At 42.7% G+C, this 287,697-nt stretch overlaps 7 protein-coding genes, 1 long non-coding RNA gene and 4 other non-coding genes across 14 annotated transcripts; 9 read left to right on the top strand and 3 right to left on the bottom strand.

The window, feature by feature from the left end:
* The first annotated feature begins 43,621 nt into the window (after window positions 1–43,621).
* KCNK12 (potassium two pore domain channel subfamily K member 12) lies at window positions 43,622–73,546 on the top strand. 2 transcript variants are annotated; one of them, XM_049833660.1, is made up of 4 exons: window positions 43,622–43,973; window positions 62,088–62,979; window positions 66,551–66,668; window positions 73,002–73,546. In XM_049833660.1, the coding sequence occupies exons 1-3, from the start codon at window positions 43,622–43,624 to the stop codon at window positions 66,585–66,587; spliced, it is 1,281 nt and encodes a 426-aa protein (XP_049689617.1). In that variant the 3' UTR covers window positions 66,588–66,668; window positions 73,002–73,546. The 2 variants fall into 2 exon arrangements, with proteins under 2 accessions (XP_049689617.1, XP_049689618.1); XM_049833661.1 differs by lacking the exons at window positions 66,551–66,668; window positions 73,002–73,546 and having other exon boundaries at window positions 62,088–63,004.
* An 18,689-nt stretch (window positions 73,547–92,235) lies between these two features.
* On the bottom strand, window positions 92,236–147,843 carry MSH2 (mutS homolog 2). Its single transcript, XM_049833842.1, has 16 exons — window positions 147,620–147,843; window positions 144,679–144,833; window positions 143,997–144,275; window positions 143,285–143,431; window positions 141,992–142,141; window positions 139,426–139,559; window positions 119,178–119,377; window positions 113,892–114,001; window positions 108,109–108,232; window positions 106,923–107,073; window positions 103,843–103,940; window positions 101,703–101,948; window positions 99,964–100,168; window positions 99,326–99,573; window positions 95,109–95,281; window positions 92,236–92,648 (listed from the first exon to the last, which is right to left on the bottom strand). Exons 1-16 carry the CDS (start codon window positions 147,837–147,839, stop codon window positions 92,478–92,480), a joined length of 2,811 nt encoding a protein of 936 aa, XP_049689799.1. The 5' UTR covers window positions 147,840–147,843; the 3' UTR covers window positions 92,236–92,477.
* A 6,847-nt stretch (window positions 147,844–154,690) lies between these two features.
* On the bottom strand, window positions 154,691–160,709 carry EPCAM (epithelial cell adhesion molecule). The gene is made up of 9 exons (XM_049833923.1): window positions 160,361–160,709; window positions 159,736–159,846; window positions 158,856–159,096; window positions 158,484–158,549; window positions 157,194–157,257; window positions 156,706–156,807; window positions 156,344–156,538; window positions 155,909–155,950; window positions 154,691–155,212 (listed from the first exon to the last, which is right to left on the bottom strand). Exons 1-9 carry the CDS (start codon window positions 160,425–160,427, stop codon window positions 155,171–155,173), a joined length of 930 nt encoding a protein of 309 aa, XP_049689880.1. The 5' UTR covers window positions 160,428–160,709; the 3' UTR covers window positions 154,691–155,170.
* An 11,313-nt stretch (window positions 160,710–172,022) lies between these two features.
* SPDYA (speedy/RINGO cell cycle regulator family member A) lies at window positions 172,023–179,916 on the top strand. Its single transcript, XM_049833833.1, has 7 exons — window positions 172,023–172,153; window positions 172,837–173,083; window positions 174,141–174,199; window positions 175,041–175,126; window positions 176,672–176,843; window positions 177,988–178,282; window positions 179,809–179,916. The coding sequence occupies exons 2-7, from the start codon at window positions 172,855–172,857 to the stop codon at window positions 179,907–179,909; spliced, it is 942 nt and encodes a 313-aa protein (XP_049689790.1). The 5' UTR covers window positions 172,023–172,153; window positions 172,837–172,854; the 3' UTR covers window positions 179,910–179,916.
* Window positions 179,917–179,942: 26 nt separating this feature from the next.
* On the bottom strand, window positions 179,943–188,119 carry TRMT61B (tRNA methyltransferase 61B). Of its 2 annotated transcripts, XM_049833832.1 has the most exons (7): window positions 187,555–188,119; window positions 187,347–187,449; window positions 183,064–183,254; window positions 181,754–181,845; window positions 181,091–181,326; window positions 180,375–180,455; window positions 179,943–180,188 (listed from the first exon to the last, which is right to left on the bottom strand). In XM_049833832.1, the coding sequence occupies exons 1-7, from the start codon at window positions 188,083–188,085 to the stop codon at window positions 180,145–180,147; spliced, it is 1,278 nt and encodes a 425-aa protein (XP_049689789.1). In that variant the 5' UTR covers window positions 188,086–188,119; the 3' UTR covers window positions 179,943–180,144. The 2 variants fall into 2 exon arrangements, with proteins under 2 accessions (XP_049689789.1, XP_049689788.1); XM_049833831.1 differs by lacking the exon at window positions 179,943–180,188 and having other exon boundaries at window positions 180,224–180,455.
* Window positions 188,120–188,263: 144 nt separating this feature from the next.
* Window positions 188,264–215,424, top strand: WDR43 (WD repeat domain 43). Its single transcript, XM_049833700.1, has 18 exons — window positions 188,264–188,512; window positions 193,760–193,894; window positions 195,536–195,657; window positions 201,882–202,002; window positions 203,211–203,350; window positions 203,861–203,963; window positions 205,044–205,108; window positions 205,486–205,657; window positions 206,134–206,220; window positions 208,053–208,184; window positions 208,645–208,782; window positions 209,619–209,705; window positions 211,111–211,142; window positions 211,947–212,010; window positions 212,893–213,006; window positions 213,457–213,526; window positions 214,152–214,207; window positions 214,288–215,424. The coding sequence occupies exons 1-18, from the start codon at window positions 188,282–188,284 to the stop codon at window positions 214,402–214,404; spliced, it is 1,986 nt and encodes a 661-aa protein (XP_049689657.1). The 5' UTR covers window positions 188,264–188,281; the 3' UTR covers window positions 214,405–215,424.
* On the top strand, window positions 196,068–196,145 carry LOC126052823 (small nucleolar RNA SNORD53/SNORD92). Its single transcript, XR_007510155.1, has one exon. It is a non-coding gene; the product is annotated as a small nucleolar RNA SNORD53/SNORD92 (small nucleolar RNA).
* Window positions 202,145–202,228, top strand: LOC126052824 (small nucleolar RNA SNORD53/SNORD92). The gene has a single exon (XR_007510156.1). It is a non-coding gene; the product is annotated as a small nucleolar RNA SNORD53/SNORD92 (small nucleolar RNA).
* On the top strand, window positions 203,472–203,555 carry LOC126052825 (small nucleolar RNA SNORD53/SNORD92). Its single transcript, XR_007510157.1, has one exon. It is a non-coding gene; the product is annotated as a small nucleolar RNA SNORD53/SNORD92 (small nucleolar RNA).
* LOC126052822 (small nucleolar RNA SNORD53/SNORD92) lies at window positions 207,001–207,079 on the top strand. The gene has a single exon (XR_007510154.1). It is a non-coding gene; the product is annotated as a small nucleolar RNA SNORD53/SNORD92 (small nucleolar RNA).
* Window positions 215,425–228,983: 13,559 nt separating the features above from the next.
* TOGARAM2 (TOG array regulator of axonemal microtubules 2) lies at window positions 228,984–281,559 on the top strand. Its single transcript, XM_049833884.1, has 22 exons — window positions 228,984–229,122; window positions 232,562–232,844; window positions 246,925–247,254; window positions 248,704–248,792; window positions 249,546–249,845; window positions 250,317–250,552; window positions 252,138–252,310; window positions 253,561–253,607; window positions 255,472–255,662; window positions 256,606–256,762; window positions 257,961–258,134; window positions 260,240–260,381; window positions 262,043–262,148; window positions 263,952–264,187; window positions 265,410–265,568; window positions 266,587–266,704; window positions 267,696–267,799; window positions 269,169–269,373; window positions 270,565–270,781; window positions 276,371–276,457; window positions 278,723–279,105; window positions 279,292–281,559. Exons 2-21 carry the CDS (start codon window positions 232,774–232,776, stop codon window positions 278,965–278,967), a joined length of 3,387 nt encoding a protein of 1,128 aa, XP_049689841.1. The 5' UTR covers window positions 228,984–229,122; window positions 232,562–232,773; the 3' UTR covers window positions 278,968–279,105; window positions 279,292–281,559.
* Window positions 237,127–241,047, top strand: LOC126052760 (uncharacterized). Its single transcript, XR_007510137.1, has 3 exons — window positions 237,127–237,992; window positions 240,432–240,524; window positions 240,920–241,047. It is a non-coding gene; the product is annotated as an uncharacterized LOC126052760 (long non-coding RNA).
* Window positions 281,560–287,697: the final 6,138 nt, after the last annotated feature.

Below are 287,697 nucleotides of genomic sequence, written 5' to 3'. Positions count from 1 at the left end.
TTGTCCCTGTAAAAGGCGATGGTGTGTGTTGAGTTAGCTGCTGCATTTAAAGTCCCACCCATCTTAGTGGCATCAAAACTCTAGTGTTAAAATGCACCAAGAGAGAAAATCTGCAGCCAAGAGCGATAAAGTTCTGGGGCTTTTCCAACTGATTGGCAAACTTTTTTTCCCCCATCTGCTCTTCAGTGAGTGGAAAAAAAATACGCTTGGTGGAGGGGGTTTGTGCCCTCTCAATTTTCTCCGTCTCTACTGGCTGATGATGTCTCTGCCACATACTCTTGGAATTACTTTCTTCTGGAGGATGATGTGATTTAAAAATAACATCCTTTCCTTTCACAGAGATGCAAATACGTTTGAGGTGGAGAACGACTGTAAATAATACAAATGTCCAGAAAAAAAATCACAGAGATTTGTTTGGATTCTGTATTAAACTTGCGTTTTCTGGAACTAACACGCTATTGGCTTGGCTTGGCTGGAAAAACAGTGACTGGAGATCCTGTGGCAGGGAAGGGCGGGTTGTGTGACACATGAGGACTCAAACACAGCTGGAGACACAAGTTCTGCTCTCGACTCTGCCTGGACTCGCTTTAAACTGAAGAGCTCTGCCCTCCTGGAGATCTTTATTTACCTGGTTTGTTTACAGACAGCAATCGCGTCTCCTCTCCTCCCTGTTCTGCTAGACTAAGCAAACCATGCTTTTTATCTGTTCTTGTGTAATACATTTTCACTTCCCTTCATCATCTTAGCAGATCTTCTCTGAACCTGCTCTGGTGTACAGCATCAGTCTTGCAAGCAGATGAAGAGGATGCCCAAAGCAGTTGAAGGGAGGACTTTGCAAATATGTTCAAAAAAGTGCTAAACCAGGGATGAGACTATCCATCCCGTTACGCAGAGGAATCCAAGGAGGGTTGACCTGCCCAGCTGTGTGCACCCGAGGGCGAATGTGTTTTTCCTGCCTTCTGAATAGATCAGAAACCATGCAGCCTTATTAGCGCAACACCAAGCCTACACTGGTATCACCTAACGCTCAGCACAGATTCTGGGAAGGTACTGAGCTTTAGCTGAACCTCCTCTGGGTGTGGGGCACTTCTGTCTGCCTGCAGAAGGCTATGCAGGCTCACAGTCTCAATGGAGAAACCCTCCATAAATATAGAAGCATATTAGCACTTCACAAAAGCTCTAGCTCTTTGGTGTATAAATATCACAAGACAGATTTGAATATCACAGAAGTGTCATTTTTGCAAACAGGTCTTGGCTAATCCATCAGCAGTAGCTAGCCCACTGAGATAGCAAACGGTTAAACACTCTTAGGTGACCGTTATCCATTAAAATCACACTGGAATGGGAGAACAAATTGCACTGACTAGTTTTTAAATATACCTGTCTGTCACACACTCAGACTCTTGTTGGGTTTCCTTAGCACAGAGAAACTTGATGGAAGGTGGACCTGCTTCCTGGCAGTGCTGCTTTACTCTTCAGTCAAGCAAAGAAAGCATCTGCCACAGTTGAGCCCCCTTTTTATTTCCAGATTCTTCCATATGCAGTGTCCAGGAGCAGCAATGTAACTGAATAATACCCCTAAGCTGTCAGACATGAATTTTTTTCACATCAAGATAACATTTAACATTATCAGAGGCAAGTAAATTAATCATAGAAAAGAACAGATGTTGTTAGGATATTTTTTCCATTTTATTGCTAGTGTCATGCCACCATTTGGATGTCAGCCTTCCTGAACTGCTCTGTTGGATACATTGGTTTGAGTGTGTTTGCGGGTGGTGACAGGGTTACTCTGCGAACTTAATATTCGGTGCTCAAAGTTTGAGCTGTGTTGCTTCATTTGGCTTGATCGCAAAAGTTACACAGCATTTTTTCAGAGCGTAAGCTTCACGAACAAAGGACTTGAACCAAATATGAGCTGTTAGAAATCCTCATGAACGGATAGACTAGAGAACAAAATAAAGAAAAGATGAAAATATTTTTTGAAAGCATGAATCTATTCCTTCCAGAGCCCCATTTTTTACACAATATACAGAAAGTCTATTGCAACCTCAAACCCACAGACATCAGATCTGCAAGAGGAAAAGCTCCCAGGCTCACCCTGAGAGCGAACGGGAGAGCCGACAGTGTATGCTCCTACCTGCTGCTGTATTAACATCCACGTGCTGCTTTGCCCCGGTTTCCTCCCAAAATGTGAGAGGCTGGACAAAGTGTGCGACAGGGCTTCAGCCCCAAGGCATATTTTATCAGAAACCACTTGCTTATCTCTCTTTTTTTTTTTTTTTTTTTTTTTCCAGTTGATAAGGAGAGACACCAGCTTGTATGCACAAGAGAGACACTACTAAATGTTATTTTTTGTCAGGGCAGCAAGGTGACAGAACCTGAGCCAAATTTTTACCTCTAAAGGAATCCTGAGCCATCCCAAATTTGGCTTCTGGCACTACTTTCAACACCTGATTGAAAGACTAAGTTATAATCTACTGCCTGAGCGAAGATGGATTTTCTCTTACCTTATGGCCACAAAATGCTTGCGTCCGCCTGCGGAGACGTACGTGTACAGCGAGCGGTCCTGGCTCCAAGAGAAAGCAAGCCAGGATGAGACCCTGCCCCACAGGGCAGCAAAGCAGCTGCACAGCACAACCATAGCTAAAGACAGCCAGAGGTAAGATAATATGTGGTGTCACTGAACATTTATTGCGGCATCGGAACTGAAAATCAGAGCTAAGTGTCCTCCTCCCCGCTGTCCACGCTGTTTTACTGCCGGTTTTGCTGAGGTTCTTGTCAGCATTTTTGCACTCAGGACATATTAGTAAATAACATACAAACTGTTCTTCTCTCCTCATATAAACTATGTAGCTACAATAGCATATATTATGTTTAATTCCATTAAGACAACATCTAGAACATCCCTGTCTCCTGCGGCTGTAGCGTTCCAACAAGGGACCGTGTCTCTCCCCTCTGTAAAAACCCTGTGGGCTCTTTTCTTTAATCACATATCACTGGTTTAACCGAAAACAGAATTTAATCCAGCAGGCTGAAGTTGAAGTTACTCCGAAGAGTTAGGGAAACTGGGTCACTGACCGCCAGTGTTGCCTCCAGCTCAGCGCTGCTGCAGCCCCCGCAGCGCCGGGTCTCCTGAACCTTGATGGATGCAGGTGACAAGGTGACAACGAAGTGCCCACCACCCTGCAGAGTTTCAAATCACAGTATAAGGGATGGGGTCAGCGCAGGAGGTGGCTCAAGGAAACGCTCACACGAGATGGGTCACCACCACCACAAGCAAGCTGCGGTCCCTGCTCCTTCCAACTCCCATCCCGGCATGCCTAGGATAATCCCATTAACGGCTGCACTTTGCACTGGTACAAAAATGGACTTAGCGCCATTTCAGAAGCTGGTAAACACAACCTTTTCACAGTAGCAATATTTGGTGGGTTTTTCCCAGCAGCTTCCCAAGGGGAGATGCATGAACCTCCTGTTTTCACCTCTGGCACAGACAAAGGGGGGCAATCAAGCACCAGTTCAAACCCAACTTTTCAAAACTAGCTGCTAAAAAGTTAACTGACTAGGCGGCAAGCCATCAACAGAAGTAATGAGGAGAAAGAAACAGGAAGAAAGAAGTCATGACATACTGTCTGAATTCTGCAGAATAATTAAGGTAATTATGCTTCATCAAAAATACATACAATTTCTTCGTGAGCTATGAGACACGATGAAAAGCTGATGATGTGTGCTCATAGGTGTTAACATGTATCTTATTTTGACAAGGAATTCGCTGAATTGATTGCATCATATTAAGCCAGGAAATAAACTTCTGTCTTTTCTTTGCAGTTGGCTCCGGTTTGGCTGGAGCCATTTGGATTCTGCCTTCAGTAGCACTGAACAAGGTCTGCTGGAGAGCTGCCAGACTTGGTCTGAATTTCTGTTAGGTACAGAAACTGGGATCCCAATGCATGCCAGCTGCAACTGGAAGGAATAAAATAATTTAAAAAAAAAAAAAACAGGCATGGTTTTGCTGGAGGGCATCACACTGTGACAGCACATGATCCTAGAGAGCAACCCAAGTTCATGTTCAAGGTTTCAGACCTCTTCCTCCCTTACATCAAGGAATGCATAAGAAAATCTGTATGTTGTGCTAGTAAGAAGAGCAGGCTAACACACCAAAAAAGAAAAAAAAAAAAAGGGGGGAGGGGGGGGGCATCACTTTTCAGCAGAAAAAGATTGATATACAGTAACAAAAAAAAAAAAACTTACAAAAAAATAATAAAAAAATCTATATACAATGTCAATCACTTCAAATGCTTCGCCATTCAGAACTCCGTTGTTCACATAACCACACGCTGAACTTGCCACTTTAAAAGGATAAAATAAAGAGATGTATCACACGGCCTTTTTACCAAACAGTGTCGATCCGTGGCAGATTGGCTGATTAGTTTCTCAGGGGATGTTTGCCATTGCCAGAATGGTGCTAGCACCTTACACGTAGCCCTTGTGAAATGTCTGGAGCAATCTGAGTTCATTCCTGCTGCTAGAACCCTTGCATGGCTGACACCGACTGCGGCAGCAGAGCGTGAGGAATGGCACATCTGGGAGAAATCAGTCTTCTGCCACCGCATCTTCCCATGTGCCGGGGAAGAGCTGTGCTACGGCGGTGGGGTGGCCAAGCTCGGACCATTACCTGCCGTGCTACGCCTGCTCCAGACATCGGCGTAAGAACAGACCTTCCCAGCCCACTAGTCTGTTGTGGCCCTTGAGTACTGAAAATTAAATCTATTAAAATTCAGAAGCGAAAATAAATCCTTCACCTGTGCCTTGGGTATATTCAGGAGCATTAATATTTTATCTAGCAAACTGATTACAATATGCAAAGAGAGTTCTTGTGCAAACTGATCGCTTGTGCCTGCAGTGCTGGGAAATACAGCTGAACACGGGAAGTCAGATTAAACATTTACCAACTTTGGCAATCTTCAACCAGCCAGGGAACTAGGAAATAAAGGGAGGTGAGACATAATCACGCTCAATCTACTTGTAGCAACTCAAGCTCAGTTCCTCTGGATTTCACGGCAGATTTCCTTTCTCTTGCCATTTAACAGACATCCTTGATCAAACTCACTCATTTAAGGTACGCTGTACATATTATTGCCTGCTCCACAGCCCTGCCACCACACTGAACCTGGTGCTGCAGCGGCAAACATAGGATTTTAGATACAGGTGTATGAAGAGAAGATCACATACTGAATATTAAGGCCATGAAGCTGTGAGCCCATCCTGTTGGTTTTATAGAATAACACATTTCTCTGGGCTTCTTTTTAGGTTCCTGTGACTCACCACAAACAATGTTGACAAATGTGTCCTTGTTACCTGTATGCATTATACATCGCTAAAATTTATGGCCTCTTGCCATCTGTTTTAATTAAGAAACTCATCTATAGATTTGGCTGCCTTGCCCGTAAAATACTTTTGGAAAGAGAATTTTATAGTCTAATAATGGGCCAGATCTCTAGCTGGCATTAATTCATATACTTCCAGTAGCGTCACTGGTGGCGTGTTGACTTACAGCAGCCAAGGAGTCAGGCAGGTAATATCACAATAGCAAATTCAAAATGTTACTCATATCAGCAAACCTTTTTAATTGCAATAGAACTGACTGATGCTCACAGCAAATTACAAAATAATCTTCAACTCTTCTTCCCGTTGAAACTCATGATTTTAGTGAGACGTTTGTGCAGCTCAAGCTAACAGTTTGGCTCTATTTACTTGACACAGAATGTGCAGATGATGGCTCCCATACATCAACTATACCTTTGCATGTTGCACGGATGTAAGAGATGTGTCAATCACAGCTTTCTAGTGACTGCGGGAAGGGCTTTTTGAGGGCATTCTGGTAGCAGCAGAGTATTCATGAAGTTAAAACAAATAAAACTGGAACAACTTAACATTTGACAGCCCTACAGATAATTGCCAATTCCTCTACCTCCATCAAAAAGCTATCTCTTGAGCCAAGAGGGGACAAGCGCAGCTTGAATTCAATGTCAGCTACATCACTAGTGCCACCTACAGCATCCAGTTCAGAGAAACCACCCAGACTATCAGCTGGCTCGGGTGAGCACACATTTCTAGACCACTTCTATTTAGCATCCAACCAGTCAACAAGACATTTTAATAGAGAAAATATGTATTTGTGCAACACAAGGACTAAACTATCCATTTGGAACACGCGATTTAGGCGCATACCTCGAAAAATAGATGCTTCTGGCAATTGCCAATGGCACATTAAGAAATCAGGCAACTTATATGTTCAGTCCTGACAGATGAATAGCATTTGTTTGTTGCATCTATTTTGTTTTGGAGAACTTAACACTGAGAGCTGGAGTCCACCACTGGACAAGTTTTTTAAATGGTACAGTTTTTCCTTCTCCTGCTTCTTGAGCTAATCCTGTGCTTCAGGCGGCTCAGTGGAGTGGAAGGGCTGAGCTGGCTGGCAGGTCTGACCCACAGCTAACAGCCATGGATCAGCTCCTCTGTTGGGTATCTACGCTGCCGGCTCCCTCAGCTTCAGCACGGCTCAGGACACCGTATACCTACAATTCAGAAGTGCCACACTGACGGTCTAGCCTTTGGCACGTACACTCATGGAAAACGCATTTATTACAGCCTGACTAATAATGAACCGCCGGGACCGGTTCCCACATCTCTGTAAGCATTAACCTTCAATGGGGCTTTGTCATTTCCAAGATTATTTCTTGTTTCGGCTGCTACATTTTCTGCAGCTTTTACAGTGCAATCTGCAAGCGTTTCTGTCTTTTCCATGTCATTTTTACAAGGATCCCACGGGAAACATCATGTCACCTCTTCTCTGTGGATTTGATGCAGTATTATTTCCTGGTCACTGAACACCTGCTGAAGGCTTTGATGGCTGTTTCCCCTGAAAGACTGACTGCAGCTATAAATCCTGGCGAGGTGAAGAGAAATGGATTTGTCTGTGCAGCTCTAAGGCTTGGCAAACAAACATTATCAAGAATAGAAACTTTTCGTGTCTTAAAACGCACACCAAACAAGAGCTCGTAGACAGGATCATGTTGATTATTAGGTGAGCAAGGAATGAATTTGTTTTTTAATAAATACTTCAGTGCCTCACATTTAACCACTTTCTTAAAACAAGGATCATCTTTTATTCACTTTTCCCTGTTTCTCCTCTTTTTAGCACCTCAAAGGAATTATATTAGAAAAGAGCTCCCTTCCACCCTTACTTTTTTAATACAGAATACTGCTGAATTAGCTCGGGCTTTTACAGGGAAACCAATGGTTTAGTCCTCATATGATTTGAAGCCGAGAAGCAAAGGGAATCCTTGGTAGGGCTGTGTCCCCAAGACCTGTGTCCCAGGTTTTCCACCCTTGCTCTAGGAGCACCTGAGCCTGAAGAGGCTCCAAGCCTGGCTCCTCCTAAGTGAGGATTATTAATGCAGATAAAGACTGCAGGACCGGGTCTCTTGCACCAAAGTAACGTAGGTGATTGGCAATTCATCTGAAGAACAGTCTGCCGAAGGGTGTTGTCACAGTACAGGTGGCTGAGCATAAAATGTTTATCACCCTGACAAGTATTTTCTCCTGCCTGGCTCGGGATCTGAGTGCAGCATCACAGGGAAAGCGAATTCACTGTGCATGACGAGCAGAGGGCTTCTCTATCTCTTTCTGCACAGTCCCGTGTTACTCGAAAGCAGGTCCGTGCCGTGCCACCGCCTGTGCGAGCCCTTTGATGGGCAGGAGGCTTTCCACCAGCGTGCTGCGCAACCTGACGTCGGGAGCAAGTTTCTTCAGCAGCTCTCGTCGACTTTGTTCACCTTCTGCATGAGCTAGTCCCACAGCTGACACAAACCCCTGCTCTGTCTCTTTTTAAATGGGGTGTGAAACCAATGACCTTCCGCCTTGTTACCTTCTCTCCTCATTCATCCTTTTGTGATTCCTCCGTTTCAGGCAGACATGCTTTCTGGGCTAATATCATGGCTGGGCAACTTCAAATAAGGAACTGTTTCAGCTCAATGAAACTTAGATTACTAATTTTCTCCTTCTGCTCCCACAGCCAAAGTGATGCACAAGCACAGGGGCCAGCCCCGCTCCCGGGAAAGCCCACTACTAGTGACATGGTGTCACTTTTGCACGTGATACATGAGGATGGCTTGGAGGTCCTTCTCTGAATTATTTTAAAATCAGGGGAAATTTCACATCATCTCTCTCTTTCTCCCCCTCCACTTTCTGCCTAAGCAGTAGAGATAAAACTTCTCCCTGCCTTTGTTAGAGGAATCACTCGTTATTAATTACTTGTGTCAGCCTCCTTGCCTATTTCTTGGTGCTCTGCTGCCAGCTCAAGGCTGTCGGCTCCTCCTTCCAGAGACAGCTCTCCGGACATTGAGAAACCTCCTTGGGTTTTCATCTGAATCTTATCACCCAAAGTGGAATTTGAGCCTGACACTCATTTGCCCTAGTTCATGCAAGCTGTCCTTTTCCCACGGCAGCCGCTAGGGACCCATGGGATGGTTGTCCCTGCTGTGCCACAGCTCTCAGAACAGCATCCAGCAGACGCGGTGCCAAAGCAGTAGAAAGCAGCTGGATCCCTCCAAGGCACACCGTCCCTGCCAGGACACTGTGGGGTTGAAGCGAGGAAGCAGCAAGACACAGATGGTTTCCAAACAGCTGGAGACCCCAACAGACCTCTCCATGGGCAGGATGAGAGGTTTCCAGCTCTCCAGGGCTTTGTACAGCAACCCATATGTGTCCAAACCTCACCTTAAGAAGTGTTCAAACCTTTCAAACCGTCTTGAGTAAAAACACCAAAAATGCCCGTGGCAGAGCTATTATGCTGTCAAGTTGAAAACCAGCATCAAAATCACCAGTATATCTAACTGTAAAACTGACTTGTGTGATTAGTGCTGAGCATTTGGTTAGCTGAGCCCATTAATGTGCCAGAATGAGATTATTTTCTTTCCAATAAACACTTCAGCACTGCCCTGAGAACATCTCTAGGAACATCTGTGCCTCATAGGTAGCCATCCAAGCTATGATTCCTTGAAAGATTCAGTTTTGCTCTGGGGTGAAGAGCAAATGATAGAAAGCTACTTGTAATTTTCTAATTTTAGCACAAAGATTTCTACAGTAGCCACTGTAGCAGCTCTGAACTTCCAAGGCAAGTAAGCGCTTCACCTCTTCTGAGCACGTACTGCTCAGAAATACACAGCCTGGTGACCCACTTATTCTCATTGGGTTTATACTCTCTACACTTCTCTTCAACACAGCTTTGGTTATTTCTATCTAAGTCTTCGAAGTAAGAAAAAAATGCAAAATTATGTGTGTAGGCTGCATACATTATTTTGTAACTTCTAATTTCAGCAGTTCCTTAAAACAAGTACCAAGTGGCACTCCAATTTGCTCCCAATAGGAGATCAGACTGACTTAACCCAAAACTCACTTCTGCACATACCTAGAAATGGGATTAAAAAAACCCCCAAAAGTCAGACTTGGCCATAGTTAGATACCAATTCGGGATTCAAAACCAAACAAATGCAAATTTGAGAGACCCGGGGAACTGGTGTGTTCTTGAAACCTGGGTTTGGGATTTGGTGAGAGATCTCCCTGCAGATGCACCAGCTCTGGGATCTCCCAGCAGCTCTGGCTGCCCGAGAAGCTCTGCCGTAGCCTCCTGTCTCAAGGGTTGACTTTCCCAGCTTAAAGAGAATGAACAGAATAACATGAGGCACGTGGACAGCTGAAATGGGGCTCCTGGCTGTTGCTAAAATACCAAATTAACATTGCACGCTACAGCTGATCCGGAGGTATGATGATCCTACTGCAGCAAAAAGACACAATGCTGATGGTAACGTCTGTAAAGGAGTGGTAAATTTGTGTGCGAAGCCACAAGAGGACCCTAATTAAAACCCCTTCATGCAAATATATGAATTCTAAATCATCGGTGGGCATGTGGGTGTTCAAGGCATAACTTAGTCTGAGGCAGCACTTGGAGAGGGAAATGGAAAGAGGGGTAAATCTGACACGCTCTGACTTCGCACCAGAGAACTGTCTTCCCAGTTCTTCTGTCCCTTTAGTAATTACAACAATTCTAGGGGCTGGGCTGATGCCTGGCTGACTGTGTCCCCTTACACCTTCCTCTGCCTCTCCTGCTTGTTGAGAAGGTTCAAAATACCTCAGGCTGCTCCTTCGTTCATCCCAGACCAAAATGTTCCTTTCTCATTAGGCAGGGCGCGAGCTAGGCTGATTGCTCCTCTTTCGAGCTGCCTTCCTCCTCCACCGCCAGCAAGTTTGCTAGAAAAACTCCTTGTCCCCCGAGTATGCATTCACCACCCAGCCGCTCCGAAAAGTTTTTGTGCTTGAACGATTTTGTAAATTGTAATGATTAGTTCAAATCCCATCATGGCCCGTTAATGGTGACTGTAATGGATGTTGGCAGATTCAGTGAGAAAACCAAATATATTCAGATTAAGAGCAGAAGGCTTTCAGGCTTGGTGAGAAATGTTTGTTCCCTGGCAGTTTCAGGAGATTGGTGTGGTGAAGACGAGCAAGTTCGTGGCAGAGCAGAGCTAATGCAGTCCATAACTGACAGGTCACAACTTTGATTTTAATATGGTAATTGCTATGACTATTTGCGAGGAAAAAAAGTTTCGTTCAGCTGCCTTGGGTCTTATTTAAACCTGCAAAGGCTTCCCATCCTGACTTGCTGCTGCTTCGCGTTTACCAGGAGTTAACTATGCCCAGGGCCTCAGGAGAATCAGATGCTGGGGCGAGGGCATGTCTCCATGGGGTTTGGGGTCTCAAAGCCCTTTGCAGTCAACGTAGCTCAGGCTGGAAATCCATAAAAAGCAATAGAGCCGATGTATATCAATGCAGAAAACGAGTAGTGCAAAAGCAAATATTTGGAGGCGAAGAGAAGATCCGCGGAGGACTGGGTATGCCTCGGCGGCAGCAGGCACTGAGCTGCAGGAGCAGAGACCTGCCTGGTGGGGGGTTACGCACAGCCCGAGGGGTACGTAGGTAGGGCGTAAGTGGCAGTGCTGAGGACCACATCTGGCAGACTTCTCCCTTCCACTGCTAGCCCCAGCTCCGGCTGTTTGAGTTATACGGCTCTTCATTTTAGTGACCTCATGTTGACGTGGAAGACGTTTAAGGAAATTAACAGCGCTAATAAAAAGGGCAAGAGTAATCACTTAAAAATGACTGGCTATATCTAATTTAAAATACTGTTTGCCATCTCAGCTGGCTGGAATGAAGAATATTTATTTCCACTGGAATGGCATGTAATAGAAATACCGAGAATAGGTGCACTATACGAATAAATGGATTTAGAAATTCTGACCAGGGAAGAGCACTTTCACATCTCCCTCGGAGCCATCAAAAAGACTACATCAATAAGCCACATATGAAGCACCTACCCAGGTATTTTAAACTAAAAAACTATAAAAAGCTATTGAAAGGTGTATTCTGAGAATTATTTTTTAACCCTGTAAAATGACAGATGACCATGAGGTGTTGTATTTTATCAATTACATATTGAAAGAATCCTTAAACAAGCACACAGAACAATTATAGCCCCTCTTCTTCTCATCACAGATGACTTGTTAAAAGGTATGGTAACACAGATGATTATCATGTCCCCCAAAGAGCTAGTAATACATTGCAAATTTTCACATCAGTGATTTTTAGGTGCTAGTCTCTTCCTAGAATATGCAGAAGCATAAAGCCAAGAAATTAAGTTGTTTTCACAGAACATTTATTGCACACCAGTTTGTTAACGATGTAAAGCTTAACGACTGACTCCATGGGGCTGTGCTATCTTTAAATCAAGATAAGACTTTACCAGTCTCAAAAATGTAAAATAGATAAATCTTAACTAAAATGGCATAATCAATGCAGTACAAATCCTATGCCGTTCCTATGAACTCCGGTTCTTTTTTATATCGCTGGAAGTTTTTTCCTGCTGAAGTGAGGAATATTTATGATTCTTCCTCCAAGTGCAAATCAAAAGTTATAAATAGCTGCTTGTTAATCCTGAATTTCAGCTGTCCCCAAATATGTGGAAGGAGGGTTCCTAGTTGCAGTTCCACATGATTTTTAAACTCCCAACCTTAGTAAATCTAAATTAGAAATACTAATATTGAAAAATAAAAGGGTTTTCCTGACACAAGCAGAAATCCTTCTCCAGCTTCTGTGTTTCAGATTCATAGATTCTCAAGGCCAGGAGGGAGGATGAGGCCAACTGGTTGGAAAAATGCTGCTATTTATTCTGAAAAAATATGTAAGAATCAGATGCTGAGTCAGCAGGACTTGGGCATCATTAGAAAACTTCTTCTGCAGAGATAAATTAAGAGCAGCTGCAGGTCCTTCTGACTATGTCTGGTGCTGGTCTGGTTACCAGCTACACCCACGACATGAAGAAGAATGTCAGTAGCTCAGCCTATGTGTACCCCTACCCCAGGATTTGCAAATCATATGTAAATGACGTAGCCCAGGGGTCTGCCACCTCAAGAAATGCAGTGGGGCTACCAATTTCTTTTTAAACCCAAAGGCTGCAGTACTTGCAGGGCAACCCAAACCCAAACATCAAAACCACAGGGCTACACAGACTCTCCAGCTGGTATTTTCCCTACAGCATAATAACTGGGGATTGCTTTTCCTGCACGCAAGAGTGGTTTCAATAACCAAAATGAACTGTACCTCAGCAGCAGGCTGAGGAGCCAGCTGGACCCTGCTCTCCCAGCGCTCGGCTGGAGCTCTCACCCCTGCTCTGGTACCCTGGGGCAGACACTGATGCTGCCAAACATACACCTGGGTGCCACTGCAGAGCTATTACCTTCTGGCGTGATTTCTACCACTCAAAGTACTGTTGCAAACCAAAGTAGTTTGGAAACAAATGGACTGTATGAAACTGGAGAGGAAGGTAGAATTCACTGTCCTGAATTATGGATGGATAACCAGCCACAAAACAGCATTGTCTGCAGCTGCACTGGAAGCATGTCTGATCACTCCCTCTCTTCCAAAAGATAAAATTCAGGTCCTGTTCAGATTAAAGGGATTGCTATAAATACTGAATATATTTCTATTTTTCTGCATTGAAAGGCACTTTTTTCCCCTCTATGATTTGTAATCATTTTAAAATTTATTTTCCTTTTCTAGTATCATACAGGTACTTTGCACCAACTCTGTGAGTGACAACACTGTGCAATGTCTAAGACTAGAAAAATCAGGATCCTAATCTGCTACCTTACAACCCGCACATACTCAGCAGAAGAAAATTCACATTCCTTCCTTTTATATGGAGAAATCCTGCCTGTGCTTTTACTACAGTGCTCAGGAGAACCATAATAGTATTATTTGCATGATGCAAATGCCTCTTGCAGGGAGGAAAGGTGTTAAAAGCTTTACTTCGGAAATTCCCACCAAGCCATCCCGCCTTTCTGAAGTAAGGATGCTGGATTGCAAAAGGCAAGGAGTCGCTTAGGTTCTGGAAACCTTCTAGCAACCTTGTTCTTCTGCTTTCAACAGCTGTGGTTGTGATGGGTCCTAAAAAACTGTTGTCCATTACAACAGAAAGTGCCCCGTGTCATCTCTACACCAATCTGTCTTCCCTTCTGAAAACAACCGGTCATTCATCACCAGGTTTGGTGATACATGCTGTTTAAGGGGTATGGTCAGAACGTCAGAGGGAAGGACGGATGGCATTGTCCCCCGAGATGCCTACCTAAGGCATCTGCATCTCATCTTGAAAATACCAGACTTCTGGTCTAGTTAGTTTCCCTCTTTGATGAAAGGCTGCATCCTCCATGGTTATTTGAAAAGCCATTTGCCACCGTCTGAATCAAAAGACTGAGACCAGGGAAGCCCTTGGTCCCCTCTTTCGCTGATGCGTAGTTTGGGGCAGGTTCATTAAGTGCTTTATCTCAGTTTCCATATTCTTGCAACACCCAGCCCTATTCTGCACATGTAAGGGAGGCTGATTATTGGTACAGGGACAAGTCGTGCTTAATGTCACCTTCCTGACTTCAGCTGAGCACTTCTTACGTAGCAATAGCTGCACTGGATTGGACCAAAGATCCCTCCGGTAGCGGTTGGTGGCAAGTGCTTTAGAGGATGGAATAAGAACCAGGAGCACGGACGGCAATACTTCCACCGAAAGCCCAGCTCTGTGGCTCCCGGACATGTCTGTGTGTGAACACCTCTGCGTGTTAACAGGCCCTGCCAGACCTCTCTTCCCTGAATGAGCTAATTTTCTCCTGAAGCCATTTGAATGATGGGTCTCCGGTGGCCAGCGGCAATGAGTTTTGCAACAGAATTACGAAGCATATGAAGTAATACTTCATTGTTTTAATTTTAAGCCTGCCACCCAGCAATTTCGCGGGGTGCCTCATAACACGGCTGTATGAGGATCAGCAAATAAACCTTCCCTGTCTTACTGACCTTACTGACGCTGAGGAGCCGTGGCCTGTTTAATCTCTCCTGGCTGGGACACCATTACTTATCTTCGATCATTCAGCTGCCCTTCTCCATCCCTTTTTTAGCTTTATTATCATGCTACTGACAATATTTTAAGTTGTAGTGGAATTTGGAAAACCATGCATCGGGAAACAGCCCTTCCCTTTGAAAGGACACTTAAAACTGAGTAACACCATCTGGAGTTAATCACCTTCTGCCTCTAATAAACTATGCTAAAGAAAAAAAACGCTTGAAAATGAATGGGTTGTGACAACCGAGGCACACCATCAGCTGCACCTGGTGTTTTGTGCTTGGATTCCCTCATTGGCTTCAGACCGGCAGAGGCGGGAGCTCTCAGCTACGATTCTTGCAGGGTCCCTCTCCGCCCAAAATCACAGTTAAGCACGTGGTTCACCAAAACACTCTCAATTTAGTGGCAGGGCTGTTGGGAATCCGGCAGTGACTTCAGTTTGTCCCTGTGTACAGATGAGGTTTATTAGAGTCTGACAAACAAATGCACTAACTGGGACCGCAGCTAGTAGTTGGGCAGACTTCTACCCAAAATGGGATTTGTTTCTTCTCCTTTCCCCTTCCCTCAGTGACACTGGGCCAGCCGGCTTGGTCACACAAATCTCCAGAGGTCCCACACCTTACTCCAGCTTTTTTTTCGCTTTGCAGGAATGATGCGGGGGCTGTCAAACTAGGCTCAGCTGCAAGATGCTGATACATGACTCTTGTCTGAGCCTCCTGAAGATGCAAGAAACGGGAATTGGTTGCCTTGGAGAAGACTGGCACTGGCTAAAAATCTTGCTTTCTCTCTTCTCATAGTCTTCATTAAAAACACAAGACTTCAGAGGCTTTCAAGGTGTTCACTGCTTGAAGAACAAAGAGGCTGTGGCTCCTGCTACAGCACCAGGGCAGTGCCACCACTGAGGCTGCTCCCGTTGCTATCAATTAATATGTATAATATGATTGAAATAACCAGGGACCCGCTAAAGTCCTGTGTCCATCAGTTAATATTTAAAATAGGGAAACAATAACTAGACATGATTTAGGGTTTAGGAATTAACTATTAGACAATGGGGCTTATGCTTATGTCAGAAAAGATAATGGATTGTAGTCTGGTCAATAAACCTCGAAGAACCACTTGGAACTGCCAAGATTAGGGAAGAAGTAGGTAAAAGGCAATTCCGACAGGGGGAGATCGAGACCACCGACTCCTTGACCACCTACTCAAATGATACCACCTACTCAAAAGAAGACAATGAAGGAAAAAGACAGAGACTGCACACTAATTTACATGAGGGGCGAAGAAGAAAGAACCAATCATTAAGGGAAACAATAATGAATATGTATTAGTTAAGTGTATAAATGTGAGGAATTTTGAGACAAAGGTGTGCTGTCTTGAGACAGGCACTCATTTGTGCGCATCAACGAAATACATTTGAAAATACCTCGACCCTGTGTGTTATTGGCTTGCGCACCGGGTAAACGAACCCCATTTGAGTGACGACACTGGCACAACAGCAGGGCAAGACCATGCTGCGGTGGGGCTGCTGGACCATCCCAGTGCCAACCCACTGGAAAGGAGACAGCAGGAGCTGCCAAGGCCCCACTCAGGTTTTGAGACCCTCTTTCCCACAGCTCTTCGAGAAACGTGGCTCGTACCTTGCAGTGCTGAGCTCTGTGGAGACACCAACACAAAGTCCGCGTGGTGAAGAGGGATGGCTCACGACCTCTCCCACCACGTTTTGTGGTCAGCTTGCACAGATGTAAATGGCTAATCAGCACCGAATTATTTTTCTTTCTAATGCTAGGGCTGGGTTTATTTCTGTCATGACATGCTCTTTGTAAAATGTACTGTGCTACAACTGTATTTGTAGCAGATTCCTGGAGCTTTGAATGGCATAACATTTTATAAAAGACAGGCCAATAACATACAAATGGCAGAGCAATTTTCTTCTTGCTGAAAAGAAGGGTCGACTTCACTTATCAGTGCAAAGAAAATTGATGTTGTCACTTACAAATAGGTCCCTCTTTTCATTTCAAATCTCAGAGAATGGCAAAGAGAGAGAACCTGGAGGTGTAAGATAGACCCAGTGATCAAAGTGGAAAAATATAGTCATCCCTGATGCATGAGAGCATGATAAGGATAGTCAGTGTGCTACCAAGTATTTTGAATCCTACGAGGCTTGTTGTTTTATCCACTGTAAAGAAGGACTGGCCACTGTTTTTCATGTTAAACAGCTGCTGTGCTGCAAAGTGAATAGGAGAGATGGAGATAGAAACTAAAACTGAGATTTCCTCTGCTTTTAGCTATGCATGCCAGGTTCCACTGCAGGCAAAGGTAATGGTTATTTAATTATTAGTATTCACTATTAGTAACCGAAACTGTATGTAACTCTTCTGTAGGCCAATCTCACAGTCACCACTGCAGAGACTTGCTTAACAAAGGAGCGAAGACTGCAGAGACATAACTCTCCTCCTAGTCCTCGTGTTGTGGTTTGCAACAGTGGTTATGTTACTGATTGGTTATTGATTATGTTATTGATTTGTTATTGACTAGTTAGTAGCTTTGATTTGTTATTGATTTGGTAGTAGTTAGAATAAATCATGTTTAATAAGAATATAAAATGGTAAGAAGTAGTTTAGCAAAGGTATCTCTATTGTATTTGCACAACCGACAGCTGCTGTGAAACCTTTTGTATAACCCGGTACCAAGGCCGGAGGAATTGGCCAAAATCATTTAACAGGAACATTTAGAACTTAGTTAATAAGTAATAAGAACATATAGAACTAAGGTAACAAGCTTGAGATTTAAGATGATTTTGATATAGTGTTTGTCAGTAGGAGTATATTATAACAACCTAGAAGAATGGAGAAGATGTCAGAATTCTAAATTAATGGGAACTAATAAGAGTCGAATGAAGCAACTTGTAGTTATTTGCCAAGAAATAGTTAGTTACCTACCAAGGACCAAACTGCGCAGAATCACCTGAAGGAGGTCAAGAAGCAGACAAGTGAGGAAGACTATGAAAGACCACCAGAGGACTCTAGAAGACCACCAGAGACCTTCAATGTGCATGTGTAAAGGACATTAATATATGCTAATGTAGGCTAATGACTTCTTGGAAATCTAATGAATATGAATGAATAAGTTCAATATAAGGTGTATGATTTTGGAGTTCGGTGTGCGTGGTTCGTGAGAGGACTCACCCGCGCACCCGGCCGTCAATAAAGAAGTGTCTGCTTATCTACACTAAATTGGTGTTGATAAGTTCTTTATTCCGAGTTTTTCGGCAACAGTTAGACCTTAGATGGGTCCTCTAGACTCTATGGATATGCAGTAAGGGACAGCTCCCAAGGTTATTTTATTTAAAAAAAAAAAAAAAAAAAAAAAAAAAAGCAAAGTATGCGATATTATCACCTTCCACCTACAACCTGTGCAGCCTCACCAGCCAGGAAGGTGGGAAGTGCCCTGGCCTGGCAGCTCCCTGCCAGCACCTCGCCTTCTCCTCCCCAACCCTTCCACCGAGGACTATGAGTGAATATGATGTTTTATCCTTATTTAATGCCCAGTTAGAGAAGAACAAATGCACCTCCATCAAGAAGTGTTGACTGGTGTTTGATAAAGCAGCATACATGCACTAAGACTGGTCACTAGACTAAACCAGGTCCATTTCTCCACCACAACAAGCTTGACTATATTTGTAAACACCAAGTGCTAATGATGGTTGGTCTTTGGCTGGCTACCCCAGCAGCAGCGAAGCTTAAAAACTGTGCTAGAGGAGATGCGCAGGGTGTGAAATACACTGTATTTTGGTTAATTAGTTAACGTTTGTAAAGCATTTTCTGGAGAAAAAAAAGTGCCAAGTGCCATCATTATTATCAACAGTCTTGTCTTTCATCATGTCCTTGCCAATAATGCTTTCGGGTTTGTTTTCAGGACTAAACTAAGCACTTTTGTTGCTCTGTTAGGCAAATGTTAAGCACAGCCAAACAATCTTGCTTTTCAGCTCGATCCTTCCAGGTTTGGTTTGATTTTATCTGGGCTTTGTTTTACAGCTGGCTCTATTCTGTTTTAAAAGAGCATTTGAAGGCCTCTTCGCCGCTAATGACCTTTCCCTGGATTACCCACGTTTAAGATCGTGGAAAGAAGTGACAGAGAAAGGCATTTAATTAATTGGACTTTAACAACATGAAAGATTGAGAACAAAGCTGGAACGCAAGGATAAGCACAAACCTAGACACAAAGGAAAGAGGGTTGAAGTATAGAATAAAATTACTAAAGATAAACGTGGTCTCTTTCCTAGAGGTGAGATTGGGTTTTTTCCTGAAACATGACGCACACACCTCATCTTTGTGTGTTTGATGAAGAGCTTCATGAAAAAATATTAGTTAAGGTAGAGAAAAGCAGGCTCGGTCGGTGTAAGGCTAATTATTAGAGAGGGGACCTACTTAAAGAGGAAATGTTAACAGTCTGGGCTAAAGAGGAACTTTCGGGATGGAGAAAGGACCTAGTAAAGTTTCTTATAGCTCAAGCTTAGAAGTATTTATTTCATATTTTCTTTTTATGCAATTAGTTAAGTCATTAGTTAAGTGTATAAATGTGAGGACCTTTGAGACAAAGGTGTGCTGTCTTGAGACAGGCACTCATTCATGCTCATCAATGAAATAAATTTGAAAATACCTCAACTCTGTGTGTTTGCTTGCACACTGGGTAAATGAAGCCCGTTTGTGGGACAACACTGTGGCTCACAAAAAAAAAAAAAAAAAAAAAAAATCCTGGTGAGGAAGAACTTGCTTCAGTGTCTGACAAGAATCAGAATATGCTACAGGAAGAAACGGATAATTTTGAGAAATACGATCTAAGAAATTAGTTTAATTGTACAGTGCAGCCCGAAGAGGAAGGTAATGCACTTAGGAACTGTTGACAAAATTTTCTGCTTTAATTAAAGTTATCATCTGCTGGAAGCCATGAAAAAGAGAAAGACATGAACTTTATGAAAGCATCAATGAACAAGCATAAGCTACCTTTGTGAAGTTTCTTTTAAGTATATTTCTAGCCTTCAAATTGCTTAGAATGTATGAAAATGTGCCTCTCCAAGGCTTATAAATCAGAATAACTTTTGTTATATTTCTCATTATCTTTTTGGTACTTCATACATGTGTCACAACCTTTATACATAGGTTGGGTATTTAATACATCCTTCGCTTTGTGACTTCAACATGGAAATTGAGATAAATATACTGTTAAGTAACTGAAGGGAGAGAATTAAGAACAATGGGAAAAGGCAGAAGGAAAAGAAAAAGAGAGTAGCTAGCAGCTCAGGTCTGCATTTTCAGTCAGCCTATGTGAATCACATAAAAGTGATTCAAAAGAGTGAATGGCTCAGAAAAGTGCAGGGCACTGCATTGTAATATTGCCTTCCTATGAGCTCTGAATGTAAAATGCTTTTGGTTGCTGTGAGCTTGGAGGGTTAGGAGCACTCCTCTGAGTTTTTACTTTTGCTTACAGAAGGGATTTGAGTGTATTTATTACATTCCTCACCAGCTACCTCGTTCTGAGTGTTGTAAAAAAGCGGTACTTGCTGTTCTGCTAAATAAAATGCACTGGAATTTATTTTTAAAGTTGCCCCCACAGCCAGTCAAGGGGCTGTCCAAGTCATAATAAATATGAAGTAATAGAATTGAAGAGCCTGGTATTTCTCTGTCACATTAATTCTCCAGCTTGATACAGGTCCTTCATCTGTTCTTACTGGGTTTGGCAGTTTGTGTGAAAGGCGAGCTGGATGCCTTTGGCTGGCTGGGGTCACTGATGCCGGACTAGCGGGAGCCACAAGAGCACGTTCCCCCAAAACTGCAGCTGATAGACACTGGATGATTTTGTACACGAGTGACTCAGAAGAGCGGTGGTGAGAGGCAGACGAGACTCTTTTTGGAGCGGCATGTCATGACCCTGGGCTGAAGGACCTAGACCCGGTTCAGACACAGCAAACGTAGCCCTCTGCCCATAAGAAGCTATGGTCAGACTGCCATTTCTTGCAAGTCTCTCGGTATTCGTCCTATGCTAATGGCGGGTGCTGAGGTAGCAAATAAAAAGAGGCAGAAAGCTAATCAATAGGAATAAATTTTATCTGCATTTATTTTGAGGTTTGTTTGGGCTCCCATAAAGCACGAGGTTTCTCTACATCTCTGACAGTTATCAAACTGTCTTACGCAGTCAACACCATCACAAAAGCAAACACACACGATTTAAGAGCCCTTATATTTGGCTCATAACTTCATTTTTGGAACAAAATTAGAACTTTGTCAGCCTGAAGACAGCACAATAAAAACAAGATCATTACTCTTTCCCTGCTTGGTGAAAGCTTTATGGCTCAAACAGCATTTCTAATCGTTTATGTCCTGTCTCTATGATGCATCTAATGAATAATCTCCCTTTCTCCTCTATAATTCACTTGACAGCAAAATAATGTCTTTTAAAAATCACCCAATTTTTTAAGCAGTATCTTATCTCCCTCATTCCCATTCTAATTTTGCAGTTAATGCCTCTTCTCTATTTCCTTACCTTCTTTCTCCCCCAAATACCCCTTGCCCCCCAACACTGCCGATCAGCCATCCATCTATCTCCACAAAGCATTTTTGCTGGCAGCCTTGCTCCAGCTTTTGCTCCTGGGGCAGGACATACCTTCTCCAGAAACGCTGTCTGTGGACAGAGACCTACAGCCTAACCACATTGAGAAAAAGTCATTATTAATTTTTGGTCTTCTCTGCAGCCCAGGTGTTCAGCAGAACCGAATGCCTGCAGAGTAGAGTGGCCAGGAGTGAAGAGTAGTGCTAGAAGTTTAAAAACAGGATATTTAAGTCTTCTCAGAGAACTGAGAGCTTTCTTCTGCTAAAGGTACTGGAGTAACTAAGAAAATGAGAATATGCTTGTCTTTTATAGGTCAGTTGAAGTGAGAGCGATTTCCATGAAGATCGCTTTTAATCAGTCACTTGGCAAAGTGTCCCAAGGACAAGCAAGATTTATTACCTTCACCTTGAGGCTGATACCTAGTCAGTATTAGTTACCTACAGCACGCAGATTTGTAACAGTGGGATTAAAAGGTTTATATGGCCCACTTCCTATCATCTCCACTGAGCTAAAGATCAGCAAGGAAATTCCAAAAACAAGTAAAGACTGAAATATGTAGGGGAGGTGGGGATGTCCTAAATTCACTGAAATTGAGAGAGAAATTGCAGAAAGCTGTACCAAGCCTCAAGTATAGTGGAGAAGGAATGCTGTCCACAAATTTTCCACACAAGACTGTACACACATCAGCTTGGCAAGTTAATAGCGGTGTAAGAGGGAAGATGATAACTACTTACGAATAATTCTAAATTGTCTAAGATGTAAACTTTAAAAATGCAGAATTATTCAGGGTAGCTTTGGGTGAGACAGGAAAACAGGTGAAAGATAGAGACAAATGGATCAAATTTAGAAAGGAAATCTTTGGCTGTTGGGAAGGTGTCTTGACATTGAAATACCCAGGTCTGAGGCCTTACTCGGTTCCGAATATATTGAAATGAGCAGATACAGAGCAACTTCAGGCCCCAGCATCCAATACCACTTGCAGATGGAGTAAGGTATCTACTGGGAGCGGAGCCGCAGAGGGTCACGGCTCTGGGACTGCAGGTGGAGGGTTACAGCTGACGCTTACTGTCTGTGTAAGCATAGCTTTACCTGCACTATACGGTACATTTTTGATGTCTTTAATTAATTTTTAAAATTTTTTATTTCCTCTCCAGCTGGAGAGGCTGTCTCTCACTACAACAAATTCAAATAGCTTTCTCACAGACTCCTGACAGCACCGAGCCTCTTCTCAAATGCACGCGACTTCCAAGGCAAGCACGGGCTCAGCTCTCCGCAGGTCCTTGGCAAGAGCTCAGTGGTCCATCGTACCCGTCACGGCCGCAAGAGACAGCACTGCCCTGAACAGAAACGCGCCTGGGAGACCTAACGATCCTTCATCCCCTCTAAATGTGGTTCAGCAGCACCACCTCAAAAGCATATTAGACTGGAGCTGAGGGGAAACAAGAGGAGGAAAGGAAAATGAATTAGAAATTTACTGTAACACCCCTACATTAATATTATTTGTAATATACAAATATATAGCACCCACTTTCACAATAAGCTCCATATAATAAAGCTGTAGAAATTGTTTTTTCAGTATGCTCAAAGAGAGGAAGCAATTCATTCCCAGACATCTACAATCACAGCACGCTGCTGGGACCCTGGGAAGCTTTTCCCTTGTCAGTACAACTGTTGATGTGCAATTCCCACGTCTTGGGCTCTAAAACATATGGCTGACTCTCCCAGCACATTTTAACCCTAGCTCTCCGTATCTTAGCCATAGGGTTGTGGAACAGAAACAAGATTTTTCATCTTCATTTGTGCTGGAGTAAATCATGTGTGTGGGTTTTCACCATCAACTAATAACAGCCAAGCTTTTTCCTCCTGTGTCATTTTTCCTTCTTTCTGTCCGTCTGTCTTTCATCGAGCAAGGTTGGGAGAGGCATGCAGTTAGTAACTTGGAGTGAAATGTAAGGAGTACTTCAACAAATCCTGGAGTTACACAAGTGCCAATGCAATGCTATGAGACCCTATGTCCTCCTATGACCACTGGATGAAGATGTATGCCGGCAGGCCAAGAAGAGAATTTCTGTGAGCATGTTCAAAGCAAATGTTACCAATGGCTCGTTACTCCTGAAGGACACATTCATTAAATAAAGACATATGTGCTTCCTTTTTCTTACACTATACCTAGAAGCTCAATCATACAGTTTTATCACAAATGTAGTGAAAGCTGATATTCCTCTTAAGGCCCCATTTTGTTTTCTAAGTATGTTTCGATTTTTTTATGTTGTGGAGAAATATCAGTAAAATGCAATCCCACAATACTCAGAAAAAGAAGGCAGAGAAAGGAAACCTTTTTATTCCCCTTAATGAATTGGGGGGGAGGGGGGGGGGGGGCTGACTTACATTTCTTGAATGTCTGAAGATGGCAAAGATTAATAAGGAAGGGAAAACAAATCAACCATAAATCTTGTATTTTATAAATAGATGGCAAAGTTTTGAAGAACTTCTCCATTCTTCATTTCAGCAACAAGATTAATTCCCAGCTCCTTCTGCAGGACTGTCCCCCTTGAGCTGCACAGTGATTTTTTTTCTGCAGGGAAGATGGGGCAGAAGAAAAAAGGGGAGGAAAAGAGAAAGGAGGAGGGGCTGAAATAAACTGATTCCAAGTTTGATTTCCAAATGATTTTTTTAACCTTGACAAAACAGCCGCCGGATTGAGAAGGCGCTATCAGCAAATTTTTCTTCTGTCCCACTGCTTGAGACGTTTCTCTGAACCACGAAAAGCCAGTCACCGCTCTGTGAACACATTCTGTCCAACAAGGAGACAGAAGTAGCTCCTACTAAGAGCTCCTCAGGCAAGGGACATGCCTCCCCACCACGGACTGCGCTGCAGAGGAGCCCCCCAAGCCCCAACCCAACCTCCTACACCCACCCTGCACAGTGCAGCACCACAGGGTGGTACAGGCTGAGGCCTCACATGGCCACCTCGACCCAAAACAACGTGTCTGGGCGGAGGAACAGCTACGTGGAGCAGAGTTCCAGGCACCAGCTTGGAGATGGACTCCCCAGAACCACCGCCGCGGTTCTGCACTGTGGGCAGAGAGTTGGGTCTAAGGTGGAGTTCACAAAGCCCATCACACTGAGCACCTAAGGAGACCAGCGAGAACAGCCGTACACCCCTCCATTTCACATCGCTTCAGGTATTTCCAAGAATGAGAAACTGGGAAAACGACTTCGTTTCCGTTTTTAAATTTCAAAGGCTTTTCCTGCGGTCAGCTCTCCTTTCCCCTGCCCCAATGCTCTGCCAGAGAAATATGAAACAGGGCACAGGATGGCACTGGTGAGAAAAGGCGCCCGCTGCAAACCTTGTGAAAACCAGACAGATTTAATTAGATTATTAGCAACCAAAATACTACCGCCAACATGCATTCAAGTCTGAAGGTCCCTTCAAGGTTCATGCAACCCCCTCGGAGCTGCGATGAGGCACTCTGCTTAAACAGAGCCACACAGAGCTCCCCCCTCTCAGCAGAACTTGGCAGAGAGATGGAGTTTCCAAGCATACGAAGTTCCTGCAGGTCTGTGACCACCATCACAGCTGCGATAGGAAGAGGGCCACCCACCGACCCCTCCGGGAAACTGCTGCAAGGGAAGGTCCACAACCACCTTTGCTGCTGCATGTCCCGACAGAGGCTGTTTCTGTAATAACAATTTTCCTTTTAATTTCTGAATGGCTGCAGGTCACCATGTAAGCTGAGACCAGCTTGTCAGTCTGTGTCCTTAGGTTGTCTCTTGGCTTTCTCCCTCATTTTTCAGCGTCTTTTATTCCTTCTTGCAGTTTAAGTATCTTACATGTAGCAATTTATATGTTGGACAGCAAGGCACAAAACAGTTTCCCTTCTTCGCCACTGTTTCCTTATCTATAAAACAGGCTTTTCTGTGGTTGCAATGTGATTAATATCTCTCTGGGTTTTTTACTTCCAGTATTTGACAGAGCCAGAATGCATTATTGTGCCCACCGCTGGTTTTTAACCAGAATGCAAATAACTGGCAAAACAGATGCTGTAATACTGAAATTCATCTTTCACTCCCTTTCTTGAAGAGGAGGCAGGGGGAAAAACACAGGAGTGACTTTGTGGTTGGAAAACAGGGTCACACAGAGTATTTTCTAAAGATTTTCCGTGTCTCCCTTGTAATCCCTGGTGGCCCCTCTGCTTCCTTCTAAAAACTCTGCTCCGGTTCGAGGTGTGAAGCCACGTCTGTGCCCCAGCCCTACCATGGACAGCCTGGCAAGAGTTTGGACAGGGCATCAGCCAGCACCAAGGATTTCATGCTTCTGATATCTCCCCCTGTGCCTCCCGTTTCCTCTCTTTATTTATTTCACCCCATTTCCTCTCTTTATTTCTTAGACACAGGTCTAGACTGAACTCGGGAAGATCTCCACTCTGCAAATGTAAGGTCACACTATGGAGGACTCCAGTGTGACATTTAGCTCAAGGAGGCTGAGGACTACTCTAAATGCCAGGCTAGATATGCTGTCACATTCAAAAAGAAAACAAAGAAGTGTCTGGATTATAAACACTTTCACAAAGAACAAATAGTAAGTACTAAAGAAGAACTCAAATAACAAGTATGAAACAAGAACTAATGTCTGGAAACTAGAGGCAGGCAAATCCAAATTAGAAACTAGATGCACATGTTTAAACTTCAAGCGTGATTAATCACTGCAACTTACTGAAGTACTGAAATCAAGACTAGATGTCTTTCCAAAAGATGTGCTTGAGATAGACGCAATGTCTAGGGCTCCTCAGAAAAATAATGGGATGAAATTCTACTTTGACCTGATGGTCAGACTGTGCCTTCTGGTCCTAAGACACAATGTCTCCATTAATTAAAACAGTCAGATAGAACAGAGCTTTCATCCAGACGACTTTAACTTTTCATTATTATATTAAACTGTCGTGGGGGTGAGGGGGGGGTCTTGCCTTTTCTGTCAGCTGCACGTTGACTTTTTTAGGACCTGGGTTCCTATAGCAGGCAGTATATCTTCTTTCACAAAGATGTCCAAATTCCGTTTGAATATCAGTCTTCCTCAGGGTCATGAGTACTGCTCTAAATCAGAAAAAAAGTTTTGACTGAGATTCTGAACTTCCAGTCCTTTGGGATGAGAGAAGATCATGTGACTTTTGTAGTGCATATTGGTCATTAGGAGAAGTGTTTCCAGTTTATTATGCAAGCATTCTCTAGCGAAATTCTGTAGTTGCTCAAACCATTTCTGCAGAATCACTGACATAGGTTTTTTCTTTGTATTTCATGACATTTTGATGGTCGTCTTGTTACACTGGGGCTTACTCATCTTTATAGTGCACAAAAGGCAGTTTTCACTCAGTAATGTCTATTTTCTTGGTCCCCTCTACAACAAAGTCGAATGACATTCCCATAGTTTTATTTCCCATGTTCTGTACAAGCAGGTCAGTTTACAACTCAGCTGAAGCCAATCTGGTTGCTTAGTTCCACTATCAATGTCTATGAAGAAATTCTTTCCTCTAAAGCTGGCATTATTCATTAGGAACGTGTTTATTCTGCTTCCGAAAGGTCAACACAAGTCTTTTGTCCTTAAAATATTCCCCAAAGTAGGGGGGATTCTTAGCTGACCAGATATCTCCCAGGCAGATAACAACTTCCATTATTCTTTCCAAAAAAATAGTAGCGATGTAAGGCTCCATGTTGTGTTCTCAGGTACGGAGAAACCTTGGGCTTTCTGTTAAACATAACAATCCGACCATATTTTAAAACCTGGTGTTAACAGGCAGACACTCAGCAGCCATTAGTCTTCTGTCAACTACCAGATTGTCCAGGAAGTCAGATGTGCTCAGTAAAGATGGGGGAGAAAGCTCTGATCCTGCTTACTGGCACATCATTTCACTGATTTTGGTGGAGTCGCTTTTACTTAATTAAGTGAAAGGAGGCCCTTTAAGGTTCCCATCATAATATCTCAGTTGATTCCTCATAAATAATGTCTCTAGAGCTCAGTTATAGTAATAAAAATATATAGCGCACTGATTAAAACTGCTGTAATTTATACACGTTAAAACCTCAATTTAAGATGTATTATGGGGCATGGTTCCTTAACCATCACACTCCAGTTTGCACTTCATTACAAACTAAAAATTCAGGAGCTGAGCTTGCCACGTAGTGGCAAAGAACAATAGAACTCAATGAAACAATTTCCCTATTCTTCTTCTCTGTTGGGAGCAATCCTTTCTCTGAACAAATGGCAGTAATAATATTCTCCATAAATTTGGAAAGAAGGTGTCAAGGCAAGGTTCAAGAGAGCAAATAATCAGCCTCAATGCCTATGACAACGATTCAGATGGTCACCAGAGCTATTTTTAAAACAAAGGCTCAGTTTTCTGGTTCATGTCAGAAGTCAGAAGGGGAAGGAAATTGCAAACTCCACAACCAGCCCCACGCCCTGTCCTACAACCCATCAAGCTCTTCTTGTCCTTCTGACGATAAGGAGCACAAGGATGCTCAACACCTTATGAGAGTGTACCCGACATCTTAGAACAACTCTTTTGCAGTGTATTTTTCAAAAAGATTGCTTTGACTTCATTTGAAGGAGCATTTCGCAGTTTCTTGCCTGTTCTGACAGTTCACAAGTACCTCACAGCATGCAGGAGCAAAAACCCTGCATTAAAAATATTTCAGCCAAAGGTGGTATTTCAGATGTCAGGGGCTGAAGTGGCCAACTTTCTGAATGGCAAAAGCAGCACAAAAATCTGAGTAGGGTTTTGTGGTTAATTCTCCCCTGGCATTATTCAGTTTATTATTTTGGTTTATTTAACTGACAGACCTTGACCTGTGGCTTTCAAGCTTTCCACGCACACAGGTTAAGGATAACTTTGCAGTCTGAATGACACTGGTTTGGAACAAGCAATGCTGAGAAAGAACAGAAGTAAGATTTCAAAGCAAGAGTTTGGACAAGCACAGGACTCCTGTGTTACTGCCTGTAGCTGGGAGCAAAATTATGGTTATTTCTGGACACAAGCAGAATCCGCAGAGGCATAAAGGTGCTGCACATAGAAAACCATTTTTAATGTGTTCAGTAGCTGTAAACAGCGTTACCTGTCAAGTTTAATCATTAACTATTTCCTTCCCGTTTGTTTAAACCAAGACAAATGCAGAAACTGAAACTGCAGAAAGTCTGCTCCGTCAGAGAGCACTTCGTAGTGCCAGCGCTGTGAATGCACTCCACGTTAGCTAAAAGCTCACCTCCGGAGGGCCACTAAAAGCAGCAGTAAGCTCTCATAAAACAAAACAGAATAAAACAAAACAAAACAAAAACCCCCATCATACTTTCGATTATTATAGAACATTCCTGGTGAGCCACATTCTGAGCTCCTGAACATACGGCTTTCAGCTGCACAAGCCGATTTCCACCCTACAGTCCCCTATGGCGTTCCTACAGCCAGAGGACTTCTTGCGCACACCACCACGTTCACTGGCCTGAAATAAGCTATCCACCTACCCGCGCACTGTCAGCCACTGCTTTGTTTGCTGTGAGCGAGATGGTTTCAGCCTGACCTGCGTTCAACCCACCTGAGTCAGAGTCCTCTTCATGTTAGTAAAGATCGGATGAGTGCGTTTGGTATGTGTTTCCCTATTCACAAAGCTATTGGCTTCATGTTTTATAGTGATACTGAAATGAAACTTTTTCCATGCCAGTAACAGTTCCTGTCAATGCGAGGACATACTATCCATCTGTCTTCTGTGCACCTGACCTCATAAACTCTTGCTTTCTACAAAAGAATTGATGCCTACAGGCCATGATCCACCAGGCTTTCTTCCCAAACAGGCATAGAAATGAAGGAAAACATTGCACGGCCAAAGCAGCAGAGGGGAAGGTTACTAAAATCCAGTTATAATTAGGGATGGAAACATTTCTATTCAAGGGGATCAATTTTCCCTCCTGATGTCAGTCAAGAGCGATGCCATTTGAATAAAGAAGGCTCCCTCAGATTAAAAGCACTCGGTGCAGCAGGGCGATGTCTGGGCCAGGTTTCAGTCTGTAGCAGAGGACCCTCCTTCACCGGCACCCATTTACACCTCCGAGGGCTCAGCGATGCTCTGCCATTCCATCCCCCACCTCCGCAGCGTTCCAGAGGTCTGCAGCGCACCCACCTCTCCCCTGAAACCACGAAGAACCCCCCAAAGTCTGGAGGGGGGAGCCTGATGTTGTGTTTGAACCCACTCCCAGACCAAGGTAACCTTCCAGCGAAGGAAACGAAATCTTGCGATGAAGCAGAATAGAAATTTTAAGGCATGAAGACGAGCCTCCTGTCCCTCCCAAATGCCATTGCTCACTACGGTCCACAACTCCTCAGGTAGATACCGTCTCTTGACGAATATTCTTTTAAAGAGTCTTGCTCTGAACAACATACAAAAAACCCACATTCTGGTCCAGGAGGACGTGTGTGCTTAACCAAAGCTGTTGAAGATGACTTATTCTGCAGATGTCATTAGGAACTCTTCATGTGTTTCAGAATTAAGCCTGTGATGAAGGGCTTTGCTGGATAAGGGACTGAGCTCTTGGTATTTTCAGGATGAAGCCTGAAATTTGGCAGACTTCTACTGTTGCAAATAAACAATGCCAATAGCAAGAGTAGTTTTTCACTGGGAATTGACTTAAAATCGATTTATTCCTACATTCAGCAGGACTCAGAAAGCACTGCATCATTAGCCATTTGGGGCAATATTGCTTCATAAACACATATAGGATGATACTGAACTTCTAATTATTCAACTCTCAAATTTTAGTCCAGAAACCCAGTACCATTTTGGGTTAAGCTAATTTTTTTATTTTTTTTTAATTCAAAGTTAACTGTCATCATAAAACAGGAACAAGGTTTTGCTTTAGCATTCCCTGGGGATCCTGCCTTTAGCCATCTGTGCTCAAAAAAGAAGAGCATACAGGAGTTTTCATGGCATGCGTGGAAACAGGCAGAAATGCATTGAGAAGCAGAAATACACCTCACAGCTGGACAATCCTTAGCCCCAGGTCCCCCAAAAGATGCATCAAAAACTGCTGTGAAAGCAACCCACTTGCCTTCGAGAACTAGCTGAACTTCTAGTGCACTATGCAGATGCAAGCAGGCAGGATTTCTTATGAAGGACCTATGGCACCGTATTTATCCCCTTTTCCTCCACTAGTGTCTTTATTTATTTTCTTTTCCAATTATCTGCTTTCCTTTGAGGGTAAAGGGAAAACAATCATTACTTGGTGTCTTTTATGTCTGAGATGATGTTTTCATGGATCCAGGATATTTGCTTCCTTTTGTGCTGTCAAGGGAAAAACCCTTTAACAATTAATATAAAAGATGAGGGCTGATTGAGTTTCCAAGGTAACAGTATTGTTCTTAATAATATCGACGATGCTGAAGGCCATAATCCATTAGTACCAAGGAATTTAATATCAGAGACAAGGAGATAGCTTAGAGCTATCATACCTCTGTTGGGAAATGATTGTGAAAGGTGCTTTATTGCAGAGGATTCAAGACTTACAGAAGTGATGGAACAGGCTGAATGCAGCATGGCACTGCAAGTGCTGGAGGAAGGACTGAGGCATCACAGGGCTGTTCAACCTCTTTGCTTTTCTAGCCAAGCTTTGCTGCTACATAGAAGAAGACAGGTTTGTGCATAAATACTATATAGGAACCTAGGAGATGTGGACGTAGTTTCATGTTACCAGATAGGAAGCATAGCAGTAAACATTAAATCTGTTTTCTGTGTCTGTATCTCCTAGCAGCAGCAATTCCAAGGGTAACTGATAAAGACTCAAACTTCTTCCTAGCAGAAATTAATCTTCTAATCACTAGTCATCTTCTCGTCAAGAAGATACTGATTGAAGAGGCTGGGAAAAGAACACAAAAGAGGAGATTAATCTGCAGCAATAAGAAACCAAAGGTCAATATGACTAAGTGTGGAAGTGCTTCTCCTAAAAAATGGCAACATGGTTGTTCGGCACACAGCTATTGCACGTGTCCATCATTCCCCCATTTCTGGACTTTCCCATCATGTTTCACTGAACTAGGTGCAGCCCCATGGACTGAATTTGTCAGCTTCCCTACTCGAGAACGTTTGCACTTACCTCCCAGACTTCCAAGCACAGAGGTGCCAGATCTGGCCTTTTTTCTTTTTTTTTTTCCCCCTTTTTTGTTCAGGAAGGAGCCAGAATGTTGCATTTAACAAAAACCTATCTAATATCAATTTTTTCTCCTTTGTGTTATTTCTTATGCATCTTAATCAAGCAGGGGAAAAAAAAAACACCCAGTAGGTCTGAAAATCGTTGCTTTAAATGTACAGAGCAGTGTCTGCCTGGAAATGAACATTCAAGACAGTTGCTGTGTTTTAAAAGATCCCCGGGTTGCAGGCTTATTATGAAGCAGTTCTCAGCAGAACGTATTTTACTGGCTTTCCAAATAACAGTGTAACCATGAGTATAGATCTCCTGAATATCCCAGTGTAAAAGATCAATTAAAGAACAGGCAGCTTGATGTTTGCAATCTGTCTTTTAGTAAACATTTCTCTTTCTCCTCCTCAGTTGGAAAATTCCTGCTGGGTTCTGAATGGCGGAGACCATGAGGAGCCTTCGTGTTGGTAAAATATAACAGATGTATTTCTTTTTACTTTTTGTTTCCACTGATAAGGATCTTCTAGCGAAATCGTGCTAAGTCTTTCTTCCTAAATGCATTCCCCAGCCAGCCTACAATAGTTATTTGACTTCCAAAAGTCGACATTTATGGCAGTGAAAAGAGCGTAGAAATGGGACACCCATTTTAGCAGTGATCAGGAAGAAATACCACATATGACTGAGGTCTGTATGTTATCCACCTTAAAATATCTCATGATGTTTAGAAGCACTTTAGCCATTAAATTCAGTTTCCTGCTGTTGCAGACATCCCTTTATATAATATACTTCAGACTCCACCTTACAGGCAGTCCAGCTTTTTGCTTTCAGTCTTCTTATTGGGAAACTGCTTAGAAAGTTGATTAAGAGCTAGGAACATTTTCAAACGTTCATTCTCAGTGTATTCATAGGCAATATACACTCATTTGCTCTCGGGCCAATTCTGTTCTTTAGCTTAAATGTACCTTTTCTTTCCCAGATCTTCATCCCTCTGACTCACGTATAGACACCAGTCCTAAGGGATCCAGTCTCACCTACTTAAATATGGGGCAGCCTAGAAGTAGCATCCTAAGGTCAGGCAGTCCCTGGGATTGATATCTTCCACAGCTGTCAGATAACGAACTCCTGAGCTACATCTCTATTAGCTATACACTTCCAGTGTGTGTGTGCGAGACCTGGGCATCCGTACTGGCGGCTCGTAATTATTCAATACTCAACTGATAAAATCCAGACACTTGTCTCCTTGGTCATTTCTAGCTGATTACCTCTCTATTTATGGATTTGGGTTGTTGTTAGGCTGGAGCCCATGACACAAGTTTCTACAGTTACCTGCAGTTAAGGTGATGATTTCTGTTCTGTTGTATTGCATTGGACCCTTTGAACTTCAGCACTGGATCACAGGTGGAAGAATTTGCTTCACGGGATTAAAACACACAGCATCAACGACTGGTGTAGTGCACCATCTTCTTCACAACCAGAAGTGCGCAGGTCCGGAGACACTCTATACTTGCCAAATGGGAAGTACTCACTCATTTCAATTCGGAGCCAAAGGAACATTTTGTAATCCCAAACCAGGGAAAATTGTGACTGGGCCACCATGAGTCCAACCCTTGTGAAGTGCCATCAGAATAACCCGCATTTTGTTTATCTGAATCATTAACTGAATCAGGAAAGCTAAAGTTTAGGAAGTCTAAACTTTGACAAATGTTCCCTTACTTGAGGGTAAGCACAATACAGGCGTGATCCCACAGTCACATCCTACAACTTGCACAGGGTGCTGCAGGTTCAGCCCGCAGCACCAACCCTGTTCTGGCAAGAGTTCTCACCAGGCTGAGCTCAAATAGCACATCTTGTTATGTCCAAGCCCCACCGAGAGTCCTCAGGTGATGTTGACAGGTCTTTCTTTCTGCTGGAAAATACTCAAAATTGTCCCGGATTGTCCCCAGATTGTTCTTTTCTCCTGGGTAGTGACAAGATGAACAAGTGTTTAAGATGGGAATTTTGTCTTTTAGTAGTGGGAGGCACAGAAAGACAAATTTAATGGTTGAGATGAAAATCAGAATACGTGGTTTGTAAGGACAATGAAAGAATAAAATTCACATCTTTTGTTTGGAAAAGGTGTCTTTTTTTCCCCCGATTCTCATTCTCAACAGTAGTTGGATCATTTTTATTCATATTTGAGGCCGGAAGCAAACCCAGAAAATTTCATCTAGAAAAGTGAACGTTTCTTTTCTAATAATATTTCACACTGGAGAATTATCTCCCCAACTTAGAGCATACCAGTTTTCTAAAGCAAAAAACTCTAAAGGCAGCACACTGAAAACACATAAAATAAATAATAATCTGTGATTTCTTGCCTGAGATTGTTCTGTTACTTTCCTCAATCCAGCCCACAAAAAGGCAGCTATTTGATTTCTATGTAATGCATTGCCTGTTGTTTGTCAGCAGGAAAAATTCAGAGTACTAAAAATGCTTATTGCTCTGAGAGCAATAATAAAAAGTATGCTTGCCTTCAGATCAGCTATCACTGTTTTTTCCTGCAGACACTGAGAGAAATAGAGAGAGGTGAAATTCCATGTTTTCATGTATAAAACAGTCTTTAAAGAAGTGCATGGGGAGTTACCTGTACTGATATTAATGGGTCTCATGCAGCTAAATCCCTGCTCACTACTTATAAAACATAAAAGACAGAAAATTTAGAATCTTGATCATAAGACACAAATTAAATCAACACATTCTACTTCAGAGAGCATGAATATATTTCATTTCATTAGAAAATAATAAGCCACGCTGGCATTTGGACAGAAACAAAGCCTGCTTGCTGGAACACACGTCTTTTTCATAGCAGAGTTTTTTTACCCTTATATCATTATCAGCGTGACAAGGTCTCCCCAGTACGATGGCTCTCACACCAGTAGGATGCTCTTTATTTCCTTTGTGGGTTGTGGGAAGCTTGCCATAATCCCAGCCATGATTTCATTGCATCTCCAATGGAGCTACGATAAGGCATTAAAATAAAAGAAAGTCTATTCTGGAATATTTCTCAACCTAAGGAGAGAAGCACACCCAAGGTCAGAAGGGTAAGTAAGGCAATGGAAGAGTAATTATTGGATCGAGGTGATGTAATATATCAGCACAGAACTGGTGAGAAAACACGTGTTTTCTAAGCCTGAATCAGAGGACGGGACTGTTAGAGCAGGAGTCAGTAGCTGAGAGCACGGAGGTAGCGGATGGCACGTGGGCTGAGCCTGACCCGGAGGCACCGCAAAACGGGAACGGTTTTGTCCTGAGGTGGAGCCGAGAGTCCGAGGGAAGGCGGCAGCCCCTGCCTGCCGGGGGCACGACACTCAGCGGCCCAGCGGCAGCTGGCTTTCACGAGCGACAAATCTATCTCCAAAATGTTGTCCGTTAGCCCACCGAACCTCGGATGTAGAAAAGGAAAATATAGTTTGGCAAGCGATGCTTGAAAACTTTTCAACATCTGCCCTAGACCATGCTGACTATCTCATTTGACTGGAAGTTAACCAACCCGAAGGGCTAGCACGGAGGCTGTGCAGCTGGGAGGAAATCTTTCAAGGGGACTGTAAGACTGACGGAGCTTTCAGAAACCTTTTAAAGAAAGTCTGTGCTCCTTTCTGTTCCCCATTCCTGCCTCCTGTGCTTCTCACAGATGCAGAGCTAACAGAGGTTTTCCCCCAGAGTTACCATTATTTACTGCGTTTCTGAAGTGTCCGCTGCTAGGCATCTTTTGTCCCACTATTCTTTTACGTTCACCTCGTTTCTTACCTAAGTCTTTCTTACCTGAGGCATACCATGTAGCTGGGTTTCAATATTGTGTGTTCTTCATTGCGAGTTTTTATTTTTTATGTTGCCACCGATGCATTTTCACCAGATAAGGGCTTGTTAAAGGCTAAGTCATACCCCAGTGCTCTAAAACCAAAGTGACAGCATTGGTCACAGTACATCTACAATGGATTAAATCCACTGTAAAATGTTTAATCGCTTTCCCTTTCCACTGCTTTGGCTGCTCATTTGTAAAATGACTGCAAAATGCTGCCAAACAGCTTCATTCAATTTTCCCCTAGTGCCCAGGTGAATATGAGCAGTGGCCAACTCTGAAAGTAGGAAAACTGGGGAGGCTGAAGTTCATTTCCAGGCTAAGGAAGACCAGAGATGAAAATGAATCTGGTCATGAATGCAGCTTTGTCTGTTTTCCCCCACACATTTTTGCATGCTCAGTGGCACAGCAGTTGTCTGTCTTTCATTACATGCACAAAGAATGTATTGGTATTACACATAAAACATCTTTTATGTGGCTAAAAATAATGGAAAATCTTAATCTGGAAAGAAAGGTCCTTTAAAACCCCTTACATAGCAAACTGGATTTTTTTTTTTTTTTTTTTTTTTGAAAGCTTGATGCTTTCCCTCGTTTGCTAACCACATTTGAAGCAAGAATGGCCAGCTGTAAAAGGGAGCCCTCCTCACCGCCACGTTCTTTCTTCACCTTCCGCTTCCTAATGGAAGTTTAGCCTGTGTTCAAAAGATGATATGTTGCTTTCCTCACACGTTCCTCATCCTCCCAGATAAAGAATTTACCATAATGTCTCTTCACACACAAATATTCCCCCCAAAAGAAATAATAACTAAGCAGCACAATGATCTGCCCCCTTTTACCATCATTTCTTCCCCAGTAACACAGTGGAACAGTCGACAGGCTCTCTGCTAGCTGCAAGGTGAGCTGGTGAGGGGCTGACCCCCGTTTGCTGCCTCGGGGACCTGCTTGCCAGATCTCAGAGCCTTCCCACACAGCCTGACGCCGGGCTACTCACCTGCTGCATGTCAGACGGCGAACGGGAGCAGGGAAGCAACTCGGAAAATGATCCACGCTTCCACTTCTTAGCAACGTTTGACAAAAGCGAGGGGTGGGGATGGAAATGAGACCTTGTGTAAAGTTGGTCGCTTCCACACAACGCTGCTGTACATTGGGTGGATCAGCCAACTGTAGGCTCAGCTCTTTTCCTTCATTCAAGGGCAATTATTACTTTGTTCTGTATCTGCGTGCACACATAAACGCACACACACATGACTCAGCTGGACTTGGTCCGCTGCCTGGGAAATCCCCCAGCCCGTCATTCCCAGGAGCCTTGGGTCAGGCACCATTGTGATAGACGCTAATGCTTCCAAAAACCATCACTGGCGAGAAGTCCTGATACCTGCACGGGAACCAGAGCATAGTCTTCAGCCATACACTTCAAGAACAAACCAAACCGTATGAAGTTGCTCAGTCACAAGTGGAACCCGTTTATGAAAAGCTTAGCAGGGTAAATGGCCTCAGAGGACCATCACCCAGCACCTACCTGAATGAAACAAGAGGGACATATCCGGAGTGGAAGGGACATTTTAACCTGTTTGTTGATAACTGACAGGTGTAAGCAGCACGGGATCGCCATCCGCAGCTCCTCACCCTAGAAAGCAAATCTGGCAGGCCAAAGGGGTTGCCAACCTTTTCTTCAGTGCTGTGATCAAATGCTGCCTGTTCTGCACATCTGTAAAGCCTCAACCTGATGGAGTGAGTGTCAGCTTAGCAGGTTTCATCTCAATGCCACTGGCTGGAGAGATTTGTGAGAGATGCAGCCGTAAGGTCTGTAAAATACATACCGTACATCTTCAGATGGCATGAAAAAGGAGTTTATTTGCCATTTCGTAACTTTGCTTGATAAATTCCTCAAGCTGTCCTTGGCTTTTATGTTAACAGGATAAAGTCGGCTTTCCCGTCTCGAAACTTTGTCTGCCCAGCAGCCCCATTTCCAGATACACGTGCCTGCTCCTTCCCTCGAGGACGGTGAACCCCTGGGGAGGGTGGGCAGAGTTTCCATCAAGCCGTGTCCATCAAGCTAGCAAGGTTAAAGCACTCACCTGCCAAAAGCAGGATGGGACATGAAACGGGAGAAGGACCCGTTCCCATGAATTGTTTTCTCGGCGGCAGCGTGAGGTTCAGGGCTCCCGGCTCCCAGACAGACATTTCTCCTCCCCCCTCCACCACCCTCTGCTGCAGCAAGGCGAGTGCTTCTGGGAACATGCTGGGGACTGGATCCCAGCTGAAAGTAGCCCTTCAAAAATAGCAATTTTTAAACTGAATCATTTTCCAAATCACACTCTAAAATTACTTCCCTTCCTGGCAAGCTCGCTGCAGCTCTTCGGTATGCAGGCAAGCATGGATTTGGAGGATGCAGGTTTCTCAGGAGCTGCACCGATCCCATTCTGCAGGTTCCTGCATCCATCCGTCCGTGCGTCTGTCCGCCCGTCCCTCCCCTCTGCAGCACTGTGAACCTCAACCGCTCTTTGAATACGGGGGCGGGCCACCTCTCTCACCTTAACAGAGATTTACAAAGAGCTTCTCCTCTTTCCTCCAAATTACTGTCAAGAGAAACGGCAGGCTGCAGAACACTTTTGCTGCCTAATTGGCCATTCAGTCCTTTCAAAAATTCAGCCGTTCGCTTGGAGAGCTGAAGGATGCTGATCTCTTCTGAAAGGCCTGGCCTTGGTTGTGCTGAACAAGGTGAGATCCAAAAAAATCCACGGTGACTGGTTTGTTGCCTAACAGTCTACATGAACTTGGCTATGGGTTGTGTATTCAGAAATTATCCTTTGTAGGGCCTCGGAAATATTACAGAGCTGCTTCTCCCCGAGTTGTAGAATACTATCTTTCCATTATTAAAATGTATTAAAAATCCTTTGCATGCCAAGACACTGACTGAGATTTCCCTGCACAAAGCAATAACAGAAAACAAATTAGCAAAACCAATGCAGGAAGAACATAATCCACCAGAGTGGAAGGTTTGCCCATAAAATGTGGTTTCATACCACCAAAGATCTAGATGAAAATAAGTCGTCTGAATACAGAACAAACTGCACAAGGTACTGGGTGCCTTCAGCTTCCATTGACATTACCAGCAAGTGAGAACACGTTAATGTGCTCAGGATCCTCACAGCGCTATGCAGGATCAGGCCTTTTGAAACTGGCTATTCATCACATTTAAATTGAATGTAATTGTCAGGGCTGAATAGCTAATTAGATTATTCTCTGTCTCTCTCAGTGAGAAAAGTGAAAGTGAGAAAGAGTAGTTAGATTATCACCAGGCCTCAGGAAAAAAAAAAAAAGGCCATTGCATAACTATTCATAAATTAGCAGGAAGAATGCAGGAATCTCTTGATTTAAACGGCAATTGTTTTCTGTTTCTCTTAAACTCATGGAAATATTGTCCTGGTAAAACCACCTCTTCAGTTAATAGTACTCCTGTTTCAATACAGCTTAGCATCCCCCAGCAGTTAGACCTAGCAAGTCAAAGCTTGCACATGGCTGACTCCTACCTCTCACCCTGACTTGATTTTTTGATTTTGAGCTTGGGAGTCCATGAAAGGGCTCCTAAAGGATTCCCAAGTTTATCTCATCAGCTTCTTCGGCTCTGCTGTCATGAAAGCCCGAGTGCTACTGACGGAGTAACTAGGGCTTATACTGCCCATCTACCCGATAACGGTTTCAGCCCAAGACTCAAGATGGATCACCTGCTAGCCAACCCATAAAACGACTTGGTTTTCAACCCCGCTGGCTGCAGAGGTAACTCATGCCTTCAAGACCAGCTACAAGCCTGCCTGTTTTCTCTCTCCCCTCCCCAAAAGGTCACCCTGAGAGAGACAGGAGACAAGAAAGTAGAAATGGGCATTTGGGTCACCGAGCTGGTCTTTTGCTGCGAAACCCACAAAAGTACTCTGAGAGGATGAGGAGACATTAGTAACGTCTAAGGCTCCCTGGAAACACATACTTTTCCCCTAATACTTTGTAGTTAGTATACTTTTTGCTGTCTTGATGTGTCATTGCGCTAAGTAGGGTACCGGGAAGAACTCGCCCTCCATCTCAAAGTATCCAGACTTCTAACTTAGAAAACTGGCATATTCACTTACATTATGCATTATGACTGAAGCCCTTGCTTACAATGCTACCAACGCTCCGATTGCATAGACTACCAATTACCTCATCCATTTCTTTTAATTACAAACTAATACCAAAGCAGAGACTGTACCCTTAATTGCAGTAGGAGGTACAAGTGAAGAAGAGAACCATCTCATGGCCTGTGCAGTTTCCTGAGCACCCAGACTAACCATAAGGCCACTCACTGAAAAGTAAGTTCCTTGGCACGCATTACAGATCAAAAACTGAACCATACTGGGCTGTATAAAGAGCAGCACAAAGACATCTGCACATTAATCCCAGCTGCAGTAACAGTTACAGACCTGTTTGTCTTTTGTCACTGTCAAGGTAGAATATACGTCCAGCTACTCCAAACCAGCTGTACGTTTCAGGTCAGGGACTGTATGGCACGTTTACAATCCAATTGCGAGAGACACTTCCAAGTAATTACTTCAGACATTTCCATGCCAATATAGTGGTAAAAAGCTCCTAAATGACATAATTGTGAGGGGGTTTTTCTCAGCAGTTATTTGCTGCAAAGCCAGGGGGGAGGTGTACGAGTGAAGCTTGTATTGAAACCAAGAATCTAGCTGTGGAGGTCTTAGTATCCCTGAAGATGTGGTCTTGCTAACTTGCTTGTAAGTCACATCGTCAAGCCATGGTTGAGAATTTAAGGATTTTACCCACAAAAGAAAAAAAAGTACTGCTCCCTTGAAAGGACTAACAATAATTGGGCTGTTTAAGTTTTAATATTAAACTTTATTCTTTAATAATGAGACATGATGTTCAGTGTTACAACTATTTTCAGACAATGGTTTAATTAAACATTTATTGAATGCATCTCATTTCTTTGCACGAGCTTCACTCTAAACCACCGAGCTAATAATGTAAACATCACTGTTTGATTATTAAAATAATTGCTTTCACAAACACTGACCTCCTGGCAAACAAAATGGCCGCCACCTTGCATACAATGCACCCACAGTGCAGGGGTCCAATTTTAGCGTAAAACCCAATTTACAGTTGACCATCAGCTTTTAAAAAAAATCCTAGGCAAATGGTTTCAAAGCCAGTGGTATTTTCACCAAATGCCTGGAGATGTGATTCAATTAATCAAGCAAATTTATAAAAACATCATTCATTTAACCAAACGACTGCCTTTAGGAGTTTCCCCCAAGCAGAGATGCAGCAGCAGCTTCAGGACGTTTCCTCAAACAAACTCTGGTGTCAGGATCAGATTAACCAAACCCGTGACCTTCCTTTAAGCCAAAGTCCTGTAGCTGTGGAGGATTTGTATCCAGCTAATGGAGTTTTTCTAGGAGTTAGTTGCTTTAGAAAGGACTATACAGGAAAAAACATAGATGGACATTTCTTCCCCCCTCGCCCCTCCCCCCCCCCCCAGCTTTATAACCAAAGAATTGAGTATTTTTGCAAAATGGTGACAAATTTTCAAGACTCCAAGTAAAAAAACCTTAGTGAAGTGAGTTGTCAAAACATTTTGAAAATCTGTCAACAGCTCTAATTCTTAGAAACCATGATTCGGTGATGCTTGAAATATTGTCTTGTCCATGCTGAAGCAGCTACACCACATTCCTCACTGCTTCAGCTTAGCTTTTTTTCTTTGTGGAAAGTTACTGGTATGCTTCCATATCTATTATGTGCTTCTTCAAGCTAATCGGCATCCCACCAGCGTCATCCTTTCATCGGCAGGACATCTCCAGAATGGTCACCACAGGCTCCAGAGTCAGTCAGCTTCTACTGCTTAGAAAAGATTTGGTCCTGTCACCCAAGGAAATAGCCAATTTTTCAGTCTCCACTTATGGTCCAAGCCATCACTCAAGAGGGGACAATGCATGGCATGGTGAGAATATGAGTTACACAAACTTTTCTAACCATCTTCCCACCAAAAACTTCACTGGCCTTTCACAGTAGGTGAAATTGCGGAGAACTCCAGAGAACTGGACCCTCATTTTTTAATGTTTGCAACAGGGAAAAAAAAAAAAAAAAAAAAAAAAGAAAAAAAAAAGAACAGTCTTATCACCCCTGCAAACACAAAAATACCAGGAATCCAAACCCCAATATCCAACTGCAGCAATATAATTCCCATGTATTCAGGTAAATTAGCTCGGATTTACAGCATCTGATACAGTGGATTGCATGTAATCATTCCTGGATTACCGGAGTGGAAATTATTTCTAACTATAGCCATTGGCACTAAATGGTCCATATCTGACCTATTATATTAAGCCCTTGACTATCCATGGGAGACTTCCCGCTTGTTTTGATGGGTTTTTGATTAGGTCTGATATACTTCCCACCCCCCACCCCCCCCTTTTTTTTTCCTGCTTCTTTTGTCCTTGAGATCTGCTATTACTTCCCACAGCTTTTGGGTTTGTGATTTATTGGTTCAATTATTTTATTTTTATTTGGTTTTAGTATTTATAATGGGACACAACTGACACTTTGAAATAGGAGCCACTTTTTTTCTTAAGGGTTGCACGTGGTATTGGTTGCCTTGAGCACAACAGGAGATTGGAAATCTTCTTTGATACTTCTGGACACTTTCCTTCCACCTCTACAGAACAGAATGCTCTAGCACAAAAGCAATAATGGCAAAAAGCAAAGCCGAAACATGTTAGTGGCGATCAAAACATGATATTTGAGTACTTCGTAAACTAAGTTGTTGTGTTTTATCTGTGGGCTTTCCCTAGGAAGCGTAGGTGTAAATCCAAGGCATTTTCTTCACCTGGTGAGTACAAACAGTCTGTTAGGAAGGGAGGAAATTCTCCTGTTGCGGACGTGGCCAGAAGATAACTGCCAGTAACATGAAATCTCAGGGCAGAGCAAAATCTCTCAGATCCAGAATAAGAAATAAATGGGCCGAGAACAGCTATGGAGAAGTCCTAGCGATGGTGAATATCCATTTGCTAAAAGGCATCAAGTAGCTACCTTGAGGCAGCAAGGATTTTGCTGTACAAAAAATATAAAACCTAGGTTAAAAAACCCCCACATAAACCAGGGAACAAACTCCTGTGAGACTGGCACTGGCAGTTGCAAACTGCGGGGAGTATTTGCTCTTCCAAGCCCAGATCTTTCCTACACGTGTTACCATCCCCTGCACACACGTTTGCAGGACTGGCATCACTCCCATCCTCTTTGCAATGCGTTATCGGTGTGGATTCTCTTTCTTTTTTTTTTTTTAAATATGAATGTTATTATTTACTACAAGTTTCTCAGGAAAGGACTGCAGCTCTTACTGCAGCCTAATGGATAAGAGAGGATATAGTGTTTGTTCCAAGCCAAGCAGCGAAGAAAGAATCCACCGGCTTGGGGAAAAAAAAAAAAACCAAAAAAAATCACCTTTCAGACGCTAGCTAAGATTGAATGGGCATTTGGCACCGAACCCCAAATTTATCATTTTCTTGGGTCTAACTTTGTGCAGCCCGGAGACTGGAGTCAGATGAGAAACACCAACGGGCGCACTTAGAAACGGCTGAAATTAATTTAATTAGCGCTCCACCGACCACCACCAGCTCCCCTACCAACCACTTCTCTGGGTGCCGGCCACGGAGAATAAGGTTTTAAAGCTACAACAAAAAAAAAAAAAAAAAAAAGAAAGAAAACCAAACCAACAACCCTCCGCAACGGCAAGGCGCATCGCAGACATGATGGAGAAGGGGCAGCAGCCTGCCTTTGCCGGGTCCCCCCCATTCCCGGGCGTACCCGGGGCGGGCCGGGCAAGGCAGGGCAAGGCAAGGCAGGGCAAGGGAAGGCAAGGCAGGGCAAGGAAAGGCAAGGCAAGGCAAGGCAAGGCAGGGCAAGGCAAGGCAGGGCAAGGCAGGGCCGCTCCGCCCCGTCCCTCCCCCGGGCCGGGCCCGGCGGCAGCCCCGGGGGCGCGGCACCGGCCCCGGCCCCGGAGCCCCGGCCCCGGCCCGGAGGGGCGGCGGCAAGCATCAGCATCTCGGGGGCCGTGTGGGGAGCCTTCCCGCCGGGGATGCGGTTCCCCGTGGGGCCGCGCCGCACGCTCCCGCCCTCCGCCCGCCGTCGACCGGGCGCCGCGCGGAGCCTCCGCCTCCCCGCGGCGGTTTCCCCCGCGGCGGGGCCGCCGCCGCCGCCGCCGCCCCGCATGGCCAGAGCCAGCCGGCCGGGGCCGCAGCAGCCCACGGCCCCGGGGGCGCGGGGCGTCGGGCTGAGGGCGGGCGGGCGAGGCCGGCGGCCCCCGGGTGCCACCACCACCGCCGCCGCCGCCGCCGCCGCCGCCGCCAGCCGGGCGGGCAGCCCCGCCGGGGGATGAGTCAGAGCCGCGGCCCCTGCAGCGAAGAAGAAGCCGCCGCCGCCGCCGCCGCCCGGGGCCGGGCGCCGCGCCGCGGCCCGGATGATGCCCCCGCGGGGGGCGGCGGGCTCCTGCCGCCGGCGGCGCCTGGCGCCCCTCAACGAGGACAACGGGCGGTTCCTGCTGCTGGCCGCCCTCATCGCGGCGTACCTCAGCGCCGGCGCCACCGTCTTCTCGGCCCTCGAGAGCCCGTCGGAGGCGGCGGCGCAGCTCCGCTGGAACCGGACCCTCCACAACTTCAGCCGCATCTTCAACATCAGCCTGCCGGAGCTGCGCGCCTTCCTGCGGAGCTACGAGGCGGCCATGGCCGCGGGCATCCGCGTCGACGCCCTGCGACCCCGCTGGGACTTCCCCGGCGCCTTCTACTTCGTGGGCACCGTCGTCTCCACCATAGGTGAGACACGGCCCGCCCGGCCCCGGGGCCGCGGGGCGGGGGATGCCGCGGCCGCGGGGCGGTCGTTATAGCGACCAAAGTTTGGGGAGAGCCGCCGGCGCGTTGCTGCGGCAACCGGGGCTCTTGCAGCCGCCGGGGAGGTGGAGGGGGGGGGGGGTGGGGGGTTGTAGGGGTGTCCGGGTCCCCTTGTCCCTTCACCGCCCGCCCCGGTGCCGGGGACCGGCGCTGGGCTCCGCTCCGGTTGCCGCTGGGGTCGCAGACACCCCCCCCCCCCCCCTCCCCTGACCCGACCGCGGGGTGGGGGGGGGGAGCCTCGTCCCTTCCCCAGCAAAGTTTTGCCGCCGGTTGAGGGGTTGGTTGCACGGCTGGGCTTCCACCGGCCCGAAGGAGGGAGCGGGGCCGATCGCCCGCCGAGCATCCTCAGCCCTCCCCGATGGTCGAACGGCTCGTTACCGGGAGAGGCGGCGCCGGGGCGGGGAGGGGGCTACCGAGGGTGCTGGAGCGATAGCCCGGGCTTCGGCGGTGCCCCACCGCTGCACTCGGTGGTGGTTTTAACTGCTGGCAAAGTTAAGGTGCGTGTGGGAATAAAGACAGAAGCTCCACGAAGCCGTATGTCTTCTAGCTGTGCCGAAACGCACCTTCTCGGTACGTCGCCGGCTACCGCTGCCTGCGGTGACTCGCTCTCTGGTAGGTGTTGAGGAAGAGCAGCGCTTTATGAGCAAATGGTGAGTTTAGGGGGGGTGGAATTATTTTTTTTTTTTTTCCTGTACTCTAAAATTACTATTTCTTACTTTTTTTACTCGAATTCTTTTCACGCTACAAATACCATTAAGAGCTGCCGTGTGGGAGATTGACTTGAAGTAAAGCCGTGGCTATCTGCTGCTCTCGGAGTGATGCTTGGGAAGCCCTGTCCCTGGGGACACAAGATCTTTACGGATTTTCTCTCTCTGCCAGTTTTTAAGTTTTGTAACAAGCCAGTTGTCTGGGGGCTTCTGAGCATAATAAGTGTCACGCTTTCCCTTTATTAGAGGGGAAGAAGCGCACAGCTCGTTATTGCACTTACATTCATTAGGTTCAGAAAATGTTTTGTCAATAGTGACTAATCTGTATAATAGAGTCGTGATGGTGACTACAGCAATGTTGTCAAGCATTGTTACTTTTGGCGTTGAATAATTCAGTTAACTTTCCCTTTCAAGTACGTTCAATAGCCCAGTCATTAAAACACCATTTTAATTAAGCGTTAGGCCTTCTTCATCACAAGAGCGTATATTTTTTAAGGGTTCGTTACAACAGACCTGAATGGATGGACAAAAAAAGTCGGTATATTAACAAACCCACTCTTTCCTTACACCCGCTGTAGCAAACAGAGAAATCTTCAGGTGACGTGTAAACGCGGATCCATTCACTTCTCCACCAGCCCTGGCTTTTTCTCTCCGTGGTTGTTGAAATGTAAGATGTTTCCTCCTCATTTGCAAGCGTTTGTTTGCATCTCCACTCCATTGCCCTGTCTGCAGTCATTTGTACCTGGGAGGAGGGAATGAGAAACTCAGCAGGGCTTTTTTGGCAATCTTGACAGGTGTAAAACGGCTGAACCCAGAATTCTCTTTCACACACTCCTGTAGTGCAACCGAGGCACCAATCTCTTTTTATAGCCACTAATGTCTACGTCTCTCACGTGCGAGATGGAGGCTGAAGAGTGTTTTTCCCCAGCTGCAGCAAAGGCCGGATTCTGCCAAGCGTTCCCCTGAGTAGTACCTTCTCTTGGCATACTACCTGCTAGTACTTACTCCTGGATTGCTTACACTACTTTGTGTGAGTTCAGTGAGCCTGCTGTGGAGCAGAGTTTTGCTCTGAGCGAGGAGATGCAGGAGAAGGTGGCTCGAAGCGAAGCCGAGTTGTGCCCTGGGGCACGGCGAAGGCCATGGCAGAGCCGGTCCCTTCGTTCCCTCCCGGTCAGCTCCTTTATGTACCTGGAGTACCTCTGATTCCGCTGTCAGCTCCCATACCATATAATCCTGGTTCAGAGCAATTTCCCTTGCCTTCGTGTCACACTTAATTGACGAGGAGAATGCTGCCTTGACTCCACCTCGCCAAGAACTACCAGACATCTAGAGTCAAAACAGCTCGCCTTCCTCAACAACTTCATCAGTTACATGTGTCAAAGCAACTTTATTACTCCAGCAAAACACGCTCCTCTGCTAGTGACGCATCGGAAAGCTTTCTTACTGCTTAGCAAACAGCCCGTAGATGCCATGTCTGTCGAGGGTAAATCACCCACAGGTTACTCAGCCTTTTATCTGTAGAGGATTCCAACTTAGAGAAAACTCACTGGGTCTTTTCGAGTGCTTGCTGTGCTCTCACTGGTTTTAATAAAACTACTAAATCCTTCGTAGGTAGGCATCGAAATACAGTCACCCAGGGACAGGGCTGCAAGTTCTCCTGGGGTTTGTGCAGGCTGAACAGAGGGAGGGAGACTCCAGCTCTTCATCCTTCTGTGAACACGAGGGTTTGGCACAGTGGGGCTTGGAGAAAACTGCTCCATCCGCCCTCCTCGAGCAGGGCTTCTGCAGAGCCGAGCAGCAAGCCTTCCTGAGGTGCTTTGTGTCCTGTACTTCCCTGGCTGCAGTTCTGCAGCTTGCCTAATTACACAGGGACGTAATCAAACCCTCTGGGTGAGAAACATGTTAGTGGGGTCTTTAAGAAATGGGAGAGAGAGTTAAAATGAAATGTTAAGTCTAATCTTCCTGAATAGCCCACAACGCGAGTGGCTTACAACACCCCCTCGGTAGCACTCTGGGCATTCATTTTTTTTATTACTGCATCGTTTGTGGTTGCATAATGAAATGTTGAGTCCATTTTTCATTAGCCACATCTCGATTTTCAGAGCTATATAAGAAAATTCTTCAGTCTAATTTCTGATTGCTTGCTGTCAGTCTACACCATTTATTCAGTCATTATTTTGCACTCCAAAAGGTATTCTTTTGTAGGCAATTGCTATTATTATTGTTCTGATTTCTGTAAAGAGCAGCTAGGTGAAATTTATCCTTGATTCATTGGTCTAACTGGCAGTAGACTTTGTTTTTCAGTTGAGTTTTTTCCTTCCTTCCCCAAATGAAAATCACAAATAGTTCCCAGCACTTTGTTAAAGACTGAAAGCAAAGCATCACTCAGACCAGTTTTCTTCCTGCTAAAATGTTGCAGAGTACAGCATAATCCATCATAGCTTTCCCCATATTCTAGTAGCACAGATTCATTCTGCCTAGTGCATCAGGCAACTCTGGGATGCCTGAAGCTCTGGATTTCTGACTCAGTCCATGAGTCTAGACACTGTAACCAGATTTTTTTTCCTCCCTTAAATGTTAGAATAAACATTAGGTGCCTATATAGTAAAACATGTTGAGACATCCGCTTACTAAATTTGGATTTTGAGCTTCTTACGTCTAAGTACATGTTTCAGAAATCAAGTGATACAATTGCTTTATCGAAATCCATACCATAAAAAACAAGGTCAAAAGAAGTACTGCAATATGTAAAAGTGATTTTTCAACATACTATTTTTAAAAAGCACCTTTACTGCAGGTGCGTTGCTTTGGGATGGAACATGTCGGGGTTACAGGTGCTCAAGAGGGGCCGCTGGGAAGAAGAGGTGCAAAGATCTTCCCTCTATACAGCTGTGCAAGGGTTACAGGTGTTTAGGGCACAGTGTGTAGGTGTGAGCAGGACTGTTCATCCTTTCCTTATCCCGCGAGGTATCCAGTTAAATGACTCGGTATTTGTGTGGACTGACAGCTCCACCCAAAGGGATGGGTTATCTCAAAGAGATAAGGCGGTGAGATGAGAGGTGGGGCTTTGAAACCACGTGAAGAAAGGCCACGTAATGAGAGACAGAATATTTGGTATTTTCTACCAGCTAACTAACCAGCTCCCGGCAGCTGCTCTCTCCTTGCTTGGGATGTTGGCTGGGTGAGACCTTCTTCTCCCTGGGTCTTCTGTAGGGACCCACCATACCCAGCACATCATTTCCGTGGGTGCTCCACAACCTAGGTACCAAAACCACTCACTTCTAAAATACCCTCTGGCTCTGTGTCATAGTCTTTTGAGAAAATCTGGAGGTCCAGGTGTGCTGAAAGCCGTAATTCAATCGAAGTGATGTGCAAAAGACTGTTGGACAGCTCGGCAAGTGCGTGGTCAGATGTTGGACTGCACTGCTAGGAGCCAGGGAGCGAGAGCGAGCCTGCCTGAGAGCAAGCACTTCACATGGTAATTTGGCAAGAAATTCCACAGATAACCAAGATGGTCTGAAGGCTTTAAGGGGAAAATATATTTGTCCTGTCTTCTTCATTGTTGTATTTCAGGATATGAATTTGAGCTGCAGCTGGGGAAGGTTCTGGCTCTCTGCTCTCCGTGAATGCAATTTCACTGTCCATACGGCCAACGCAAACCAAAAGGCGACAGTCACACCAGAGTGTGCACCTGATCAGCATCAATGTTACGCTTTTTTTAGGGCTCTGCAATTCTCTGAGGCTTGTACAGGCAGCTTTTGCAGAGGGTTCAAATTAGGGAGCAGTTGCCTCCAGAGCTGACCTTCTTGAAGTTAAAAAATAACCAAACAAAACCCAAACGAGAAAGCAGTTGGAGGAGCAAGCAGTATTATTAAGCTGCAGTGTCAGATTATTTGTCTTTGCCATCCTATACGCGGTCTGCAGGCAGCATGGGAGTGTGTTTCAGCTTGGTCTGCTGTGGCCAGATCCGATTCCTTAGGCGTGTGTGATGTTTTGATCAATGTGCCGGTAGATTCCCAAAAGTTATTTTCTCACTTGGGTAGTCTTGACAAAGAACAGAGAGCAAGAGGCTCAGAGGTCAGCAGGTCAACGGTCAGCATGTTTCTGTGGAGAGAAGCCATCCTAGAGTCATCTTCCTCAGGTGAAGACCTGGCACCATAGCAATGTTTTCTACTTGGGGTAGCTGCATGGGAGTATTAACTTCTTTGGATACCACTGATAGGCATTTCTTAAATGTATGGGCTTAGGTTGGGTGCTCCGAGCAGAAAAGTAATCTAAATCACAGCTTCCCTTCTTGTAGTGGAGAGCAGCAATAGGAAGCTCTACTTGGAGTACATCCATGTAATTACACGGGTGACTTGAGGTGTCCCTGCTGGAGGGTTGTGATGAAATAATTTTGATCCTAAATTTGTTGGGTTTTTATTCTAGAAGGCGGGAGGGAGAAACCCCAGTACTTTAAATACAGCCCTTTTTAAAAGAGAAAAAGTTTTCTGAAAATATTATTTTAATCGGTCTCAGTACTGCTTAGGGTTTACCTGTCCCTGTAGAGTTATGCCAGACCCAGAAAATGAAGCTATTGCTGTGCTTCGGTCATCTAAACTGAGAGATTTCTACAGAGCACATCAGCTCAGATTACTTAATCTAAGAGTTTCAGAGGTTTCTTAAGTATTAAACCGTAGCTCAGAAACCAAATGTTTCAAAACTCTAACATCAGTACGATGGAGATCTAATTGTTGCTTTACGGCCGGAGAAGTTAAGTCGGGGACAACCAAATGGCACTTCTTTTTGGTGTGGCTGTGGAGTTTGGGGTGCTTAGCTGGAGCACTGAAACCCGGGCTCTCCAAACTGAATGTCAAGCACCACAGCATCTCAGAGCATTCACCCAAAAACCAAAGCCCGTCTGTAACATCAGGGAATAAAGAATTTGCCCCAGCATCACGTGAGATAGGGTCCCTCTCGCTCGGGTGGTTGAAGGAGCAATGTCTCCTTAGTGGGTACGTACCTCCCGCTTGGCACGACATTCAGTCTCGTCCTCAGCGATATAGTCCTGCTGGGCAGCAAATAACCTGTGTTTCGGTTCCCTGTGCATTTAGAAGAGCTTGGAGATGTGATTGCAAACCAAACGTTGGTGGGCCAAATTACCACTTTGACAGCTCTCCGTCCGCAGAGGTGACACGCGTGGCTCCAGCCAGTTGGTCTGTATTACTAAGCATCCTCCCTGTAAATCTGTTAATCGCACCTGTAATAGCAGTGAGGCATCATAATTACTGGGCTTATCAGCTGCCCTGTTTTCTGCAGGCTCATAAATCCAAATCCTGCCTGAAATCCTGCGGGCTGTGTTCCCATGGCGCCCGGCCAGTCCCTAGCCTCTGCTCTCCCCCTTTGCTCTCCTGGGGATATTATCCCTTTCCTTCTCTTACAGCTTTTCTAACGCTCCACTGTCACCTGCCTTTCCCAGGCACTCTTAATTTCTCCAGCTTCTGCTGCCTTCCTCCCAATTAGCAGGCCCTCCTCTACTGATGATTTGTGTGCTGGATTAAATTTTGAGTATTTGTTTGATGTCTTTGCAGTCTCTCAAGTTAATAACTACCAAAGAAGTAAAAAGTAAAGCTTTACAGTTTCTTTCTGTTCCTCATCACACCTGTCCCTCTTCCCTAGTGTTAATCCTGTTAATGGCCCTTATCTCTTTTTTCAGTCTAACTATTTCTTCCTTCTCCGATTGTCTTCCGTTTGACACAGATCATACACACTTCATCATTTTTTCTCACTTTTACTGATCGATCATCTTTGCAAGCACACCGTCGTGCTTTTATGTGAACTTTAATTGCTCTTCATCGTGAGGAGAAGAGGAAAACAATTATAGGATAGATCTGTTGGCAATTAACTTCACATAACAATATCCATTCCTGGTGGTGTGCTGGAAAATACAATGATGTCATTTATTTTAATGAATGCAGTATTACCTTCTCTTCGCAGCTGTTGAAGTCAATGAGAATTTCACCTCTTGCCATAGTAGCATCAGGTTTAGAGCAACAGAAAACCAACTTGGAACATTTCATCTGCAATTTTTAGTATGAAGAGAGCTTGATATTATTGGAAACATAGCCTGTACCCACGATGCGTATAAGCCTTGCTTGCCTTTATGAAAAGAGGCAGTTTCCATAGTGTGTCAGCACCGAGTGCATATCTGGGTGCATTTTGAGAGAAGATGGGTAAGGACAAAGATGAGGGTTCATGCTGGTGAACGTTTGAAACGTGAAAGACCTCCTGAGCGCAATAAATCTTAGAAGTGATAACAAAACCTTTTGTGAATAGAAACACTTAAGTAACAAACAGAATTATAATCTAAGGGGCAATTGCATAGCAATCCAAACAAATCAAATATGTTTAATTTTATATCTCCCCAATAGCCTGCTTCTGCTGAAGTCAATAGTAGATCGGTCTACAGAGCTTTTAGGAAATCCCACCTTGCCTGTTTTATTGGCACACTAGGTTTATAAAACAAATGTAGGTCTGATGTTGCCAGCACTTGTCATTACTGTTAAGTAATACATCTCCCTGAGCTGAGTGGGTCTGTGGATGGCAATGGGCGGTATACCTGGCTATAGACATCAGAAGGTTTCAATGCAGTCTCTCTTGAATCAAATGAGAAGTAGAATAAAAATTGAATCTAATTGCATTAGATGAGGCAAAGCATTAGCAGCCTTTTCAAGTAGTTAAAGCTTTGGAGTGGAATAAAATAAGAAATTGGACAGTTTGATGTTAACGTATGGGATTACTTATGTGGGTGAGGCACTGCTGTTGCTCGTGTTTAAGAACCCATAGTAAGTGTCCTTACTCATTGTTGAAAAAAGCAGTAATACCTTGATAACAGTTGTAGCCCCACAGTGATTCCTCAAGGAATTTTGACCTTTCTGAGCTTGTACCACTGCAGCTTCTTCCCCTTTAGAAATGATGGACTGAATGTTCACATTCATTCTCAAGTCTTATGCAAGCAAATCTAATCACGGCAGAAACAGCAACTAGGGGAAATCTGCCCACGTGAGAACTGGGTGAGAAACTAATTCAGTAAATTTCAATTAAAAAGAAACCCACATAAAATCCTTTTGGTTATTCATTATTGAATATTCTGTCATCTCTTTGCTCAGACTGAGTATTGTGCAAGCGATGTATTTATCTTCTGAGGATAAAAAATACAGCGTCATTTGTGCTGAATGTGTATGGAGTCAAGTCTACTTTAAGCCCTTTGGGGCTGGAAATGACTGCGGTGTAAAGATCTTAAATCTAAATTATGATTTTAATGAGAGGGGCAGAAAGAAGCTGTTTGATAAAATGATTTGTCCATTTACAAAAGCTGCTACTGGCAGAGCTGCAAGGACCAGGAAGATCTCAGATAAAATCAAAAGCTCAAAATGATCTTGATAAAGTGGCAAAGTTGTTCACTATCATTAAATTTAAAAGTAGTCAAGGGAAATGCATACTAAGGAAGGAAGAGTTAAATGCAGAAATTTTAAATTGAGAAGTAACTTAGTCAGCAGCCCTGTCACCCTGTATTTGTACTACAGTTACTTAAAATTAGGTCTTTGTGCCTTCGTGAATGAATTAGAACAGCTGCCCGAGCAAAAAGATACTTGAGAATTTGCTGCTTTGCTTTCAGCTGGAACTTTTTGAAATAAGGGACCCATGAAGGCATATTTAAACCATTAAGAAGTCAAGGTAGATTTACCAGAGCTTTTTCATTAATGTGACTGTAGAAGTTTGTACAGAGATTTGGAAGAAAACTGGCCAAAACCAGTGGAAAATACATTTGTATGTGTAGGGTCTTTTTATCCTATAGGTCCATCTTTATAGGCTAACTCTTTTTAGAGCAGAAGAGCTGAAACAGCTATCAAGAAATAGATGTTCTCTAAATACCTACCTACACAAACACCAGTGGCAGAAGAAAAACATGCTGCAAGTCTGTTGTTTAACCCACTCAAAAGATAAGCTGGTGATTTAACCGTTTGACAGCCTTTCCCATCTGTAAGGCTTAGAAAGCCCAGGAGTGACATCTTGTTTTATCAGACTTCTCATGTGGGGAAATATGACATACACCCAAGATTGCTTGTGAAATTCAGATAATACTATTTCTTAGCCTGAAAGGAGAAGTATTGTGAGATGTACTGGCACTGGAGTGGCAGTACACGTGCAGGTATTCTTTTGAAGCCCATAATGTCTCAAGAATATAACATTTGGATGCCAGTATTCTTTTTTCCTTGCAGTTCAGGAAAAAAATTTTGTGCAACCTTGGGTCTACTCAGGCATCTGAAATGCAACTGCAAGTTTCAATAAACAGCAAAAACAGGTGTGAATGCTAATGTTTGAAACAGTCCCTTTGAAATGACACAAAATAAGCTGTTTCCTGTTAGGGTGTTGCTTAGAGACACAATTATCCACACAAAAACCATAGGAAAATAAGAGTGGAAGCAGCTTTAAAGGATGAAGACTTAATATTGCAAGAGAAATCAACTTTTAAAACAATGTTCACCTGGAATCATATCACCAGCTACATGAAGACTGTAGGAAGGTCAGAGGAGATGGCAGTGTGTGGCTTCTCATATTGGGCACATCTCGAGAGAGAGAAGGAATTGGCCACTTATGGGGCCCATGAGCTATACCTTCATGTATATCTGTGTTTACTGAGACAGACTTTGTGTATTTCTTGGTTATCAATGCTTTTGTTTTCCGCAGATTTTTGAAAATAATTCCTCTAAATGCAGGGATGTTTCCTTTGTCTGATAGTGTCGCAGAAACCTCCGTGTTTCAGCTGAGGTTTGGTAGTGTGGTGAGCCAAGGCAGATGATTCTGCACACAACCTGGGACGTGAGCTGGGGCTTGATACGGCCCCGACAGCTGTTAACGCAAGATTTTGATGACCCTTAGCCTCTAATGCAAGGAAGAGTTTTTCCACAGTAATATAAGTTAAACAACCGAGGAGCATGTGGGCTATACTTTTCCATTATTAACACCACCGCTGTTTCAGAAGATACTATAGCAAAATGGTTTTCCCCAGCTGTTAGGATAAGGAAAGAAAACCAGAGACAGGACCGTGCAGTCATCAGGTGTGGAGGCAGCCACAAGAAGCAGCTCTGGGCTAGCTTAGATCAATTCACAAGGAGACAGGCTGCAACCAAAAGAAAAAGCATCCTGCTTTCATCCCCTTTTTCTGGAAGTCTTCCTTTGTGAGGTGGTTTAGCACTAATTTAGCCAACACTAACCTGTATTCTTTCTGTTTTAACAAGCCACTGGAGCATTCCAGCTGTGCCAAGGGGCAGAGTAACTGACAAAACAAGGGGGGGGGGGGGGGAGGTTAGTATCGTCTTGCTTAAGATTTGCCCAAGAAAGGTAGCATAAAATGAAGAAAATAGATTCAGTCTTGATTTTTATGACTGTAAACCAGAGTCTGGCCCCAAGAGTTTAGCAGAAAAGAAGATTATATTATTTATAAGAGCAATAAAACCTGAGGCACTGGAAGAAAGTTTATTTATGAACAATATGTTAATAGAAGATTGTCACACCACAGGGCACCCCCATCCCTTTACAGTCGAGAGTCAGCAAGAATAATGCCAGCTTGTAGGTCCTGACTTCCTTTTTCTCTGTTCCGTTTGAATTTGTACTTTTCTGATTGTCCTCCTTCTCTGAGCTTCATTCTCCATCATCTCCTTCTAGGATGTCCCTCATTAGAAACTGTATTCTGTTGCAATAGAAAACCCAAACGTAAGCTTGCCAAAGATTTCAAACCTCAAGCCCATGACCCTCCCCATGTGTTCCCTCTTCAGGGGGGCTGCTTAGCAAGACCTCGCACCAGAGCTGCTGCTGGCTTGGCACAAGTCAGTCCCTGTTTCCTTGTACAAGATGCATAAAGGAACAGCCAGCCCCAGCAAGCGAACCATAAAACTGATTTAGAGACACTTCTGCTTCTTCCTCGGCTTGGTTCTGTGCCAAAGCAGCTTGGCCAGACCAGATGATTAGCCTCCTTCTGTATTTATTGGGCTATGTCTTTATGATAATGGCATTTAGTAGTCAGCAAGGGTGGGCTTGTTTGGTTAGGCTTTGGTGTGCACTTTCTTCTCACGCTGTGCACAGAAGGGGCAACATGCAGTACAACTCTGAGAAAAAGCTTGCCGACTTCTGGTAAATGAATAGAGCAAGAGTACCGCTGCTGTTGGTGAAGCTGAAGCCCTAGTGTTTCTCTTTTTAAGGTCATTTATCACTCAGATTTACAAAAGTTAGGCCACTTGAGCTGATAAATGTGCCTGCTGAGTACTCACTAGAAATTGAAGATCTTTCTTGGAAAGCTCAACTAGAGGGTGTCAGCGTAGAAAAACACACTCAGGAGACGTGCTGCAAGGAGAAGGTAAACGTACACGAGCAGCCAGCTTTTGAGAAGGTTATTCCTCTCGGCTTTCCTGGAGGATCTCAGGGGGTACCCCAATGCCTTAGACCCCTGTCAAGGTGATAACACCCTTACTCCTCTCAGGTCCAGCATATCCTTCACCCTAAATACGTTGTTCCGGCTCTGTCACGCCGGATGCCTTTTCCGTAGGGCATGGGTCCCCTCCTCACCTGCCTCCTGACGTGGCCAGGTATCAGCCACGCACAGCAGCACCTCCACGTGCAAGTACCCTGTGTCCTGGGTCAGGCTTTGTATTCCCATCTTTAGGAGATTTCACAAGCCAGAGGTTTCCTTGCAACTTCTTAGCCCCTGACCATCTGGCCTGTCCCCTTCCTACCAGAGGACATCCTTCACCACCTTCTCCCCTCCAAAATTTCCTCTCCAGAGCACCCAAGTCCCCTCTTCAATCCCAGGATCACAGCCACCAGTGCCTCCAGTAACCTCCGCAGCCCTCTCCATCACACCGCTCCCTGCTGCAGGTACCTCCTGCCCCATTCCCGCGGGGCAGCCCCTCACGGCATCCTGCTGCTCTCCAGGGATGCCCACGAGTGCAAACCCCTTGCCCACGAGCAGAAATCACAGCTTGCCAGAGGAGCTGGGGTATCCTGGCATCCCTGCCCCGACGGAGCTGCCCCACCACCTCCCAGCCCTGGGCACAAGGCGCTGCTGCCCGGTCCTGTCTCTCGTCCTCTCCTAAGTCACTGTTGGGCATAATTTTAGGTTTGTCTTTGTCGCTCACCTCTACAGAAAAATATTGTTACCTCTCAGCCTCTTTTTATACCCTTCACATGCACCTGGTAACTTAACAACTATTTATTAGCTTTGCCTTTTAGTTATTTAATGTCACGGTTGCCAGTTTAATAACTCTTTTTTTTTCAAGGAAGCTTAGGCTATTTTAGGCTCACAATTCTATTAGCTTTTTTACAAAACAGTGTACTTTAAAGAGGAATGAAAATGTGGCCATGACCTTTTAGGCTGTGGTTTAAATCACAGACAGCAGAGAAATGCTGAGGGTGATCGATTCTGGTGTTCACTGATGTTATGTGTAGCAGCGCTTTGGATAACCAATAACCTGATCACAGTTGTGTGTAAACAGAATAAAATTGGTACTGTGGAAAGCCTTTAATAATTGCCTGCAGCTCCTTGAAACTCCTTGATGTTCAATTAATCATCTCCTGGCTCTGTTCTGGCAGCGTGGCTCCTTTTGTGTGGCAGTTGTCTCAAACACCTGACTAATAATTCAGCGGTGGGAGGTGTAACAAGGAGCAATGGTGGTCACCTGGATGGTTTTTAACTACATTCATCGAGTTTATCGTGATGCTCTTTCAGGTCACAGAATAGATTGGGCATCTTTTCCCACAGTCCCTGGGGGACTGGGTGCACGTGTGGCCATTTTTATGTACTGAACAGTCATAGGAGTTAGGGGAAAAAAAAGACATAGATAGATAGATTGATTGATTGATTGATTGATTATGGGAGTCAGTCCTTAGCTGCATAGTCACTCAGTATTTTCTCCATGGGGTATCTGCTCTAGTACCTGGGTCACCAAGGACTGCAAGCGTGTGTATGATACAGGTTAGCCAGCCCTAAAAACTGCAGTGGTATCTCCTGTCTTCAGACATAGCACGGATCTGACTTAAAGTGGCTTAATGCACACATTAGCTAGTGTGCATTAGCGGACAGGCCGCTGCTGTTCAGGAGCGCTGTTTAATATCTTTGTCGGCGACATGGGCAGTGGGATGGAGTGCACCGTCAGCAAGTTTGCCGACAACACCAAGCTGTGTGGTGCGGTCAACACGGTGGAGGGAAGGGATGCCATCCAGAGGGACCTTGACAGGCTTGAGAGGTGGGCCTGTGCAAACCTCATGAAGTTCAACAAGACCAAGTGCAAGGTTCTGCACATGGGTCAGGGCAACCCCAAGCACAAATACGGGCTGGGTGGAGAATGGATTGAGAGCAGCCCTGAGGAGGACTTGGGGGTGTTGGTTGACAAGAAGTTTAACGTGACCCGGCAATGTGCATTCGCAGCCCAAAAAGCCAACCGTATCCTGGGCTGCATCAAAAGACGCGTAACCAGAAGGTCAAGGGAGGTGATTCTTTCCCTCTACTCTGCTCTGGTGAGACCCTACCTGGAGTACTGCATCCAGCTGTGGGGCCCCCAATATGAGAAGGACATGGACCTGTTGGGACAAGTCCAGACAAGGCACACCAAGATGATCGGGGGCTGGAGCACGTCTCCTATGAAGACAGGCTGAGAGAGTTGGGGTTGTCCAGCCTGGAGAAGAGAAGGCTCCAGGGACACCTTATAGAAGCCTTCCAGTACCTAAAGGGGGCCCACAAGAAAGCTGGAGAGGGACTTTTTCCAAGGGCATGTAGTGATAGGACAAGGGGTAATGGCTTCAAACTGAAAGAGGGTAGATTTAGATTAGATATTAGGAAGAAATTCTTTACTGTGAGGGTGGTGAGGCACTGGAAGAGGTTGCCCAGAGAGGCTGTGGCTGCCCCATCCCTGGAAGTGTCCAAGGCCAGGCTGGATGGGGCTTGGAGCAACCTGGTCTAGTGGAAGGTGTCCCTGCCCATGGCAGGGGGGTTGGAACTAGATGATCTTTAAGGTCCCTTCCAACCCAAACCAGTCTATGATTCTATGATTCCAGATAGTAATCTAAATAAGATCAAATGTGATTGCACAGCAACTTCTATATTAAAGTCTGGCAATGGAAAAGCTCTAAAAAAATTTACTGTTTGAGCCCAAAGGGGGGTATCTGAATAAAGCAGACTGACAAAGATATTAAAGGGAAAGTAAGTTTTTCATTTGTAGTCTGAAAACATGAAGCCAGGTGGAAGAACTGCCTTGTAGTATTCTCACTCGTTGGGTAAAAGCACTGGGTGCAGCAGAAGTTTTCCATCTGCGGCGGTTTTGTCAGCTCTGAGCTGTGACCCTGTATCCAAGGCAACTGTGTCTGGTTGTTACGTGGTGAGAAGCTGTAGAACAAATAACAGGTAGTTGTGAAACATACAGGTATGACTCTATCAGGGGCAATAATGATGAAATGCTAACAGGTAGAAAAGGGGTTGAAGGGAGCACCAGAACCCAGATACGGAATTCAGAATATGATGTTTCATTCCTTGCTATGGTACCTGTGTTAGTCATAAATATATAAAGATCAACCAAGACTATTGGAAAGCCATGAAGTAAAGCAAGTATAGAACAGAAATGAAACAAAATTTGTTGCTCTTAGTTTATCTGTCTCTGTTCTGTAAACCCCATCTCTTGGGGACAAGTCCTGTAAGAGCTTAGGCTTTATGTTGCAAGAACTTCTTTCCCTCTGGAGGCAGCATTCTGGTTATAGGGTTTTTTTGTTTATTTCTGAGAAATCTTTTGTTTAAAAAGTTATATTCAACAATTTTAGTTTCTTTTGATTCCTTTAAATGTGGCTGCGTTATAGTTATATAATGGTATAGATTTGATACTACTCTCATGATCTAAGTGCTGTTACACTCTGGTATTTAAAATGATTGCTCAGTTGTGCTGATTTGCTGTATGAGCCAAATCCCATGGCAGAACGCTTGCATAAGAAGAGCTGAGGGGCTGGCTGAAAGAGGCAGGGGCACACGATGCCATGTTAAAGGCTGGAAGACTTTCTTGCGTTCAGTTTTTGAGGTGGCCAAAACTTTTCTCCATCTTGGGGTAAATAAAGCTTTACTGGAAAACTGTTGCCCCTTTTAATCTCAAAATACAGTAGCACGAGGTAATTGCCAAATCAATTGGCCTGAGAGAAGAGCTCACAGGTACTAAAACTGCTATTTCTTTTTGTTTTCTGGCATTAACCATCTCTTTTACCCATAAGAAAAGGGATAAAAGAATAGAAAGCAAAAGCAATAGGAAGCATATCACAAGTTTGTCCAGTTTCACTACCTCTTGGATCCATCACCAGCTTAAGTAAATTAAAAATCCAGGTGACAGAATAGTAACCACAAAACCTACTATGCCAGTCAGGATGAGGGACTCATTAATTGCCAGCACTTACCCATGAGAGGCTGCTGAAGGATAAGTGTTATCTGAGAGTTTTTATCAGCTCATCTCTGCTAATCCTGTTTGTTTAGGGAGAAGAAGTATCAAACAGCTGAAATTAATGCTGCCATGGATCTTGTATCCGAAGTGGTGGGGCAGAATTAGCATGAGGAACGTTGAAATATTGTGTCTGAGCCACACAGAATCAACCCCAAGGTACCTGTACAATACGCGTCAGGGCCGTGAAGAATGCGAAGCACCGTCGTGCTGCTTTCCTTGTACTGTCTCAGAAGCACAGGCAGTTCTGGGTCAATTTGTTTCATCTAGGAGTCATGATGTACTTAGCCTTGAGCAGGGGCTGAGCTCAGAGGTGTTGTACAGAACATACCAGGACTAACCCCTCGTGGTCCAGGTGGTGCCGAAGGGACAAACACGGCTAATGAAGGAAGACCTCGGATGAAGAGTACATGAGTGCACTTCTATCTGCTAGCTGTTGACCTGAAGTTACTATGTTTGGCTGATCTTACTTTTTGCCTGTTTTATGTATTTCTTAGCACTCTCCTTGCTGTGATGGGTCCTTTCACCTTGCATAGCTACATACTGAATTTTGGTAACGTTATGCTTCAGAAAATCTCGCTTAAACCACATCAAAAATATCAAACTTCACCACCTCTCATGAATGATCACCAGAAAATACTAAAATGCTTCAGCGCATTTACAACTTGATCCAAACTGTCACTACCTTTTTTTTTTTTTTTAATTAATAAATGTGTCTAGCCATATGTGTGACAATAAACCCATTTATTTTGATGGTGATGTTCACATGCTTGCTGTGAAGCACATGTTTGAATACTTCACTGACAAGGCATGGGCGAACAGATGCCTTCTCCATAACGAGCTGGCCATGTATCCCTAGCCGGCAACCGCGACAGGCTCCCCGGCTTCTTCTGGGGACCAGGCACTAGTGGATATTCATCATCAAATGAGAAGGCTCCCACGAGCAGCCAGCCTGACCCAGATAACAGCTTCATCCCACAGAGGAGGAGGAGGAACTGAGAAGAGCTTCCCATTCTCCCGTGTTAAGCCTGAGACCCCAGGGCAGGCTTTGTGGGATCTGCTCAAAGGTGGTCTTTTAGCACAACAAAATGGAGAGACTGTGAGTCCGGGAAACAAAATCTAATGACCTCTTTGGTAATTTGTTATTTTCTGATAATACTCTGCAAGTTTTTCACTGTCTTCTACAGAAAAGACTTTTTCTAGTGTGAAGATACTGATGATGCAGTATAGTCCGAATTGCTGGCACACGGATGTTTCCAAGCATGCCACATCTGTTGTGAAAGTAGACCACCTCTTTCCTCATGCACCTTCATGTCATTTGAAAAGCTATTTCCAAGTTTACTTGTCAGAAGCATTTACATTCTTTTATCCACAAATGCGAAATTCTGTGTTAACGAAGTACAAAGGTAGCACAAATAAATTACCCAGAAAAATAGAGCCATTACAAAAATAAATCAATAGATTTCAAGCAGCAATCTCAACTCATTATATGTAGGAAATATTTTCCTGTTGCTGTTTAAAGGTGCATCATGATAATAAAGTGGATTTAATGATTTCATTATGCTCTATGCTAAAAGTAGCTCCTTTTTCTTCACAACCTTTCATTGATATGGTCTGATGTTGATATTTACTTCCCTGAATATGTTACTTGCTCAGCATTTTCGTGGAACAATAGGATAAAGAAATTTCAGCATGTGGATTTTTGACAAGCCATTCATTTAAATTATATGTGGTTATTTGTTCATGGGACATGAGCACTCATCTCAATCCCATCAGTACGCTTTTTGACTGAACCACCGAGCAGTTTTACAGGGAAGAATAGCAGAACAAGGGCAATACCTACAGAACGGAGTTTCAGAAGAATCTTCCTGAGATAATATGTGAAATATATGTAATTCTTTTTCATAAAATAACTGGTATCAGCAAATAATATGGAGCAAACTTACTGTATGTATTTGCATGCAAATTTAAGATCACTTTTGCTGTTACTTAAGCATTTGTAGCTACAAGGCATTACTGCTTACATATGAAATTACGTGTAGGAGTAATGTCAAAATACAATTCTTGTAAAGAAGCGGTGAATTAATATTGCTGCTGGATCTTTCCAGAGTTTGTATACTCTGATTTTTCTATTCAACTGTGCAGCAGTGTTTTTCACTGCTGTAATTATCAGTCTGCAAGATCCTCGTGCTCCCAGTCTGCCAGGCAGCTCCGCGGTGTGGGTATCTTGCCGATGGCTTTTCCTTCCTTCTGTGCTGATACCAGGTGGGGTAGTCGCAGTTGGGATTTGGTGAAGACTTCAAAGTGCTGTTATTTTTAAAACAATTTTAGATACTTGGGAGGTGGTTTGGTTTTTTTCCCTGTTAATACAACCTGAAAACTTCTCAGCAAGAATGGTGTAATCAGACCTTGATAAAAGCATTACACTGGGTTACAGCTTGTGAACAGAGAGCTTAAACTTTCCATCAGGCCATGCTGGCTCACACGTGTGGGAGCAGAGAAATGCCCTCCTCACCTCATCCCACCTCAAAGAGGTTTGGGCTCAGGAATGCTTCCACCTGCTTTTACAGAGTGGCGTTGCTCTGTTAATATGCTGCCTTTCTTCTCTGCGAGGATTTTTTCCTCACTCTTGAGTTTTAGTCATCTCGTTGAGTTTTCTGGTGCCTTCTTCATTCTTTACAAAACTCGGTTTCATGTTGGCCTAAGCTGACTTGGAGATAGCGCTCCTTTTGTGCAGTGAGATGGGACCTTTATTAAGTTACATATGTGGTGAGCTTATGCGTGAAGAACTGTGTCACTAATGTTAGCCGTTTATCTCCACACCTTAGGTTTTGGAATGACCACACCAGCAACCGTGGCTGGAAAAGTATTCCTCATCGTGTACGGCCTTTTTGGGTGTGCCGGGACTATCCTTTTCTTCAACCTCTTCTTGGAGCGCATTATCTCTCTCCTGGCGTTTATCATGAAGGCATGCCATGAGAGACAGCTGCGAAGAAGCGGTCTCCTACCTCCCAACTTCCGAAGGGGGCCAGCTATGTCCGGGGTGGGCAGCCTCGTGGGGTGGAAGCCATCCGTTTACCACGTGATGCTGATTCTGGGAATTTTTGCTATTACCCTTTCCTGCTGCGCCTCCGCAATGTACACGGCGGTGGAAGGATGGAACTACGTTGACTCCTTGTACTATTGCTTTGTCACCTTCAGCACCATCGGCTTTGGAGATTTGGTAAGCAGCCAAAACGCTGCATACCAAAATCAGGGATTATACAGATTCGGAAACTTCATATTTATATTAATGGGGGTATGTTGCATATACTCTCTTTTTAATGTCATCTCAATTGTAATCAAGCAAGTTTTGAACTGGGTGTTGAAAAAATTCGAATGCAGATGTTGCCCAAAGTGCCATAAATCAAGTGCCCGCCTCGGACGTCGCAATGCCATCACCCCAGGAGCCCGCCTGCGTCGACATAACATCTCAATAGATGCTGACGGACAGTACGACAGTGACACTGAGGGGAGGAGGCTCTCTGGAGAGATGATCTCCATGAGGGATCTCACGGCATCCAATAAAGTCTCCCTGGCCATTTTGCAAAAGCAGTTGTCTGAGACGGCCAATGGCTACCCGAGGAACGTTTGTATCAATACGAGACAAAATGGTTTCTCCGCAGGGGTGGGTGCTCTAGCCATCATGAACAACCGCTTGGCAGAAACGAGTGATTCTAGGTAGAGTTTTTGAAATTCCTTTTGTTTCTTTAATAAAAATAAAATGGCGATTAGGGTGGAATTATTACTGTAAGTTACTGGAAAGTTTTAAATTCAGAGACAGCCTTGGTATTCATTGGGCGTTCAGCATTTTAGTTGCTGGGGGTTTTATAAGTCTTCTCTAATATGCAGTAACATCTTTACCGTAATGTTACGATTTTCCCCAAAGGGGTTTTTGGAAGAGACTTGGACGTCTTTGATGCAGAATCTGATGCAACTGTAGAAGGATGATGCGTATGGTTAGGATGGTGTCAAACCCAGCATGTTCTTCTTCAGAACATAGCCTGAACCCAAACTCTGTGTTAAAATGCATAAAATGGGCAGGTTCGGCTCCAGATTCAAACTTGGGGTTGGTAAGGTTTGGCTAAACCGGTATCTCACAGTTTGTTGAAGTCTGGATCTGGCCCTGAATTTTGTGTTCGATGCTCTTCAGCAATTCCTCATGGCAAGCCTGTCTATAACATACACATAGGTGACTGCAGTTACACCAGCTTTAGGGTGATTGTGCTTCACTTGAATAATCCTACTGACTTCAATGGTAAAGGATCGAATGGGCTGAATTTCCCTGACTACAAATGATGGTTTTTAGCCAGTCTTGTGTGAAACTCTACCTGCTACCTAACTCTTAAAAGTCAGGGGATTATCAAGAACCATGTTAAAATGTGCAAAACCGTTCCTACCTACTGAATAACTGAAAACAGGCAATTGTCAGCTTCGATACTGACTTCATTTAATGCAAGAAAAGCCAGTATGCACCTCTGGTGTCAAATGTTTGCATCACCACTGAAATGCTTATTCATTACTTTTACATGAAAATAAGTAGCTAAAATGAATGGAGGCTCTCTGTTGTCCTAAATTTGCATCTTTTGCTTCTGCAATATTGTTGCAGAGACTCAGGCAAATTATTTCCTTGCAGTTCTTTGGAGGCCCCAACCCTGTACTTGTACCCCACAAATCTGATTGTGTAGGTTTTATAGAAGAGCACTGCTTTGGAGCTCCCCCAGAAGCTGGCTTCCCCCAAAACATTGGTACCACGTCATAATTGGCCATAGGCAATTGCTGCTGTCTTAAGACATATTGAACCTGTGCTAGCCCAAACTGCTGAAGAACCAGAAGCAAACCTGGTCTAAGTGTCTAGTTTAGCATGACAAATGGGTGCAGAGGAATTGCTGCAAATCTCTTCCAGAAATATATGCACAGCTCTGGATCGTTTCTCTAAATTCTCTGTGCTAGGCCACTCCTTTAATGCCGTGAAGGTAATAAAAGGCTTCTGCTGATTCCAGCAAGAAATAAGACTTAAGCTTAAAGTCTGAGAAGCCACAATGGCCTGCTCTTGAAAACCGCTTGGGAAATTGTAGGCAAGACCATGAGTACTATGTTGATCGCTGAATAAATTGAAAAAGCTGATGAAAACAAACTAGGAATATGAGAAATGTCTGAGAATATTTCCATGAAGTTTCATACAGATATTTTACTCTGTTGTTTACTTACTTTACTTCATTTTGCATGGGTTGGGGGTATCCCATCATTTTTGCTTTCCTTTAAATTTGTAGTAGTGCAAAACATTTTGGAATTTAACCTTGGAAAACTAACTTTTCATCTGAGGTTTTGCACACTTGAGCCTGCCAGCTGAAGTACGGCAGTGATTGTATCTTTTGCCTAAAGGAGAACGAATCAGAGCAACAGATAAACCATCACACATGGATGTGTATAAACATAATCACAGCTTTTATCAAGATGCATTTGGCCAGAAACAGAAAATGATGTTTGCATTCTGTTTCTAGCTGATGCAGACTCATACTTAAGAGTACGTGGTATGGCAGAGACCGCATTCAAGAGGCATTCGTCTGGCAGGAGCTTCCTCGGTGGCAGAGAGACTCCCTAAGGTCCATGAGTCTGAGTGGCTGGCTGGCTGTGCACTCCTTCTCAGATCCTACGTTTGAGTGGCCCTTTGAAGAAGCAGGCAGAGGTCAGAGTGCTCGGTGAGCGTAATTTGAAGCCCACTGAAGGATAAATTTAAGCGGAATGTGTAGGGGCAGGTTATGGTCTGGGAAAGACTCAGACTGATTGAAAAGACCCGGCTCAGGAAGGCGCCTTCCAGAGACTCGGGGGACATCTCTGGAAACAGCAGAGGCAGGGAACCAAAAGGACGAAAATGTGTTCTTTTCCCTCAGGATTACCCCCAGGGGTAAATCTCTAACTATGATGATTTATGTGTTTGTTTATTAAGAGTGTGAATGGGGCTCTAATCTTTTTTTTTTTTTGCAGCTAGACCTTTCTTAGGGTTGTACCTTGGTACATTTGCCGTCTTGGGGACTATTACTCATTAGAACGGACCCGCTGTGTGTAGTGCTGCATAAATCGAGGCAGACAGGCTCTGTCCCGAAGGACTTAGGAGTTTGAATAGATAGGACCCCAAGCCACAGCAGAATTACTTAGGCTTATTATTTTACTCATAAAACATGTTCAAATGCATTAACATTCTGTGAGCTCAAGAACTATATTTTTTTGATAACAAATTTGCAAATTAAGGGGGTTTATTTTTTCAGTAAGTTGATTTTAAAGGTTAAATAGTATAACTATGATTAGGGACCTGTTTAACTGTTTGTAAATTGTTTTCAAACTACCTATTCCTGCCGAGGAGATACAGTGAAGTAATACAAAATTGTACATACCTTCCCAGCTATTTCTGTAGGGTTTTTTTAGTCCAGTCAAAGGCAGACACGCAGTCTGTTGTAATACAATTTAAATGTTTCTGACTCTTTTTGGTACCGTTGGTCACAGTGGTGCCACTGCACGACCCTTTGCAGTTCCTGACTCCAGGGGTGTTGGATTGGCTGTTAGAGCTGGGTTCCCCAAGGGATTTGGGCATCTGATTGCTACTCTATGGACTTAGGTCTAATGTTTCTTTACTCCCAAGATCCTTGCTAAACTCCATGCTGCTTCTCATTAGCCTCAGAGGTGTATAAAGTGCATGCCCAGTTGTCTACCAGTGCCCTTATTTCTTGCAGCACACGTATCCACTGAAGCTGACGCAACTCAACCACAGGGACCCCCAGCTCATACCTAAGCCCTGTAAAAATCCCCAAACCCATGGAGGTCAGCAAGGCCAGTTTATGAGATGGTTTGGAGCACGGTCTCACTGGGGAGCATCTGACAACGGGTGGCCTTACCGTTCCTTCATATTCAGTAGCTGAAGTATTTTTCAAGGACGCATGAAAACCAAGCTCCAAATCTCTACTCTTCTGCCTGCTAGCACTGCCTGGGCACCCGTCGCTCGAGTACATGGGCCAAGAGGAGATTTGGGATCAGTCTTTCCTAGACCTCCCTGCTCTTTCTTAAGCTTTTTTTTTTTTTTTTTTAATGACGACTTCTCTTTAAACTTGCCAGACTTGGGCATGTAACTCCTCTCTTTTATTGTGCATGGTCCAACTCAGGATTCCCCAGGGCAGCCTGTTCCTTTTGTGAATTAAACCCTAAACATGCACCAGTTGCACCAAGTGCAATTCCTCCTGGTATTTCATTTTCACAGACAAAGCAGATACCTGCAATACCCGGACACAGGCTGAAGCACAAGAAATCAGAAGGAAACTGAAGGAACAGAGTGGGACAGTGAAAGCACACTGCACTAGATTGCACTTTCTTTTCAGGTAACTTGGAAGTTGTATTACATTCTTGAAATTAGTGGGGGTTTTTCCCCAGGTTTTATTTTTGGACAGCCTTGACAGAATGCAATTAACTTAGGATTTAAAAGTTCATCTTCCTTGATACAACCCTGCAAACCAGCCCCAGTGACTCCCAGCTGGCACAGACCCAGACATCCCAGTTGCCTGCTGAGCAGCTGTACAGCAGCACAGGCAGGAGCTCAGACCCCATGCCCCAAATTGGTATTTTGCTGTCGGAGCCCGAGAATAGCATTCGGGAGCAGCAAAAAGCTGCAGGACTTGGGTCTTCTCTGTGAGCCAGCCCCTAGCAAGAGCAATGGTTGCACAGGCATGAGCTGCTCGGACCTCCAGAGAGAAGGGAGGAGGTACCGTGTACTAATACCTTGCAGATGAGAATTAAAATTTAAGTGAAAATTAATAAAGGACAATGACCAAATTCAAGTGATGGTTTCCCTTTCCCCTGGAGCTCAGGGCTACAAGAAACGGGTACAAGGAACACTTTCTTGTGAAACCTCTAGTGTTTGGCAAGTCGCTACATTTACTTCTTGGGGTTTGTCTTCCCCGTGTGTCTTGGACAAAGTTTGGAGTCACAGTGAGATGTCATCCGATTCTCTCTGGTTTCTTCCCATCTGCAAACACACTTCTCACTTTGTGCAAAAAATTCAGATAGCTTTTAATTTCCTTGCAATGCGAAGGATGTCCTTTAGGCACCATAGATGTTCAGAGGAGTAATCTCATTGACCTCAGTTGCAGATGGAGGTTTCTGAAGGACGAGGCTGTAGTTTGCCTCTCTCCCTGTGGAAGAAGCGTTGCACAAGTAACTCCCGTTACCGCTAGCAAGACGTACAAAGGTATTTCAGGCAGTGGTTGGGGCCACGCAGCAGTAGGCACAACTAAAAATGGAAAGAAGGTCTGTTGCAAAGGATATTTCTGCCTCTTTGACGTGTGCATACTAACTGGTCACCCAACTGCCAGCTCTAATTGCAGCAGGAGTTACTGGTGGAAGACAGGAGAGGTACCAGAATCACACAAAACTGTCGGTGGCGGCCCCAGAGATGCACTGCGATGCTGCCAGCCAGCGCAGCGCTTGGTCTCGTAGCACGGCATCAGCCCTGGCGCTTAGTCTTTTCTCCTCCTCAGCCTTCGCGGGTGAAAATTTGGGTATACTACAACCACTTACCTGCATTTCAGTCATGTCTTGACTCGCAACTGAAAGGACTTCAGCAGCAGTGGAGACCATATAGCCAGGCACGCGGGTTCAGTATAAACCTGATTGCGTATGTGAGATGAATTTATAATTTTATGAAAACTAACTGTAGCAATGAGACCATTCTCACTTTTTTGTGTTTTTCTAACCTTTAACTTGAAAAATATTCAGTGACTAATTATTACAATGAATGTTCGGAGTTAATCTAAACAAAGTCATACTTTGCTGATTGCTAGCAAATCTGTGGATATGGCTTTTGCTCTAATTGGATTACTAATGTGCCTTTCCAAACCAACCCACATTTTCAGTGTTATATTTACATAATGCAATACATGTCACATTACATAATAAATTCAATTAGGGCACATTAATACATGACTCACAGAAAATAACTAATGAAGTGTGCATTGCACATTGTACAACCAATGTGCGATTTCTTTTTTGTGACTACATCCATATCTGAGGTCGTATTCTGCTTTCGTGAATGCTCATGGTAGGAAAACAGAAGCATTACACTGTAGCAAATGCAGGAAGGTATGGCCAATTCCACTGCGTTTTGACGCATAGGTTAAACGTATTAGTGTATGCACACTAGGTGGTTCATTATGCACGATAAATCTGTCGTGTAGCAATGGCACAGAGGTAGGACTACTTCAGTTTACATGGCCACAGTCCGAATGCAGCTAGCAATAAAGACATATGCCTTTTTTCTTACTCTTTTTGCTTATTAAATGGGTAACATTCACCCTTTAATTAGAATATACCTTTAAACCACACACACACACACACACAAAAAAAAAAAAAAAAAAAAAAAGAGGCACGATTGCCCTAAATATTGCACAGCTAAAAAGAGGTCTAGGATCAAATTGAAACTTGCAACTCTCAGGAACCAAAATGGTGTAGTTTTGCTTTCAAGTGGGGCTGCATAGCTGCTGCCTTCCTATCTATTACGTTTAGTCCTTCCTTGGAAAAGGAAAGAGACAGTAAATATGGATACAGTTTATAGCAGAGTACCCAACAGTCTGGCAATTTAGCATGAGAAAAAAAAAAAAAGGTTTTCTCAAGGTACAGCAAGTGTGTTGTTATTAGCGAATGAAAAGTGTGGGGAGAGGGAAAGGCTCAGAAGTGTTTTCCAGCAAATCCAGCAGAAAACCAAAGACGTGCTTTGCTCTCCATACGCACATGCGTTACGCCCTGTCACAAAATGGTGAGATGCTGTCAAAGCCCCGGGTAGCTCCTGTTGCATCACAGGCTCAGCTACCTCACCTGGACCATGGAGAGAAGTATTTTGTGAGACACGGGGGGAAGAGGGAGGGACTGCACGCTTACACTCGCCACCCGCACTTCATTCAGGAGGTGAACACTGTCAAAGGCTGATTTTGGGAAGACGCTCACCCAGCCTACTGCTGGAGGAGCAGCCACGCTCGTCCCTTAGAGCGATGACCGATATTTTGGATATATCCCAGGTGCAGATTGCCATGCCTCCAGTCCCCCCAGTCCCGGCGCCGTGTCATGCCCAGGTGTGTCCTAGCCAGGTCCCAAGCCTGGACTCGGTATGAGGATGTAGGTGGATTTGGAATTGTGTGACATCGTTGTCCCAAGTGTTTTCAGGATTAGGCCCTCCCGCAGGTGGTGCTTTATCAGACCGTCTAAGAAATACGGCGATGTCCCCATAATCCCTTTGTACTTCACAGACTCTAAGACTACTTTTTAAAGCCAGTGAGTCAATGCAAAATTAATACTTTTATAATAATACACAATAAACAACATGACAAAAATTACTGACATTTCTGACAAGGTGCAATTCAAACACCAAGTATTTTCTCAGTGGCTCTAGATTCCTAATTTTTGTATTAGTGAATCAGTTTTATTCCCTGCAAGTAAAATTATGTCCAGAAAATTTTTGCTTATAGTAACATTCATGGACTGTACAGGCTGTGCAAGAATTCAGTTCCAATTGTATTGTAAAACCTCAGTACCTGAAAGCACAACATCTGAAAAATGGTTTGGGGTTTGGGGGTTATTTTTTTGGTGTGTGTGTCCGTGTCTGTGTGTAGACATTGTTTATTTACAAAAATAAAAAATGCCATAATTCTACATATACAGACACATATTTTTAGCTCGCTAGAATACTACCTTGTTGTATACTCTCTGCAAAAATATTAGTTCCAGATTCCAAGCCAATTTAAATTACAATATATCTGCTCAAAAGTATTCTTGTTTATTTTATTTCTTTTTAAAGGGGCATAGCTTGGTAGATATCTTTAACTGAGCTGACATTATTATCTCCTATTACAAACATCAAGAAGTTTACTTCTGCAGTTAATTCCACTGGTTTTGGTATTTGCTTACTTCTGTATTTCACTAAGTGTGACCTGTAAAAGGAACAACCAGTTGTGTGCTGGTTTCTGGTTGGTATCACTTTCCCATTTGCATTGATTGCAAACAGCTCAAATATTAACACCAGCAAATTATCCAGCAAAAGTTCCTAGACACACCAAAATTAGACACTTTTCTGAATATTTTTCTTTAAAAAATTGTTTTGTAAAATCTCAATTATGAGTATAAATTACATGTCATGGTTGGAATTAGCAGACTGAATATTTTTCTTACCAACAGAAATCCTTGACATGAACTCAGTGAAAGATGCTAAAGATCCGGTTTTATGTAAAAAGACCTTCCTATTTTATTTGCCCATTTTATCTAATTTGTTTAAATTTTTTAAAAGATAGTGAGAAGGATGTAAATCCCAGTTGGAAAGTGCCATATGCTGTACATTCACTCCTATGAATAGAGTTTCTAAAGGGATTAAAATCAAGACTACCAGATCCCTGCAAACACAACTGCAGGTACAGATCCTCAAAACTTGAATATTTTTACCTGTGAGGCAATTGCAAACTAAGGACATGCTAATGTAATTCTAATTCAGGCAAAGAAACATAAACAGTAGAGCTCCACTCGCTACTAACCGCTGTTACCAAAAAGACCACAGCGTCAAAGATCATTTACTGACTCTCGATGCCCAAAGGCGTTATTTTGAAGGTCGGTTGGGTGGCTGGGAGGTTACGCCGGGCTGGATGAAGCAGCTTGGCGGGGTGATACCAGGCAATTCCCGTCGCTGTTCCTCAGGACGGGGTTTGCCATCGCCCCGGCCCGCTGCGGCTCCCAAGGACGGTCCTTGACTTTCGGTGTTGTACGTGCCTGCCCCTGCCTTTGCCCTGGGGCTAGCAACTGTGCTGTCTGAATTGTCAAGATACAAAAAGACAGAGAAAGGCAGAAGAAAAAGAGAAAAAAGAAGACTGACATTATATTGAGCCGCTCCTGAGAAGCACAGCAAATGCTGTAGCCCGGGCTAGACTGTTTCTGGCCACCTTCGAACCCCAGTTAGTTCCCGAAACTGGAGCCTTTGGGACCCAGGTGCAGTTATCGACTCATTTCACATTCAGCCTCTGCACCGGCAAAGCAGTAACGCTGCGATCCTACTTTTCCTCATTAAATGGATAGATTTGTTTAGGCTTTCTGTATGATGACAGCATACATAAATATTACAAGATGAATCAGTTACCAAGTCTGGTTATATTTACTAAGAGATCTTTATCAGTAAAAAAAGGGAGAAATTGTCTTACCGTCCTACAAGTACAGTGAAGCAACAAAAGAAGTGGTGTTCTGAACAGAAAGTAAGGTGCTAAAATACACAGTTGGGCCCCAAAGCTCAGGCATGCGACACAAAATTACCGTAGCGTTCTTTCCTAATTCTCAATGCACCTGCATCTTGAGGGAAAGCCTCGGTTTCTGACAGCACCAGGGTAGTCAAGGCTTGTATTTTCTTCCTCTGTATGAAAGCAAAATGTAATTGGGGAGATGCCTTGCTCCGACTAGCACTTAGGGACAGAGTTGCGTCCATCCTGAAATTTAAGCGTGCCCGTGGTCCAGAGACATGAATATTGGTCCAGTCCCCAGCAGAAAATGGACCTGCCTCGGGGTGTCTGTGGGTTTTGGAGAGGAGCTGAATGTCACGGCAACCTGCAGCTGCCTCCTCCGGCCAAGCCTCCCCCGGCGTGGGCTCCATCCCACCGCTGCCAGCCCCTGCTCTGCAGCAGCGAATGTACTGCCAGGAGAGCAGTGCAAATCATCAGCAATGCGGTCATATCCCTGCCTTCTTAATGGGCTAAAAAACATCAGAAAATATAGAGATAATTTTCTATTTTAATGATCAAAAGGGTGTTGCCCATTATTCACAGCCTACACACAAGATGTCATGATTTTCAATTTTCCTGCACTGATCGTTCAATCCATTTGACGGCTGACCTTCAAGTGGTCATGGTTTTTCAAAAAAAAGAGGAAAAAAACCCAAAAAACCCAAACATCCTCCCCCCCCCCCCCCAATATCAGCATATGAGAAAAGCAAAATAATCCTAAATGAGACAGTAATGATGCCACATGCAAAAGCTGTGAGCAGAGCTGCCTCTGTCCGTAGCAGCCAGCTCCTTCCCCAGCAGTGGGAGAAGTCTGGGTTCAGGAGAGCATCAGCTGGATGTTTGGGGTGCTGGACGTTGCCCCGCAAACAGCTGCAGCACCAAAAATGGCACTTTCCAAACAAGTTTCTGCAGCTGTTTCTACACTGTTAGGGACGTTTCTTATCACCTGTACTGATATCAGAGGATGGCAGCAAGTCTTACACAAGGTTTTACTGTCATCAGTGAATATGGGTGTTAGCCAGGGACTGTTGTAACAACCGAGGGGAATTTCAGCTGAGTGTTGGTCAGAAAAAAATGACATTTCTCTGGCTAGAAACAGCTGCAGCAGGTCCTGGTGTCTGGCATCACTCAATGTACTCCCAAAGAGTTGAACAATACAGAAATTACCTAAGTAAGCTAGGAAACAAATGCTGCTCTTGCCTGAATCTGGAGTAACTTAGTTGAATTGCAGGTAGTAAATAGCCTAATGAAACAGACATAACGACTTTTAAATGCCTGCTAGAAGTCAAAAGGAGCTGCATGCATTTTTCCAGTACAATTTCAGTTGTGTTTACCGAGTCAAGAGGTAAAATGAAGAAGCGTAAATTCCTGTAAATCACTGATTTGAAAATACAGATTTTTATTCTCTTTCAGATGATGCTTCCTAGCAAAATATTAAACTGGAAAAATTTCAAGATTGAAATCTATTTAAACAAGTGGCGTTTTTTAAAATGCTTTAATTCTGGGCTGACGGGAACTTTGCCTACAACACATACTCTAATTGTGAGTGCTTTTAACGCATCGGTCCTATTTTTGATGCCAGCTCAGGATTTTTCCACTGTAAGATCTTTGAATGAAGAGGAAAAAAAGCCATATACAAAGCCAATTAAATACAGATCACATTTCTACTGGTACGTTATATACAGTTTGCAGACAAAAATGGGTATTTTGGGCTTGGCACCCCTTCATTCACAGAAGCATGGTTATGGACCTGGGAGGCAGAGGCGGCTGGCGCGCAGCCGCACCGCAAAGCAGCGCAGAGGCGTTGGCGGAGGATGTGTAGAGCTGGGAGTTTAATGCGACCGTGGAGGAACCCACTGATGGTGTTCGGGGAACATTCCTGTGTGGTTTTAATGCTGTGATACATGACCGAGTGTGAATTCTGTACACCTGGGAGGATGTCAAATTCCAGGTGACGTTTGGATTGTTGCAATTAAGCTGTTACAAAGACTTTTGAAATAAACGGGAGAAAAAATGTTGCCTGGGATGTGTATGCAAGTACCCTTCTTTTCTGAGCAAGGGGAGCAGGAGGCGAGGCAGAAGCACCTCCTGGGTGAGAGATCCTCTCTGAAACAAATGGCTTGGAGACCACGGAGCCCTAAGGGGAGACCCCAGAACCCCCCAGATGCTGACTAAACTGTGTATGGTCGAGCAGAGCGGGCAAGGATAATAGTGTGACGTGCGTCTAGTGTACATGATGGTCATGTATTAAAGTTTGCAGCTGACTGATCCTTTGCTTTATGGTAAAATAGAGAGCAGATGGAAACTGTTTGCTCAGTAAACAGTTGTAAGGCACTCCCTATATATCCCCTTTCCCCAACTTCCATTCGAATCAATAGGATCCATCTGTCCAAGGTATTAAGATAGATCCTGGAAATTTTGGTATTGACTAGAAAGGCGCTTAAATCACACTGCAAACAGAGAAATGTCACTGCACCAAACGTGGAGGCTTGCTAAGCTGGCTAGATAACATGGAACCCAAAGTGCAAACCTTTCTGGTTTATAAACCCAGCCAAAACCCATACTGCTGTCCCCGTCTCCTTACCTAATTAAAACAAGCCCCAGCCAGAGCTGGTGCTGGGGTGCTGGGTGCATGCTCTGGATGGCACCTGCTGCTGTGGTGTCCCAGCCAGAGACACAGCCTGTGAGGGCTGGTTTGACAGCCCTTGCTTGCCAAAACTCACTCAAATTGTTTTCCTGGCAGAAAGGGTAAGGGCTGAAGAGTTGCAGCTACCAAAAGCTATGCTGAGCCAGGCAGCGAAGGGGAGAGGGAAGCTGTTGGCTGTTTAGCACTGATGCCACTGATGCTAGGTGTCCTCAGAGATGCTGATGTTGGGAGTACCAATTCCCCTGGGATTTATTCAGGGTCTCCCATGCTTCAAAGAAGTTAAGATTTTCTGAATATTTCAACTTCTTCAGAATTCCGGCCATGAAGTTCTTCATCACAGAGTAGGGGGCGAAACTCTACTAATCTGATAGATATTAATATTAATGGAAAATACCTTCTTTTATTTTTTTTTTTTAAAGAACTATTACACTTTCTACACCACTCCATTTTGATGTTATTGTTCTGGTACCTTCCTGGTTTTCAAATATGTCCTTTCCTAGGGAACCACCAGCTCCCTCAGTTCATTTCCTAATGGGGAAAAAAAAACCCATACTGAGCTCTGCTCTCCAAGAATGCAGCAAAGCAAAGGAGGGGAAGAGAAAACTAACCTGGATGGCCAGCACCAGCAGCTCCCACAACTGCTCCTGAGAGATCTCAAGTGGCTTGTCCTTGGCGTTGCAAAAGGCCACTGTGGAAGCATCGGTCCTTGGTGCGTATCAGGAGGTGGGAGAAGACAACCGGCTCGCTGGGAGCCGCCTTCCCATGTTTCTGCTGCTGGTGGAAAGCTCATCCATGCTGCCCTCCGGTAAACCTGGGCTGGCTCGCTCGGACCCTCGGTGACCCCTCTAGGAATGGACACAAGGCTGTCGGTACCCAGCCAGGGCGTGCACCTGCATCCAGCCCCCCCCCAAACCCTTTCCAGAGGCAGGAGCGTAAAAACAATCCTTAATCCAATTTCTTGCAGCAGGATCCCACCCTCACGTAAGGGCTGCATTTATATTTACATTTCCATTATGCTCACTACAAGGCATTTACATTACAGAGGTGATGGGGCCACCTCAAGCCCCCAAATGTGAAGCTGGGATCTTATCGCACACACGTACCAGTACAGCGTTCGGGCTGTCTGCTGGCACGTCACCGCTGTGCGCGCTGGCCCGCGCATCGGGCACGTGTGCATTTTCGACACCCCCATCCTGCTCCCAGCTCACTGAGACATGGCAGAAGATGTGGCCTTAATTTTGAGAGAATCGAGTACGCTGGATAGAACCCTGCACGAGGGCTGATTACATACATGATGAGACAGTTACAGATGATTCGTTAGGCCTTGTGCAGTATGATTTGGGGTTTAATGACATGACGTTTTCCAGTGGTTCCAGCCACCGAGCTGCAAACTTCATTGGATTAAGATGGCTGCTGTTGCATTTGCCTGGGTCTGAGTTTCATTCTCCTTCCACCTCCGGTGGGCATCTGATCACACACCAAGAAACACGCTGTCACCTCTTTCGCAAATCTATACCCTATCCAGAAAGTGCATTTTGTGTAACTATTACATTTATACAGGAAGGTTATGTAAAGGTTAAAATCTGGCTCACCCTAGTGATGTAGCCAGTTATTTTGGTAGAAATTAGGCTATTTAAATGAGCAAGCCAAAAAAGGTTTCACCTGAAATACTCTTGAAATGTGCTGTAGAAGTCATCAAAGCCCTCACTGTGCTCCCTGTTTGTCTCTTTGCTTTTATCCATTTTAATTGGTCTCTTACCCCTTTATTCCTCTGCCTGCTTCCAGGTATCCCGTTTCCTTCCCACTGCTTTATTCTCCCAAACTAATTCAAAAGCAGTGTGTGAACTTGTGACCTGCCGAAATCAGTGACAAAACCTCCACAGCTGAGCTGATCACCACACCAGCTCTAAAAATAAATCACGCCTTCGTGTTTGCACTAAACCTCCTGGTTCCCCTCTGCCCCCCAAGCAATTTCTTCAAAAGACAAAGTGCCGTCACTGGGGCTAGTTAAAAACAGTTCATATCCTGTTAGGATTACAGGTTTAAAAATCTGAGTGCCAGGGAAACAAGGCGTTTACAGTTTTCGTAGGAAACGAACTCCCACAAGAAACATAGAACTTAATTTTGCTGTCAGGTGTTCCCACAGACTCCTCTTGAAAGTCAGCCAAAGCTGTACATATGTGCCTGAAATCTGGCTTTTTTTTAAAAGTTAGTTTATATTTAGATTGTCACCCTCCAGTCATTCAAAATGGTTCATGTGGGAAGTTTTTAATGCTGTGATGAAACCCTTTATTTTGGAATTTATTGACATTTGAGTGTCTATAATCACAGCCATACCGCTGCATTGACTTGGAGGCTGCCGGTCCTCCTGCAACCCATGAGATCTTGCACAGACATAAGGTCCCTTTCCAGGAAAGCCATCATCTGCTGCGTCCCCAAATGGCCAGTGAACGTGTGAGAGACACCCTATAAAAAAGACGTTAGGTGCCATCAAAATCAAGAAGAGTTGGCCACGAGCCTCACCTCCCCAGAGTTTCAAACTGGTTTCCTTCATAGTTTTATTCTGTTTTAATTGTGAACTAAGTGAGCAGAACCTGAAGCAAAACATTTGCATCCACCCAGAGAGATGTGCTTGCAGGGAAATCTTATTTCCTATGCAATCTTCCATGTGAAAACTTCTGATTGCCTCTAACACAACAGATCATCTTGACACCAAGAGAGATGGCTTCCTGAGTGATTCAGCCCTGGAGTAATAGCAAATGATTGGGAATACTTTTACTTCGGGCATGTTTGCAGAAACAGGAGAGGCAGCCCCCTTCCCTCACCCCGATAGCTGCAGGTACTGCAGGTGGATGCGTGATGTGCACAGTTTTAGTCCGTATGTCCACCGCCACCTAAATGTCAATCAGTTGGCAAAATACTGCATGTACAGCTCTCTTGGCCAAGAAAATTATTCTGACCTTCTTATGCTACCAGTAAACTAGAGAAAGGAATAACAAAATACCCGGTGGAGTGGATCTAATGCATCTGTAATGGATGTGGTTGGGTTTGCTTTTGTGGTTGAGTAGCCATCTAATTGCATCTCTCTGCTTTCAGTATGGTTTGCTCTCCTATCACGTATTACACCGAGAGCAGGCATATGTGCTAGAGGCACTTGGATGCTGACAGACCAGTAAAAACGTGCCAGTGCCTCCGGCACACGAGTTCTGTGCTGTTCCTCAGATCTTCAGTCTGCTACCAGAGATAAACCCTCCTTCCTCGCTGAGCTGCGGACCGATGGCCACCCCTACCCCTTCCTGGGGAAACCATATGGGACAAGGGTCTCCAAGCCTCTGCTCTTTCAGTAGGAAATACGTGGGAATTTGATCATAAGTGTCTTTCAAATGCGGGATTTCCACGAACCTGTGTTGTCCAGGAGAAGAAAACTGTTTAGCCTAACACGCTACAGCAACTTAATGACGTGACAAAGTAAGTGATGAAATTAATGGAGGGACCAAACCCAGGAGGACTCTTCTGGGGTAGTGTGAAGGGGTCACTTTGCTCTATCCACATGCTTTGGGCTCTCTCCAGCTCACTCCCAGCCTGGTCAGGCAGGGTCTGAAGTCTTCTCCTGCACTCCCAGCCAGAGACGTGTCCATGCCAGGAGGTGCAACATTCCACGTCACATTACATCAACTGGATTGGCAGTGCAAAATCAAACCAATTTATCTGAATTATACAGGGAGAGAAACACTCACTCCTGAAATCTCTGCAAATCAGGTAAAACCCATCAGGAATTAGAAAGGAACAAGCCAACATCGGATGAGATTGTTCACACCCATATAATGATGCTGAATCTTTGCTCTCAGCTCTTCATGACTGCAAGTGAAATCTTGATCGGTACCAATATTTATTTTTATCTTTCACCTTCCAAAATGTAGGTATAATTAAGCAACCTCATAAGCATCAGCTGTGCTATTACAGAAGAAATGAAATATTCCTACATAGATCTAATAGATGATGGTAAATGTTAGCCTATACTTGAGAGCTGTGAGACCACTTAAGCAGAAATTACCTTATATTAAAAATGGGTTATAGGCAGTTACAGGCTGTATCCACAGCCCTTTAGAGACAAAAATGAACCATCAAGAATAACTTTTTAGTGATGCTTTCCATCTGAAGTACAATCACCTCTTTCCTAACTCCTCGGAGCATTATCAATAACGAGGAGCCCATGGATGAATTAGATACCCTGTCTTTGCTCCCTTCTCTTGCTGGTACTTCTACTGCCCGTGATTTCCAAGCATCTCATGTCCAGCCATAAGCTTATCCTCAAGCCTCTGAATGAGAAGCTTTCGGCACCCTCACTTCATATCCATTACTCAGTGATCTTAAGGGTCTTTTCCAACCTAAATGATTCTATGATTCTATATGCAGAAACTCAGACTCCGGAGAGTCAAGGACTTGTCCATCCTAACACGGGACATCTGTGCAGCAATTAACAGAGATCCTTGAGCCCCAGACCAATGTCGTAGGCAGCACGTTTTTCTATGTGGTTTCTCCTGAAGGTGACGAGGATGAGAGTCCCAGCCCTACAAATCTTGAGCACCTTGGCTCCAACAGAAACAGACGGTATTTGGCATTTTCTGAATTTTTCACCAAACTGGCTCCCTTGTGCATGCAAAACTGGTAAAAGCGGACATCAGACCACAGCACCGAAAACTTGAGAGTATTATTAAAGGCAAATGAAAGAGCTGAAAGCAGATGTTGCCACGTATAAAGCTGATGGGGATGAATCCTTCCATCACGCAGGTATCAGAATTAGGAAGCAGGAGTCAGCAGCTCAGCTCAGTGGGATTTTAACAAAACATCCATTTATCAAAGTAGTCTAAAAAAAGCACAGCTCTAGGTTTTGAAACTGCCAGTGAAAAAGACAGCTGCATCTCTCAGCAATTTTAAAAGCTTTCCAAAGAATTACTTTATTTTTGCTTTGTACCTAAGCATTGAAAAGTTGATGAGCTAACTTTTTAGAAGTTTCTTTACGGTATCACCTCCCAGCCTGAATGTATTTTGATCTAGACTGCTTTGCTGTAAAAATATTACTTCAAAAGTGCACGTGAAGACAACTGTGAGGGACTGTTCACTCTTTTTTTGGCTGGTTTCACCTACAAAAGAGCAGAGATGACAGAGAAATCTGGGGCTATGGAAAGACACTGCTGGAAGTCCCCAGAAATATCGTAACCACTTTCCTGCTAGAGCACATCGGTTTATTTTCCAAAGTGAGTGGAAAAATCACCAGTGCGAAATTCTGCCTCATGGCACGGGTGGTTTTGCTTGCTTTTCCGCAGAGATGCAGCCAGCAAGTACAGTCAGAGAGGGCTCACACGCACTCCGTGCACCTCCACAGCAGAAAATACGGCTTAACACAGGCAGAGGTAACGGGTAACGCAGCTGTGGGATAACACACGCTCACTGGGCATTGCAATGCACGGCGGTGGGATGCCCAAAGCATCCCTGGGCATCAGATACACGCCAGTGCAGCTCCTGGTATTTAGACCCTCTTAAATCAAACATGGGGAGACCCGGGTGCCTCTGAGGGGATTTGGGGACTCTCCGGGGTCCCTCTTGGCAGCCCCTTCTCCCCGGGCTGTTCCCGCACAGACCCAGCAGAGAGGGACAGGAGTGCCACGGGGGTCTCAGCGCATGGGCTGGGGTGTTTTAGCCATCTCTCCCCTCCCTGCCCATCGCTTCGATGAGACCTGCAGGCCACCTCGGGACCCAAACCCTGAGCAGGAGAACGGGTGCCACCACGATGGCCAGGCCTCCCTCTCGAGCTGGCTCCTGAGCATCTGCAGTGCCGCGGGGCCCCGAGCACGGCTCTCAGCGCTGAGAAGCCCACGCGCTTTGCAGAGCAGCCGCAGAGATGCTCAGCTCCATCGCCAGCCCCGGGGCAGCAGTCAGACCACCACCCACCCGCATCCATCCATCCCACTTGCAAGCAGAAGATGGTTTGGCACCGGTGCCTAAAGAAGCGCTCCTGGTTGCCCTTCGAGCAGATAAATACGTCACGACTCCAGCAGAGGAGACTCGGGAGCCTTTTGTTTTAAGAACATAATTTGATTCAAGTGTTTTGGAGAAGTTGTTCGGGGTGACCCTGCCGCTGGCAGCAGCTCTCTGCCCATCAGCCCTTCGGCTCAGCAGCAGGCACCGTCCCCACGTCTCCCACTGTGGATGAAAATCTGGTGCCGCGACATGGAGGGTCTCCACGACCTGCTGGGAGGGAAACAACCTCCACAAAGCAAATCATTCCAAGCCACTGCCGGTACCCACAGATCCCCAGGACCGGGGGGAGGTTTCCCAGTGCCGGAGCCAATTTTCATAGCCCAAGGCAGCACTGGTAGCGTCCTACATAGTCAGGAGAGGATGCATCCACTGCACCATTCAGCGTTGTCAGTCATCTTTCCTCTAAAGTCTTTTACAACTCCAGAAACTGCAGCTGGGCATTATTAGCATCAGCCATATACCCTCCTGTCTCTTTCTAGTACTCCGTTAATGTTTAATACTCCACGTCTGCAGCTCTGGGAGTCTGGGAGCTACCAGTCAGCATCATCCTTCAGAGAGCCTGTCCCTGCCTCATTCAATGCTTTCTCATGCGGGCAGGAAATTTGTTGTGAACGTTATTAAAGCACCTGCAAGGCGGATGATGAGGACGTGAGGAGAGACTCTGAGTAAGCAATATTCACCTTTTGGGTGGTGCGGTGTTTAATTCAAACCACAAAGGTTTTCTCCGCTGCAGTTAAGCAGCACGGTCTGCGGAGCTGCCCCAGGGAGAGCAAAATGATAGGTCCCCACGAGGATTTTCTTCCCCTGCTGCTCAACAAATTCAGTCATTCACATCCTAATATATTATTGATGGGCACTTCTATCTGGAGGGTGCATAGAGCTGCAAGCTACTAAAAATACAGGTTGGAATAACTGGTGCTCTCCCCAGAGAGGGGCTGAGTATGGAGGCGAGTGTGACACCCAAGTGGTTTTATTTAAAGGTGCTGTCACCCACAGCAGTGGCTGGTCCTGCTTCGGGGGGGAGGGAAGAGCCCATCTCCTTTCAGGACACACGGATGCCTGTTTGGATTCATATACTTTTCTGCTATAACTGGATAAAGCCCAACATCGTTGTAAATATGTTTTCCAGCAATCATTTTTGGCCATTCAGTCCATTTTAAAATGGGAACTGCTGACTTTTGGGGTACACTGAAGCTGAGAATTGTTATTTCTGTTAGACTGGTTTCTGGCTAGTCTCTCTGAAACCGCTATAAGCAGAGCCGGGTTTACCCCAGCTAAGCTCACACTCTGCCATAGGGGTTCATCCTTATTCATCACAGCTTGTCTGCTCCCATGTATGTTTTTAACATGGCCTGACAGGAGGGTGCAGAAGGGTGGGAAAAAAGATTATTTTCAGAAAGCTGTCCCTAGAAACATGAATTTAATACATTTCAATCTATATATTAATTTTAATATATTTTAAATATATATTAATTTTTCCAAGTGTTTCCAAACTCTTGGTCAAGAGTGCCAACATAAGCTAAGTATGAGGAGGCATTTATACTAAAGCTTACATAAGCACCTGATATACTGCCATGGTTATATTACTATTACATCTTAACAGGTGATTATAAGTGATTTTAACAGGCCACGCAAGTCTAAAATGCCAAAGGTTTCCTGCCAGCTTTCCTTTCTAACCCACCCATTGAGGGAATGAGAAGGCATCTGAGGAATGGGGCTAACTCGGTGTATCAACACATCCTTCAGGTCACCTATTCTAAACATTATCTCAAGCCTAAATTTTCCCTGATTGCGTTTCTAGAAAGGTGAATTTTTCAGCAGGCACAACACAAGCTGATTGTATCAAACTTTCTGCCTTCCAGGTCCCGAAGGTGTTCTGCCTGCGCACATTCAGGAGCATCAATCTTTGCAGCCACTTTCCTCGTTAGCTGGAATTGAAAGACTTTGCTAGTGTAGACGCTTTTTTAAAAGCGGAAATTGGACTATTTCTGAGAACAAACAGCCTTTTTTTGTTATACTTCGGTCTTTTTAGAACAGCACATGAAGGGCATCCAAAAATGGCAGCCAGTCCTTCTCCCACCTCCCCAGGGAGGATTTGCCCCCCCCTCAGCTGCAGCACCCGCTTCCCCTCGCCCTCACCACCAGCCTCCATTCCCAAACAGCATCTGTGCTATCACCACACAGGGGAAGGGAAGATAACGAGAGAAAGGTAACCCAGGAGCTCTTGCCTGCAGCTTTCCTGGTGCCTAATTAAAGACCGATGGCTAATTGAGAAGCTCTCAGTGGTGGTCTCGGTGCCAACCACCCACCAGTCCCCCGCAGCGAGAGCCTGGGCAGGGATGCTGCAGCCCCAAGCCTCAGCCTTTGAGTTTAGGACCCCACTGAGCCTCAAAGGCTTCAGGGTTTGTGTTTTCAGTACACGGGGAAGTGAGAATTAAAACACCACACGGGCGCGCAGTGACCTCGTCCTGCTCTATTCAAATTGATGCACGTTTTGTCACTCACTCCAATAGCAGTAAAATTGGTATATGTAGTATATGAAGTGAAAACCCCGAGGTTCTCCATTTGTGCCATCACAGTTTAAGCACATGCTCCTCCTGGATGAGCTCATCCTCCCCTCCCTGTTTCTCTCTCTGATTCCACAGTGCTAAAACCGGTGGACTTTAGGTTATCTATTTGCACACGTACTTGATACAGTGCAAAGCAGCACATTGCGTTTGGGGATACGCTTAACTGCAGGAGGAGCAGAGAAGAGCATCCCTTGCTTTGGCAACCAAAGGTATCAAGTATCATCTCAAAGCTAGGCAAGGCACTTGACCCCTACAGCCATGGGAAGGTTTCCCAAAACCACCCTGACCGATGGTTACGGAGATTTCTTTTAGCTCCCTGTCGAATGCATTAATGGTCGCCTGTTCCCTACATAGTGTTGTGATCCATTTTCCAGCCTAAATTCCCCCGTTTGGATAAAGATCATATGTAGGCAGACCTCATAATGGGAGATTGCTGTCTTTTAGGAGAGGTGGGGGATAAGGAACCACAGATAGAGCCAACCCAGCTGACGAGCTGAACATCAAGCAGAAACACACAAGCCCTGAAGAGCAGTAAATCATTCTCACAACTCATTTAAAAGATGAGCAGCCATCTCCCGCACTAACAAGTGTGTTTCACTCTGCAGTCAAAGCCACAAGCAGCTGATTTCTATTTATACCATCTCAGCAGGGTGAGCCCCAGCTGTTTGCTGTTGGCCATCCCAAAGTCATGCAGGTGAAAAGCTGTGCTAGAGCTGAGCTCCCCTTTGCAGAAGACAAAAGCTATTTCTAGAACTATTTCTCTATTTTTGCAGTGCTCTGGGCCCTGAGCGATTGGAAACGGGGATCGCTGTTATCCTGGGTTTGGTGGTAGGGAGATGGATGTTCAGAGGTAAGAAAATACGCCTTTCTGAGAGCATCCTGGGCTGGTTTGAAGGGGTGTGAGGAGGTGCCTTCCCAAGCTCGGTCCCTGGCGGCGCTGAGCCTAGGCACCCAAGCTGGATTGGCAGCTAAGACTTCACTTTCCTCCGGGCAGCTCAGCCCCAGCACAGCAACCCTGTGCCAGCAGCCAAAGCCAAGCTGGAAAGCAAGGAAACCGGTCAGCAGAAAACACGGCCAGCGTTGGCGAACCCCTCTGCTGCTAAGCTCTGCTGCAGCGCGGTCTCCTGGGTGCAGAGGGAGGAGCAGAGCCTGGGCAGAAGAAAACCATGTTCGTCATCCCCCACCAGCAATGCAGCCCAATACAGGTGGTAGATGGGTGAAAACCAGCTCCTGCATTTGGGGAAACAAATGCAAAAGGAGGGGGTTTCTTTGCATTGTGCAGCATGCGTAGCTGGTCTGTTCCACTTGCACGACACCTCTAGATGAAGCACCACAGCCCTAGGACACGAGGGTTTATTCATTTCCATGTAACCAGGCACTCGGTTATGTGACTGCTATGACATGCCGCCTCCTCTGACTCTGGGAAGAGCAGCAAGGGATGGGCAATGGATTGGATCATCCATACGTTCGTCAGAGCCACTGCTGTGGTGTTCACTTCTGGCTTACAGCTCTAAAGCACTGGCATTTGTTATATTCCAGTAGATCAATATGTAATTTAATTAAGATAGATGGCTTCAGGTTGTCTGTGCTGGCATTGCCTCCATTAGGAGCTGCTGAGAAACCTGCTCTCCACTCCACGCACGTCTGCTTGCGAGTGCCATACCAGGAGCAACCTCTCGCTTTCTGCCCCGTTTGGTTGTATTGCTGCATTTACAGTGTATTACAATGAGGATTTTTTTAAGAAGTCAAGAGGCCCATGGCTGTGCATGCTTCATATGGTCATTTAATTACTGCTTTCCTTCTTTCTTCTTCTCAATTAGCCAAGGTCTTGTTTAATGGACTGAGCAAGAATGAGGCAAGAGCAAATAGCAGTTCCCATTAAGGGTCCTCCAAACCACAGCCAGGAGCTAGGAGTAACTCCTGTGTGTTCACAGCCGTTCAATGTTGTGGGATGATGACTTTGAAGGCTGAAATTAAGTTACTTCCACACACAGCCCAGAGCACCCCACTTTGTTTGCACCTGTGGTACAGGCTGAAGCTTCAGAGCCGCCCTGACACAGACACATCATGTTCTCCCGTACCTACAGCCCCCCCATCACACCTGAACCAACAGACGTGCCCAAATCTCTGTCGGGTTGAAGATCAGCTCTGTGCCAAGCAGATGGCAGGCTGACTCCAAGGACAGTACCGCACGCTGCCTTTGAGCTCTGAATTTAAAAGAATAAAAGCAAGAGCCTACTGTTCCCTAAAGCAGCAGCTGCACCGGTTACTCCTGGTTCCCTTCGTTTACCAGGGGGTGGGTTTGCTCCGTCCCGTGATGCACTGAGTGCCCGCAGTCGCTACCGTGGGTCAACACTCCCAGCCAGCAGCTGCCGGCAGCCCGGTGGCCACTTCGCCACATATTGGTGGCCAAAATCCTCCCTGGAGGGAGACTGGCCAGGTGCTGTGCCCGCAGGTCCCGGGGCAGGCACAGCAGCTCTGGGGTTCAGACCAGGCACCCCTCACATGCCAGTTTGTCCTCCTGGAAGGGCCCAAGAGCAAGTTTTTAGGCATTATCTGCCAATGTTAGATTACTGCACTGGTTACTGTACTCCCCCAAACCCCTTCTTGTTCACATAAAACATCTTCAAGCATCCTGATGCTTTACCTGATTTCCTTTGACAGGGGAAACAGGAAAAGAAAGATCCTAACAAGTGCATTCCTCAGGATGCACAGGAGGTGCAGTGAAGTCTTGGACCGTTTTATTTTCTCTCATTCACACAGAATAAATGAGCATCTAGTCACTGATGGAGGCCAGTTCTCACTGCATGGCTAGAATCCCTTTTAAAAAAAAAAAAAAAAAAAAATCAGTAAAACTGAACTTTGCAATTATAACAGGTAAGATGTTCATCAGCTTTCAAAGTTATCCTGTAAGAAAATTACACTTTTATCTACAGACAAACTACACTCAAGGGAGAGAGATCAAACCATTAAGAACTATTAAGAGCACAATAGCATTACCATGGATCCATGGGCCAAATCAACAGCCAGTCTAATCGCAGGGAAAAAACCCCAACATTTACTTCGTGCAGCTCCTCCGATTCACACAGGATGAGTGCATCTCTTCCAAGAGAGGTTGCAGAGACCTAATCCTGCATCTCTCTACAGCAGAAAGATAAACAGCACTACAGCTTGCTCATAATCAGTTAGCACCATAATATATTGTGCTTGAAATCCAGCCCCTGCAGCAGAGTAAGAGGGGCTCTGTGAGATTTCCCTTTTGCAAACTGATTTCCTTCCTGGGGAAAAAAACCCCAACAACAAAAAAGCCATTAAAATGAAAGCGTGAAAGGAAAAGGTGAAAATGTATGTCGGTTGACTAGCAATAGTCTGCTAGAGTCAGTTTTGCTCTACTTTAGCTGCTGCTTTGCTGAACTGCAAGTTGGCTTTGCTGTACCGGGGCAGAAAGGTCCAAGGTGGGGTCCCGCGGGAGCTGCAGAGCACCATCCGCCCAGTGCCTTCAGCATCGGCAGCGTTTTGGGGAGGCCACACTTCCCCCTCGGAAGACGGAGTATCTAAAGCAAGCTACCCAGCCGTGCAAGTGTTTTATAGCGCTGGTGGTCCACCACCTGCTTAATAAGTGCTACTCATTTTCTGGAGAAACCTCAATCAGGCCGTTTTGGTCTCAGATGACTTTGTCTAAGTTAAAGGTAGTAAATAGAACAAAATGCCAGTGGCCAAAGGACCACTGAAACAGCATCTTCAAGAGCCCTTCTGGAGAAAGGAGAACCTGTGCTGGGGACCAGGGCTCCTGCAGCGACCAGGGTGCCCCCAAATTGGACCAAAGGAGGCAACGTCACGGAGTCAGCAGTACCAGAGCTACCCGGGTAGCTGCTGCAGCCACTCTGGCAGGCTCGGGCTTTTGTGCCAGACCAGCAAAAGCCCAGAGCTGCCTGACACCCAAGCCCCGCTATGCGATTTGTTCTAGTTGTTTGGTTTTGCAGCGCTCAGTGTACCGTCACAGCAAGCAACATAAAATTAAGTAACCGCGCTGGCATCTCTTGTGCTTACTGCACAGAGGGAGGTGGAACTAGGCGCTTTGGTTCCCGGTTGGAGGTAAAGTAACGAGATATCTACTGCAACCTGCCTCGCAAACCCTCTCACACCCTTGCTGATGTGTGCAACATCTGGCATCCTGGGAGACCGGCATCCCTCACGGCAAAGCTGCAAAGCCACCAAGGTTAGGACTTGTATGAAAACGATACCTTGAGCCGGTTCACGCACAGCTGGCAGGTTAGGAAGCTGGTTTCATTGTGGTTTTAAACCCAGGGGGCTGCTTGAATTTCAGTGTGGCCATACATCCACAAAAAGAGGGAGCATCTCACACAGCTCATGTACCTCCTTGTTTTCCCACACCTAGATCACTAGCCTTTTGCACTTCAATACAAATCCTTTTATACAGCACACAGGCACAAAAGTAAGCAGGCTTTTTTTTTTTTCATGTCATTGATCACTACTAATGTGCGAGTGAATTGTTACACTGCATCCTAGTGTCCCTGAATTGAATAATAAATGTCACAGCAGAATGAAAATACAAGAGGTGGCCTACTGCAAGCCAAACGAGAGCATGAGCTTAAAAAATCCATTATTGCCCAAGGTGAGGAGAGGAGCAATCAGTGGGTATAAAAACTGAAACTCCTACGCTGCCTTCCCAGGTTATGGCGAAAAAAAGATTTTGTACAGCCAGAGCACCTGCACTACAATCAGCATCAGAATCATCTTGCTGGTAATTTTGATGCTGAACATTGATATGAAGCTTGATTTTTATTTTACCTTCTTTATTAGCACATCAAAGTGTAAGGAAACTCTCGCCATTACATTGGGACCCTGAAAACCAAGGAAGGGACGTTTAACTCAGCAACAACCTACAGCAGAAAGACATGAGGAAGAGTTACTGAAAATAGCTGGGGAGAAGAGAACTGCTTCTAAAGGGCATTTCCAACGATCACCTAAAACCTGCAGAGCTTGCACTATAGTAACACACCTTGTCACAACATGGTCCCAGGCTCTGCGAGGAATGACGACAGCTACATTTTTTGATCCTTTGGAGAGTGTTTGCTGTTGAAACCACATCCCTGGGGAGGAGGTACAGCCTCCCTCCAAGGGGAACCAGCGGGCATGCCGAAAAGACCAACAATCTCCAGTCTAAAGCCCATGGTGGTGGATATTTTCCTTAAGTTTTATACCATTTCTATGCACAAATAGAAAGATGCAGGACAGGAGAAGACAAGATATTATTCCAAAAATCTCAGTATGAAAAAAAATCCCCGTCCCTCAGGGTGTAGACCGGCAACTTCATGTGGGCACAAACACTTTTTAGGAGTGCTGCCCAGGTTCCTGCCTCCCCCACTGCACAGCCCAGCAGCAGGTTGGGGATGGGACCAGACTGCCGGTCTGATCTGCTACAGCCCTCCTTGCTCAGGCTAAAGGGCTGCTGTTTGCCATTGCAGTCAGGCCCGCTGCCAGAGCCCACAGTGACCCTCATAGGATAATTTATCTCCTTTTTTTTTTGGGGGGGTGGGGGGGAGAAGGAGCAAATTGAATCCACCCCCCGTGTGAGCGCATTGCCCTGACAAGCAATGACTTTGCAGTATGCAGCAGGACAAGGTAGATCAGCAGGGGCAATGTTCTCATAAGCACAGGCTATTTACTCTCAGCTTTTCCCTCGGCTCACGTTGTTTAGCACAGCTGTTTTCAGCTTTCCAACCATCCCTGCAAGGACAGAACAATTACATCCTTACGGAAACTGCCACAAGCATCCAGCAGCTCAACCCAGGTGCCAAGGCAGCTTTTTCCACGACAGCGAAAAAGCAAGTACACTTTCTCACCTCTAGAAAAGTGCTACTCGCTCCAGCTGCTGGAAGAAACACGATCTACCATCTGCTTTACAGTATTGTTTTCTTTAGCTACAGCCACTGCTGCTGGTCTGGGCAGCAGAGGACACGTGTCAGGAGAGTAAGTCCTGGCTGCCACTGGGAATGATTAGAAATTGTCACTTCCCTCTTCAACAGCAGAGGTTGCTCCCTCACAACTTGACTGGCAAAGCAGCACATGCAGGGATCGATCTACCCCTGTCCCATCCCATGCAAAGGAAACAAAGCATTGCTGGTAGCTAAAAGACACACACATACATAAAATGCAGCAATGCAAGGTGCTCCCCTGTGTATAGGAACAGTGCAGACGCTTGGCAGCAGTAGGGAAAGGAATGGCAACAGGCTGGGAAAGGTGGCTGCAAGACCAGGAGAGGAACAAGAACATCCGAGACAACTGCAAACAAGGCTTTTTCAGCAAACGGGCAGCATCAAGACACAAGTTCTACCTGCAAGGATTGCAGCCATCTCACAGAGATGACGGCACCTCTCCCACTGTCTTTTAAGGCTTCAGGCTTCCTACGGCCACTTGTTTTCCTTGTCCCCAGGTCAGCAAGATGCAAACGATTCAATGCATGACTTCATGCTACTTTGGATACAGAGCAGCAACTGCTCTCCCTTGGTTTTTTTCAAATAAATCTGTCACACTGCAGAATAGTAAGGCCAATTGTCACACTGTTTTGTAGCCCCAGAAATCTCTCAACCTATATACCGGTTGTATATTTGAAAACTCATTAAATACCAAGAAAATCAGTTTAAACTGTCATCCTAATCTTGCACCAAATCAGATCAAACTGCTCACACGATCCCAGACCTCAGCTGAGCTGCAAAGGCAGCATCTCCAGCAGAGCAATGAGCTCTCGCACAGGCTTCCATAAATCTGGAAAAATTAAGTCCACTAGCACTCCCAGTCACTTACAGGAGCCTGCTGACCCTCAAGCACCTCACCTGCTTTTGACCACAGCCCACGAGGTAAACCCAGCATCTTCTCCCATCAGGCTGGCTACCAGGTGCTCCTGCACACAAACAGGTTGAAATCCTGATCACTAAGAGTTGGGCGGTAAAGTGATCAAAGGAAAATACTTCCTTCAGTGTTTGAGCACGTTTGCTCTTTCCTTTTACCCCACCTAAAGCAGTTTTCTTCATAAAGAGCCTTCCAGATGAATGTGTGCAGCACAGACTAAAAAGACCACACCTGTGGTAAGCATTCAGTGCCACGCTTTCTCCAGTGAATGAGCAGAGAGAAACTTGCATCTTTATTCAAGGCTGACAGTAAGTGGCCTCACCGCTCCTCAGTAGCTACGTTATTTTGTTCTGAAGCTTTGATAACCTTTGCATCCTTGGCACAGCTCTGTAATAACCAGACAAGTTCTAGAATTGCTCCTGTCTCATAGGTATGTTTCTGAAAAAAAGCTAAATTGGAACTAGCAAAAATAGCCATCCTCCTGCTCACATGAAATCACACTACCTGTAACCCAGTTTGGAAGCAGCACTAACATATGGAGACTAAACTCTGCCTGATCCTCTCTTGCCTATATCCAGTAGCAGCAGTACACTCGGGGTGGGGGAAGTATAGTGTGGAAGAGAAAACAGTTGAAAAGATGAGTCTTAAAATCCCATTAACTTGCACCTTTCTTCCTTGTGAGTGTTGAAGGGCATAAGAAAAACTGCACCTTTTTTATTGCAGATGCATAACTTCCCTTTCTGAAGCAGAGGAGAAGGTGCTGCCCGGAGCTGATCGTCAGAGTACGCCATCCCTCCAGAATAATCCACACAAGTATTGCTTTTACCCTCAGAGATGGGTAACTGGTTACACAGGATCAGCTCTATCAGCCCCCATCTGCAACACAAAAATGAAAGCAGCCTTTCCTCAGCATACTGCAGACATGCTGTGCTGATGCACCACGTCCAGAGTGGAAAAAGTGGACACCTGAAGAAAAAAAACCAAGAGGCACTGAATGGAACTAGGAATTGGGTTCAAAGCTAAGAAGTAGTCCCTCGTGCAGGTGGCAGCTCAGCGAGGGACTCCTTGGCTAAGAGTGCTGTAGACACTGAAAGTTCACGCAGGGTCGAGGGGAAAACAGAAGATCCTGGAAAAGAAAAGCACCGATGGTTTTATGCCCGTTCCCATGGTTAGGGACAGGAGACCGAGATACCACGGTATATGTAGGAAGAGGCTGTAAATACCAGCCCTTCCAGTCCCTTACAAGAACTGCCTCTTTCTAGCAACAGTTAAAGCAGTTTGATCCAATACAAATTGTGTGTCATGGCTGTATTTCATCCTCTAAATTGATTCTCGTTTTCCATTATGTATAACCCTGTATTTTTGCACAGCTTGTGCTTGAACCAATTTTATTTGCAAAAACAGCTATATTTTTCATTACTTTATGTAACAGATTTTTCCATTCACACACTTTTCCAGACACAGCTACTGAATACATCTATCAACTGTGCTGTTTGTAAATGCAAGCCTATCTTTGTCTTTCTAAGTAGAATGCACTCTAACTTAAAGACCAAAAAGGTGTTAGGCAGAACCCAAACCTCTCAAACAAGCCTTTAATTTCTTCTGTTGAGAAGTATATCTAAGTATGTCCAAGTTCTAGCCTAGCTACAAACGTTATCCAACAGCAAGCTGAACAGCACACCTCCTCTATGACTATTGTTGGAACATTTAAACGCAGACCACTGCAACACATTAATCCCTGACGCAGAGCTATATAGCACGGCTCTAACAGCAGCACTACTGTCCCCAGCACACACCCACTGATGCAATCTCTGAACACAGCAAGAGTTTGCATGGCATCTTCAGCATGATTTTATTCCTATAATCTCACGCGATAAACACCTTTTCCCATTAATCTTTCAACACTGACAGTTTTAAAAATAGGTAAAGTGTTCTTGAGCTACAATTTAAAATGCTAGATTTCAAGGAGAATATAAACTTGTATCTGGATGCTTTCAAACTGTCTCAATGCAAGAAGTACATGAGATAAAAATCAATGCATTCCTTCTCTGTAGAGAGACCTCACAAATCATGACCAACCCAGAAGTTCCAGTTCAACTGTAACTTCACCCCAGCCTCTGCTTACATTGCAAAACCACCAAAACATGCAAGAGTTATCACCACTCAGGCATGAAAAGCAGGCCTGTAACATATTTGACTGGAGCATTAACATCCACACAGCAAACAAAACAATCCCTTCACCCCAAGCTCCATGCAGGTACGTGCAAAAATCTTACGACAAATCACTTGGATAGATGCTTTTTTCTAACAGAGCGCTAGTATAGTGTTACTAAAACTTTGCTGAATTAATGAATGTAATTGAATCGTACAAAAAAGAATCATGGTATAGGACAAAGATTTTGTGTATGCACTGTTGCTTTTCAAGGCTGTGGTAGTTGTATGCCATCTCAATTGTTATACTTTCTAGCACACTTTTCTGGTAAAGTATTACGCATTTTGTTTGTACAGTCAATAATTCTCTCAATACTGAAAAAGCATTTTATTGAAAACTTCTAAAAGGACACAATGATCACAACTAAAGCAGGAATCTGGCACAGAATGTGCTCAGAATTTCCTACAAAATAATTACAATCCAAGAAAAAAATGCCTACATAAATCAGTACAAGTATCATAAAGCATAAAAACTACAAGACAAGAAAATGATAGCTCTTGCAATGTAGAACACGCTTCAAGAGCTGTATCCTGTTCTCACATCTTTCATGATGTAACTTTCGTTCGGGAAATGATTTCATTCACAAAACCGTTGTTCTTTGCCAACACATCATTTCTCAGCTGTTTCAACTTGATTTTGATATCGTCTTCTGACATATCTGTCAGGGGCAATGCTTTCACTTTACAAAGAAAATCCTGAATTATCTTTTCACCTTCCTGAAATTGAGGGAGAAGGAAAAGAAAACAAAAGATGTTTAGATTGCAAGCAGGATTTTTCCAAATTCCCCAAAGGTACAAAGTATTATTCATCACCAGAAACTTTTTGCAGGCGAAAAACATGGTTATTTTTGCACTTGCTATCATGTTCTTAACACCAGAACAATCCAGTTATACTGGTATCAGGCGTTCTTTCTCCTTTCAACCCATGAGCAAAAAGCATCAGTTGATCAGCAGAAATACAATATTTAACATTAAGAGCTCCCGTATGTGTTCCACACTTAATTTCAGTGTGCAATCACATTAGGTGAGGATTGCTAGCAATAAGAGCAGAGTGGCCATACTACCCAAACTAGTTACTTTTTGGAGGAACTGTAAATCAAAACCAATGTTTCAATATGCTAAAGGAAAGAACGAATTGTAACCAAGCAACTGGAGAGTGGCCGTCACCAAGGAGAACAGATGATAATTAAGCTTTATGCATATGCTTTTACACAAACAGGCAAAGTGGAACTTCTAAACAGTCTGAATTGAATAGCAAGAACAAACATTTCAGTGAACAGTATTCAGGATCCCTGTATTAGAAACAACTTGCCCAGAATACAGAATCTTGTCTAGTCCTCTCCATTTTGCATTTTAGCACTCTACTACAGTTTTCTTTGTTTTGTTTTATCATTTAAGACTAATGCAGTATGCTTTCAGTGCAGAAGTCTCCAAAGGACTTGGAGCATGCTTTTTCCTCTAAATGTGATGTTAATGAAGGCAGACAAATTGCCTGGATGAGACATCTAAAGCTATGCCATTCTATTGCCTAGAGAGTTTATGAAATATTATATGTTACTGAAATACCCAAGACAAAACATGATGCTGTATTTGTCAGAAATGTTTGCCACACCAATTTAATTTACACCAAGTTAAGACCACACAGCCAGATTCAACTACTCTGAAAAATACTTCACCATGATACCTAGCAAGCTGGCGAAGGACAGGTAATAGCGGAGCAACTGAAGTAGTTGGAGGGGGAACCTCCTGGCACTAAAAGGTAGGACAAACCCGAGATTGTTCACCCACAACATCAGACCCACTTACTGAGCCAGGAACAAATGCAGTAGGCCTCTGAAACTGAAAATAAAGTAAGAGGTAACACCCTCTGTCTAGAGCAAAGGCTTTTTAAATGTCAGAAGTGCTTTGGATATGGACTAACACTTCAAGGCTTCCGTATACTGGAGTAATACCAAGATTGCCACTGACGCATAGAAGTCAGAATGAGTTAGAAAGCTGCAAAGTTTCAGGGCAACTGCCAGGACACAGAACTAAGATCTGTATATGCATGCAGCAAGGAGGACCTGACTAGTGGCAAAAAACAATGCAAGTCATAAGGCAGCATGTGGATTTACTCGGAGGCTGCAGCAGATGTTACTGTAAGGTCTTTTAATCCAGCAACAAAATGACACAGGCCATTCTGAAAAAGCTTCCTGCAAGCTACTGTTTTCCATTACACTACCTGCTAATGAAGCTTCTTTTAAGAGAAAGTGAAGGGACAAGAGAAAAAAACCAGCTCACTCAAATGGCTTTACACAACTGTATTATGCAATGTAGACATGATCAGACCTAAGCTGAGATGTGGGTTTCCTTGAGTTGTGCTTGAAGCTTGTGCAAAGCCAAGAGCATTTTACTTCTTGGTTGAGTAGAAAGAATCAAGCTAAAATTCTCACATGTGAAACCAGAAGAACTTTAGGACATCTATAAGTCAGACATTCGAGGTCCAAATTGCTGTGTCCTTCAATATGATCAGCCTGTGAGATGTGTTAGTACTGATGGGACATGGAAGTGAGCAAAGGAGAAAGTTTTGTACTCGGCTTTTTTCTGACGTGAACAGATCTGAACTGAACACGTGTATGTTGAGCTTCAAGAAATCAGCACTAATGAGCCCTCAAATAAGGGGGAGCAAGACCAGGTGCAACCCACCTGCAGAGCCAAGAATAATCTAAACAACAATTAAAACAAAAGCTATAACCTAAGTCCCAAGAAACATTGCATACAAACTAAGTAGCCAACAAAAGTGATGAACAGAAAATCCTGGCTTGGTTCACAGCATAAAGAAAACCCCACACAAGAGCTAGAAGCATGGTCCCCTGTATTACTCCAGCTGAATAATGTATACCAATCATAGTAACTGCTGATCATTATTAAGAAAAAAATTAGTTGCATCCTCGTGATGACATTTTTAGATAAAATTCTTGCCTATTTTAAATGAATGAAATCTAAACCAAAACCCACTACCCTTGAACATCTCTTCAACTCCTAATAAACTTCATAGCTAACACATTTTGTTATTGTTACTGAAAAATGAGATTATAGTTAATTATCCTCAAGCTTTGGTGAAATCTGAATCCTTAAACTATTTTGCTTGGGCTATTCCAGCTAAACAAATTTTAAAAAGCATTCCTGATAGCAAACCTCTCTTTCTTTGTAGAATTTCTTGGCTGGTGGTTCTCCTTCAGATTCCTTGGACTTGCCAATGTTTTGAAATTCCTCCAATTCCAATGCTTTCTCTCTTGCACTTTCTATCACATGTTTTGGGAAAGCTGCCAACTCTGCTACATGTATTCCAAAACTCTGGTCACAAACACCTGGATGCAGAGGAAAAAAAAAAACAGTAAAGAATTCTAAAGAGATAGTATGGCTACACAGAGATTATATAAACAAACTTGTAATAGTTCTCTGTTCTGAAGAATTAAGTGTGTGACATTGTTTGGTTCTCCCAACATTTTCCGATTTACCTTTTGGACTATACACAACAATACAGACTAAAGAATATGCTCCTATTTAATTAAGCTCTCTTAGAGCAGTAGTTGCAGAGCTCCAAAAGTGCTTCAGGAAGAAAGGGAAAACTCCTCAGGCGGAAAGAATTTCCCACTAGTACTTGAATGAAATTGAATAATGGTTTTTATTAAAGTACTTCAACACAGTCTGTAGAATACAGTAATTCGTATAATTTATTCTTTTAATATATATCTCACATTTTTCTATATTTATATGAATACATATATATGTGTGTGTATATATATTAAAAATATATTTTAAAAGTTGCATTCTCAATTCTCCTCCTCCTCCTTTGCATCAGTACCACTTAACTTCTCAGTCTCCTGGAGTTGTCTTTAATTACATATTTTAACTTTACACTTACTTCAATTAATACACTGTATATATCATTTAGTTGAGAAAGAAAAGTTCTCATAATTGCTTAAAATATGTCAATTACACACAGTTACGTAAAATAATTTTCACTTCAGTATCAAAAGTCCTCTGATACAATCTGCCAACTCCATTCATTTACATTACCATAATTCCGATTGGCCACCCACAAATATTAATTCTGGTCTCCAGCAGGGACTTACGAATAAATGAAGTACACATGTAAAATGATAGTTAACTGATCATCTATTAAAAACTGGGTATCTGGAGAATAGGTAAAGGAAAACTTAGCATTTTTTAATTTTTTATTAACCTTGTAATCTCTCAGGTTTCTTAAAGGAAATCAACATTTTAAAGCAGAAATTAGTTATCTTGATTTTCTATTAAAAGCACACACCTCCCCAGACACAAAGCTAACTCAGGTGTCTGCCCCAAGAATCCTGAGCAGAGGCCTGGAGAGCAGTACTTTGTCTCCCCTCTTCCAGTGTTTCTGTCACACTCTTGAAGCATGAAGACAGGGATGAAAATACTGTATAAAAGTTCCTTGTCATGTACTTCAGATTTAGTTATACATTTCAAATGACATGAAACCTGTTATTTGTTTCAAAACACAGCTGTATTGGAGCTGCCTATACTCACGTCCTTGCCTGAATAACATCACTCTTCCAAAAAGGAAAGAGCACAACATTAAATGCAAAAACTTCTGTGAAAGACATCCAATTTGAGACCAGGTATTTTTAAGGTGAAGATTTCATAATGTTTTAACTCATCTGACAGAGGTTTAAGTAGATAGATACAAATTATTGTGCCTCTATGCTCAATAGCGCTTCCAAGAAAATGGATCGAATGAAAAGACACTGCATGTACAAAGAAAATATGTGTCTGACTAAAAATGGCAAAATCAATTGAAGAAAAATATGAAACCTGGCTTCTAGAGTTTTCACCAGGACCAGAATGTGTGAGTTAATACAAGTTAAAAAAACCAAGGGGGGGGTTGAAAGAAGAGAATTCACCCAACTTTTGGGGGAATATTAGGGGTTTTTTATCATAAGAGTTGCTATTCCAAAGGATTTAGAAGGTAGAAGGTTTAGATTTAGTGTATATTGCTTCCCTCCCCAACCTAAGTACTCAAAATAAGGCACCCAAATAAAGATGGATTGTTTGAAGATACTGTACACTGCCAGCTCTCACTGCACTGAAAACATAGTTTCAATGTATGCTCGCAGCAATTTATGACTATACTTGTCTTCAGTGCCCGTGCCACACTAAGTCATATTTTAAGCATTGATTAGAGCAAGGCATTCAGAGGGCTCTGAACCTTCAATTGGTGGAAGGAGCTCAATGTGTGCTGGCGAAGATGGGGAAACAGCAAACTACAGAAGAACCATAGACACTGCCTCTCCACTGGAACAGGCTGGGTACCAGGGCCACAGCACTTTGGACTAATACTCAGAAGCAAAGCCTGGGCATTGCCTAGGAATAGTGCATGAACAGAGGACAGAGACCATTTCTAAGGAATAAAGATCTCAAAAGACAAGAACACAGAGTTAAAAGAAACAAGACTGCTGCACCTGGAGATATTCTAACCAGCTTTAAGTAGACTCTCAGTAAAGCCAGAGGAGAGAAGTATTTCTGGTCATGCTTTGATTCCCCTTGTTCAGAGCAGTCTCCTAGCTTCGCAGAAAAGTACCCAAAACCTAATCACAAGACTATAGCCATAAGGGAATATGGGAATACAAGGTTAGAAGTTGTTATACAAGTAATCGAAAGGTAAGAAATTATGTGATTTCATGGATTTAAAACCAGAAGAAATGAGTAAGAAATAGTCAATTAGTAATGTCATAGGAGTAAAACAAGCATGGTACCACTTGAGTGAGGCTCAGATCAGGATATAATAAAACCACATTTACCAATTATCTAAAAGATACTTAATAGTATGGTGATAGCCTGTGAAGATTATAAAAATTATCTTTAAAAGCATAAGAGTAAAATTTAAAGATTAGACAAAATATTAGATTAATTTCAGAACAATATATGCAAGAAGGAATGAGCTGAAAAGTCCAAAATTGGCTAAAGATATCAGGAAATACTGGAGAGAGTTCCAGGATAACACGTACTGTATATGCACTGATCATGAAAAGCAGTGTTATTAGGATGAACTAGGCAAGCAAGCAGAGGCAAGTTATTTGGTATTGTGTCAACATGACAAAACAGCTTTTAAAATGAGGAATGAAGTGCAGCAACTGTACCTGTAAGATTTAATCCTGAACTAAGAAGATAAGTAAACATCTATCTCCAGGACTTGAGATAGGAGACAAGGACTAGCTCTTTAGCCTTAACAAGTATGGATGATGCTTAGTAATTGTTTTAGTAAAGATAATAGCCTAACTCCCCAAACAGTTATTCCTTGAGACAAAACCACTCCACAATGCAAGTTGTTGATTGGATCCAGTATAGCCACACTGTTCTATAATAACCACGTTCTATCCATCTGAGCGTCATCTAACTCTGCTTCATTGTGGAACTCAGAAAGGGAAAATTAATAGGTATTTTTAAGTGAAAACAGAGCATAACAGTACTCTGCCCACATTTTAAATCAAAATCTTAGTCCAGAGTTTGGCAACCTGACTGAAATACTCTTACGGGAACAACAAAATCACTGTAGAGTTTACAACTAAATTAGAATGCCATAAATGACCACACCTTGCAAGCCACAGTTACACAGCCCTGCTTTATTCAGCATAAATATGGGCTCCGGCTGAAGGGAGCAATAACAAATGATTGGCAATATAGAGAAGCAGGAGGAAGCGCTTATTGTAGTTAAACAGATGAAATTTATGCCCAATTAAAAATTGTCTAATACCAAAAGGAATAACTGGATCCACTAAAGGATTTTAATTAAACACATCTGACTTGACTTATACTAACAACACAGGCTACTTGTTGTTTTACTATGACACCATTTGCTAAAAACTAAACATATTATTTTTCCTATATCAAACTACTGCATAAATTGGGCAACACCTTTCTTCAATGACCAAGGCTTATTACAATGAAATAGATATTATTAAAAACTGTTAGCACAGAAAAGTTGCGTTCATTGCTTTTAAAAGAACAGTTTGAGGAACGTAAGTCTTTTCTATCAGCAGGTTAAAATGGCTGATTTAGGAAAACATAAAATAATCTTCTGGAACCCTTCTCTTTGCTCTTTAAAAAAAAACAAAAAAGGAACCAACCTCAAAAGCACTGACTTGAGTGGCAGAAATAACCTAGAAGACTTAACAAATAATCATCGACATCACCAACTGTGTTCACACATGGACAGAGCTCCTGCCATACACTCTCTCTCTCTGGACAGAGAAGAGCATGTCTATTATAAACCTAAGCCTGGAGTATGACATGAAATTCCCCCCCCAAAAAGTTCTTCCTCTCTCAGGATGAAATAAAGTTTACCCTGTTCACCATTTCCATAGTCTTACCTTCCTTGACACGATAAAGCATCGTCAGCGTGTCATCGCTGGTCAGAGCAGTAACGTGTAGGTTATTTACTGTTGGCACTTGGTCAGCAAGAGCTGTCAGTTCATGAAAATGTGTAGCAAACATACAGAAAGCACAGATTTTGCTAGCAATGTATTCTGAAATAGCCCATGCTAAGCCAAAACCATCATAGGTAGAAGTTCCTCTTCCCAGCTCATCGATGATTATCAGGGAGTTTTCAGATGCTGTCCTAAAAACACAGGAGCATTTTATAACATTTGAGAACAGCATGAACTCTGGATATCGGAGTACCACAAGTTATGTTGTAGAGGCATAGCCAAAAGAGGCAAAAGACACTTCCTATTTACGTAACAACATACAAATGAAGTGCACAGAGTGTCACACAGATCATTCCAAATTAGTTTCTTCACCCCATTTAGACTTTGGCCTCCTGGTAGCAGCTCTGTATGACTACTGAAATAAACAGAAGGCTACTTCAAGAACTTATGAGCCTGCTAAAAAGGACTTGGAGATCCTCCACTGAGATCCTACATAAAAGGAAATCTTAAATGCATCTTTCTTAGAGCACCTCCTTTCTCATCAACCCCAACCAACAAAATCAAATAAGCACAGGACTTACCTAAGGATTGAAGCAGTTTCTAACATTTCAGCCATGAAAGTAGACACGCCTTTCAGCTGACTGTCTCCAGCTCCCACCCGAGCCAGGATACAATCCACAATGGTTATTTCTGCAGAGTCGCATGGTACAAAACACCCAATTTGGGCCATAAGAATAATCACCCCCGTCTGTCGAATGTAGGTTGATTTCCCCCCCATGTTAGGGCCTAGAGAAGAAATTTTGCAAATGAATTAAAAAACATTATCATTTACAATTCAACAGCCCTTTTAAAGGAGAACAGGCTGTAATTTAAAACAAAGAACGTTTAAACTTACTACTCTCTTGCCAGGAAAGAGTAGCAGACTTGTCTAACAGGTGCAACAAGTAGCTCCGCTACTAATAAAGCTTGCTTGTATGCCTTACTGAATGCTGCTTTTTCAAAAGAAAGGCGACTGGAGAGCATTAGGGGCCTTCATAAGTTTTGGGACTTTTCGGAAGTATAAGCAGTCATCTAAAACTCATGGCCATACCTAAAACTAATAAGCTTTAATTTAGAAGTCATCAGTACTGCTGCTTAAGAATGAAAATAATTTGCTTTCACCTCAAACAACAATTACGATTTGTCTGTAAAAATGAAATACCTTAGTTACAGACCGGGTACAAGGTGATGGGTGATTTAAATTACAATCTAAGGGGAGTCTGCATCAGCAAAATTAATAACTTACTTTTAATCAAAGTACAAATGAAATTAAAATTATTTTCCAGAAAACTGATCATTAAAACCAATTTTATGCTTTTGCTAACCAGAAAAACAAGGGTGTTACCATGCATTTATTCAGATTTTTAGTTTTTCCTTTTTTATTATGGTAGAAGTGTTCATTAATCATTCTCTAATTTCAGATCTTTGGTACTCAGAATGTATGTCAAGGACATCTGGATGGAAATTAAAATTCAATTAAATCTATAAACACTAAAAATGTTTTCCTGTGTAGTAAAATTATCTTAATTACACTAGAGAATAGGGGAAAAAAGGGTACAGTCATTGAAACATGTTTTGCATTTAAAATTGACCTTAATACTAAACAAAGAAAACATTAACAAAGAGGCTGCTTAAAGTCTTGCCTACAGAAGGTGCCTATGTGGCTACAATACAATTGATGCCTAGTGGAATTTTCAAAATCACTTAAGCAGGTTCAGGTTCTCCAGTTCCTGAGGTTGCCTGGCTTGTGGACTTAACAGTCACTAAGGCAAAGAATACATATATTAAGGAAGGACTAATTTCTTATTTCCTACTGTCCTAGCAGCCTCTCTCTTCTTCCCAAATAACTATATCTCAATTAGTGATCACCTTTTTCAAACAGTGCATTATAACTACAACCATAACTAATTCCATGACTATTAGTTTGGAAGATGAGAAATGCATCTGTATGTGTATAAACATATAGAATATCCACTACCAAAGGAAACACTTCACAAGACCATTGTGGACACTTTCTTTTTTCAATATAATAAACACCACCACCTTACAAATACCCTCCCTTCTTTTCCAGAGCTAAATCTTATCCCCCATACAGAAAGACGAATAACTTGCTAGGTGCTCATCCTTTGTTGATTAGAGAAATTGTTTTGACAGAGTTTTATTGGGTTGGTTGTTTGCTTGCTTGTTATTGGTTTGGGTTTTTTTAAAGACATCATTATTGGAAATACTCGAGACATTTAAAACGTAAATAACAAATGAAAAAGAGAACAGAAACATTTACCAGTAATAATGTGGAACATCTGCTTGCCCTTCTCAAATGTAACGTCATTGGGGATGAAGGCCACCTCATCTTGCACTTCAATGCAAGGATGCCTGGCACCTTTCAGCACAATCCTTCCTTGTCCCTTTTCCAGAATGACAGGACGGACATACGGCACTGGTGCTCCGTTTGACACGTGAGCAAAACTGACAATTGCATCTAATTGAGCTATCACATCATTCATCGTCTGTATTGGTTCTGCATAACCTGTTTTTCATTAGAGATACGTAAATTCAACACAGTTAGAAATTTTTTTGTTCTTGCTGAAAAGATATCTTAAAGCCTATATTGAGCCCATAAAATTAATTCACCTGCATTAAAAGTCAATTTTGTTCAAGATAGCCATCAACTTCTGTGAGAGTCTAAGACGTAATCCTTAAGTATCCATGCTCTGACTACAAAGGGAACGTCTTCAGACCAAGAAAAGGAAGAAGTGAGGCCATATTGATTGTTTTGCCTTAACACTAGACAATGAGAAACAGCTTATCTTAGTACAGGAAGGCCAATGCTCACAATGACAAGATGGCTGGAAATCCAGTAAGTTTCCTTCCTCTGTAATATGCTGCACTTTGATGCTCATGCAAGCAAAGACAATAGAGACATAGCACTGACAATTCAGAGACAGCAACCATTTCTGTTTATGTGAATGATGGTATGGAGAGGTCTGTAAGATACAGTGCCTGTGATAGCAGACAAACAAGACTAGAGGGCCCAGCATCCCCAGTACCAGTTTTTAAGTTTTGGTGCTCATTTTTTTTCAGTTAAAGGGATGAGGAACAGGAGTCTACAGAGGTAAATCATCCAACACCTGCAAATAGGATGCATGTGTCAGAAGAGGTGAGCAGTGATCTGCAGAAAAAGTCCTACCTGTACAAAGTACATTTACCATTCTAACATCATCTCTTGAACTAGCTAGGTATAGATCATTAAGAGGACTTTAAGTCACTTTCATTCAAGAATTACACACATAATCCAGTCTTTTTCATTAAATTGCCTCCACTTGGGGAATAAAAACGCTTTTTGAATACACATATACACTTGTAAGTCTATGACTGCACGCCACAGAAGCTTTAAGCAGCAGCAACAGACTTCATTAAACTTACTAGGTATTTATAAATTACATATTGAAGCTAATCCTGTTATATAATACTCCACTAGCTTTCTACATAAATATACAAACCTTGGTATAGTATGCTACGCAAAAAAAAAATCACTTGAAAATTACCAAGTTTAAAAAAAAAATCTAACAAGCTACTGATTTTGCAATATACTGGCAAACTCCTTATGACAACAGGTCAAAGCTTATGAATATTTCCACTGTAACTTAATACATACTCCAATAAATTAATGCATCAGCTTAAAAAGTGGTTTTTTTCATCTTTAATACATTTACCCTTAGCTTAATATTCATTAGTGCTTTCACTTTCCACTTCTCTCTTTCAAAGAACTAAGACTTGCTCTGCTGGAACTAGCGCCTTTGGGAGAGGCAATATTTACAGAATCCTCCAAGCCCAAATTCCCAGATGTCTCTTCTTTTGGTGAAGGATAGTAAAGAATGCCCTGTAAGTAGGCAATCTTGGAGCAAAATATATGGAAATTAATTAGGAAACCAATAATTTTTTATTGTACCATATAAGCAATGGCTAACTTGATTTTATACTGCATACCAATGTTCTTTCTTCACCATCCTTCACAGACCTCAGGTCCCACTCCCTCAGTTCTCTATTGTTCTTTACCTCTTCTGCCTTCTACTTAATTCACCATTTGGGTGGAGATGCCCAGAGTCAGGTAGGTGGGTGGTGGATAGATGTGGCCTTTACGAGCATATTTGTGTTCCTTTTATGGGATTAAAATTTGCACACACCCCATGACTGCATATTTGTAGCAATGCCAGGAAAGGGTCTGACCACAGAAGACAATATATTTCAAACTTTCAAGAACTGTCTAAAAGTCAAACCTCATTTTTCACATTAATTCTTTTGGGAATGTTATGGTTCTTCTCTACAAAAGGACCTATAAAATAACTGCAAGTACTCCCACCATTCCCGACTGTGATACACATCTGTTGATTGTGTCACAATCTGAACATTGACATATTCACCTGAAGCAATATTAATGATTTCCTTGACAATTGCATCCTGAGCCTCTTCATACTCTTCTCTGTTCTTTATATATTCGTCATTGACGGAGCTCAGTTTGCTGTGAACAAAACCACAATATTCAGAAGCTGTGATGTTCTGTCTTCACTGCTACAATGCCAAACTTTTGGCCTCCTCATCTAGGAGTCAATAGCTGTTGTCCCCACCTGTTTTAACAGCAAGGTTCAGCACAAGGGCCACAAAGCAACCCACAATTCATCCACACCAGGATATCAGTAAGATTAATCCCAAGTTGAAGATCACCCACAAGGGCCAAACCAGCAATTCTAGCATCTCTGAACACATCATTCTTAAAAATCTTGTTTGTTATAGACATGCTATGTGACAAGGACTTGCTCTTAAAGCTGAATTTCTGGCCATTTTGCAATAAGATGTGGCACGTTATAGAACTGACAGAGGAGAACTGCTGCTAAGCAACTGTGTAATTAACCCAGAGTCCTACAACAGGCTTATCAGAGCTGAAGGCGTTAACTTCTTTCATTTATTAAAAACCTCAGTGAACTACTGTCACTAAGAATAGGTTCTAGTCTTCAAAATAAGGTAAGTTGAAATCAAGAGAGCATTTAAACAAGTGTTTATTCTTCTCAAGCTTGTCTCCGAACATGGAGGAGAGTCTGCAAGGCTGAATATAAAACACACCCAAGTAGTGCACCCACACTATAAGCAGAAGTCAGCCTTGTGCTTCTAGTACCATCTACAGAAGCAACTATAACTTAAGTAGGCACAGAGAAGTCTGTTTTATTAGTGACCCATGGGCTTCTTCCTCATGGGAAAGTAACAGATGATACAGTTGAAGTTCTAAGGACCATCTTCTCAGTTACAGAAAAGCCTAACTTCATCACTACATTTAGATTCATAACATATTTAGAACCAAAAAAGCTGGTTTAAATTTCAGGGATGTTTTGAAAAAATATCCTCTGAGTAAATGTTAAAACAAAATGCAATTAAGGTTTACACTGTGTTCATTTAAGTAAATTGGTGCGAAATACACCAACATATTGGTTGGTGTGAACCAATATGTTTGCCCTCCTTTTCAAAGCAAAGGATTTATTACTATAAAAGTGAGTGATTAACAGAAACAGTCACTATTAGCAATAGCACTGGCTTGAAACCAACCTTGCCCTGTAAGCAGTGCTCCTCATACATGTCTATCGATCAAGATCTATCTCTCCATAAACTCACTTCTCTGATGCTAACTCCAGCAGGAACTGTTACACATAAAGCGATAGCAGCATGGTTTGTCTGAAACAGACTGTATGATGTATTAATCTCTGCTATCTTTACCCTTCCATATATAACACATGCAGGAGACTTATAGAGTGGTTTTCTCCTGGACCTGCCACTGACAGACAAGGAAGAACTTGTCAGGAGGTTGAAGTCCAATTAGTGGCTGATTAGTAGTGGCATGTCTTAGGGTTGATACTGGGGCTGATACTATTTATGCCCTGATTAACAACCTGAATGATGGGACTCTGAATGAATGCACTCTCAGCAAGGCTGTGAACACCACCACGTTAAGGGGAGCTGTCAGTACACTGGAGCACGGGGCTGCCATTCATTGGGATATCTGCAGACTAGAGAAATAGGTGGACAAGTATTTCAACATAGGCAAATGCAATGTCTTGCACCTGGGATGAAATAACTCCATGCAACAGTACAGACTGGGGTCCAAGTGGCTGTAGAACAGCTATTCTTAAAAGAGTTGGGGGACCCAGTGGACAAGAAGCTGAACACGACCCAGCAGTGTGACACTAAGGCAGAGAAGGCCAAGCCCATACTGGCTGCACTAGCAAGAGAATAGCCGGCATGTCAAAGGAAGTAATTCTTCCCCTCTATTCAGCGCTTGTGAGACCACATCCTCAGTGCTGGCTTGCAGTTTTGTCTTCCCAGTCTAAGAGACGTATCAAACCTGGAGCAGATGGCCACCACAAAGATTGGCAGCTGGAGCACATGGCATACAAGGACAGGCTGAGAGAGATGCCTGCCCAGGCTGAGAGAAATCTGAAGTCAGCCTGGAAAGAAGAGGCACCAGACTCTTCTTGGAGGTGCACAGCAAAAGAATGAGACGCTAAAACTCCAAGCTTCTGCAAGGAAAATTCTCATTAGATCTGATTAGGAAAGCTGTCACAAAGAGTGGTTCAGCACTGGAACTTGTGCCCCACCAGGTTGTGAAGGATGCTTGGAGGGCGGGCACCTGGGCAAGACCTTGAGATACTTGATCTAACTTTGAGATAGGATCTAATTTCTAAGGTGGGTCTGCTTTGAGTAAGGGGTTAGACCAGTTACCCTCAAGAGATCACCTTCAACTTAAGTTATTACCTGCAACTTTCTACTTTGTTCTGTGTAATAATAATGAAGTACAGAAAGAGAGACATCTGATGACCGTGGTAGCCTTGCTCCTTCTAAAATGATCTAGAAGAGCTAAAAATTCAACAAAAAGTATAGACTTTTTGCTTGGCTGACCTGTGACAGAACTACTGTCCAGACAAGGAGACACTGAAACAGCACCAACGCAATTAGCCTGAAGACTGAAATTTTTAAATAGCTTCATCTATAGAGCCACAGAATGGAAGTCCAATACTAGGACCAGCAGAAATTACAGTGCGATTTGGAACAAAAAGAAGGTAATCACCAACAAAACTGCTGCATGTCATATTTGGTAATAAACATAAATAGCTCTTTTCCTATTGCAGCTTGTGAAAGTGTCTGTATAAACACTCAAAGTAAATGCAGTTATGCTGCTACCTGCAGCTAAAACAGAGAAATTAGCCCAAGTCAAAGGACCCAAAATAGCTAACAGTTGGCAAAGGAAAACGGGGAACACAGCTTTTAACAGAAACTGTATGACTACTCCTCCCTCATGCCAGTCTTGCTCAATATCTCAATCTGTGAGCCAATTAAAAAGGTGAAAATTCAGCCATTCAAGATGCAGGGAAACCAGTTTATCAACACAATTATAAAGAAAGGAACATTTTTGCCTCTTTCACAACAGGCTTGAAAAACTACAAAGATTATCTCATACCTGTTAGTAAATTTCACACCATTCTTCTGTGTATCAACTATTCCATATTTTGAATTGTTACGGAGAACCTTTTCTTCCTTGCAAGTTATTCGAAAGTGATGTCCAAACTGTGAATTTGTCTCCAGTTTGATACTTTTGCCAGCTTCCAAACCTTTTAGATTAAAGAAGAAAACAAATGTATTATCAAAAATCTTGCAGCCTGTGCTATTCCTGCTCATTAATCCCCAGTTTGTATGATGTAGCCTCTCTTAGATACGCTATTCAATACATTTGCTTTGGTTCTGTATGGGTATGAGAAATACCCAGACCTAACAGAATTTTACTGATTCATTCTCTGCTCTTACTTTGATATGTTCTCAAACTGCATATTCAAATCAGGCTCATGATTATAGTACTGCTACATATTCTCCAGAAATTTGAAAAATTTTCATAGCACGCTGCAAGGACATTCTATATTGCTGCTGTAAGCACAGCACCTGCAGTCTTATGATCCTTTTACTAACACATACTTTTGATGGTGAGATTGCTCATTCCATCCCTAGACAATCTTGTCTTTCCTTCTTTTCATCCAGGTATCTTGTTTACGCTAAAAAAAAAATCAAGATTTAAAAATATGCAAGCCCTTAAAGGTGTAACCTAAAATAACTATGTTATGGTTTTCCTTGCCATATTTTAATTAAAAAATGGTTGGCTTTTTTTAAGTTGCTCTTTGAATGCCTGATTCATCAGCTGCACATGGAATTTTTTGCATAAGAGAATCAATTCTTTAAATGTCTCATTTGCTTACACATTACATTTTGCAAAGAACTTCAAAAGATAACTAGCATGTCCTGAATGGACACTTAGGAGAATGCATGGGGTGGGGGCGGGAGGAGTTTCAGTGCATGTCCTCAAAGGATGTAAAATAGAACTAGGCTTAGCCAAGAGTTTGATGAGTTGCAGTTCTACAGAATGAATTCTGCAGTATCTTGCAACCTACATGATAATTTCTGAAATATTCTGGAATGGCATACTTACCAAAGGAAAAAAAAGGCCACTCAGTTTTCAACAGATTGTACTGTGACAACTAAAGTCACCCCAAACTAATAATACAAACATCCCTTGAGTCCTCTATACCAGTTTTCATCACTTCATCTCAAAACATTTTACAAAGGAGGTAAGAATCAAAGGCAGCTTCATAACCTACCTAGTTCTTTGGCTGCACTCTTTAAAAAGGATTGCATTTTTTCTTCCAGTTCATTCATCTTTTCTCTTAATTCTGTCAAATTAGGGTCAAAAGAAGCCTTGACAAGAAATTCATGATTCTCCACCTAGGGAAAAATAACAAGCAAAAATTCATATGAACATAGGCAGTAAAAAATTTTTAAAAATCACCTCCCTGATCATACATGGTAAAATGGATTTACTTAATCATTTATGAAATTTAGTTTTATATATATAATTTTGCAATGCAATGCTCTTTGTGATAATTGGTATCTGATTCAACTACAAAACAAATACATTTCAAACACTTTTTTTCTCAAATAATATACTTTATACAAGCAAAATATACCAATTTAACAGACTCCTTTACTTTGAAATGGAGTTGTCTGCACATTTATTTGCACACAAATAACAGAGCAGTAGGCGGGAAAAAAAGGGAAGTCAGAGGAAATGAAATTGTTATGTACATAATCTGTACGCTAGCCTGGACTTATGCAGCTAATCAAGACAGAGTGTAGAAGGATGGGGCGTTTCAAAACAAGAAGTCTTTGGAAAGTTTCTGAAACTGTAATTCCTGCTTAAAACACACTCAAGAGGTTTGTTTGTCTCTGCATCAGGTTACAGAAAGAGCCTACATAATATCACCAAAAATCCTACCTAATTTCAACAGGTTTTTTTGAGTTGAAAAGCATACACATTTCCTTCCAAGCTAAATATTTTCAGAGTCACAGATGAAGTAAATTGTATTCATCTTTTTTCCTCTCTCTTCCCCACAGTTCCACTGCTAGGTGTGTGTTTCTGATGACCTTACAAGCCTCAAGTTTAATTCAAAAGCACAGCTTATAACTAAAAATTTATTTGCTAAATAACAGAAACTCAATTTTTAATACACAAACTTTTACAATCAACAAAATATTAGCACCATTGTCCAACATGGAAACTAACCATTGGCTTTCATATTAGTAATGTATTTAATCTAATTCAGTTAAAAAAAACAAACCAAAACAACACTTTCATGAAGCTTCCCCTAGCTGGGAATTATCTGCAAAGTTGTACACAAAGCAGCTGCAAATACCTTGCAAAACACACCAAGAAAAGATGGTGGTTTACATACAATTTCACTTTTATCCACAAGTATATGTTAGCAACAGGAGGAAGAAGAAGAAAAAAGGGAGGTTCACAGTTCGTTTACTCCTTCCGAGACAATATAACACTCCAGAAAGCACTGAGCAACAGGAACTGTTAAGTACAAGAACCACCACATACATCCTGTCCTACTAAGCACAAGGAGCACTTAGAATCTACAGTGCATCAAAATAATTATAAAATCATTAGACTCAAGACTCCCAGGTTTTGCAGCAACTTGGAACAAAGACCTGGGAATGCAATCTGGAGATGAAAGCCACAGGAATGGGGGAACAAGTAAATTATCGTATGAAGAAACCACATAGCATACTGTATATTCAAAGGATTGCTGCTTTATTCTGAGAATGATCTTCTCCCAACAGATAATTTTATCTTCCACAGAAGCTGCATCATGGAAAACTGAACCGTTGGTGCTTATTTTCTCTGCACAACTACCAGCACTGCAAGGCATTACACTCAGCCTGCCGTTTTGGTTCCAGTTGTGTTGTATGCAAACACACTGCAGTGACAAAGTTCTCCAGTTGCTTAACCAGAGATGTGGACTCCACACAAAATAATGGATTACGAGATTGGAGAGGACCATCTTGAAAGCTGGAGATGTTAAGAAAGGGGTACGAACAAATTCAGTCCCTGCTACATCCCTATTGATAGGCCTGCTCCTCCCATTCCCTTAACACTTCCGCTAAAAGAACAGCAATGAACATTTATGACAGAGCATACAGCAGAAAAGACCATTCCTAGTTTTGTAGGGCAGATCCTGGATCTGAAACAGCAACTGGAAAGGCTGGGATGCAAACACCACACATGCCAGCCCTTGTCAGGACTGGCTTCATGAGACAACCAAGATTGACAGTCAAGTGAGAAGTAATTTTGTGTCACAGCTTCAAAGAATTATTTGAAGCCTGGAATAAACTGCAGAAATCCCATAACCTCAGGAGAAGAAAGGTAACATTCCCAAGGACCCGTAACACGCAGGCAGCCCCAGCAGAGCACCCAGTCTGGCTCTCGGTTCTGTCCTTTACCCAGGCTGCCACGTCAGAGAGGCGGACTGGAACCGAAGCCATGCCCTGCACTTCCATCCTTCAGGGCCTCCTCGCTACAGGCAAGCTTTCATTTCACTGCGAGCAAAGATCTGTACGTGGCTACATCTTATAGCCTGCAAAAAAGCTACGTTACTTGCCTCACCCACCGCTCAATTTGGCAGTCATGGGGACAGAGTTAGTTTTCATGTGCTTGTTGCCAATTCCATTACGGCTCCAACAGAACCGTGGTGACAAATGGACCCAGAGGCTGCTAGTGTGCAAGAAATAAATCCTGAGCTGCTGTGAGGTTTTGGGACAGAAGCATTAAAGTAGAATTACTTCAGCTTCCATTTACATTAATAGTTCGGGTTAGGGACTGTAGCAGTTCAAGAACTGATTTGCAGCAAACTAGGCACTCCAGCCCCAGGGTTAATTGCCTGGTGGCTTTTCCAGGTGTAGATATCAAGTCTTTAGGACAGCTAGCAGCCTATATCCCATTACATCAGCATGAAAATCTGAATTTAAAAATGTGTAAGATCCAAGTTTGAAGACAGCTTCTGATATGTTGCATTACCCACCCCAGCTATTATAGGGCAGCTCCTTCCTCGTTCAGGCCTCATGAAGTAATCCTTAGCAGGTGACAAACAAAACTGCTCCATCTGACCACTCTCTCCAAGTGAAAGCCAAGTGTGATCAAGTGAATAGAAAACAATTTTAAATTAAATTAAAAGTTCAGCTAAACTGCTAACGAAGTAAAATGATTATGGTTTACTAAAAATATTAAAAACTTGTGCTACTAATTAATATATAAAACCACCAGGCACCCACAACTATATTACCCTCTAACATTCTTCTCAAGCTGTGCTCCTCCTACAGAAGTATCTCAGATATAATTAGGTAAGTCACTTAAAGCAAACTTTTGCTTTTTCTCCTCCACAGCCCTCAGTGTGAACATGGCCAACAATTTGGCAAGACAAGCATTAACAGGAATGTGGTATTTGAGTTCTTGGTGGTGCTTTGTACCTAATGAATCTACCATCAGCTATGGTCCACTAAGGCTACACTTCACCAGAAAAATTGAAGGAAATACCACCGAACCCAACTCACTCCCCTCTCATCTCGCCCAAAAAAGATGAAAATACTCATCAACATTGTGATATTTCACTGATATATTGATCACTGAAATGCACTTAAGTCTAAATTACAACTCAGTCCTGCATTAAATACAAATGTTAAATTTGCTTCAGAGATTAAGGAATGCAACAGACACGTGCAACAGATTGGTCTGAACACTCTTGCTACCACTTTCACTCTATATATAACCTCACTCTACATATAACCTTTTACTGGCAAGAGTCGTGCAAAGGGTTATAATGAAAGCAAATCCCTTAATGCAATATGGATAAGCAGCAGCTAGACATTCCCTTTTTTTCTACTAAACACACTGCATTTTTTTTAGTGTAAGTTTTTGCTCAGAGCTACTCCAAAATGAATGTTCAAAGTACAAAATTTAATGTGGTAAGCAGCAGACTAACATCACAGCATTGACAACACTTTCATACCTGCATATGTTTACTTACATGAAATGAGACCCAAGTGAGTCACATTTCCAAGCGGTGCTCAAATGAATGAGGTGACAGCAAAACAATTTGCAGACTCTGGGACTATGATAAACTAGCTAGCTAATCTGAAAAACAAGTCCTTTTGTAACGAGCTGTGCTCTTAATACTCAAACCAAAATACTATATACCGATAGCGCTAACAAACTTTGAAGTTGCCCTGACTTGAGGAGGAGGTTGGAGTAAGACAGTTTTTCAAAGGCCCCTTATGATTCCGTGGAATGGAAGTGACAGTTTCTCAACTTTTATTACAGCTAGGTAAATGAATAACCACATCCCACGCTTTTTGAACTTGGATGTTTCTCTTTACATTAGAATACATTATTGACATGATTTAGTTGCTACGACAACCTGTCCTTCAATCACACTCAGAATAGAGCTAGGTATTTTGTTCGAACTCCCTAAAAACCTAAGAGAAATTTCAAGTCAAAGTTCAAGTTTTAACATTCATACGGACAAGGCTTATTCTTGCGGTAAAACCAGCGTCGGCTTCTCTATAGCCATTTTCCAGTATCTTGAAGGAGAAAAAAAACCAAATCCAACACATTAGATTCTATGGGACTTGATTAAAAATAACTGACTTGTTATTCTGTTTGGAAGGACAACAAAACATTTTTGAAGTAGAAGCTGAAACAAATTTGAAGAGCTGGACTATGAAGGGCCAAGGCTTAGAACAGCTGTTAGTTTTAAAGAAAACAGAGTCCCAGGGCATACAAACTGCATCAACAGATGGTCTGTAACTAGTATAAAGCTATAAATTTCTTCATTAGCATATATCACAAATTACAGCAACATGTCAATCAAATAGTCTTTCCTTAAACTGTAAAACGCAGTTGATTAATGCATACACAATACAAAGAGACAAAACACGGTGCTTCTGCCTTCGAAGAAAAATATGCATGTTCAAAATTTTAAAGCCACTGCAGTTTTCAAAAGTTCAACACCTTGCCCTTACTACCATGCCTGGCACATGGTTAGGTAGATCTTGTATTTCTACAGTCAGCTGAGATTGACAGTTATGACAATCCTAAAAGCTTCCCAAGTTTTCCAAAGTGACTGAAACATCTTATTGAGAAAGGAACATTAAATATGTTTCTAACCAAACATGTACATGTCAAAATGCGTCTCACCAATTCTCTAACAAATATAATGGGAAAAAATTACGTACAAAACTCACTTAAAACCTTGGCATTGTTTCACCCAGTTAAGCAATGGTTCATGTTTTTGCCTGTGTCCTAAACATTCAATGTTAAACAATGACAAATCGGTCATTTATGCTCATCCCGTCTCCTTTCCACTACAGGTTTAAGGAACAGGAATGTTCCTTCCAGCTTTCTTTGGCCAATTTTTCCTCTGAAAAGAATGCCAGTTTTCTCTTGCAAGCATAGTCCTATCATCAGTAATATTTTATAAGCAAGTGTAGATGCAAGGCTAAGATAATTGTAGTAGCTTTCTCTCTAGTGAGAAATAAACTTTACACTGGAAAGTAAAGTCAGTCTTTATACCTAGGTCAATCATTTTTCAGAGGCAAACTGTTAGTTATGAAGACTTAATCCCACCAAACAGAACCAAGTCTAATGAACTTTATAGAAGCAGAGACATATGTAATAAACATATTCTGGCTACATTCTAGATTGGAGATATATCACAGTAACTGAAAATATGAAGATGCAGAAAAGTGACAAAATAACTTTCCCACTTTTAATACTGATGAGGTTTTTGAAAAATAGTTTCAGGTCCACAGCACCCATGTACCTAAAGCGTTTTTTCATTGGCTAGATAATTTCAGACAGTGGGTGAATATCCTCTTGATATCAAAATGCTATATTAATAACAGCCTTCATATATTCCACAGCTAAACTATCACTAACTACTTAATATAGATGATCAATTAAATTTAGTGAGTGTAGAGCAGATTGCAAAGTTCACTAAGAAACTTTAATTGCTAAGTAAACCCCCTCCCACACACCAGCCCATACCTTATCCATGTCCAATGTTGTTTCTATCATCTCCAGAAACTTTGAGAAGTCAGAGTAGATATCATTAAGAGGTGTTATAAACACTGCCAACAACAACATCTGGTGAGCTCCTGTTAAGAACAAACAAGAAAAATTATCATTCACAAAACCCCACAACTTTACCAGAAATCACTTATCCAAGATAAAACAGCACAACTATACAGCTGGTTAATTTTTATTAAGATTGGTTATGACTATTTCAGTGACACACACATAGCTTTTTCTAAAATTGGCATTATTCAATTTATATTCTGATTAAGCTTGTACCTATTCCATCATCTTTCTTCATATCTGGTGATATTAATTCCCTTCTACTATGAGTAAAACTACAGACAAACAACAGTTTGAAAGCAAACCTGCTGTCTGTACATCACCTATTCTTGCTCGTAAAAAGTAGAAATGGCTTTAGCAAAAAGCGTATTCTACAGCAACCAATTTTAAAGATATGAAGTGTATCATCATCCACACTGAGAGTTTTTAATTTTTCTTAATTCAAAATTACCAAAAATTGGGAATATTTAGTAGGATGAACATAATAGAAATTGAGGTGTATGGGGTTTGGGTTTGTTTTCCTTAAGAAAAGACCATCTACTTTAACCAGATCTTTGCAGTCACTCATCTTTCCACTAAACAGGAAGTCATCAAAACTAAATTAGTCTTTTCTAACTTATTTTGTTAGCACAGATACTCTGTAGCACCAAGTGTAACTGCATAGCACACATATTGGTTGGCAGTCCAAAGAACACTAAGCATTGAACGCAAAATGCAGTTCATAGTTCACTTAGCATGCAAGGATATTGCCAATTCTGTGAAAGAAGTATTTTCTTCAGGCCTACAAATAAGCACCTATCCAGCAGCCAGCTGTGAAAACGCTTTGTCAGTAAATGAATGTTTACATCTTTGCTGCCACTTCAATATACAACTTAATCACAGAAAGATTAGCGTTATTGACTATGTGATTTACACAAAAAGCTACAAAAAGAATCCAATGCTATGAGCCTATAGTCATTGGATTATGTACAGAATTACGATATTTGCCTCCGATGTTTACAGGCAAGGCTTTGCACGAACAGAGAAACGCAGAATTAAGCTCTGGCTATTCCAGAGCCTCCCAATTTCTTACCAGACGAGGGAAAAAGTCCTAATCTTTCCTAGGAAACATATTCGTACAAACTTATAGAAGTCACAGAGCGAGGACGTGATTACCCAAGGGAATCTCTCTTTTCTCTCAGCACCATAACTCAAGCAGAAAGAAAAAGTTCCGTTTGTTTCCTTTTCCTCCTGTGCTTTTTTAGTTCCCCACTCCCCCAAGCTTTTAAAGTTAAAGCTCTTAACTGATTACTACCTATTAATAGAGAAAAAAAATTACGTGTTGTTGAGAGATTATTGAACTTGTCAAAATGGAGTCATCTGCTGTCTAAACATCTTCAAAACTAAGAGAGATCTGAAATAAAGTACAGCTTGCTTTTTATTCTGTATCTCTTGCTTGCTCTTTCCCCTCCTGTATGAAGACAGATCTAAACCAACCTAGAAAATAAAAGGAGGTAGTAAAGAATGAAGAGTCTGAAGAGCAGAAAAGAAGAGGACTTCTTCAGAGTGGACTTGGCAGTTCCCAGTGCACCAGGTGACAGAGTGCATGGCACACACAAAGAAATGATCTTCAGTATTCTTGAATTAATGAAAAATGATTGCGTTTGAACTTAAAGTAGCAATTACAGTTTATTTTCTTGAAATGACTAAGTAGGAAAGTTTCATGATACCATTTCATTATTTAAGTTTGAAGAGTACATCTTCAGACACCATAGGAAGATGCCACATTCAAAAATTAGAAAATACTGATTTATTAAGTAAATAAGATACTAATGTATTTACATGTATTTATGATATGGTTCAAACTGATATATTGCAAAATTGATTTACACTTGCAATCCAACTTCATATTCAGTATCCAATGCTTCAAAAAAGTAAAATAGTGGAGTCAGTGAATACTGAGGATTTATAGAAGTGCTATGTGTATGCTTTTCTTAAAAGCATAACACTTGGCCTTAAAAGAATATGAACAAGAAACACCATTGAAAAATTCTAAATTAGACTCCAACTTGTCTTGTACCTGCATTCATAAACTCATATAAAAGATGCAGGGTAAAAAAAAAAAAAAACACACTTTTGCACCTACTCAACATTATTAGCATGTAAGCTAACTGTTGAGAGAAAGAATAATAGATCTAGGTACCGTCAAAAGCAGAGCTGCATATTGGTCACAAAGCCTATCTGCTCCCAGGTACAATTTTTAATTTAAACCATAATTTACTTACTGAAGCACAGATGAGTGTTTATTACATGCATTAAAGACTTTACTATTAATATGGTTTGAAACTTTGTATAGAAATTAAAATCAAGCACTAATCTTCAAACTTGAAACCTTTATACAGTTACAGAAGTATGAAAACTGACACTATTCTATCAAGGACACTACATGTTTTCACAGACAAATCTCGATGACTAAGTGCACTTAAACCAGCCATTTTGATAGTACAAAAGGTCTTAGAAAAAATGATGAGGAAAGAACAAGGAGCAAAACAGAAATTGGGATAAAATATAGTATGGGTTTATTAGAGGCAGATCATACCTGTATAGCGCAACATCTGTCTGAAATAACTGAATGCCTAAGACAAAGGGAAATCTGCAGACCTAATCTGGGCTCTTCTAAAGCATTCAATACAGTGTCACTTGGGATGCTAAGATGCAAGATTGATGATTAATACAAAGATCAGAAGGCAGATAAAGAGGACATCACCGACTTGCAAAAGATGAATGAGCTGGAAGGACATCAGCAATACAGTTCCTCCAGGGCTCGTATAAGCATTTATCTTTTTAAGATGTGTGAATTAATAATATTAACGCACAAAAGAAGGCTGTTTATAAAATTCACTGGAATATACAACGTGGAAGATATCAGTAGATGAAATTGGAGCAAAATAAATCAGGAACATAACTAACTGACCTTGAAAACTGGGCTAATAGAAACAAAGTAAAATTTAGCAGCAAGCAAGGTAAGGCATTGATAGATAAACGAATTTCCACTATGAGTAGAGGAATAATCAGCTGGAAGTGACAAAGGATGGGCAACAGCTAAGTTCGATCACAACATGGTTATAACACACCAGTGCAACAGTCATGGAAAGAACTGTGATGGAACACGCAGTAAGAGGCGTTTCCAAAAACAGTAAGGGGGTATTTCAGTCACTGTATACAATATGGTAAAAATACACCTGGAACCCAGCATACAATTCCTGTATCCTGCATATTTACACGCTTAAACTAGAATGTCAGTCTGAGATGGGAAGGAAGACGCTTCAGCAGCTTCTTGAAGACAGACATCTTGTAAGTACCTAGATTTTATGCCCCAGCAATTTGAGTAATGAACAACTGGTCCCTTTTGCCAGCAACAGCAAAATGATTTGATGACTCAGAGTCCTTTCCCATCTTATGCAGGCTTCTTATGTCTAAAAAATAAGAGAGTCATCTTCACTCATTACCCCCCTCCTCAGCTTTCATCATCCATAAAAACAAGCATCTCAACAAAGCAATGCTTCATACTGAAAGGCAATCACTGCTGATCACTTCATGCTCTATCTCCTCATAACCATTCACAAGAAAAGAAAGTTCTGAAACTGGCAGATACTCAGAATTGTCAAAAATCTTTCTTTTAAACCATCAAGAGATGGAAAGTCAGATTTTGTACAGTCTTAAACAGGAAAATTATCAGATCCAGTCTGAATCAGTCACATACATTCAAAATTACCAGACCATTCTTGTACTTTAAACAAGTGTGTACAAGTACAAAGAAAAATAAAAATAACGCATTTCACCTATTTTAAATTATCTTAGATATACCGCTGATGTATGCCCTACTAAGGCCGAATGATTCAAGTGTAAAACAGCAAGAACCTTTTGCAGTCTATTAATTTTTCCATATGGTGAGCTTAGCAGTTTGCCTTGCACAGCTTGCTCCTCAAAGCTTCTAAAAATGGAATTGTTTTCGTACCCCAATGTTATGACAGAGAAACTCTGTTGAGCCAAATGACAACTAATAGAAAAAGAAGTAAAGGCAGGAAGCGAGCATTTTGAACTAATACATCAGTTTAAGATAGAAATCCAAGAGCTCCATGCCAAGGCAAAAACAAGCAGAGTCTTTGGAAAAGCCAAAGGGACATGACTGAGGCAGCTAAAGCGTGGCGTAGCTCTTTTTTTTTTTGAAAAAAAAAAAAAAAAGAAAAAAAATTATCTGTCAGTTCCTTCCCACTTTTAAATCTTAACTGCTTTTGGAAATAACACAGCGAACAACCAAAAATCAATTTATTTTAAGATTAATATTTTAGAAGGTAAGTCTCATTACTTGAAGTCATAAAACTATATTACAGAAAAGTATAAGATACTGGGTAATATTACTGTCCACTCAAATACAGGAAAGACATTTTTGTAACCATACCATTTTAAAAAATATTTCTCTTTAAGGCTTTGGTGCTTGCTTTATGCAAAGAGATTTTCAAACAAATTAACGGGCTTCTACAAAAATATGCTATCTGACAGGCTAGGATTGCTATTGCTGTATTGTATCACCCCCCTGTTACACTGACACTGTCTTACTCTGCATTTTCTTGGTAACGCATAGAAAAGGAAAAGAAATAGCAACCTTTGTATTTTCTAGACTTGCTTGTCATAGCATTGAGCTTCATGCTAATGAAGATTAGAAGAAATCCTGCTATGTTACTCTTATTAAATACAGGAGCATTACAATTTGAGCTGGGGGGGGGCCATTCAAATTACACCGATAATGCTTAAACTGGTTTTTTTGTGTTTAATTACAACCCAAAGTGCAAAGTGTCTTCAAAAGGAACACAACAATATTGCATGAATGGTATCTTGTAAGGTTATAATACACATGCAATTGGTCAAGAATTCTTAGAGACAAGTCGATGTCAAAGATTACCAGACCATCACCCAACAGTTCAAGTATTTCAGCTACACACTAATTGGAACACTTTTTCATGTAAAGATTTGGCTATGTTATAGTATCTGATTGGCATTTCAGAATTTCAGTTCATTTCAAATTCAAATGTCTTTAAGCTTTACCTCCTGCAACAAAAGTACACACGAAAAAAGTAATCTTTGGAAATCTACACACTATCTCTTTGTATCATCTGTGTATTATAAGACATTGAAAATAAACAGGGGTAGTGTTACCTTCATGTTTTTCTAGTGCTTCTACAACACCAGGCAGTTGATTAATAGCCTGATACATTCGGTAACAGTCCTGTAAGTTTGCTGCTTGTCTCTGAAATTTCTTTGCCAGACGGTTAAGATCTGGGAAGCGACGTAAGAGATCTTCTTGAAGGCACTGACGTAGTTCTGGATCCACCACAAAAGCTTCAACCAAATTCAACCTAAGAAAGAAGTTCATAACAATGATTAGCATGGCATGGTCTATACTTCCTTTATGTCACTAATTAGAATGAAAACATTTATCTGGCAGTTTCTATCTATCCTTTCTCTATGGCTGTATCCATTGGCCAAGTTTCCTGACAGAAGAACAAATGAAACTAGGACAACGCATGAACTGAGAAAGCAAGGATATTTATGTCATGCTTCTGTAGTTTTTAACAGTTGGGGTATCTAATGAACAGCATTGGAGTGAAACTGTTTCAAGCACAAATGCCAACATCTGTTCTGTAGGTATGTCGAAGCTCAGAATCTACTTTGAGATTAATCCTTTCCCTGCGCTATAAAAAAAGTCATCCAGTAGGCTACAAAAGAACAGGTATTAAGTAGGAAAAACGCACACTGTAGGAAAACAACCCACTCTTGGTAGAGTTCGGTTGCCTGTGGTCAAGGCCAACATTGACACTGTGCAGCTGTGCAACCCTGGATCACAGAATGAGAATCCTTGAGGTTGGAAGGTACTCCAGACATCAACCACTCCAACCCCTTTGCTCAAAGTAGGGTCAGCTAGAGCCAGCTACCCAGGACTGTGTCACATTTTGGGTATCTGCAAGGATGGCCCCAGTATTAATCCCTGGGATACACCACTAGTGACTGGTTTCCAGCTGGACTTCATGTCCCCGATCACAATCCTTTGAGCCTGGCAGTTCAGCTAGTTTTCAGTCCACTACAGTCTACTCATCCAGTCTATACTTCATCAGACACAACAGGAAACAGTGACAAAAGCCTGCTGAAGTCATGATAAACAATATTCACTGCCCTCCCCTTATCCAACAAGCTAGTCAATTTGTTGTAGAAGGCTGTCAGGTTAGTCAGGCATGATTTCCCTTCATAAATCCATGCCAACTACTTCCAATCACCACCCTGCCCTTAATACATTTAGCAGTGCTTTACAGGATTATTTGCTTAATCACCTTCCCAAGGATGAAGATGAGGCTGACCAAGCTGTAATTCCCTGGATAGTCCTCTTCTCCCTTTTTGAGGGTTGGAAGAAAGTAAATGTCACTCCTATCTTTAGAAGCCTTCTCCAACTATCATGACCCTTCTGAGAAAACCAAGACAGGTCCCACAGTGACTTTGGCCAGCTACCTCAACACTTGTGGGCGTATTCCTTGGGTCCCATGGAGTTGCATGTGTCCAATTTGTTTAAATGTTTGCTAACCTGATCCGCCTCTAATAAGGTTGTGTCTATTTTGCTCCAGGCTTTGCCACTGGTTTCAGATGCTTGGGATTCCTGAAGGCAAATCTTCCCAGTGAAGACCATTGTGAAGAGTTGTGTAATAAAGAGGTGTGAGAAACCTTGTCTGGGGCCTCCTCACCTTCATTCAAAAGCTGCATTCAAGCTAAGGCACTTGTCCTCGGTTCTCACCTGAGCTATACTGCAGCCATGCCTGTGCCTGGCCATGCACCCCACTGATCCAGACTGTGATCCATTGACTTGACTTCTTTGCTTCACCCCAGATCATCACTACAGACTTGCCTGCAGACCCAGACTGCTGGCTGAACCTGGTTACTGTCATCAGATACACCATTTGCCTTCTGCAGGTATTGGGGGACTATGTCCTTATCAATGAGGGTACTTGTCTCTACGTGCCTTGTTGTCACCATTGACTCGCAGCTTGCCTTCCCTTTAGCCTCACCTTGCTGCTGCTCCCTAACATTCTGGTTTGGTTTTTTGGTGGGTTTTTTTTTTAATAGTGAAATAAATATTCTTTAAGTGCTGAAAGTAAGCATAAATCTTGGTGAGAAGTGACAGAGCCTTAAATTATATTTTCCCCACCAGAATGTAAGTGAACTTTCATACATTTCTTGCTTTCTTTTTTGCATCAGTTAACGTTGCCATCCTTCCATATTTTGCATTACTTTGCATTCGCAGTTAAACAAAGAAGTCAGATATTGTTCATTTTGGAATGCCAGAGAGGTCAGTGTTCTTTGGTCATACTAGGAATACAAAGGAAGAACTCTGCCCCCTTCAGAGATCTCCACATGTGATATGCTGTTGTTCATTTCTGGTTAATCACATTAACATGCTATCTATCGATATCTTGGCATCAGCAGGAAAGGTAACTTCATTTAGAGACACGCAAGCAGAGAAGGGACAGCTTTCACCACATTATTTCTACTGTTTTGCTTACTGGCAGAAAAATGCATCAGTTTCAGTAACAGGAACATTTGCATTTGCAAACTGCATTGGAAATGACAAACTTTTTTTGTCATTTTGAAAGCAGTAATCTCTACATTACACCATGCAGCATTCTGCAGAGAGAGCTAGACACTGGAAACAGTACACAGAGGTTTGTATGGTACACTGCCTCAGTTAAGTAGTAAAGACATTCCCTCAAGAAACAAAGGCTTTGTCTAAGGTAACACAAGAGAGAGACCCCTGGACAGGTAGCAGTACATTTCTGTACATAAAAAATTCAAAAGGAATGTCCTTCTGTTGCAGAAAGTGTTCTACCCACACTACTCCAGTGAACCTTCTTATTATACCGAAAAAAATCGATGAAAAAGACAAGAGAAGAATCCTACATCTACATTTATCCACTCAACTACTGCCTTAATAAATATGTTTAAAGATTGACGTTACTAACCCATAATGGTGCTTTATTTCCAAAAAGGATAGGAAACACGCGGAATCTCTAAAATATCCATTTAAGTTTCAGCATGTATACCGAGCTTGTGAGAAGCAGACAGGAATATTCTTAAGATACCTACTGCAGGACAGCAGAACAACATTTGTATAAGAAATGTCATAATAGCCAAATAATTTCGAATTCTGATCCCTGTTGGTGTTTCTGAGCACAATTTCTAGCTTTCAGGTTTCTGTCAAATGGTTTGGAGGAATAACAAGAATTATGTGATCTTGTCACAGCAGATACATTGCCGTGTTTATTAAAAATCTCTACAAATTTACCTAGCAGACCTAAGACCTACATCACGAACTGTTTTCTCAGAAGCACCAGCAGCAACTGGTGACCAAACATACTTTGTAAAGACGAGATTTTTTTCTAGTATTAAAAAAAAGAACAAAACAAAACCCAAAGACACCTGATACAACAGCTTAACAGCCTAAATACAAGCCCACTAACCAGATGTCTGCCTACCTTCCCCAAGGGATTACAGAAGGAAGAAATCCCATCTGCAGGTCTTCCCCACAAAGTATCTTCTGCCTCTGTCAGAGCTTACGGAAACTAGGGGCAGTATCTGCCAACTTGTTCCTCTTCACAAGAGCCAAGTAACTTGGTCATTTTTAGTCCTGTAATGTGGAAACAATTCCTTTGGCAAAAACAAGACAAGATTCACTGAGAACTTGTCCATAAAGTATACCCATGTGTTCTTACTGTTAACTTGCTTGGTCTCTAGCATTTATCATCATGGCAAACACTCAAGAGGTTGTACTATTCTGATATTATGTCCTCTCCCTCTCGCTTCCCAGGTGATATTCAAGATTTGTAAACCTATTTATTACTTCTCAGTTACCAAAATATCACCACACATCAGCCCATAAAAAGGCAGAAGTTGCAAATACCTTCAAAATGCCTTCAAGTTTTATTACCTGTAAATCTGCATGAAGTTCTGGTTTAAAGCACACTTTCTTCACTTAAAGAAAGTAGTAGGAAGAAAGCAAGACACATTTGGAGTGTTTCTCCAATTATAAAAGTGAATTTTAATCTAGAAAAATACTACTCTCGCCTGGGGTAGGAAACCAGGGTTTGATGGTTTTATCCAACCCGCTTAAGCTACAGACTACTGCATGATTTCCACATTAAAATTTCCAGCATAAAAACTATTTTCTCTGTTTTTTGATGACCACTCTCAGACATGCAAGAATGTGAAAAATTCACGTTCATCCTCTACATTACATGCCACCTTGCCCTCTGATAGCTTATGTTTAAAGCCAGAGTATTTAGTTTCTCTTCAAAGAGGTCCTTACACAATCAATGATTCTAGCATATAGATATATACACATGGAATCACTTCTGAAACTTACTAAATTTTGCACTTGGAAAAGACCAGCAGCAACAGTTTCCATAATGCCACCGTACCTTATCTTTAAAACCCAACTGCACAGAGACTTGCCTTCAATCTGACACACAGATGCCCAACACCCTTTCTGAATCCATGTAAAGCTCTGTAAGACACAGGCAGATTACATTCTTTCTTTCTATACACATTGCTTTATATTTACTCTCATTAAAATCCAAACCATCCCTGTTCTGTCCAGTCAGCCTATTTTGGTTTCCATTAAAAGTTTGGAAGTTTGGTCCTTATTTGTGTCACCACCTCACTAGCCAGCTGCTATCCTGATCATTAGAGAATATCTCAAGTGCAGCTTCTGGACTCTTGAGCTTACCTTTGCCAAGATTAAAACATTTTTGCTTGTGCCTTTTACATAAACAACCCCTTCACTTTTATCCCACGACTCCCTCAGCTTGTTCAACAGCCTCTTGGATAAGAACTTGTCAAAGGCGTTTTGAAAGCTCTAATTTATTCTTTTTCTTTTTTTTTTTTCCTCCTTTGTCCACAACAATGACAAGTTCAAAGAGTTCTCAGATCAGCATGATACAATTTTCCTCTGCCAAAACCATGCTAATTAGACTAACATCTCATGACCTTCCTAGTACTGTTCTATCTTCCCCCTCTTATATTTGCCAACCACAAACATAAAGCTGACATGTTTGTGTTCATGCCACATTTTGCATAACAATTTCCTGTATGGTAAGAATACATACACAGTTGCTGAATAGAAAGGGCTATGTTAAGATAATGCAACTGTAAGCCATGCCTAATGTCCCAAGTAATAATGAAATCAAATGACAGGTTGCTTTTAACATAAAGCTTGACTGAGGAAACAAAAAAGAAAAATATGAAAGGAAACAAATAAAAAAAAATCCAAGGAAGTGTAATCTAACAACAGATGACAACATTGGATAACTTGTTTCTGCCACACAGCCAAAAGGGAAAGGAGAATAAGGCAAAACTTTCCACCACAGATCTAAGGCAACACAGTCAAGATAACAAACAATTATAACTAGTGAAACCACACTAGAACATAAATGAAATATTTGTTTCAAGACAGTTATTTAAATTTGCAAATTAAACCACAAAAACAGCAAAAAAAAATTCAGCTAATATAACTGAAAACCTACACAAGTACTTTTCTTGAACTTGGAAATTATACCTCCCCCCCTTTTTTTTTCCTGCTATTCAAAACCATGGCTATTTATCAGCTTTGAATTCTGTGCAATAACAAGAAATATTAGGCTTAGTGTGCTCTTCTAGAGAAAGAGAGAAAAAAATCCCACCTATCTCCAAGTTTCTGTTGGATATTCTGGAATCCAACAGAAAGCATTTCATCCTTTCCTGTATTTTGTTGTTGATAATAGTACGTCCACGAGACGCCTCTTAACAGACAAAAGACTAACACTCCACACCAAAAAAAAAGGAACAAATATCTGTTTTTCATCTAATAAATGGCACACACTTTCCCAAGTCTCATCACAATGCTTCTGTTCCATCAAGGCTTACATCTCATTTGACATCAGAAAAGATTGCTTCTTCCTTTGCTACACCTATGCAGCATTTTTCATCACAATTTTAAGGTTACTGCACTCAATACTGCCACAACACAGAGGTTGTCAGGAGGTTTTAATTATATTTCTAGGCTTCTACAGAGCTAGATATAAAAGTTTAAGTTAACAGGTGTGCCGATTTTGGCTGGGATAGAGTTAATTTTCTTCACAGTAGCTAGTATAGGGCTACGTTTTGGATTTGTGCTGAAAACAACCTCAGTAATACAGGGATGTTTTAGTTACTGCTGAGCAGTGCTTACCCAGAGCCAAGGCCTTTTCTGCTTCTCACCCCACCCCACCAGCAAGGAGGCTGGGGGGGCACAAGGAGTTGGGAGGGGACACAGCCGGGACAGCTGCCCCCAACTGACCCGAGGGATATCCCGGACCATATGATGTCATGCTCAGCGTATAAAACTGGGGGAAGAAGAAGGAAGGGGGGGATGTTTGGAGTGATGGTGTTTGTCTGCCCACGTCACCGTTAGGTGTGATGCTTTCCTGGAGATGGCTGAACACCTGCCTGCCCATGGGAAGTAGTGAAGGAATTCCTTGTTTTGCTTTACCTATTAAACTGTCTTTATCTCAGCAGTTTTCTCACTTCTACTCTTCCAATTCTCTCCCCCACCCCACCAGGGGAGGAGCAAGCGAGCGGCTGTGTGGGGCTTAGCTGCCAGCTGAAATTAAGCCACAACAATGCGAAAACATTCATTAAGACTGACGTATACCGATTTCATAGAAGGATGAAAAGAATCCTGTCTGTAGAAATAATAACTAACAGGTTAAAATAAAAGATCAGAGTTAGAACGAAGAGAATCTTTTCAATGCCTGAGCAGGATTGGTGAGCACAAAAAAATCCACTAACACACCAGTGAGCTGTACAACAAGCTGACTTATAAAGCACCCAGGTTTTAAATCTCTCCTCCACTAACATCCTGCAAAACCCTGGGCAGTTCTGTGCCTCCCCGTGCATGCAGGAAGGAGAACACTTCCTGTAAGCACCTCTGGTCAGAAAAAGAACTCTGTGGGTTTTTAGCATATTATGAAACTTGGATCCATATATAATCAGTAATATATATATTTAATAATTAATAATATATATGTTTAATTACTAGTACAGAGTAGTAACTTAAAATCCCAAATTCTGGTAAACATTTTCATGGGGAAAAAACTGTACTAACTAAAAGTTCCATATGACACAAGGATAAAAGTGTTAACACTGAAACCAAATTAAGAATGCACTCTTTTACAGGGGAAGCTGACATACTTTTAAGAAGATCTTAAAGGTTTTAACTCCCCTGGCTATACAACAGCTGAGTCTTCTGAAGAGCATGCATTTGTATTCTCTGCCTGCTAAAGGTTTTCTCTGACTGTAGAATAAAATCAACTTTTCTGTCCAACTGTTCAACTTGATTATAGAGAATTTTATCAGAGAAACACCACTTACAAAAGCAGCATATTAAGGACTGCTTTAAGATACGCTAAGACTTTCATGTCACCACAAAAGCTTCAGAATATGCACAGTTATACCAGTTTAATTTCATATTTCCTTTACACAAAGGGAAGTGGTACTTCATGTACCATTATTTCAGTTTCCCTGGGGTTTCTTTCAAACTCAGATCTCTTCTTAATCCAATGTAGCCAAGGTAAACCCTCCCTACTCATGCTTAACCCAGACATATAAAACTGATAAATTCTTCTTTTCTAATCCTATGGAAATTACCAGAATAATGTAATAAACTACAGCCTCAGGTACTGCCTCTTTAATAGGAGGGCAGGGCAAAGCCAAGCCACCATCTTACCTGTTCTAACTGGGCTTTCTTTTCCACACAAAGCACTTGGGATTTTAACACCCTGGAGGAAGTCCAAACTAGAGCAAGTTGCTGTAGTTGATTACCAGCATTTGTGTTTTCCAGCCAGAAATAAGTGAGGCACTGTCCTAAGTAACCTTTGTCAACTTCTTCCTGGTGACCCAATTGTTCCCTAGACAAACTGCATCTCTCTAAAAAATCAGCCAAAGTCCAGTTGTCGCTATCTCAGGTAAGCAGTAAATATCACCTTAAATTTGCAAAGCTCTTTTCATGGCAAAGAACCCCAGTATGCTTTACATCCTTGAAGTATTAAGACAGATACCTAACATGGGCACACAGGAGCCTAAACCAGATATCCAAAGCCTGATATTGAAAACTACTTTATCAAACATCTTACCAGCATAAAAATCACAGGGACCATCTCAGGTCATTTTGCCCCCCAATACAATCAGAGTTGTTACATGCATTTATAAAAATAACATTTAAAACTTCTCAGACAAGCACAAAGAAATAACAATGCAAACTATCTAGACAACCCACACATGCTTTTGGAAGTGCTTACTTATGCACAGAAGACTTTGTTATGTAACTGGAGCAATCTTTGTAAACAAATTGAAATAAAAATAACACAAAACCTGAGCAATAAGGAACCAGCAGTTTTAGAGAAACTAATACCATCAAAAGCCATTTTGTTTTACTCATACACCATAGGCTTAGTATCACTGATCTTCTCAATCCCCCACTCAGCTCACACCGGACACTGTGCAGGCAGAAATTGCTCTGATTTCTGGTGACGAGCCTCCAGCTGATGGCAATATTTACCCAAGCAGCAGGAGCAGCCTTGCAGAGGACTCACCATAAGCACCAGTTCTTCTAGTACTTTGAAGACAAGATTTGAATCCAGGTTTTTCTTTCATCAACAACTCAGAACATTGCTCTCTAGGTGAGTTGTGTACATACCTCTCTAGCACATCTTACATACGAGAGAATATCCCAAGTAAGGGGTCAAACTCTTTCTGTTATTGTAATGAAATTGATATAATTTGGCCCTACAATATAATTTGGGTCCAACATCTTATGCCTGAGTGAATGTCACGAGTTGTTCATCTGTATAAGCTCTCTTTCAGCTCTCCCAAATACACATGCATACATAAGGGCCTGTAGTTCAGAAGCAGACAACCCAGCCAATTCCAACAGGCCTGCACCCAGGTAAGCAAGGCTTCTACCTACCCCATCTGCCAAAAAGCAGCCTGCACCTTGACATGTATTCCCCTCCACATGAAATGGTTCAAGTTCTTGTTTCCCACCTGCTGCTCTTGCACAAACTGTGCAACCTGTTATTGTTTCTTCTTAGCATGCTAGCACAAAGTTGGTTTTGTTTCTTCAGTTAAGAACACAATATAAATAATTCTGCAATATCAAATGACTTCACAGCTACTCTCCCTGAAAACCACTGTTACAACCTCAAAAAAAAAAAGCTAAACTATAAGATACAGCTTGCCTAAATAACAAAACTATCAAGACAACAGTGAAGGTGTACAACAGTGTTTATACATCCTCAATTCAGAACTTAAAGTGCATTACTGTTTTATGTGGGGGATGTGAAATTACAGGCTTCTAGCAATTAAAAGACATTGTACAATAGTGCAGATTAACAGGAACAGCACACCAGGAACAAAGAGCCCCACAGTGATGCATTTTACAGTTTACCCGTCATGTCTGCGTTCTTACAAAGACAATGCTGTCGTCCCAATAAGATTATAGCAATCCTTGTACTCTGATGATCTTGCTAGCTTCTTAGAAGATTTTGCGATAATTCACAGTTCTAGACCCAAAGAGTTTCAAAACTTCTCTGCAGAAACAAAAGTCATAGAGACCAAACATGACCTGGCTCAGCAGTACAGCTTGAAAGCTGTCCTGCTCTTTACACAGGCAAGCCACACAGCATGGAGGAAAAAAACCTGGTAGTCTGGTAAAGGTAGCTGCAGACACCTCAGGTTGACACTGAAGGTGATGCTCCCAGTTGCAGTCCCCTCCTTAAACATGTATCTTCATTTGCTGTGGCTGTGTTAGCTTTCCATCAGTGCGGCTCCCCTGAACTACCTCACTCTGGGGTGGCTGGCCAGCTGTGGACAAGCCCAGTTGTATCTTGATGTTTGCTTAAGCTGGCTACGAAATTATGCCCTCAAGCCACAGTCCCACAAACACTTCTAAGCTGGCAGATACCACAAAAAGTGTGAGGTAGTATCACTACCTGCTGCTCTTCTCCACCCTGCCGTACCTTCTCCCTCAAGGCAGAAATGAACTAAATGAAGGGATCTCCAGGCAAGTATCTGATGCCCTCAGGATGTATTTAGTACTAGAAATTGGCCTTCATTCCACTATTACAGGGTAGGTGTTTGGATTGAACTCACTACTACTGTCTTTTAATCTCAAACTTATAACTTGAAGCAACCATGAATATGCTGACTATTTTTTGCAGTTCTATTGAAGTAGTCCCTTGTAATACAGAGTCTAAGGTTTGAACGGCAGCTTTAGACCCTCAGAGAGGCACAGAAATCACACTGCACACACTTCCAGAGCACTGGGTACACAAAGTGTGCTACTAAGCTGCCAGACAAAAGTGCTCCACAACCGGAGCAACATAAAGAGAAAGCCAAATCCAAACAACAGTCTCCTGCCTTTTCTAATTTTCCTAATTAGTCCCCAAGGCATTCTAGCATGAAAACAGTACTGGATATTTGTAACCTCAGAACAGTCCACTTACAGATAAATTTTTAAATTCAATAAATACTTTCTTCCAAATAATCAGAGTTCACTCCTCTACATCAGTTACATTTATGTAACATAAAATTAATATGTATCAGGGAAGCAACAGACTCTTTCCCACCCTAAATGAATCCCTGCATATAGCATTTGAGTGTTATGTCAGAGCCTAAAAATAGTAAATTAAAGCCCTAAGATTATATCAGGGGTACCAAGCACAAAATAACTATTGTCTATAACAATCAAGCAAAGCTTTGGAAGCAGTATGTATTGACTGTGAGGCTGCAAGCTAATGAGCTCAGAATAAAAAACAAAACAGGATCATTAGAAAAAGCACAATTAAGTCCAATATATTGGGGGGTTTTCCCCCCCAAAGATACTTACTGCAGTCTTATGTATTCTGAAATAGGTTACCAATAAGTTATTATTTTTGCACATGTGTTTAAACATTTTCCAACCTCAGCAGATTAGGCGAGGTAAAGAAGAAAACAATTCTTCAGCAGAAAAATAAAATCTTGGTCTTGCCAGCAAGGTACCACTTGATGCAATTAAGATCTTGCTCCTGAAGCAGGCTGCTGCAACAGCAATATTTTTAGACCCTGAGGGAAGGGAGTGTTTGGCATCATTCTGAAGCAGAAGCAAATAAAGCAGCAGCACACAAGCAGAGTTCTGCTTTGCCTCCTCAAGCCAGAAAGCATGTCAAAGCAAAGAACTGCAGAGCTCCAAGGCACACACACAAATTGCCTACAATGAAAAGTAAGAGAAGCAGAAACGTCTTTTCCTCATTTATAAGGCAAGGCTGGCAGCACTCCTGATGTTACCACCACAGACCTATCTCTTCGCAGGGCCAAGAGCTGCAGGCTGCAAGCTGTGTTTCAGAGCAATAGAGAGAGGGATCTTCAAGAACATTTCTACAGGCAGGTGATGACCAGAGCTTGTCAAGGGTCCCACTATTTCTCTCCAGACAGAACAGAAGGACACCTATGCCATGCAGCAGGGACCCAAAGAGGCCTACCAGCATCTCCCTCTCACCAGCTGTTGATGATGGTTCACTGTGCGGTTGGGATGACTCCACACTCCCACAGCAGACCAGCCCTGCTCTACAAGAGTTGGGTCCTGAAAATGTTAAAACATTTAAAGCAAAAAGTATTGTTCCTGTCTATATTCTAAAGAAACTTTCATACACCTGTGCATCCAACCTACACCTATGATCACCCCAGTCACTGTTAAAACCAAAACCAAGTGTCTTTTATTTCCCATTCCACAGCCTGGGTATGTTACATACAGTAACAGTCAGCTATCCAAGTGATCGAAAAGTAAAATAAACCTTCACTTACATTTCTCAAAAGTTATATTTTCCAAATAAGTGGTAGGTTTATTTTTTAATTATTACTGAGAGCTGCCATTCAGCACTAGAGTGTTACGTAACAGCACTATTTGGATTTGATTCACTGCTTCTCCCCATTCTCAGCTAAGAAATAACAAAATTATTACCCTTAACAAATTAAACAGCTTCACAGGAGAGGAGCTGGGGTGAAAAGGGACAATTCTCACCTTAGAGCAACCTGCTACTTCACAGAATGATAAACTTTTAAACATGCATGCTTATAGAAGAAAAAACACACAGAAGATCCATCAGCAAAGTTGAATTTTGAACATAAGATGTTTTACACAGCAAATCCTCTCCCACCTCAAAAACCGAGCACAGTCTTGCTGGACTAAACAAACAGTCTCTTACCCTCAAGGAACTGTATAGACAAAAGTGGTAAGAGGATATTTCATAAAACAACATTCTCCAAGTATCTCCCAAAGACTTTGTCAGATACATGCTTTCTGTCTTCCCAATGTTACAGAAGACTAGATTTATTAATTTATTTCCATACACATATTTTTCATAAAATTGCCATAGTCTGTCTTCTGTAGGAGCTAAAATTCAAGTAGCATCTTCATAGTGAATTTGTCAGAAAGGCAGGTTTATTCAGCAATGGTAGTGAACAGCTCCATTCCACAGAATCAGACACTTTTCCAATTTGAGGATAGGCAGATATCCTATTTACCCTCCTACAGCAAGTTTGGTAATCCAACTCACAATATAAATTAATTAGTGTAACTTCTAAAAAATCAAGATATGAAGAAAAAGCAAACACAAGTCAGATTATTAAATCTGAAGAACAGGATTGTGGTACTGCTTGATCTGCATTTAAGATGTTAATCTTCTCATGTTTATGATGATAGCAGGTCACGGACCAGCTGCAGAGGAGCAAAAGGATTCATTTTAGATGACAACTTCCTCACTTTGTCATGGATTAGTTTTCATCAGGTGAACAGGCCAAAGCAAATTATTCTGTACTTACGAAACCAAAAAAAGGGAGCAGCAGGAGCTGAAGGCCAGAAAAGGGAACTAGGATTGCCCCCTTTGGCAACTGCCTAGTTTTACTGGATTAGATGCTATACAACATTACATCCTTGATTATTTTAGCATGCTAAATTCCCCATCAAAAGTTGAACGAAGCAGCTACATGAACACTAGTGCTAGTGCCAATAAAAAGGGAACTGGCAACAATCCACAGTCAGGGAAGCATGACTACAACTTTATATCAAAAGTGGTTACAGACAATGTCAGCCAACTACGAAATAACTCAGTGTCAAGGGTTGCTGCACGATGTGTAACAGTCAAAAACAAACAGAAAACCTTCACACTGAATTCTGACCACTGAAGACCAAGGAAATCCTACATACAGAATAGCTAGTGTGAGCAAGTGTCAAGGACATAAAGGCAAAAATACCCTAATTTAAATAAAGACAAGAACAACCAGTTTCGCAATACTTTTTTTGAACATTGCCATTCCATCAACATAATATTTAGGCTTCTGGAAAACATAAGCCCATCTTTTAAGAATTACTAATAAACCTCCATTTCTTATATGATAACAAAAGAACAACGAAGATGACAGAACAAGAACGCATCTAGTACTATACAGTCATGAGCAAATTAGTAAACTCCATACAGTGAAACTGCCCCACCCAAAACCTTCCAGAGAAGCTGAAGATGGAAAGCAGCTAAGGCTGCTTGTCAGCATAATGCCTTACACTGTGGAGGTTTTGTGCCAGTCTTGCTTTTTAATTAAATATGGCGTTTTGGGATCCAGTGATAAAACAATATTACTGCATGGTCTTCAAAGACTAGAGACAGCTGAGGAAAGGTATTTCCATTATTATTTTTTTCTAAGTGTTTTATTCCTTACAAGTTTCCATACATTATTAAAATTAAAATGTTATTACACTACTCCATCAACAGTAATACTCTTTTAAATTGCTAACCTGTGCATTTCCTTAAACTTGTGCAGACTAAGAGCGTACTGAACAAGTTCTATTTCTTTGCCATAAAAAACAAGTATTTCTTCATTTGCATTCATTCTGTACAGAAGAGAAACTCAAAACTGTATGTAAACAAAAGATTTAAGACTTCTACAACCCTTACACATGATAAATGAAATTAAAATACAAGTCAAGACAAAATTATCTTGCCAAGAGCTTCTGTTGCAGTTTCCTGACATGCCACCTTTCTAATGTTTGCAGATATAAATTAAACATGACAGAAACAATAATACATTCACTGTTCTTTCACGGATAATATACCATATTCCTGTATACAATGTTCAAAATAGTGACCGCCAAGGATACTGTGACAAACCAGAGAGCTTTGCACATGTACATAGTAAATGTTTTCATATGGTCACAGTCTTTAACTGGAAACTTCATTAACTTATGGCTGTGATTTAAAAAAAAAATCCTGAATAATTAAACACAGATTCTAAGTAAAATTTAACTACTGCAGTAATTACCATCCACCTCCTTTTGGCAGGCTGAGAGCAAAAGAACAGTATGCCAGCTACAGATTCACATTTCCCTAAATAAATAGCAATTTGATTATTTCTTACAAATCTGAAAACCAATTTGACGTTTCAACCAAATTTTAGTTTAGTTTTCATTTCCCTTAAGCCTCAAAATTCAGATGCAAAAGAAACTGAGTAAAAGCTTAATCCTTCTATTTATTTTGCACCAAGTGAGGACTTGTCAGGATGAAGTGGGCGAGCTGGAACTACCAACTAGGAGATACTATGACTACCCGGTCCAGTGCTGCACCACTGAATGCCACCTATAATTTACAGATTTGCAATGCTGATTGCTGATCCTTGACCTAGAAGACAAATGATTTAGATAACATGCAGAATACAAACAGCTCTCAGGCACTTCTCCAGCTCAAACAGCAATGTCTTTCCTACACCTGAAGGTGTCATGAAAGGAGTCTTTTTTCAGCTCTTGGTTACATCCCTCTGTTCCCTCCTCAAATGAGAAAACTAAAAATAAGTCTCTTGCAACACAAGAATCTAAGTTTTTAATAGGTTTCAAGTGCCTGGGATTTTGAGGCAAATTCCTTCCTAGTGACATGGCCTGTCTGACATGTGCTAGACTAGTAGAGCTTTTGTTTAATATTTCTAGACAGCACTCACTGTCAACCTCAGGTTTACAAGCAAACCCAAATGAAAATACAGGTGATCTAGTAGTTTTGAAAATAGTAAACACAGGTGAAGGGAGGGGAGAGGGTTAAAGAAGCATTGAGAGCTTCAAGCTCCAAACATTTCTCTAGGGGACTTAGAGACGATAACTTTTGGAATGACAAAGGTGACATTTTTCTAACATTTCTAGAGGCTTACTGGGAAGCCAACACCATTTTCATGTCACTGGAATGACAACTTCTTTCATGTGAAATATTTATCGCATCAGGATCTCCACGAGAATAACAAATCACATTTCTGTCTTCCACCAGTTCAGATTCAACCTGTATTTCAGAAGCTTCTTCACAGGCATTAGGGGCACTCCCAGCATTTAAAGTGCATTTTAATTAAGCCATTTAGACAAACCTCCAAGTCGGTCAAGTTCTCCCCTCCCTCACTGAGGATGCAGGCCACCACCTAACTAATTTAACTGCCTGAAATCAGTCTGTTGCTGTGGAGAAGTACTGAGCTGTACTAGGAAAAGTACCGAAGGTCTTTCCAGAGCTGCTAACCACAAATGACAGAGGCAACAAAGCCTATCTGCAATGCTTTGCAGGGACAGCTGCAGGTTAGAAAAGAACACAAAAGCAGCGAAAACCTAATGCAGAACAATTTACGTTGGAAGGGAACTCAAGGCTTCTAGTTCCAGCCCTTGCTGAAAACAAGCTGAACACTGAACAAGAACACAGATCCCTCCATCTCTCTGAGCATACATTCCAGAGTCTGACCATCTGCACAGTGAAGATTTTTTTCTTTATATCCCACTGGAGGGTCCTTTGGCGAGGTTGGTGTCTGTTTTGTTTTGTGCTTTTGCTGTGCCCTTGTGAGAAGCACCTGGCTTCACCTTCTCAGTAACTCCCACCCACTAGGCAGCTGAAACCAGCAGTGAGGTCTGCCCCTTAGCCTTCTCTTCTCCAGGCTACAAACCCAGCTCCCTCAGCCTCTCCTCATACACCACATGCTGCAGCCCACGATCCTGCTCAGTGGCTTTCCACTGGACCAGCTCCTGTTTGTCCATTTACCTGTACTGCAAAGCCCCACACTGGATACAGTACTCTAGATGCAGCCTCACAACTACCAAGCTTATGTGAACAATCACATTCCTCAACTTGCTCATACCAGTGGAGCCCAGCACACAGTCACCCTTTGCCACTGCAAGGGCACACTGCTGACTCCCGTTCACCTGCCAGCATGTACAAAAATGCAAGTATCACGCTTCACTCCAGCATGTGCCAGGGTGGCTCAAGTCCTCCAAGAGAGCCACGGCCTATGATCATGTTTCTTCTTGTCATTTCAAGGCAGCTTAGTCCACTTCCTCATGTTGATGGGGCAGGTGTGCTGCAGATGCTCACTGTAATTAATGCCACTTGCCTTGCTGTCCCCTCTCTAATCCTGACCCATAAGCTCACAATAGGCCCGCTGCTCCCTCTGCAGCAGAGCTCTGCACATTCAATCCGTACCTTTGCAGCAACACATCCCCTCCATCTTCCCTGCCAGCCGTTCGTAGAGAGCACGCACTACAGCACTCCACTTGCAAGATCACATTTCTGCAATCTGAGGGAGATCACAGGCCTGCAATGCACAGACTTCTCATTTCACCTGGCTGTTTCTCATCCACGCTGTGTATTCGTGTGCACCTGAGATGAGCACCCAGTCACATAGCTTCCGAGCTATCCTATATGCATTACCCCAGTCTGTCCGTCCATTTATCTGCTAGAGAAAGCGTATGTGAGTTAACTTATTGCTATATACAGCACTGTAAAGGCATTCAAGCCTGCCTACACTAGCCAGCAACAAGTTGGGGTTTTTTTCATTTTTAAACAAGCTGCTACTTTGTCATTCAAGACTGATTCATGAGCATGTTCTACAAACTTGGAAATTGTACCCTGCTAGCCATTTTTTCACCTCAAGCTTCCTGAATCTATTACTTTCTCACTCTACTAGAGATAGGACTTGTTTCTACAATGTGGCCGCCATGCAGCATGATATTTAGGAACATAAGAGAAAAGCTCAAAACAGGCTTGAATCAGAACAAGTGATGTTTGAGTATAGCCTTTAACTCCTCTGAGACCCCTGCATCTCTTCTATCACAGGACATAGATGTATAAGAGGTTCAGCCACAGTATGTATAGAGAACCAAAATGGTGAGCTGGAATCTTATATTTGTGCTATGTATAAATATCAGATAGTTTCCCCTCAAAAATAGAAAAAAATTAAACATAATCAGCATGAGTTCTCTTCATGGGGCAAAACAGATCAAGGATTATTTTACATTGTGCCACATTTCTCAGACGTTCCAGTATCTGAAGAATAAACAGTACGTACTGAAGTTCCTTGCTATATTAGTCAATCGTGTTACGCAATTAATATACGTATTTGCACTTCCTGTCTCTGCAAGTACATTTTAATTTCAGGAATATGCTGACTATAAGGCAATGAGCAAGAACCTCCTGTACTTGCCTTCTGAACACACCACAAGGGAGAAGCAGGGCTGTATCTTGTATACTTATGACTGATAATTATTTTTTTAATCATGGAAAACCAGCCAGACATGGGCAGAACCCCAAGTCTTTCAAGACAGGCAAGTATCAGGAACCCCTGTTTTCTTAGTTCTAATTAAGAGCTGTTCCAGCAGACAAACAGTATTTTATCCGAAGCATGTGCACTATGTACCTTAATTTGTGTTGCTAGTGTATAGATGGTTAATATGGACTAGTGATGTAACATTGTGTACTATTAATCCATAAATGTGAACACCACATTGCAGGTTACAAACCACTGAAAGAAGTTGATCCATTTAGCTCCAAAAGATGACTTGCACCACCTACAGGTCTTAGCAGAGGGTTACAAGAGTCTAACTAAAATAAAACTTTCAGCCATCCAATTCTACACTACTGGAATAAAAGTGAAGTCAAAATACCTCCTGTATAAGCAAAACAACAGGCTTACTTCAAAACACTGTCACTTAACATCAATCCAACTTGGGTAGTTCAGTCTAGTTTGCCAAGAGTTTTGCATTGGTTAGTGTTAAAGGGGGTCCTTTAACATGGCACACTTCTAGCTAAGAAATAATCAGTAACTTCCCTTGACGACAAAGGAAACATAAAGGAACAGCAGTCCAGATATCTCCTTCTCAAACCACCTATATGTTCTAAATTATAGTTTGTAATTCTTAAAACAGCCACAATATAGTGTAAAGCATATAGAAAACAACTTGGTGACTGCGTATCTTTCAAAACATGTTTGAATCTGTCAATACATCTCATCAGTCCCACTAACAGCTTCTCTTATTATGCTTGTTCCTTCAGATTAAAAAAAGAACAGTCCTACACACTTTGAAAAGCATTAAGATTGGGAGGATGGCACAAGTAAAACACGCTGCTTTTATCCCAAAGAATTAAATTCATCAAAGTAGTACCTGAAAGCAATACGCATTCAGACAGGCTTACCTATGCTGCAGAATAAACTAAAAAAGTATGACTATAGTATGTCAGTGTCCATAAGTACAGATTAAAACAACCTACTTTTAACAAATTGCAGCCTAGATCATTCTGTGGCTGGGCAAGATACAGGAGGTTATCAGCGGACCTCTTTCAACCTCCTAACACTTGGATACACCAACCTTTACAAGCTTCACTAAGAGCTTAATTCCATTCTCTTGATTCCATAACTCTCCTCCTTTAAATATAGCTTTTCCTAAATGCAGTCAACATTAGCCATACAGAATCACAACACAAAATGCAGAGATAATCATAACTGTACAAAACAGCTCAAGTTACTTATTCTGCCTATAATTTAACCCCAGTTTTATAAAGAAAACACCGTCTCTCACAAGCTTGCAGGACTTCTGATGCACAGTAATGAGTAAAGTAGTCCGATACAGAAGTTAATTTCCAATGTTTACCATGATATAAAAAAACTACAAATGGGAGTAATAACTTTCAAAATCTTAAAACCAATGTAACCGTAAAATTAAAGTTGGCTCAGATCTTAGTATCCAAAACTGACAGAAATAGAAGATACTAGGCACATAATCAAGAACTAATAATGAAAGCTCTTGTAACACACACAAGAGTAAGACATGGCATTCAATAAACCTGGGGACAAATATTTCAATGTCAACATGAATAACTTTTCTAAGTGGGGTCTGATCAAGTTACTACACAACACTCTCCAAGTGATTAGAAAAAGTAGAAAAATTTGTTGTAGAGAAGCAGAATAACTCAGTGTCCAGAAATCTAGAGAGAAAACTACTCTTTGCATAACTTCTTTAAGTATCAGCATGCCTAAGCCAAAATTTCTTTTTTGGTAGTAGTGATCTCTGCTAAAGCCCAACAGCATATACAGACATACCTGTAATGTCTTATCTGAAATATAAGCCTTAGAGAAGATATCAAAGTTAAATTCAGTTTTCTGGCCTCCTCTGCTTTGTCAAGACACACACTAACATAGATTTTTGCAATGCTTTAACCTGCTGATCACTTGAGTTGCATGAAGTTTGGTTTTAGATTATAAGAATATAGCTATATTTAGCATGAGTTTAAAAAAAGTGTAACTTTTGTTTGCATGGTGAACATGATCAAGAGATAAACACACACAGTAGGAATATGGCCTTTGCAGTTTTCCCTTCTGAAGGACTGAGAATTATCTGTACATTCCAGCAGAAATTTGCCAGATTCTCTAAGGCTTCATATCGACTGATACTACTATCTACCAGTAAGGGCAGTCACATGGTGACAGGCAGCAGTATGAAAGAGCAAGGAAGAGAAAGACCACTCATATTTGGGCCACAATATCTACGCAAGATATGATAAGAGTGACCCACTGCTGTCAAAGGCAGTTTCTTTCTGGAAGTAGGAAAAGGTCACTACTGCTTAATCTTTTGGGTGTTTTGTTGTTTGTGTTTTTTTAAATTGGTAAACCGGACATGACATCAAAATATTATTACACGAACTGAGCATTTACAGTATGAATATTAATTAGGAAGTGGCTGCTACACTGCCTTAGCCTGTAGCACGAATCATTTGACCACCTAAACACATCACACCTCCTCTTTAAAATGTCATAATTGTAAAAAGCATTTAATCTAACAGTAACCTGTCAATGTGCATCTCCGGAAAAAATATCTGCTGCTCTGTTTAACTACAGCGTGTTACAGGATAGCACACAAAAACCTCCAACCACCATTATTTCTTGGTTGTAGTATTTTGTGCTTAAAAAGAAAGAGCATTATGTAAAATAGTTACTAACTTGTGTAAGTCTAAGTCCATGAAACACATAATACTGTTACCTTTCTTCAATTCTATTCTTGTCCATAAGTGGTTGTTTGATCCACTGATTAACTAGTCTTTGTCCTTGAGGGGTTCTGCATTTATTTAGTAAACCAGCTAGAGACTGTGCAGTATTAGCATTTTCCACAGAACTCTGGAAAGGAAGAAAAAAAATAAAGTTAATGAAGTTTATTGCCACCCACTGTATGGCACTCGACTTTGCTACCTAGGAACAGATCAGTGTTTTTTTCTGTATTCAACGTGGCACCCATCAAAAAGGGCAAATGAAACAGCATGGCATTAAAGCACTTACACTCTAGTCCCTGGAACATGGCAAGCAAGAAATAGGTTTGTGTATTTTGAAACTAATCCTGACTGAACAGGGAAGTTAGAAATGTACCTAGTCACTGGGCAGTTTGCCCTTTGAATAGGAAGACTGGAAATATACCTAGATATTTTCTAGTTTGCCCTTCATAAAGTCAAAAAATAGGGGTCCTGTCCACCAAAAAAAAAAAAAAAGCAGCAAGAAACAGGACTTGGGTTAAAGGGTTTTGGCTGGAGATCTTTGGGGGCTGCCGGGAGGGATAGGGAGGAGGGGGGCAGGGACAGAACAGAATGAGGCAATGGGCAAGAACACAGTTATCCAAATTCTCTCAAGCTTCCCCAGATCACCTTCGGAGTACTATAAACATCTCTAAACTTACTCTGTTCAGATTACAGTTTACTTTCTATAATTTAGGTTTAATATTAACTAGAACTCAAGACAACCTTTTGGGCATTTTTCCTGGGGTTTTGTTTGGGTTTTGCACAGACAACTAGGAAGAAAAAAATTTGTTTAACATTGAAAAACAGCCAACAAACTTGTTTCAACTCTTAACTTTGACGTGAAAATCTCAACCCTCTCTACCCAAGAACACCTGCAATTAAAACAGCAGGCAAGCATTCAACCAGGAGCAGGCCTGTAAACAACTGGGATGTAGAACTAGCATCGCCACAACAGGAAATGAATGCAGTAAGAAGGTATACTAACACATTTAATCCCTGGAAAATCTAATATCTAAAGTGGATGTGCCTATTTTCAGTGTTCTGGACAGTACTGCACATGAAAAACTTCTGAATCCAAGAAAGCATATTACAGAGTACATATACAAAAATAACCTACTTCAGCACATCCAAGTTAGAGGGCTAGAGTTTCATATAATCAACTGCATCTGCTGCACCATAAGAACTTTACCTACACACCTCACAGAGCAACTCAAATTACAAAATATTTTGCCTTTGCTTCAGTGCCTGCCCAAAAACCTCCCCACAGACAGCCTGCCACACAGGCAACAACACAGCTTCTTGCTACATGGCAAACCCCTTGTTCCAAAGCTCACAACAGCCCCTAAAGAAAAGCGTAACACCTGCAAGGACTCATAAAGGGATGTAGCTAAGACAGTGTTGAACTCCTGAAAACACCTCCATAAAGCCTGAGAAGAGATACAGTTTTTGCTTCCTTCCCTAGACAGTGGCACTGCATCAGGAAATAAAGAAAAAAAACCAAAAAACCCAACTCAAACAAACAAAAAAACCCACCCCCAAAAAACCCAGGAACATTTCTCTCCTGGTAACCAGCTCAAATGCTGAATATATGGTGGTTTTTTCCTCCTGAAATCCCTCTAAGGTAAACAGGGGACTATATTTGTGATTTCTTCCTATAAATCTGAAACTCAAGTGCATTAGCTCCAAACAAAGATCACTAAGCAGCATTTACTAACATGAAAACAAGAGAGAAAAGCTGATACAACACACCACTTCGACTCCACATTTTCCTACAACTGTAAAAACCAGCAAAGCAGAAAGCCACAAATGGTAGGAGGTATGGAGGAGACTGGTAACCTGCTTGGATTTGTAGAAAATGTGTGTAAAGGTGAAATTTACACTGGCCAGTTAGCATGCCACAGTGCTTTCAGAATGTTCTTATGTACTGTCCTGTTCATTGCCCTACTTGCTGCAGCCAGACTTTCCCTTCCATCACCAACAGCAGTGCTCCTGCCATATGCTTCCTGTTCCCCTAATACCATCTAACACAGGCTTCTATTCTCTTTCCCCAAACCAGCACTACTGTATAAAGCAACTGTGCTTTGGAGTTCCCTATCGTACCACAAAACTCCAGAACTCTCCTCCCCTCTCACACTCCAAGTCTGCTCCTGCCACAGGAGACGTGAACTTCTCTGACTATAACCAAGGAAAAACAAAGCATTCCCACCACTGCTCAGCAGCTACAACCATGAGGTACTTCTACAGCTCTTCCCATGTCTGCATTCCACAGAGACGCTTGTTTGTGGCCTCCTTCTACCTCCTTGGCAATCTTCTCTTCTACATTCAAAGTAAACTAACAAAATACAAAACCAGAAAGGTGGTAATAGTGGCTAACAGTGTTTAAACACACACTGTACAGGAGTAGCTGAAAACAAATCTAAAAATGTAGAAGTTGCTATTAATCGGGATCTGGGGAGCTGTGATTGGGCAGTCAGGCTACTTACCAAGCAGCTAAATAAGTATATTGCAAAACACTTATCCATTCAAGTGTGCATTTCCTACCTGAAAAAGGTTGAGGGCTTGAACAGCTGCATTATCTAGAACCATATATTGACTAAGATCAAAAGTAGTCAGTTCAAATTGTCCAAAATTAGATTCATCTGACAGCAACTCTAAAAACTTGATAATGGCCGACAAAGATGAAACAGCAACCTGAAGTTTAAAAAAAAAAAAAAAAACCAAAAAAAAAAACGAACACACCACATTCTGGTTAGAAACACTCCTGAAATGGGAAGTATTTGTTAAATGCCCCTAGAAAGTTATTATCAGGAAATACTTTGAGCCATGTCAATTCCAGCAGGCCTATCAGAGACTCATCCTGTTTGTCAAGACTTCATTTTCATAGGGACATTTTATGGCACTGCAGCATCTTTCTAGGTAGGTGCAAGAACAATGAACTAGACATTTGCATAATCTGATAAACAAAATGTGAAGTGCACACCTTGCCAGTTTTCCAGAGCTGTTATCAGGATGTTTCTGGCTCAGGAACACAAACAAGTTATTGCAGATAAATGAGGTATCATGGATCATCTCAGGACATGGTTTCAGGGTTAGTTTTCAGCCAGAACAAGGATCTGATCTGACTCACTGCATGACATTACAAACGCTAGTGCCAGCACAAAAGAGAGGCAGCAATGACTGACTTGTTCAGCTGCAACACACTTCAGACAATTTTAACCTGTTATGAAATCACACATTAAGGGAGAATAACCCTGTACCTTACACCTGCAGTGAGCATTAGCAGTGTAGAGCATTTTAAAACATGTTTCTCTCAAGCAAATTACCTCTTGTTTGCAGCTAAGAACAAACATGTTCAGTTCACATGCAGGCACTAAATCATATGCTTGAGCCGCAAGATGATACAAAACACAAAAATATTATCATAAACATTACTCTGTTTTCAAATACTAATTTTCCTGTCATGCAAAATAATTGAAGTATTGTACTTCAGTCCTTAGGCCAGATAGATTATGCATAGGAAACACCTCTTGTGCACAGCCTATTTGCTTACCGGAGTTTACTACTTTAAAAGAGGTAAGTGAGGGGTTTTCTCATTTCTTTTCCAGTACTCCTGGAATCAAACTTTGACACAGGCTCAAGCTGAGCAGAACTGTGAAAAACTTCAGCAAGAATGTAGCTTAATATACCACAGGTTGTACGATATACTTTCCCAGAAGTATGGGAATCCAGCATAAAACAGGACCAGTGAGGACAGAGGAGATCAGCTCACAACAGGTGCACACACCACTCTCCTTCTAAAAAACAGGAACACATTAAGCTTTGCTCTGTGCTCACCTGCTTTTCCATCTCTGGCAATGCTGCGCTATTCATTTGTTCTTCTTTTTTTGATTTTAACAAGCGATTGAGATCCTGAACAATATCTTTTGTTGTGAAATCTGCCTTCTTCCTGTCTGTAATCAGGATTCCTCCCCTCTGAATGACCTGTTGTCCATAAACACACAGAGTTATCAATTACTTTCAATATTCAAGGCACAGATGTTCACCACAGAAACAAACCCTGACAAGAGATTTATTTACTGCTAGGTTGCAGAGAGAAGAATGACAGACAAGATTTTACATTTAGAACAACTTCTGCGGATTAAAATGCAAATAAGTCAACAGTCAAGTAATACATTTTGAATGCGTAAATTAAAACTTCAAGTTAACATATTGCTGCTCCATTTTCCATAAATGGCCTCAGTTGTGGCAAGGGAGATTTAGGTTGTATATTAGGAAAAAATCTTTTACTGAGAGGGTTGTCAGACATTGGAACAGGCTGCCCAGGGAAGTGGTTAAGTCACCATCCCTGGAAGTATTAAAAAAGCGAGTAGACGGGGTACTTCAGGACATGGTTTAGTGGGCATGGTTGATGGTTGGACTTGATCTTGAAGGTCTTTTCCAACCTAAATGATTCTATGATTCTAAATCATGGAGCCTAGCTAATAGGCTAGACTACAGCCTTTTAGATAAAGTTTTGTCTAGCTGTAAGCCACAGTGGTTCCCTTACTTGTCGTAGTTTTCCCATTTCTCCTGCAGTCTCTCCTCCCGGTAGCACACACTCCTTCGGTCCTAGTTGAACCAGTAGAGCTTCAAGGTTTGAGAACTGATCATTATCTGGAAACTCACAGACACTCAATTTTCTCAGCGTAGCGTCGACATACCCCACTCCTACCACTCTTTGTCCATCAGTAGTAGACAGCTTAACACCCACAACCCCAATGGCTGTTGACATGTCATTGTTGGCAAAGAGAACTTCCTCAAACTGGGCAAGATTTCCTGGAGAACCCTATTTAGAAAAGAAATACACTTTTAAAGAGTGTGCATATACACACATACTTTTTTTTCTTTAAAATGGACAACTGATAAAACTAAGTACTGAACAATCCATTAATATGAAACATACATCTGTTCTATTTCTTTTAACTATTAAAATTTTACATATCATCTGCACAAAGTAAGCTACTTTAGGTTTCCTTTATTTCCCAACCTATGGCAAAGGTACAGAAGAAGTTTGTCCAGCCTTAGAGCAGTAGAAAATACAGGCACATTCAACAGACTACACGATTTACCACCATACCACCAATGTCAGTCCCTGAAAATCCCAAACCTCCAAGCTGAGGAGCTCAGGGAAAGAGTTACGGGTTTTTTTCCTTTCATCTCACATCATAAAGAAAGGTTGAAAATTGTACCTTGTATGCTAAATACCAGTCATTTTCTTTGATAGATTTACTCCCTGCTTTGTTCTTGTAAACTTCAACTCTGTAATGACGAACCAGAAGCAGATCTCTCACAAAAGATTCAAAGTTCATTTTACTAAGCACAACACTCTCAAGCTTCTGAGTTCCTACAAAAAAGGAAAAAAGAAAATTATGAGATACCTGAATGTGTTCATAAAGTTTATTTTCTGTAATCAAAATCACCAAGAACAGCCTTCAGGATGGACACTATTCTAGTATCAAAGAAGCAAACATGTAAAATCCATGAAACAACACAAACCCACAACTTTCAACTGGTTAATATTAAGAATGAAGAAAGCATACTCCCCATCCAAATAAAAACAAAGTTCATTTCCAAATTTCACTAAATCTATACATACATATATACGAAGAGCTCTGTTCTTCTCACAATTCCCTTCTTACAATATTCTCGATTTGGTTTTCTAATTAATGTTTCACACATTTTAATCTGAGCGGTGGAAGTCTGCTACAGGTTTTCCTTCTGGGTAACATCTTTTCTTTCCAGGATAAGCCACTTCTGTTGACAGGACAGACTGTCACCCTGTTTGCACTCAGAAGATGGCAAGACACACATGCCAAGACATTTCTATTTCCCATTTATCACAATATATACTGTAAAAACAACACATTCTCAAAGAAGTTCAAAAGTTTACATTAAAACCTAACTTAGAAAGTGCCTAATTGACAGACTTCTTGCTTCTCTCCCTATAAGGGTACAGGCAGATGATAAATTGAACAAATTTAATTCCATACAGCTGCCAAGAGGAGCAATACCACTTCTACCTCCCCACCTCCCATGCTACCTCTGGCAGCAGCCTACTCACAGAATAAGATAATTCCACTATGAAACAAATTGTGGGTTTGGGGGGGTATATCAAGTTTCCTGCCAGATCAGCAAGTGGAATTAGCTCAGACTGGTGCCAGACACGAGAGCTAGATGACATATAAAGTAAGCACAAGTGATAAATAGGGATTATCACATCCCCCTTTTCAGTAGCCTGCCTTTATCACATTTGAGGCTCTTCCTCCCTTTACCTGAAAGATGTTAATCAGCGAACTTCCACACCCATAAGAACTTATGGGTTTATTTTAAATAGGATTTTTCCCATTTTCTTTCCTCTTCTTTCCTCAAATCTCTAGTAAGACTTTTTTTTGGAAGCAGGTAAAAAACTAATTCCACATAATTAGGCTCTCTTTCCAAGTGAAGAACTGTCCAACAAATTACAATTTTTCTTTTTTTCAACTGAGACTACGTAATACACTAGCAACAGGCAGCTGAAGCTCACGTGTGCTTTTAAATCATCCTGAACGAAAAAAATGTAGTTTTATGCTGACTTTTAGTTGGATATGCTAGATAGATAAGGCTTTAAAGGTTTTAAAACCAGAGCTGACAGCCACAGGCTTACATCTGTGAAATTATCACTTTTAAATGAAATAAAAAATAACAGTCATGCATGTGTTTCTAGTCTGGAAGACATATCAAATTCTACACTTAAAACCATTAAGCTCTACAACTTCTCCACAAGTTGTTTTTTCATGAGGTTTTCTTGGGGTTTTGGGGAAGGCGTCGGGGGTTTTTTTGGGTTTTGATGTATTAGCTCATCACTTGCAACAGAAAATGAAATGCATATGAAAATGTCATTCTCTTTTTAATGCCATTACATACACACACACAAAATTCACCCATAACAAACAGGTTTATTTTGCAAAGTATGAGCCAGTAACTTTGCAACATTATGTTCCTTGAGATTAAGAATAATACTGAGGTTTGCCTCCTCTGACAAGATAGTTTATCCCGACGCTCTTACATCCAACATTTGCAAGCTCCACTGTCTTATACCAAGAGATAACAAATAAAAAGTGACAGGGGGCGGATGGAAGAGAAAATCTTATGCAATACATTATTAAATGTTATTTACTTCTGCAGGCCATCATTAGTCAAGCATGACATTGCCATTGTTTACCTATCACCTGCACCACAGAACTGCACGAGCCCCGTCCTCAGTTATCACAGAAAGTACCGCGCAATCATCTTCACAAATGGAAATCTAGCAACGCGCTGGAAAAATGTTATTAACTGCCGTTAGCCTATGCAACATGTTGTGTTCAACTAACTATCCACATCTGACAGCCCTGTAGTATGAGCTTATGTGACAAGAAGCACACACTGAGAACCGTGCTTTCTGCTGTAGATACCTTCCTACGTTTGTACACCTACAGCTGTCACACACGTCCTACTCAGAATGGCTACTAATTATCACTTCAAAGCTGCGAGAGGCTGAAGAAGAGAGATTTGCATTCAGTTATGCCTGCTTCCAAGCTGCAATGAATCAGAGGGGACATTAAAATCCAGAGACCTCTTAATGCCTCCCTTCCCACTCACCGACCCAGAGCAGAGCCGCAGGTAGCAGCGCAGCCTTCGCTCTCAGCCAACACCCGGGGTGCTGCAGGCCTCACCGATTAACGGTGACCTCGAGCGGGGAAAAACCAGCAGCGCCTCACGCTCTCTCGCCCTGACAAGGCCCCGGTCTTTGAAAAAAAAAAAATAAAAATGACGCCACAGAGAACTTAAGCCCAAGGTAGCCACGAAATACCGCGACCGAAGGCGAAAAGAGGCCTCGTCCCGACCCGAGTGACCCCCGGGAGGCCTCGCCCTGGAGAACACGCCGCTCCTGTCAGACCCCGGCACCCACGGCGAGACCCCCGCCCCCCTGCGGCCACCCGAGGCCGGGGGCCCCGCACCCACGGCGAGACCCCCGCTCCCCTCCGGCCACCCGAGGCCGGGGGCCCCGCCGCCGCCCGCCGCTCATCCACAGCGAGGCCCCGGCGGGGAGGTGGAGGCCGAGTCCAACCCGCCTCCCCTCAGACCCGCGGGTCCCGTCCCCGCACCCACCCGGTGCCCCCGCCAACTGGCGGATGACGGCGCGGGTGCGGAAAAGCTCGCGGGCGGCCAGCCGCGCGTCCGCGCCGTGCGCCGTGTAGTAGTCGCCGCGCTCGAAGAACCGCACGGTGGTGTCGGGCTTCTCGGGCAGCGACAGGACGGCGCGCACGAAGCCCGCCTCGGCCCCCGCGCCCTCCGGCCACGCCACCTCCCGCGGCGGCTCCACCGCCATAGTTGCAGTTGCAGTTGCAGTTGTTGCTGCTGCTGCTGCTGCTGCTGCTGCTGCTGCTGCCGCCGCCTCCCGCCAACGGCGGCCGCCGCGCGCGCGCGCCGATCCTCCGCCCCCGCCACCGCGCAGGCGTGCGCGCCTGCACCCAATCGCTGCGGGGCCTGAGCAGCGCGCCACGCCCCTCCTCGCCGCTATTGGACGCCCGGACGGGACATGGCGGGTGGCCGCCTGCCTTGTGGGAGAGGGAGGGGTGCGCCCGCCCGCGCGCAGCGCGCTGCCATGGCAACGGCGGGGCGGTGAAGGGCCGCTGCCTGCCGCCGGGCCCGCCGCTCACCTCTCGGTGGTGGCGGGTGAGGGTCGCCGAGACCTACGCGACCATCGGGGTTTCGTGTTTGGGGGCGATCTCCTGTGAGAGCCGGAGTAGGCTAGGCCTCGTTCGCGCAGGCGTGCAGTCGTCAAAGGTCTCGGCCCAGAAGAGGATGGGAGGCCCGGGGCGGCCATGCTGAGGTGGTCGCTCGGGTTACTCGGTGAGGAGGAAGGTGTGCGGTGTGAAGGCCCGCAGGGCTCAGCGTGCTGAGGAGCTTCGTAGGCTGCCAGAAGGCAACTGCTGTGACAGCCTGGCTCGGACTGCCCCTGAGGCAGAAGTCTCTGAGGTAACGGGCCCTCCTCTGCTTACAACGGGAATGGTGTCCAGAGACCCCCTGTCCCACCTTGGGCAAAGAGAACGCCACTCTCGCCCTCCTTACAGGGCAGGGATCACTCCTGCCACACAGTGCGAGGAGCAACGTGGCTAATGGCCAAAATAACCCGAAGACCTGACCCGCATGTACACACTGAGGTCACCCAGCTCAGGGACAGAAAGGGCACTGTCTGACCCGTGCTGCTTGGAGGGATCCTGAGCTCTGGCTACAGTGTGGTCCCAAAGTGCTTAATTTTTTTGCTTTTTCATCACCTTTTGGTTGCACTGTCCTATGCAATTTTTTTTCCTTTTGATCTAAAGACACAAAGGAATAGAAACAGCATAGGTATATTCTAACAATCTTTCATTCAGTGATGATTAAGAAGAATGGGAAACCCAGGTTTAATCAGCTAAATCAAGTTGTTTTTTTTAATTTGTTTTGTCTTGCACCACTTTTTCCAGTCAGTTCCAAATCATGATTCTTGTACCCCAATTCAGTTGTCTACACCTTATCATCGATAGTCAAAACAGCTTAGAATTGAAGAAATGCCTTAGCATTTCTTGTCTAAATGCTTATCCCTTCTTCTAGTTTGTCCATCTGGCTGCTTCAGAACATCCACTTGTCTGCACCCCATTGCTTTTTCTCTCCATTCCACCCTATGTTACCTCAGCATTTTCTATCTCATCTCCCAGCCTTCCTCCTTCTTCCTGGCCCACCCCTGGTGCTAGCTATGACATGCTTTTGGGACCTCTTTCCCTACATTTCTCACCTGACTTCGCTGTTCTTTCCACTTGGTGAATCACTGTGCTCATCTTTAATATTTCTTGGTGTCAATAGATGCTTTTCAAAAGGCCCTTAGAGGTTCACATGAGGAGTACTTCAGGTTTTCACACTAAACCATCCTTTTACCACTGGGGCCACCCTGATACCTCAGTCTGAAGGTGTTGCCATGTGCTGGCTGTCCCTCCACAGGGAAGGCTTTGGCATCCCCACCTCTGCCCTGTTCCTGCCCAGCGTCACCCTGGGCTGCCTGTCCCCACCTCAGCCTTCCCCACCCAAACCCCAGTCCTGTACCTCTGAGGTAATGCAGCTTTTCCAGAAAAGGCCTTTAAAGCCCTTTTGCAAACGCACACACTGAAGGACTGCAGACGGTTCTTGGGGGAAAAAAGTCCAATCTGCCTTCATTTGACTTAGGAAGGAAGAAGCAAAGCATAAGATCACTAGAGCTTTGACAGTTTTGTAGTTGCCTAAAATCTTCCTGTTATCTCCATAATAGTTGTAAAAATGACATCGCTCTGGCAGGGCAGTTGGATTTATTTTCAGTATGAGTAAGTGTACTTTTCCTAACCTTATTTTCAGAAGTAGCTAAATTATCTTGTCTGATACTTCTCTCCACCAAAAGTGTTTGCTTGCGGCCGTACTCATATAGGAAAATTCATCCTGAATAATTGTAATTTAGCAAACACATAACCTTCTGAAGGCACTCATAATGTCAGGCAACCTTGCCAAGAGGTAATAATACCAGGTCAGCCCAAAATACACATTCCAAATTGCTGGGAGTGCTTGTCTTTGTACATATCGATGACTACAGATAAGGCAGAAGATAGGACAAAAGGAAAAAAAGTGTCCAGTACAAACAGCTGGAGAGGAGGTGGGCTCCAGGGACCTCATTACCACCTTCAAAAGAGATAATGTCTGTTAAGCTGTAATTGCTGCATGTTGCAGCCCTTCCTTCTCTCTCCTCTGGGCTGGTTACACCTTTTCATTCAGCAGTTTGCTCAAGGCAGTTCTTCTGAGCTGCAGGCTCCCATTTACAGAAAGTCACCACCTGAACTGGCTGCTAACCTTTTAGCCTGGTGACCGCAGTCCGTGAAAAACGTTTCTGTTGTGACATCTCTTGCACAAAACATCACTGGACCTTTGCTCTGAGCTTCTGCCATTTTCTTTGCCCCATCTGTTCTTCCAGGGCAGCTCGGTGCACAGGCTGGTCTCTGCCAGGTCTAACTCCGAATGGGGACCATCTCCCCGTTACCAGGCTTGGTTGCTTCACTGCGCTGTTGCTAACAGAGTGCTTCCTGCTTTCTCCCTTGCCTACCAGGAGCAACCGGAATGAGAAGATGGCTGCAATTGTTACACACATGGCAGGTGGAAAATGGATACGAATCTAGACCTTAATTACTTTTCTTGCCTTCTTATGCATAACTAGCACATACAGAAAAGTTGCAATGGCTTTTCAGTTAGGAAAGTGGATGTCCTTTAACCTCTCTACAGAAAAAAAAAAAAAAGAAAAAAAATCCTTTTTCACGAAAGGTTAATTAGTACACAAGTGTGCGATCAGCGACAGATCTAATGCTTTTGAGTTGGTAGGGACGTTACTGGAAAATTTTGTGTTAAGACTGGTGGGTATGTATGTATAATGCAGCAGAGACTTAAGATAATATTAACAAGATAAGAATATTTAGTTAATGTAACTGAAAACAGAAAATGTGGCTGTTGCCTTGTAAAGGACCTTTTAACTTTCTCACATGCGCTTTCTTCACTCAGATCAGTTCGGCACAGCCATGCCTCTACTTTGCAGGCACCTGAACCTGCAAAGGTTCTGCAGTGCATTTAGGGGTTATTAGAGAAAAAGACCACTTCTTACATGTATGAAGTTCTTACATACTGTAACCTATTAAGTGTTGTCTCTAACATTACACACCACTTCCTTTTTATCTACTACCCTCTCCCTTGCATATGTCTACCATTGCATGTCACTGCTAAGACAAGGAGGACAAAGATTTAAGCAAAGTTCATAAAACTCTGTGAGGATGGGCCCAACTATCCCCAACATATGAGCTACCCCTACAGCGTGCCTGACTGCCCGTATGACCATCAACAGACCTTTGTAATATGACTGCAGCCTCTCCTGGGAACTACTAGAATTCAGTAACTAGCAGTTGTAAAGTTGGGGCAGTGAAGCTGCTGGCATTTTTAGTTTTCAAGAATATTTTTTGGGCTATGTCAAGTAGTCTCAGTAATCCTAAGTCACTGTATATTATAGCAATCAAAGTCCAGCAGGAGAGGATATAAATAAACATGGTTCACAAACAATGTTACTTCTCTTACCAAACTAATTATGATTGTTCAGGAGGGTAATGAGCATGCTACTGTCAATAGGCCCTACATACCCAACACCAACCTTTTATTTTGTAGTTTCGGAAACTATGCTTAGGGATTACTTGGATCTTTGGAAGAAAGTTACATAGACCTTATTGGTCATGCTTTCTCAAATATGTTATTTGCATATCCTCTTCTAAAAAGTCTCTCATTGTCTTTGTATAAACATTTATTTAATTTTGCTCAGCAGTAATAATAATATATATATGCTAGTGTAATAATTCATAAGGAAGTAATAGATTTGCATCTGCCTATACAAACACTATTTTCCCATGTTATACATAGGCACTAAGAGAAATATTTTTACTAGGGTTTCTTGTACAGTTTATGTCTATCCCCTCTCTGTAACAAAAGATCTCATTTATTCAGTCTCAAATTATTTAACTAATCTTCAGTCTACCTTTCATATCCTGTATCACCATTGACATTACATCAAAAAAGAGGGAACATGGTATCGCAATTTTGTGTAGAACTTTAGATTTAAAAAACATGATCCTTCATGGAAGGAAGTTAATGAATTAGGCAGATGGATTAAAATATTTACCTTGTCAAAAATGCATGTAGTGACTAATACTCTTTATTAAGTTCTATTGGTTTGTTTCTTTTACAGAAAACTTTTTAACTTTGCTGAATGCTTTCAAAGTATTAAAACAGAGAACATTTAGTATTTTGCTATTTAATACCATATTATTTTTCAATAGCAATCATTTTTGCCAGCAGTTCAAAGCTGCTCTATACATGAGAAGAAACATCACATGCGTATGTGGAGAGTTGGCACTGATAGTGGCTTTTTTTATTTCAGCACATTAGTCTCCTGTAGCCATAAAAAAACCCTACAAAACACAATAAAGCTGCAGGATGCTGATACACTAGTTCCTCAACTCTTTCCCCCCTCATCCTTTTCCATTTCCCTATATATACACACTTTTATGCAGCTGCGCTGTTGCACAAGTGCAGTGTTTGGTAAATGGAACAAACCAAAAGCCAATATAAAGGTCAATAAAACCATTTAGAAAAGGAAACTAGGGAAAAACCTATTATTGACCACCATTTTGAGAGCTGAGCAGCATAATGTTTGTACCATAGTAACTGAGTTTAGAGACAGATCTAGTACAATCCTTTCAGTTGTGGATTTAGTTAAACTGTCTTCTATTTTTGAATTAATTTCTGTAAACTTTGTGGTTTTCTAACCCCTTGGCTAGTTTCAGTCAAATTTGACAAGAAGGCTGTATTAGAGATAGTAAGCCCATACAAGTATCTAACATGGAAAGCTCCATTAGGTAAAGAAATTGAAAAGGATCTAAATGCCTTCCTCTACTGTGGGAAAAGTAGGGAGAAAATGATTTTCAAACAAACCAACTGGGACAAGGTCCAGGCCACACAGCAAGTACACACCAGCCTGTCGAGTCAGCACATGTGTCGCTCCCGCCCAGCCACAACACAGACATCTCTTTCCATTCCACAGGCCAAAAACAAGGTATGAAATGGGGATGGAGAAGGTAGGAAGAGGAGGAGGAGAGGAAACAATAGCATTATCATCTTGGGGAGAAAGAATGGCAAGGATACCATATTGTAAACTTTTAAGAAACTATAGGATGTGGAGATAGTGAAGAACTGGTGAAGACAGTAATACACATGACTCAGCAAAAGGTAAGCTTACTGAAAACTAGACTTTAACAGCTTACAGAATCATATGAAACTCATCATATCTCAGCAGACGACCTGCATACCTGGGGAGAAAGGGAGTGGCATATTTTGGCAGAGGGAGAAACAGCCCTACAGAAGCTGTCACTGAAAAAGCACCTGAAAAGCCTGCAAAGCACTACGGTAAATTCCCTACCCCAAGATTGTTGTGCTTAGCAGGAGCAGCAACTCAGAGCAAATGCACGCCTCCACTTCCCAAAACATGCTGTAGACTCGAGAAATTTAGTAAAACCCAAGGGCTGCAGCAGCTCAGCACACACCCCTGAGTTCATAGCACTGCAAGTTGGAAGACCCACAGGAACAGTCGCTACCTGCATTTCAACACCCAACACAGTAACACACACATCAGCAACCACCTTGTCCAAAGGCAGCAGGTATACTGGTGACCCATGACATCAGAGATAGATTCAACGCAGTCCAGCAACAACATCCCTATTGTATTTAGCAGAAGCACACAAGCCCTCTAATGGGGTGTGTTTCACATTTAATTTTATGAACATGGTATGTAGAATATCCTCTCAGTAGTTTATTGTACTTTTCCTGTTTTAGGCGGGGGGGGTTCAAAAGTAACACCGCATTAGTAATAAGACGTGTCATTCAGTTCCTTATCTTGTATCTCATTATTTCTTTGGCAACAGGAGTTACAGCATTTCCTTTATAAATCAGATATGCTGGACAGACTACACATGTTTACTTGCTAGCCATTATCATTACATAGATTACTGACGGCCAAGGCAAGCTCTTTTATCCAAAGCTCTGGGAGGTAGATAGCCCACATAAAGTTTGGTCAGGCTCTGCAACAGTAAACACTAGTAACAGCAGAAAAATATTCTAGCTGTGCAACAACTTTGCAATGGATAGCTATGCAAATCACAGTAATGGTGTAATAGCTCTTCCCCAGCTCCACCACCAGATGCCAAGTCTACCCACCCCCAAGCCTACACCAGAGATGTTCTAGATTAAAGGCTTGTTTTATTATAAATACTTACATAGCATTTGAAAGAGCAGTCTATGCATTCCTGAAATTGCTACATTCACAGCATGTTTCTGTTTTATACAAACAAGCTGTATTTTATCATTTTACTCCTGGTGCACATTAAGAGTGGAAAATAGGATAAAGCATACTTCTCACAGCTTTAAGAAAAAAAGTATCATAGTAGTGATATATTAGATGGGTAATACAACTTTGTTAATTGGAGTTCTAGAATATTTTCACCTGTTCTGAGGTTGCTTGCTTTAAGGAAATATTATACTGCTGAATTTTTAAGCATAGTAGCTTGCAGATCATCATCAACATGGAAGAATTAGAAGCCTGTTTCAAAGTTTTATTAAGTCATAAAAAACACCAGGACCAACTTCAAATATGTACACACAGCCATAAAAACATCATGTTCAGTTATACAGGAGACACTCTCATTACAACATGGCTAAAAAAAATCATTATTTTCAATAAACCTCCCACAAGGGTAAAATAACTGTTGTAAGCACATATGCTCCAAAACCCTAGTAACAGCAGTTGTCAACTCATTTCATCATGACAAAAAAAAAAATTAAATCAGGGAGCAATAGTTAAGTTTAACTTGAGCAAGATGGGGCATTTAAGATTTAACTCTCAACAAATAGTAAAAGTAGTAGCATGGTTACCAGTCTTGGCTGTTAAGAGTTTTAACAATCACTAAGCGAGCACAATTGTCTCCCTTTCAGGAAGAATCTCTTAAGAGTTAAGATCCATGCCTCCAATGTTTCTGTTGTTTTCTTGTTTGAATCTTACTCCATCTTCAGCTGATTTAGTTATGCATTCAGTCCTCTATGCATTTCGTTCATTTCCTTTACCTGGAGGGGAGGAGGTAGAGGGAGATCAACATTGTACTACTTCAACATGAAACCCAAGAAGTCAATAGGACTTAACAACCCAGATATTCATTAGCAAAGGGGTTTGACGTAACACTAACAGAATCAAACACTCAAGGACCACTATAACACTTCGGCCTTTTTTTTTTTTTAATTAATAAAAAAAAACCCACAGCACTCTGGGGTGTGTGCAGGGAGGAGACCTCACTATTTAGCTACAACACCCTTTGGATTCCTTTACAAAAGGCTCTACACTTGGGGTGAAGCACCACGTGCACTAATACCACTTGTTACTATTCCATTGGAAAGTAATTCTTCAATAGAAACTGCAAGCTCCATGCAAATACCTCAAGTAAAGGTCTTCATGACAGAACAAGACTATCACTATTTCCTGTGGAATGTATAGCCTTTGCTATAGATACGTAAAAAGAGTAGTTGCTGTCAGCACCCCCCTCCACCCCAGGAAAGGCAGATCACCAGTTGCCTTTGAAACTAGTGCAGAACAAAGATGGTGAACTACATAGATATGCAAACCAGTTACAGAATGTGAATACTTTCAGTTTCGTTGAACACATCTGAAGCACCTGAAGCAAGCTTTTAACCTGCAACAAACTCAGGAGTTACTGGATTCTGGCCAACCTCCTCCCCGCACATTCACCATAAACAGAAATTAATTACCTCTGCTTTCACGTACTTCCCTTTCCTCCTCCTTGTGAAGACCTGCACGAGAAGGACAGAATAATTGTGAAGTTTTATTTAAGTCTTGACTTTATCTGGTTGTGACTTTAGAACTCCAAACTTGAAGCTGTCCCTTTCCCATGCTTCCAAAACAACGTACGCACACAAAGGGCTGTCTGTCACTCAACTACTCTAAATCAGAAAGCAAGACAGGTACTTTCTTCACCTCAATGAGTTTTTCGTAATGCTTCTGTTTTCCACACAACACCCTTCAGTCATAACCTGAAACACTGATGGTATGTCCACCACCTCTTTCCCACCTCCCAAGTCTCAAAAAAGCAGCCAGTTTCTATCAGAGTCCAATTACCGTGGTATGTTGTTATTTCCCAAATTACACTATTACCCATTCTGCTTGGCAGCTTTGTTAGAACTTACCAGAACAACAATTGCAGCAACTATTGCTACTATTACTACTACAATGACAGCAATGAGGCCAGGAGTCAGAGACTTCATGGAAAACTCCGGGGCTATTTCATCAACGTAGTAGACCACTGTCTTCTCAAAACGCAGTATTTCATTATCAATGCTGACATTTAGTCTGTTGTTATGAAAGATGGAGTCACCTTTTACCTAAGAACAGATAGGAAAAAAGAGAATTGCTAGTTCACATTGTAATAGGCGTTCAGCTAGGCACTGCAATAATTCATCTTGCTTTAGGCAGTACACATTTAAAACTCCTGAATGCAATACAATACACACATCTAGTCTTTGGCAGTCTTTACTCATGACACACTTACATCTTTTTCGAAGTAGTAGGCCACATCAGCTATATCGACATCTCCAGAAGATTTCTCTGAGGAATTTTGCTTCAAATCAATAGTAATGTAAGGTTCTTCATACTGCAAAAAATATAGTATGGTATTAAAAAGGAGATAGTTTAAATCCAACTATCAAATACACAGCAAAATACTATGATCCAAATTGAGAACTCACATCCTGAATCAAGTTTCTGGTACTTGTTCTCAAGCCAACTGCTTACAGCATGATTCAAATTCCACTTTTTAGTGAAGCAAAGCAAGAATTCATCTATAGACTGAGGAGAGCAATATGTAATTTCTCAGTATTTCAGTTCAGATACAGCTATTTGCTAGCTGCTCAGTAAGTGACACTATTTTGAGAGCTTACTGTAAGACTCATACTGTACTGCATTAGTCAAATGAGTTTTCAAAGTTATTCACAACAAAATAAAATTCTGATCCTTTACTAAAAATTATGTGCCTCTTACCAGAACACTACTTATATAGCGCCCATCCAGCATATAACGATTGGTAATTGTTTCCTTGAAGAATCTGCAGAGACATTAAAACCACAGCTGTTAAAAACAGTACTATTTTTACACATCTATTTTCAGAAGCAGGGAATGCTAGTATAATTGGATTTTTTTCCTGCAGTCTTTCTATGGTGGGTTGACCCCAGCTGGCAGCTAAACCCCCACTTAGTCTCTCACTCACTTCCCCCTAGCAGGATCGGGAAGAGAATGAGAAGAGTAAAAGTAAGAAAACCAACCAACCAACCTCACGGGTCAAGATAAAGACAGCTTAATAAGTGAAAGCGTTGGGTGGGGGAAAGTGATGCAAAAGCAGTCACTCATCACTAGCAGACCTATGCCCAGCCAATCTCCGAGCAATGACTACTTGAGAAAAAGTTCCCCCCAGAGTTATTGCTGAGCACGACATTATACAATATGGGGTATCTCTGGTCGAGTCTGGTCAGCTCTCTCTGCTGTGTCTCCTCCCTACAACTGCTTGCCCACCCCCAACCTACTCACTGGGGCAGCAGAGTCTGAGGCAGCCTCGACGCTATAGAAGCACTGTTCAGCAACAGCTAAAACATTGGTGATTTACAAACACTGTTTTGGTCACCAGTCTAAAACACAGCACCATACCGACTGCTACCAAGAAAGTTAAATCTATCCCAACCAAACTCAGTACACTCCCATTATTAAGTTGTACTACGAGCTCTGTGAAATCCTAACAGCAAAGACACACTTACTAAAAAATACATACATACATCAGTGCAGTGTTAGAGAGAAGGGTTTGAACAGTTTTGAGTTCAGATGAGGAGCTAGAAAGTAGCACCATTTGTTTGTTTGCGGGGGTGTCTCATATCTACAAGCACATTTTTCTTGCTATATGACCTCTGACAGAGAGAAGTAGGATTTTATTTTAGCCAAAAAATAGCTAAACCATCGTTCTTCTCATGCTGCTTCTATGAAGTCCCTCCACCATCTCAGACAGTTTATTTTTTGGGCAGTTTCACCTTATTAACTTCCATTTCCTTCAGTATATTGACTTGATAAGAAAAGTAGTGGTCATTTTTAAATGGAAATTCATCTTATTGGCAGTTAATTTATTTCCAATAAAAATTAAAGCAATTCTATGAAGGATCTGTAGGTCACTTCTAAGATGTCTTATAAATGAGTTCACAGGTTTGACAATGCTTTTAAACGCTTCACTGTGTACACAAGATATCTAGTAGCACATGCAGACATTGTCATGACATTATCATCACTTACTTCTTTAAAGATTCAGTGTTCAGGGGAGCATTTCTTTCAGCATGTTTCATTTCAATGATGATCCACCTGAAGTAATAGGCAAGTACAATGAATATTCTTAAAGGACATACATATAACAATGCATACTAAAAATCTAACCCCCAGGAAAAAAACAGAGCAGTGAGAGGAAAAAAACCAAAGAAACCCCCCTCCAAAACCCTTCAATGTCTCCTTGTTACTGAAGAAAAAAAAAAAAAAGCAGCAATAAATGAGCATTTATTGCTCCATCCTCATTCATCCCCAGCGCATCTTTAATACATGTAAATCCTCTATAACGCAGAACCTAATACAGGAGTGTTTTCATGTCACAGCACACACTGTTGAAAGACTTACGTCGTTCTGACTAATTGACTGCACTTCAAGTCTGCATCATGTTTGTCAGTTCTTCTTACACCAGCCGTATTCACGCACCAACAGGTGCTTCCATTGCACTGCTTTGCCTTGAAAACACCAGTACTTTCACACTCAGGATCATAAAGGCCATCAGTATCTTCAAATGCATCTTTTGGTTTCTCACGACGACCTGATTTTGAGCCTGTCATTTCTGCTTTCATCAACAGGCATTTTGAAGTTACTAAAAATAACCAGAAAGTCACATTATGCAGCAAGTTCAAAACAGAGTTATCGGTCTGTAAAAACACAAGGTTACATCAGAAGCAAGTAGATTTAAAGTCATTACGAGGAAGAGCAGGTCCCTAACACATAGGTGGTGCAGGAAGTCAACACAACTGTGGTACGTCAGCTTCTGAAGCCAAATGCACAAGAAGTCCAGCCACCTTCAATTTCGTTCAGCCAGAGAATCATTTACAGCTTAGCTGAGCTCAAACCGAGAGTAAGGTCCCAATACAAGGCTCTTTCACCTCTAGATTTGTAGGAAGATGTGATATGTGCTTAGAAGGAAACTAAAAATTAACCTTACGAGGAAACCCTTACCATTAGAGACTGAATATTAAGGAGGATGGGGGAGCCTGCATCAGTACAAGCGTACACACATCCACACAAGCTACGCAGGAGAAATCCTAAACACTTATCTTCCATCGCCAGTTGACCTGGAAGACCAGGAAGAAGCCTTCCTTCCTTGCTACCACTCTTCCCCGGAAACCCCACGGTCATTTTCACATATTCCCTCGAGTTTAGTTGGCACTTTTCCTCGCCGCTGCCTACCAGAGAGCACACCCAGGCCAAGCGCAGCCGACACGCGTGCTTTACTCACAAGTGTCGCAGTTCACATTCGCAGACCCGCCGGAGCCGACCGAGTCGCACCAGCAGACGCCCTCAAGCAACCTGCAGTTGGTGACACGCTTGTTCGTCTTGCAGATGCACGCTGAAAGAGAAGGGCGGCTGTGGGCGCGCATACCCCCAGGGAGGTAGCCGGGCACCCGGGGGCATCACCACACGGGGCTCCGCGGGCGGGAAAGAGAGACAATGGCGGCCCCTCACCGACCGCAGCCCCACCGCTTCCCACCTCACCACCCGCCCTTCCCTAGGGAAAGGCGAGAACTCCCACCCCGACGTACTGGCACCCCGAGGGCCCTTCCCAGGGGCTGCCGGGCCCCTCCGGCCGCGGACAAAGGGACGCGGAGAGCGAGCGGGCGGGCGCCCCTGCCCCCTCTCCTCACCTTCCCGCCCGCGGGGCGGCCCCTCCCCGCCTGCCAACGGGCCCGCGCCCCCGGCGGAGAGGGGGCGCCATTTTGTGGCGCCGTGAGGAGCGGGACGCCCGGCGGGGCGGCTCGGCGGGCGGCGGAGGGTGAGGGAAGAGGGGGGTCACAGAGCGGGGGAGCCAGGTTGGGGGTATGTGGGGGGGTGTGCAGGGCGGACAGAGAGGTGCGGGTACTCACGGGTCTGTTGAGCGCAGGCGACGGCGCAGAGCAGCAGCAGGAGCGCAGCCCCGCAGAGCGGCTTCATAGTTCGGGCCGGCGGCGGGGCGCGCAGAGACCGCGGTAGGGAGAAAAGTCTTCCGAGGCAAAGTCCTCCGAGGCGCGGGCGGAGGAGACCGGAGCGATGCGTGCGCGGCGGAGAACCGATGTGGAGCCGCCCGACAGGTTCCGCAGGTGGTGGTGGCTGTGCCGCGCCCTCCCGGCTCCGGTTACACCTGGGACGCGCAGGGGGCGGTGGCAGCGGCTCCTCCTCCTCCCGGGCCGGCCGGGCAGCGATGTTAAACCGCCGCCCCCTCCCCCTGCACCTGGGCGAAACTGGATGGGGCAGGGCGGCTCCCCGCTCCCCTCCCGGCCCGGCCCGAATACAGCCTCTTCCGCAGGGCTGGGGAGGGAGAGCAGCGGCCCCTGAGGGGTGGGAGGGAGAGGGTGAGGGTCGCCCTGAGGTGCGGTCGGTCCCGGTAAAGGGGCTGTGAAACCGTCTTGCCCGCGCCGGAGGGGCGGTGGGATGGGGTCGTCGTCGGGGAACCGAGGGACGGCCGCCCCCACCGTCGAGGAGAAACTGTTAGTCATCGGGGGAAGCTCCCCGGCCTGTTTGCTTTGCGGGGCGGGGAGGCCGTCCCGCATGGTGACACACGGGCCGGGGGAGCGAAGGCGCCTCCTCTGCCGGCTCGGGGGTTCCCGCTACCGCCGCTGACCTTCCCCAGGGCCGGCACCGCGGGCAGGCCTCTTCCACCGCCGGCAGCCCCGGGAGGGCGGCCGGCCCCGAGGCCTTTGCCCTGGCCTTGCCGCCGCCGGGCCCTGCGTCTCCTTTCCCTCAGGAGAGAGGCGGGAAGCGGCCGCAGATCGCACTCAGCAAGCTGAGAGCCAGTAGTGAATACTCACACTTAAGAGTTAGTTTTGTTCACATCCAGTAGTGCCCTTTGAACTACTCTGTAAGGACTTTGTGTTTAAAACAAATCGTGATAATCCCTCAGTTAACTTCAGAAAAAAACAGGACCCCTATCTGTACACGCTAGATCACTCTACCTTAGGACTGCTCTGAAGAGAGTCACTTCTGATGCTGCAGTATCTGCGCTTCCTTGCTCAGAAAAAACGTAGTCTTTGGGTGCTTTGTCTCTGAGGAGCAGAGCTTTGTGGGAACAGACAAAATGGTAGGTAGTGTCAGAGCCTTGTGAGGTTGCCGAGGAGGAAACGCGGGAAAGCCTGCTGCAGGTTTTAAAATGGCTTTCCAAAGTGTAAAAACGATGCCAAAACGGAAGACAAAAGATGGGTATGGTACAGTGAAAATACATTCTAAAGCTTTTTTTGAGTTTATTACTTAAGTTAAAAAAATATGCATAGATCTTTCTGAAAGATATATTAGTGTCCTAGAAAAACAAGTTATTTTAGTAGAGGAGAAAACCAGAACGACATCCCTCCAAGTCTGTTCCTGCATTTATGAGAGATCAACAGTTTCCAAAGACTTGAAACTTCCTCTTATCATTGTTTACATTTGCTGTACAATAAAAACATATTGCTGCTTTTGTATGTGCAGACCTCAGTTAACGATACTGTTTAAAACCTTTGCATGTTCTGAAATGTAGGTACAGGTTAGCTATCTTTGTGGTTTTGTCTCTGTGCACAGCTGGTTTTGTGTTGCATCTTTGGTTTTGTATTTAGTGTTGTCTACAGTGCCTTGCTGAAATCTGGTAGGTGCGCTTTCATGTGGGTCCAGCTTAAATGACTGTGTTTTGGGTCTGTCTGTTCCTGGTACAGCCTGAATTAGACTTTTGCAGCATTTATCCTGATTCTTCTTGAGCTTTTGTGTGGCTTCTTAATACTGTTCTGATACACCTGTCAAAGACTTAAAATAAGAACATAATCTTAGCAATGTGAAAACTTGGGAAGACTTCAAAGTCCCAGATATGGACTTCTCGCATTGCTGCTGTCAAATGATGGCATTCTTCAGAAAGTTGAGCAGGATCAATAGGATCAGAAGTGCCTGCCTTTTTGTAAAGCTCTTCTTCTGTGTAAAAGTGCTGGCTTATTCAAGATGAGAAGAGTTACCTTGTTGTTATCAAATCACCAAGCTGAACTACGTAAACCTTGATAATAAGGAATAGTATATTTTACGATAGGCTTTTGCTTTTTTTTTTTTTTTTTTTTTAATACGTAAATGTAGAAGAGCAGAACAAGCTGGGTACATGCTAATCCTCTTTGTTCTCCTGGCCTTTGTCCTCTGTTGGTAAACCTCTGTGCCTAGTTTTAAAAATCCAATCCTTAGTCTGCAGTCTTGAAACCTCATGGTGGCTACTACCAAAAGTAGCACTGCTTCTTCAGCCACCACCAAATACTTAACACGTCTTTGTTGTCAGTATACAAAAAATAGCCATAACCTTTAGTGTCTGAGGGTCAAATGGTCTTAGGGTATTTGTGTGGACTAAAGAAGCCTCTTACAGTGTGTTTTGGCTTTTTAGTGTGACCCATTATGCTTTCCCTGAACTGTTAGCTATCACCTATAGAAAGCCATACCATAACTGTGGTGCAAAGATAGGTGCACCATGTTGCTTTTTGAGGTACAGCATTTAATTTGGCTCTGATTTGCAGGAGCTAATAAAGAGCTCATTATCTATAATTTCCCCAGGTTTCCAAATCTGAAGAAATCAGTGTTTAAACGTTGCCCAGTATTGTAGAAGCAGAGAGAGTTGCTCTACATAATGTCATTCCCCAGCAAAGCAATGGAAATGAGGGACCATTCACAATAGCGTTAATCTTACCCTCTTTCCAGGTTATTTTGAGGGAAGCTTCCCCATGGAATCAAAGCCAGCGAAGCAGGCATGTGGTGGAAAAGACAAAAGGGCCCAAGTATCAAAGTATCATTACACAGATACCTCGGTGTCTAGGGGGTTAGAAGGCAGTGTCTTTTTTGCACTTTTTGTGGTGATACATAACTCTTCATGCTGGAATACGTGACCTTATTCAATAGCTGTTCTATATTAACTTTCCTCAGTGTACAACTCTAAAGGTAAGGCCTTGCTTATTGGTTATAAACAGGATAATTTTATCAACTGTTGGAGATACCTCCTCTTATCAAATAACTGAATGCTGATTTGGCAGTGCAGTGTAGGCTAGTTGTGGTTTACACTTATTAAAGCATAATTACAGCTCAGACAAATTATAATTTAAATGCTATGAGCATATTACTGGGTCTATCATACAACAAAATGAAAAGTTTTGATCACCAGGCCCTAGAGAATATGTAAACTTACATTAGAAAAACTCATGTGATCTGTATTTTTCAACTTTTGCTCTGTAATCTACAACTGCTCCAGATCTGTTTGGAGAATAAAGTTCAATTCACTGAAGTACTCAATAACCACTGACATTGACTTCAGTGAACTGAATCAGATCTGGGGAGATAAATCCAGCTCTTTCTGAAGTCGGTAAGAATTAGTGTGATACTGGGATCTGGCCTAGGTCTTTACGAGGTCATTTCCAAGTCTTTCCTAGAAATTAGGTAAGGGGGCTTTGTGATACTTCCCAGGCACAGAAAAGGGACAGAATCTGCTTTCAGGGAAAGTTGCAAGGATGTATGAGTCACTCCTGAAGTATCAGGAAATGATGCGAGGTGGGGCTGTGACATGCACTGTGATCAGCAGATCAGACCGATGAGTGGAGAGCGCATTATCAGGGCCATTGGAGTATTTGGCAATCTAGCTCTGAGATTTTTCAGAGGCTGCAAACCTGATCAGTTTTGGGTGCACCCTTCTGAAGATACCAAAGTCTTGTCCCTTAGAAAATAGTCCATGTATTATACCAAATTGCTAAAGAGTCTTACGAGTGTTTTCCCAATAAAATCACTGACTTTTGGAAATTCATGATGACTTTTAACTGGTTAAGGCTTACAAAGTTAGAAACAACCAGAAACAGTCTTATGCTCAAAAGCGCCAACAGGTTTTTTGGGCAGTAGGCATTGCTATATACATTATCTGTACTATAGACTTGTTCAGGAACTTTTTTTTAGGACAGCTTTAGAATGTTTGTGTTCAACTGTTTTTGCAGACTGCACCATCTGCATAGAGTGAAACCTTGAAAGGACTGTAGGAAGGGGAAAATATTCAGAAATTTTATACAGTATCTTGTCCATGATGTGTTTCTGAAGATTCCATGCCTTCACAAATTGATACAAGCTGCTGCTCAAAGAAGCGTAATAAAACTGGTGCTTCTGCATATTTTATTTTTCCTGCAGGTTTGAAAGCCACCATATAACAGGTAAGTATTGTTATATTGATTTGAATAATGAGAACATTTGGAGTCATGAAATGTTTTGACCATATGGAGCTGGTCAAATATAGAGCCAATAAGAAAATAAATGAACGGTCATGTGTCTTTCTGCTAGACTTGAGTGTCTCACTACTTCTGAACACCATAAAAAAGCTAGTTTACACATTTTGTTTATTTTGGGCCTGTTTCTAAATCATGGCTTTTTTTTCTTTGAATAATAACACAGTTAGTAAACATAACTACTTTTGTGTATTTTGCTGAAATTGTCATACACACTGGAGATGGAAATTAGTTCAGAGGCAGTGGCAATACTCATAAAGCTGTCCTCAGTATCAGAAGCCTACAGCCTGGTTCTCGATCAGGCTGGAGACCTCTGAAAGTAAGAGTATCTACTAAGAGGTAAAGGGCTGTTGGTTCAGGGGTTCATAAAACTAGACAGGGTGTAGCCACAGGAGAGAAATGCTCATGCAATTAGTGTATGTTCTATTTGCGTCTTTGAAGATTATAGAAACCAACCTGTCTGATACGTTGAGGCATCGTCACCTCTCTGCCGTGGCTTAGTCTTAACTCCAGTGGGTGAGGTCAGTAACAGGCTTGTCATCCTTCTCTACCGACTGGAAAATACATCTCCATGGCTCTTATACTGACAGCATTTTTTAGAACATCTATTGTCAACGTTCAAAGCTGCTTAAAATGCGTAGCATTAGATGTAAAAACCTTAATAACTCTTCATCCAGACTACTTTGTAGCAGAGAGGCAAGCCTATTAATTTCATACTGTGCCCAATCCCTCAGAACACTCACTGGTTTAGCAGGGTTTGGAAAGGGCTCAGACGAAAACACGGAATCGCAACTTGTACTAAGAGAAGCTCCATTTACACTAAAATTGTTTCCATTCTGGCCTCTAAGATACCTTTTTTTTTTTTGGCCTTTTAGCCATTCTCTGTGAAAGAAGATACAGATGGAACTTTGTCAAAACACTTGTTAAAAAGTGTTTGAGGGAGTCCCAAATAGTTTTTAATGTGTTTTATCGCATGACAACATCTCTGCGCTGTAGGCAGAACCCAAGCAGCTGGTTATACAGACAGATAGTTGTCCCGTCTCTCAGTATGGTGTTATCAGAAGGCATGTCACGTACTTTTTTCACAACCTGAAGGTGTCTGCCATTAAATTTGCTTGTGTCAGACTTGTCTGTATGTACCGGTTGCTACAAGGCTAGCTAGGGTGTGGATTTACAGTATGTCAGGGTAACCCACAGTAACAACCTATGGAGACAGCTGTACCCAGCAGTAAGCAGAAGACATTTATTCCTCAATGAAAACAGGGTCACAGCATGCACTCAGGCAGTTTCCATGGTACAGCTAACATGCTGGAAATCCCCACCCACTCTTGCCTCACTCTACTTGCGTGTGTAGTCATAACCCAAGCAAAGGTGAATAAATACACCCATGAGCTGGGCAGAAAAATCTCATCCCACAAACACCATTTAGTGTAACACAATGGACAGCAGAAAGTGGGGTTAAGGGAGCCAGGTGTTTCATAGCTCACAGAATGCTTCCCCCCTCTCCTCGCTGAAATAAATTGCTTTTGTGTTGTGACTACTTTCCTAGTTCAAGAGTTTCCCGTATTTTTTCAGTTAGCAATAGCTGTTACCAGAGTTCATCTGTTTCTCTTTGCACTTTAATTTACAGCCCTTCTACTAGTGATTTTATTGGTTCAACCTCTGAGGGAGAGAACTTTTACAGCTTGTGATTACTGATCTCAGAGAAAAAAGAAAGCTTTTTGACCTGTTGGAGTAATTATAGAGCCCATTGATTCTTGGGAGGGGCGTTCAATGTTTAACAAACTGTGGCAACTCTTAGTTTAACCATGTGGAGCCCGGACCATTGGATGGGAGTGGAAAAAAAAAGAAAAATCCAGGCTTTCCAGCTCACATTTTAACTTGCCTGGGTTTAGTCTCCAATGGGCTATCCTTGTTCTGCCTTGCCACTCCTGAACTCGAAGCTGTTCCTTTCTTAGCAGTATGAGGGGACTGGAGCCAAACTATTTGCATATGAAAATAATTTTCCCTTACTTCAAAAATTATAGCTACATTACTCTTGATTAATCCTTTCATGGGGTGAGACTTCTGAATGCTGTGCCATGAAAATAAGGCTCTTGACAATAGAGAAATTGTCCTGTCTTAATTACTACTATTGTTTCATATTATAGGGGCTGTGGTCAAGGACAAAGATTCAGTTGTGTTCAACAGCGTAACAACAGAGAATAAATAGATACCCTGTGTTTGAAAGAGTCTGTTATCTGAATTATGTGACCAGTAAACTAAGAGGTAAATCTCAACTTTGGAATTGGAAAATGGGATGAGAAAGGTTTGATGCAATTTACAGATTTTGCCCAGTTAAAGAATCATGTCAGCTAGCTAAGAGTTTGAAGGCTGTCACCTATTCTTCATCCACTCAAATGGCTATTGTTTTAAAAAATACTGTACTCACCTTCAGGAAAAAATTTAGGACAGTATTTTGAAAGCAGCAAAGTTTTTCTACTTCCAATCTTCCTAGATAAAAAGATGTATTTCCTGCATAGTAAGTTGCTTAGATCTTTCATGGTTTTGTGTACTAATGTGTGCATATATATTACATCAGTGACACTATGCATTTGTGTTATTCACTAGGTGTGAATGGAATATTTTCAGCTAATGTGATTTTATAAAAATGGTTTTTTAAGTAAAATTCTTGAAGTTTTATTGGTTCAGCTACATTTTCATCAAGCAGATTTTTGTAGTCTAGGGTTTGCTAGTTGTGTCTGTGAGGAAAGAGTAGAAAAATACAAGCTGAAGAGTTCGCATTTTTTAATGCAAATATAGACAATCCAGTCACTCTGCACATGCGCAATACACCGGCAGCGCCCAGGGCACGGCCGACACACACCTGTGCCTTCCTCCTGCACCTGTGTCTCGGGAAGCCTGGTGCTCTTGGCAGCTGGAACAAATGACTCCAGGGTCACGGTGGTATAAATGAGTCCTGTTTATTAGTGCTCTTTGCACAATACAGCGTGAAGAAACAGCGTGGGCACAACTGAGTAAAAAATAACCATGGTTATTAAATACTTGCCAACACAAAATACAATTTCCAGTGGCTTTGAAAAGTTAGAATATGGTGGATGATGTCAGAAGTTTCAAAAAAACACTTAAAGGGGTGCTGTACAGTTAATCTCCTTTCCCTTTAGCATAAAATATGCATTCAGAGTTTTGAGTTACTGATGTTGAGAAATACATCATTCATCACTTGCCATTTTGTCACATGATGGTGCAGACCTAATGTAGTCTATCTCGTCTATTTATTTTGACAGAGTAATGGGAACTCTTCAGATAAGACTACTTTGTTTCACTTACAACCAGCACAGCAGTGCCAATCCTTAAAAATAAATCTTAAAGGCTTCCACTCTCTGCTTTGAATTAGTTGACTTCATACAGGATGTATCGGTCTATTTACAGTAGAAATGAACAGCAAGTTCAAACTTATGTCCCCAGTACTTTATGGAGATTTGCTGCTGCAGAGCACTTGGCTGTTTTGAAGTATGCAGAAGCAGCAAGTTTAAGCATGCACTGTGTTTGCTGGCAGCCTTGACATTCTTTTACCATTTGCTGTGTTAGGCTAGTCAGTACACTTCTTGTTCACTACATAATTTCCAAGTGATTTTTTTTCTTCTAGGTCCTGAATTTCTCAGTACCTGAGAATAACTACAGCTGTTCTTGGAAAACTCTGCTGTATGCTTAGAAGCTCTTTTGAAGTGAACAAAGCTGAAAACTATTTTCCTGTCCATCCATCAATGACATACACTTAAGTGGCACTGGACCATTTGAAGTTCTAATCATACATTTGTCACAAGCAAGGATTTAGCTGTAAGGCACCCTTCCAGTATCCTTACTACCTCAAGTAGCAAACAGGTAAGGCATATGCAGTCTGTTACGCTTAGTCCTAGCCCAGGCACCATGATGCCGTAATGATTTGTTTCACACAACTCATCTAAATCCTTACTTTCTCTTCCCACGTAAAAAACAGGTTTCTGGTGATAGATGTGGCTTCAGGTGGTTTATCTGTTCCTTTTTAATTTACTGAAACTGGTGTGACTTGCTATACCCTTTATTCTGAGTTAACCACATGTCCAAAGTTGGCTTTTTAGATAAATGCTTCAGTTTCGTTATGGTCTTTAGGAACTGAGCTCTCAGCCTGCATGCATTTCATCTAGAACAGATTTGATTGAGAGGCTGGGTTCCCCCCGAAAAGGTCAGGAGTCATCTCTACAGGGAAGAGAGACTTTTTTCATCCTCTATTTCACACTCTGCAGTAAGTAGGGAAAGTCTATACTTGAGAAATAAGTATTTTATTTTGAACAATGATCTCTATTTAAAAGAATCAATGCTGCTTCTTCATGACTTTGAAAAGAAATACCAGGTGTTCTTACTACGGTACTTTATCTTTCACTGGAAAGTTCACTGGGAAGGATATCAGAGGCCAAAGGCATTTGTTTTCCTACCTCACAAATATTAAAATATTAAAAAAAAAAGTACATATATCCTAAATATAATTTATTAAAATACCAGCCCTGTGTTTTTCTTCAGTGATGCTTCTTAATCTATCTGTAAACAACTCAGTCACTAAAATTTTTGTTTTCACTTAAAGGAAGCAAACTGCTCTGCACCTGCCTTTTTGGACCTAGCTACTGGGTACCTATGTAACTATACATCTCACATAATTAAGTTCCAGTGCATTTATGGAAATTTTTTTTTTTGCAAAACTAAGATTTTTAAGAATCCCAGGTCTTTCAAACCCAAGTCTTACTCATTTTTTTAATATATATATATAAAAAAAATCAGTTCAAACTGTGATAACATATAAAGATGAAGAGTAGCTACACTGATTTAATGTCCACCTATAGGAAGGATTAGGAATTAAGTACAACACGAAATCCAGTGCATTATACTATCCAAATGCTGCATTGTCTCAGTTTAAATTGCTGATGGTGAAACAGTGCCCCCTGATGTCCAACAAGTTACTTGGAAATCAGAATGCTACATTCTTCCGGATATTCTTGGATGAATTAATTATTCAACAACCTTCTAAAAACTGTAGTTAATAATAAGCAACTTTGAGAACCGGTTAAGTCCACTATATCATGCAGAGGATTCAGTCAGGTACAGTTCTGTTTCCTTATTGTAACTGTGTTCAGGCATCAACCTTTCCACGTTGATGTTTTTCCATGATGTTTCCAAGTTGAATCCTTGAGCCACCCCCATCTCAACAGTCCTACCTCAGGCTGCAGAGTCCTGCAAGGAAATAAAGGTGAAGTTGCAGACTTTATCACAGCTTTTTCTCACCACTTCAGTTTCCTCAGGGTCTGAGTCGAGGTTATGCAGCTGGTCTGTATCAGAGCAGAGCCCTGGGTCCTGGGAGATAGGGGACAGTACAGCAGGGACTAGAGAGTCACAATACTTGTTGAATAACTTGATTGTAAGAGATTTTTGAGACTGAAAAAAAAAAAAAGTATTTTAATATTTTGTTACAGAACCACCAGCTCAAAAAAATATTTTAGAAAGGGGAGAGTTACAGGAAAAAAAAACCAAAAACCAAACCCTGGAAAGCACTCCGTAGATAAAGATCTACATTGTAAGCCACTTTTTATTGATAAGCCAAGGAATACAAATGTGAAGGTCTAAAGAAGAAAGCATGTTCTTCACAATTATCAATGTAGTTTTATATTTTGCAGTAGGGCAAAAAAAAAAGACAGAAGCTTGCTTCCTAGTCTGAATGGTTTAGATGGTTATGCGGAAGTTTCTGTAACTTATCCTTTCTTTGTTTTCCACAGTTATCAAATGAATGGTAATGAATTGAAGAGTACTTTGAGCTCCTTAGCTGAAAAGTATTATGCAAAAATAAAGAACAATTTAGTGCACAGTAACTCAACCTGGACACATGTATGTGAATAGAGAACCTCAAAGAAACAGACTTTTGCCCAACTGATGTATTTGGTATTATCTCCACCGCGCCGCCACGTTTCCTGATTTCAGCCTATTCCATACAAAGATGTTGTTAGTTTGTACATTTATTGCTTGATGTTTTTTTTCTTTCTTTAGAAGAGTACACGATCAGAAACTTGAGATGATCTTTCCCTGAATATGCTCACTAACTCAGAGCACCTAAATAAAGATACCTAGCAAATTATTAATAAAAGATGAGGAAGGAGTGAAAAGACCTCTCTTCTCATTACCATAACAAATAAGACCGGTTCACTTTAATTGGCCTGAACAGGGGGAAGCAGTAAAATCGGATATATTTCTTGCCATCTTCCTAGAGTAATCTTTTAGCTCTGTAACAAAAGACAACGGTAAGATTTCACGCTGAATCTCACTAGCAAAGGGAGTTTTTTCATTCTTGTTTCAACAGACTACCTTAGACTAATTGCATACTACCACATGCATGAATTGCTTCTGTGGAAGAGTAACAGCCGGGTGTGTATCACACCTGTATTTTTAATGACATTTAAGGTTAGCTATGCCTTCCCCCTCACCTCCTGCGTCTCCTCCCGACCCCACGGAGATGTTTTAAGGGAGCTTTCACAACGTTGTTGGGCAGCTGAGAGATTAAACTCGAATCGCGCCGGGAGGCAGCTGAGGGGAAAGAGCAGCGGCCACCACAGCGGCAGCCGGACTCTCGCCCGCCCGCGCAGCCGCTTCTTCCCCCGCGCTCTTCCCTCACGCCGGGCCGGCACCGGCGGCAGCAGCGGCCCCGCTCGCACCAAAGGTTCCCTCGGGACGCGAGGGTGAAGCGGCACCGGGGAAAGAAGAGACGTGTCTCGCTGTCGGCTACACCCGGCGGGACCGGCCACGCCGGTTTTGGGGCTCACCGCGTCTTGCGTGGGAAAGCGATGACATGAGACGCCCCCGGGGCCCCGCGGCCCGGCCCTCTGCGGGCACCCGCTGGGTGCCTGACGAGGGTCGCGTCATCGCACGGAGTTACGACATTAGCTTAGAGCTGTCTCGACCCACGAAGTTACCATGCCACACTTCGCGCACCTCAGGACGCGCTTTGTCGGCTCTTCCCGCTGACCGCGAAGGGCGTCTGAGGCGGCAGGGTTACACCTGCCCGCCCGCCTAGCAACAGCCGTGCCCTTCTCTGATTGGCTGGCGGCCCCTGGGCGGGCTCCGCGGGACCCGCGCAGCCCGGGGAGGTAAGCGTGCCCCACCGTCCGATTGGCCGAGGCGGCTGCTTCGCGCGCTCTCGTTGGCCGCAAGAGGCGCCATCTCGAGCTGCGCGGCGGGAGGGCTATGGCGCGGGTGGAGGGCTGCTGAGGGGAGCGGGGGCTGGGCCGGGGCCGGGGGCGAGGGGCCGTCCCGATCCGCCGCGGGCTCCAAGCTTACCTGCTGGGCACCAAAACAGCGTCATCACGGCCACATATGAGGGGCTTTTTTGTTGTTTAAGAGCTGGAGATCCAGGTAGGCTGCCGTGAGTCTGCCTCAGACAGCCCTACGCTCTGTCGAGGGACCTACTGAAGAAGTAAATGCATTCGCTCCCGTTTAAAAATACCTTTTCTCGCACTCCACTTGGTATCTTCTTGATTTTTACGGATACAAACACTTCAGGTTGTTTCCTTGGTTATGCCTTCTGGGTATGTCCTACTTGAGGGATACATTTTATTCCCAATGGCTATAACCAAGTGTTATAAAAATTAAGGGCTCGAGACCCTGATTTTAATGTTACATGGCTTAAGTATGGTTCTGTTGCATTAATTCTACTAATGTTCTTTTAAAATATGCAATCACAAATTGGAGAGGAGGAATGGAGATTTTTTGGTAGATCTAAGTAAGGGTGTAGGAGGATCTGACAAACAGCAACTTTTTCTGGAAAGGATTTTTTCATTTTTCAAAATTTTGAATGGAAAAAGAAAGATTGAAAGCTCCTTCCACTGAAAGAGCTTTATCAAATTAGGACTAAATTAAAGAAATCTACGTAGTTGGCTTAGGGCATCAGACTTAGCTAATTAGTACTGATACAATTAATTTTTGTATCACCTGACGTACAAGCTCTACTGAAATGCTTCATTTGAACAAAAGATATATTGAGAACTACTGCTCAAACTGACTATTTTTGTAGTTAATTTCTTCTTCTTTTTTAACAGGGACCTTTACTTACCAAAATGAGACACAATCTGGTGTGTCAGACACCTCCTACTGTCACGGTTCATGTAAAATCAAGTGCATCCAGATCACATCAGCAAAAAAACCTTATTAGACTAAAGCGACCTACTTTTAAAGACCATGAAGAAAATTGTGAAAAAAAGGTTCCTAGTCATAAATATAAATGTCCAAAGGGACCATGTCTAGTTATTCAGCGTCAGGAAATGACAGCTTTCTTTAAATTATTTGGTAGGTTAATAATGACAGGTATCAATGTATTGACTGAACAGTAGAAAACTATTAAGCAAGTATGTTTTCTAAACTCAATAATTTTGGGAGTGCTTTTTATATGGATACTAATGGCCATGTCTTTGTCTAAATGTATTTTGTTGTTACATTTTAGTGTATGAATATTTAATGCTTAAGGTAAAAATACAAGAAGGGCTACCAAACTGATGAAAAGTATCTTTTTAAATTACAAATGAAACCAAGGTGGTATGATACTTTCTTCTATGATTATTTCTCTTTCCTTTCTATTTTCTCTGGTATTTCAACAAATGCATGTAAACCAATGTACATCTTGTTTTACACAAGGGTTAAAAAAGGCCAGACTCCCAGTCTTATACACATGTTATTTATTGTGGGAATAAACATTTAGGGGGAGAAGTGGAATGGAAAGAAAATCTGAGGAGTTGTAGCATCTCTTTTGCATTTGCCTCTTTCATGTAAAGTTTTGTGTTTATTTAATTTAGTGAAGAGATTAACTAATAGTGGAAGATTACACTTGGCTTTCACTGGAATCTTGAATACAGAAATGAATCAGAGAGAGTCTGCGGTAATCCTATTATAGTGCATGTTCACAGACAGTAATGCACTGACCACAAATAATCAAGCAAGTATTGCCTTATAAAGGCTGTCAGGTAATCAAGGCACAGAGATCTCAACAGTCTATAGTTCATCAGAGTTAAAGGTATGCTGTTAGATGGAGCCACTTACTGCAGGAAGAAATTACATAAATAGAAAAAAGTACTGGTGATTTTTCACCTTCACTTGCTATTACTGAGAATGAACGAGATGCAGTCACTAAATTTTCCACCTTGCCTTTCTGGTAGTTTGTCTTCTTTTGCTGCTTAAATTTTTTCATACCTAATCTCTTTCTCCCCTCAGTTTCTCTGTTCTCTACTGGTGGGTCTAGCTTCTTCCTTTTATTTCGTTTAATAAAAGGACCTTCTGTTATTTATTTACAAATACTTTCTAACAAAAACAATTTTGGTGTTTGAAATGCTGCAACTTTCTTTTGTTGCAGATGATGATCTAATCCAAGACTTCCTTTGGATGGACTGTTGCTGTAGAATTGCGGACAAGGTAAGCATATTTCCTTCTTAGTTAATAGAACCTATATTGAGTCAAAAATCTGCCTTTAATCACTTGAAACTGTAATGCAAATACAGACCATAATTTTTTTCTAATGTGCTCATATGGAAGTGTCAAGAAACTCAATTTATGCTTTCCTCATTGTCCTAGTTTCAGCTGGGATAGAGTTGATTGTGTTCCTAATAGCTGGTACAGTGCTATGTTTTGAGTTCAGTATGAGAAGAATGTTGATAACACTGATGTTTTCAGTTGTTGCTCAGTAGTGTTTTGTCTAAAGTAAAGGATTTTTCAGCTTGTCATGCCCAGCCAGCGAGAAGGCTGGAGAGGCACAAGAAGTTGGGAGGGGACACAGCCAGAAGAGCTGACCCAAACTGGCCAACGGGGTATTCCATACCATGTGATGTCATGCCCAGTATATAAACTGGGGGAGGTGGGGGTGGGGGGAATCGCCACTCGGGGATTAACTGGGCATTGATCGGCGGGTGGAGAGCAATTGCATTGTGCATCATTTGTATATTCCAGTTCTTTTGTTATTACTGCTGTCATTTTATTAGTGTTATCATTATCATTATTAGTTTCTTCTTTTCTGCTCTATTAAACCATTATCTTAACCCATGAGTTTTACTTCTTTTCCCAATTTTCTCCCCCATCCCACTGGATGGGGGGGGAGTGAGTGAGTGGCTGCGTGGTGCTTAGTTGCTGGCTGGGGTTAAATCACGACACTCATTGATAAAAATGATCAAAATATCTTGGTGTAAGATAAATGTGCAAAACATTTTAGGAAATTATATACTGAAATAATATATTGGTACTGCATTTTACATTTCAACAGTATCTCTTGGCAATGACTTTCGTTTATTTCAAGAGGGCTAACTTCACAGTAAATGAGCATACCAGAATCAATTTCTTTGTCGCTCTGTAAGTACTTTTAAATTATCTGGCTTTATTAGCATAAACTTTGCATTATTTTATTCCTTTGTTTATGCCACTGATAATTATGATACATGATGCGACTTCTTTAATGAGTGTGTAGTTGTTTGGGTTCTATATGAAATACAGAAACATAATGTACATACTATATATTAACAGTGCAAATCCAACATTGTTTCTCTGATGACCACCAGTGTGGAACAAGCTGGAGCAGCACTGAGGGAATGTTTGCGTTGGTGTAGTGATATATAGCATAGCATTCTGCCTACCAAACTGAATCTGTGAATTTTTTTAAGCATTACAAGTAATACATGGCTCTCACTTCCTGTTACAAGACCCTATTTTATTATATCTTGCCAGCCTTTAAGTCATTTGTACCAAAATGTTTCCTCATGATACGCACCTCGGGAGTAACTTTTAATTAAAGTTTCTGTCAACGTGATTTAAGTCAACTGTAAAAATGTTGCTAGAGCATTTTTGAGAACTTTTTTGAACAGTTCTAAAATTTCTATACTTTGAAACAGAGGTGCAATCAGTAATCTGTCTTTACCAAGCCTCTCCATATTTGGCTATACATACAGAGTGATTTAGCATTTTCTTTCATAGTGTTATATTGCTCGGGTCATCTTTTTCCATAATAGTACTTCTCAGGTAGTCTGATTCGCACACTCATGCGGGAAGAAAGATGGCTGTTTCTTCTGCTGTAAATGGTATTCTGGGTAGTATCCATAGAGCATGGAGGAGGAAGCCATCTGACCCCATACCGAAGGGAGAAAAGCCAGGCCAGAAGAGTGACAGGATTAGATAGGGACAAAGGGTCTGGCAAGACTGGGACCAGCAGGAATATTGGGGTTAGGAGCAAGTGAGAAAATTCAGGAGGAGACTAGAAGTTGTAATTTTTCAGGTATGATTTACAGCAGTTTAGTATCAGGTGGATCAGGAGGAAGTAAATATTTTGCTGTTGTCCAAGAAAACAACCCAGAACCAAAAGTAGCACATAGTGAAGGAAGGCAGAAATATGGACATGAAGACAATAATTTGAGGTTTTCATTTGTATATGAAAGTAGACCTGTATTTAGTTGTTTGCTGCTAATTTAATGGGAGCAACATAATTTTCCAAGAATAGTTAAAATCCTTGTAAAGTTTAACATTTCGTAAGATAGTTTTAAGTATTATTTAGAGAATCAGTGAGAAACTGTTCATTTTACTGCTAAGATATCTTGCCAGTTTGGATAAAGCTGTCAGGATATGTTAGTTCTTGCATATCTACTTATTTAGGAGCCTCTAGGGTAAAGCAATTTTTATAATAGCTTAAGTTAAGATTTTATTTACCTAAAGGATACATATGGAACTTTCTGATAAAGAAAATACTGTACTCCAGAGAGAAGGCTGTATTTTGGTAGCCGTTTTTCTCACAATACTAGGAGAAAGAACTACTTCAATATTATGTCTTTTATTGTTAGAAATCATACTAATATAGTGATTTAAGATTGAACAACATTTACAGACACAAACATATATATATATTTGAAGGTATCTGGCAAATACAGTTGAAGAAGACGATGAAGAATCAAAGTATGACATTTTCCCATGGGCCTTGGGAAAAGCCTGGAGAAAGCTCTTCCCTGATTTCTTAAAGTTAAGAGATCAACTATGGAGTAGAATTGACTACAGGGCTATTGTAAGCAGACGCTGCTGTGAAGAGGTGGGGAGAGTTTTAATATTGTAGATGCTGAAACTACAACAATTAATACCAGCTAACAATCTAGCTCTATACAAATAATTTCTTCTCTAAAGTGTGTAGACAAGCCGCAGGAAAGAAAAGATGCAGCTAAAATGTAATGGTCCATTTATCCTCCATGAACTTTTTTTTCTTCTGCATTTAAAATACATTCTCTGAAACTGTGCTTTTAAGGTAAACTAGAATAATTTACATTGCATTAGTGTTAAAAGGGAAGTTTTTATTGACTAGAATCTTTCTGCTTTATGCAAGTATTTTTACTTAAAATTTACCATCAGTTGTTTCACTTCATTCACTTCAGAAATAATTTTGTATGTGTGCATTTGCTCTACAAATTATAAGTTTGTACACAAGTAGAACTTTCAAATAAAGATCCCAGCACCTCAGGTGAAGTTTTAATCCCTTCAAAATTAATAATATAACTTCAATTGAATTTTTAAGGTAAGGGTTTTTCACTGCATTTAAAAAAAAAACCTCAGAAGGACACACTTTTAACATTCTCTACTATTAATGCAGTGTTACAACCTACATTTTACAAACATACTAGGAGGGAAAAAAGACATTCCTCACTTTTCAGGTGGAACGTATCTGTCTGGAAAAGCCATGTCATGTTCTAAGAACATAATGTTTACTACAGCTGGTGGAAAAGAAAATCTCATTTACTCTAGAATTCAATCTCTGGGAATGGGATTGGGTGCTTATAGGAACAAGGCAAGTGCAGAATGCTTTTCCTGGCACACCCTCCCAGCTTTCAACAGTCATCAGTTCAGCGACACTGTGAACCAGAAGATCCATCTAGTTGGTGTTTAGCAGTTAGTAAAAGACATCATCTTCAGTCCAACATACAAAGCATAAGCTGGTATTTGTGATGGTTCACGTGAATATACAAGGCTGTAAATTGTTGTGTTTCCATATCTGATTCATAACTGGTTCACTTGCTTGTGCCTAAGGTAGCAAACTTTCTAGTGAGACGGAAGCAGATAGATAATAGATGATACACATTTCAGCTACATAGTATTCTCTGCCATACATGAATTGGATCCCTTGTTTTCAGCTCTATGTTTTCCTGTTATTTTTACTGTTTCTAATGTAATGGCTGTTCCAATAGGTGATGGCTATTGCTCCAATGCATTACATATGGCAGCGAGAACGTTCTATACACCACAGCGGAGCTGTGAGAAACTACGATGATCAAGTACAGCTGCCCCGTGGACCTAGTGCTACTCCTACAGACTGCCTGCTTTGTGGTAAGAAGGGAAGATTTGTACGACTAGGATTATCATCATCTTCCTCCTCATCTACTGGCACTTTGGAGATGACGGAATTACATTCATCCCAGAATTTGAAGGACAACTTTCCAGATGAGAAAATGCTCGTTGACTCTCCTTTTTATTATGCCCAAGGTATGATTTAATATTGCAATTAATTTTCAGTTAGTTTAGGCAACTGAGGCCATATTTGTCCTTCAGACTACTGTAGGGGCTACTGTGTCCTTCTTGGTATGACAAGACAGGATCTGTCTGTGTGAGCACACAGGGCTGTTACAAATGCAGTTACCTTGGCAGAACTGTGCTTTTACTGCCATAGTTTCACTTGCATTTTCACATCTTGTCTCTTGACTTCCTGCAAGTACCAACTGCTTTATATTCTGAGTCTCTTCAAATTACCTTCACCTACTACAGTAGATTCTGGGTTGTGTTCCAGTCTATCTAGGCATTTAGTACTATTCTTGCATTATAAATTAAAGTGAGAATCCTATTTTGAATCCAATAGAATTGGCTAAAGGAAACAGTAAAAATATTGGTGTGTTCACATGAGTTAAAAAAGTATGTGTTATGCGAGTTGAAGTGCTCTTGTTGAGAGCACTGATTTTAGAAAGGGCAGGCTGCTCAGTTGCTGTCATCAGTTTGGACATACATTAAATCACAATTCACATTTTCCTTTAAGAGTATCTCAATTATTGACAGTTTATACAAGATTTCAAGATTGGAGTAGGCATAGAAAACAATACAAGAATTTATTGTGAAAATTGTTTTATGTAATTGAATCTTTATACATTAATCTATTCAAAATAGCGTCCTGAGCCTTTGTATGAGAAGCCTCCATTACACACAGCAGTTATGGGGCAAACGCTCGTTTAATTTATTTTTATGAGTGGAACACGCTTGAGATGTAAACTTTCTGGTGAAGCTGTATAAGGCCTCGGTTCTGCAAAGATACTTTTATGTGCTTAACCGCTGCAGAGTTCCTAGCATACTTATTTAATACAGGTTTAAAGTTATTTATAGCTTTCTTTTTTTATTTGCGTTATGTTCTCATATATAAATTTTCACTATTATAGTAGGATTGTGTTACTGCTTTTGACAGCTTCAGTACAACTGTGATTCTCAAGGTCTTCCTCAACTTTGAAAAATGTGGCATTTGAATCTTCCTTGAGATACAGAACAAGTCAGGTGGCTGCAACATGTCATTTAATAAATTTAATGTGTTAAACATCACTATGTGCTTATGTGGAGACTTATGTTAGACCCTAAAAGACTGAATTTTAGATCTATTTTTACCTGAGAGATCTCGCTTTTCATATTTGACAAAGGTCAGAAAAAATTGTGTTTATTTTGACCATTTGAGAATGCTTTATATGAAGTTCACAAATAACCAGGCAACCTTCAGCATGGGTGTGGGAACTGAACCAAAGCTATAATTGTCAACAACTGGTCTGTTTCTTGAAGTAAACACAGCTTTATCAAGAGAACAAATTCAGTGAATTTCAGTTTCTCTTACAGTTCTTCTATATGAACATTGCTCTTAAAGAAACTGAAAGCCACCATTTGGTAGTCAGTGAAGTCAGAAGCTGCTTCACTTGCATTTCAAAGGGCAGACTTTGATCCATTATTTTCTTACTAGTTTTTTTTCTCCTGATTTCTGGTAGACTGTCAGAGCCTGTCCAGCAAAAGGAGACCAGGTAGCACCTTGAACCAAGACAAATCCATGGATTGGTTTATGAAGAATGAAATACACCCAATGAGATAGAAAGAGATATTGTCCTTTGCAGAACAATCTGTGTTGCATCACACCACCATACCTGATGATTCTGTTAAAACTTTTCCCTTTAAATAGTAGGTGGGATTTCAAACTTTATACTAAGTAGAAATCAAAGCACTCATTACTTAAAAGTTACACAACTTGCAAAATGTAGCGGCTACTTTGCAACATTTTATTTTATTCTGATACAATACTCAAGTTAGCAGCTAACATCTCCGCAGCATCAAGAAAGCAGTGGTCGAAACTTTCTCAGCTTGGTAAGGAAAGCTAATTAAAAAACAAAACAAGTTACTACCTCAGTATTTCAATATACAAGGATTATTTTATTATTATAAGTTTTATGATTTCATGATATAGTAACGTGTTAAATACTAGTACAAAAAAAAAATTATTTTTGAAAACAAAATACCACTAACCATTTAAGATAAAAAAAACATTTTTCCAGTGTCTCACCTGAATGACCATCCTGCCAATAAGATGGTCTAGCAACGTAAGGCATCGAGCAGTTTGTTTCAGCATCATCAGAAAGGGAGTCTGTGAGAAGTAAATTTTTTTAATTCTTTCTAACAAGTTTAAAACATACACACAGACTAGAGTTGCCAATGCGCATGGATTTTTTTTCCCTGATATTATTTTCATTTTCTTTTTGCTTCTGTTAAAGTGCTTTTTTGTCACCTATCAGTATATTCAGACCTCTTTGCTCTACGATGTATTTTGCAAATCTGTACTGGTATGAGGCATCTTTTTTGGATTTGCCAGAACAGCATGATGACAAAAGAGAGCACACTGGTACTGTCTCTTCTATGGAATGCTTAAGCCCATCAGGGTCCTCTAAAGCAGCTACAGGGCGAGTATAGAGGACTGAATTTTATTAAAAAATAAAAATTTAAAAACAGTAGTAGAAGGGCAGTCATTCTTTATTTGCATATTGCAATTTATTTTCTATTTAGTTGAGATTTTTAATAAGATATTTAAACTTAAATAATGATTAATATATCCTTTTTCAGACCTGAAAAGGTCTGGGCTGTCCAAAAGCTTGTCTATTCTTTACAACAATCTCAGCTGACATAAGAAAAAAAATTGCCTGTTCCTACACGCTTTGTCTTCATTATATCCTTGGATTATCAAATTGCAATAACAGGCTATTTCATCAGCAATTATGTTCTTACCCTTGTATTCACTTTCTTTAAGAACTGCTTGATCCTGAATGTGGATTTCTTCGTACTCCTTTTGAGGTGGTTCTTCAATATTTTCTTGAGTTTCCACCATTTGGCTTGATTTACAATTCTTGATTTTAGCAGGGAGTACCAACCAATTTCTATAAGTTACCTCAATGATCCTTTCACACAAAAAAGGGAGCTTGCAGGTCCGTATTCTGTCTAAAAGGTCAATAACCTGTGTGATGCTTTTGAAGAAATGCAAAGGATAAAGTAGTATTTTGAAAACTCAAATCATACACTGTTAGTCTCCATTCTACTGGCTTTGTCACATTCTTTACCTTTGAGGTTACACAAGTCCTTCAATTTTAGGGTAAAGGAGCTAGCAACATGACTACGGAATTGGAAAGCAGTACAGTTATTTTGAGGATGTCATTAAGCGAAGACTTCCACTGATCATAACGAGAACATTCCCAAAGTAAAGGCCAAAGGATCTGACCAAGTGTAATTTATAGTGAGTGCAACTCCCTAAAAAAAATTACACGGGGTGACAAAAAAACATAATTTCGTTAAACATTTCATTAATGCTGGATGTATATTCTAAAAGATGTTAGGTTTTGTAACAATGTTAGGTGATGCCTGAATAAATGTTAAGTGCCAGAAGTAAATACTTACTTTGCTAAATACACAGCACACACACCACCCTGTTTCAGACTTGGGTGTACAACAGGCAGAGCAGACTGAGGGTTAAGCATATCCAGAACTATCTGCAAGAGACAGATACCTATGTTTTCCCAGTAAATATTAATATGTATCTATCAATTTTTTTCCACAACAACAATGCTTGAAAAAACCATCTTTACCTATGGAAAATGCATACAACAGCAGTATGTAATCCCAAACCAGTTTTATTACTGCCTCTCAAAGCCCTAGAGAAACCGGAGGTCTACACATATACAAAACAAAGTCCTTGCTACTTCCAAATAAATTTCTGTTAAAACAGCAAGTAACGTTTCACCAACACGGTAGTCCTGTGCTAACGTTAAACCTCCTACTAATTAAATTCCATAATGTTGACATTAATAAAAACTTTAGAAGACTACATTTTACTAACATCTTTGGATATCTAGTTTTCAAATGTAAAAAAAAAAATTAAAAAAATTTTCAAGTGCATCTTTATCATGAAAAGATCACACTACAGTCTCAACGTCTAACTTGCTGTTTGTTTCAATATTTGGAAAACTTCTGTCATTGGCAATTTATCCATCTTCTGCTAGAAAACTATTCAAACTGTAAAACAATGTGATATGCAATACCTGATCCTTCCTGTGGACCGTTACATTTCAAGTTTTTAAAATGGTATTTTTAGGCTATATATTTTATTTCTTTGCTCAAACTGTTTAACACAATTGTCATTTGTTTAAAGTGTTAATTTAAGTAGTTTGTCTGCTTCACATGGAAGAGTGGTTAACATCTAGCTGTTTTCGCCAGCGTGCCTCTCTTTACAAAATCTAGATATAAGAAGTGGGACAGGAGAGCAAGCAGTAGCATTCCCTACTCTCACTTAGGCCTTGGTCACATTGTGCATTCTATATAGCTGATAGCAAAGTGTTTATATATTTATATTTTCTATAAGCTTATGTATTTTTTCTTAAATTTAATGTTTGAAATATATGCCTTAGATACAAAAATATCCGGTTCTCCAAAATACAAGACAGTAAGTTTGTCTTTGCTTACAAGACACCAATGATTAATTGTATTTCTGTACTACAGCCATATCACTCTTTCATTTGGGAAACTGTTAACTGAAACCTTGAAAATACTTGTAATCTGACAAAAAAAAAATCACAATGTTTCCTTCATTGATTGATTGTTTTTTTCTCATGTTAAACTAGACATGGGAATCCCATTGTGAGTGTGAGCACCAGAGGTTTTAATTTATGCAGAAAAGATCAATGTCAAATGGGGGGATTCTCTGGACTTACTGCATCAACTGTTACAGATTTCATATCTGCAGCAGCTGTTGAAATGTCTTTAAGAATGAAATCCACGTTATCTGGCCACTCTTCCATATGTCCTATTTCCCATGCAGCACGCCAGTGCCTGTAATTCTTCTTAGCTAAATTATGATGATCATCTCTGATTTCATAACTTATAACACGTCCTTTGGGCCCAACTGAAAACAAACAAAAGACACTAGATTTACTACTCTTCCCCCTGTAATAAAAAATTTAGAAAAAGTAGTGTAGTAAACAACAGAAGTACACCTTGAAATCTCAACTTCACTTTAGGAAATAATCACATATGAAACAAGCAATTACAGTTTGTTTTTTCTTTACATATAGAACATATGCAGATAAAGTGCTGGGTTAGTTCTTTTTCAGACTGAAATCCATCAATCCACAGGTGAAATAAAGTATAGTTACAGTAGTACAAATTATTCTTAAGATGTCCTCCCAAAGTAACTCCTACAGCAAAAGAAAACTTGAGCATCTGTGGTCCTATCCATCTACAATTCTTCTGATACAGCTACCAGAGGTACCAGCTGAGAAAACTCTAACATTGGTCACTACTCACAGGTGCTATAAAACTGACAGACAGTGACTGCCTCTGTTGTTGATAAGAATTGGAACTGCTGGTTTTAAATCTTTTTTGACAGTCCTCGTTTTTACAAAGGTTTGCTGTTTTCCACGCATAGTTTTTTCTCTGCCTGTCCCTTCATAGGGTTGGGGAAAGGCTAAGAAACATCCCCCACACCTGCTCACTGATCTCAGCCCCACAGACAAGTTTCCAACTTGTGTTATTTTCCTGTTATGGTCTGTAACTGTAATATATTATTACTTGTTTTAAGTATCACTTTACTATCCTGAAATGTACCGTATGAGTCCAACACATAATTCTTCATAAAGGAAGTGTTAGGAGGAAATGCAGGCACAGACAGCAGCATGTGAAGTGCTGTATTATTCTATCCTTGTATTACTCCAATTCCTCAAACCTATCCCACCATTAGCTTCTCTTTCTCCTTGCTACTTTTTAATGGGTGAAGGCAGCTTTCAGCAATCAGCAGTTCAGCAAGTGAGGTTCTATGACTTTTTAAGCCGTTTAGGTCAGAGTCACCAGGCTCCTTCCCTCACCTCTGTGATCCCACTGTGAATCCATTCAGAAAACTGAACAAAAGAGGGGATGGGTTTCCCAGCAGTCTTCCCCTGATCTAGCTCACCCGGGATCAGACAGAGGCCAGAGCCAACATGTAAGGAGGGATGGTTTCAGCAGTGTTGCCTTTGATCATCTTAAACAGTTGCAGAATTGCAGCACCAACTCCTTATCACTCAAGATTATCAGTTTGGAACTATTGGAAGAATAAAATTGTTCACACCGGGGTCAGTCTTACTCCTTCACCTGCTCACTCCAAAAACTTCCTACATTTTGAAACTGACTTCTGGAAAAATAAGGACAACTAGTTAAAATAGCGAGGCAAAACTCTTCATTATTGTGATGCTGCAATATGTCAAGTTTGCATATATCATGTTTTCCCATTCTCAAAGATCTTAAAGTCATGGCAAACGCCCCATTCTTAACACAGTCTTAACTTTGTCCTGTTCCATGTCAGTAGTTTCTGGGAAAGGTTAAAGAAGGAATGGAAAATAAAACATGAAACGAGAGTAACACGAAGAGAGGAGATTAATGAAATCTGTTAAATCAATGAGAATTGTGGACATTAAATACTTCCATGGACCTTGGTAACATGCTCACTAGATTTAAATTCCAGCATTTACCTATGTAGCAGCTCATTTTCTTGTTGGGTGTTACTGTACTAAATGGTGGCAAAATTACCCATGATTAGGAAACAGCAAATAAAATCTTATTTATTTCAGGGTCAGCGCCAAATTGCATTAAGCTGTGACTAACACTGTCCATATTTGGTGCTGATTTAAGTTCCATAAATTTGAAAATAGCAATACAATCTCATACCTTTTTCCCTCTCCTCAAGATAGAGCTGAGCTGGCACACAAGGACTGCTTTCTTCCCATGGATAGGGTTATCAGATTTTGCTGACTTGGCATGGTTACAGCTAAATTAAAGTGATCAGAAGGAACCTATTGAACAAGACTGAAAAAGGAGAGGAAGAATTGGTAAGTCCAGGTGTGTTTGTAGGAAATGGCCACAGTGGTCTGAATAGCCAAGCCAGAAAATAATTTGCTAAAAGCTAACTTTTGCCTTAGCCAACATCAGGTATTCAATCTCTTTCTTTGGATTTAGGGTCTGCCTGTAGGGGAAGATGGGAAAAGCTAATGACTCTTACTTTCCCTCTCTCTAAATGCATCTCTGGAAACAGAAGTGCTGACTTTCATTTTCTGTTTTGTCAGCTTCTAGCTCCCATGGCAGCAATGGTTTCTTTGAGGATAATTCCAAACTATCTTCAAAATCCCATCACAGAACAACAAAACCCCCCTAGTTTATTGCAGAAAGATGATTGGAAGGAACTAAGGAATAGCAGTAGGAGGCAGAAAGGAGGGGGAGCAGAGGTGCAACTGCTGACCTCAAAACCCGGGCCCAACGTATTTCAAGACCACCTGCAGCTGAGTGATCTTGGGGCAGCATTTAACGGCTGATTAAATAAGCATTTTCAACTGAATTAGTACGCCAAGTGAAGATTGCTGCAGCTAGAACAACAGACTAAGAAGAACAAACTACTCTGTTCATCTCAGGAGGGGACCTTCCAGATTCCCTTTGCTGCCGCTTACACATCCTCACCAATTTTAAGCTCCTGGTGGATGTCAGCACTCTAGTTTGTACCATTCACTAAGTGTAACCATTCCTAGTTCCTCATGTTATCCTCAGCAGTATGACCTGACATCCAGGAGCAGGGTTGGGTCGATGACACTGGTAACATACTTGCTGGATACTAAACTTCTCAGAAAAACCCATGCTTCTAAAAAGCCTTGTATTGTTATCCTGGAGCACTTGCCAAGGGACAGCAGATACAGCATTGCTACATGGGAGAGTAAGAAAACTAATTCGCTGCCTTCGAGTTCAAAGGTTAACAGACTTGAACAAAAAGAGCAGCCGATCTGTTCAGTTTGTCTCCCTCACAAGAGTGTAAGAGGAAGCACCACCTCCCACAGATACTTGGCTGACCATAAGTGGGAGTACCAAAACATCTTCTGTCTTGAACTGCTGAATAACACAGAGTATAGCCACAAAGGCAGCCCAAACCGTAAACATTTTACAAAGACAGCATAGTCTAGAACAATGCTTTATAACACACACTGGACAATAGTAAAAAAGAAATGTTAGCACTGAGGTTTCACAGAAGCTCAGGGTATGGGCTGCTTCTCAGGTTCAGTGACCACTGCTGGGACCCTCAGGTATCCAGTTAGTCTGATGGTGGGGTGCCCACAAACCCTGTCTTTGAACATAAGCCTTAAGGATATGCAACTTGTGCTGTTCTGCTCTACCAGTTCAAGATGATCTGTGATGAGGTTCCTGTCTTTACCCTCCAAAGCCCTTTAATATTGCAGAGAAGGGCAGTATTCTGCAATAGCAGAAATACATTTTTAAAAAACAAACCAATTTGAAAACCAAATTCAAGTGGTGCTTTACTTTCAGGTGTGTACAAAATCAATTACAGCAAACAATTGTGGTCGTTTTGTTTTAGTTTTTTTCTTCCCTTAAGGAAGTTGTTCTATCAGAAGCTCATAAATTAAATTACTCTGAAATGTGGTCCACTAACAAGATACCTACAGATGAGATGAAGTTGAAGGGTGAGGTTTTGCCCTCACTCACATTGCTGAGTGCAAAGGCTCTCTACCTTTTAGAGCACTGAGACCTAGATCAAACCAGGCTAGCTATAACATGAAAAAATAAGTGTGTGTCCACATAAGCATTTTCACTGGCATCTAGCAATCTGATTATTCACATGGTCCATCAAGATGAGGAAAATGAAACTGAGAAAGGCAAGAGATTGGGAGAAGGTGTCTAGTACGGTTAAGCCAAAGCCAGCAATAATGATGGCTGAAACCCAGCTTTCTGCAGGGCCTTTGGTAACGCTTTGCACTATGGCCCTTGAAATACACTCAAAATGTTTTGCAGTCCCTGCATTGGCTCTGGCACAGATGTAATTTTCCTTTACGTCAACAAACTATATATGAACACATGAACTGCAACAAAACTTTTAAGAACTGACCACAAGTATTTGGTCAAAAGAGAGACAATGTGCGATAAGGGCATTGCGCTGCTTCTATGTTTTCTAAAACCAGGTTCTCACCTGCTCTTGACAGAAACAAGCTCATAGCGCCAGACCCGCTGCCAGTTTCCAAAACGGTGTCTCCCGGGTGGATATCCGTCATCGTTAAAATAGCACTCATATCCTGCGGGTGAGAAGAAACACGCCACGTTACTACTCTCGGAAACTAAGGGTGAGATTCGGCCAGTGACCTCCCAGCCACCGGCCAGCCCCGGTGAACGGCCGGTACCTTGGGGTAGGCGATGGTGGGTCCCCGCGGCATCAGGAGCACGTACTCCTCCAGCGAGGGCCGCCTCAGCAGCAACGGCGCCCCGGCCGACGTACGCAGCATCTGCCCGGGCAGCTGTCCGATGATGTCGCAGTGGGGCAGGAAGCCTCTGGGACTGGCCAGAACCGAACCCGCCGCCAACCGGCACAACAGCTTCAACGTCGCGTTGTGCTTCCTCCGTAGCTCCGCCAGCGCCAGCTCCCCGGCGCGGAAAGGGCCGAGCCGGGCCGCCGCCGCCGCCTCAAGAGACACCTGAGGGGCGGCCGCCGCCGCCTCCCCCTCCTCCTCCTCCTCCTTCTCCTTCTCCTCAGGGGGAACCTGAGGGGCCGCCGCGCACCGCCCCACCGCCGCCGCTTCTTCCGGCGGCAGCAGCCGCCTCACCCGCTCCAGGGGCGACAGCGACGTCTCCCACGCCCGCCTCCGAGGCCTCCCGCCGCGGGCGGCCCCATCGCCGGAGGAGACGGCCCGCCACAAGCCCCGCCAGACCCTCATGAGGAACGAGGCGGGAAAGCGACGTGCTCCCAAACCGTCGCCCCCCACCCCCCCCCCCCGCGCGCCTGCGCCGCGCCGCGCGCCCCGTGTGACGCCGCGGATGGCGTCACCCCCGCGCGCGGGGCGCAGGCGCGCGGGGGCGAGCACGCGGCCCGTGCATGCGCCGGGCGCGAGAGGGCCGGGCGAGAGAAGCGCCATGGCGGCGGCAGCGTGCGGCGGGGAGGCGGCGGCAGCGACGCGGGCCCTTTGCGCTTTCTCCCCCCGCGACCGTCGTTTCTTCGCCATCTCCGGCTCGGATGGGCGCCTGCGGGTGTGGGAGACGGCGAACAGCCGCTTGCAGCACGAGTACGTGCCCTCCGCCCACCTCAGCGCTGCTTGTACTTGCCTGGCCTGGGCCCCGCCGGGGGGACGCCCGCCCCCCAGCAAGGTACGGGCGGTGTGTGAGGGAAGGGGGGACGCGGGACGACGGCGGAGGGAGAAGGAGGGGGTGGGATGGGGACGGCGGTACCCCCAGCAGCCTCGACGCGTGGCCGCGGCCTCGCACGGCTTCACCCCGCCCTCCCGGCGCCATGTGGCGGGGGGTCGGCGTGGCCGGGCAGGCCGGGAAGCGGAGACCCGGCGTCCCGGTGCAGGGGGAAGGGGATGAGGGTCCCGTCGGGAGGGAGCGGCGTGTCTGCCACGCGTGACGTGCCCCCACCCCGGGGTGGGAATCCGCTCCCCTCGGAGGAGCATCGCAGGATTGCTCTTCGCAAGGCAAGTTTCACGTGTCGGGGAGGGGGGGAAGCGGCGTTGGAGGCTTTATTTTTTTTTTTTCCCCTCAAACGAAAAGAAGGGGCTATCGACAGAAGCGCTGACTGTGTAAAATCATTTGTCTTTCGTATAACCTGCACGGAAGAAGCCTCCCTTGAAGGAGCAAGGTATGTCATTTCATGGCACGTCTCATCTTAATCGAAAAGGTGATATGCTACAGAGCAGGTCGGCTGCTGTGCGTCTGCTTAGCTCGCGTACAGTTCACGTTCTAGTAAAGGCAGTATCTCTCCACGCTTCCTTACCCTTGGAAGTCTTTCCATGCAAGCTGCTATGCTGTCCGTGACGCATCTTCCTGAGCTCAGGAATCCTGCGAGAAGGTATTCAGTATCTTTATTCAGGGTATGCAACGGAGGGCTCAGATGTTCTCCGCCTTGAATTTGTTTTATTTAACTTCACCTCCGGTGAACACTCGACCTGAAAATATCTGGAGTATATACAGTAAGGTACCTTTTCATCCTCTTTATGTTGAAGTAATCCTGTTTTCCTTAGCTAGAACATACCATTTCCTGAGGAAAAAATGTATCGCTTGGATAAAGCATGTGAAATCCACCCTCTGTCGTAAGAAGTAGGGAGGGCTGTTTAAAATGCATTTTGGTATATCAACAATTTCGTGTATTTGAAATACTGTAAGAGGTATTTCAAAACGCTTAACACAGATTACCAGTCCAAAGGCAGGTGATACTGTCTCACTTTTCTCAGTTGACCAGCTTAGTCCCTGAACTTTGAAAACTCCCAGAATATTTGAAGAATGTGGCAGAAAGAGTTAGTTTTAGATCAGCCTTAACTTGTTCATTTGTCATGTAACTGAAGAAAAAAAGGATACATGCGTTGATTGCAGGGCTGTGTAGGTGGTTCTTCACTCTTAAATAAACTGAAACTGGCATCTGAAAATGAGGTTAATCTATCCTGTGTGAAGTAAAACTTAAGCTAACATAGTGCACTGCTGTGGTGCCAGAAGTCAAGCACAGGAGGTTTCTGAGTGGCTTCGAAAAACTAACTCTTTTCTAGAGACCCAGTCCTAAACCCCACATATGCTCCAGTTTAATCTAGTTAAGGGTTGTATGTACAACGGACTTAATCAAACAGCATTTGGCTACCTCTCAGTGCTTTCTAATTATTCCAGTAGTTTGAATGCTGTCTGCTGCTTGAAAGTTCGTATGTTTTCAAGTGGAGCTGGAAAACAGACCATTTCTTGCAGTAGTTATGCCATAAATGTTTATAATTCATTGGTCTGTCCTTAGATGGAACTGAAGAACTGAAGTTGTGATGGTTCTGCCAAATATATTTTATTGAATGTGGTTTTTCTGACATTATTTAGTCTTTTTTTTGGTCTTTTTTTTTTATTCCTGGAGAGTTGACATCTCTCTAGGTAGTACTAGTATCTGGTGTTCAGGAGTAAAACTGTGCCAGTAGATACCCAGTAAATGGTGTTTGGCCAAGTTACACCTAAACTAAGTATGTTTTGGACTGCTGCCATGTTAATGAGGGCCACGTGTTACAGGGGAATATTAGAAATCAAGTTTTGAACTGCAGTCCCTGGAATTGCTGATGCAGTGGTGGCTTATTGGGATGTTCCCTGCACACGTGCTTTCGTAGTGTCAGTGCTTCCTGCTTGCAGCATTCACCATCTCCTGCTCCATGAAGTGGTGCCTTGTGCAAGAGTAAGTGGACCACCAACTTTCAAAATACCTTCTTCTACTTTCTTCCTAATAAGCTGCAGCTGCCCTGTCATCTTCAAGTCTTGAGAGTCTAGGCTTCTCCCCATTTCAGTGTTTTAAGTGCTTTACTTCACATGTGAGCAGCAGAGATTAGATTTCTGTTTTTTTAAAAAAAAGTTTCAGTGGCTGACCTACTCAAGTAAGAACATTATGGAAAAATATGTGCACAGTCCCTTTTCAAATAACTTCTTTTAACTATCTCTACAAATTAAAAAAACTGTGCTTTTTCAGGCAAAGTTGAAGAATTTCTAAATAAGCCTGAGTTTCCATAAATCTGGTGGGGGAAAAAAAATCAAAAGGAAACTGATACTTGATATATTTCAGCTCCCCTATCCTATCCTGTCCTATCCTATCCATGAAAACAGATTTCTCTTATATTTAAAACCCTGATCCACAAGGGAATCCCACATGGATCTCTACTGCAGTTGACAGTCTGTCTATGTACTAATCTAATGCAGGGTAAGGAAGTTAGATTGCTTTTTGGTGTTCGTTTGTTTTAATTTTTTAACTTTTTTTTTAGTTCTCAGAGTGTTTTTTCAAATTGTCTCCAACATAATAGGTGTCTGAATTTTCCACTGGCGTTTCTTTAATGCAAAAAATTCTGACAAAATGCCCCACTAATAATGCTGATAAAGAGTGGTCAGTAAAGAAATACATGTGAATAAATAATTGGAAAAACCTTCACTGCTTCTAGCTTTCTTCTTGACACTGGAAATAACTGTGAACTTTAGTGGAAATTTTGTTGTGCCTTTGGGTTGTTCCAAGGGAAATTGGCTGTAACAAACTGAAATGGAGGCTGAACAAATTTTGGGTAAAAGATTTATGCAAGGGAAGAGAACAAAATTTGTTCTTAATTGTGGTTTTGCTTTGCAGTGGGTGTATGTGGGGTAATTAGTAAAACTACATAAAGAGATCGAAAAGTACCAGTGTGGTGGGTTGACCCTGGCTGGGCACCAGGTGCCCACCAAAGCTGCTCTATCACTCCCCCTCTTCATCTGGACAGGGGGGAGAAAATATAAAAAAAGGCTCATGGGTCAAGATGAGGACAGTTTAATAAAGTGAAAGCAAAGATCACACGTGAAAGCAAAGAAAAACAAATTATGTTATCTTCTACTTCCCATCAGCAGGTGATGTCTAGCCACTTTCTGGGAAGCAGGGCTTCAGTACATGTAGTGGTTGCTCCGGAAGACAAAAATGCCCCCTTCTGTCTCCCTTTACATAGCTTTTACATCTGAGCTGACGTCATATGGTATGGAATATCTGTTAGGTTAGTTTAGGTCAGCTGTCCTGGTTATGTCCCCTCCTAAGATCTTGCCCTGCCCCAGCCTGCCATTGGGGACGGGGGGTGCAAAAACGTTGGAGACACAGCCTTGATGCTGTGCCAGCTCTGCTCAGCAGTAGCCAAAACACTGGTGTGTTATCAACACCTTTCTAGCTACCAATGCAGAGCACAGCACTACAAGGGCTGCTATGGGGAGAATTAACTCCATCTCAGCCAGACCCAATACAGCCAGAAAAGACATAAACTGTACTTGCATCTCCACTACCTATGTGGCCCTTGTATTTGCATGTCAGACAGCAATTTCAAGATGGCTTAGTTGGCATTGCTGCCAAAAATTTGACTAGTTGAGTCTTTTCTCATATATTGTCTTAAAACCTGGTTGATTTACTTGGTTCTACTTTGTGACTGTGATGGTTTCTTAGCGTATATGTTTTGTAATATTTTATAAACACTTTTTTCCCCCAGGAAAGATGAAGCCTAAACAAATGCTTGCAAAAAACCCAATGTAATCTCTTTTCTGAAGAGCCTGCTTTTGATATAAAAGTATCTGCACAGCATTTTTGCTATTTATTGGCTTAAACCAAAACACTTTTCCTTGCAGAAGGTGTTGTCTGTGTTAAATACAGGGGAAAAGAAAGTCCTGCTTCAAAGAACCAAAGTATTTACCCTGCACTGTAAAACTTTTAAATCTTAGTTGTGGTGAAAATTTCTAAATCCTGATTGTCATTACATCTCTGCATCCAAGTAAAAATTATTTATGTTTGCTGTGTGATGTCTGTTGTATGACAGATAGCTACACCACATGGAGCTTGCACAGAGTTGATTGCTCACATCTCACCAGAGTCTCCTTTGGCTTCTTCTGGCTGCTCATCAGTGCAGATATATCTGTTGTGTAGAGGAAGCATTAGCTTGTGTACTTTTTTTTTTTTTAATTGGAGAGAACGCTTTGCTGTGATGTAACAAATGTAAGGAGACTTACCAAAGTCCAATTTGAAAACTACTCACTAGTCTTAGGGTTGGGGTTTTGTGGTGGTTTTTTTAATTTTATTTTTATTTCTTAAGTACTTGAACAGTTTTTTCTTTTTTTCTTGTGTATGTGTGATTAGTTAGGTGGGATTAACCCAGTGAGAATAAACATAGTGGCTGCTTCTGCCCTCTTTTAGTTTCACATGCCCAAGGGCTAGTTTTATTCCTTCTCCCTTTCCCAATGATGTGCTGCATTCACCTGTTTTTGGTTAAGAGAGATGAAGTGAAGTCTCTTCTTGAAGTGGTTGATAGCACTTGCAGAGCAAGAGAGTGAAGATGGAAGAATTGCCTGATTGTAGGAGGACCTTTGGTACTGACGACAGGACTTGGGCAGAGCGCTTAGCTTTGCGTCCTGGTTGCTTCCCTCTGCAGAGTGCACTTTCCTTCTAAGAGGCATTATGAATACTTAATATTTGCAAGACTCTTCTGAATAGCTTTTGAGAAAAAATAAACTGGTAGTTCTTGATCAGGCATTTCCATTTTGTGGATGAAGTATTCTGATTGTGTTAATCTTTACCTCTGCCTCTGGGACACGAACTCTGTGAGAAACTTAAATGTGGTTTTTTTCCCCTCATATATATGGTCACTGGGCTAGCAAAATGGCCTCTACCAAATGTTTCCAAGTGACTCATAGCAACTTCATTATCTTGTACATGGAGGTACAAGATGAGTCGCTAGGTTGCTGTGCACTTCAGTGTCTTCATCTTGTGTCTTAGCAGAGTTTGTACTGGCTGACCTGGGTCTTAAACTTACGGAAGTTTTTCTTCGCCTTTGCTTTAATGTGAGATTAGCTGGTCAGACTAATTTATTTCACGTTTTCTCTTTTTTGATTTTCCAGGATGGCCCCCAAAGGAAAAAACGGAAGTCTGAAGTTGCAGAAGTGGACAAGCAGTTAGATGTCCTGGCTATTGGTACAGCAGTTGGTAGCATTTTGTTGTACAGTACAGTAAAAGGAGAATTACAGAGCAAGCTAGTAAGTAATACACTCTTCATCATGTGCTACCAAATATTGATGGTTTCAGTCAGTTTATGCTGTTCTTTCTGCTGCTTAAAAATGGAATAAACTAACCTAATTATTCAGATCTTTGTGGTTTTTTCTTAATAGCTGCGTATATGGATAGAGGTGCAGTAATTTAGGTGCTTGGGAATCTTCAAGTGGTGCTTTTTCTGTTGTTGGCAGTATGTACATACATACATGTTGAAAAATCTTGGTTTTGAAGTTAATGCAATATCTTAACATTGTGCGTGGATTTGTTATTTTGCATTAAAAATAACAGTAATGATGAAATGCCTAACTGGAGAGTTAAGTCCTCTGTGGGAGTGTCATTACCGTCAGTTCCTGCACAGTATTGTGGGAGAGGAGGGCAGGATTGAAGTACTCATCAACTCTTGGGAAGATGCCATGTTGATGGACTCTTCTGTAAACTTACCTCCCTTACGGAAGCTTTTGAGCTCTCTCAGCACATGATCTTGAAAGAAATACGCTGATTTTTGTTTGCCTTTCTCATCAGTAACTTCCCTGTTATTCCTAATTACCTTGGTTTTAGTCTTGGTTTACATAACAAGCAAAATAAAACTGTATGAATGACTCTGCAATACTTTGAAATACTTGGGCATACTTTTGCTTCTAAACTGTTTAGTTGTATGTAGGGTGATAAATGTACATGAATTCAGAGAAAGCAATTACTTCTTAAAATCATGATATGTGCAAGTGACACTAGCTAACGAATATCAACTCTGTTTTATGGAAAAGCTGTATATATGCCTGAAAACTATGAACAAAATAAAGGGGTTTCAGGTTAAAATTTACAGTTTCAATTGGTTTGAAAACACTGACTGCTCTTCTATAGGAGCAGGATAGCAGATGTTATTTGGCAAGTACTTTGGTTTTTACAGAAAGGTTAAATTAAAAAGTTATTCTTGGCAGAATAAGAGCTATCACTTTTAGCTGTCCTTATGGGGCAGAATGTCTTGCTGTGATGTATTTTATCTTGCTCAAAGCTGATTTGCAGTGACACTTTTGGGAGTAGTCTGAGCTAGCAGATGCTGATTCAAATAGGGAAATTTTATAAACCCCAGGAAATACTTTCATAAATGATTAAAGGGGTATATTTGAGCTGCAGAGATTTTGCTTGTTGAGAGGTGAATGATACCCTTTTGTAGGGTCTTCTGATCTGATGATGGCTTGCTCTTGAATGCTGAGCACAAAGAGAAGGGTACTCATCTCTGAATGTTCTTAAGCAAGCAGGCACTTAGATGACTGTCAGCAAGACATATGTGCTAGTGTTTCCTTTGTGCAAATTTCGTACTGTTAGACAGCGTTGTTTGGCTGTGCGTGTAAAAATAGTGGGCAGGACAATATTTTTGTTGACTCTGAAGTGCTAGAACAAGAATTAATTCAAATGCTTATGTGTACGTATCAAAATATGCAGTATCTTTAACTTGTATAACTCTGTATGTATATTGGTCTTTAAACCCACACTCTCTTCAGGTTGCCAATGATTTGAATTTAGTTCTTGGAAGAGCAGTTTGTTCAGATCGTTGGTGTGGAGAAGACTCGGTAGTCAAGACTTCTTCATTTATTAATGAGTTGACCCTCCTTTACCTTTTGTAGGATGGTGGTCATGACAATAGAGTAAACTGTGTGAGATGGCATCAGGACAACTGCTGCTTGTATAGCTGTTCAGAGGACAAACACATTGTGGAATGGAACACACAGACCTGCAAAGTAAAGTGGTAAGTGATGCTGGTTTTGTGGAAGTGTATTTCCTCCTGCACAGGTTTTAGTGAGGCCCTGTTGGAAATGCTGCACTCTGCTCCAGACTTCATGCCCACTGTACAAAATCAGTTGTTGGCTATTATTTTTCTGAGTTCAGAAGTGGTTTTATTAAGGGATAAGAAAGTAATTCTCATAGTTGTGTTTCTTCCTCTGTGTATTGGAAAGACTAGATGAAATGAGTAATTGCACTGAGAGGGATTTGAGTCCCTCCATGCTAACTTTTAGTGGGACATGGGCTTCCAGTCACTTTTGTGATACTGAAAAATCTCAATTCTAGAAAATATCCTTGGAAATACAGGGGAGCAGATACTGGAAAAACTCATCCCATTTAAATTGATTACATGCACTCGGCTTTGCTCAAAGGGCCTTGCTGTGATGATAACCCACTTGGTTTCGCTCACTACTGATGTGCAGTGGGGACAGTTCCACTTGGCTGTCTGAGCAGGCTGCTACTGTTTAAAGTACTGTTGAGCGAAATAGAGCTTAGTGCAGAGTAACAAGGTGCCTGGTGTAGGCATTTACTTTCTTTTGTAAAGTCAAACTGTTTTTAAACTTTAAAGAAGAGATCAAGATTTCTACTAACAATCCTGGTTATCTTACTTCAGTAAAAGCATAGTGTGTGATGGCACCTTGACCCTTCTCTTATGCTGTTGTTTCTTTTTTGTAAGGTTTCCCACTGTTGTGTTATTACTGCAGCTCTATTGGTTTTGTTAAAGATGGTGTGGGCAGTGCAGACAGCACATTGTTAATAGCCTCTGTGATTTCCCTAGTAAAGAGGTGCATCCTTAGGTTGTATTAAGTTGAGACCCTGGCATAAAGTAGCAGAAGATGGCTGTAAAATCTCCCTCTAGCCTTCTCCTCTTAGGTTTGAACAGACCCAGTTCCCTCACCTTTTTCTCTTATATTACATGCTCTGGTCTCTAAGCCGCCTTCATGACCCTCCACTGGATTTACTCCACTATGTCAGTGACTTTCTTGTACTGTCCCAAACTGGACATAGTGCTCGGGTGCAGTTTCAAAAGTGTTGCACTGAGGAGAGGAATCGCTTTCCTTGACCCGCTGACTACATTCTAGCTAATGGAAATCAGTATGCAGTTGAACTCATTGCCACAAGGACTCTTGCCTACTCATGTCCAATTTGACTATGAGGATTGCAAGCTTCTTTTCTGCAAAGCTACTTTCTAGCCATTTGTATCCAACCTGTACTGGGTTTTTTCCATCCCACATGCAGGACTTTGCATTTTCCTTTGAGCTTTCAGATTCTGACACCCTGTTTCTCAAGCCTGCTGAGATGCCCCTGAGTAGCAGCCCTGCCCTCCAGCATATCAACTGATCAACTGCTCTCCCTAATTTGGTATCAAATGTGAACTTGTTATGTGTGCATTCTGTCCTGTTTTGAGGTCATTAATGAAGACCTGGGCAATTACTGAGGATATTAAACAGTATTGGGATGTCCTTAGGGAGTGACACCTTGTCCTGGTTTCAGCTGTGATAGAGTTAATTTTCTTTCTAGTAGCTGGTATAGTGTTATGTTTTGGATTTAGTATGAGAAGAATGTTGATAACACACTGATGGTTTCAGTTGTTACTAGGTAGGGTTTAGACTAAGTCAAGGATTTTTCAGCTTCTCATGCCCAGCCAGCGAGAAGGCTGGAGGGGCACAAGAAGTTGGGAGGGGACACAGCCAGGGCTGCTGACCCCAACTGACCAAAGGAATATTCCATACCATACGCAGTATATAAACTGGTTGGGGGTGATCACTGCTCAGGAACAACTGGGCATCAGTTGGTGAGTGGTGAGCAATTGCATTGTGCATCACTTATTTTGTATATTCCAATTCTTTTACTATCATTATTGTCATTTTATTATTACCATTATTAGTTTCTTCCTTTCTGTTCTATTAAACTGTTCTTATCTCAACCCACGAGTTTTACTTTTGTTTCCCCGATTCTTTCCCCCATCCCACTGGGTGGGGGGGAAGTGAGTGAGCGGCTGTGTGATGCTTAGTTGCTGGCTGGGGTTAAACCACGACACACCAGTAACTGGCCACCAGCTGGGCTTCATACTGGTGATCGCAACTGTTTGAACTCAGTGACACAGCCAGATCTTATCCCTCTTTAGAGTCCATCCATTCAGTCTATATATCTCCAATCTGGCTGCAACGATCCTATCTGAGACATTGTCAAAAGCATTGCTAAAGTTAAGTTAAATGGCATACATGGCTCTCTTCTTAACCAAGACAGTTGTTTCATTAAGAAGGCAATCAGGTTGGTTAGGCATGATTTTGCCATTTGTAAATCTATGCTGGGTGTTCCCAGTTACTTTTTTGACCTTTGTGTGTCTGGAAATGGCTTCCAGGTGGATTGGTATAACCTTCCCTGTTGTTTCCTGGATTCTCCTTGTGGATATATTTTGTCTCTTTTCTTTCCTTTTTTTCCTTTTCCAATCATCAGAAATTCCTCCTGAGCTACGTGGCCACTCAAAATGGTAGTGTGGTTTTGTAGTAACCCTGGCCTTAGCAGTTCTGGATGCATCCCATTCAGTCTTAAGAAGTTGCATGTGTTGGATTTACTGTTGTGGTCCCTAATTTGATCTCCCTTTACTATGGGGAGTGCTTTGCTCCCTCTGACTCTGGCACTAGGTTCGGGAACCTAGGAGGCCTGAGAGACTCTGCTCTTCAGTGCTTTGGCCTTTTCTGTGTACTGAATGGGTCCCTATACCATTCAGCAGCAGGTCTACGCTTTCCTCAGTCATTGTCTTACTGCTTTTGATGTGCTGTACGTAGATGTCCTTTTGTTGGTCTTCATATTCCTGGCTGGTTTGAACATCAGCTAAGCTTTGGCTAATTCTCTCTCTGCATGCTTGGACAATATTTTTATATTCCTCTGTGTAACCTATCTCCACTTTCACCTTCTCTGTACTTCTGGTTTTGTGTTTTTGAGTTCAGCCACGAGTTACCCACCTGACCAAGCCAGCCTTCTGCAATAGCTGGTGATTGATTTTCTGCTCTTTGGAATGGACCATTATTTTGCTTTGAGGAGGTTATCCTAGAAGAGCAACCAGCTTTCCTGGGCCCCTTTGCCCTCTAGGGCAGCCTCCAGTGGGATCCTGCCAATCAGTTCTCTGAATAAGTTGCAGTCTGCTGTGATTCCTCTCTTTTTCCTCCCCCCCCCCCCCCCTTTCCTCTTTTCCCCCGTTTCCTTTTTCCCCCCTTTTTTTTTCTTTGAGTAGCTGATCCAGCAAAGCACCTTTCATAGTATCATTGTAAATCACTTGCATCAAGAAAAAGTCTTCAGCACTTGCAAGTCATCTCTGGGACTGCTTGGCCCTCCTATGCTGCCCTTCCAGCAGTTGCTGGGGTAGTTAAAGCCCCTTAGAATAATGAAGGCATGGAATTATGAAGATTTATGTATCTCTTTTTTAATTGGACAATCTGTAGCAGATGCCCACCACATCACCCTTGTTGGTCTTTTCTCATACTTACCTGCAAGTTCTCTACTGGCCCTTTGCCTGTTTCAGAGGAAAGCCCCTTGCATTCATGCTACCCTTCTGTGTGGAGAAACCTTTCTCCTTTTTGATATCCTGGCATGTCCCTGATGAAATGTCTTCCTAAAGGTCCATTTATTGCAGCAGTCCTGTGTTGCAAGCTGACCCACTGTTTTTCTGTGATTCCAGTGAGATCAAAGCTCTGAAGCTGCCCATGGATATTGTCGTCGTTTAACCCTAGCCAGCAACTAAGCACCACGCAGCCTCTCACTCACTCCCCCCCACCATCCAGTGGGATGAGGGAGAAAATCGGGGAAAAAAGTAAAACTCCTGGGTTGAGATAAGAACGGTTTAATAGAACAGAAAAGAAGAAACTAATAATGATAACACTAATAAAATGACAACAGCAATAATGAAAGGATTGGAATGTACAAATGATGCGCAGGGCAATAGCTCACCACCTGCCGACCAACACCCTGCCAGTGCCCGAGCGGCGATTCCCTGCCCCCCTCTTCCTGGTTCCTATACTAGATGGGACGTCCCATGGTATGGAATACACCGTTGGCCAGTTTGGGTCAGGTGCCCTGGTTGTGTCCTGTGCCAACTTCTTGTGCCCCTCCAGCTTTCTCGCTGGCTGGGCATGAGAAGCTGAAAAATCCTTGACTATAGTCTAAACAATACTGAGCAACAACTGAAAACATCAGTGTTATCAACATTCTTCGCATACTGAACTCAAAACATAGCACTGTACCAGCTACTAGGAAGACAGTTAACTCTATCCCAGCTGAAACCAGGACAATATCTAATTCACCCTGTTTGTATCTCATAGTGCATGTGTTCATGTACAAGTACTTGAGATGGGTCCCAGTCATGCTGCTTTCTCAGGAAATGAGAGAATTTTTCCTGTCATGCTTGTGTCTTGTGTGTTCCCCTCTGCCCCTGTCCCATACCTCTGCTTTTTTGGGGGTTGTGGTTATAAAAGGTAATCAGAGGCATTGTATTCTTCAATTCTAAAGATTGCAATAAAAAAAAAGCATTCTTGGAGTGTATACATTGAAAGTACACCAGCAATGTAATATTATGCTGAATTTTTCTCTGGTGATATTGAGAGTCATAGCTAAGGTAAATTAAATTGGAAAGAGTAGAAGAAAACAATTCTCTAAACTTTGACCTAAATTGATGAGGCTAGAAGGAACAAATTATCTGAAATAATTGCTCATGCCCAAGGTACATGTGAGATTGCCTGCATTCTTTAACATTTGTCAGGACCTGGAAATGAATCCTTATGTATCCCACAGAGAATTCAGGATGATTGCTCCTGGTGTAGAGAGGTGGTGTTCAACTTCTTTTAATTTGCAGGCCTCTCGACATTTTCCTTAGACTTTCTTAATTACTGTAGAAGTAGTCCATAGAAGCCCTTCAGGGGTCCATGCAGCACACATTGAAACCTCTGGCAGAGGGACAAGCTGTTGGGGAAGAGAGAGTTTTTGAAAAGTGTTGGAGAGATGTAGTCTAAAACATTCTGGATGACTTCTTGTTTCTCTGGTTGTAGCTTTTTCATGCGTTAAATACTCTGAATACTGAGAGACATTCTGTATATCTCCTTATGCAGCTTCTTGTTTCATGATATTCTGTTTAAAACTTTTCCTCTAAAATTATATAAAGAGTATCCAAAGCAAAAACTTAACAGATTTTTGCTGTGTTTTATATTCTGCAGTCTAGTTTAGACTAGTCTTTTTAGTACATTTAAAAATACCTTCTTGGGTTTAGATTATTAAGTGGTTTGAAATTCTTAGTCCTGACCTTTTCTTTGGAAGAGAATACAAAATCTTTTCATAGTCTCCATAAGATGTAATGTTGTTTGTCAAATTTGTAGGCAGTAAAACTTTCAGCTTCTATGAAGTCTAACCAAAAGTGATACAGCAAATGATCTCTGTTCTGGAAGACAGAGAAGGGAGTGCTTGGGCATGTGAAAGTTATTTGGAATTATTTCCAGACCAGCTGTTTACTATCAGAATGTGATGGGTTGTAGGCTACTTCCTAACTAACTGTAAGGGTTTGTGTTAATGCTTTCCTTGCAGTTTTGTTCTGTGAGAAAAGTGCAGTACCCAAAGTCCTTCAAAGCAGATGCAAATTTTTCATGACAGCATCTTTCTTTTTCCTTTTTATTTATTTATTTATTTTAATAGTGCTTTGAACCATAGACCTTTAAGGTGAAGTTTATTATTGTCAGTGTCATTGACAGACTTGGGAGGAGGGTCAGGAACTGAATGGGCCTTGAAACTCTGAATTTTAATATTGAGAAGGCATTTCTGAATGGGTTCGATTATGGTGCAAAGAGAAGTCTTGAAATGGTGTGGCTCTTAACCTATGTTGAGTAGCAGAGAACTTTGAGAGAGGAATTCAGAACAGTATAGGCAAATATTGAAAAAAAGTCAATGGTTGTTCAGTATTAAATAGCTTTATGTTTTTGAGTTGCTGTATTTTTGTGAAAACTAATTTGGAGGAGAGGAGCAGAAACAGAATAGCTTTGACCTCATTTTTGACTACTTAAATTATTTTTTATATATATATAATTTTTGCCTTAAATTTTCCAGCATGGTTTATTTGCGTTTTGAGATTATGCTAATGAATATTGTTTTTTCTATTTTTCTATCTTTCTCCCTTTGTACAAAAACTCTCCATCCAAATTCTAGCAAGTGGAAAGGCGACAATAGCAGTGTCACCTCTCTATGCATCAGTCCGGATGGGAAAATGCTGCTGTCAGCCGGTAGAACAATAAAACTGTGGGACCTGGAGACCAAAGAAGTCTACAGAGTAAGTAACTTTGTTAAACTAGATGCAAAAAAATATCTTTCTTGATTGGTGACATTACATATCTAGTGTTTCCTGATAGGACATCTGAAAATTTCACTGGGTGTGAGGAGACAATTGACAGTTTTGGAATTGCTGGAAGCTGTTGCTGTGATGATACCCTCAACTGTGGTTTCAACTTGCTGAGAGTTGAATGAGGACGCTAAATTCCTTGGCTGTGTCTGAGCATGCTACCAGCACCCTTTCTCAAGCCTGTAGCAGAAAGATGGATGCTGTTCTTTTTCACTGGGTCCCTTTCTGATACCCTCCTAGCAGGAGAACTCGGTTCACCGCAGTATGAGTTACTGCTGGCATGGGTTTGTGCGTGAGCTCCCTGACTTTTAACGTGAGTCCTTCCTTGAAGCCTTCAGGTTTCTTTGCTAAACTTCATGTTACTGGTGGTATTATCAGTTTTACTATTGAAACAGTTAGAAGGCATAGGAGCAAACTCCTTGTTGTTCCCTGAGCAGGGCTCAGACATGAGCAAATTGCCATGTTTTAGGTGTTCTGTGAAAGCAGCCATGTTCTCTTGCCTGCTAGCAGATAGGATGCAGCTAGTCTCTGAATCTCTTTGTACTTGCTGTCAGGTAAGTGTCTACACATGTGCTATTACTGTGGACTTGCTGGCACATGGCAACTACCATGTATGTCTGCATCCTGTGATGGCCAAAATCACTATTTACAAAAGTAGATTGAAGAGCCAATGTTTTTGAGGGGGTAGGGTGGACATGGGGGGGATTGAACAGTTGTCGTGTGTCAGCAGACCTGTGCGTTAATCTTACAGTTGAGAATGAAAATGTGAGTTTAGTTTCATTGTGTAAGTTGAAGTGTAAAGTTGTGTGGAGGGGGAAAAAACCCAAGTGCTTTCTGACAGTAACAGCAGTACAGGTGGATCTGACTTCTTTTGCATGGACTTAGTCCCAGTGAATTTGCCTTTGATTCCACATTTCACTTTTAAATTCTGATAAATATCTGGAGGGTCAGAAAAAGTTTCCTTGAAATACAGAAATGCAAGGAAGCTGATCACTAGGAAAAAAAAAAAATCGCTGAAATGTTCTTGTTGACTTAGTAATACTTGAATCTTTCCTACTGTTCTTTGTTAACTAATATTTTAATTTTTGCCATATGATTGCTTATGGCAATCCTTGAAAGATTCTTTTTTTTTCTCTTAGCATTTCACAGGCCATGCTACATCAGTGTCATCATTAATGTTTACCACAGTGAAACCTATGAATGAAAATAAGTCCTTTGATGGAATTACAGGGCTTTATTTTTTGTCTGGAGCTATACATGACCGATTATTGAGTGTATGGTATGTAAGCTTTTCATAATTTGTAACTTTGCTTATGATCACTGTTGAGGATAGACTCAACAAGTATGTTCTGAACTCTGTGATTAAACAGAAGTCTAAGCAGAAGGGGCACTCTGGAGAAATGCAGTGATGATCTCTTAAATGGTGGTTTCGACTCACTGATTGTTGAATGAAGACGTGAATTTCCTTGGCTGTGTCTGAGCATGTTTCCAGTTGCCCTTTGAATTGCTAGTGTATGTCAAGAACATACTGTGTAATAGGTTTCCTTGTTCTTTGTACTTACTGTAAGGTTTATGCTAAGTTTTCCTGCTAAATTTCACTTGGGAGTTACTTTGCACTTGGAATTTGGAACACTTTCTAAGCTGAAAGCTGAAATTACAGCATGAGTATTTTGGGGTGGGGTAGGTACTACCACAGTTGCTGGTGAGTTACAGACTTTATAATGCTTTTCAGGTGCAGAGGGTGCTGTTTGTGCTATGGTAAATAATGTGTACTGTTTGTGCCTTCCAGGCAGATCAGATCAGATAGGAAAGAAAAGAATGCGGTGATGTCTTTCACAGTAACAGATGAACCAACTTTTATTGATCTGACTGTATCAGAAGTCAAAGAAGAGGTAGGAGCAATAGTGTGTAACAAAATACATACAATTTTCAGTTGTCACATCAGTTTCCTTTTAGGGGTGTAAAGAAAGCAGCTTGGTTTGTATTTGGGTTCTGTTACACAGAGATGAGATCTGAATGCCAATTCACGGGTGTAAGGATATTTATTACAGGTACATTTATAAAGCTGATAGTTTGAAATACTCAATCTTCAAAGCTACTAAGTGCAAATTCAGTGTTTTTGGAAATTTTGCTTGTGATGGTGGGGATGTCAGTTGTCTCCTATTTAGAACAAGTTAGTAATCAAAATAGTTGCTAGAACCTTAACAGCAAAAAACACACAAAAAATTCTTTCTGAAAATCCAGTTTGGGTATGGTCCTGTTTTTTCTGGTCTCAAGTGGCTTTGGCAGTGTAACTGCATTTTGAATTAACTAGCCTTTAATGAGTTAAAGTAGCAGTGTGCATTCCCCAGGTCTCAATTTCAGCAAGTACAAGTCTTTCTAAGTAGTTGTCTTACGAAAAATGTCTGCATGTGAAACATGTTCACAAACTATTTCAGTAATTGTTTAAAACATTTTTCTCTTGCTGCCTTTAGATTCCTTTTCTAAAAACAGTAATTCATGCTATGTTTTCTAATGTTTACAGTTGTGCCCTCTTACTGCATGTATTGAAGATGAGTATTCTGTAACGTACACCTGTCAATTTTCCAGAGTACTCATCTCAGTTTCTTTCCTTTAACCATATTTACAGTGTCAGTGCCTTTGTAGACCTGTGCCTCTAGACATGTTGGGTACCATATTTTTGGAACTTTGCTGCTTATGATAACATGTGTCTGCTACTGTGCAAACTGTTCAAATTTGGATATATCAGTAGTGATACAGTAAAGTACGGTTACGAGTTATCTTTTTGTCTCCTAATAATTGTACTAAATGTTCCTGAAATATTAGTGTCTTTGATCTTCCTTATGGATTTATTTATATTTAGTTACTGAAAAAAGTCAAATAGTAGCCATGCAGCTGTCCCATGATGTCCTGTACTTATGGGAGCTTTGTCCTTTGATCTAATTAAAATCTCTTACTGTGCCTTCTTTCAGCCTGTGAAGTTAGCGGTTGTGTGCAGAGATGGGCAGTTGCATTTATTTGAACATATCTTAAATGGGTAAGTTAGTATTCATCCTGAGGGTGTCTTTGGGAAAGGTCTGGGGTTACTGTAAGGCAAAGTTCAGTCTTGTCATGCTTCTGCCTTTAAGTTCTTGTATCTCTTCACAAACCAGGTTCCAGCTGTTCTTTGTCTTGGGTTACTGGACACATTTTTGGAGAACTTAATTGTTGGGGCTGTGCTGCACTTTGATATTAAGCGTTGCTTTAGCTAAGATTTTGTGTCTGTACCTCATCTTAGCCATCTGTAAAAGGTGTAAACTGGCTGAGTTTGATGAGGACCTGCTAATGAAAGATGCTTAGATGTGCAAGATACTGAAGTGTTTAAGCTAAGCCTCTTGGAATTTTTTCATTCTTTTTTTTTTTTTTTTCCCCTAGTTATTGCAAAAAACCTCTAACATCAAACTGTACTATCCAGATAGCAACGCCTGGAAATGATGGGGACTCCACACCAAAACCAGTCCCTATTCTAGCAGCTGCGTTTTGCACAGACAAACAGTCTCTGCTGCTTGTGTATGGAAACACCTTACAGCCCATCATAGAGAAAGTGGTATGTAAAACTTACTGGACAGGTTTTAGATTTTGTAGTATGGACTGCATACTGCTCTCAGGTGGAGGGAATTTTTTTTTTTTTCAATTGTATAATGAGAAAAAGCTTATTCTTTCCCCCTTTTCTGGAAGCTATGTATGACTGTTGCCCCTGAACTGTTTTGAAAGGCTATTGTATTCTTCCATTTTTTCAATTAAAATACAACTTCACAATATTGCTGGCTGTTTCTTGCCATTTCAGCTGTTACTGAGTTAGGCCACTGAAACTTTTTAATACTATTTCAGTTTACCTGTGTGAGCTTCTTTGGAGAGCATAGAGATCTGGTAATAAAAGGCAGATGTGCAAAGCAGCTGCTGTTCTCAAGTGAAAAAAAATTCATTCTACTTTATACCTCTGGAGTTTGTTCTCTTTAAGTAGCATAATGAATCACAGCAGTGAATCTCACATGTTAACTGGTTTTGTTCCTGTCCTTCTAGTCTTTGAACACCACTGAATCCCACGTATGTTTGATAAGGGACATCCAAAAGGTGTTGTCACTTAAAACAGATGTTGCTCTGACGAAGGTGAGCTTTGCATGAAATGTGATTTTGTTGCTCCTCTTGTTTTACTTTGGAAATGGTAGAATTCACTGCTCTCTTAAAATGAGGCTGGATTTCTGGATGGAGTGCTCAGAGCTGCAGTGGTAGCTACAGATGGCCATAGCACTCAGGCAGGTGTGGGTGCTTCATGGCTGCTGTGTGTCCTAGTATGCTTTCACACACAGTGAGCCTCCTGTAGCTCATAGCAAGTCCTGTTCTCAGCAGGTCTGCTGGTAGACAGGGCTGGCTGATGGTATCTCTTCTGCTTGGAATCAGTCCTTCCCCTAGAGTTGGTCACTTTGTACAGCCTCTCTGACCCTGATGGTTTAGGGTGAAGTTGGGATGGTTTTGTTTTAGAGTTTAAATAAAATGTAATGGAGCCTTAAAGCCCTTTTGGCTCTTTCTCAAGGTGGCCTTCACGTGTTCCTACTCAGAGGGATTTGGGACCTGCAAATGTGAGCTTGACACTTAGATGGCAACAGTGTCCACTGAGGCCATTGCCACCATTTTCTCTGATATAGGATCCCCTGGGGGTTTAGAGGGAGCCTATGAAGTTCTTAATCAGTGTGCATATTCAAGGCCTTGAAGATTTGAAACGCTTGCAGTGTCAGTGAAGTGAGCAGACAGCGCTGCATTTCTAACCCTCAAGTTACCTACTGGGTCTGGTGTTCCATCAGCCAGGTGGGCTTTTGTGTTGATTCCTCAGTCCTGGAGCTGGTTGGTAGTAGAGCTGAAATGCAGTGAGAGCTGTAGGGACTCCCTGGCATGCAGTGATGATACCAATCTTGGTTTCGCTTTTTGCTGAATTCCAGTGAAGACACATTTCTCTTGGCTGTCTGAGCATGCCTTGTGGGGAGAAGGTCAGTGATTACTGTGGTGAACAAAGGTGGTAGTATTTTAACACTATTGCTGTTCTACAGTAAAATTCTTGAGCTACGAAATCAATTTTTTTTTCCTTTTACACACAGCATATGGAAGTTGCTTTGCTCACTGTAGTAGGTTATATTTGTATTACTTCAGCGGGCACCCAGCAGGGTTCCCACAAGTACAGAAGTTTGGGCAAGTGCTTCAAAAAAAAAGGCCTGTGCAGAAGCACTGTGGTTAAAGAAGTATTCTGGAAATAGCAGGTAGCATTCTTGATACTCTGGAAGTGACATATTCCCTTACATCCTCTGTGGGTCAGGGGAGCACTTCGTTATTAAATACATTGCTTTTAAAATTCTATCTCCTTTGTGTTTATTGAAGATGGATACCATAACTTGTTTGGTATAACCTGAGGTTGCTCTGTTCGTCATCATGATCATAGTCTAATTCAGACTACGGAGTTCTGCATCTGAGCAATCCTTAGAAAAAAAATCGGTGGGATTGAAGTGAATAGTAACTACCTTTTACTCTTACATTGTGCTGCTGTTTGTGATCAGTTCTTACCTTCCAGTGGAAGCTGAATTAATCTGCATGCTGTTTATGGGCCTGACTATTAGTACACGTGGTATCTATTGCTAGCAAGCATCCAGATATTTGTTGCTGGATGCAAACGCTTAGTTCGATGAGTGTTATGGAACAAACTTGTAAGAAAAATGATTCACAGGTGATTCCAAAGAGACCATTGCTTTAGTTAATTATGAAAACTAGCTGACTGTTGCTTAAGGTTATTAATTGCTCTTAAAAATGCAGGATTTTCCTAATATATATGTCAAGAAAATGGGTTGTGGCAGGCTGGTGTATGTGAGAGTCTTGGAGTAAAATCAATATTTTAATTTGGAAGAAAGTTCAAGATACTAGCAATTCAGGCAAGTATGGTTATCTCTGTCTACTAGGTAAAGACACCTGTTGTGAACTTGGACACCAAAGTTCTAGTGCCTGGCATTCCAGGACATAGTACGGCTGTCAAAACTCCATCCTCAGGAAAGGAGAAAAAGAAAAACAAGAGGAAACCAGGAGAGACAGAGGTAAAGTGCTTCCTCTTTTAAACAGAGCAATAATGGAGAAAATAGAATGATAAATCATTGTTATAACTTCTTTAGGAGAACTTGAACTTGCTTTGTTTGGTGTGGAAGCAAGGTTAATGATATAATCTTTTTGTATGAAAGACTTCCCTCTGCTCAAAACCTTTCCCTCATTCAAGCCCTGTGTGCCTTGCCCATAGTTTTGCTATGCTGCTGCAGAAATTTGTCACACCGTTGTATCTGTCTCTCTGTGCTAAGGTATATTACTGCTCTTCAGTCAAAACTTCATATTTTTTTTTCTTTTGTCAGTCTATTCTGTGTCAGTACATTTAAAAGAATATGCAAAATTTGTCTTATTTTCCAGCAGAATCGGAGGGAATCCTGTAAGTTAGGTACTTTGCTTTCAGCTGATGTTTCTGAGAAACTGCACTGAAACAGTACTGCCCTTGTTTACTGTCTGCAGGAAAGCATTGAACAGCGTCTAGAGGCATTGGATATTGATGTGAGCAAAATAAAAACTCCAGGTGGCCTTCCACAAACGGATAGCTTTGCGGTACTTTTGGTCCAGGGCTTGGAAAGCAACGATGCAGAAATCTTAAATGTAAGTGTTACAAGATCATTGTATGCTGTTTAATCTTCACTGAGACTTGTGGGGAGCCTTCCTGAAAGCTGGGGAGGTTGAACAGTCAAGAACCTGTTGTTTCTTCTAGCTGCTTGTTGCTGCTTTGCTGCTCAAGGCAGTGGTATTATAAATGATAGTAGCAGTATTACTTTTTTGTTGTTATCTACCTTGGTTTCTGTGTCAGACCATGAACTTTGAGGCACTTCTGTTTATGACAAATTTGGTAGGTCACAGTTGAGATGTTTTACTAATGCAGCCATCTTCCCTTTAGCTTGAGCTGGAGCATAATCTGTGCTTAGTCTCCCGAATATACGGTTTCCAAGTAGATACTGTTTGAAAAATGCATTGATGATAATGGTTTCACTTGAAAAACTTACTGTTGCACTTGGAGGTAGGAGGAGATAATAGTTCTGGGGCAGGGAAATGGAATCTTAAGAATTTGATGCTGAATAGAAATTAGTTGTCACAGATACTGGTGAAAGGCTTTTATTTACAGAAGTCAAGCACAGAAAATAGCAAGGGAAATTTTAATGTGCCTGTGATGCTTCATTTCTAACATGGGGTGGGTGGGCTAGAGGCAATGCTAGATTGTTTTAGATGGGTTAATCAAGTGTCTTATTTTGTTAATCGTAGCTAACTTGAAAAGTGGAACTCCTTTTTATAGTAAATCTTTTACTCGTTATCCTCATCTTAGCATACAAAGGTAGTGGAGTAGAAAAAAAGAGATTTAAAGCCAGGAATTTTTGGTTGTGCTCATTGCTCATAAGCATCTTAAAATAGAATGATTCTCTGATTGTGTTTTTCCATTTTAACAGAGAGTGCTTAACACAAGAAAGGAAAATGTAATAAAGAACACAGTAGCCAGAATGCCTATACATGCTGTCATTCCACTGCTGCATGAGGTAAGAGAGACTGCATTTCTTGTACTGACATAAAAGCCACATTTGGTTTGTGTTCTAGCTGGGGAAGACCCAGGATATGTCTCTTTATTTTTACCAATTAAATTGGTTTGGTAGTTTTACAGGACAGAAATTGTTCTTAATTTCTCTCCCACATGCTCTCATCTTCTCTGGCTGAAGCTTAACGAGAGGGCAAAGTGCTGTCAAAGCTAGGAATAGCATTAGATCGTGTAATATTATCTTAAATTATTATGGGGGGGGGGGGGGGAAAGAGGTTAAGCTAAAGCTTGTTTAGTCCATGGCAATTACCATTACATCTTCTTTATTAAAATGGATGATAATTTGAAACATGAAAATAGCAGTGCTAGCTAGAGCAAGTTATATGAGCATATATATGCTAGATACTCACGTGAGAGAAAGAAAAACAGAATATGTACTCAAGAGCAGTGAATTTAGATAACACTTGGAAATTGAGGGGCAATTTCTTTCCTCTTTTGAAGATAGCTCAAGCCCAGTTGCTATATTTAAGCTTTGCGACATAACTTAGTAATAATTTTAAAAGGGATTTGGCTTCTGAACTGCTTGTTCAGTGATATTGAATCCGTATTTGGACAGAAATATTTTAATTATTAGCCTTATCTAGACATTACTTTGTTTAAACTGAATATCAATTAGTTGCTCTTGTTATGTAAATGACATTCTGTAATGTAAGTTAATGGTTAGATTTATCTTGTATTTTAATGTGCTGGCCACAAGTAATATTTAATTTTTACTTGTGCTACTAATCTGAATTGAATTATGCAGATGGCCTGGTTTTGAATGTTTAGACTTCCTTTAAGCATGTATTGTGATACCTCCTCAGACTTATGTTAATGAGGTGCAGCATTTCTTCTCTAGGACCTTTGTCAGAGAATCTAAGTGCAAGTGTTTGACTATATAATCTCAGTGGATGGACAGATCTTCATGTAACTGTCTTCTGCAGAGCTTGAGAATTTGTTCTCTGAAATAGCATTTATCTGATACTACCTTCACTTGTTTCCCCAACTTGTTCACCTTGTAACAGCTGCTCTACTAAGCAGATACACAGAGATACATGAAGATACATAAACAAAGGGATTTCCTTCTACTTATTCCTGCCAGCTTTACGTTTCCCTGGATATGTTGCCTGTTAAGAGTTCCAGTGTCATTGTAATAATGAAAGTCAGCTTCTGCAAGTTATCAGCCTGTGTACAAGATGGTAGACCCAGCAGTGTAATATTCTGGAGCCTGGCAATGGTTAATCCTAGCAAACTTCAAATGCCTGGAGATCTTTCTTCCGCAGTATTGGGGCTGTCACATGGATGTAATGTTGGATTTTTAAACTCATTATGTGTTTGTTACTTATTATTGACTCTTTTTGTCCTTTTAGCTTACGAAGAGATTGCAGGGCAACCCATACAGGTAAGAAACAACTCAACTACAGTTTAATTCACCTGAAACTTTTTTAGTGTGTGTGTGTTATGGTCCCTCCCTCCACCTATGTGATTGATTTCCATAGTAACTGTAAGTAAACTGCAGCATCTTGAGGTAAAAATTCTCACCTGATTGTGGGTACAAAGAGGAACTTTTATGAAGGCAGTGCTTTGTCAGGATGGCTGAAGTGAAATTAAAAAGTAAAAACGATACCTGAAATAAGCATACAACCCCGAGAATGTGTCTGAACTCCCAGAATATTGACACTGCAGACCTGATCAATATGTAAAATAAAAGTAATTATCAGATGTATAGCTTGTTCAGTTTAATTTATTAATGGCAAATATGTTTAGCTATTTCCTGGTGTTGTGTTTAATAACAAAACCAGCTTTTCATCATCGTGTCAACATCTCCCATCTTGTTACCTTGCTAGCTTTGCTGAGACTAGGTGTCCTTAATTATGTTGGGGTTTTTTAAAATAAAAATTCTAGGTGGAGAAAAAAGTAGCGTGCTTTGATCTTCTATTCATGGAAACCTCCCATAAAAGATATCAGAAACACAGATCCCTGAACATGTTTAGTTTAACCCCTCACTTAAATGTCTGTTCCTTTCCTAACAAATAACTTAAATGGGTATTTCATCTGGATAGCCAAACTGTTATATTTCCATCTGTGTTTATCTTTTTATATAATGAAAGAGGACCACTTTCTGTAGAACTGCTTAGCATCTAGAATGTGAAATGGGTGTTTCTCAGCCAGTATCTCTTTGATATCATTTATTTTTCTTTTCCAGTGCCTCACTAATGGTTCGATGGCTGAAGTCTGTTTTTACTCTACATGCATCCTACCTTTCCACCGTAAGTATTTTGCATTAATGCTAATGCACGTAACTGAAACTAGACTTAAATGCTTAAATATATGTATGTTCTTCCTTCAGGAATCTGTCTCCTGCTCTCCACGTATGGCAGTGCCCAAATCAATGTACAGAGGGCTATACTTCTGCCACTTTTGCCGAATTGCTGCGCATTGGTTATAAATTGTCTTAGTCATTCATGACATAATTATAGTCATCCCAAAGTCAAACCAAGATAAGTTATGTCATACCTGTGAGAGTTAGGGAACAAAATTACTGTCAAAGAGTCATCTAGCCTGTGTCGCTAAATCTTACAGAATGAAATTTGCCTTGCTGTTGTAATGCTTATCTTGAGACTATCTTGGGCATGGCTAGATTTATAGGGTAAAGGTATGCCAAAGTTGGCAGGGTAGTAAGTAATGTAGCTTCTGGATTGAAGTCTAGCCTTGCCTTACAAGTAATGGCTTAAGAAAAAGGCATTTTGGCACAGTTAGTCCTTTCTCCCATTTATTATAGGATTGCTGTGCATCAGAACTTGCACACGTTGCTGATGCTGCATTGGTACACTGGTGTATATTCAGTTCCCATTTACACAGCTTTCCAAACAGTGCTTTGACATCTGTTTGCAGCAGTGACTGTGGAAAGGAAAAGTAGTATAAGAACTGCCATATTTTGAAAGTAGGTGATGTTTCTAAATGTGGCTAAATGTTAATTGATCAGGCTGCAGGTGGTTTCTGAGAACCCTCAGCTTTCCCTTTTGTCTAGAATAATGTGAGCAAGGATAGTTTGCCCCAAATGTACAAAGGTAGTTTAAAAAATTAAAAATAAGACATCTGTGATATGTTCGTTAATAGCTTCATTTTTCTTCATCCTTCTCTCCTCCCAGTTGCCAGACCTTATTCCTCAACTGGGAATGCTATACCAGTTAATGGAAAGCAGGGTAAAAACTTTGCAAAAGCTTTCCCGTCTGCATGGAAGACTCTTCATTCTTGTCACCCAGGTGAGTTCCAACTAAGTAACATGAGATGTGCAGAAGTATTATTTGGAGATTTAACCTCCTGTTGTGATTACATCTGATGGGACCTGTCATCGGGAACTTAATACAGCTGCTGTGCAGCTACGCTGATAACACTCAAAGCAGAATGCTTAATTGACTAGCTAGTCAGTCCCTACTCACTGGAAGTGTAACACATTTTTTCCTGCCAAATGTGTCTACTAACCCATAAATTTTTAAAGGGGAATAAATAGGAGGTACTGGGCCACTTTAGAGCAGATGCCTCTAAAATTTTACTTTGACCTTCATACTTGTTTGGCTGTTAAACTACTACTATAAATTAATTAATGTGTGTTAAACTTGATGTAGACTTCATTTACATTGTTAGGAGTTTTGTTGACTTTTAAGGTTGCAATATATGATTGCATCTAAGGCTAATCTGCAAATTCCCTTCAGGTTGCAGCATCGGAAGCAGTTCAGGATGTAACTGAGGTTAATCAGACTGCAAAGCTGGTATATGAGGATGGTAAGTGTTGTATGCTAGGTGTAGCTGAGCTCCTTGATTCACACGATGGCTGATACTTGATGGCAGTTCATCATGCTCCTGTGCTTATCTGTTAGTGTATAGTCTGCAAGTAGAGAGTTTCTGTGGGAAGTCCATGGCAGGAAAGTCAGTGGTTAATAATGTGGGCATCTTGTAGTTGGTTCTTCCTTCCTTCCTCCTCTCTTATTTCCTTTCATTCCCTCCCATCCCTTTCACAAATTAAGGTATCAGTTAATTGGAAGTTCAGTATGCTGCTTAACTTAACTGGCCACCTCAAATTTCTAGTGTTAGCTGCCCTTCTGCTAAGGTAGATACAGTCAAGGCACTTTTACATTTGAGTCAGCAGAATGTCAAGGTAGTGGATGTCTGTGTGTGCATGTACAATTCCAACTTGGCCTTTTTTTCTACTACAACTTTATACTGTATAATCGTAACAGAAGTGACTTGTTCCTAATTCATGTTGATCAACCTAATCTTCAGGTAGAATTAGTTGTGGAATTGAAATAGCACAGTTTGGAGACTTAGCAACATGTGGGGTTGCGCTTTGTTTGCACAGTGATATTTTAAAGTCTATTCTCCAGACTGAGGGATTGTTTTCTCTTTGCAGAATCCTCGGAGGAGGAAGGCTCAGATGATGAGATGATTGCAGATAAAGACTCTGATGTAAGTGGAGTTAGATCAGGTCTTCTCCCATTTGCATGTGACTGTCAAAGTTCAAATGTTCCTGTTTATTTTTTCCCCAGGAAAACTGGGATGAAGATGAAGAAAAAGAGCAATCTGATGAGCAAGACATGACTGTTGAAAAGGAAATCAATGGTGATTCTGATTTGGAACCAGAAAATGAAAGTGAAGAGGAATAACAGCATGAAAGAATAATTTTAACAGTTTAAACAAGTGGGCCACCAAACTCTAATTCTGGATCATCTTGCTGAGAGATGCCATATTTGCATATAGGAAGTGCAGACTCATGCACGGCCTGTGTGCAGAGGCACATCTGGGGCACTGTGCATTTCTGAATCCAGAATGTTTAACCATGCCAGCCTTCTCTCGCCCTATTTCCCTGCGCTTACTTATAGAAACATTTCTTCCACCTCATGGTCAGATTATGCCTGTCATGTGGACATGCATTTGTATCTCAAGTGAAATAAATCTGCCACCGCTGTTTGTGTGGTAAACTTGGTTCAGCTTTACATTGAATTTGTTTAAAATATTCAAGGATCAAAGACAACTGGTCTATACCTTCTTTCCATGCTTCAGTTAGCAATAGCAAGTGGGCATCCTGCTGCATTTTTAAAAAAAAAAAAGAAACAGAAAAAACCAAAAAAAAAAAGATATTTTTGTAATATTTAAATTCTCTACTGAAATTCTTTTCTTCCCCCCCATCCTTCATTGGTCTAGCCATGCATTGGCAATATCTAAATGACAACCTGACTTAAAAATGGCTTTTTCTTTTTTTAACAGATTTGAACTCAAGACTTTTATATGTACAAATCAATGACTTTTCTTGTGCTTCGAAAGGACATTAGAACTATCACTGGCTCCTAATTTTGTTTTAATGGAGGCTGTATATAAGTTTAATGCTAACCCAGAGGATAGACTGTGTTGAATTGGTTGGGGAGAGGGGAGTAACACAGGGAAACGAGAAGGTGAATGCTTGTGAATACGTAGCACACAGCTATACCTTTATTACGGATTTTTAATCTCTCAGTGGCAGAACAAGGACAGCTATTTGCTCAGCTAATGGAAGCTGAAGTGGTGCAGACATTTTTAAGAGCAAAACAAGGTAAAGGTTTGAGCCATTCACCACTATATTGTACAATAATATATTTGTCTATAAATGGAGCTGTTGCAACTAAATACCACCCTCTTTGTAAAGTGAATAAATATACATCTCCTTTACCAAATACCTGTCCTGTGGTGTTTGTTGAGAGAGACCTTAGGTGGCTAGGGGTTGGGGTTAAGGATGAAAAGCTGGTTGTAGAAAGCAGATTTCTAGCGGAGGAGGAAGCTAACATAAAAGGTTACAGTGTTCTGCAAAGCATCTACTGTTATTGGTTTTTACAGTGTTCTGCAAAGCATCTGTTGTTATCGGTTTCTTAGCTCCCTCCATTTCAGTCCTATCTGTTGCTTTGTCTGCTGCTTGGGTGTTGCATCCGGGTTGGAGCATTGCCTGGGGGTGTAAGGGATTGTGTCACTGACAAAGCTGGAAGAGACATGTTCTGTCTTTTGGAGAGCTGGAGGTAGAAGGCCAGCAGTTGGAGGCTTCCAGTCTTTGGAGGGTTTTAACTGACAGTAAATTATTGTCTTAAGTTGTAAAGCTGGGCTTTTTTTTTTTTTTTAATTCTGAGATGCTGTGAAAATAAATCCCAACACTGGTGTGCTCTCTACTCACACAAGCCACCAAGTTAGGCTGAACTGATGTGAAAGTTTTCAACCAGTGCTGATGTTACCATATGCAGGCAGGCTTCAAATCGGGCAAAAGAGGGGTGTGAATGAAGGTCTGTTGCATCTCAGGTGAGTGTGTGTCTGATGAGCTTTTGGAGTGTGGAATAACACAAGGAGGAGCTGTGTTTTGGTTATGCAAGGTCCCACGTGTATTTGTGTCCCAGCCTTTCCAGAAGTCAAAGCAGGCACCGTGGGTTGGGGTCAAAGAGCAGGTTGAGTATCTTGTTGGCACTGTTTGGGTATGGGGAGTGGTGGCACTGGAAACTTGCCACCACTCCCCATTGTACCTCTAAGGTAGGCATTACCTGTGTCCGTTGTTTCAGTGCACCTGAAACCTGTTCCAGGAGTCGAGCTGTGGGAGAACCTGGCAGCAGGAAGAGGAGGGGGATTTCAAGAACGTTTTGTTCTTCGGTCTCACCGATATTGAGATTCTGCAAATCTGTTTCAGTATCAGACAGCAAGCTGGTAGCAGGGCTGTGAGTTCTGGTCTCCTACTCTGGTGTTAGCACAGCCAGGTCACACTGTCTCCTGCATCATCCTCAAGCAGCTGTTCTCTGTGAAACTGTTTGGCTATGGCAGCTGCAAGCAATTGGGCTGGTTGTTCAAAAAATCTCCCTCACCTTAGAGCTGATAACTGACAATTCTGTGCACTTTCTAATTCTTGCAACTATTTATGTGCAAAGTCAAGGTCGCAGCCAGCTGATGACTAAGCTGCGTCTTCATTTTCCAAAGATGCAGCAAAGAGAAAGCAAAGAGATGCTGAGAAGGAGGTTGGAAATGGGGTAAGTCCTCCATTGCAGCCCTAATCCTGGTAGTTTTGGAGCGATGAAGAGATTAAGGAGGACAGACCAGTTGCTCATCCAGAGCAGCAGAGGTTGGATGAGGGTTTGTGTAAAGAGTCTGAGGTATGCCCAGAGCAAGCCTCTGCGCTTGAGCAGTCAACAAATCAGTGGGGTGGAGACTGAGGTGTCCTTTAGCTTTTATTTGTCTAACTAGTATTGTGTTGCGTTTATAGGTGTGTATTTCACATCTGTCCAGGGACCACTGCGCAGCATAAGGGATTTTTGTTTGCTGTTTTTCATGTGGTGATGGCCTTATTTCCAGGTTGTAAAAGCAAATAAACTTTGAATGTGATAAGGAGTAATACCATAGATGGCCAGGAGGTGTCAAACCAGCTCCACAAAAATTCCTTTGCCTGGTTTACCAGGCAAGAGGAACCTGTGAATTGTGCCTTTGAGAATATTATGATCCCATTGTTGCTAAATGCATCCTGCTGTAAGACCGTGTGGCTTTCATTCTCACCTCTTGTTATGGTTCTACTTCCAAAGGGACTTGGTACTACACCAGCATGTGGTGCAAGACGTGCTTTTTGCCTGTCTTGCTAAATGTTTCAGTGTTTCACCTGATTCTCGGAAGTTTAGTAGGGGAATAAGATCTGCCTGTGTGGGATGTGCACCTGTGTCTGTTAAAGGTTCTGCTGTGTAAGGACTTGGAGTATAGATGTTTTGCTCTTGGTCTCCCTGCATGCTATGGGAAGTGATTTAACTGTTTTTTTAAAAAAAAATTTTTTTTGTTCATCCTTTAAATTCCTTTTGTTAATGGCTATTCTGTCACAAAATAAACTATCTCAATGACATTGGTTAAGAAGAAGCAAACAAAAGCAAAACGTGCTGTTGGAGGCAGGATAGAGGAGGATGCGGAAAGGGAGAAAAGAAGGAAACATCTAGGATGCACAACTAGTTCTTGGAAAATTCCCGAGTACTGGGAACATCAGCATGTAGATGCTTGCAAGCTGCATGTGAAAATTATGGAGATGGCATATAGCTTGATAGCCAAGTAGTAGTTTAGGCTGTCTTGTGATGAAACAAGTGCTTGGTACTGTATTCACCCTTCTTTGTGTGGGAGGGAACTGTCTGGTGATAAGAAAAACTCATTCTGTGCACAGTTTTGCCTCTAAGAAACTTATCTGTGGCCTTTGGGATGTTGGTTCCCTGCATCCTGGAAGGAGGGGGCTAGAGATGGTTGTGGCAGACACTCTGTTTCCTTGCAGTTGTGTCCAAACTCACAGCTGTGAGAGCAGGTGTGTCCAAACTCACAGCTGTGGGACCTTGATGAACCATCCAGGACACTCTTTGTTTCCCTGTTTTTTAGAAAAGACAGATGCTTTTCAAGTTAATTTATGGTGGGCAACTTAAAATTTCAGTTTTGCTTTAGAAGGTGGTATGGTGAACCCTGGAAGGAAAAATTATTCCTACATCTTGAGTCTGTTAAAGTGGGTGACTGCTACTTTGGCTGGCAACCAGGTGGCATACCCTTCCAGTTAGGGACTGGGTTTGGGAGCAGTCTTGCCATCTCCCTCCCACCATGTAGGTCCCTAAGCTCTCCAACGGGGTGTGCAGGGCACCTGGAGTCACCGGGAGGGCTGCTGGAGCTGTGGTTTGGAGGTGATCTTGTAAAGCAGGGAGCATGCAATATTAAGTTATGGTGTCTCGATGCCTCAGCTCTTACGTTGTGACAGCTGTGGTGTTTTTCAGTTCATTTAAACATCTATAACGGCTTGTTTTGAACTGGAGAGAGAGATCCGCTCCCTGTTGGTGTTGCAGAAATAACATGCGGGAAATCACTGCACTCAAGCAGAGGAAATAACTTGCCAAAACATGTTTGGTTGTTGCCAGCATGATTGTTTTTGACTCAACTGCTGCCTAAAACATAGCCTCTGTCTTGGATCTTTTCTCCAAAACTACCTTATACCCAGCCCTCACAAAATCAAGATCATCATAAAGAAAATCCTGCTTGGAAGAGAGCCTGGGCCTCTGCATGAGGAAAATTTTGTCCAAGTGCCTTCATGTCTGCTTCTGTTTTGGCAGCAAGATACAAAATTGCTCAGCAAGGAGGTATGAGAGATAAATAAGATTTGTGTAAGTGAATCTCACATTATCTAGGAGGGGAAGTGAAGTCATGGTCAGACCTGGAGCCTATCCAAAGCTCTTCTAATCACAGAGATGGGGTTAACTAGGTTATTTCAGATACCTTGGCTCAGTAATGAGCACTCTAAGTTATTTAGGAATAACTTAAGGAATTAATGGTGCATTTTGTCCTTGAGAAGAAAATATTTCCCTTAAGCTCCATGGGGGCTTGGCAGGGAGGGGCTTGTCTCTAGGTTCCTCCCATAATGGTTACTGCACACACAAGCTTAGGACCCCCTCAATCTTTGCATCTGTGAGTTGGAGGACTGTTTTCTTTCAACATTAGAGAGCACTTGTCTGTTGGTTATTTTAGTGACTTCCCAAAGCCCCTGCAATAAAACAGTCAACAGTATTTCGGTGCCTGATGGCATATTTCAGAAGGAGCGGGCTTGTGCGTTTGTCATGCTCTCTCGCACATAGTAAACTCATTCTTTATATTCAGCTGTTGGCCGATGGGGGGCAATAAATGATTTATAACCACGGCAACAGTTGCTCTGGGAAACTGGCATCAACAAGAATCTTTTTCATGTCCACATCAATGAAAGTATTAAAAATCTTCCCACTCAGAATCGGGTGAGACCATTTGTGACACTTCCCAAAAAGGTGGTGTAGAGGTAAGTCGGATTGAAAAGATATCACACAGAATGTCTAGTACAGGAACCGAAGACCCTTTCAACTGCCTCAAGTTGGAAGTTTATGTAATCGGATCAAATAAATGTTTTCTGCCCCCAGCTGAATCTGGGTTTTCTGAGAATGGGGATTGACAGTGAAGGTTGCTAGAATCTGCTTTTGATGGAGTTGCGCTGTGTCGGTTCAGAGATTTCTGCAATGCAAAAAATCTCATGGTGTGAATTCAGGAAAAGTAGGAACACAGGTACTTGTAGTCACTTTTTCAGCTGACTGGCTTCTAGCACTTGTAGGTTGGAAGGAGCTTGGGTCCTCTCCAAACCTGTGGTTCTCTGAAGCTTTATTGTGCATTCGGGCTCCTCAAAGCAAGATGTGTAGCTGAAATAGAGTTTGTAGATACAATTAAAGATTTGGTGAAGGGGACCATTTAGTGGAGGAAACTAACAGAATGAAGGGAAGTTTGTTCTGGAAAGTATGAACCCTGGTGGATGCTTCAAACTAAATGACTTTACCTTTAAATAAAAGGAGTTTTAAAGTGACAATTCCTTTTCTACAGTCTTCTCATTTCCAGTGAAATATTTTCACGTTTATAGGAAGGGTTTTTCCTTCATATCTGTAAATAAATTGTTCTCTAACTAAGGTAATTCCACAGAAGACTCCCTCTGTAAGGTACTGAAACCTGCACTTGCTGCTGCTTTGTTAAGAGGTCTGATAAAAATTTTGGAGCTTGGTTGGTGCTTCCAGGGGTTGTTGCCTCCCCCATCCTCCCCCCAGCCCCCTCCCCAGGTCCATAAATTCTAACTGAGTTTGCCAATCTTTGCTTATTCTAGATGAATTTTTCTAATGTGTATTAGTGCCGTGATGACCACTGCTAGAAACTGCAAGCAGAAGAACCGCAACAGTCTGCTGCGCAGGAGGCTTCTTTGGCTGCACATCCCTGGATCTTCCAAAGGCACCCCACTGGAATGATGATCAAGCCAGCCTGATGCACGATGTGCTGAACCTGTAAAAGATGGGAAAAATTAACATTTGCATTTCTATACAATTAAAGCCTGAGTGGAACAGCACTAGGTGGCATCCAGGTCCTTGTTGGTGCTTCCAAAATGTTGCAAGTAGGAAACCACCCTGCACACGCTGGTGGGCTGATTAACATCCTCCTCCTGTGTCCCTGGTAAGGTCACCCTTGTCTTCACACCACGGGTCAGAACCGTGGTCCTCACTGCTCTTTGTGGATGATGTCCTTTTAGTCTGTCTTTTAGGACAAGCATATCTTGTTATTGACACAAGGTTGTGCTTAGCTCAGAAGTGGTGTCTCAATATTTTGCTTTTCTGGAAGCTTGAAGTTTGAAATGAGATTTCAATTCAACTTGGAAATGGTACATTTGCACAAGAAATTAATTTTGAGCAGACTAATAGTTTGATGCACCAAAAAGGGAGAGGGTGAAATGAATGATAAAGGAGGGAAAAATTAAAGAGAAATATTGACGGTTTATGGCTGCTTTTATTGAGGAGAGGCTAAAGCATTTTATTTTAGTATTCTAACAACTGCTGACTTTTTCTTTGGAATTGATTGTTTTTAAACTGACTTTAGTATTTTCATTTAATATCCTTTAGGTACTCATAAAAGAATCCCCAATTATGTCAGTTTGGGGTTTTTGGTGGCTTTTGTTGTTGTTGGGTTTTTTCTGGTTTTGTTTTTAAATTCAAGTCCATTGAATTCATCCATCTTGAATTCAGACTTCAGCCTGAAAATTTTGTTTCCTACTCAGTCCTGGCAAGGAGTGTCACTGAGGGGTAGGTAGTACAGTGGGCAGCAGTACAAGTGAAATCCTGCTCCAGAGCTGCTCACCAGATGCGAGATGCTCTCAGTTCTTTGTGTTGTTCAGAACTGCTCTGGGAAGCAGTGGTATTCCTGGGACTAGTCATAGTCTAGCATTTAAAAATGGATGTGTTGATAACAGTGCTGTAATCCAAACTATTTTGGAAAGGTGACCAAATGTCAGATTGCTTCTGTTGCTGGGTGAGGCAGTGAAACACCTAAAATACCCTCAGAAAGAGGTATATATTTTGGGGGGATTGGAAGAGATAAAATCACCATCAAGGCAGGTTTTTCTTGTCTTTCAGTTTGCAGCTCCAAGCTAGTGATTGCTTTGCAAAATGGTGGGGAAAATGCAGATAACAAAACTGCTGTAGTACTCCACCTCCATCTGCGCTGCCTTTGTGATCCATCAAGCAGGCAAGCCTCAGCATGTGCCCCTTTGAACGTGACTTTTGGCTCTCTGTCTCGTGCTGCATCAGTCTGTGCCCTCTGTGGGGACGGCTGTTGCAATATTCTTAAAATGTTGGAGTGACAGAAAAAAAGAACGAACTTGATAATAGGTTTTTACGTAAAGCAGTGGTAGCACTTTTGGAAATACACAGAACTTAAGTGCACTCAGGGACCATAAAGGATGCCAATCTGTCCTTGTGAGAAGATATCTGTAGAAAAGGGAGTTGAATAAGCGTGGTCTATGTGTCCAAATTAATTTGTACAGTGTGTTTCTCTGCTGCATGAAGCTTTGCTAGTGTGTGCAGAATCTCAGCTATCATTGATTTTTAAGTGTAATTTTAGTTCCCATGGCTTCAAAAAGCACCTCCCAAAAGAACCAAGCCTAATTTATTGGTGAACAGGCTGAATACGCAGGTGGTCTGAAATAGCAAGTCCCCATTCTTTGCTGGCTGGTGTGCCAGTCCTAAAGCCTGGTGATGTTGCTTTGTTGTCCACACTTAGCCCTTTCCCTGCTGCTAGGGGCTAGTGTGAAAAGGGGAGGGGATCAGAGCAAAATGCTGAAGTTGGGGCAGGGATAACCGTATTTCTGGGACATTGTTATGTTCCTCAGGGGGTGACTGCAAAAAAACTATTCTAAATAAATGCCGCCATTAGTTCCTCTGTAAAGGCTGTATTTCCCCTTTGATGTCTCCACAAATCTGTTGAAGGCAGTGATGGTTGCAGCGTGGCATTTGCCACAGCTGAAACTTCTGCTCTAGACTGAAGTATGTGGTTATGCAGAGGCTGCCCTTTTGAGGGGGTCTGATACCGAGATGTCATTGATGTGCTGGGACCTTAAACTGGTGGAGAGAGTAGCTGAGGTCTGGGAGGGCAGGAGAGTTGTGTGTTTGCTGAGGCTGTTGAGAGCTAGTGAACTGCTGGAGGGAGTTCAGCATACAACGCTGAGGCCAGGTACAGGAGCTGATGTCACTGTGTCACTCAGGAGAGGAAATGACTGATTAGACAAAGCCTCTAACTTTGAGGCCAAAGACTTATTTTCTCCCAAGGATTTGAGATTAGAGCCTTAATTGCATCTGCTAAGAAATGCCCTGAACGTCAAAAATAGGGCTTGCTGAGTGAGGCTCCAAGTGTCATCGCATTATGGCTGTTGAAGGATTAGGTTAGAGTAGATTCTCTTGTACAAATCTTCCTTCCATTAACCTCCCCAGTCAGCTCGATGCTTTCGGTTGTTGGATTAGCATCTCCTAAGATAGCCTGCTCTTGTTCCTCTCAGCATCCCTCTGTTTCACAGTCCTTCCTTTGGTTAATGCCTCTCACTTGCCAGGGCCAAATAAACAGCACCATTTAAAAAAACAGCATTTAATGCTGTTTTGTATGATAGTACTGTAATATCTTGAAGAGAAGGGAGGCTTCATGGGGCAGGGGGGTGGGGGGGATCTCATCTGCTCCAGCTATCTTAACTGCAGCATTCTGCATTTCTATACTCTAAAAGGGTTTAAAGTATGATTTAATGGGAAACAATTCCAGCTCAGTATGTGAAGAGAGGAAAGGCTGACAGAGCAGAAGGGAGGTGTGTGTGTGCAAGAAATCCTTGTTCATTAGAGGCGGGGGGGAAACAAAAATGAGTGACTGTGCGAGTTCAACTCTGATGTGTGCCTCGAGGGTAGAACTCAAGTGCAGCCCTGTAATTTCCTTTTAGAAATATGAATACAGCTGCAAGGGATGAGAAGTCTTAAAACAGCTGCAGATATCTTCCCTTGCTTTCCAGGCCTTGCCAAAGGGGGCCTCTAGGAGTCGGTGTAGTGTTTTATACTGGTACCTCTTCCCTTTTGTATCTGAGCCGTCTTGTAGCAATTAGAGTGGGTTTTGTGGAGTCTGGTCACCCCAGGTTTCTCTTGGAGCTTACACGGAGATCCTACATCTTTCATCGCCTCTTGTCACTGTGGTGCCAGTGCAGCAATGTCATCTGTGGTGGGTTGACCTTGGCCAGATGCCCACTCATCCACTCTCCTGCTCCCTCTCCTCAAGGGGACAGTGGGGGAGGAAATTAGATGGAAAAAAGCTTATGGGCAGAGATAAAGATGGGGAGATCACATACGAATTACCATCATGGGCAAAACAGACCAGACTTGGGGAAAATTAATTTGATTTATTGCCAGTTAAAAGAGATTTGGATGGTGAGAAACAAAGGCAAAAGTGAAACAGCACCTTTCCCCTCCCCTTTGTCCCAGGCTGATCTTCAGCCCTTCATTCCTGACACCTCTACCTCCCGTGTCCCCCTCGATGGGGTGGTGCAGGGGGATGGGGTCTGCGGTCAGTCCACAACAGCTCCTCTCTGCCGCTCCTTCTTCCTCACACTTTTCCCCTGTCCCAGTGTGGGTGCTTTCCCTGGGCTGCAGTCCTTCAGGATGAACAGGTTTTCCACAGGCCACGGCTTTTCTTCAGGAAATATCTGCCTCCTCTGGTGTGGGGTCCTCTGTGGGCTAAGTATGGATACCTGCTCCGCCATGGTCTCCTCTCTGGGGTCTGCAGGGCAATCCCTGCTCTGATGCCTGCAGCACCTCCTCCTTCTCTGATCTTGGTGCCGGCAGGGCCGTTTCTCTCAGTTTTTTTTTCCTTGCTCCTCTCTGTCTTTGTGGTGTTTTGCCCTCCCTTCAGCACGCTTCCCCGCAGGTGCCGCCATCTTGTCTGAGGGGCTGGGCAGGGCCCTGTGGTGGGGCAGCTGTGGCACTGGCCCCGGCCTCTCCTCACAGAGACTGCCCCACAGAACCCCACTCCCAATGCCTCCGCACGGGCACCCAATACCTCACCAAAGAGTATGTGCTAAACAAGTGCTACTCACTCGGAAGAAATTCAGGAACTGCTTCAGTTTTGCTTCATCGTGCTCTTCAGAGAGTTTCCAGCCTTGTTTCAGAGGGCTGGTGTCTGCAGCTGGTTTGGGCTGTGGATGCCTGACTGGGTAACAGGCTGACTGAGATGAAGAACTCCCCTTTTTTTGGTGAGCACCAAACTGCTTTCGTATAGTGAGTAAAGTATTAGGAGAATAGGGGCTGGATCTGGAGCCGAGGGTCAATGATCTGACTGAAAATGAGAAACTGCCTCCTTGACAGCTGTCCTCATCCCTTACCTTGCTCTGTGGTTTCCTGCTCACTCCCTCTTCCTAATTAGCCCTCAAATAGCCTCTGCAGGGTGCTTAGCACTTGCACCCAAACCCACAAACCTTTGCTGAGAACTCTGAAACACGCTGGCTATACATTATTGGAATTGCCTTGGTGTAATGTTGGTGCAGACACGGAGGTGTATCTGCTTTGGACTGGGCACCTGGTTTTGGAGCTGTGATGACCACCTGCCAGCACTGCGTATGAAGCCTGAGAAGGTATTTATAAATAAGCTGTTAATTACAGGGCTGCAAATGGCTGTGAAATCAGCTTGTTGAAAGTTAGGCAGAGGTTTGCAAGAGGAATAAAGCTGCAGCTAATTTAACTGGCCTGTTTCACAAAGGTGAGAGACAAGGTGTGCTTAATTAGGAATGTGTGAATTGACAGGTGGGATGGGGCTTAGATCACCTGTCTTGTCCAGAGTCCTGTCTCTGGCAGTCCTGGGCTCTGTATTTTAGAGCAAGGTGCAAGAGACCTGCCATGGGCAGGTACAGTATTTCATCCTAATGGAGGGCATAAACCCAGCTGTGATCTCTGCTTCAGAGTGCTTGATGTGAGCTGTTGGGAAATTTATGAATTAGACAAGAACTGAAGATCCCCAAGGGATCTGGTTTCCAGTCACACCTCTGTTCAGATCCTTTGCACTCCCTAGGACCCCTCCTTGAAACTTCAGATATTCGAGGAAACAAAGCAAGTGAACCCAACCCTGACCTGTCAAGGCTCTTTTACCTCCCTCTCAGTGGAGTCATCCAGAGTGCAGGCTCTCTTTAAATCAACTTTATATAAGCTCTTAATTACACAGCTTAAAAAAAATGAAGTGATGGCCAGATGTGAAACAGGGTAAGACATTGACTCCTATTTGTAAAGAGGACGTAGGGGGGTTTGCACTGAAATATATTTAACTCTTTAAGTGCTACTCAGGAGTCTAGAGGTTTTGCAGTTGTTGGTCAGGAGACTGCTGATTAGACATGTTGGAAAGGTTTTGTGATGAGCAGGCAAACCACACTGCAGTCTGGTGGTTCTTGTTCTTCTCCCACTCCCTTCCCCAAAATACAGTAGATCAGTCTTATGGTGATGCTGCCTCCTATTCAGGATCTGGTCTATCTTCATGTAACCCTCCTGCTGTGTCAAAGCAAAACCCAAATAATGCAATGATGGGCTGAAAGTTGTTTGAGCTGCTTTCCAGCTCCATACAGTTTGCGCTTATATAGCTGTCCTTCAGGAGAGGCAAGTGTGATGCTTCAGTTGGGTAAAACAAGGACTAGGCTGCTAATGGACCCGCATAGATTTATTCCTTCAGCTCTACTGCTGAGATATGCAGCTGTTTGGGGCTTGTGCACCCTGGCTTGGCCATGAGCAGAAGAGTTTCCCTGTGGAGGCACCAGAGGGTGGGCTGGCTGCCAGGGGAAGCTCACGGAGGTTTGGGGCTGTGGAACTGTGTGGTCTTGTGTCTTTCCAGACATTGGGCACATGGGAAACAGAAATGCCTTTTTCTGTGTTATCCAAGCAGTTGTAGAGTCCTTAAATATCTGTCTAGTAGGACACACTCAGAAAAACTTACACTTTGACACAGCTATACCTTCTTCCGCAGCAAATGACTGCTGTGTCCAGAACTTCAGACTCACTAAGAGTCGTATGATGAAAAACTAATAGAGCAGGCTGAATGGGTCAGGTTGAAGAAAGGTTGGTTTATGTTTTTGTGAATAAAACACATGATCATGTTGTGATATCTTCTGGGAAAAGCTGCATTGTGTTTGCTATTACAGGAGCTTTTTTTGCCTAGCTACTGGTTTGTTCAGTGAAATATTCAGAAATTGCAAAGATTCAAGAATTTTAGTACATATAATTGCTTGCTCAAAATTCAAACTCAAAAGCAGCTGTAATTTAGGGTTCATTTTGTTTCTGGTTTTTGCCCGCTTCAATTACTTAGGAAGCAGAAATGATGCCATATGGCTTAGGCACCCACTTGCGCATATACCGTTAGCACAGAGGCAGCAGTGTGGCGAATTGTTCCAAGAATAATTACTCAGCTGAATGTTGCTTCTGTGAGCTATTTGGAAAATATTTGCTAATAATCACTTTCTGCATAAAAGTCAGTATTGGTTTGTAGATAGCAAAATGAGCTATATTTGTCAGCTAATTTATTCACAAACATTTCAACCAAAGCTTGTTTTTCTAAACAAAATATCTGTGTCAATAGATACAGTTTTGCTTTAAAACTCAAGAGCTTTATCAGCCATCACCTGAATCAGCAGCTAAGTTAAAACTTTTGCAAAGAATCTTATCTCTTTAAATATTCAGCAGTAGAATTAAATAGGTGTTGAGAGAAACAAAAGATTTTAAAAACAAAATGAGGAAATAATCAGTAGGGGTTCTGAAGTCTGGTTGCCTCACTTCCTTCAGTGGCAATCTAGGTAGCCTTTTCCTGGAGGAGTGGCACATGAGGACTGATCTGTAAGTGCAAAGCCTAGATGAGAAATGGGAATTACTCTATTACAGTGAGATGGTTGCAGTGTCAGGCTGCACAGACTCACTGGATATTGGAGGAAGGAATAAGCACTGGGCTGCATGTGTGTTATTTTGCTCTTGCTAGGTTGTCCAGAACCACGAGGCTGGCATTTGTATTTATTATAGAAAAATAATCAAAAGCATTAATTCTAATAAATAAAAGTAACTTGGAGAGAAGGTTAAGCAGGGAACAACTGCTGCATTATCCTCTGCCATATAGGTGCTTTACAGTCACCTTGCAGTGAAGAATGGCAATGCATGTGGTGGGTGCCTTGGGAAATTTAGCTGAGCAGAATACAAATAGCTACATCCTATATGGTCAGATCACATGGATAATATTCCTATACATAAGTATAAGTATACTTAATGTACAGACCATACTGGTGTGGATTTTACTGATTTCTCCTCCCCCCAAAGAAGGTGTACTTTGCAGTCATGCACAAAACGTCTTGGCAAAATGTCTTTGCATAGCGGTATCTCCTAGAAATGTGTTTCTTATGGAATTGCGTGTCCTGTGTCCTGTTGCACTTAAGGATTCCCCTCCAACTATCTTTCCGGCCTGGTCCTGCTTAATTCTTGAGGTCTAATGAGATCATTGCCCAAGGAGAAAGTACTATGGGCAAGCTGTGCCTGCACAAGTCAAATATATGCCAATTATAATGTATTCAAGTGCCTTGCAAAACTGTAACTCTACCGAATTACAGGGCCGGTAGCTATATTTATCAGTAATGAAATGTGAGTCTCTGGGAAGGACAGATGTTTGAGTCACACCACCTGTGCCAGCTGGTGCGTGTTATAGGATGTGACAGAATTAACAGTGAAGATATGTGCCTGACACCAGCAACTGCCTCCCTTTGAGCTGGTTTGGTTTGGTGGCCTCGTTGCTTAGGCTGTGTTATTAGGATGGAAGAGCAGTGAACAATAAAAGTTGTAAGTCAGTGCAGCTGCATAGCCAGCAGCCACGTGGTTATGGATGACAAGAATGTTCCCTGTACAGTCCTGAAGATTAATTCAGAGGTGATTTGTGTCATTCAGTCCACGTGCAAGGGACAATTAGTCTCTTGAGATTTGTTTTGGTCATGATTAGTGCCACATTGCCTTCACAGTTGAAATGCTCTGTGTGCAATGACACTTATGGAAACTGCATCATCTTTCCAGAAGGCAGAAGCAACTGATGCCACCTTCTGTCTTTTACTCTCTTGAAGCAAGCAGTAGGTTGTAATTCTTCTAGTGCGGCTTTGTGGAACTGGTGCTTTCTTTCCCTCCGTTTAAGCAAGAACACTGGCAAGCTGCCTGCCCTCCCCTGAGAGCCTCATCCTCCAGGTTTATTTGCACACTGCTTGCCAAATGCCTAAAAAAAGGAACCAATCAGATTGCATTTGCTTAATGCATTAATGAATCTGCTTAGGTGTCATCAAGTCTAATTTCTTAGTGAGCTGTGACAGCTTAATGCCTCGGGACTGAATAGCTGAGGAGAAGTTGCAGGGTGATGGATGGCCAGAGGAGTGCTGAAACCTGAGGACTTTACCATGCCATGTCCCCCAGCCCAGAGTTAAACTCCCCTGGGTACTAATGGAAGCATGTAAACAAAAAACAAAGATGAAGGTAGGTCTCCCTTCTTGTCATTCTTGCAGCAAACAAGTTATTTGCTTTGTGGTTAATGCCCTTTGCCAAAGGAACTTGAACTCCTTGGCTAGCTGCATTGGAGTAGATTTTACTTGTTAGTGTTTGAGTCATAGTTTCAAAAATATTTTTTAAAGGATCACTTGGGAATGCAGGATTATAATAGCCTTTGTTATTCCTGGCAAAATGCATGTGAAAACCAGATTCAATGTATGCTAGCTCCTTCCCTGTCTCCTGTGGTGATGCATCGACGGCTCTATAGCAGATACATTTTATGTGCAAGGGCTGGTACACAAAATTCTGACACTTCTGAAAAAGCAGCCTGTAGCCAGTGGCACTGACCCTCAAAGAAACAGTGTGCTGCATGTCTCTTCACACTGGGAAGACCACTCACTCAGCTGCTGAAATGACAGTGGTTGGCCTTTTGGCCGGTATGAGGAGGGTGCCTGGATCCATCCATACAAGGGTCCACCAGGGCTTTTGGGGTGAGCCTTAGCAGATGTTCAGTCCAAACAGACTGCGTTAGAGCTCAGAGGAACAGGTCAGTGGTTTTCCTTCATCACGCACAGTTAGGCTTGCCTTAAATGCCCAGTGTAACAGGCATCAAGGCTCTGCAGCCAGCCGCTGTGTTCACTCCTTTGTTGGCTGAACTGGTGGCACATTTTGGTCTATCTCAGGCAAGGTTCCATTGCTGAATGCCGTGCCCATCTGGATTGCAGGAGTGTGCGCAAGTCTTGTGTGCACCGCATCCATTCCACAGCTCCTCCGGGGCTCTCCTTAGGGCTTCACTGGGGACCAGTGGGACCAGTGAGATCCCAGGGGGCCATTCCTTTGCTTTAGGAAAAAAACTGGCCGCGAACTTCCTCTCGGACATTGTAGCTTCTCTGAGAAGTTTCTAAAACTTTAAACTTCCTACAAAAGCACTAGGCATATTAGCCAAAATATAATTCTTTTTAGTGGGAACTTAACAAGGCAAGTATTTGATGTAAAAATGAGCTGCTTTTGTTTGCACAGCTTTGTCAAATGTTTCTGAACCTCTCGACTACTGTTTGGCTGAAAATTATTTTGATCATTTTTGCCCATCCTGTGGAAAATAGAAGACCACAACCAAACTATGTGTTTGGAGAAAATATGTATTTTTATTGAAGAATATACTTCCAGTGAAGGCTTTTATTGCATCTTTAAAAAAATGCACAGACTCCAGGCTACATAAAGCAGCTTTATTCCATCTTTTAGTCTGTGTGCTGAAGGTTTTCCCCTGACATTTAAAATCAATTACAGGTTTGCTATTAGCACTGATGGAAATGAGATAAGACCTAAACTGTCATCTCTTCTCATGGTTTCCTGTGGTTAAAAAAAAACCCAACCCAACCCCAAACCCCAAAAACTTGAGCAGCCAGAATCAATCAGCCCTAGGGTATATTATAATTTCATGGCCAGTGTTTGCCCCACAGACCCAGAGATCTTTGACAGCTGTAGAGAGGAAGATGACTCTGCCTGAGCCTCCAGCAGAGCCTGTCACAGTATTAGACTTGCCATTAGACCCAGATTTCAAGGACACTTCTTTATTTGGGCACTTATCTTACACTCCTAGGTACAAACAATACAAATCTCCACTGCCTTTCAGTAACTGCTCAAAAATCATCAAATTCGGCATTATCTACATTGATACAGACCAGCACTCGATGCCCCACAGCAGAGCACAAAACTATTCCCTGCAGGAAGCTCACCTTTTAGTCCTCTCAATTTCTTGAGAGGCAGCATGTCTTGTAAAAAGCCTCGCTGAAAGTCTCAGAAAATGTTGTTAACTAGATGATGGAGTTTTATGTTCAAGAAAGATGGTGGAGTCCTGGCTTTGCTTTAAGATAATGGTGAAACCACTGACATAATCGCTCTCACTCAGATAAGGAATCGAATGACACAGCATGAGTAACGTGTATGAAAAGAAATTTGTTTCCTTAGCAGCTGAAGCTATCACAGTGGTATCCACAGTATCTCAGGACTGAGCGATGGGCAACCAGTGACTGTCCAGGCTGAAAACTTGTGTTTCCAAGTTCTGTGCCTCAGTTTCCCCATCTGCAAAGAAGGGATAACCCTACTTGGCTAGTTTACCAAAATGCTTTCTTATCTGTGGCTGAATGCCTAGAGTTTCTTGCAGAAAAATGTGTGGTGGAGGCAAAGTGCAAGCTGATGAACTTCCCTTGATCCTGAGGAAAAAAACATAGAAAGGATCTCTAGCCTAAAGCAAGCTTGCAGTGTAGCTGGGCAAGACCATCAACAACATGCGGAGAAGAACATACTGTTGCAGCCGGAGAGCAGAGAGGATATGAGAAGGTATATGTGTACTGCAAAACGCAGCGCTCCATTGAGCTGTTGACCCTTGTTCTTGGTGAGGCTGTGTGGGATCTTCTTTGAAGGGCCTTGAGGAGCAGCTGGCTTGGGATCTACAAACTGGTTAGCAGTCACCTCTACCAGGCACTAGCCCCATGTGAAGTTTTTCGCCCTGCCCCCAAATTCTCCTTTTTTTGGTGCTCACATAGTCTCTTCCAGATATACTGATGTTTCAATTACCTGCCTGCCTCTAGGTGCAGTCACGGAGGCCTAATTTTGCACGGAGGCTCGAATTGCTTTGAACTCTGCCAACATGGGATTTATGGCATTTCAATACACTTCTTGTTTGCCTCTTCGTGAGCAAACTCTGCTTCATACAAAAGGCTCAGTGCACAACTACCAGCTTGATGAAAAAGAGCTGTCTGCTAAACGAGCTGTTCCCACCGTGCTGCCACTGCCTCAGAGCGGGCAGGGGTGATGCCATTCCTCCTCGGTTCTCCCACCGATGCGCTGTGCCTGCAGAATTCCCCCATACTTCATTTCTGGCATCTAGTGTAAACGATAGCTTGGCTATTTTTCATTTGTTATTATTGTCTGCTGTGGGCTAGTGACTGGAAATCATTTTCTGCCCAGGACTGACAGGGATAATGCGATTCAGAAGAGGAGCCGTTTCTCAAAATGTCCACAGGCTGGGCATGGCAGCTGTTTGATTTCAGCAGGGTCAGACTCAGTCCTCTAATTCCTACTATTTCCTTCCCCTGCCCCAGGAGGTTCAATGAAGGGAAAAGGAGGCAGGATTGCATGCTATACAATTGTATTTCAAAAGCACCTATATAAACAAACAAGTAAACTCAAAGTCCACCGCCCCTTTCACACAGTTAAATTCAAGGTAGCCATACAAAACTTTTTCTCCACTGTAGGCACAGAGTTTTGTTAAAATAGTGAAGGTGAAAAGGGGAACATATCCATCTACCACTGCAGTCTTCTCCATGAATTTATTGTGGTCTGTAAATACTTGGATTTTGTTGTTGTTTGGTGTTTTTTTTTAAAGAAAAATCCACCAGCCTGTGCCTATTTTTCCTTTCTGTAGCGCTCAGGCAGCTAATTTCTGGAGCTGTAGAGGATTTGAATGGAAAGCCGTTAACAAGGAAATGGGGTCCTTCCTCATCGTGTCTCATCTCCGTGTTTATTTTGTCGTGACGTCCTCCAGTACAGGAAAGTGAAGAAGAAGCTGTTACATCACCGTCTGTTTGAGACAGGCTGTTACCTGCCTGTGAGTCTGGGTATCCTCCAGCTTGTGGTATGTGCTTTGCCAAGCTCTTATCAGGGGCTGATGAAAGTGTGTTTCAGGACCTCTTCAAAGTTGATGGCAGGTAAAATGAGTTGCAGGTCTAATTTCTCTTGTCTCTATATCCAATTCAAGTCTCTATCACCTTTATTACATGGATGTTCAATAGCCTAAACAAGTCTTTTCATCTGATAACATTTTTATTTTTCCATCAAAATGATCACACTTTTTTTGTCTTTCAGAAATGAATGAAACAAGATCTTTTCCAGCTGTTTGTAAGACTTACAGTAAAGAAACAGCTCTGATTCTCTGTGTCACTTTTCTCCCAGTGAATTCAGGGCTGGCCACTGTCTGACCCATGCTGTGAGATGGGGGAGTACTGAGATGACTTAGCAGATCCAGCATCCCAAACATGGTTTGGTGGCTGCCACCTGGTAAAACATGTGGGAAAACATGGGCTTCTAAACATGCCTACCCTGCACCTTCATCCTTCATCTCCATGGTGGTCTGTCTGTTACCATGAAAGTACCTGTTGTTTTACAGGCTTTGAGTTTGTGTGTTCTCTGCTTGTAAACTTCATGAGCCGTTTGTATCAGAAATGCAGTCCTAAAGCCTCAGCCCTGCACTCCAAACTGTGCCGACAAATTTTCTGCTTGGCAGATGAATGGTATTGAGGGGAAAAATGGGGCTCTTGGGACAAGTGCAACTAATCTTTCTGTAGGTGCAGAGGGATTTTAAAGTCTGAGGACTGAACTCTGCATCACTGGGGCTCAATTCATGGTTCTTGCCTTGGCTTTAATGTGGTGTTGTGGGAAAGTGTTTTATTTTTTTGTGCAGCTTTGATGTTGTGCAGCTGCCTCGCTGTGTACAGTAGCTCGCTGAAGCACTTAAAAGCAAGTCATCAGGGCCTGTAACCCCTGCAGTTGTACTTCAAGGCAGCAGAGCGGGTATAGGAGGGCTGCAGTTAGCACTTTGTGTTGCTCTGTAATAGTGGTCCGTGGTGCAGCATCGGTGGAGCTAATGGACTTTGCCCACCCCTTTAGAGGTGTACCAGCCCAGGTCTGCCTCCAACAGACGGGTACCCATGCTGATGTTCAGGAGACTGGGCATTTGGTAAAAACCATAGTAGCTGGGTTCAGTTTTCAAAATTATTTGTGCTAAATTCTGGTAAACCTGGGGGAAGTCTTTGGTCTTTTGAGTCACTTCTAACTCTCAGGAATATGAGCAGTGTATTTGCATACTCTGGGTTAGCAAAGTGGCTTGCTGGCACTGCTTTTGACATGCCTGTGCAAAAACCAGGGTATTTTTTTTATTTTTTTCTTGTGTCCATCTGCCCCCAAACTTTGTGTTTGCAAAGGGCATCTTGAAGTGATGATTGGTTTCTTGTTTTGTTTTTTTTGTTGTTGGTTTTTTTTCCTTGTTATATAACAACAACAGTTCTGTTAATGTAAAGCAAATGAAATGCAGACCTGTACTAGACAGCAGGCACTAGCAGCTGGTTTCTCTGTGTCCCCAGATGAGGTGCAGCTTCGTGTGGCTGCTGACTCTTCAGGTAGCCAGAGCAAACAGATGGTGAGATGCTGTGCTTGGCAGAGAGTTAAAGCCTGCAATTAGCCAATATGCAGTTAACTAGATTAGCAACATGGAGAACCAAGTGGCCTTGGTTTAGGACCACATGATCCTGAATAAATTAGATAGCAAAGCACTGTGTGTGTACAGTGTCCTGGATCACCCAAGGGTGTTAGAGGGGTTCTGGGCAATCCTGAATTGGACTGTTTTTCTGCTGCCTCACAGAGGTTTCCAGTCTCTGTTCCAGTTTGTGGGTCCTCTTTGGGGACTGGTGCTGTGATGTGCTTGAGTATCTGGGACACCTCGTCCTTGTTCTCTAGGGCACGTTTGCAGCTTATTTACCTGCATCCCTTTGTATCATGAATGTACAAGAAGCATCCTGAAGTCCTTTTTTCAATCCTTACAGAAGTTAAAATATTCTCTGTGACTTCCCAGGCATACAGCAATTTCTATTCCACTGCTATATTGAAGAAGCACTGGAAACAGGCTTTTGCCTCATCAAGGTCTGATCTGGAAATGTGTCTGAGGTAGGTGGTAGGTAGGTTGTCACTGTGTAGAATTACGGTTACTCAGAATGGAGATAATTTTATAATTTCATGGAAGTATCTGAGAAAAAATATCAAATGTCCAGGTCTAGAACTTACTTTTTCACAGAAATAATTGAAACAAGCACTTTTTCACAAATCACATAAATTTTGTGGAATTATTGTCTTCTCCACCAAAAAAATTTGCAAGCTGTAGTCAAGATACTCTATCCATCAACCTGAAAGCTCCTGGTCCCCACATGTAAAGCTCTGATAATGCTTAGCTGGCATCTCTTAATATAGTACCTCTGTAAATGAGAATAGTGCTCTTAAACCCTATGTTGTTTTAGACTTCTTTTTGAAACACCTCAGCATTTTCTCTTCCAGCTGACACAATCCCAGTTGTTACCCTGCCACAGACAGTTGTCACTAGATCAAGAGAAGCTGTGTTTTGCTGGTCTCGCTGCAGTTTATTTACTCTGAGGTCCTAAGTGAGGTTTGGAGCACTTTTGGCTGCCTCAGTTTCTCAGTGTACTTTAACACTGCTTGAGTCACCTCATGAAGAGGTGTTAAGTGCCACTTGTGGCAATGCAAACTGCTCTGGGCTCATCAGAGGGAATTTGCAATGTAATTGTGAGTCCAAAGTATTGCTGTCATAATTTTCCCTGACCTTAGTGTTTCTGAGTCTGTGTGTTTATGCTTTAAAGTGTAAAGTTGTCATTTCCTTTCCCATTTTCTTTCATAAGCTTTGTTCAGAAAACATATCTCCTTTAAGGAAACCAAAGCACTGTTTTTCTGAGATTTTTGTTTCAGGCATTGGCCTCAGTATGCAGCAGTGCGTAAGTCTTCCACTGCAACAGAGACTTCTGAAAATGTAGATGCTGAAGCCACAGGTTTTTCTGTCTTGCATGTTTTCGTATATTAACAGCTCTTTTCTGCTTGCCTTCCATGGCATTGAGGTGCATGCCCTGCACACTTCACTTGTCACTCTTTGGATAATTTGATTTATTCTTCATGACAACACTTGGTGGAGGAAGGGTTGTAGAAGGTGGTATCCCTCTCAAAGCCCTCAGGCTCCTGTTGATTAGGGGACAGTGTCTAATGAATAAGGAACAGCCAGGGAGGTCTTGATGCTCCCCAGGGCTGGGCAAAACAGAGGCAGATGGAGAGAGGCAGATACAGCAGTATCTGTGTTTTTCCTGTTGTCTGTCCATCTTTCTTCTCTCTTTTCCTATCACTGTGAATTCAGGATTGATAAAAATGAACATTTTAAAACGGTCTGTATAAGCTCACCAGCTCCAGACCTGTCTGCTGGGCTCTAATTAACATTTGCTTTGTGCACTTGGGCCGTTTCCCTCACAGGCTCGAATGCCACATAATATTGATCGCCCTTGCCCAATGCACAAATGAGGTTGCCATGGGGAAAGCCCAAGGGCTCCCAGTCCTGCGAACAAAAAAGAAACTGCCTTCGTGCCAGGAGGCTGCTGCGAAGGGCTGTGCTGCTCAGCAAGTGTGCTATGTGAAAGAAAATGTGCTGAGAGGAATAGCTGAGCCGGTTTCTGGGTACAAGCATGTAAGGTGGCATGATTTCCGTCCCTGCTGCAGATGGTGGGGGGAAGCCCTGCTCAGCCCTGTGCTCCTGCCTATGGTGCCCCAAGGCTTCAAAGCAGAGTGTGGAGGTTTAGCCAAATAAGTCCAAGATGTGTTTATTGAAATAGAGAGGCCATGCTTCATGTCTAGAGAAAGGGGATTTCAAGGCAATTTTTGTGAACTTGTGAGGAATGATTGGACTGCTCTGTCAGGGAGGACTGGCGGAGGCGCTTGGGGTGCTATGGATGGATGAGAGAGAGGGTTTGATCTCATAGCAAGGTTTATCCCGTGGCTGTCTCAAGGAATGATGTGATAGCCATCACCAGGTTCGTTTCCAGGATGCACGTGAACACATGGACACTGCCCCTTCCTTGTGTAACGTAACGCATCATTACAGGGTGTGCAGGTGACATAAGAGCATGGCCACGTGGATGATGCTGCTGGAGGTGAAGTGGGTCTGACACAAGTTAGGTTCAGGAAGGAAGGTACTCTGTTCCCTGATGATGGCTGCAATTTTTTTCTTCCTTTTAGAAAGGATGAAATAAAACTTTGGCTTGCTGTTTTTAAGGCTAAGCATGTAGGCTTTCAAGTTTCTCTTTGGTTGCATCTGTCCCATCAGCTTCAGTATTACTGAGCCAAAAGAAAAGAGAGTGTTAAGCAGGTGGTCAGGGAGAGAGACTGGACATTAGATGCTCCTGGGTGGTCTTAGTCTGACCAGCTGACTACCTTTGCTCTACTTTTATCACTTTGCGTGATTTAACAATGGTCACACTTTTCAGTGCTGCTAATGCTGTTTCCCTGTAGAAGTGCTCATTTTGAGACACCCAGGAGCTTAACTTTTTCACTAGAGCTGAGCCTGTAGCTCATTGCTGGCCCCTTTAATTAAAGGGAACAACCAAACACTGTTTCCGGGAAAGTCCTTTGAAGAGCTACTGCCACCACTATTTTATGGTAACGTCCCTAGCTGATGGCTGTGCCAGCTCTGTTAGATGATGCACACACATGTAGGAAGAGACAATTCCCTACCTTAAAGGGTTTCCCTTAAAAGAAAACATGGGGAAAGGTGAACAAGCAGCATTTCTACTATGCTTGCTTTGCAGGCAGGAGCTGGAGTAGATTAAGTCTTGCCTGAAGCCTCCAACACAGCTGAGACAGAATTTTCCTCGTGTCTCTTAAGGTCTAAAGCAGTGCTGGAGTCTGAGGGTGGTTCTCTGCCTCTTGTTTGTAGCAAAAGGGAGAAGCCTTTGGGGAGAATTCTCCTGTTTCATGCAGGAGATGTCACATTTGGGGACCCATTTGCTGCAGTCAGCTCATTTTCTGCCGTTCTGTGATATATAGGGTTGTCATTTTCTCACATGTCTGATTACTCAGCCTTGGAGAAGCTGAGAGAATTGTGTGGTTTAAGATGACTCATTGTAAGGCTGAATCCTTTACTCCTACAGCACCAGTACCAACGGGGTGGCTCAGCAGTAACAGGAAGATGCTTCCCTTTGGCTTTGCTGCTGCTTTTACCAAGTGAGGTGACAGTCATCTCCCCAAATCACAACAGGGTGCGTGTGCTGCCTTTGCTTGTTGGAGAAGGATTGCTAACTCCTGCAGATGGTTTTCTGCGGGGTTCCCCCCCCCCCCCCCCCCCCCCCCCCGTAGAAGCTGAATTATTGTACATTTTTACAGCTAAAAAACCCTTCCCACTTATCTGTTGGCTTGCAGGTTGGATACAGTGGCTCGGGACTTGCTGCTTAGTGTCTGAATTCCTTTTCTTATAATACTTGTGTGGACACTCTCCATCCAAACAATTGTAAAGACAGGTTGAGCTGCTGTTCCCCATGGTTAACAGAGAACCTCGTGTGAACCCTTGCACCTCTGCACAAAATTTCTCTCTCTTTTTGTGTACATGGGTGTTTATAAAACCACCTTGTTATGGAAAATTTCCAAACAAAATATTATTTTCACATTTGGAAGTAGCTTTTGAGTGAGCATAACAACAACAAAACACACACAGTAGCAAAACTAAATTTCTGCTCTGTGTTGCATATTGCATAATTATCACCAGCACAGGGGAGAGGTATAAAAAATTTGTAATGGGGCTGGTGGAGAATTCCAGTTTGGCAGCATTTAGTGGAGAGTGCAGCGACTGTGGACATGCCACATTGGAGAGGACCAGGCTGAAGCAATTAGCTCTTCTATTTTCCTAACCTTCCCTGAATGTGGTGCTTTCTGTAGGGCTGGTATGGATTTACACCAATCTAACTGAGAGGGGCTCCAGGCTCACACTGCCTAGCTAAGCAATTTACCATGCAGAGATGTCATCAAATCCTGCAGTGAAGGAGGTGGAAACTTTCCCCTCCCTTTTACCAGTTCCCAGCAGATGCATACTTTGCTGTTTGCTTGGGCGTTGTGCACAGCTTTAGGCATGTTTCTCACACAGTGGTGGCAAGCAGGCAGGGAGGGACCGGGAACATGCTGCAGGTCAGAGTGTGTCCCTGCCTGAAGGTCTGGGTGCTGCTGAGGTCCCCCAGGTGTTTGCAGCTGCAGCACCCAGGGATCTGCCCGCCAGCCCTGCAGGCAAAAGATATTCCTTGCATCTCACGCTCAAGATTTCTTCAGAGAAGTGGTTGCTATGCAGCCTTGTTTATTCCTGGTGTCTGGCACTGTTTGCCTGCTGAGCTTGTACACCTGGAAGAGGGAGCCTGCTGTACTCCTGGAGAAGGGGTCCAGCTTCACAAATGGCTGTCCCTGCTTGCAGTTGTGGAAACACAGGGTCTGGAACAGAAGAAATCCTTGTTTCCTTGTGGGAGGCAACCCACAGCAGGGTTTTACAGCTCCCGGGGGGAATACAAGCTTAACAACGTGGAGCTAGATTTCCACAGTGAAGGACACGCATGTTTGTGAAGGAGGTTGGTGGATAGCCCTGTCTCATGCGCTGTTGCTTTCTCAGCAAGGTGGTGCTCCGGCGGGGGCTGGCAGGAGCCAGGCAGAGGGGTTGCTTTTACCATGCTCTGGTGGAGGTTGCTGGGTGCAAGCGTCTCTCCCAGAAGGCAATAAATCTGGGAGAAAGATTTGATCATTTTTCCTTTTATTTTTCTCTTTTCAAAAAGTTGTTTTGAATTCTTAAAGCCACATGAGGGAAGCTTCTGCTGGGTGACTCCAGCCGTGTGCTGGAGAGTTTGGGTGTCATTTAAAAAAGACACAGTCCTGGGACTTGTGGAAGAGCAGCAATGCTTGGGTGGCAGATGGAAGGAGGGGAGAGGAGGACAAGTGGGAGCTGCAGAACAGATGGAGTGGTTTGTTAACAGGGAAGTGGGAAGCTCCTCTTCATGAGAAGAGCAACAGCCTGGTCTCTGCCTCACCACGGGAGGCAGAGTGAGAGCTCCCACCTTGGCTCAGGTGCTGTCCTCAGGCTCCCAGGGCTTCTTTTGCTGCTGTGTGTGGGCAAATGGGCAAGTGCCCCGCTTAGCTCCTGCTCAAACTCCCCTTGCTCTGACTGAGGCCAAAAAGCAAACACTGCACCTTTGGTCCTTCCTGGGCTCACACTGTTATTTTCCTGGTAGAATCAAGGAAGGTCGAACTCAAACCAACTTTCTGAAGCGGGCCCTGCTGAGGTTTAGGTCAGCATTATGTGGCTCCTGGGGGTGACGGTTCACCCCTGCACGATGGTAATCAAGTCTGCTCTTGCCAATGGTTTAAATTGCTGCGTTTCACCAAGTTTAAGCTTGGCACCTTACTCCAAAGGATGTGGGGGAAAAGTGCATTTTCCTGCAAGCAAAGAGAGTAGAAGCAAACTTTAGTGAGCTCACAGTCTCTCTGATACATAAATGGCTAGTCCCAAAGCAATATCACGCTGACGAACAAACTTGCCTCCAGGTTAGCCTCTGTTTTCAAAGGCGTTTTTTACTAAAAGCATGAAGCTCTGAAAATTGGATCTGGGAAGGGTGTAGGAGGATGAGGAGGAAAGATCCACAGTCTAACATGTCTTGAATTTCTTTTAGCGTGCAGAGATGCTGGCCTGCCACAGCAGTAGGGGGAGGACAAACCAAACTCTCTGAAGGATTGAGATACAGGGACTCTGCACATTATCAGAGGTGTTTGCTGGTTACTTTCTCCCTCTGTTTCTCTCTGGAGATAATGCCTTTGCTTCACTTGTTTTTTCACTCCCTTTCTTCCTGGTAATATCTATGCTCCCTCACCCCTAACAATTTAGCAAGCTGGGGCTTTGCTGCAGAGACTGCTGCTGTAATGACAGTGGTAACTGCTCCTATTTGCATAATATCCATCACCCCAGGGCATCTGAGAGCTTTGCAAAGCTTCCAAGCATCATTTGCATTTTTCCATTGGAGATACTGACCTGTAAGGAACAAAAGTTGACTTGTTAAAAAATCTGTGGCCTGCAGAGGTCATGTTTATATGCTCCTAACTTTTTTCTGGCCCTAAGATTTGTATTTCTGGCCTTGAGATTTATATTTCTATTTCTTTGTAGGCCAGGCAATGAATCAGCAGTAGAGCTAGCCTGCTTCTGCAGTCTTCCACTTTTCATGCTGTTCTTTGGCTTTGTTCACTTTTGGATGTTGGAAGCGATGGCAGTTTGGAAATGTGGTATTTTCTGTCAGGTCAGTGAGCCAAACCATTGCAAGGTTTCATCAGACAGCAGTACTATGTTCCGTGTTCATATCTGGTAGCTCTTTTTTGTCCCCTTCCCTGTAAAGCATTGCTGTTTGCTGCAGAGACAGCCTATTACTCCTTTACCTCTCCAGCTCATCCAATGCTGCCAGCTGGTAGATGTTGAAAAATAGTAATTTGTCCACCTTGACTGAAGATCCTGCACTGGGGCCTCTGGGCACCATGGCGTGGGGCTCTAAGCAACAGGTCAGATGCAAGACAGCTCCTGTGTTTAGCAGGTGTGAGCCCATGGACACTTGGGCACTCTAGGGATTTAAATGCCTGTGGAGTTAGGTGATACCTTGTAGATTAGGTGAATGGAGGTGTTGTGGTTTAACCCCAGTTGGCAACTAAGCACCACACAGCCACTCACTCACCTCCCTCACAGTGGGATGGGGGTGAGAATCAGAAGGCTTAAAGTGAGAAAAACTTGTGGGCTGAGATAAAGACATTTTAATAGGTAAAGGAAAAGCTATGCACACAAGCAAAGCAAAACAAGGAATCCATACACTTCCCATCAGCAGGCAGGTGTTCAGCCATCTCTAGGAAAGCAGGCTCCATCACGTGTAACAGTTACTTGAGAAGACAAATGCCATCACTCCAAACATCCCCCCCTTCCTTCTTTATCCCCCAGCTTTATATGCTGAGCACGACGTCATATGGTCTGGGATATCCCTTGGGTCAGTTTGGGTCAGCTTTCCCGGCTGTGTCCCCTCCCAACTCCTTGTGCCCCCCCAGCCAGCCTCCTCGCTGGCGGGGTGGGGTGAGAGGCAGAAAAGCCCTTGGCTCTGGGTAAGCACTGCTCAGCGATAATGAAAACATCCCTGTGTTATCAACATGGTTTTCAGCACAAATTCAAAACATAGCCCTATACTAGCTACTATGAAGAAAATTAACTCTATCCTAGCCAAAACCAGCACAGGAGGCTTTAAATATTTCAGTGATGCTTCAATAGCAGACTTAGGCCCTGAACAAAACAGAGGAGCTTAGATACTGTAAAGACCAGGGAATAAATTCTAAGCAGTGGGAACTGTTGTATTTCAAGGTTCATACAGCACTAACAACAGTACTGGGACTTTAGTGGAATAGATATAAGAGTAGTAAAATGGACAATTAAACTGGTCTCGTTAAAGGATATGCTCCTGTTTTTGCATGTCAGCCCTGCACCTCATGCTCCCAATGCTTGTTACTCATAATGAAAAATTTCAATACAGAGCTCGGATCCCATGTTGCAACTGAATGAAATTGCTTCATATCATTGAGAATTTCCCTGCCTGGTGATTACACAGGAACAGGACAGAGCCCTTAGGATGCTCACTTGGAGTTATCTTGGATTTATGCAGCTGTTTGTGGAAACCTGCTCTAGTCAGACTGCTTGGAGTTGGTTTGTGCCTTTACAAAAGATGTGTGGAACAGTATGCAGGGCCCTATCAGGAGAAAACTACTGGCCAGGGAACATATTTTAGTAGCCCTCTGGGATGGTTTCACACAGGAGTATGGGGTGGGAGAGACTGCTCTCCCTGAGGCAGCTGAGAGGAAGGCACTGAGGCAGACAAGCCTGGTATTTCTAAGGAAAATGCTTTTTCAAGAAACCAGTGTGAACCAACAAACAGCTGGCCTAACATTTCAAGACATGGGCCGCTGGTTGGACTTAATTTGAGGATATATTAGTTCAAGGTGCTGATTGTGACTGCTTCTGTAGCCAAGCCTTGAGTGTTGGGCATTTAGAGCCTTTCCAAGAGTCCTTCACGGCAGAAATCCCATGTGCTGTGAAGACCTGCTCTCAGAAAAGATGGCAGCAGCTGATCGTTGCCTGCTTTTTCTAGCGCTAGGCCCCGCAGCTTTATTGCTGTCAGCTAATTTATGTTCATACAGCATTAGCAGCTGGAGGCCCTCAGGGCGAGGACCTCTCTGCATGAGGTGCTCTGCAAACCCCTGCATGGCCTCAGCATCTTGCAGTTTCAGGGTCTTCTTCAAAGTGCCTCGATAAGGAGGGGAAACCTTTCAATGCTTTTGGTCCAGGCTGGGTTATGCTCAAGGCAAAGGTGTGTCAGTGTACTTGGCTTCTTCTCAACTCATTGTGTCTGGCAGTCACAGGAGCCCACAGAGCAATCAATCACCCACCTTTGGGGAACAACCGCTCTGGGCCACAGCTCTAACAGAGACCGTTGCAGTGCTCAGTGGGAGCAAACTTGTGTACAGTACTCAAATAACCGTGGTGTCCAGCACAACACCTCATTAGAGCTGGAATGAGGGCTTGTTCAAGTGTTTTTTGAAGGAGCTAATGAGGTTTGGCATTCAGATCAGCTTATTCTCAACTCTTGATTTGCTGCCCTGGGTAAGCTGCTGCTGCTTGTGGTAACTCTTGTTTCATGGTTGAACAGCCCTGCTCTGCTGAGAAGCAGCCATTGTAGGAGCTTTTCATAGGGACATTGAACTTTTAAGATCTTCCAAATGAATGCTGAGGGCACAACTTATAAAAAGAGCATCACGTGGGTGATGCTTTTCACGTTACATCTTTTGTCTGTGCTTTTTGCCACGCACAGAAAATATATGAGGAAGCAAGTTTGCTGGTTCAGAAATTCCTCAAAATGGTAAGAGAAAACAGATTTTGGCTGCGTTATCTTGCTTGGATCATTGTGCAGAAAGACACAGGAGCACTTCTTGTGACCTGTGTGCCTAACCTAAGTGGCTTTGACACCAAGAACTTAGAAAAGTGGGGAGAGATGCAATTAGTAGCACAGGGACCTGCCTCATGATTCTCCTGCAGGCCTGGGGGAACTGCCCAGGTCCACTGGGCGATGGCTTTTTACTCTACATAAAAACTTCATACTACAGATGTGTTACGGCCCTGCAAGCTGAAATCCTCTGGCTAAAAAAACCCCAAACAACTGTCATCACTCCAATTCCATTTTATCCTCACAACTAGTGTCTGGCTGGTGAGATACTGGGTTCAACCTCCACAGTGGCTCCAATCCTGACGGGCTCTGTAGGGTTGTTGGAATCAGCAAGTTTCACATAACAATACTGTATGTTTGCTGTGCTGGGAAGCCACCAGAGAAATAGCTTGTTAGTTGGGAAGGAAAGTAATGATAGCATTAAATAATCTCTGTTTTCATTTACTGGGTGCTAATGATCCAAAGAAGCTGAAAATCCCAAAGGATGCATTTCCTTTTGATTAACCCAGCAGAAGGATGACAAGGAGTACAGTTACTGTCTATTGAAACATCACCAGGGCCTGGAGCTGTTCAAATGCAGCTGCGTTCCATTTTTTCTTCTTCAGAAAGCCATTTTCTAACACTTTTTTTCACTCAGCAGTGAACTACTGCTACTGTTCTCCTCTGTACAGAGAATGGCACCAGCTTGTTTTCCATGCTCCTATCAACAGTGGCAAAAGATGAATCCTGCACACCCAGTGCTTCCCCCAGCCTGCAGGCAAATTGCTCTGCTATTATCATTTGGGTTACAGTGGTTTCAGTGCAAGGGAGAAAGGGGTGGCCCTATATAGCTGTACATTTGGGTCTTTCCATATCATGTAGCTGGCCTGAATTTAGGTACTATGCCCTGAATTTAGGCAATCAAGTCTTTGGGGGCCATGGAGGTGCCATAAGTAATACCCTTCCTAATTATGCTTTATAGCATGCTAGCATTTAGGTAGGACAGACTGGCAGAGGAACAAAGCTGAGGCATGGACAGCCTGACTTTGTGTAACAGGGTTAAGTCAGTGGTAGAGGCAGCCTCTGTTTTAGCTACAGAATACATTAATTTCTGGTACTTACTGCTTTCTTTTGGGCATTTTTAATACCTTAAGCAATGGGACATGCTCAGCTTCATTTAGGAGGTGATCTTAACCAGGCAAAATTGCTGCTGGCATATTTCTTAGATATTCATCCTATGCAATGAGACCAAAGAAAATATACCTTGATCCCTGCTTTATGTCCTAGTCCCACTTGCAATGATACCTCTATCCCTTGTTTTAAAGTACAGTCCAAATAGACCTATATTTGTATTTTTAAGGGTATTTAGTGCCTGCCTTTTGTTGAAAGTAATGGGAATTAGGCTCTAAAAGCTCTCCAAGCACCTTCATTCATTGACCTTAAGCTGTCTCTGTGAATTTATCTAGACTAACAAAAAGAGTGAAAGCCCGAAGTGGGTTAACTGTCTCTGCTAACTCCAGCCTTTCTGAAATCACTTGTTTTACTCCAGATGAATGCTTTGATAGCTTTTGAGCAGAGTTAAATCTTTTGGGCAGGGGGTGGAGCAGCACAGGGCCTTGCTGCAATACGAAAAATTTCTATTAAAATTTGCTTGAGGATGCCATTTTATCTGATTGTAAGTTTGATTGATAGTAGGGTACCTCAAGTCCTTGTACAGCATTCCTTTTATTTGTTTTAAGCTTACAGAACAAATTAATAGGGACCTGCCTTTGCTTCCACTGAGTGCAGAGGCATTTTTCCTTCTGTAATACTTCAACTGAACTGTGTCTGTGATTGATCCTTCTGGCTGCACTGAGCTACCATGTGATAGTCGTTCTGTTTGCAGAGCTTTGGAGGCACCTATGAGTGGATTTTCAAAAGCGGTTCACACTGGCATCCTTCTGTACTTACTGACGTTTATAGGAATTTTACTGCTGGCTTACCATTCTGACCTCTGATCCTAAGGCACGGTCTGCAAAATCCCCTCTTACCTCTCACTTAGGCCATATGAAATGGGCTGATATGTTTAAGGAAGCCCAAGCCCTGTATAGTGACTAAAGTCTGTCAGAAGGTGAAAAGAAATCTCTATAGAGAGTTTTGAAGTGAAGGGAACCAAACTGGTAAGGAAGCAGACTGCAGGGACTGAAGCTGATGAGTGTCACGTTTTGCTATAGCACTAACCTGAAGGGCTAAGCCTAAACTTCCTTTACTCTCATATACCTGTGCACTATAACACTGTCTACAACTCCACTGGTCCTGTGGGATGTGCATTTGTTGATGTGAGCATGGCATATAGTTTCTGGATAGCTGGCATCCCTAAATATGCATTATGCCATAGCCTCAGGCTTTCTGAGGTGCTGCAAGTGCTATAGGTAACTCAGCAACACTATAAATGCAGGCAATTTAGCTACAAGGGCAGCAGTTGTTTCAACTGCTTTTCTCCTTCCTTTCCCACTTGGTGGCAGATCTGGCAGTATTTGGCTTGTGTTTTAAATTGTGGCTCAGAATTACTCATGGATGTGTGATAAAACCTTACCTATCTCTTTCTATAGAAAAAAAATCTTGCAGATGGGTGGAAAGTGCTAGAGATAGGGGTTACACACCAGTCTCCAGTATTGTTAGCCCAGTGCCCACCCCACCCCCCTTAGATCCAGATATATTTGTATTAAAAAGGAACAAATTATTCTAACCCCCATTTTTTTGGTTGCTCTTGGGGCAAGTCCAATGTGGCCTTAAAATTCTTTGCTATCAAATGTGTGAAATGATGCTCCTGCTGCAGCGGCAGTGCCGAGTTCAGTGGGAACAACTCCAGCATGCTGCACTGGGTCCAGCAGCAGTGGGTGCGGTGAGAGCCTTGCCTCTGCTGCCATGCTCATACAGCCATGGGGAGAACAGCTGCTGGGGCAGAGTTATGTCTCTCCCGTTATGCTGACAGCAGTCTTCCTCCAGCATTTGGACTTTATGGCCATGATTTTGACAGAATTTGGAAAATGCATAGCTTGAATATATTTTTATGCTGTTTTAACACCACCTGACTTGAGCAGTTTCATATGCAGGTACCCTTGTATGTGGGATAATGCCAGGGATTGGTGGCTGTCACTTGCACTAGCAGTGTTATTTTTCCATATAGGCTCCTGATGCTGCTGGGAAACCCACCAGCAGTTGTATCAGGCCCAGCGACCAGCGGCACATCGGGTAGACTCTCATCTGCAAAAAGCCCGTTGCCTCCCCTGCCATGGAAACACAAGATGATTTCGCAGCAGGTGAAGGGCTGCAGCAGACTGGAGACTTCTTCATCCAGGGCTTGTTGCAATCCGGTTCCTGCAGCCTTTGCCTGGAAGATGTTCACCTACAGCGGCCGTGCCACTGCTCAGGAATGCTGCTCGGCTCAGAGAGGCAGAGCGTGTACAAAAGCTGCATTCAAAGCGCTGATCACGAGACCCTGGAGATGCTGGCAAGTGCAGCAGCTATTCTTCATGCTGTACAAGTGTATCTTCATGTTGAGAGCCCAGCCTCAGAGGCTGCGTAGTGGGGAGGATATTGGTCAGGACAAGGGGTAGGGAAACATGCTGTGTATAATTTTGAATTTTCAGGAACAGCCAAGATAAGAAATTTTTTGAGGTAGGCCATGTTTATGTTGGTTTTGAGTGTCTCTGCAGTAAAGAAAGTAGGGAATAAACCCATGTAACACTGAAGCAGAAAAAAGGAGAATGTTTGGATGGACAATTTGCATCCTACAGATAAAGTAATCAAATAAGCCCACTGAATACTGGGGACATCTAATGCAGAGTGCAAACCTTCTTTTAGTATAACACCTGGTGATTCATTGTTTGTGTCCTCATACTTTCTTTAATGTGATGAGAAATAAAAAGCCCAACAAAACCCAACCCAAAATTGAGTGGGAATTAGAGAAACAAAGGACTTTCAAACTAGTTTTGAAAAGCTTCTACTTACTAGACATTGCCAAATCCTAGAGACTGTTGTGGGTTGCCTACCCTTTGAAAGGAAAGGAAAGAACTCCTGTAGTCCTGGATGGGCAACTGACAGAACATATGCAAAGTAGTAGAATGTTCAGCTGTCATAGTGTCATAGCGCTGGAATGCAGGTGCCTCACCGGGCAGACTAGGCTAACGTCAAACAGACAGTTGCAGAGGTCAGGACTGCAGGTTGTTACTGGTATGTACCCTGGTTTGACCCCGGCTGGCAAATAAGAACCACACAGCCGCTTGCTTCCTCGTCCCTGGTGGGATGGGGGAGGGAATCTGGAGGGTAAAAGTGAGAAATTCATGGGTTGAGCTATAGTTCAATAGGTAAAGCAAAAGCTGCATGCGCAAGCAAAGCAAAATAAGTAATCCATTCGCCACTTCCCATCAGCAGACAGGTGTTCAGCCATCTCCAGGAAAGCAGGGCTCCATCATACCTAGTGGTTACTTGGGAAGACAAAATACCATCACTCCAAACATCCCCTCTTCCTTCTTTACGCCCCAGCTTTGTATGCTGAGCATGACTTTATATGGTCTGGGATATCCCTCGGGTCAGTCAGGGTCAGCTGTCCCGGCTGTGTCCCCTCCCAACTCCTTGTGCCCCCCCAGCCTCCTCACTGGTGGGGTGGGGTGAGAAGCAGAAAAGGCCTTGGCTCTGGGTAAGCACTGCTCAGCAGTAACTAAAACATCCCTGTATTACTGAGGCTGTTTTCAGCACAAATCCAAAACATAGCCCTATACTAGCTACTATGAAGAAAATTAACTCTATCCCAGCCAAAACCAGCACAGTGTGTTAGTCTTCTATGGAGAAAGGGTGTCTGTTTTTCTCTCTATATCAAATGCTGCAAATTTGAATATTTGTACTGTCCTTATTTTAAGGCTAAGTACCACACCTCAGTTGCTCTGTACTACGGGACCTTTCCCAGATTCAAACCCAGATACACAGCTCTGCGAGGTGGAAGCATTGATTCGAACTTGCAGTTTTGTGGCAGTAGTTGGATCACTGAAGAAGAAGGTGAGAATGGAAAGGGGTTGAATATGCAATGGTGGCCTCAGCCAAATGGAATCCCCCCCCGATTTCAGGGAGAAATGGTCCTTGGAGGTCAGTCCTCATGTGCTGGCTCTGTGTCAGAAATAGGTGGCTGGCAGAGCTCTGCAGATGATCCTGCCCTCCTCCAGTGGTATGCATGGCATCACATCTCTCTGTCACTAGTTCATTATGCTTTCTCCTTTATCAACAGTAGCCAAATCACTACTACTGCCAACCAGGACAGGGCCTGTGGCCCAACTGGCTATAAATTTGGCATGGGAACGAGATGTGAGTTCTGTTCCTATCATTGCTATCCATATGTGGTCTTGCAATAGGTAAATTCCCAGTTCTTCCTCTGCTTGCCCATCAGATCACACCTTGAGGATGGGATGGTGCTGTAGAAACACTGGCAAGGTCTGCCTACTTGCTGACATGTCTTTATGCTTTCCAGAAATACCAGTAGCACCATGTGGGTCTATTGGTAGCCTTCACAGAAGCCAAGTCCTGAAATGGGAATCTTTTTTTCCCCTCTTACCAGTGGGGCCTTCAACCTCTCTCTCCCGGCTTGCTAGCTCAGTGCTGTTCAGAAGAATTAAACTGATGCTAGTTTATGAAAAATAAAACCAAACTGAACTTCTCAATGATTAAAAAAAAGTTGAATGCCTCACTCGTTAGATGGGTTGATTGTAAATATGTGAGGTCAACTAACTCACTTGTTCCCTTTTACCTGATCTACAGCTTCTTTTCAGTCCATATTAACAACCCAGATGAAGAAGCAGCCTAGTTCATGGTATGGGGATGGAGTTAGGAGATTTGTGCACCCCAGGGCGATCTCTCCTGTGGCTGGCTGGTTCAGCAAGGCTAGTGTGCATGACCTCAGCGCTGGGGCTGGAAGATCTCTCCCCCCCCTTTCTCACCAAGCCTTGACCCAGGACCCCCAAGAGAGGGATGTGAGCAGTGCTGCCCTGGAAACCATTCAGATCAAGGACAAGCTGAAGGCCAGGATGATGTCTGAGGACCTGTTAGCCTCACAGAGAGGTAAGGTGGGAGCCTGCATGCTCTCTTGTGGAAAGAAGGGTCTTTCCCCAGCCTACAGAGCTAGCGCACGTTCCCAGTGAACATTTCTCCCCTGCACGTGCCCCCGCTGCAATAACCTGCCCAGCTCTCGGTCCCATGCATAGCCCTCCTGTTGCTGTGAGGGTGTACAACTGTGGGGCAGGGAGAGGAGCAGAAGGGTGTATGTGCAGGAGATGTATTCTGTGTAAGCACAGGTCTGTGGGCTCCCTGTTGCCTGACAAGAGCCCGGAGGACCAGGGTGTTCCTCTGGTGGCTCTGTGGAAGTAGGAAAGTATTGTCCACTGGCCTGCTTCAAGTGGCTGCCAGCATGAGCATGTTTCCCTGTGCAGTTATTTAGAAGTTTCCAAGAAATCTGTCCAATGAAATATCTAGTTTCAGGTGCTTTAAGTTTGTATTGCTGTTTCTATTACGCTTTGTGTCTCCGTTTTGCAGGCCTGACTGACTGCAGTGACCATAAGGAGGTTACCCTGAAGCCAGTAGTTTCTAGGTCGCATTCACAGAGGCTCCTGGTAACCTCCAAGCCCATGTCTCCCATCCAGAACAGCCTTCCTTTCTCAGAGCCCACCAGGATGAGCAACGGAGAGCAGGAGCATGGGGAAAACGACACAGGCTGCGATGACAGTGATGGGAATAACAAGGAGCTGATGTCAGAGGGAAAAGGATATAAAGTAAGGAAACCAAGCTATATCACATGTGATGGATCTTCAGTTTATTTCCTGTAGGCAGAGCTCTGAGATCTTCTTCCCCTGTGGTGTGAGCCCAGGGAAGCAGCTGAGCCAAGGAAGAGCTCAGCTGGACATCACACTTCAGGCTGTCTTTGCAACACGTGTACTGCAGACTTCATGTCCTCAACATATATCAGTGGGAGAAGAGGTCTTTAAATAGTTTCTGTGCTCTCTAAAGGCTCCTGCTGTGTTTTATGATTGGAAAAAACACCAGCAACCAGTCAGAGCAGCTAAATGTGTCTAATCTGGTCAAGCATATCTTTCTACAGTTAGTGAAATACGTGTACCTGTGAACCATCTGTACATTGCAGTTACTGTTGCAGACCTACCAGTGTCTTGGTGGCTTTTTATATCAGCTCTGTCTGTTTTAGATGGAAAAAGATGTTTGCTGGAGCAGGCAGTCCTCCAAACTAAAGTTTAGGTTGCCTCAGCTTTTGAGTTGTACAGTTATGTCCTTCTGCACAGTTATCTTGAATAATATTTCTGGAGTTCAGCAGCTTCTGTGCAGCTTCATCCTCTCCCATGGGTCTGCCAGGGGTAAATTATGGGAACTGGCAATTCTGGCCATGGGGAATGGAGTCCAGACCCCATCTACTCAATTGCCTTTGCAGGAGGGACAGAAGCTGCAGTTGTTTTTATTTTGCCATGGTGGGGAGGAGAAGGCAGATGAAGAACAGCTTTTGTGAACAGGATACCTAATATAAGGCTAGCGTACTTTATTTCAGCCCTGCAGATACAAGGCCAAATGTATCCCTGATATTAACTCTGTTGGTTTCACTGGAGTTTGAACAGGTCCTGATTTGGCTCTTTAGCTGTAACAAGAATGATGGGATACTAAGGAAGGGTATGCGTTTGCCCCTTCATCCCTCCAGCCCCCTTCCTATCCATGGCATGGGGAGCCTGAAGTAGTTTCAGCAGGCAGGGAGACCCTACGCAGAGCAGCAGGGTAGGGAGCTCTGCTGAACTTCATAAATGACAGTGAGCTTGAGTTGATGGTTTGTGTGGAAGCTGGAGAGAACCAAGCATCCTGAGAGCACATTAGCATCTGGGCCGAAAGGCTGGTTGGGGACTGTAGGAAGGGCAGGAGCAGAAAAAATTATGGGCTTGAAAAAAGCAAGTTTTGACAGCGTGCAAAATGACTTTGTGGGGACTTGGCTGGAGTTCAGCAATGGCTGGTAGGCGCTTTAGGGACAGCGAGAGGATAGTGATCTAAACCCATTCCCATACCATCAGAAAGGCTAATAGAGTCAATGGCACCCTAGAACATCCTTATGCCAAGCAGACGGATGTCAGGTGGGATGCAGCCACTGTCAGAGAGGTGAGCGAAGGGAGAGACCTGGCAACAGTGTGGGACATGGTCTCTCCCTCACCACTTCTCTTCCCATTGCCCATCCTAGGCCAAGCTGCTCCACCAGTTTTACTTTTCTTCTCCTGCCAAGTCCTAGCTAAGAGTGTGGCTAAACTTTTTGAGACATCAAAGGGGGAAGGCTGGATGCTCAAGCTGAGCACTGTGTTCTACTATTTCCAGGCTTCCCTGCTGCCCTTCCCTTGCAGTGGTGGAGATGGGAAGAAGTCACTGAGAGTGGATTTGATTCCCCCTATCTCCAAGCCAGCAAGACCATCTGCTGGGGCTCCTGGCAGTCCTGCAGTGCCTCTTCCAAGCTCTCAGCACCTGGTTTTCCAAGAGGGTCTGGAGATGAGGTAAGCCAAGGTGACCGCCTCTCTAATATGCCATTCACCTCACACTTCTTGTCTCTTGACGTTGTTTTTCACAGTCAGCTTTCCAATATGTTTATGCAAACTTCTGTGCATTCACAATTTTTCTTATATATGATGATCCAGCACAATGTCAAAACCAACATCATACACTCTAAGCGCAGGGGTGGGAGGTGTGTGGAGGAAGCAGGACTTAAGAGGACCTTAAAAGCAGGTCCTCTGCTGGACTTTGATACTGATTCATTCTGTAATCTTTGTGGTGCCATTTGGGAACTGTATTCCATGGATCTGAATACAGCATCTGGTTTTGTGTGTGATCTTTGACTGCCAATTTCTGTACCTGCAAGAATATGTTAGGGCAAATATTGGCTATTGTATAGCTGTCTGCAAATTCAGATGCTGCTTCTGTAAATGTCAGTCATAACTTCTCTGTGTCGTGTCTGGGCCTTCACTGTGAAATGACAGCCCAGATAAATCTCGGTTTATAGATGTATAATCCTATAGATGTTAAATATTTACATATGGTTTTAAGATCAAAGGGGGCAAGGTGCTAGAGAAGTTACGGAGCTGTAACTGATGGAAAGATATTTGCTTGGATATGCATGGGGAAATCTAGCTGTCAACCTTATCCTAGTTATAACAATAAATAAGGAGTCATAGAAATATAGTTCCAATTTAAAAGCTTCAGCATGGCTTTTAAAGCGCAATCTGAATATACTTACCTACCAGTTGAGTTGGAAAAAAACCCTTTCTCTTCTTGAAAGAGCAAGGAGGTGTAATATTATTCTCAGGAGATAGCAGTGGTATTACCAGGTATAACCAAGATACTGTCATCAGCTGAAGTCATGACCAGGCAAAGTTAGGCTTCTGCAGCAGTATAAAGGTAGATGCCCACAATACAGACTTATGACTGGTTTAACATTTCTTGCTGATTCAGAAAGGATGTATGTAACAGTGAGCCACTTATCTCCAAAAGGAGAGACAGCAAAATTGGATATTTAAGGCCCAAATTGAAGAATGACTCCTGTGTTTCAGCTGGAGCTTGATGAGCTCTGTGTGACTCCAGCAACTGAAAGTTTAATGGCAATTAATCAACTTTGCATACTGTTCGTTTTATGGGTTGCATTTGCTCTGTCAATGGAACGACCATGCTAAGAAAGTTTGCCTCCTTTAATGCTATCCACCCTTTCTCTTTCTATCTTTTCATATATTCTTTTATCCTCAATTCTCTTAAGGCCAAGATCAGGCAGCAACAATGAAGAGAAGACCCTTGAATCTCTAGGTAGGTACAAGGCATGGTTGTCCTAAAATGACAATAGGAATCCTGACCCATGGGTGGCATTGTGAAAGTTTGGTTGAAAACCATCCTGTAACTTTTTTTAATTCCTTGGTGTGCTCAGATGGCTCCCCCAGAACCCAGTCACAGGGAAATGTGCTCTGGTGATCCAGTGAAAATTACTCCAGCATGGAGTTATGAATGACAGGAGCTGGAGGAGTACCTTGGGGCCCTGGAAATGCACAGTAGGAAAAGAAAACGTTCCTCTACCTCATGCTCATACCTTTTATCCCCCTGCACACTCTCTAATGTCATGAAGATTAGAGAAAAATGAGGCATTTCACATGAAATGAGGAATGTTCCCACTCCTTCCTCCTACACTTGAAGGAGAAAACCTTCCATTGGTGCAGTTTCTGAACCAAACCCTTTGAGATCTGAAGTAGATTCATCAACACTGCTTATTTTTGCACTGGGAGAAATAGTGAAACCTTGTGTGATAGGAAGTTCTTGTGAATTTTCCATTTACAGAGAAAGAGACTTAAAAAAGGATCCAGCCTATACAGGATCTGAACTTTCCATCCTTTTAAAGCACGAGCCTAAATTAAATTCTGAGTAATGAACTGAAGTTTCCTCTGTGCAACTCATTTACTTCAAACCACATATGCTATCTTTATGATTACAAATCTTTTCCCCTACTCTATCTGCATATGTCAGTATTGCAAACTGAGGCTGGGGTAGGAGAGGCCAACTGGCTTTTCCCCTCCCCACCTTGCATTATCACTAGTAATAAGACTTCTGCAAGACAAAATGTGGTGTCTGGTGCATCTGTGTTAGCCAATACTTCTAAGTTGAAAACCTCAGACACCATTGCTGTCCCTTTGCCATCTGTGGGTTTGTAGTGATAGGAGAGATGAGAATTTAACAAATAATTTTGCTGGTGCAGAAAAAGGCAAAAGATCCACTGGTCCCTTAGCTCAGTGTTAGTTCTGCCAAATAATCATTCCCAACGGGCTTATGGGAATGATTCCTTTATTACTGGTATGCAGCTAGTATGCTGAATGCAACTAGGGAGAAGTACTGCTGAGTAAGTAAGGTGACATTTTTGCTGGATACATTCTGGACTAGAAATGAGCTATATTGTTAAACCATCTCTCTCTTTTATTATTGATCTGACCATTCTGCACGGAAAAATTCCTGATTTAAGAAAGTTATTCCTTTTTTACTGCTTGGCTATCACATGATTTTATCATCTGTGATGCCATGTTAGGAATGATTATTTCTCTGAGTTTTAACAGCTCTGTTGGAGAGTATTTCAGAATGAGCTGCACTGTGCTGTTCCCATTAAGAAAATCAGCCTTTAGTCAGGCTGCCCAGAAAGTGGGCTGATCTGCTGCAATTTAGAATGAAACTCCTTGGGGAGAATGAATTCTCTAACCTCAAGAACACAATTCTGGTTTTGGTAACACTCTAGCAATCCTAAGCTTTTCTCTAAATGCCCTCTAAAATATTCCAGTGAAGAGGAGGAAATGTTGATTCTTACCTCTACAAAGGCATATAGCTATTAAAAAGCAGGAGTTCTTTTAGTAACTAGGAAGAAGAGGATGTTTACTAAAATCAGAATGGATAGGAACAGATAAGAACCTTTTTGGCAAGAGCAATCTCCATCTCTCTGCTCTTCTTTATCAAACACAGCTAGCTGTTCACCAGAAGTCAAGGGCTGAGGCCTTTATCATGCAGTAGGTTTGAGTCTGATGGCCAACAGAGTAATGTCATTTCTGCTGCCAGTGCAGTATGGTAGTACTCCATATGTTTGGAGGGGTCATATGTACCTTGCTCTTCTCATACACAAGCTATATCCATGTCTTATTAGAGCTCCAGACTGTGGAACCCATTTTGCCTGTTCTTGAGCATCAACCTGTTGGTGACATGAAGTCTCCCAGACGTTTATGTGAACCTGTGCCCCAGTTAACTGGCCTCCCACTCATCCAGGCCAAGAAGATGGATCATCTCATGAGTGCTCCCCTTCTGAGTGACGATGACTTGAAGGACAGCAATGGAAGGGTAAGGGCTAAGGACAGGGGTGAGCAGGCTTCTTTTTCAGTGAGTGTTCAGTGCTTAGCACAAAATGACACTGAAAATCATAACCTGCCTCCCTCGGGGAGTGGATTCTCTTGGGAATACATTTGAAAGTTGCAGAGTAATTGCTTGAGTATTTTCACTAGTGCAGAAGTCGCTGGTTGGGAGATGGTGCTAAAGTTATACAAGAAGCATTCTTTATGTACAAAAGCCAATTTAGAGCAGATCTGAATGGCAGAGCAAGTTACACATCACTGAACATGTGCAAAGTGCATGCTTGGAAGCACAGAAGCAAAGATTATAATGTTGAGTGTAAGCAAGGCTGCAAAATAAAATGGGAGAGCTTAGTTTTCCTGGGTTACCTTTCTTGCTGTATCTCACAGCCCTCTCATTCTCAATTTTTCTATTCATTAAGACCAATGTTTCTCCAACTTGTTTTCACATGACTCCTTGTTTGGACTTACGCTCTCAGAGAGAAGCTGAGTCCTTCAGAAGCAAGGAAGTGAGAAGCAGCTGCAATTACTGGCCGTGAGTGTTAAGAAACAGCAAATTACCTCTCATTGCTGGTTATTGCAGATGGTTTTTATTCCCCCACCCTGGCCTGAGGGAACTGAACTGCCTGTTCACTGGTCATGTGAGCTCTTCATACATCTTGGAGCATTCCTGACTCTCTTTGTTCAAGCAGGGCTTCCTGACATAGATTGAGAAACAGTATCTTGGACCAGTGGAAAGTTACAGTAGTAAAGTGTTATACATCACTGGGTGTAATTGTATGCCACAGTGAGGAAAGGAGGAGTTCTTCTGAAACTACTGGGATGTATATGGAGCTGCATTAAAGATTATGACACTATACCACTGTGTTCCTGATGAGGTGTTGTGTAGGCTTTGTGTATCTCTATGCTCCATGATGTATTTCCTTTGCAACTAGATCCGTGTTACCTTGTCTAAGTCAGCTCAGAAGAAAATAGACCAGAAGCGAATGAAACAGCTGGAGCTATTGCGTAGAGAGGAGAAAGAGAGAGAAAAGGAAAAGTCCTTGCAACTCCCTACACAGAGTGTTGACCCTGCGGATGCAGCTGAAGAAAGTAAGTGGTTGCTATAGTTGTAGGCCTTTTTGTTCACTTGCTTGCTATTTGCATAGTGGCGCAAGTGTCTATGAAATCAGACTGGAAGGTTGTTACACTTGCATCTAAGTGGAAATTAGAAGAGAATTTATTTCCATTTTCCAAAGGAAAATGCAGAGGTACAAAGTGTCTTGCCTGTGGCCCACACTGAGTCAGTCACGGATTATCACCTTCCCCCCTTCTATAAAGTCTTTCAGGCTAGATAATTCTGTCTTGCAAACTACATTGGGGCTTCAGACTCTCTAATTGAGAGTAGCCTCCAGGAAAAGTGAATGGATGAGTCCAAAAGAATGCTTTTCAACTAAGGTGCAACTTGAAAGAAACAAAATTAAACTATTTCTAATTAAAACACAAAAGATCTTGCTCACGTGATAGGACAGATTATCCTGCTCACACCACTCCTTGCTGAGGAGCTTGCATTGCAGAGCTGTGCTGGAGCCCTTAGCCAGTGCTTATGTTTTACCCAGGTGAGCAAGCAGTGTTACTGACTTAATTGCAGCTGACGGGCTCTGATTGTACTGCTGCATGCGCTATCACAAGTGCAGTGGCAGGGAACTTAAAAGTCAGCACTCAGCCCAAGGGCAATGGCAAGGTTATCTGCTCTTTTTCTTGCTATTATTTTGTGAAGTGCTGATGAGGAGTGCTGAGGTGGGAGCCCCAGAAATGTAACTTCTCTATCCAGCCTCTGAAACAGGAAAGCAAAAGACAAACAGTACTGAGTTTTCCTCATTCTTAGGGAAAGCATCACTGCATTCAGTTTTAAACTAAAAGAGGGTAGATTTAGGTTAGATATAAGGAAGATGTTTTTTACAGTGAGGATGGTGAAACACTGCAACAGGTTGCCCAGAGATGTTGTCGATGCCCCATCATTGGAGGTGTTCAAGGTCAGGCTGGAAGGGGCTTTGAGCAACCTGCTTTAGTTGAAGATGTCCCTGCTCATTGCAGGGGGGTTGGACTAGATGACTTTTAAAGGTCCCCTCCAACCCAAACTGGTTTATGATTCTGTGATCACTGTCCCACATTAGAATGCAACTGTTATTTATGCTTGGAGTTGTCTGGGACAACAAAGGGATGTTACCCAGCTCCAGCAAGTTTTCTAGCTCTTTCCAAGCCCATAGCCACCCTGTCCAGCATTCTTCACTTACAAGGTCCTTTTCAGCCTCTGCAGGTTTTGGCCCACCGCCTGTCAATGGGACAGATTTCATTTCCCCCAGCATGAACAATGCACGCAAAGAGCGCGTTGGTAGTGCCTTGAAGAAGCGGGTCAACAGGCCCTCACTGCCCAGCCTGCCCGTCATCAGAGAGCATGGCAGCTTCCCACGCAAGTCCTCAGGTGAGCCCGCTCCGCTGAAGCCCCCACATCAGCTCTTTCCTTGCACAAGGGGCACAAACTGCCTCATTCCTCAACCACAGGTAGGATCTTGGGTCCAAAGCCTGTCCTGAGGACTGAGAGCAAACTTGCTTTGGACCCACTCCAGCTTGGTGATACTGGAGCACTTAGTGCTTACAGATCCGTTGGCAAGCTTAGCTGAATAAAGTAGTGGTAAAGACTTAAGCTCTAGCTTTTGCCCATACCGATAGTCAAAAATATAACACTGGTACTGGGAGGCAGCTGTAAGTGCAGGGCTGAGCTCCGGTGAAGTCTGGCAGGGTGTGCTAACTGTACATATATGCGTACCACCGTGATCAATTAGCCACTCACCATCTTGGCCCTCTGCTGTGCTGCTGTCTGGCTCTCCAGCCAGCTTTTCTGCTATCACAGCAAGGGTTGTCTCTGCAAGGAAATTAGTGACTTGGTACAATCACGCTATTGCACCTAAAAGTGCTTAATGGTTTCTAGCCCCTCTCATTCCACCGGCTGCAATGCAAGCTGGGAACAAGCAGTGCCTCTCCTGTCATCCCACCCAAACACAGTGGCTGTGTGTAGCAGATGACGTACAGGAGACGCTGCCTGGTGCTCCCAGGCTGCTTGCTACCTGCAATAAATCTACAGCAGATAGCAAGTCCGTAGTGATTCTCATCTCTCCTTTGTGGGTAGCCTACCTCGTGTTATGATCCTGAGTAGTGTGAGTTAAGCAAAAGGGAGCTAGGAATGATACTTTGAATGCTCTTTTCTAGTGATGCTACTCTGATTTTCAAAATTGACCAGAACTAGCCTGACGTGGCTCTCCATTCATATTGAATATAGATGTGTATATCTACATAGTCACGCAGTGACATCACTGATGTCAGTAACAGTGATATTGGTGACATTCAAATTAGTCCCCATCTGAATATTTTTTGATTTTACAGTTCCTCCATACTTTGTAGAACACATGAGGTAGCGTAAAACCCCTGCAGAGTCCATAGCAGTTCATCTAGATTCTGTGCAATATTTATACTCAATACTTTTAGACAGCTCAGATGTTTTCATCTACACTTTAGAAAATGAGCTTTTGAGTGCAAGACATGAAATTTTTGACCTATAGTGCTTTTGATGACAAATAGGTTTCATAACAAATGCATTTGTCATCTGAATTTTTTTATACCTTGTATATTTATCATCAAGAGAGTGTGTTTGCCAACAATTTGCATCTATATTTACATATTTTTATTCTCCGTTCACATTTGGAAGGCTTTTTTGTCACAACTATCTACACTAGAAATTGCTTTTTTCCACAAGAGAAAGCTTAGGCATTGCACAGTTTGCAAACAAGTGCATTTGATGACAAATAAATTTCACCTCAGCATCTTCAAAATACAGCCAGTGGGTACTTCTGAAATAGTAAATATTCATAACACTTTGAAAATAGCAAAATCCATAAACTACTACTTTCCCAATAGTATGCTAAAATGTGTGTGCACTCGGCTGCCTGCTGTCTAGAATATTTGAAGTAAATGGAAACAGAGGCACTGTCAGATTTAGAGGGTCAGGTATCACTGTTCCCTGGTGGTTGCTCCTTGGGGATTCACCCGAGCCCAGCAGGACTCAGTTATTCAGGCTTGATGCTCACTGGGGGAAGCTGGAGATGTTTCCTCAAAGTTACATGGTGCCTCTGTCCCCAGTGCTCCAGTAACAGGGAGGTGATACAGGGAGTTATGTGCATATCTCAGGAGCTTACTCCTTGGGTAGCCAGTCTCGCTGGGCGGTACTGGCTCCCAGTGAGTGTGAGCTCTGTGGCACTATGAAACTGCAAGCTGGCTGTGGTACCTTTAGGGACTTGGGAGCTCTGTGTGTGCAATTTTCAGGTTTACACAAGGAGCTGGTGCCCAGCTGGGGGTGACTCAGAGGTGGTTGGGTGCTGGGGAAATCAATGAGCCAGATACCAGGGAAGTCTGAACCAATGCCAGTTTGCACCCATATGTAACCTTGGCTGGGAGATTAAGCTGCAATATGCTTGGTGGTGGGGTGCCTTGCCCTGGGATATGCAAAGCTGGTGCCTGACCCTCTCCTTACAGTGAACTCGCTGCCACCCATTGCTCTGGACGTCCTGGAGGAGGAAGAGGAGCCAGAGGGTGGGATCGCCCAGGAAGCCATACCCTTCCCTCACCCACAGCAGGGGCTGCTCGATGCGCTCACATGGCTCAGCAGCGATGACTGGTAAGAAAGCCCCCTGTTTGGTCTTTCTCCCTCTCAGTGTAAAGCTCAGTTAGAAGCAATTATTTCTAGTGCCTCTGGGCCCAGACAGCCCAGATGTCCAAAGGGAACTAGCGAAACCACTCCAAAGCAGTCACAATATAAAGACGTGAGAGCAGCCTTTTATTTGCCTTGGTCTGCAGCAGTGCTACAGCCGCAGCAGGTCCATGCTGTTTCCTAGCTTTGTCTTCTGGTCCATGTAGCTGCAAACAAAATCTTCAGGGAAGAGAAAAAGTTGTGGAACAAGATGATTTGCTGGCTGAAGCCAGAAGCATGATGGAAGCTGTCTTGAGTTTAGAGATTGGGGGCCTCAGGTCACTGGTCCAGGTGGGACTGAGTAAGGATTTATCTCTGCTCCTGCTGCTGGCAGCAGGAGACAGGGCCTCCCTGTGACCTACTGCACCTAAGTCCCAGGAGTGCCTGTGGGGAGTTCCTATTTCTGAGAAACAGACTGAGACATGGTGCAGAGTTCCTCAGCCTGTCATTTCTCCTGAAGGGCTCATGGCAAAAGATAAGGAAAAAAAATAATCCTTTAGGAATCTTGCACTTTTAGAATTAAACTTTTTCCTCTTTGCTGCTTAATATGGGCCTAAGATGTTTTGTTGATAATCACAGTGTGTCCTGAAATTAGACGCAGACAGGAGGACACTACAAATTTCAGGTGATATTGGTTGTCTTTTTGATTTCTGGGTCAGCATACACTCACTTAGGGCTCTGTTCATACTGGGATAACCATGAAAAATCTCCCATGATGTATCTCCTTGTGCGATTGCTTTGTTTTGCACCTCTCCCCTTTCTCTTCCCTGTTCCTGTCTGGTGCCCTGTGAGGTGCAGAAAGCTGCTGCAGGTGCATGGGGTCAGGGTTACATTCAGGGACCCCAGCGGGGATGGGTCCCTAGTTATGCCCTGCAGCCCTGGTGAACCCATGGTGCATCATGTGCCTTCATGTAGCTCAGGTCCTTCACAAAGAAAGTGCTGAAAGAGACGTGTTTTTACTACTTTTAGATAACATGTTGCTGTTGTGGGTGTTATTTTAAGTAGTGTTTTTCTGGAAAATCCAGCATTTTGACTGTTCTTGCCCAGGTGTGGAATCTTTTAGGACATACTGCTTTTTTTGGTGGCGAGGGGGGTGGGTGGGGTGGTGGTGGACACAGCGACTAGATTGCAGAGTGCAAACTCAGCTATGGAGTGGCAGTGCAGACTCTCACTCCTGAACTGCTCTCTGGGGATGGCAAAGAGGAAAAATGCCCAGTAACAGCCAGGCAGGACTGTATCTCAGAGACAGGGTACAGGGAGGGTGCAAGAAACAGAAACATGGCACAATGTCCCAGCTTCTAGGAAGCAGTGACATAGGGACTTTGTGTGCCAGGGATTTCAGAAAGGCTGTCTTGTTTAATGGCCACAAATTAACCCATCCCCTCTGAAACCATCTATTTGCCTTTTGGATTTATGTATGCTTTTGGCTGCCACAGCATCCTGTGGCAACGAGTTCCGTGATTTAAGTAAGTCCTGTATGAGAAGCACCTGCCTTTGTTTGTTTGTGCCGACTCCCTGGTAATTTCAGAGGGTGCTGCCTAGTTCTTGGGTGGTGAGAAAAATCAATCTTTTTGGTAATTGCCTTTCAGGGAGCAGAAGATGAAGGGACTCTTCAGTGTCAGACGCCTGGCTATCTGCCACTCAGAAGTCCTTCTCTGTAGACTTCATGATGTTTCCTTGGCAGTTACCAAGGAGGTAAGAACATTATGTTTAATTGTGTCCCATGTACTTTGTACATGGGGCGTAAAGTAGATATGTGCTTATTCATTTACATGTGTGCTCAGTGTCTGCCTTCATTACTATTTTTAGACCTCATTTTTCTAATAGCTTTGTCACCTATCTATATGATCTGTCTGTACATATAGCTATATTTACTGGTATGTAGGGCATCTCTCCTCTTTGAGCTAGGTGTCATTATAATGCAATATACAAATGCAGAAACTGAGACGCTAATCAGGTGATTTGCCACAGCCCAAATCTCTGCCCAAGCTGTAATTAAACATTGCAGCTTTTGCCTCCCAGCTTCCTCCCACTTCCTCCTCTTCCTCAGCCTCCTGGGGGATTGACTGCAGGTTTTTATTTTCCAGTGTTTCCTGATGATGGCTTCTCCTTCTTACTTTCTGTGTGCTTTTTGGTAATTTGCCCATTGATCTGTTGCCTCCATGCACCGATGGAATTTTGTACTGCAACCACTGAATGCTTGGAGTGGCCTGGCTGTGGGGTTTGCAGGGCAATCGCACACAGTTTCACTATCTCATCTCTCAGTTAACAGAGAGGTCTCAACCTCAGCTCCTTAACATCTGTGGCTATATTTCTGACTTGGTACTTGTCTCTGGCCTGAACCAGCTGCCTTGTACTCTTATTACATGATTGCCAAATATATTGAATTTTCCTTTGCTGGCAGAAGACAGTAAGACTTAGTTCATTTCCATGAAAATCAGTCCTCCTATCTAATATTTAATGATGTTGGAGGCTTGAATGCCTCTTGGGTTGTTGGACTCTTCAAACCTTTCTGTTCAGATATGCAGGACTTGGATTCTCCCACTCTGATATCGGGGTTAGGAGAAGAAGCCCTTTCAGCTTAGCTCATCTGATTCTTATATCACTTGTATTTCTGAGGAAATTTCCTCCTCTCTGTTCTACACATTCATGTGCAGAGACATCTTTCAGCTTTCATTTCATTCCAGTCCCAGATTTTGTTTTCACAAGCACTTCTAGCGTTTACATGGTTCGTTTTTATTGACAGGCAAACTAAGTCCAGCAGAAAGAATCACTGGTCTGTCCTTCAAAGTATCTTTCAAATTAAGCACATGACTCTGAGATGCTTCTTCCTTACCCTTGTGGGGAGAACCTTTTGGAAGCAGGGATCACTCCAGAGCAGCACTGAATGCTGTAAAACCCCACTGATTGCAGCTGTAATTACATGTGATTTCCAGGATCCTTAAGTGCCTTAAGTCCAACTGCTAGGGTTCTCCTGAGTAGATGGAGCTGCGGAAGGACTCAAGTTCCTGCTCTGAATTAGTCTGTAGACTTGAGCTCATATTTTCTGTTTCCTGGCTGAGTGCTCAAACTGCCAGTGCTGCAATTTTTGATAGGAGGAAACTACTACTTTTCCTCTATCTTGTCTTTATGAATTGCACCTTTATAGTTTAAAAACAGCCCCTGCTTTAATTTTTGTTTGTTTATTTGTTTTCAGTAAAAGGGCCTAAAATCAAAGCAGTGTACATTATGGCTAAGTAGCACAATTTGTTCTAGGTGAAACAATATTTTTAAGCCTGCAGCCTCATTAAAATTGTATTGTATAAGTGGGCCTGAGGCCAGAGAAGAAGTTGGTATCAGAGTAAGTGTGTTTTTGTTCTTGTAGTCTTCTGCTCTTACCGTATTCTTATGTTCCACCTGGACACAGCAAGAAGTCTTGTTGTTTCCTAGGACTTTTGTCTAGGGGAACTGATTTTCTTTACAAGGTGATTCTTACATTTCTCCTCATGACTTCCCCAGGTGAACAACCTCCGCTCAAAGGTGTCTCGCTTTGCAATCAGCACTCTTGCAGAGCTCTTCAGGACCATGAAGAAACACATGGACCACGAGGTGGACGAGGTTGCTCGGGTCTTGCTCCATAGGATGGGGGATTCCAATGAGTTCATTCAGAAAGCAGCCGATCGATCCCTGGGGATTATGGTGGAGACCGTGACTCCTGCACGAGCAATGACTGCTTTCATGGCTACTGGAGTCCAGTACGTTCTTCTCTTAGTGATATCCTTCACCTTAAATTGTGTGGTAGGGGGAAGGGATGGGAAGCAGAAGGGGAATGATGGGAGGGAAGGGTCCTTTCTCCTGCATCTTCTGTGAACTCCGTGATTAGATTCTCTGATCAACCTCACTCCCTCTCTCTTGTTATCTGGTTCTGCCCTACTGCAGCCTATTTGTTCTCACAGTCTGTCAACATTGCCTAGATGTGGTAAATGATGGGGAAGTGAAAGTCCCTGTAAAGGCTGTGGTGATACAGCCTTCTGGCTTTGTGGGAAGAGGGACAATGGCAATCCCAGTAGTGACTGCCCTTTGATATTTCATGCTAACCACAGAGGCCCTGGGAAAAAACATGCATCATCATTATGCCATTAACTTGAGAAATAAAGAAGCTAATTGCTGGGACATGGAGCACGTGGGGGAGAACCCGCTGCATGTGGCACAGCCTGCTCAGCAGGTACAGCTCCTGCTGAGAGGAGTCTGTCTGACTGTCATGTCCTTAGAGTTCCACTTTCTATTCAAATTGAAGCTGCATGTTAGCATTGAGATGGTGAGTCACTTTACAGGCACCTTCACAGGCTGGCTCCCATGGGATAGCTGAAGCAAATGCTGCCTTAAAATATCAGTGCTGTGCTTGATAGTTTCAAATAGGCACCTTCTAGGAAGGACAACCTGGCTAAAACGACCGCTACCCTTTCCTCAGGTTTTGAAAAGGGTAAAACATTCAAATGTACCTTTTGCCAAGCATCAAAGAACAAACTGGCTGCATTGCTGGATATTCTGCAGCTTCATGCCCCACAGGGTTTTTCCCCCCCATTTTTTTTTTTTTTTCAAGGGTCTGCTGATTTGGAGATGAACGGGTGAAATAAGCCTAAATCCTGCTGCAGCTCTGCCTGTGTAGTGGAAGCCCTCTGCCAAGTCAGCATGAATTGTCTTTCATTTCGCTCTTTCTCAGAGTTAATTTTGGGAAAGAAATGGAGTATCAGATAGTCCAGGAAGATTAAATTCTTCCCTCTTCCTTGCATGTAGTCTCTTTGTACAATACCAACTTTGTGTTTATCTGAGGACAGAATCTTCTACAGGTGGTTACAGTTGCAGCAAGAACACATGCCTCCTTCCCCCAGCAATGATGGGGAGCATGCTGTGACCAAGGACTGTGCTTCTGGCCCTCCTTTTCTCTCTGCCCCAGTGTTTGTTCTCTTGTTTCAGACACCGCAATGTCCTGGTGCGGAGGTGTGCGGCCAAACACCTAGTGACTGCGATGGAGCGAATCGGAGCTGAGAAGCTCTTGTCGGGTGCACGTGCCACTACTGACGTACTGGTGAGCACGCTGGTGAAGCTTGCTCAGGACTCTCATCCGGACACAAGGTGATGATCTTCATCTCACCTCCTAAAATATGAAAACTGTTTGATGTCTGGCTATTAACGATAAAGCCACAAAAGAGTTGAAGGTGAAGGAAATGACAGTACTGGGTAACATGAGGTTGTCCAGCAAGAATGACCATTGCCAAATTCCTGTGACTTGAATAATTCTTTACTCAGATCAACTGAGCTCAGATTAGTCAGTCAAACAGTTTTGTTTGGTCTTATGTGTGTAATGCAAAGCTGAAGCGTTGGCCACTGTTCATCACTGAAAGATCCCAAGTATATATTTCTGATAAGGTTAAGACTGTCCTAGAAAAATTCCAGCTGTCTTTAACCAATGTAATCAGTCTTTCTAAACCTCTTCTTCAGATATAGCTAAGGTAGTCACAAATTTTTCTTCCCAGTCATTGTATAATGTTGTGTCTGTGGCTGAACGACTTCCAAATTTCCTCTTGAAGACAGCTGTAGTTTCATAGTAACAAAACCAAACCAACCAACCAAACAAAAAAACCCCTTACTTTAATTATTAAATTAGATTCCCATTAACAGATGCCAAGAACACATGAGCAGCTAGCTGCCTGTATGCATACATGTAGTATAGAAAACAAATAGTAAGCATGAGGCGATTTGTCCTAGCTTCTCTGCCAGTTAAAGAAAGGTAAATTATTGTCAATAGCAGAAAGGCACTGCAAACAAGCCATGACAGCAAAGCAGGAAATATGCTTTGCTTGTCCCATGGGATCCTTCGATCCCACAGAAGCATACCCACAATTTCAGAGTGAAATTGTATTTTCCTGTTGCCCTGTGTTCTCTTGCCTCTCACGTTCAGCTGGCAGTGTTGTGCAGTGACAACAAGTGGAGGTAAATATCTCTCTTTGCTGAATGGGTAATATCTTCTCATGAATTTATTGCACATTATAAGTTTAAAATATCAGCTTATTCTATTAACACTTCCTTTGTTTATTCACAAGGGAGAAAAAACAGTAGTAGTCTGTATTCATTTCTCTCCTTCCTGTGTTAGGTGTTATGGACGGAAGATGATGAATATATTGATGAATCATCGAAAATTTGATAGGTATTTGAAACAGTCTGTCCCCTCACGTGACTTGGAAGATGTTATGGCAACACTTAAGCAGAAAGTAAGTGCTTGGCAGGAGAAATATCTCCTATATGCAAGTAGTGAGATTGCTAGTATAAGATTAAACATACCTATTCTTTCTTTATCTCATTCTTCTTCCACTGAATCATTTTGCTCCTGGGAATGAACTGTTGATCCTCAGCCTGTTTATCTGCAGGCAGTGAATGAACTGGTTTGGTTAGAAATAAAGTGGCTGTACTTTGAATATCAGCCACAAACAGGAAAGGGAAGTAGGAGAAAATGGTTTTACCTTTAAGCATAAGAAACCTCAACACTACACCCCCTCCCCCCCCCCCCAATTAAGCAATGAAGTGAGAATAGTGCTTCTGAAGATAATAGAGTCTTTGCAACAGATGAAGGAAGTAGTAGTGCCAAGAAAATTTCCAAATATACAAAAGATGCACAAGGCAACCATAATTAGTACATATATTGTCTGTATTCTGTGAATACTGCCCTGCTGTCATGCACTGTGGAGCTGGAAGAAGCTTTGTGAATTCAGCATCCAGTGGAAACTCATCCCTGGTTTGTTTTATTTGGGTTTTGGTCATGTGTCGTGTCGTCCCGTCCCCGTCCCCCCCACCCTTAATTTACATTCTAGAAAGGAATATGCCTTTGTGCAGGAATAGGGAGAGTTAAGTGTGAACCAAATCAACTCCCAACACAATGGGACCTCCAGAAAGTCCAAAAGTTTTCTGCTATTCCCTTTAAGAAAGCTTGTTCCCTACCAGTATGTATTATTCCCATTTGTGCTCAAGAATAATGAATTCAGGATTTTTTACTGCTGCCCATTATAGTAGCACCTATAACTTGCTTTGGGTTATTGAAAACAAATAGTAGACATCACTGAATCTCTGGCCTGTCTCCCTTTCTAAGTTATGAAATGTTTTCCTAAGCCTTTCTTGGTAGCAGTGATTCTGGTTATAACTTGCATTTTAAACAAGTAATTTCCTATTTTATCTTCTATAGATTCATGTTTTTTTATATATATCTAGGGAACAGAAGATCATAAATATGAATGTCCACCTGTCAAGGACACCAGGAAGTCTAGGAGCCACAGCTTGAAGATGTCCCAGGACAGCTTTCCTTCTGATGGAGGGTACTGAGCACTTCTGTTATATCTGACAAAGCACATGACAAGCTTTACATGTCTCTTCCTCAGTAAAATCTTTCTGGTGGAGATGAGCTGTCCCAGAGATTGTTTCCTTGCCCCACAAATCTTCTATGATAAAAAATGTCTACTTCTGCATTAGGCTGAACACAAGTTCTCTGGAGGGTTTTCTAGAAAAATTGAGAGAGAGGAAAAGACAGCGAGCAGTTGCAGCTCAGAAGATCCAGTGCAGTGGCAAGGACAGTGTTGTGGAGGCTGTAAGAAGGTCGGGTCTCTGCTGTTTGACTTTGGACCAGTAATTTCGATCAGGGTATTCTTATCTGAGTGGAGTCTTTTTTAGATGGGTGGTTTGATGAGAAGTCCCAGTCTAGAACCATGATGCCATTCCCCAAAATAGCATTTTTGATACATGTGGTTTGGCCTCACTGAATCATGGGTTTCTGTCCCTCAAACAGTACCAGCAAGACAATTTCTGAGCAGTTCTGGTCAACAGATGTCTCAACGTGGACTTTTTCTGTAGCTGTTCATGTCATTCAGACCCATTACTACTTGGTTGATGGACAGCATGTTCTTTTCCCCTGTGCTGCAACCAGCATTCAAGACAGGAATTTGGTCCTTGCTGTCTCCCCATGCCAGTGGGAGAGCTACTTGTATCTGTTCTCTGATAACATAGTGGATTTATTTAGCTCTGTTGTGCTCAGTAGTGGCAGGAAGGTGACCACACTTCTTATTATCATAGTTAGGATCTCCCCATCCTCATGGCAGAGAGAGGTTGATTCAAGAGAATTTTTCCCATCAGGTTTGTTAAGCTGTGGATCTAGTCCCTAGGGAAGCAATAATATGAGTGTAGTGGTGGGATGTCTGGCTTCTGTTTTTATCTCTATTACTGAGCCTCTGAATTCTTTCAGATATGCCCCTTAATTTCTCTGGGTAGGATTCATCTGTTCAGATGCATCTGAGCTATTTATCCAGATCCCCGTACCTGTTGTAGATACACTTCTCCAGAGTAAGAAATTTCCTTATAATACAGACATCTCCCACTCAAATGCCCAAAGACATTTAAACTTTGAAGTAGTGCCTATTTTTCCCCACAAAGAGATGCTAGATGAGTACCTGGGAAGACATCTGAAGATAAGTGAGATAAATCCCATCCTTGGTGCCTTGGTTTTTCTGAGTAAGCACTACCAATAATGTTACTTGCAAATTGTCTCTGGTAATGATAGTCATGAGATCAAAGTTGTTTTTCAGATAGGATCTAGCTGAAATCACGTCATTAGGAAGTCTCCTTGAGATGTTTTCCTCATAATTAACTGAAGACGTTATCACTAAAAGGTCTTGCCTTGTTTTTATTTTCCAGGTTGAGGTCTGGCTCTGATGTACACGTCTTACCCCGTCGGACAGTCCGTCGCACATCACTTCAGACCGCGGAAGAAACTGAACAGCTCAAGGAGCTTTTCAGGCTCCTGACAGCCACGGAGTTCCAGACACGAATGGAGGGAGTGGAGCTCCTCCTAGATCACTGCAAAAGCAGCCCCCAGTTCATCTCCACTAACATTACACCGGTACACAAGACATCTCTATTGCTCCTTTCCCATTAGCTCCCTTCCCAAACCTGTACCAGTAAAGTTAACTCAGTGTGTCTTGGCACTACATACTAGTTGTTTGAGACAGGCTGGTCCCTTCTTACTCAGAATAATTTAATTCAATTCCAGGCTTCAGGGCAAGTAGTTTCAGTCCAGACGTATTTCTCTGGCAGGTGCCTTTTGGTGCTGTTCATGAGATCATGACAGTTTACTACTGCTGTAGCTTCTGCTGTCTTCTACTACCAGTTAGGTTGAAATAAAGGAAAACTAGCCACTGAAAGCTTGGCAATTATTCTTTAGAAGAAAAATGTGTTGGAATAGGGAAGAGTAGTATCAGGCTGGGTTGATTAAAAAATAATAAATTATTTTTTCAAGGATGCTCCTGTAAACTTTATCTTGCCTTGCACAGACACAGGTCTGCCTATTCACTTTCATCCTCATCGCCTTCCTGCTTAGGAAAGACTGTTCTCACATTTCCCGGGGTCCTTTTTTCTCTTTGGAAAGAGGAGGAAAGTGGCTAGAGACAGATCTTCTCTTCCTTCTCTTCCCAGCAGCTGCTTTTTTCCTCTTTTCCCAAAAATGGCACCTGATAATGTGGCTGTCAAGGGACTGAACCTGCTCTAATGAGAACTGCACAGCACATTAAACTTCAGAAGTCTACCTGTTAGCTAGACAAATGGCCTGGATCCTGAAGAGTTTATCAGAGCCCTGCACTCCTCCAGACACAGGTTCTGAGACAGATAAAACAAAACTTGGATCTCATCCAGCCACAGTTTTGGCAAAATGAAAACTACTCTCAGTACTTGAGACAACTTTATGGAAAAATGGCCATCTTAAATACCTGTTTTCATACCTCTATACCAAAGATAATATTTTGCATTATTAATGTGGAATTAATTTAACTATTTGTGGGTAAAGAGAACAGCATATGAACTATCCTGTCCCCACCCAAACCTCTTAATAAAATATGAAAATCTTTTCAACCAGCGTGAGGTTGTGCAAGCACTACAGTGAGTAGCCCACAGGAAAACAGTGAAATTGTGCTAGCAAGTGCTGACCTGACAGAAAGAATTACATTCATCTTTTACATTGCTGGGTACTTGTTTCTACATACCCTCTTGAAACAAAGACGTTTTAATCCAGCTTTCATGTCGTTTGTTTTCTTAACAGATTTTTGATATTTTTGTCCTGAGACTTCAGGATTGCAACAAGAAAGTGAACCAGAAGGCGCTGGAGGTGCTGGCTTTGATGACACCCATACTCAAATATGCCTTACACCCAATGCTGGCCTCTCTGGTGACAGCAGTCACTGACAATCTGAACTCAAAACGCTCAGGGATTTATGCTGCAGCTGTGAAAGTGCTGGAAGCATTCATTGCTCACCTAGGTAAGGCTGACCTCTAACACTGACTTTCCTCAACTGTGGCTTCTATGTCTCAGAGTCAAGTGAACACCAAGTCTATTGATAGCTGGTGTCGTCTGTGGAAATATCCAGCTGCTGCAAGATATTTATGAAGTCCTGCCTGCATTCTTTCTATCCCAATCTGTTGTATCATGTTGTGATCTGCAGCTGAATGGATGCTGATTATCACCTGGATCTTATGTCTGATTATTAATTCAGTAGAGAAGATATTATAGGGATTATTTTAATTTCCTGCCAGAAGAGCATGAGGGAAGTGACTAGCATCCAGCATGACTGTTTTTTCCTCTTCTTCCTGGGAAACTGCATGCATTTTGTTTTTACTGAATTGGGTTTCTAAGATGTGCATTCTGTTAAGTTTATATCCACTAAAACAAGATGAAAGGAATGTGCCTTTTCCTTGAAACACATGGTGGGAAGGATGGTGGAGGCTCTTTGCTCTCGCTGGGGTTTGTTCCACGCTCTGGCAGTGGCAGCTCTCCCGAGCAGATGTGTCTGTCCCTTGCTGACTACAATATGAAAACCTTTGAACTCAGTTACTCATTTTGTAGTTTTAGGTAGTAGTTTAGCCATGTAAAGCCCAATGAAAATGTCCTTATGAATCTAAAGATTGAGACCTTAAATTTAATAAGACACTGTATTACGAAAGATCATAGTGGAGATCAGATGAAGGATGAAATGCTTGTTCTATAGTCAGCCTGGAGGTCTCACGTGTGTGGGGTTAGAATTGCCTTGGCTCCCTTCTTCCAGAAGGGAAAGGAGCCCATTATTGTCCCCTTTTCTAGGTGCTTGAGCATGGGGCTGTAAGTATGTCTGCTGATGTAAAATATATACCTGCAGTAGGGAGAGGGTGAGGTCCTGATCTGCCCTGTGTCCTGAACCATATGGTTTGCTGCAGGTTGTGCAGCATGTGTTCTGCTGCCTACCAGGGTCATGCTGAAGCTCTCAGGGATCCTCAGGCTCATTTCGGCTGGAGGCACCTGCCCCGCAGAGTGCATCTCCAGCCCATCCCTTATCGCAGTCCAAAAACTGTGTTTGCATGCTGTGGACTGGCAAATACAGTGGCATGTTCCTTCACGGGTAATACTACAGAAGTCTGCATCAGTGTCTTTACAGTTCATTAAAACATCTTTTAACAGCTACTTTTTGGTCAGTGTATTCGGAATAATTTCCTTGTGATCTGCTCTAGAAACTGATTGTATGCATGTGGGTAGTATATATTTCTTAAAAGCATATGGAGATACTGTCCTGAAGTTAGCTCCCTGTTTTGCCTCACCTGCCACAGGTTTAAATTTGCCTTAATTTGGAGGCAGTAACCTAAAAATAAGGGAGTCAGAAAAGCAGAAGTAAAAGGATGGGAGTAAAGTAGAATGTGATTATACTAAGATTTTTTTGTGTGTCTGTCTCACCTTAGTTTTATGGTTGGTGTTAATGATTCACAACGAGTACAAGGACAGACAACTGGGTGGCTCTTTAAGTGAAGAAGGGGCTGGTAGGGTTAGTTGCAGCCAGAGGACACAGTTGAAAACCAGACCCAAGTCTATGGAAAGTGTTGTTCTCTGTGACTCGTAGGTTATTCTTATGCACTTTGTTTTAGGATCTAGGATCTAGTGGAGAGGTGTTGATGTTGCCTGGTTTTCTTTTTGCACACATTTCCATCAGGCAGAGAGACTCAGGCTGCTCTGTGTAGCTTGCTGGAGGTGTTTACATCTACCCACTGAAACCTCAGTGAAGTGTCTAAAGTTTGGCGAGATGAATCCAGGCCTGAATTTCCCTCTTGATCTTCTGCTGTAGATTCATCAGCGCACTGGCAATACTTGTGTTACTGCTGTCATCACTGCAGCTGTGACCAGAAGTTTCTGGTCCCTGGAGCTCTTCATCTGCTGTTTACTCCAGCTCTGATTTCTGTTGAAATGTGAGATGAGAGCTGGTGTGTGTGCACTTATAGATGCAAGGAGTTTGGTTTTAGAAAGATGAATGCCATCAGTAAAAGTTTTCACCAGGACTTTCTTACACTGATTAAAATGTACGGAAAAGTGGGTTCCACATAAAGTGTTTGGATTCTGTGTTTGATTCCAGGTTTGCAGATCATTCATGTCATTTATTCTATATATCAAAGAACCTGAATTCCTGCCAACTGTAACTGGTGAGCTGGGTAACCAGAAGCCGTGGTGGTGCAGTCTTTATGCACCAGTTCCCAGACAGGCTTGAATATGTACCAGCATTTCCCCAAAGCCCCAGGAGCCTTTGGCTCTGTGCTCCTTGTCTGCTTTGGTACGGAAGGAGCTGAACAATAAATCCTGGAGTACAACTTTGCTAGAATTCAGGGACAAAGGGATTTTTGGAGGTTGTTTGGGCCCAATTTTACTTCCCAAATGAATTGCTTTGCTATTGGCATGAAGGGACACTGGCCCATCAGAGCTGCTGCGGTACTGCTTCCTGGAAGGCTCTACATTATAGGCATTAGCCAGTCTTGTCTATTTTCCATCTTTCTTCTTTGGCTTCTTTTTTTAAAAAGGGAATTTATGATTTGCCAAGTTCATTTCTTTAGAACAAACAGGTATAAATCCAGCTGTAAATGATGGCTTGTTCCACATGTTGTTCTGCATAGGGCAAGATTGCTATAGCAAATAACTACATAGCCAAGGTCTGCTGTAAATTCCCTTGCCACACAGATTTATGTCAGCTGTGAAAATGCAGCACTGGGTGAATATGCCTGAAAAATTTAGTGTTGAAGAGGCAGGTCTTAGAGGGAAATTAACAACTTTCTCCACATCAGCTGCTTTGCAAACTCAGTGAATTTGCTGACCTGTTGCCTTTCTGTGTCCCAAGTATAGGGTTATTCCTGATCATGAAGTGGGGAGAAGGGTGTGAGACCTGTAGTGCTCTTGGCCCTTATCCATTTTTTGTCGTGCCTGGGAGAAGGTTGGGGAAAAGTTGCAGAATCCTGCTAATAGAGGATGTGGCAAACAGATCCCTTCAGGAGTTTGTATGTAGCTTTCTGTCATTCCCCTCTCACCAACTCTGAGAGATCACTGTAAATTTTCCATGCTCGCAGATGTCAGAACAGGAGTGAGGTACATCTGTCTCTCATCACACTGACTTTACCCAGAGACAGGTTCAAGCAAACAGGGTGGGATATATTTTTTTGGTTCTGCTCATTTTTATGAACATTTGCAAAAATTCAAACAGGCAACTGAATCACAAATATTTCAAAATTCAACACCTAGGGCTTTAGTGGGGGAAGGAAGGCTCTACTGGAAAAATGCATGAGCGAAACCTTCCCATATGCTTTAAAATTGTCTGCCTTTTCAATTTAAAATCAAGTGGCAAATGACACCCCCCCCAAGAACTCTAAAGGATTGCGCAACGCTCCTATCTTAGAATAAGTGAGCACAATGTCTTGCCCCATTGCTCCACTGAGTTTCATAGCTAAGAGCCCAGCTATTGCTCCGAGACTCTGTGTTGACATGCCTCAGATTCTGAGTTTTAGGTGAGACTTTCTCATCTGTCACCTTTAATGATCCATGCAAAAATGTAAGCTGGTGAGGAAATTGCTTGATCACTCGATGTAAAAACAAAAAAACCCCAAGCCCAAAACAAATCCCCCCCATCCTCAAGACAAAAATTCTACCTACCAACAAACTAATTTGCTTCCAAATAATGCCTGAATCATTTATTTAGCTTAACCCTGACATTGGCTTGGATGTCCCCAGCTGAAGGCCCCACACATTCATTAGCTGTGACCTGGGACCCTAATCCCACTCGAGGGAGCCACATTGTAGATGGCGGCGAATCAGCAAATCAAGCCCAACTGCAATGGGACCAAGACATAGATTTTGCTCTCCTCTGACATCTGTCCTACCCTGTCCTCTGTCTTGAAAGAAATGCCATTCAGATGGCCACTGCCTGACACTAGGGTGTGGAGTGAGGCCAGCAGCCCAAGTAGCTCCCAGAGGAACCAGCCCTCTGCAAGAGGGGAAGGGAAATTTCCTCTGTAGGTGTTTACATAGCAAAGAGGGGACCACAGTGAAAATGAGAGCGCAGAGAAGCAGATTCTTCTTTTGCTCGTATTGCAAATGCTGGGGCGTGTGTCCTGTGGCCAACAAGTTCAGCTAATATGTGCAGAGAATTAAAGCTGAATTAATAAGAATTGAACTGCCTGCCACCTTGTTCTCTCTAACAGCCATTAAAAGCTCCTCTGTCTTTAGGTCTCTCAAGGCAGCTAAAGTAATGGTTGGGAAAATTTGTTATTGACTCCAGCTTTACTGTTTCAAAATGCACAGGGCGTTTGAAACCCTTAAGTTGAAAGGTGAATAGTGCCTATACACTTAGATTCCTAAAAACCAAGCAAACAGTTCCCCCTCACCCACCCAAACCCCAAGTGTTCCCCTGAAAATCTGTGTAGATACTGATATTAATGATTAATTAACATTTTGTGCTCCTTCAAGATCTCCAGATCTCAGGGTGTTTTTTTCAAAGCAGCAGCTGTAAGTTAACTCTCTGGGGAGGAACAGCAAGTGTGAAACAGGGTCTGCCAATACTGCAAGAGTGTGAGGCAAAAAGTGAAGTGTCTGTTTAAAAAGGTGAATGAGAAGAGTGTAATTACCAAAGCAGAAGCTTAATTAGGATAGCAGGATCAGTTCTTTACTGCACGCTTCCAAGAAGATCATTAGGGACTTCCTTTTTATATCTCATGTGAAAAGGTGCACTTAATAGCACAGTGCTACTTAAAACCACTTCAGGATTTAGCTCTGTCATGGTTCACAATGAAGTACGTTGCCTGCTTTATCGGTGCCACTCCTGGTGACATCATGAGGTATCGTAGCACATCCCACATGCATTCTGCCTCCGAGAAAAGCTTTGCTTGACTTATCGAAGTGGTAAGACTGGAGGCTTGCAGAACAATCCAGGCAACAGTTCATAAATTAAAACAAGACTCTGAATCAACAACAGACAGCATAGGAAAAACTAAAATACATATGACTGTCAAGTATTGGGAAATCAGTTCGTTTTCCAGTCTGTCTGCCAAGATCTGATTTCAAAGATGTTACAAGAGCCCCCAAGGCAGATGGTGTTGGCAATGAGCAGTAATTCTCTCTTGTAAGAGTAACTTGGAATCTTGTCTGTAGATTCCAACAGGTAACTTAAAGATTTAACACCAGTTTATCCTTAAAATGTGAATGGATGTGTGGACTTTTGAGCCTTCTCACCCTTTTCTTTAGAGGAGGGAGGATGTCACTTCTGCAAAGCTCCAGCATGCACAACCTTTTCACTGCTTACATGTGATTTAAATTTTGAGGGCCCTGATGTGACGTGTTTAACACAGTTCCTTGTACAGCAGTCAACTTTGTATTTATGAATGTGAAATTAGAGCTTTTCTTTTTGAATTTTAAATCCTCCCAAGTAGGCTTGAAGGAAAGAAGAAGAAAAGCACCGAGAAAATGGCAGAAATTTGTTTTAAAAAATTCAGTTACCTCTGACCCCCCCCCCCCCCCTTTTTTTTTTTTTTTATAACCTCAGAAGAGTGAGTAGAAAGAAATGTTTCTCTTTCAGATAACGCATTGCTGCTGCGAGCCTTGTCCCAGCGAGTGCATTTCCTCAGTGGCCAAGCTCTGCTGGATGTCACAGAACATCTCTCAGGTATCGCTTGCTTCAGCTAATTTCCACTTCTAAGTCAAGAAGTCTTCAGAGGCAATATTTAGAAGAAATGCCCCTGAATAGACAGTGCAGTAGCTCATCAAACACTAGAAGGTCCTGAGCTTGTCCCTCCTGCAAAATACACATAGTAGGTGTATTTGGCAGGGGTTTGCCTGGCTGCTGCAGAGGCATGCAGTGTGTGAGATGAGGATGGTGCTTGGGCTCCAGCCCTGAGATCTCACTGGGGCATATTGGGACCCACCTCCAGGAAAGAGGGGGCTAAAAATACCGTGGCTGGCTCCTCTCTTTGAAGGACAGTACAGTAAAGGTCATGGAGGTCTGTAAGAGGTCCCTTTTCTAAAGTGAACAACCATCCTTTAGAAAAAATTGTGGCAACAGGTATTTCTGAGGATCAGTTTGTTTTGTCATCATGGGATTCTTGTTTTCCTGTTGGAAACTTTTGAGGCTGAATTCTGCAGAGCCTGGGGCTCATAGCATAGATGAAAACTCAACACACATATTATAGGCAAGGATTTTGTGCAAAGCAGGATTTGGGGGCAGAGAGGCAGAAGCGGGCAGTTCAGCCCAAACTACTGAGGCTCCCTGCCTGTACTGCAGATAGGATGTTGGACTCTGAGCATTTCAGGATGTGCAAACAGTCTATTTCTGTATCAGCAGCGTCCAACACACTACAAATGAAGCTGATAATTGATTTATAATAGTAGCTTGCTATGTCCACCAATAGCCAAGGAATGGAAAAAATTATAATCGCAATATATACTAGAAAAGACTATTTATAGCCTTGCTTCAACTAGGGCTAAATCCACTGCTAATTATGCCAGCATCTTTTAATCCAAGGTTTAATACACTTTGCTTCTTCATTATGAATCTCAAAAGGGCATGTTTAGCCACAGCGAATGTAAAAGGGCCTTTAAAGATAATTTGAATAAAGTAAATCTCCATAAACATAGAATATAATTTTACAGTTATTTTAATCTCCTGAAAAAATAAAGCATTTGAAAATAAATTGGGACTACTTTAGGGAGGGCAGATGTTCTCTCTGGGATTTAGAGAGAACAGACAGCTCTTTCTCTTCTGAAGCTCCATAGTGACCACTGTGTTTAATAGCATTTAAACTCACATTAACTCCCATTTTCAAACAGGTACCATAACCCTTTTCCTGCTTACCAGAATTGGTTTTAGGTGCTTTCAGCAGCTGTTTAAGTGTTGATGACTGATGCTAGATTAACAGTGTAGAGAAAATGAAGGTCCTTACAATACAGAATAATAAATGGTTACTGCATAACATTTCCACTGAACAGAAAATAAGAACTCTGTCTCCAGACCATTTCAGATTTTGATCTCTCAGCAAAATCTGCCATGCGAGGAGCCTATTGGTAGTAAATTTTTGTTTGTATTTAATATAGTTCAGAAAATGAGCTGAGAGCAGACTTCAGAGAGAATGAGAGGGAATGCTTGGGTTTTGGTTAAATTTCAGCCCCGTGTAAGATTTTTCTCTCTCTATTCCCCTATTTCAGAAAACATTGTGAGGGTAAATGCCATTAAAATTGTGAGATGCTCAAATGCCATGGCAATGGGGTCTGGGTAATTATCTAAGACATCCTGAAGTTTGAAACAGCTGTTCATTAGAAGCCACCAAGTATGAGGGGAAAAAAGCTCAAATTAGACCATTCTGCCAAAAACATCAGTTAGTCACTGATGTTTCTAATAAAACTGTCAAGCAGCACACATCTTTTGTGGGCTGGAGTTTTGAAGTGTAGTATAATACTGCTGTTCACTGTGTGCCACTGAGCAAAGGGAACTGCCAAATTAGACTTCTGGCATTTTTCATCAAAGGTCACAAAAAAGTAATCATCCTTTTTATTAGAAATCTTTCAATTACCTCTCTAAGCTGCATTTCAAAATCTTCAGCAGATGGTTTAGACAACTTCTTAATGGAAATAAACAGTGATTTGACATTTTTGTCATTTGTAATGCAGAAGCGGATAGTGAAATGATTTGCAAAATGTGTATGATTCACTTTGCTAAGTCTATCACAGATGTAAAGCCTCTAATTTGGAGAAATTAAGGTCCTCAGAGGTTGATTGTTCTGTTCAGTGGATGATCAGTGACTGTTGCCTGTTTCTGGATCATTGGGCAGTTTGTGCTTGCTGATATTAACCAGAAAAGGCTTTCAAGAACCAAAAATAAAGGTAGGTACTTGTTTGCATTAATGTTTTTAAGAAGCTTTTCTCTCTCATCCGGCAGTGCTTGTGGAATCTGTTTATCCTCAGAAACCCTCAGCTGTCAAGCGCTATACCCTGCCCGCGCTCTGGTTCTTCCTGGAAAACAGGGTCCTGCCTAACCGAAGCAGCAAAGTCAGGGCTGTGGTCGCCAAGCTTGCAGATACCCTCTACCAAGTGATGGGCTCCAGGCTGAAGAAGTATGCCGCCAAGCAGCTTCCGTGTGTGGTGAAAAACCTCTGCGACATTTTGGACCTGAATGTTGATTGAAGGCTTGGTGTTCTCCAGGAAGCTGATGGATAGGTGCTGAGTGGGACAGGTGGAGGCAAAGGTGGATATGGCGGTGGCATTGGTTTTATTCTATGTGTTTGAAGAACAGGATTTATCTTACAGAGTTTATGGTTACAGGTTATGGTTTTATTCTATGTGTTTGAAGAACAGGATTTATCTTACAGAGTTTATGGTTACAGGTTATGGTTTTATTCTATGTGTTTGAAGAACAGGATTTATCTTACAGAGTTTATGGTTACAGGTTATGGTTTTATTCTATGTGTTTGAAGAACAGGATTTATCTTACAGAGTTTATGGTTACAGACATACATTATATATTTTGATGTTGGGTTTTAAAAATTAATAAAAAATAAAAAATTCTCAAAAATTTTATATCTTGAGCTCATGTTCCTTAAGATGCTTGCACAGATACCAAAAAAACCCCAACCCTGTGTGTAAATGCAATTTGTAACTGTAAAAAGGAAAATAATATATTTATATACATACTTACAAAGTAAGAGATGTGCATATATATACATATATTTACTTACAAAGTAAGAGATGGGCTTTGGAAGCATTGGGGTTATAGGATTAGATGGCTTGATTTGGGAAGCAGACAATGAGAGACCAGGACCTGCTAGCCCAGAGGATACGCCATGGGGTTATCGGAGGATGCGCATCTCACTGTATGTGCCAGTGTATGTCATATGTGCCAAGCTACTGGGTGGCCCCTTTACAAGTCTCTGGTAGCTGCTGGTGCAGTGGCAGATACCTGAGATGTCCAGGTCAAGCTCAGACCCCCTGTCCCATGACAGCAGAAATCTCCCCAGCTGCACTGAAATTTTCTTCCCATTTCAGGGCATGCATCTTCTCTGTAGTCCCCCATGCAATGGACTGATGTGGCGAGGTGACCAGTGCCATCCGACTGCCTCCCAGCACCTTGGGGCACGCCTGAGGAGGTGCAGGAGAGGGGCTTGGGGCAGGGGGCTGTGCCACCTTGCAGGGGGTGCTGGGTGGAACATGGAGTGGTGGGCAGTGAGTGAGCTAAGGGTGTCCTACAGAAGCTGGGGAGACCTAAGCTGTGGGCAGGCATCGTGGGACAAGGTTTAGTTTTTTAAAGTATATATATTTTTTAAATGTCTTTTTTTCCATCTTTTGAGAAGTGAAGGGTTTGCCTTATATGCGGAGCAATAAAGCACTTCTGAACCTGAGCTTCAGGAAACAGAGTGAGGAGGGGATGTGCCAGTCCTTCACCATAGAAAGGTTTGGAAGCACAAGGAGAGAAATGACGAGAGAAGAGAGGAAGGGCTGAAAGCAGCAGATGTTGGTGCATCTGTATAGTCAGATATGAAAACAGAGCAGCCTGATCTATGTTCATATAGTCTGCAATATCCTGGCAGAGTTTTGAAAGAAAGAAAAACAGAAGTTTTGGGGAGGAAAAAAAATAGGACAATAATGGCATGAAACACACTGGGCCCATGGAAGGTTAAAAGAGCCTTGACAGGTTCTTGACACGTACAAGGACCTTGTACGAAGCTGGGTGGCCAAAGAGTAGTCCAGGGAGATCTGCCCATCCTTGGGGTCTTACATTTATTTGCTACATTGTTTGGTATGTCTGTATGTATACAGGATTCCAACTTGCCAGATACTATTGTTGCCTTGGGTCACCTCTTAAGGAATCTCTTTTTCTTCTTAGTACAGTACTAAAGCAGCAAAGTTATTTAGTAGACTCTTCTAAAATGTTTGGGTTTTTTTTTTTTGCTACTGCTTTTTGTTTTTAACTCCCAACTTTTAGTAGCAGGGAGCACTCAGGAACTCATCTCTGAAGTCTTGGCATGTGACCTAGCCCAGGGACCTGGCTCTGAAACACTGGTGTCTCTGGGGATCCTGCAGAGCCTGCTGGAAGCCATAGTCCTTGCAGATCTGCTAGAACATTTTGGAGTTTAGCATCTCAAGAAATTTTTCTAACAGCTTACCAGAAACAGGAACGGCCTGGTAGCACGCACTTGTTTTGCAGGCGTGACAGGGCTCCGCAGATTGTATGTGTGCACCCAATGCTAAGGGTGAAACACTGGAGAGTGTTAGAGGATGGATGAGTTGAAATAGCAGACCTTGAACTATGTCATGTAATTAAGCACCTGCAGTTTGCTACTGCCTGAGATCTATTTTAACAGGCAATTTTATTTTTTTTTTTAAGTGGTTGGCATCTCTAGAGGGCTTCTTGGTTTTGCTTCCTCTACCTCAATAGTTGTTCTTGCTGTTTCCTTCCTCTGCAGATTTCTCACTCAGGAGCCCTGTAAATGCTGCTCTGCCCAGGCTGCTTTTGCTGGGCTGAGTAAAAGCTCTTTGGTTTTACTTTCTTTTCAGCTGTGCTTGGGCTCTTGAGAATGTGGGGGGAAGTTTCTGCACTTGGGAGAAAAAAGCTTTTGTGCATGTCATATGATGCCTCCCAGAGCCTGTTTTTTATGCATTTAGTTATAGCACTTGAAAAAGTAGGTTTGAAAAGTTACCCATGTAACTGGTTTCTTAACTCTGTTGGCCTCAAGTGGTACTTTCATGCATACTGTTCCCCACAGTCAATGAGAATAAAGCATTGCCTGCCAGTACCTATTTTCTGTCTAGGTGTTTTATTTTTTTAACTCTCCAGCGGAGACAGTTTCCCCATGAGAGGGGCACTCCTACCACAGCAAGATCAAATTTAGCTGCCAGTGTGACTCTCTGCAGTGACAAGCAGAGGGGTTAATAGGCAGGGGTTGATTCAGCTCAGGTGAGCTCTCCTGCCACATGTTTGCACAGGTGCACATCTCAGAAGTTATTAAGAAGCTAATAAGGTTTGTGGATGTTACAAACAGAAGGCAGAGCAGCGTTGGATCTTCTTCTAGCGCTGGTAAGAATTTAAATACTTAATTTTTCTAACTTATTTTTATTATAACTTGATTACAGACGTCTCACCAGAGAGGGGACTGAAAACTGCACTTGCAGGGCCAGTTTAATTAATTTAATTATTGCATTTAATGTGCAGTGCAGCTGCTAACCTGCAGAAGTTAGTATAGCAAAAGAAATTTATGGCAATCTTGAACATTGGCTTACTCTTACCCTACATCCTGCCAGAGCCCCAAGACAGACCCTGGCTGTCACAGATGGTTCCTCCTGCTTGCTGAAGGTAAGAGTTGTTGTCATCAAGGGAAGGTGGAGGGTAAAAGGTAAGATGGCTTCTACCATAAAGGAGTAAATAAAGCTTACTTTCCCCTACAGAGTAGGAAGGTACTGGGTTTGTGCCGTCTCCCTGTGCAAGGGGGCATTAGACCTCTGAAGTTGTGTGAATAGAGAGACTGGTGCTATGCACTCTGAATCCAGTCTGCAAAATTCGTCATTTCCTCAAATGGGCACCTTCTTCTCAGCGAGAGTCAAAGCAAGTACCTGGTGGCATGGCTCGCCTGCTCTTCTGAGTGCTTGTGCCATGCAAATGCGTTAGTTGGACCCTAATCTCCCCGTGCAAATGCAACCACAAAGCCCTGCAGCGATGTGAATGTATGAACTTGGCAGTGCCAAGAAGACTTTGGGGATGGTATGGAAAAAGCAACGGCAAATAGGGAGGGTGGCCAGGGAGGGAGAACAAGGAAGGACAGATGGCCCCAAAGTGTGGCGCGGAGGCTGAGGGCTGCTGTTGTAAGTAATGCTGATGCTGTCTCATGGTGCTGCTGTGCGAGGTGGAGGAGAGAATTGAAGACTGCACCTGAAGGGAGCTGCTTTTGCAGAGGTGCAGCTGGGTCATGGAGTGTAATTAAGTGATTCTGGTGGAATTTGCTTTTGCCAAGGTGAAAGGTGGGATTGGGAACCAGCTGCTGAAGTCTCTCTCTCAAGCGGAGGGAGGGGGGCTGCACTGAAGTGGCTATTTTCATCCTTATTAAATAGTGATGATGGGTATAAAAGTGGTTGCATTGCTACCGAATCTCTGACAGCTGACACTGAATCCTGATACTGTGATACTGCCTTTGATACAGGCAGAGGTGAGAAAACCACTCTAGTTAAAATTAGAGCTGACCTGAACCTTTAAGCCTCTACTGTGCCTTGGTATCTTTAGCTGAAAAACCCAGTAACTTTGTTTGGCCAACAAACTGCCCTGTGTATCCTTAAAAGCCCCCCCAGTACTTTCTTAATGCAGCTGGCAGCGGTAAAGGAGCTTGTAAAGCCTCTCTCTATGCTAAAAGCCGTGCCCCAAATAAATGAAGGGTGTGCTACTTTCACAGCCGTTTAGCATGTTCTGCTGCACTTGAGAGCAGAAAGGAAAAACTGTCCCCTTTGGAGACTGCGGTGAAGGCTGCAGGATGCGCAGGTCTGTCACTACCCGCTGCTGGGTCCCGCAAAGGACGTACGTGCCCAGCGGCCAGCGCTGCGGTTAAGCCCAGGCTCTCAGGCAGAGCCTGAAATTTCATGTCCCTTGTGATTCGACTGCTGCTGCCCCAGCTTTCTCTACGGACACATGCACATCTATACGCACTCGTCTATGCATGGAGACACTTCCTCTGCACAATAGTCCTCCTCTGTGTATACTGTCAGTGTATGTAATATATTAGGCTGTAAAACTCCTCAGTGTTGACACATTTCTGCCACTGCAAATATTCGAATAGTAGTACGTGTTATTTCAAGAAGGGAAATTGGCTATACTAATAAGACGACTTTCATACGGGTATAATTGTGCCAGTACCAGGATCCCTATTGCTTTGACTGCTGTATTATTCCGGCAGGTTTTTATTTTCAGTATCACCCAGTGCGAACGAAACACGCTCCTGTTTCCCCAGGGAACAGCCACCCTCCAGCTAAATCAGCCCGATGGCTCTGGTAGGTGCCCTTGCAGGCTGGACCTCTGCAGCTGTGGGACGTCACTGCGCAGCCTGGCAGCTGCTGGCAGGTACTGCTCGTTCACTCCCCAGGGATTCTGCAATTAATACTCCATTTGAAGGTAATGGGAACACCATACCTCTCTTCTGGGCCTGCCCAGGGCTGATAGTAGTTCACATTTCACACCTGTAGAAAGCTTTTTTTTTTTTTTTTTCATACTTACAGACTGCTCTTGTCCCAGTAAGTGTTGGCCTAAAATCTTCCTCTGTGCAATTGCAATAAGGAATAAATCTGTCCCACCATATCCTTTCCTCACTGGGCCTCTCCTCTTCCTCTTTTGCCATGGCTTCTTTGTGTCATCTCCTGCTGCTGTCGATTATTTGGCATTACAATGGTGCCATTTATTTACATGTTTGGGGGACAATGTACCCAAAAGGTCCTGTATAGAATGAAGTTTTCTAACTAGATGTATTCTGTGCTCACAATAGACCTGAACAAAGAAAACTTGGTCCAAATCCCGAAGCTTTGCACATTTGCAATCTGAGTCATTTCTGGCTTGTAGCTATCTTCAATCACAATTGTCTATGTAAGAGGAGGAAACATATTTCATTGGGAAAACATGCAGTGCTTTTGAAAAAGCATATATATGTGTATTTACCCAGGACAGCAAGCAAGTAGCGTTGTTTGTAACTTGTTTGCAGAAGGACGAGTTGACCGTGAAGCCAATAACAGGTGAGAAGGGTTTCTCAAATCTATTTATACTCCAGCCGGCGTGCCATTCAGCCCAGAGGTATGTGATAATTTATTGCCATGGGCCAGCGCTTGCCAGTGTAATGAATTCCTGCATAGCTGGAACAAGCACTTCTGGGTTCAGCTCCGACTCTTGGTGGACTGTGTGATCATTGACAATGCTGCCTTTTAAGAAATTATTTAACAGTTTCATTTCATAATAATTTGAATCTTTTAAACTTACATTTTAATTTGTAGCTGCCATTATTCCTCTGCCTTAGGGAAAAACACTTCACAGCCCAGTGCAAACTGTAATCTTTTGACAGCAAAGTCTGCATGGTTGCCAGTTTCTGATGTTACAGAAGCAAATGCACGTGTAACGTGTTAATTAGGCTTTCTGAAGGAAAAAATCTATTTTTTGTGGCTGCATGTGTTTGCTTAGCTATGGATCTAATCCTAGCCTAGTAAAGCCCAGGCAGGGTAGCACATTGCAGGGAAGAACACTCTGTGAGCTTATAGGGTTGTCATTACCAGCACAGTGAATGTGTCCTTTTGGGTTTTCCTTGGAGACAAAATTAAGGAAATAAACTGCCTGTTTACCCCACTTCCCACCCCAATATTCTCTCAGATCTTTTTAATACATCACAGTAAAGGGAGTGAAACTTTACACCTACCTGCACACCCACTGTTTCAAGGGTGGCATTTTTTTCTCTCCTTAAAGTCATTGCTCTTTCATACCAGAAACATTTCTTAGTCTTCAAACGTGGTGATAAACAAACGTGGATGATGCATGGTCCTCGTGGTGGTGCTTCGGAGTACTGGTAAGTGCTTGGCTTACAAAACTAAATTTAGATATAGCTTGGGTCTTGGCTCAGTTTTATGCAAATTTAGGAGGGAAAGAAAATTTGAGATAGAAAACTTGAGATAATTGGATCCATTGGGCCCTGTGCTCATTTCTGCTTACCTTTTTGCAGGACCAGCTTGTCATCCCCAAATGGGTGGGTGGGAGGTGGTCAACCCCAGCGCTGTTGCTTTGTACTTGTGGAGTATATCAGTCTCCTGGGAAGCATCATCTGAAGAATAGAGAAGCTCACACAAGTCCTAATCTCCTTTTTGCTGCAATGAGTCTAAATTAAACCTGTCAAAGGACTCTTAAAGTTAATAGTATGCTGTTGATTTAAAGAAGTACTTTTCTATTTTTGCTGTTTTGTAAACAACCTCTGAAGAGTTTACAACAAACTTCATCGTGTGTTGGGAGTAGACGGGCTGCAGAGACGTTGGTCAGCCGAGGGAAGCTGGGAATACACCGAGCATCTAAATGCCTACCGCACTACTTGTGCTGTGGTGTTTCCAGTGGCTTTTGTTCTGTGGAAAAGCTTAATCTAGCTATTTGGCTGTCAGGGGAACTCTGTGGGGCTGGAAACGGGAAATCGTTGACTTGCCTGTGCTAGCAGAGCTCAGAGATGCAGTACGTGCTTTCTCCCTCTCTTGGCCATTGGTAGGATAAATAGTTCTGAAGTACTGAGTTTTTCAATGGGAAGAATGTAGTATTGTGGGGTTTTTTTTAATTGTCCATGGTGTTTTCTAGATTATTTCTTTATTTTGCACCTTAGAGATACCCTGTTACTACCTGTTGTTGTTGTGCAGTGTGGACTGATATGAAATTTGTCTAAGACTCAGAATTAGGTAACTGCGTACCAGGAGACGTGTGTCTTACTAGCTGCTCAACTGCAGAGCGCTGTGTGACAGCAGGGCGTTCCTGATGCTCCCTGTGCCCTGCCTTATCCACATGAAAAACTGTGCTGTAGAAACCTACTTGTATGCCACGTCTCTCATGATAATTACTGCATGTATGTATATGCATGTGTTTGCTCTGAAATATAAAGATGAAAGGATCTGCATGGATATTGGGTTATTGATAAAAACCTCAATATTCAAAAAAGGCCAGAAAGATGCATTGCCTTGTGCCCTGATTGTCCACGTTAACTGTATTTACAAGCAAAGAGACACAAAGCTTCAAAGTGGAGGAAAACATTTTAAAAATAAAAAAAAAAGAAAGCCATTGTATTACACTGGCAGGTTTAATTTCCAGTTTGGATGTAAGAGATATTAAACTGATATTACTTATAAGAGGGGGTAAGGCTGCAAGATAGAAATTGCCCCATTAGATTGACTTCTTAGAGTCACATTTAAAAGTCAAGCAGCTAGTGAATTTGTTGGTTTAGGTTTTACCTGTAGACTCATCTTGGCCTTGCTACGTATCTTTGCGCGTCTGCTGGAATGCCAGGAAAGTTTTGTTTGCAGCGTTACAGTTACTGCTCTGGGGAAGGATGGGTCTTTGTTAGCATCATTAGGCTTCAGCTTCGTTCATTCGTATACTAAAGACCCAGCAGTAGTAATAATAAATGAAGGGCAGCCTATCACATTGAAAGCTTTCAGATTCTCTTTAATTGCTATACAATCAACTCATCTATGCCTCAAGGAAAACTTTATTAAAGCAGGAGGGATTCATATGAAGTAAGATAGGCTTATCACCCCTTTCTCCTTTAAAATAACCTTGATAAAGGGTGTACTCTATACAGTCTAACTTCAGAAATCCTCGCAGGGCTACTTAATGCAGTCACAGAGTTGTATATTAGAAAAGAATATGACGAAGAGAGGTAAGAGGCCAGATTTTGAAATTCAGAGTGTCGGTAAAGTGGAGAGCAATTAGGGGTGGGGAGCGCTGTAGATAATTCTGTGCTAGCGACGGTGGAATGAGACAGGCACAAGGCGGGCATACGTGAGATGAACAGAAATAGGATCAGAGGGGTAACGGGGTCCTGGGTCTTGATCACCTTGTCCTGCTATTTACTGTTTGTATCTGCACGTTGGTTTGTGGGTTTTTTTTTTTTGTTTGTGGGTTTTTTTCACATTAATATTTTCATTATTCATCCAAAAAGGGTGGTGGGCAAGAAATGTAAACTTGGGATCTTTGCCCCCAATTTTCAGATGATCCAATATACAGTTATGAGTTTGTATTAACCTTCACATTTACTTGAGGACAACATGGAGGTGAGCCCCTAATCCATACTGCAAACATTATGAAACCTTCAGAATCTTGCCCAGGAAGATTAAAATCTCAGTTTGAAGTTCATACCTGCAACATGCATCTCTACA

Source organism: Accipiter gentilis, chromosome 30 (assembly GCF_929443795.1).
Source record: "Accipiter gentilis chromosome 30, bAccGen1.1, whole genome shotgun sequence".
Lineage (NCBI taxonomy): Eukaryota > Metazoa > Chordata > Aves > Accipitriformes > Accipitridae > Astur > Astur gentilis.
The sequence above is the reverse complement of the archived record's forward strand: the minus strand, read 5'-3'. Positions and strand labels throughout refer to the sequence as shown.

Bases quoted from the DNA above. Each gene is read 5' to 3' on its own strand.
- EPCAM (XM_049833923.1), bottom strand. From the start codon at position 160,427: ATGAAGCCGCTCTGCGGGGCTGCGCTCCTGCTGCTGCTCTGCGCCGTC. The intron at 159,847-160,360 runs GTGAGTACCCGC...CTTCTCTTTCAG, and splicing joins CGCCTGCGCTCAACAGACCC to CGTGCATCTGCAAGACGAAC. The intron at 156,539-156,705 runs GTAAGTGTGTCA...ATCTGTTCTTAG, and splicing joins CCTACTACTTCGAAAAAGAT to GTAAAAGGTGACTCCATCTT.
- TRMT61B (XM_049833831.1), bottom strand. From the start codon at position 188,085: ATGAGGGTCTGGCGGGGCTTGTGGCGGGCCGTCTCCTCCGGCGATGGG. The intron at 183,255-187,346 runs GTGAGAACCTGG...GTTTGTTTTCAG, and splicing joins CTTGTTTCTGTCAAGAGCAG to TTGGGCCCAAAGGACGTGTT. The intron at 181,327-181,753 runs GTAAGTATTTAC...TTTCTTCAAAAG, and splicing joins TGTGCTGTGTATTTAGCAAA to CATCACACAGGTTATTGACC.
- KCNK12 (XM_049833660.1), top strand. From the start codon at position 43,622: ATGATGCCCCCGCGGGGGGCGGCGGGCTCCTGCCGCCGGCGGCGCCTG. The intron at 43,974-62,087 runs GTGAGACACGGC...TCCACACCTTAG, and splicing joins CACCGTCGTCTCCACCATAG to GTTTTGGAATGACCACACCA. The intron at 62,980-66,550 runs GTAGAGTTTTTG...TCATTTTCACAG, and splicing joins GCAGAAACGAGTGATTCTAG to ACAAAGCAGATACCTGCAAT.
- MSH2 (XM_049833842.1), bottom strand. From the start codon at position 147,839: ATGGCGGTGGAGCCGCCGCGGGAGGTGGCGTGGCCGGAGGGCGCGGGG. The intron at 144,834-147,619 runs GTGGGTGCGGGG...CCTTTTTTGTAG, and splicing joins CCAGTTGGCGGGGGCACCGG to GAACTCAGAAGCTTGAGAGT. The intron at 99,574-99,963 runs GTAAGTCCTGTG...CTGTGTTTTTAG, and splicing joins GAAACTGCTTCAATCCTTAG to GACAGCATCTGAAAACTCCC.
- SPDYA (XM_049833833.1), top strand. From the start codon at position 172,855: ATGAGACACAATCTGGTGTGTCAGACACCTCCTACTGTCACGGTTCAT. The intron at 173,084-174,140 runs GTAGGTTAATAA...CTTTTGTTGCAG, and splicing joins AGCTTTCTTTAAATTATTTG to ATGATGATCTAATCCAAGAC. The intron at 176,844-177,987 runs GTGGGGAGAGTT...CTGTTCCAATAG, and splicing joins GCAGACGCTGCTGTGAAGAG to GTGATGGCTATTGCTCCAAT.
- TOGARAM2 (XM_049833884.1), top strand. From the start codon at position 232,774: ATGTGCTTTGCCAAGCTCTTATCAGGGGCTGATGAAAGTGTGTTTCAG. The intron at 249,846-250,316 runs GTAAGGTGGGAG...TCCGTTTTGCAG, and splicing joins CCTGTTAGCCTCACAGAGAG to GCCTGACTGACTGCAGTGAC. The intron at 262,149-263,951 runs GTAAGAACATTA...TGACTTCCCCAG, and splicing joins CCTTGGCAGTTACCAAGGAG to GTGAACAACCTCCGCTCAAA.
- WDR43 (XM_049833700.1), top strand. From the start codon at position 188,282: ATGGCGGCGGCAGCGTGCGGCGGGGAGGCGGCGGCAGCGACGCGGGCC. The intron at 205,658-206,133 runs GTATGTAAAACT...CTGTCCTTCTAG, and splicing joins AGCCCATCATAGAGAAAGTG to TCTTTGAACACCACTGAATC. The intron at 206,221-208,052 runs GTGAGCTTTGCA...TCTGTCTACTAG, and splicing joins CAGATGTTGCTCTGACGAAG to GTAAAGACACCTGTTGTGAA.